The sequence below is a fragment of the Serinus canaria genome, chromosome 5 (genome assembly GCF_022539315.1).
Source record: "Serinus canaria isolate serCan28SL12 chromosome 5, serCan2020, whole genome shotgun sequence".
In the NCBI taxonomy this organism is placed as follows: domain Eukaryota; kingdom Metazoa; phylum Chordata; class Aves; order Passeriformes; family Fringillidae; genus Serinus; species Serinus canaria.
The window spans coordinates 11805536-12093893 of NC_066319.1; the positions used below are offsets into that span (position 1 = coordinate 11805536).

The following is a 288358-nucleotide window of genomic DNA, read 5'->3' on the forward strand; positions in this document are numbered from 1 at the left end:
ACATTTAAACCTGCCTCGCTGTAAAAAATGACAAAATGCAAGATCTATGTTATGAGTGGTGGTGGTGCTGGCTGCTTTTATTTATTTTTCCAAAGAACTGTGGTTTTCTGCTGTAAGGCCTGCTGTCCTTTCTTAATGTCAAAAATATGGAAGTGGGTCCAGTGGCTTTGGGTGTCCCCACTGCCCCCCAGGTTATGAGTGGGCTGTAGATTACAGCTTTTGGAGTTCACTGGGCTGATTGCGGTTGTTTATGGTATTCCACAACATTTCATGGAACAGTTTGCGAGTGGAATTACATCTGTTGTTTAGCTGGCAGTAAATCCTCCAGGTTAGCATGGAAAGGCCATCTAGGTCCAAGCAGTTTGACACAGGCTCCTTAAATCACCATCCCAGGCCCCTGGCATGTACCACACTACTCTGATGATTAGGTTGTAAATGGAAAATACAGCTGGAGTTCCCTCTGCAGAATGGGGACTTGATCTACAGGACCTACCTGCCCCTCCACTTCTTCACCAAGCTGCATTTCCACATGCTGTTGCAAGTGACCAAGGAGAGTAAATGTAGCCTGGATACTTTGCAGTTTAAGGTTTCTCAAAAAACTTGTCCATCAAGCAGCAATGCTGCTTTCCCCCCTTGCCATGGGTCCCTCACCAGCCCTATGTTTGTCTTAGAGAGCAGAAAAAGAGGGAAGGAGATTTTTCACGGGAAATGTGGAGACTGGGGAATCCTGTTTCTTCCTTTCTTTCTGTTTCTGACAAAGGATTCCTGTAACCAATATTCAAGGCAGAACATTATTACTTCACAGATAAAATTGAGAGTTTTGCAAGTATTTCCCAGGTGGTGTGGCTGTTGGTTATTTGTGTACTTAACCTGAAACTAGAAACTCCTGGTTATGGATGGCTTATCCCTGAACCTACTGGAAAAGAACATTTCAGGTGATTTCTTGCCAGTGAAGCTATAGCTTAAATGCTTTACAGGTATGGCCCTTTCATGGTGGCACCTCTTATGCCTGGTGCACCCCAAGGAAGTTTTCTCTTCCATGAGAATGCAGGTGTGTTTTGGACAGGGAGATTCTGGGAGGAGATAGGAAGGTGCTGCACCCGGGGGCACACCAAAATCCATTCTCAGCTATTGGTAAATGCTTGTAATTTCTCTTCAGTCCTGCTCTTAGCTTTTTGAGACCCATTTCACAGTGCTCACTTCACCTTATTTTCAGGGGTATGGGCTGGGGAGGGGGAAATCAAATTTTTTCCTTTCTCCTTCAACTTTCTTGCAAGTCACTGGACTTTCATATTTATTTCCTGATTAGCCTATGTGCAATTATTCTGATTAGATCCCTCTTGCCACTTCTCTGCTATAGCACACATACCCTAAACCTTAAAGAGAAAATAAAAGCTGTGTTTTTCCTATTTTCATAAATGAAAAGATGTTTCAAGTATAGGGAGACACTGAAAGAAATTCTGCAGTTTGAAGATACTTCAACTTAACTACTAATTGCAGGGGACCAGTGGGCGTAATTTTGGCACTATATTAGCTTTGCCACTCCATGAATAATTTGCATACAAAATGCTTTATTTTGGCAATCTATTAAAGAGCTATACAGTATTTGTGGCTTATCGCATTCACGCAGGAAGCAGGATCCTTGGCCATCTCGTTAAATTCTGTTGATGCATAACAATTTAAAGCATGGCACAAGCTGGTATGACATTTAAAGATGCCTTCACTTAATTATATTACACAAATATTGGGTTGTTTATCCTTGGGAATAAAGTCTTTTTGAAGTCAAAGTTGGCATGCGTATAAAGGAGTAAATTTTAACTGATCCCTCAAGTGGGCCTCCTAGCTGCAAATTGGGGTTCTTGCATTTTTTAAATTATTTGTGATAAGAAGCATTACACTTTGAATGCAGCCACTGGAGTTTGTTTGGTACTCCCTCCCTTCTTCTCCCCTAATGGCAAACACAGTCTTTAGCAATAAATCGGCACATGAAACCAGAGGGGTAACTGCAGGCTGGGGTGAGAAATGGGACAAACGAGCCACTCGTAAAGAGCCCGTGGCTGCAAAAAGCAAAAAGTCCTCAATTTGGTCTTCAACAGGAGGGAAAAAATCATGTAAGGGAGTATACAGACTGTGTGCACAGAAGCAATGTGGAAATTAGGGCAAAAGAAAAATCAACTTTATTTTTTTTTAATCCCCAGAAGGATAATCAGCATGAAGCAAACACTGGAGTCTGGGTTTCTCTGTAAATAATAAATTGAAAGGCTGCAAATCTAAAATTCATATTGTTCACTTTACTTGTCTGTTCACACTTTCTTTACATACATATATATCACATGCAGAAGCTGAAGGGAAGAAGAGTGAGAGTGGGCTGGGCAGGGGGGTCTCCAGCCCCATAAAAGGGAAAGGTCCTAGAAGAGGAAATTGAAACCATTCATTTCCCAGTGTTGGGAAGAAAGTGTGATCATTTTGTTCTGTCAATGATGTTTAAAATAGAGAATTAGTCAAAATTTTATTTATTGGACAATAAAAGAGAAGATTGCTGCGTGACAAAAACTCTTCATTGGAGCAGGAGCCTTCCTCCATTTCCTGCTCCGCTTTGACCAGGAAAGAAAAAGGCAAAACCCCACAAATTATTGAAAAATCCTATCTATGCATACTCATAAAGGAGTGGGATGACCTCCAGGTTGTGGAGAGACCATCACTTAGAGCATTGTTGCACATCAGTTTAAGGGCTGCCTGTCTCTTTCTAGACTTATTTTAGAAGTACAACGTGGTGGCTTGAAATGGCTTTGTTTGGGTTGGGCAATCAGAAACATTAAGTTCACCCAATTCTTGTGTAATATAGGAAAAATGTACAGTATTTCAGTCTCACCAAAACCAGCCATAGAAAAGGCAGTCATTGGACACAGTTTAGAGTGTTTGTCTAATTATAACTAATATTTTTCTCAGTTAGTTTAGTGAGATACTCTAATAGAAAAACTAACTTTATATCTCATTTCTTAGCATACTCATTCAGCTATTTGGAGGAGGTTCAAAAAATAGTACATATATATATATATGTGTGTGTATAAAAATTTTAATTCTGTACTTTCTCGTAGCCATTGATCTGCTGGCTGCAGCTCTGAGCTCTGGTTTACCCAGGAGCTTCTTTGTCCCTAAAGATAAATTCTCAAAAAGCTGAGATGACAGGCTGGTCCTGGCTTGATGGCCACATCTTCTCCTTACCTGTCCTTTGCAAAATTGCATTGCTGTGAATAAGTACCTGGAAAAAACACACAGACCAGAGGGAATTGGCACCACTGCACTAGAGCTGCTCCTTGTGCTCAAGGAGAAGTTTGGGTCCTCAGTCTACATTTGGCTTTGATGTGTGTGTCCTTCCTATAATTAATTAACTAATGAGCTGATATGAAGTAATTTTATATATCATGGACTATTGATAAAATCAGTGTTAAGTATATTAGCAATTAGGAAACTAAGAGGATGGTAGGAATCCTTACGTGCAATTAACTACTCTGACTTAAATTACCGTCCTCCCATTATCCTCCGTTTCGATCTATAAACTGTCCCTCACTGAAGATGGATGTGTATGGATGCACTCCTGGAGAAGCTGCACCACATCTTGGACTGTGTGCCAGTGCAGCAGGATGGATCTGTGCCTGGCACTGCATCCCACACCCCAGACAGACAGACAGACAGACTGAGGCGCCTGAATGTCCTCGAACACACAGCACTCCTTAGCCTGAATCCCACTGGGTTTTGGTAAGGTTTAAGAGATCTGGCTTTGCATTTCCAGTGAGTGAAGCACAGGTGAGCAACTCCCACAGAAATATTCTTGTGGATTAGGGAGGAAAATTCTGCTTAAAGCAGAGCCTTGTAGCTGTGCAGTCAGGTCTCCTGCAACCACTTAAACAGTACTGGTAAACAGCATATTCTTTAATGTTTTACCAAGTGCTGACCTAATATTTTTCTTATGCTTTCTATTTGTTGTGAGATTTGGTTGAACAAGTTCTTGCTTCATAATAAACATCTCCCGGAGTTAATGGACCATCAGAGAGGCTGCTGAGCTCCAAGCTGTACCAGCAGCCAGTGATTCCCAGGGAATTATTTGCAGGTGCAGGTACTTGGCAATGCTGGGGTTTGCCAAATGCAAGCAGTAATGACTGGCATAAAAATTTTGGCCAGTGTGTCAGATGAGCTGGGCACGCTGCAAAGCTGTGGCTTGCAGATCTCCTGCCCCCAGCTCAGCAGCAGTTCCACCAGAGATCTGTCTGCCATCGGGAGAAGAGCCTTGTTGCCAGAGCTGTATCACAGGCCGTGGCACAATGTGATAGTCTGCTGCACAGCCTAAGGATGTAACGGGGAAAAGTAAGGCAAACCTGCACCATCAGCTCATACCCATTAATAACTCTGGGATTTTTTCACTTTCTTTGATTTATTTTCCCTATATTTTTTCGTGCTGTCATCATTTGTCACTGCTGTGTGAGCCAGCAGCACCAGCCAAACAGCCCCTTGCAGCCATCCCTACCCCAGAGGCAGGTGCTCAGCCCTCCAGGTTTTCAGTGGCAGCTGTATCAGACACATCCAGCCTTGGTCCTTGTGGGATCAAGAACTGCCCTTTCTCCAGGCACTTTTCAATGTGTAACTGTGTGTGTCAGCAGAGCCATGAGCTTCAGAGTGGGCTGTGAGAGTGGCTGGGAGCAGAGCTGGAGGGAGCAGGGAGGACAGGCAAGAGGTGCTGGTGGGGAGCCAGACAGGGAGACACACATGGGGTGAGTGCCAGCCCACGTGGCTGGGCTGGCCTTGTGTACTTCAGGGGCTCCTTCATTTCAGTGGATGATGCCTGATTTGCAGACAGAATTTGGGCCTTTGGGCTAATTTTATTTAATCTTGCAAGATCTCTTGAGAGATTTTTAATGGGATCTCTGTATTCACTGTCCCTACAGCTGCACATCCAGAGATTATTTAAACTTGAATGTTTTCTCAGCCAATCGCTGAAAAATCACAACCTATCACTTCTACCCTCTTTGCCAAGCCCTTAAACCTTCCTTCATCCCAGTGTGTTTGTAGCCCCACTGTCTCTCTTTGAAGGTGTTTCTTCAGCTTCTGAGAATGGGACTTTCTAAACCAAGCCACACTCGTGGCATTCTTTTTCCTCACTTGTGGGAACCATCTGTCAGTAGTAGCAATAGTGGTGTGCCCAGAGGCTTCAACTGAGCTTTAAACATAAAATGGGGACTACAGATGAAGTCCTGGGAGCAACTGGAAGATTCCAACCAAGCAGAAATTAAAGACAAGAGAGGTTGAATGACTTCAGTAAAGACACATGGAGAAGTAACTGTCCCAGAAATAACAAGTCTGCTGAGACCCTGGTAAATGTTCTGCTCTTTGATCTGCCTGTCCTTTGGTGACTAACCCTACCTGGGGCTGCAGAGGGATGGGTGTGCTGCATGGAGCTGGGCTGCACATGTATTTCTTGCATGAGAAGGCATTGAATCACACCCCAGAATGAGTGGCACTTAAGCTTGTGTGGGAGGTGCACGTGCCTTCAAAGGCATAGGGTTTTACTTCTGAAAATGACCTGGGTGACAACAGATGACTATGAACGTGCTCTCAGTCTTGTTCATCTAGTTTGCTTCCAGCTCCATCAGGCTTTTTGGGTGGGTGTGTTCTTCCAGGGTCTGGCTGGAGTTTTACGGACACTTGCATGCTATCAGGTGTGTGCATGAGAAATGTTCTACCCCTGACACACTTGGCTGTTTCTCACACATGACAGGAACCTGCTGTGCTCCTTCTGCTGGTTTTGGTGCCCCACACTCCACAATGACCTAGCTGTTTGGAGCTCCTTGTTGTTCACATGTACAGAGTAACACCTCTGAATAACACAGTCTGTGACACCTGTGTTGGCACTGCTTGTGCTAAATGCTGAATTGAAAGAGCTGGATTAAATCCTGCATGGATATAAATCAAGGTGCCTCTACTGAAGTGCAGTTTTCAAGCCCTGCCCAGCCATCCTTTTGCCTGCTAGTGCAGAGTCATGCCATGATCTTCATGAGGCTGATGGAAGCATTGTTTGGTCAGAAATCAGGATGAGTGATAATTTCCTTTTTCCTAACATGAGAGTTATCAGCCATAGGACCTGAGCTCCTGTTTGATTAGCTCTTAGTGTCAAGCTGTCCTACTCATCTGATGCAGTTTAATAAGTTATATTTGATTAATCATCATTTAAATACCTTATTTATGTGGAGTTCTTTTTGTAAAGACTAAGGAGTAAATTAAAAGGGATAAATAATGGAAAGATTAGCTGCCATGTACATTAATTTCCTGATGTTTTTGTCATGTATGTAATGCAAAGTACCACTACCATCATTACTTCACCATCATCATTAACAATGAGATCTAAAATTTACACCTATGTTACTATGCCATGCCTGAATTTCCTTCTTGTATCTTAGTTATGTCCACTATCCCAAATTATCACTCCTTCCTACCAGCACCTACCAGGGAAGTGGTGTTCCCACACAGGTTGGGACCTAGTTCAGCACCACCTAGGAGGGATGCAAATGATAGAACACTTGTGCCTGTCAGGCTGTAAAAAGCTTGGACGTGGTGCTGCTGCTCTAACAAATGAGACTGCTGTTGACATGGCTTTCCACAAATTCCTATGATTTGCAAAATATGATGTTGAGCAGCCAATTATGTTATATTACTGCTGACTATGAAACAGGGATCTAATCTGAATCTCATTGATGCTAATGAACATTTTTACACTGACTTCAAAAGGTGCTGCTGGATCAAGCAGCAAATTATTTTCCTCCAGGGTATTTAAATTTTGATGTGTCCCACAGAACCGGAATCTCTCAGGTCTAATGAGCAGTGTGCAACTCTTGCCCTGCTACAAGGGAAACGTAGGGGCTGACATGGATGAAACAAGGAGAATCTTTCCTTCTGCCAGCTATCTGACAGTTGTGACAAATTGTCTTCTGCCGTGAGGTCCTACTGGAGACTCGGTCGTTGGTACGGGGGGCAGGGTCAGCAGCATAAACTTTCAGAGCTTCAAAAAAGGCCTCAACCACAAGGTGCTTCTATAAAGCACATATTTCTGGCCTACTTGAATCCAGCTGTGTGACTTTCAGGTCAGGAGAGAGGAATTACAATACAATCTTAGCTAACTTTTGATTCTCCACAAAAGGTCTTAACAAAATTGGATGAGTTTTATATGAATATGTTAGCAGGGTGTAGAATAACTCTTTGCTTGCCTTCTTCTCACTGAACTGGTAGGTAGCCTTTCTAGTGTGAATAGAGGCCTTTTTTTTGTAATGAAAGACTTATGAAAAATATAATAAGTGAATGGAAAGAGAAGCGCAGTAAGTTCTGCATCTTTTCATTGATCTCTTATTTTTAGTAAATCACAGGTAATCATAATACAAAATCCTTGAAACATGATGTGACGAAAATAATCAGAAATCAAGCTCAACCTGAAAATTAAAGGCATCAGCTCACAGAGTTCATGAAAGCAAGAATATATTTTAGACAGTATAGTTAGCATATTGAAATCTATTTAGCAATGTACTTAGCATACCACTGCATCTGGTGCAGTGTTCTGTTCCTTATTAATTTTCAATACATTTATTCACCTGCTTTATACTTCAGATTTGCTGGGTGCTGCCAGATGTGCTATCGCATTTCCTCAGATTGAATCAAGAGTTTGCTGCCTACGTGCCTGATGCTGCAACTCCTGCAACACCTGCACTTGCCCCAGCCAGAGGAGATGGGTGTAAGGAGGCCAGTTCAACATCCAGTGTGAAAACGTGAGGGGAAAATTAATTATAGCATATACTATATGTGATAGAAATGAGTTACTGCCCAATTATGTCTCCTGTTTCCATTCAGATGAATTAATGCTTGTTGTGAGCCCTTGGGAATTCAGACACACTTTAAACTTGTAATGAGTGCTATCATTATTGCTTTTGACAGTCATTGAAGTATAATTATCTGATCATCTATTTAAAAAAAAAATCAAAACTTGTTATATATGAGTTTTAAACTGGCAAATTACAGAACAGTCACCTTAGCAGCTCAACCACTCAGCTATTTTCTGTAGTGGCACTGCCATCTCCTGGAAAAACTGAAATTGTTCTCCCAAATTTTTCACCTTGAAAGAAACTTTTCAAGAGCAAGGGAGAGGTTAAGTACAAAAGCCAACAAGCTCTTAAATTTGAGGCTTTAAGTGTTGCTGGGATGCCTGGTTTTGGTGCAGAAATGGCCGTATGCCTTTTTGTTATCAGAGGATTTTGCTGAGGAACAAGAATGGATGTGGTGTGTGGAGTGTTGTGGGCTACTCCTATCAAAAGGAGATGGTGGGAATGACCAAGTGCTCCAGCAGTTCGGTGTTTCTTTACAAAGCATAACCCTAAACACAAAATGGGTTGCCCACCATGGAATTTTGCAGGATCCTTTACCTAATGCCACCAGTATTCAGTTACCCAGGAACAGCTGCTTTCTGACCACAGGATTTTAGCATTAGAGAGGTTTCTATTGCAGCTTTCATCTGAAAGGAGATGGCATTGTAGATTTTTGTCTGCTTTCTTGGTCTTTTCTGAGCCACCCTGTGATAATTAGCATTGAACATCCGACCAACTTACTAAGCGGGGTTCTGCTGTGCTGAAAGATTTTCCCCACTTCCAAGCATGCTTCCCATGTTTCTGGGTGCTGGGTGAGTTTTCTTATTCAAATTTTATGGTTTTCCATGCCTTGTTTTCAGGATATTTTCATATTTTCTATCAAAACCAAGTGGTTTTTATACTCAAATTTCACTTCCAATTGCTGTCTCTCTGCTGGGCAGAAGCTGTGTGTGAACTATTCATGTTTTATTACCCACACCCAGCTGGGCTCATTCCCATCTCCACAGTGCTGGAACATAGGTATATAGGCTGCTCTGTCAGCCAGCCCCACACAGCTCCAGCTGCACAACTCCTGCTCCCACCACACTCTGTATGCTGCAGGGATGCTCACCTCAGAGACATCCAAAAATTGCACAGAATCCTGTGGGTTCTGATATGGTTTTGTTCTGCCTGTGATGCACGCAGGATATCAAAACTGCTGCAAAGGAAGTCACTAGCACTCAATTGCCCAGCCTGCCCATTCCTCACTGTGCATAGTGCTGAACTGCTCTCTGAAACAATCCTGTGGACAGCAGGGTTTTGGAAAGTGGCAACCACTTTTTTAACTATGGTCAAAGCAAAAGTCATGTCTGGCCTTTCTTTTATTGGAAACACCTGATCTCCACTGCAAGATTTTTACATCACACTTTGTCATAGACCTTTTGCTTAGGCAAGAGCAGTTGTAATTTAAGCAAGAAAACTTTTCCTGTGTTTTTTTAGGATAAATGGATGTCAAGTTGGTTACTTGGCAGTCTCTTCCTGCAACTACACCACTGATAGATGAAGTACATTTGCGTGTCTGCAAAGAGAAGAGAGGCAACAGACCCTTTTCCCTCCCTGGACACATCTATTCCCTTCAGCCAGCAATAATTTTCTTTCATGCTTAGAGCAATGTTTGATATTAGTTTCACTATAAGCCTATCTGGAGACCACATCAGCAGTGCAGAGATTTTATCCAAGACAGACCGTGAATCCACATCACTTTTGTTTTTCTAAGTATTCAGATGGGCATCTGCCAAGATTCCTCACTCACAAGCTACTGCAAGTGTAGCTTGAACTGGCCTTGGAAATAGGGACAGAAATTCCTATGGCACTCCAAAAATTTATTTCTGAAGAACTACGATTTTTCTAGTGAGTTACTGTGCTCTCAGCTCTTTTGTATTGAGTAGCTAATAATGGCCTCAAAACAAAAACACCAACCAGAAGGTTCTTCAGGTCTGGAAAAATGGCAGTTCACACTGCTGGCCGCTACAATGCTCCTTTTCCTCTGCTCCCACCTCATTTCTGCAGTACTGCCAGGCCTAAAAATGCACTTTCCGTAATAGCAGCAGAACCTCCCCACACTGCCATGTCTGTGTGTGTCGGGTACAGGACCTGCCAGGCTACTGGGGTTTCGCCACTAAAGGTGCACTGGAAAGTTCAGTATTGCCTCCACGTTCAATTTCAACCTGGAATCTTCAAGCTTAGTGAAGGCTAGCAGAAAATATCCTTATTTCTTTATCCAATGTCCAGCTTGCACAAAGATATCACTGATAAAACAGACTGATGGGAAATGACATGCTTTTCAATATTTTCAGCATCAACATTTTTTCATATGGCAAATGTTTCTCATAAGCTGACAGCTAAAGTTTGAGCCCACTTGCAGTTCTTAGGTAAAAGCTGAGGCTTCGTTGGTACTTCTGATACTGTTTTGAACTTATGCACTCATTTTATGATCAACTTTTCCTGGTACCTGTTTTTTAATTGAAATGCTTATTTTAATCAGTGCTAATTTCACTCCAAAATTTATGATTCTTTCACAGTACATAAGTGGTTCTCTTAGAAGTCTCCTTGCTATTGTGTGTTCCATGTACAAGTTGTTGCTGAAACACAGTGTTTCAATCATAGCATCACCTCCACACTCTTTTCCTTCAGCATCTCTGCAGTCACAGCTACCTCACATGCTCAGCAGAAGTAGACACATATTTATTGACCCGAAAAGAAGCAGAGTATCACAACCTGCCCTCTTTGCTCATTAGCTGATTGCCTGCCTGAGGGGGCTGCAAGAGCTCTCTGCAGGAGCTCTCTGGGCACACAGAACAGCTTCCCAAGGAAAATGCCTGGGCACACAGAACAGCTCCCTGTGGAAATGTGGTGCTGGTGCTTCTGGTCTGTCAGCTCCAGGTGACTCCCCAGGAACAGCAGCCAGGCCCATGGGAGAGGCACAGAGAGCATTTGCAGAGACACAAGCACAGATTTCCTACCAGAACTGCCACAGCCATCCTGCAGGGGGTCTGGTCTCACTTTGGCACAGACCAGGCTGCAGGGACAAAACCCAAAAGGCTCTTCTGGCAATCAGATCATTTCCCTGCTGACACTGAGGACAGTCAAATACAGGTATATCAAAATCAGGGGTGTCTCCTTGCACTAGGTCATGATTTGGCCCATTCTATGTAATCTATATTTTTTTTCCTAAACTTTCTTTAGAAAATACTTTCTAGATGTAAATGATTATCTTCTTAGAAAACAATGATTTATTCCTCTATGAAATGCATGTCTGTCTTTAGTTATATGAACACACCACTGGCAAGCTGAGCCTACAAAACAGTTGATTGATTTTCCTTGAAGGCCTTTCTCTCCTGCCTGGCTTCCAGTAAAGCAGAGGCCCTGAAAGGTGCAGCAGCTTTATAGCAACATAAATGTTTATGTCACAGGTATCTGAAGGCAGCGACATGAACCCACTTCTCCACTCTTTCCTATGCAACTCCTAACTTGCTCTCCTTGGCTTCCCACAGTAAAAGATGCAGTGTGGACTCAAAATAATTTTCCCCCTCTGAACAGTGGCAGTCCTGCCTGTCACTCTGCATGGAAAGTGCCTTTAAGAGAGCACATTAGAAAAGTTGATCTGAATTATAAACCCAGGAGATAATTCAAATTGTCTGGAGTTCTCATTGTACATGACTGTGCCTAGATACTTGAACAGAGCCAGGCTTTGGGAAGCTGGCACCTTCCCCTGTGCAACGTCTTCTCTAAGGCATGCCTCGCATCATAATCAGCACCATAAACATCCCCTAAATTATCTCTACCTGAGCCATAATGAAATCAATTCAGCAACTTTCATTTCTAAGTAAAGTGGAAGTTTTGCCTGGTAATGGATAAAACTGTAGTTAAACTGGCCCTAAAGGTGGCTGGCATGTGGTAAAAAGGCCATGTTCTCTGGTTCCTACTGTACTAAATGCATCCTCTAGCTGAAAGAAAACAGTGATTATCAGAAAGTCAATTGTCATTCTGCCTCTTTAGAAAAATTCCCATTAAAGATAAAGCAAATTTTAATTAGATTAAGTATCCAATTACTGTAATTACATTTTTAAAAAATTCACATCATGAGGATGACCCTTTTAAAAAGGGTTACAAGAATAATTAGTGTATTCATATTAACCAAAATGTATTGGATAATATTTATACCCAGAAGGCAAAGTACATTACACATATTTCACCTTTGGGGAAAGCTTGCAAATGTTTTGGCAGTGGTATGAATATTTATAGGGAAGAGCGTGCTTTAGCAAGATTATATGAGAAAGCATTTATATGCTCACAAATTTTTACCCAAGGGTAAAGTATACATAAAATGTAGTGCAGAGATTATGGATATGCAAAGTGCGATTTAAACACGGAATTCATATCAGTTTGTTTAATTAATTGCAGCAGAATACTACTCCCCCCCCCCTTTTTTTTTTTGGTGACAGAATGGCCACTGATTTCATCAGAGCTTTCTTTGTGCTGATCAATAACACCAAGACAGGTGCCAGGAAAGGGTGTTCCCCTCTGCAAGGCATCACCTTGTCCATGGGCTAAGCCATGCCCTTTTCTGTGTTCCTGACCATGCTGTGCAAGCAATCCCATCTGCTGTGGGAAGCTACCTGAACAACTCACCACGGAATCACCAGTCAACACTGCTCATTTAGGGGCAAATCCTCCAGCTCTCTCAGCAACAGGAAGACTGTAAGAGGCACCAAATAGGTTTGCTCATGCACAGAAGACAAGAAACTGCATCCTTGTTGCAGGCTGCCCCCAGAAGGCATGGAGGATGTGACCCATTTTTGCTGCCAGCTCTTGTGCTGTGCACAAAGTTCCTGCTGCAGACCACTGAGACCTTCCCAGAGAGCTCTGCCTCTACAGCCCAGCCAGCAATTTTTGCCTGCTCTGCAGCTAATCAACAGCTTTGGGAATTGCCAAGGAATTACATTCTTCCTCACAAAACAAGCTCTCGAGCTTCTAACTGGTGTTAGCATTTGCCTACTACTGCAGCGTTTGGCTCTTGACTGCTAAGACACTCTGCAGTAAAAATGCTTGCAGCATACACATAGGCACCTCCCTAATTTAGGTGAGGAGCTGTGGTAGCACAGCTTTTGACAAAACCCAGACAAATGAGGAAGCTCTTGTGTCATTTGTTAGTTTGATTAAGAAATTTCTTCCTGATTTACATTTATATCAGAGATTGTTCATTTTTATAGCAATTTATATGTGGCCAGTCAAGAATGAGCAGTCCTAAAAAAGAGATAAAAAGACAGGTTTTAAATTATTCATTCAAGTTCTTTCACATTAATTTTCACTTCACCGAATTATTAGCAATCATTCTCAAGCATTCATGCCTTTCCTGTTTTTCAGAACACTTGAATATTGCTTTACACAATCCGAAGTTTGGTATTCCTGTGGCTCATGTGGATCCTTACCTACACATGTGGAAAATGTTCTGCCTTCTGAAGATGACCCTTCCTCTACAAAAGGTAAAATTTGAAATAAGTTACAAATACTTGTGCAAAGGGATGGTTGCTGTATTGCTGGTATTGCCAGCGAGGATAGCAGCATGAACGTTTACAATTTCCACAACTCCCACTTTCATTTGCTGGGTTTTCAGCTGTTTTGCAAAATAAAATAGCCCAAGAACATCCTTAAGGAAAAAGCATAGAAACAAGGAAAAAAAACCCACCTCTGATTCATACTGGCTAAACTGCCTCTAAAGCTTTGTCCCATAATAAGGAGAAACTGGAAAAGTCAGAAAGCATGTCATAGCAGAGAGACAGGTAGGTGGGAAAACAGGAGGGTTAAATAAATAGGAATAAAATTAAATTACTGTCTAGCATTTCTGTCCAGAAGTTCAAAACAATTTTTTGGAAATTTCTGTTGGTACCTACTAAATATCTATTTTACTGGCTGAAGGGTATTTTGCTACATAAATGTTGTTTCTGAGTATTATAAACTGCTAGAGAACAGCAATATATTTTTCATGATGGAATGAGGGAATTGTTTGTTGTTAGTGAACTGATGACACATTTCTGATCGAGGCAACGCTCCTTTTGATCCCCTCACTTGTTAACTTGGCCTCTGGAGGCATCAAGAGTTGCTGACAAGTTTAGGAAAGAGGCACAGACACCAAAACAACAGCTCCCACAATTCTTATTTCCAGGAACAGTGCAGGCACTCCCAGAAATCCTACTGTGAGAAGCCTGAAACCTGGTGAATGAGGGATGGGTGAAGAAGCTCTGGAAGGAGACAGTCCAGCCAGGCTGGTTTGTAAGGGCTGGCAGGGTCTGACCAAGGACTGCTGTCTTCCCAGGGTGAAGGTGCTCACTAAGAAGGATTTCTGGAATTGTCCATCCTGTTCCAGCTGTTCAGACAGTGAATATCTCTTTTGAAGTAATTTAGGAGCCAGTGGTATTCTGCTGCCATAGTGGTCTGCAGCGTTAGTCAAAGCAATTCTGCTCTCAGCTCAAGTCTAATTAAGGGTAGCTCTTGCGTAAAGTGAGTTAAATTCAGTAGTCACAGCCCAGACCCCATGGAAAATAGCCTAATTCAACTGCAGTAATACAGTGTAATATAAATATAATGGAAATACAAAACCATATAATTTAATTTGACATGACTGACAGTTTTTTGCTTAAGTCGGTGAAAATGAGCAAGTACAAACACCGAACTTCCCTCTTTGATGTTTTATTGTTAGTGCAATAAGGAGCTGGTTTCAGGATGACTTTGCACAGCAGCACCCTAAACAGATGCACTGACAAGAGGTATACTTCACACCCTCTTTTGAACATATATGCACATTCTTAATTTTTGTTGTTTAAGATAGTTGAAGTAAATTGATTCAAGCTTAAAAATGGTCTGAACTTTTCTACATCTGTCCCATATGCACAAAGGAAGGAAACAAATGCACAAGGAGAATCCAGGTTAGCCATGGCCTCAAGCAGTGCTTTTACCCAAACTGCCTTCTTGCCCTTACTCCAGTGGTCTGGCCACAGGAAAGGTCCTGGCCCCTTCTCAGACCAGGGAGAACAGGAACCACACTCCCATGGATGCTCCAAGACTTGCGCACCCTGTGCCCACCTACCCCATCACTGCCTCCAGCAGAGACCAGCTGAGACACTGCAGAGCAGTGAAAAACAGGGCACAGAGGAGATCTTTTGTTCTCCCCCAGAAAGTTCCAAGTGCTACAAGCATGAAAGGACCAGAGCCTGGGAAATGGTTATGGGGGGTAAGGAACAATCACAGAGTGGTCTCGGTTGGAAGAGATCTTGAAGACCATGATGCTATAAGCACCCTGGGAAAAAAAAACAACACAACAAAACTGTTGCTGACTCCATTTTGGACTCTGGCCGGAATCCGTTCCAAGTTTTCCCTTTTGTCAACTCCATTCTGGACCCCGGCCAGAATCCCATCCAGGTTTTCCACTTTGCCGGCTCCATTCTGGACTCCAGCCATAATCCAGCGTGGGTTTTCCTTTTTGCCAACTCCAGTCCGGACCCTGGCCGGAATCCGGGGTCACTTGGGGTTTCTTGAGGTCATTTGAGTCCCTGCTGGGGTTACTTGAGAGCATTTGTTTGGAGGAAAACACAAACACCAGAGGTTTTTGTCCTAAAATAGGAGACTGAGGAGTCCTTCAGCTTTATTCTAATAAAAGGAGACAATCCACTGGGGCACCCCCGCAGGGTTTTCTTCCTCTCCATTTTGGAAAGATCAGCCTCCTTTTACCCTAATTCCTGGCTGCATGTTCCCCTCTTCCTTTTCCCACTGGCTGAGACACTAGGAAGGCACAGCCTTCCTGAACTGCCTACCACATATCCCACCTTGGCCGTACTGTTTTACCCCAAAGTTTTGAAGCTGAGGCTTGTGCCTACCCTTGCATATGTCGGGTCTTCACTCTGCAACAAACCTGCTGCCCAAAGTCAGTAGAGACATTAAGACCCATTTCAAAGACATTAACACCCACACCTTCACCCATCAAATTGTTTTTAAAGACACCAGCACATATCTTTCATATCTAATCTAAGCCTACTCCTTTTCAGTTTGAAGCCATTTCCCCTGGGTCCTGTCACTACACGTAAAAGACCCCTCTCCATCCTTCCTGCAGGCTCCCTTCAGGCACTGGAAGGAGAAGGGAGAGCCGTGTCCAGGGCTGTCCTTCGAGGCCGCAGCCCAGCCCACTCCCTGCTGTCCCCACACGTTCATAGGGCCGCAGCCCAGCCCATTCCCGGCCATCCCCACACGTTCCCAGGGCCGCAGCCCAGCCCACTCCCTGCCATCCCCACACGTTCCCAGGGCCGCAGCCCACCCATCCCGCCTCCCACACGTTCCCAGGGCCGCAGCCCAGCCCATTCCCTGCCATCCCCACACGTTCACAGGGCCGCAGCCCAGCCCATTCCCGGCCATCCCCACACGTTCACAGGGCCGCAGCCCAGCCCATTCCCGGCCATCCCCACACGTTCACAGGGCCGCAGCCCAGCCCATTCCCTGCCATCCCCACACGTTCACAGGGCCGCAGCCCACCCTTCCCGCCATCCCCACGTTCCCAGTCGCAGCCCAGCCCATTCCCGGCCATCCCCACACGTTCACAGGGCCGCAGCCAGCCCTTCCCGGCCATCCCCACGTTCAGGGCCGCAGCCCAGCCCATTCCGGCCATCCACACGTTCCAGGCCGCAGCCCAGCCATTCCCTGCCATCCCACACTTCATAGGGCCGCAGCCCAGCCCTTCCCTGCCATCCCCCACGTTCCCAGGGCCGCAGCCGCCTCCGCATCCCCACACGTCACAGGCGCACCAGCCCATTCCCGGCCATCCCCCACGTCACAGGCCGCATCCCACCCATCCCCATCCCCACGTCACAGGCCGCAGCCCAGCCCATTCCCGGCCATCCCCACGTTCCCGGGCCGCAGCCCAGCCCATTCCCGGCCATCCCCACACGTTCACAGGGCCGCAGCCCAGCCCATTCCCGCCATCCCCACACGTTCACGCGCAGCCACCCATCCCCATCCACACGTTCATAGGGCCGCAGCCCAGCCCATTCCCTGCCATCCCCACACGTTCCCAGGGCCGCAGCCCAGCCCATTCCCTGCCATCCCCACACGTTCATAGGGCCGCAGCCCAGCCCATTCCCTGCCATCCCCACACGTTCCCAGGCCGCGCCCAGCCCTTCCCTGCATCCCCACACGTTCTAGGCCGCAGCCCAGCCCATTCCCGGCCATCCCCACACGTTCCCAGGGCCGCAGCCCAGCCCATTCCCTGCCATCCCCACGCGTTCATAGGGCCGCAGCCCAGCCCATTCCCTGCCATCCCCACACGTTCCCAGCGCCTTCTCCTCCTGCGGTCCCCCCGCGTTCCCCTCGGGTCGCGCCCGGCGCCTGCGCGCGCCTGCGCCGAGCTCCGCCATGGCGGCCTGGACGTGCTGCCGGGTGGCCGCCGTGTCCTGCCTGGTGCTCTGCGTCTCCCTGCTCCTGCCGCGCACCTTCCTGCCCCGGGCCGGCGGCAGGCAGGAGCCCGGAGCCGCGCCGCCCGAGGGTAAGAGGCCGCTCCTCGCCGCCGCCCCTCCTTGTCCCCCCCGGCCCGGGACGCCGCGGTCCCGCTCGGGGTGAGCCCAGGGCGGGCGGGCTGTGGGGGCTCCGTGAGGGGCCGGGGCTGCTCGCAGGGAGCTCCGCCGTCCGCTATGGAAACACTGCGTAGTTCCCTCTTAGCGAGTCTCTCCCCCTTCCTCATCCCTTAGCGACGCGTGCAGTGCCGGAGGATTCATTCGTGGTTACCGCTGTGATCTTCTTTCTTCTTTTTTAAATAGTTTAGAAACTATTAAATATTTTATTTATGGGCAGGGTATTAAAGCTTCCTGAAAAGTGACATATTCATTCCACTTTTTTAGTTTGTTTTTTTTTTCATTGCAACACATCCCTTCGTTATTTTGTTATTTTGTGTATGGAATGCTTTTGTTGTTACATATGAAATAAAAATTCATTTGAATCGTCTTCATTGTTCAGTTTCCTACGCCAGCGTTTTAAACTTTTGTTTTCATTTCTCATAATGCTGTGGCCATGCGATGCATTATTTTAGGCTCATGTCCTGTCCGTGTGGCCCCCCAGGCTGTGTCCTCCGTGCCTGCCCTCTCACTCTGCATGTCCTCTCTTTAATTCTCAAGGAACGCGTTCATACAAGCATCTCCCTTCCTTTTTATGCCCATTGCCTTGTACTGTAGAGGTTAGTTTTTGCCCAAGGCACTTCACAAGAGAAGATGCTACCATAACCCCTGGTCTTGGCAGAGAAGGAGTTTTTCCCAGGGCTGCCCACAAGCCAGAGGTGAGGCTGGTGAATTTACAGTTCTTCAGGGTGCTGTCCCACTGGCACTCATGCTCTCTCACTGTCTTCTGCATCCTTCCAACAGCTTAGTTCTTCCATGTCTGCACTCTTCAGTGACATGGATTTAATTTAGTATGCCATTTCAGGGTTTTCTAAGGAAATTCAGGCTGAAGGTACTGCTAAAACAGTATCACCTTGAAGCCAAATACAGGATTTCCATGCCACAACAGCCCTTTCATGGTTGGAACATGTATTTTTTATTTTTGAGAACTTGGAAGTAGGTTGGTCAGCACTGTGGATCTGCAGGTGTGTAGCTCCATTGCAGGATGGAAGAACCCATAAAGGCCCAGCAGCCAGCAAGGTGAGGACTGTGGAGTCACCTGCCTGAAGCAGGGATGGGAGCGGATGCTCTGGGAGGTGGTGCCTGGCTCCCCATTAACTTCTGCCCCTGCACAGCTCCCGACTGATCCCACAGTGGTACCAGATGATGGAATTGGACACACCATTTTCCCACAGCAATGCAGTCTTAAGCAGTTGTCAGTTAATGTTGTGGTACTCCTTCCTTTGGCTGCAGGTTGATCTGACAGAAAATAGCTTTCAAAATCCTGACAACAAACTTGTCCTCCAATGATTTCCAGTGCCGTGTGTTGAATGAATGATGTTTGTATCCATTCTAGCACAGCTGTTTCTGAGCAGTGCTGTGATGGGGTGGCTTAATCACCTGCAGCTGCAGTTGAATGCTTCAGTCAGGTAACATAAATACTCTCTACATCCTCAATATTGTAAATCCCTCCCATCATTCCTGCAGAGATCCCAGGACAGCACAGGTTGGTGTGTGCCTGATGCAGCACAGGCACCCAGTGTTGCTCCCCTGTTGTACCCCAGCACCTGCCTTTGGCTGAGGATGTAATAACTCACCTCAGCTGGTTGGTTTCAGATGAGGGTTTATGGCCCATGTTTTCAACTTGATGGCAGGGATTTCATTACACCTGCTCTGTAGACCAAATTGTATTTCACCTGAAGTTATTTTTTTATTGGAAGAATAAATCTTGATTGAACCACTTAATTCATATCTCTGTCATTAGCTGTCCTCCTCAGTGCACTGATAACTGCAGTTACCGGGCAGGAGTTTCAGGGGCTTGAGGTAATCATGTCATTCTTGAAGTTAATAAAGTGCTTATGGTAGTCTTGGGGGCAAAATGTCTCTGAATAAAACATGCTTAAAATTTAGTACCGTTTGTTAGAACTCAGTGTTACCAGAAGGCTTTTTATCAAAACAGGCTTTAGGCATAGGACTGGAACTTTCTCTAATAATAAAGTAATTTTCAGAGGTCTCTTTTAGGAAAATGGTGAGCATTGAACTATAAAAGTTAATATTATCTTCCAGACAGGAATGTTGTTCTTTTTCACAGTAATAATTTCATTTATATGGCAAAGCTTACTTAACGAACTTACTGTGTTTGTATCACATTCCTAGCTGACTTCATAGGCAGGCATTAGAATGTTTATCTTTTGTTCAAGAGGAGCAAAAGGGGGACCTACTAGCAGTTTTAAAAGTACATTTTAAGTCTAGTGTTCATAAATAAATGCCACACATTTTGTAAAGCCATTCTCTAAGTTGGTAGTTTCAGATAAACCTTACAATTCCATGACAGCAGCAGACTCTGCTTTCTTACAAACTGTCAAGTGGCCTCAGCTTTACAAAAACAATATATGACAGTGCAGGTAACCCCTCTGCTCAGCTTGAATTTGTGCAATGCACACATCAGTTGCCTGCCTGAAGAAAATAGAAAATGATGTAGTGGAGAGAAATATTACCTAGACTAAGAGTTGGTGAATAGTACAGTAACATAAGTCTAAAGAAATTTATAAATAGTTGAGTTGGGCTCAGTAGCAATTCCTAAAACCCATTAAGTAGAACACATAACAAATTTAATGGAAAAAAGATGCTTGAATGATCTGAGTATCATCATCTGGTTTGTTGCTGTGTTCATTGTGTTGTAAATACAGTTTTTAAGACAGTTGCTTCTTTTCAGCTGTTAATATTGTTACACGATTAAAATCCCACAGTCATTCTCATGTAAAAATGCCATTAAGAACTTCATCTCCTTTCAGAAACTACAGCCTTTTAAACAGCATAAATGTTCACCGGGGCATAATTTCATTTTTGGACTTCAAGCTCCTGAAGGGACTGGGTTAAACAAAACATGTTCTGCTTGCCCTGTAGCTGGTTTGCAAAGTTGATTTGAAGCATTAAAACTGACAGCATTATTAAATGTGTAGGATAAATCCTAGGTAAAAAGATTGCAAAGCCAGGTAGGGTGTGCTTGGTGGGAGTTACCACACACAGCAGTCAGTCTGCTCGGGCTGTCACAGGGGAGTTGAGAAATATTTCAAAAGCAGAGCAGCACTTTAGCACCCTTCAAAGCTAACCAGAGTTAGTCTCTTCCCACAGCATTCCCAGAACAGGAAAATGTCCTGTTGAACTCCACACCATCCCCACTGGCAGCGTTGTAGGGCAGCAAACAAGGACCAAAGACATGCCCTTCTGTGCTCATCAGGTGTCACTTGATTTTCTTGATGTTATTGTTCCTGTATGCTATTGTCTGCATTTGAAAGTGGTTTGTTTCATTCCTGGAAGCGTGGAATCTTGTTCAGGTCACTGTGGCACCCAAATTGTTACCTTTCCCATTTATATTCTGTGCATTCAAGAGCCTTGTGCATATGCTGCTTTCAAGTTGCTTGTACCTTCAATTTCCTGTGTAATTTGCATGGGCTCTTCACAGTAAAAAACTATGGAAGATAGTATTCGTTCATTAAGGAAATAATTATAGAAGTGTAAAATCAATGGGGTAGGTTTAGAAATAGGAGTCATGAAATTCCCTTTTAAAATTGATAATGAAATGTCTAGTGTCTGTCCTCTTGGCTTGTTTATATTTAATTGAATTGAATTTTTTAAAGAACAAACGAGGCCTTGTGGATAATTTAGAAAATTTATTAGCTTTAAATACAGTTTCACCTTTGTCAATTATTTTCTCCTTTCTTAATATCTCTCTTTTTTAAAAATAAATAATATTTTCATAAGTGTAAGATGTTTATAAGTGTTTACCTACCCTGCTGCTTCATGCCCATCTTGGTGATGCTGCTCTCTGCACGACATCACACTCGTTTCCACAGTGACCTACTGCTGCAGGGCATTTTTGCTGGAGCAGGGGGACTTTCTAGTAAATAAGATGCTTTCCATCACAGACTTTGAATAATTCACTAAAATTTAAGTGCATGATAACAGCTTCCTCAAAATTAAGCTAATCTGAGAGTGGCTTTGGTCAGTGGTAGTGTACCCTGGCAGTTACACTAAAGAACTCATGGAATGTGTGCTATCATCTACAAGAAAAATGTGGTTTTAATAGTGGAACTTCATGAATTATTGATATCACTTCCTAGTAAGTGTTTATTGCAATTTTCTGTGCTCGGGAATTTAGCTGCCTATGATGGTGTTTCCTAGCAAGACCAAATGTTAATTAAATTTTTCTCTTGTGTCTCATAAAAGCACTTGCAGCTGCATACTCGCAGAAGTCAGTTATTAGCAGCACCACTTCAAACCTGCTTTTCATTTTCTTTCTGCAAGCACAGGCAGCCTGTCCCAGCACCAGGCAGCAGTGTCCAGGCCATGTGTGCCAGGGAGGGGGAGTTTTCCAGCTGGGATAAGGGAGTGAGCTGCAGCCCAACCTGGCAATCCCCATCCATGCTTCCATCCAGCGCCTCCCTCCACCAAATTCTGGGGCAGAGTAGCTGAGTAACTCAGCTCAACACCAGTCAGTGGAAGGGAGTGCAGGTGCACATCCTGCATTGGAAAGCAAGAAAGCAGGATATCAACTACACAGAGTAAAACAGTGAATTTCACAGCAAAACTGTTGAATTGATGGCAGCATGAAAATAGAATAATGCATGAGCTTAAATTTATTGAGGTTCTTGTGCCCTTCAGTTGCATGAAATCATTTGTGGCACCATTTCAGACTCTCTGTAGTCATACTCTGGCATCTGTACATCCATTTATGCTTGCTCTCCTGTCTTGTGTTAAATTAGCTCTATCTAGAAAGGTTAGAAAGCTCTAAATTCTTTTCCTTCTAAAATGCCAAAGATAATATGTCCCAGGCTGTATTCAATCTCCTTTTGCACACTGCTTTACCTCAGACCTTTTTAAGGAGAACAGCTTGAGGTAAAACCACTTTTCTTAATCTTTCATTACTCGCTTGGTAAAATCAGGTAAAATACTATTTCTTATGGCAATAACCAAAACTCTATGCTGAGAAACACTGCAGTCATGTGTCAGGGTGTTAGGTGGATAATGGTTTGGACATTAATACATTATACATTAAATGCCTTTGGGCAGTATTGAAAGATCAGGCTCACAGTGGAAAACTGATATGTTGTTGGGGGATCTTAAGGAGAGAAAGTAGGAATCTGTCATTTTATCCTGCTGGAGATGCTGATCTGTTGGGTATTCAGACAAGAATATACCTATTAAAATCCCTGTTTTGTTAGTTGCCCCGTCAGCTCTTTCTCTGCTTAAAATCAGGAGATTTTAGTTGTGTGATTCTACTCCTAATTGTGTAGGAGTAAAATTGCAAGGAGTGAATGGCTTTAAGTGAAACCGAGCTCCCAGCACTGCACAAGAGACTGAGGACTGAGTTTACAGACTTAGTCCAACAAGTTACTTATTCTTCTGTGCTGGTGAATTTACAAGCAGAGAAAATAGGTCACTTGCACCTACTGCAGGTTTATGCTGTGTGTAAAAGGGTGGAAAGCAAGAGAAGGGAAATGATCACTGTGTGGTTTTTTGCAGGGAAGCTCAGTCGCTTTCCACCGAGGATGCATTCCCACGCCACTCCCGACGGCCGAGCTGTCCCTCATTTTCCAAGGTCTCACCTTACTGAAGCAGTTGCCAAGGCCAAGGCAGGTGGAGGTGGAAGTGGAAGCACTGGTGGAAGTGGAAGAGGCCTTGTGGGACAGATTATCCCTATATATGGATTCGGCATCTTCTTATATATTCTGTACATTTTATTTAAGGTAAGACCAACATAAATTGAAAAGTCGGGGAAATAAAAAACTTGGGAAAAAAAATTATTTCAGTACCTTGTTCCATTTCAACTGTGCTCAAAAAAAAGCTTATGCTGGACCTTTGCCTGATGGTCAAAAGATTGGAGTATCCTGTGGGTTTTGCTATTGCAAAGACTAGCTAAGAATGCAGGGAAAGATTTCTCTGATCCTTCATTGGCCTCTGACCTCTTAAAATTTCTTAAGGATTTTTTTTTCCTCCTGGAAAATGTGCACATCTAGAGTAATGTTAGATTAATTTTGAATATACACACAGTATTTTCCCTGTTGTGTGTGGCTACATGTTATTTGTACTCTTTATGTCACATGTTGTTATTTGTTCCAAGAGTCTGATAGGAATTTTCAGCTGGCAAAATCTTCCAGGCATATTTCATGGTTTTGCTGGTGGGTGTGCTTTTCCATGGCTGCCTTCTGGCCTATTTCAGTTTTCTGTATTTTTTTCCATTGCCTCTGGGGCTTATCTATTACTATGGTTGTAACTCATAGAGGGGCCATGTTCTTGTCCTCATCAGCTGGCTTCCAAGGGAAGAACTACTCCTGCAGAGCGGAAATGCCCCCCTGTTACACCTGGGAACATGAAGAGGAAAATCAGTGAGTATGGCTCTGAGTTGTAGCTGTGTAGCTGTTAACTCTGTACTGGTCCAGCAAGGTTCTTTGAGTTCTGGGTGCACTGTAAAACTGATGTTCCCTCCCACCCAAAAAAAAAAAAACAAACCAAAAACCAAGCCAGGATATTCTGTGTTGGAATGAGCAAGAGTTCAAAAGAATTACTGCACTGTCACTTTCTAATCTCATTCAGCCCATGAGGCTGTGATAGCAGCCTGATCCCAAACCCCTCTGGAAGAAATGGCTTTTCATCAGGTTCTGAATTAACTGTGTGGATTTGCTGAAAAGCTGTGTTGCTAATGATTAAAAATGGATAATAGGATGTCCAGCTATAATTATTGTATAATCCCTAACAGTCTAATAACAGCATAGAAAGATACCATGAAAGCTAGTTTGATTTTTTTTCAGTTGGTGAATTCTTAGCCATTATCAGACACTTCCCTAATAGTCCCTTTTTTGCAATGCAGAGTTTTCATGCATGCAATAAAGAGAGCAAATAGTATGATGAAATGTTAATTTGATTTTACCTAAACATTGGTGAGATAGATTCACATATTTGTAGGCACTTTTTAGATAAATTAATAAGTTTACTACTGAGGATTGGAAGAGTAGTTATCATTACTGCATTTAAATGTGTTGTGTTTAGCTGGCTAAACTGTAATAGGAAAGAAAAGTACTTAGGGCTTTATGGAAAATGGTAGCAGGGAGGTAATTCTCTTAACATAGCTGTAATTTCCTTGACATTAATGCACATATTAGGAATACCAAATGTGCTCAGTGCTGTAGATTGTGTCTCCAGTGCACTCGTGCTGTGTTGTGCCTGGCAATTTTGGGCAATATATTAGCAATGGTAATTATATTTTTTTCTCTGATGCTTGGTGAGAGAAAGTAACTTTGCAGTAAGTTAACTTTGCCATCATTATATCCCAAAGAACTAATGGTGAAAATTGTTCTGTCTTTTTTCTAGAGCTGTTCATTTAAATTCCTAAAGCATTCATGACAAGCTGTAGCAGAGCAGGGGACAGGTCACTGGATTAGGAACCTGAAGACTGAGTCACCACTTACATAGTGACTTGGAGGAAGTAACTTCCTTTCTCTTTGCCAATTCCCCTTCCTCTTCTTTTAAAGTCTCAGACATGCAAAATAATTACATCAGTGTTGCATTAAGCCATGGCAATCTGTGCAGGATGGAGATCATTGTAAAAGCAGGATGTTTGTTGATGGATTTCTCCATTCCTACTATGCTGAAGACCCATTGTGCCTTTGTGCTGCTCAAATGGGTGTAATATTGGTAATATTCTTCACCTTCTTAGTCCAGGAAGAGTAGGTAGAACCCTCTAAGCTGAATGTTTTAGTTTCCTCAAAGGCAGTTTGGTTTGATACAGCCAGCATTTGCTACCTGTGATAATGGGACAGGGATACATTTTCAAGGCTCCTACTGACAGATCTTGGGATTTCTTTTTTGTTTTGTTTTACAGCTGACTATGAGCTCACTCAACTCCAGGAAAGACTGAGAGAGACAGAAGAAGCAATGGAAAAATTAATCAACAGAGTAGGACCTATGTATGACAGGTGTGTTTCAAATTAGAGTATTTTAAGGAGAGGTTCCTTAGAGGTTCCATATTAAAATGCTATTTTATTATAGATAATGCAAGAAAATCAACTTTCTTGCATTATCTACATTAAAATAGCATTTTTATTGCTACTTCAAATTATAGAAGTTTGATTTTACACATCCCAATACTTGTTCTGCAGTTTTTCCTCTTTTCAGTATCTATATAAAATAATAAATATTTTTTTCTGACATCATTTCCTTAACTAGAAAAGCAATTATCCCTTTCTCCCCCCTTTGTACAGTGTGTTATTTGGAAGAAAATTACAGGTATATGTAAAAAGAAGATAAACCATCTACATTTAAAGTACATAAAATAGCCTGTTTTATGTGACCAAAATAATATCCTGAATTATTCTTTTCCAGTTCTATGGATTATTTTCCTAAATTCAAATGCTGTTATAATCTACATAAATTCCTGTTAGAATAGCCATAACATTTTTCTTTAAGGCAGAATTGTATAATAATCTGATTACATAACTTAGTTCCACTCTAAATTCATGCATTTGCTTCTAAGTATAAAAGACAAAGGGTTGTAAAATCAGCATTCAAAATTTTATTATGTTTATTAATGTTTTTTACAAATCTGATATCACCAGTCTATGTTACAAAGAAACACTGGAAACGAGTCTATGTTTTTCATAAGGAGTAAAAAGAAGAGATCAATAGGACACTGCTTTACTGCAGTGTGAAAACTGAAATACCATAACTATGAAGGTGAGTTTTGCAAAAAATGAGAGCTGTTCTGGTTGTAAATCATGTTAACTTTGTCTGGATCAAGATGTTTTAACCCATCCTGTAGGAACTCTGTGCTGAACATGCACATTTTGTTCATTTATGGCTCAAACCACTTCTCTTTGAGTGCACTTTTGCCCACTTTGGGCTGTGCCCTGTAGAGTCTTGGGCAGACAAGGTGCCCAACCTGCCCATGTTCAGCCAGGTCCCAGTGGGAGAGCCCCTAAACTGCCCTGGTTTTGTTAGTGGAACAGAAGGATCCTGCTTTGCCTGCTACTCATCCCTGTGCTGGAGAGCTGACACAATGCTCTACACATTCCCCTAAGCTGACAGAAATAGGCTTAGGAACTGCCCAGATATTGTGCTGACTCTCAGGATGGAATATTTTTTTTACTGAGAAAATCGGTTTAGGGTCTGATCCAGTATTTGTTCTACTCTGTGTTATTGGCCCAAAGCCTCTATTTAGTAGAACTTCCCTTCTTTGTTCAACCAGACTATTTATATAGATGGGCCTAAAGGTCTCAGGGGAAATTAGAATCTGAATCTAATGAAGAATTTTGTATGTTGCCTCTTTGAAGAGGAGGGGAAAGGCACCTCTTGATGGAGCAAATAGCTGTTTTCAAACACTTTGAAGCTTTCTTAATCTACTCATTAATTTCACTAATACAGGATAAATCTATTAAAATAAAACCTGTGGTTAGAAAGTGTAGTTAGAGTACTGAGCTAGGCTTTTCAATCTGGATATTGATGGACTTAAATGAAAAGGACAGAATAAGAGAGTAAAAATGACTTGAGCTTTATCTATTGATCTGCAGTTAAACAGAAGCCCTTACACAGAAAAGTCAGAGACAGAAATAACTGGTATCAAGTTTCAACTAATGCTGAAAGACCCCCCCCATGGTGAGACCATGGCCCTTTACATCAGGTATGGCAAAGCAACAGCCAGCCTGTGTTGTAGAAAGCAACAACCAGAAACTTGGATTTGCCTTTTTTTTTTTTTTTTTAAATGAGTTGAAAGCCAACCTCAAACCAACTGAGGGGACTTCCTTCCAAACCAGCCTACCAGTTGGAATTACTACACTGTTAAGTAGAGAAACAACCTTCCAGAAATGCAAAACCATCAAAAAGTACAAGTACAGGTACTTTTAATGAGGCCTAGTTGTAAGAAAAATGAGAAGCAAGGTAAACAAAGCAAGAAGAAAGAAGAGCTGCCTGGCCAGGTCCTCAACAACATAACCAAAATTTTCTATTTCTGATAGTTAGGTAAGAGAAATAATGCAGATAACCTACCTGTTTTTAAAGTCTTTTTTACCAGGCTGTCTACTGGAAAAACTTCCTTTGTTATGACAAACTGAGTAAAGGTGATATGGAAGAGCGAGAGGCTCTGTGAGGTGCCATTTTTTGGGATGTAACTGCATTTTGATAGTGATTACTTTAAGATCATGAAGCTAAAAAAAAATACCATTTAACATGTCTGAGATGCCATTTTAGATTATTTAGATTATTTTCCCTGCAATCATTATGGCTCTTTAGGAAATGTTTTAATCTCACAGTAAGAATAAGAAGCCTTTACTTTACCTGTTAGTGAGCTCTTTGGGACTCTACAAAGTGTAAGTATTGCCATTATGAAAAATAACACTTGTGTTGGAGCTACAAATACAGACAGCAAAACTAATGACCTTTTCTTGCACTGTAAACCTTCTGCATCTGTTATCCTCTGAGTATTCCTAAGTGCATTATAGCCTGGTAAATCTCCCATGTGCAGGCAGCCAGATGTCTTACACACTGCCAGCAGCCTCCAGTAAGTCTTCCCAGAGGCCTTAAATGAAGTCAAAATAACACATGGGCTTTAGTTTCTCACTCTGTGCAGGGAAATCTGCCTTTTAAGCAAGGTATTTGGAGGAGGAATACTCTGAAATACAGAGCCCTTGTGTTGCAATAAGACAGGAGTGTTTTCTAATGAGGGTATCCCACATATTGGGAATTTCCCTGTCTGAAATGCCACAGTGATGCAGCTGCATTGACTGATCCTGTTATCTGAGCCAGCTTATCTGCCCAATGTGCTAAAGAGATAGGCCTCTCTGTCTTCAGCCAAGTGATATATATTCAAATTGGGTACAGTTTTGTCTGTTAAAGGAGGATTAGTTCAGCAATTCTGTCACAGCTTTGGTCAAAAGCTGATGAAACCATTCCTTTTTGTGGGCCTCTCAATTCACATCTCAGATTCCACATCTGCATAAACCAGGCTTTTGGGAAGATGCTGCCTCTCACACTCAGTTGTTTGTGGAACAGATTGCCACCACAGCCTGGGGCAAATCAGTGCAACTTCTGTATAGTGTTGGGATATCAGCTTTCCAAACAGTGGGACAAAGTGCTCCTTGGTGGAAATGCAGAAAAGTGATGTTTTGCCTTGTGATCTCAGGGAAGCAGTTTAATCTAGGTAGGGGCTAATCAAACCAGCTCCTGAGCTAAGTTCAGTTACAGACACCTGTGCCTGCAGCTGTGCACAAGATCCAGCCCAGGATCAGCACTTCCACCACCATCACACCAACCAGCAGTAGGATGCTAATCTTACTTTAAACCAGGGTGACTTTGCTGCCCTTAGTGGAGTAGCCATCGTGTCACCATCCTTCCCATTTAGGCAGAGTGGCACAAGGTACCTCTTGGAGTGCTGCTCCACCCCCAGCAGCTGGTAAGAGGAAAGCCTGAAAAAGGACCTTGAAAGTTTATTGGAGTTCTGATAATTAAAATGAGGCTCACATGACCTAAAGCCAAAATCTGCCTCCAGCTCCTCTCTTCCCATCTCTTCCCTATGCTTCACTGAGCAGCCTACTCAGAATCTACTCTTGGTGATTATCTGTCTGTCTGCTCTCCAGACCAGGGATCACCAGAGATCACCTACAGTTCAGCATTCTGTGCATGCCAAGGGCCACCCTTTCAAGTAACTGGGGGCAACAGCTCCTGACTCACACAGATCCAAAAGAGCTCCAGAGAAGTGGCTTGAACTGGCATTACTGCTCAAGAATGACTTAAACCTCAAGATATCATAATTTTAAACTCAAGATGAAATCAGCACCAATGGTCAGAACCATTTTCACTCCTGGTGGCAGCCAGTACCTTTCTCATTGGGGCCTACTGAGTTAGCAGACTGCAGAGCACCCTCCTCCAAATACCACTTTTTTGTCCATAAGATTTTTAGAAGCCTTGTTTCTTTGCAGAGAAAATAACATGTAATGACTACATGATCTTATCTGTTGGAAGTATTTTTGTTACAGCAGTTTTTGTATTACCTAAGCAGTAATAATTACAAGATCCAGCAGTGTAGAACCAGTCCAAAGTTTGCTTTCCATCTGATAAAAATCCTCAGTCCTCTTCCTGCAATTCTAAAGGACAAGTGACTGTTAAATGTAACACCTTCTTTCCGTTCTTAAATCTCCCTTCCTGTTTCTGCCCCCTGCCTCCCCACCAGGCTGCATTGCTGTCTATAATGACATGATGATCTGTCCAACTTGCCCATTTAATGATCATAATGAGAGATTTTAGAGTCTTGAGGCTAATGACTGTGAGGAATTTTGATCAGCCTCACAAGCTACACATGTAGCACAGATTCAGAATTTCATTTCCTAATAATACTTCATACAAGCCACTGCACCCTAACTCTTACCTAACACACTTTTAAAGGCAAGAAATTTCTGTAATGTCTTTTGTACCATAACTCTTTTTTCTGTGTCACTTTCATCTTGCTCTCTCACACTGGCTTTACCTGCCTTCCTTTACCTGTTTAAATTGCAGGCTTTTTGGATAAAGGGATAAACTATACCCAGCTGAAGTGCAGAGCACATGCAGATGTTGAGGAAGGATCACACTCCTCAAAAGGTTTCTCCACACTGTGCTGCTGGCATGGACCAAATAGTCAGGTTCAACCTCTTCTCATAACTTGCAATAACAGTGGACTAAATTCTGGTGTCTAATATTTTCTAGCAGGACTCAAAATGTTACAACAGACCAGGAAAAAATGTTACTTCAACAACTCAGAGAAATTACTAGAGTTATGAAAGAAGGAAAATTCATAGATGACATCTCTCCTGAGAAGGAAGCTGAGGAAGCTCCTTACATGGCAGATTGGGAAGGTAAGCAAGAGCCTGTCTTGCCATTACCCTTACAAAAAAAATTGGATAAAGATTACTCACAGGTCCAGACCCTTTCCACGTTTTGCTTAACTTTATCCTTCATTTTCCAGAAGCCAGTGTTCAAAACTTTGCAAGAGGTTGCTTGGCTTTTTTGTCCCCAACCATAACAGAAAAAAATAGATTTTGAGGTATCCAACATTTCTTGTAATGTAAACACTGCACTATCTGCTGCCCAAAGTGGCACGTGAATATTCATATATGTTCCATCTGCTGCTGGGGCTTGGCTTCTCTGGGTTTATATCTTTCCCTTTCTGTCCTGGGCTGGATTTTATGACAATCATAAAACAGATCTGTATGTTTTAGATAAATTACAGTTTTTACTTTTGATTAGTCGCTCTTTGTTAGCTCCAATGTTGTAAAAGTCACTCCAGGAAGTCTTTTAAAAACTATTTATGTTAATGTCCTTTCTATTCCTTTGTGTTTACCTGCTACATAAATGTGTTTTCAAGAAATCTTAGTTGAGCTGCTCGGTATCATAATTTTAACTGCAGACTTAATTTCTTGCTTTTCAAAAAGCTTCAAAAATTATCCAAAAGATAAAGCATAAACAGTGGCCTTGAGATCTGTTCATAAAGTCAAGTTCATGATGTTATTTCTAAAATGTAATGCACAACGTCATTGATATATCTGTTTTTTCAGCTTTCTCAGTAATGCTGTTTATAGCAAGTGTTCAAACCATGCATCAGTCAATTTGTAGGTAAAAAAAAAAGAAGGATCCATTCAAAGATCTAAGACACACCGTTTTTACCTGTTAGCCCCCACAGCTCCTAGCAAAGTTCAGGTTTCACTCCTGAAAGTCAGGGCTGATATCCTGGCTCCCTGAAAGTAAGTGAATTTTTTTTCATCATCTCCCAAGAAGACACGCTTAGCATGCTCTTGCCATGGATTTCATACTGTGATGTGTACATGGCTGTAGAGAGCTGACACTTGCACTGGCAGTAGGAAAAACAACTGTCCTGGCCAACTTTGCATCCACCACTGAGGTCAGGACTCCTTTTAAATGCTGGTAATACTCCAAGTTGCATATCCCTTTATTCCTAAGGTTATCCAGAAGAGACCTATCCTGTCTATGATAATTCCGATTGCTTCAAGCGCAAGCAGGACACAATCCTTGTAGATTACCCTGACCTGAGCCAGCCCTCCCCAGAAGAGCTGGCAGAAAGAATGGAGGGCATGGAAGATGAGGAGTATCCTTATGATGAAACCCTGCTAAGTGATCTCACCACAGGAATGGGTGGTCAGGATTTAATGCAGAAAAAGGATGATGTAACTCTTGTCGAGGAGGAGGAGAGTGACCTTCCTCCCAGCCAGAGCACTGGGGAGTGCTGCTGTTGCTGTGATGATGATCCTGCTGTCATAGCAGAGAATGCTGGATTCCACTCTGAGAGCTGCAGCGAAGTAGAAGAGACAAGCCAAGAGGATGTGTCTGTGGAGTCAGAAAATGAAAATGCTGCACTGGAAAAGCAAAAGATCAGTGATTCAGAGCAGACAGGCACACTGAGAAAGCGCAACACCAAAGTACTTGATTGATAGGGGCAACCATCTGGATGGTAAAGGTAGAGGTCATGAACTGCCATCCATGTGGGTTTTGGTCCCACTGAGAACTTCTCTGTGTTCATCTCCTTGTAGCTACTGCATTCTCCTGGTACCAGTCACATCATCTGCCTGGACTGGAAGCCAATGCCCTCTTTCATGCACTTGTCACGGGTTACTGTGATGCTGCCAACAGTGCTTTGTCCTTGATTTTTGAAGCCTTGTGTTTTGGAGCAGATATTTGTGACTCGTTCCTTTTCAATTCTGAAGGAGCCGTCCTTGGTTTTGCCCTTTGTCCTCCCAGAGTTAACCAAATGTCTCTTCTGACTTTTTCAAAAACATTTGTGTGCCACTAGTTAGGAGAGGTAATCAAATCCTTATGTATACATGAGTTTACTGGGATGCTAAAGGACAAAACATGCCTTCTTTCTCTTAGCTCAGTGTTAACTGGTCAGCAGTGCAGATCATAGTCACACCCATGACTCTCTCAACTCTGTCATTGCTCTCTACTCTTGAGAAACTGCTGTCCACAAAGCTCCTCTGCTACTCCACAGCACCTTTCCCATTTATTCCATGTTGTTGGAACAGTAGCCTAATCCTTCTTGTGTTACTTGTGTGAGCAAGACTGAAGCTCAGTTGTGCTTTAACTTTGCCTTAGCCGTGATGAAATTCCCAGATGATTGCAGGAAGTGGACCACATTGTGTGAGAGCACTAAAAATATCCCTAGAGATTAAAACCAAAAAAGCAGTGTTTTGTCTGTAAAGGAGAGAACAGCATGAGGGGGACCCTCAGACTGAAGGTAGCAGGTAGGCTTTTCCTTCTTCCTAGAAACCTGTGGGTCTTTTATGCTCTTGGAATGCTGTTGCCAGGCTCAGGTTGAGGCTGCTCCAAGTATGGGATGAGGAGGGTGCTGGAGCCAAGGGCTCCTGAGTAGAGGGGGCAGGTGGCCCCTGTGCCCAAGGGACAGCTTTTCTTGTACAAGCAGTATGGCAGGTGGGATGGGCTCCAGGAAAGGTTCCCTCAGCTCTCATGACCCTCCTGCTTCTCCCATACCTGGGCACTTTTCAGGCCCACCATAACCCAACATATTGGGCCACACTCATGGGTGGCCCAGTCACAGTGGCTGTTTGTGATGTCACCAGTCCCCCAAGTACTCTGGCACTACAGAAGCAGAGCCCTCTGCTGCTGCCCCCCATCCACCCAGCTCTGAGTGGCCCTTGATGAACATCTGGAAGAATGAAAAGCCAGAGCAGCGAGGCAGGTGGCAGACCACCTTTGTAAGGGACGGCAGCAGAGCCCCTTCCAACGATGGCCGAAGAGGAAGGCATGTGCCAGGAGGAGGCTGTGGATGAGGAGGAAGAGGAGGAACAAAACCCCCCCTCTGCCTTGAGTGCCACCGCCCTCAGCTCCCTGGTCGTGGCCATGCAGAGCTTGGCTCTGTGCCCAGGAGGGGACGGTGTGCAGCCCAGGGACACCGGCCTGCCGGGGAACCGCCGGAGCTGGGAGCTGGGCGGCCGCGCACCTTTACGTGGGACAGCACAGGGACACGCCCGGCAGCGGCCAAAGGGGGAGTCACTTTCCCTGGGCCTGAAAAATGGCAACAATCGACGGTGCAGGAGGAGAAGGGGAAGGAGGAGAAGGAGGAGCATCAGCCCTTGCACCATCAGAGCCATTGCAAACGTGCGAAGAACGTCATGCAGCGCCTGCCTCCAGGAATTCTGGCGGCTCAAAATCCGCACCTGTCTGACTGAAAAATAAGTAAAAAGGATGAAAATCCTGTCCATCCTCCTTATTTGGTACTTTGGTTACAGCACCTGTGCTCCCACAACCCCTTAAGTAGGAGGTGTGTTTAGAAACTGTAGAAACTTTCCACATCCTGCTTTGCTGGTGCCACTTTACATCCTGGGGTTTTTTAGACCATGACATTGACAGTCTGAGACTAGTTTTTTGAAACAGAGTAAAGTTATCATTATGAAAGCATGGAGCCCTAGGAATTTCTTCTTTACAAACATGCTAGGGAATATTGCAGAGTCCCAGCCTCCCCACAGGGTCTGTCCTACTAGCTCACCTATTCCATTTCCTGGCATCCACAATCATTTGTTGATTGCTATGCATTATATGAGTCCTTCCTTCTCATGCCCTACCCCACCCTTCCTGGAGCTCCTCAGGGAAAGACATGAATTGACTTGGCTTTCACCAGGCTACTGTGCTGAGGGACAGGAGTTATCCCCAAGAGGGCCACTGAGGTTCCTGGGGTCTGGAGATGGGATTGCTTCAGTCTGAGGTCAGCACCAATCCCTGATGGATGAATGAGGTCAGCCTAGCATAAAGAATATTAGCAGACCAAGCCAAGAATGCAGACAGCTGTTTCTTTGGAGAAGCAACAGGTGGCAGGAAGAAGTGGTGGCCTTCACTTGGAGGTCCCTTCTAGCTGCTTCATAGGAAGTTCTTTTCAATGTTGGGAAATAAATTTTAAAAAAACCAAACCAATAAACCAAAAAAATAACAGCAAAATTTCTTTCTTCCTCTCTTTTTTGGGATTTGGTGGGTGCCTATGGATTAATCTTTCCCCTCTTGGTCTCCACAGCCCTGGAAAGGTACTGATATGTGGGGTATCAGCCTTGGAGATGGTGAGGAGTTGGGGCCCGTGGCACACAAGGGCAGGCTGAGGGAGCTGCCTCTATCACGAGGGTGGGGCACTGGTGGAGCAGGTGCCCAGTGAAAGTGTGGATGCCCCATCCTTGTCAACATTCTAGGTCAGGTTGGCTGGGGCTTTCACCAATCTGGTCTGGTGTCAGCCTCACCCCAGTGTTCAGCCAAGCCCTTACATCATTCCCTAGTACTTCCAAGGAAACTGTAGGAGATGTGCTGGAGCTCTGCTGTGGATACAGGCACAGCCCAGCGTGAGGCTGACAATCCTTTCCCTGGATTGTCACAGCGAGTGCTCCCGGGGTGTCACCAGAACTGTGACATTCTGAGGAACACAGGAGCACAGAGCAGGCCTCCCACTGCATCTACACACCCACCATGGGCCTCTGGGACACTCTGCTTTAATGAAATAAATTGGATTCCCCTGGTCTGCACCAGCTCCAAGCCAGATGCTGGGTGCCAGTCAAGGTGGGGTGCCAGCCTGGAGCTACCCCCACAGAACTGCTCACATTGGTGCTGGGATGGGATATGGGGGGAATGCCCATGGCAATGCCACCCACCACAGCTGGGGCAACCCATGGGAAGGGCCTGTGCCCCATCCAGAGTCACCACCCAGCCCTGTTTCATGCCAACCCCACCAGCCCAGCCCCCAGAGTGTCTGTATCCCTGAATTACGGGTCTGGCCCACCAACTGCCCTCACACCACAGCTGCCAGGTGCGATTGTTCCAAACCTACCTGTAATCCACATCATCTGGGAATCCACCAGGTAAACATCACCATGGGAAAGAGGATTTGTGTTGATCAGGAGCTCCTGGTGATGGCCATCATTCTCCAGATGGGAGTTGCCCAACCTCTTGGCACAGGGTTATTGTGTGCTCCTAGAATAATTATGCTGTACCAGACATTTTCTCCCAGGTTTGCAAAAACTCAGCAAAGGGAGTCCCCTGTACAATGCCAGGTCTATTTCCCATTGTTTTGAGCACTAAGAAGGACGTGAGCCCCCCTCTAACATGGGAAAAAAAGGAGCTTGAACTCCCCTTTTATACGTGCCTTGCAAGGGCTCTATCCCCCTTACACCTTAGGAGCTGTTAGGGCTACTTTTAACACCTGTGACAGAGCTAAAGGCTTCCTGTTTCTTTGCAGCAAGGTGTCAGAGAGCCTCAGGAGCTCATCCCTGAGGTGTCAACGGCCTTGGAAGTCCCTCCCCAGGGACCAATAAGTGCTCTCTGAATGTAGCCAGCCTTGCCTCCTGTAGCAGCTCACCAGCAGCCTCCAAACTGGGATTCCTCCTGTTTGAATAATATTTCCTTTCCACCCTTTGCCTCAGCTTTCCCCCCTCTGAAACAGAAATGTCTATTTAGAGGAGCATTTCAGAAAAGGACCATCAAATGTGTCTCTCCAGCTTTCTCAACTATTAACTGCTCACTTCTACTAGAAAACACTCATAATTTGAAGGAGAGCTTAGCTAATCAAAATCAGGATTCTCAGAGAACTTTGATGAAGTAAGTAAATCAAAACCATAGGCCAGAACATCAGCAAAGCTGGGAATTTGAGAAAAAGTCACAGAAGCTCAGGTGGATGCCCACTGGAAGCAGTCAGGCTCTTTAAAAGCACACCTTCCTTTCCTTGTGATATTTCCCACCTGGCAAATGAAATGGCTGTACTTTTTGTTAAAGCTAAAAGAAATAGCACGTGTGTTGTTAAAAGGAAATATTGTTATAAAACTAGATTTTAAAACCCACAAATGGGCTTAATTCTCCCTGAATATCTGAGAATCGTTACAAATTGTTTCAGGTAAACCATGGGATCAGGATAAAGCAAAAAGTAAGATTCCTGCTGGCCCCAAAAATACTCTAAAGAGTATTAGTTATCAAATAGTATTTGGAAAACAGATAAATAGCTTAGAATTTCATTAGCAATATCTCTTTTCATTAGCAATTAGGGTCCATATCTTGGATTTTTAATTTTCCATCTAAGAAAAGTATGCTACCTTTGAGAACACAGAACAATCTAGTGCAATAATCTTCTATTTAAATAATATTTACTTGCAAATTCTAATAAAAAATAAAATAAAATCCTATGTTTCTAACCTCATGTATGACAAGCACTGGGGAAGAAAATCCAGGTAAGAGTTAGAAAATCATCTTTATATCAATGGTTTTATAGTGACCATGTATTTCAAAGCAAATGAATGCAACACCAGATAGGACAGACTGAGCATCCCAAACACAGCTGGAAAGGTTGGTCTGGTCAAGTGATTTTTCTCAGCTTTGGAACTTCATCAGCTTTTTTGGGGGGGGCACAGATTTCTAAAGAGCAAATAGACACCTCTCCTTTTTCTCAGTGATCTTCCTGGGATGGCTTAGATAGTGCTCACAGACCACTCCTCCTCTCTGCTGGGATCAAACACCTGCCCAAGTGCAAGATTACCCAAACTATATTGTTCCTGACAGAGGAAATTGCAAAAATACAGTTTAAATGGCACTGGAAACTCCTTATGTGAAATAACTCCATATCTAGTGGAAGTAATTTATTGAGGTGCTTCCAACCTTGGGTAGGGAAAGATATTGTTGTTTCAAACAAAGTAAGTTTAATATTTCTGCACAGTGTTCTGTATTCACAAACACTAAAATCAGTCATTTACATACTGGTAAATAAATACATTTACTCCAGAATACCAAAGAGTTTCTTTAAAAAACATTTAATTTGCAAAAGCACATTCTTGCAGGTTTATCTAAAACTCTCTAAAGTCTGAGCAAAAAGGGAGATGCCTGGCTACTCAAAACAGGCCAAGAGGGTCTTGTGTGCAAACAAGCCTGACATGTTACAGCTATGGTGAAAAAACATGTCTGATTAAATATTGGTTGTCATGATTAGGTCATTTTTTGTCAAATTTGATATATTCTGTTCTTAAAACCCCATATAATGTAAAGAAAATATAGACCATAACATATTCAAATTCTACTGTATAATATCCGTTTATTTAAGAAAGGCAAAGAGATGAATCAGAAAATGTTTACTGTGGGAATTAAAAAAAAATAAAATAAAAGTAACTAATCTGCTTCTTCATTTTCTAGGGACAGAAACATTCATGTAGCACATTTTCTACTTCTTGAAGTTTAAGTAAACATGTCAGAAACAAAGGTTATTTTTCTTTACAGGCAGATATAGTCTCAACATAGTCTAAAATGAGTATTTCTACAGCTGCTCCCAAACACTGGATCTTTCAGACTGTATTAGTTGGATGAAGACAGTGTTGGAAAGTACCAAATCAGTTCAGTGGCTACTAGGAGCTCTCAGAAATGAACCACCTCTAGAGTATGTACTGTCTGAGATACTTCTGGAGGTGCAACAAATTACAAAACATCCTCCACAGACATTTTTTGTTTTGTTTCCCTGCTCTTGAGTGTAAGAATTTGTTCAAAAAGGAGAAACAAAAGCTCCAGTCTTGTGATCATGGGGTAGAGATTGGCTCACTGTGTGGATGAATCCTGCTGAAAAGTCTGCTCAAAGGAAAAGCAGGTGGTTCTCTGTAATAGATACTCACATGGAAAGCAGGAGAGAGAACAACTTTTTGTAATCTTTTCAGCAGAAAAAAATCACTTACTCAAAATGATTTTAAAAGAGGTTTCAAGTAACTGACTCTTTTAGAGATATTTTGCAATGATTAACCCCAAGGCAAATTAATAGCATGGTTTGTGCTGTCACTGTGAACAGAGGGGAAAGAGGATACCACCAAAGGAGTTTTCTTAAGACAGTGTCCATATTTATGTGAGTATGCACAAAAGTTTGCACATCTAAACCTAGAAAATGTTGGGAAAGTCATAAACTAAACCCATCCCACACTTGAAACTGACAATCCTGCTGGTCATGTATGTATGTCCCCTTTATACTTTGCATACAACTGTCAGAGGACCTCATTTTCCTGTCACTGAGCACAGGATTTTAATTTGAAATAAGTTTCAATAATCAGAAAATATGTTTACACTCTTAAGATAATAAAAAATTATTAAAGCTCCAATATCTGTCTTTTTCATACATGTTTTTCAGTAAGCCACTGTAAGAGGTTTGTTCCTTGCAGACTTGTTTCTTAGGGAAACTCCCAGTGATTTGCTGGTTCTTGTGCAGGTTCAGTTCTGCCCTATTTTATCCCTTAAATCATGGGCAAGGTTTTGTTTTTCTAAATGCTCTGTGCAGCATTTCACATCACTGAATTTGGCAGCACATTTAATGGACAAGGTGAACATTTTTCACCAACAGATATTCTAGATCCCCCTTTGAGTGTCAACAAGTCTTCATGGGATGTATGTAAGAGCAAACTTTGGCCTCCCTTCCAAATCCCATTTCCTGAAGTGTTCATGCCAGTAATGCCCAATTTTTGTCATCCAGTTATGCCCACATTTAAACAAAGACAAGAAGACATGAGGACTCTGGCAGGGACACACAAGTGTGACATCATGGAGACACAACAGAAATTAGAAAGAAACATTGGTTACACCAGCAGGCTCGGGATTAGGCATGACATGGAAATAAATGAGTGAAAATGACATCATGAAGAAATCTGTACAGAAATTGAGCAGTTTAGATGAGAAACAAATAGTATGGACAGAGTTCTTAGCAACATGACACAACATAAGCAGTGACCATCAGTCTATCACTGAACACTGACTCCCTCCAAGCAGTGTGCCCGTTCATCCTCTGGCAGGAAATCACCATCCTGCCATTCCCTGCATGCTGGGCTCCCTCCACATCTGCAACTGGAGCTTGTTTGCACTTGGGTTTGCTTCTCTGCAACTGCACTCCTTGGTTCTGTGCTGCCTTTTTCTGGGCTTAGGGCTCAAAAGGGTGCAAGTAGAACAAAAAGGTGTTCTCTTCTGAAATGCAATGTGAACACAAGGAAAGTTCAAGTGACTGAAAGAGCCTCAGGTCCCGGGTTTTGCCTTCAGGAGGAGCTCTTTCTTCAGGATTGGGAGAGCTGTGATTTAATGGCTTCGGTTCAGCATTTTCTCTGCTAAGCTTCCGTGCAGGTCTCTGCAGCCGTGTCCTCTGACTGGTGACAGACACACAAGGTAGGGGACAGCACACGGGGACAAACATGCACTGTGACAGAGCAGGGTGACAGCGAGCACGTGAGAGCTGCATGGCTCCGTGAGAAACCCTCTCTGTGTGCTTTCCTGACATGGCTTGCAGGAATGCTAAGAGGGGCTCTCATCCTCCAGATCCAGGCAGACAGAAATGAAGAAGAAAAAGAGAAAGGAAGATTATTTTCTGAGAAACAAGCATCCCCTCTGATGGGCACTGTAAATGAACCTAGTTCTACGGGCATCATTTACATCACACTCCCAGAGTCAAGCTCTGCCACACTAGGAAAGCATCCTGGCAGCCACAAAATCCCAAGCAGAAAGCACACTGTTGTCAGAAGCCTAAATTCATCATACAGGTGGCAATAAAAACTACTGCACTAGGAACACAGGACTTGGGAAATGTGGTCTCTACTGTGCAGGTGCTGAGCTTTGAGGTACAGCTCAAAAAACCAAAAAATGTGGTACAGTAAGTCCTAAGGGCCACCCTGAGAGTGCAGAGGGGTGAATTCCTTTACATGTTCACCAAGGCTTGGTCTGAAACCTGTTCAGCACTTTAAAATTCCCCAACGACCTTGAACTGCCCAACTTGATGAATACCCAGGTGGAAAATTATGCAAGCAGAATTGAAGGCCACCCTACTTCAAAATGAGAACATATACACAGGGATGTAACACACTTTAATTCACAGATATTGACTTTATAGAACTTTCACTGACTTAGTGCTCTCAAGTGTCCCCATATGGAAAAACCTGCACCAAACATTTTCAAATGTTTGAAAGAAGAAAAGGGTATAGATTAGGTGGGGAAAAAAAAAATCAGGGGACTTGAAGCAAAAGAAGGAATTCCAGTAACACAGATGACCAAGAAGCTGAAAAGCATCTAAATCCTGCAAGAAAGTGTTTAAAGTGATACCAAACAGGAATTCAACCTCATGGACTTGTGCAATGTAGTCCAAAAGACAGAATAAATGGTGCTTTTGAAAACAGGTTAGGGATTTTTTTTTTTTTTGGAAAGAAAAGAAAACCAACAAAAAACTTGTCATAGCATCACTGGACTCAGTAACTCTTGAGAATTCCTCAGTTAGAGCTATATTCCACAATCAGCTTTTTGAGGTGACACTGATAGAAATCTTGTAAGAGTACACATCACTGCTGCAGCCCTACTTTAAAACAGCAGTTAGAATTAACAGTACACAGAATTTCTTTTCAGCCTGCACTATAAAACACTGAATCCCCAACTAAATACAATTAGGAATGAAGTAGAGCCTCATTGGTTTTTGTTGGGTTTTTGGTTTGTTTGTTTTTTTTACTTAGGAAAACTCAGTGGGCTTGATTTAAATATTTTGCTGAGCAACTTTTCAGTTCCTGACATTTTCTCAGTGTTCCCATGTTTATTTGAGGTCATTCTCATAAATTATTTAGCATAAAATTCAATTTCAGTGCAACTTAATTGCCTGATGAAAACTCTGTAGTTACATGGTTTGGTTTTCCACTATTCCAAAGTGAAACAGTTTAGTCTTCAGGATGAAGTTTAAAATGGAGACCCTCTGACTCCTAGTGCTCACCCATGGCAACAGCTGGAACAGTAAGGAACAATAACATTTCTGGTTGGCAAAAACAGCCTTCTGCCAATCCAGGCATACAGCACTAAGTCTTAGTGATTTTGTCTAGAAATCCTGGTTTTTTTGCTTGGATGAAAAGTCTATATTTTTAGTAACAAATCCCAAACCACATGTAAGGCAGCAGGAAATGTGGCAGAGGCTTTACTAGAAAACAGAGCTCTATTTGTGTTTAGTACTGGAAATTCTGCCCTTCAGAAAGAAAAGTTGTGGTGCACAAACCAGCAGCATCATTAGGGAAAACCCAAGGAAAGCATATTATTATGTAATATGCTGAGATAGACAGAGAGATAGATAGATATAATAGCTATGTTATGTTTTTTTCTAGCAGGACTATCATGCTCTGCTCATACAACAGCTGAGGTAATTGCTGGAAAAAGCAGCTGCCTCTCAACCAAGCCCACTTGGTACACCTCTAACTACTTGAAAGACTATTTTATTTGAGCTTAAACCACATCATTGAAAACGTTTTAAAAATAGCTAAAAAATGCTGTAATATTTAAAGACACATCAGGATCTACAAAGTTCTACTTCCAGAAGGCTGGGAGATTCTCCCTAGGGAAGAGAACAGGATGGTGATAACTGGGTTATCTTCTGGAATGAAGAGCTCCTGGTATGAGGTGCCAGGGCTCATCAACTTTTTTGAACACTGAACATCAAAGGCTGGACTGGATGATCTTGGAGATCTTTTCCAACCTTTCTGATTCCAAAGCCCACCCAACACACTCTGGTTTCATGTGCTGGTGAGATTTTCTGCACTGGCAAAATAAATGATCACATGATGTAATTTTCCAGCACATCAAGACTAAATGTTAAGATTACACTTACCTAGATAGTAGGCCTTAAAAAAAAAACCCAAAAAATTTGAAATTCAAAGGGAGTGAAAATATTCCTGCTGTTATTTGGTAAGTAAGTCAATATAGGAAAGGTACACGATTTCCTACGTGATGTCCAAGTGTGCTTAAGGGAATTAAGGAGTGCACTCTTGCCAGGACTTTGGAATTCTCATCACTTAGTGTGTCCTCATCACACTGACAGCCTGCTGCAGTCACAGTCTGGCAATCTGCATGGAGCTGCAGGATCAGAAGCTTACTAAAGCTTCCAAAATACAAGCTCAAGCTTCAAACCAAGCTTAAGGAAAGAAACTTTTGAACAAATAATCTCCTTGCAATTTCATCCAAACTGTAGGCATTAAACCTAGCTATATTTTAATGGTAAAATTGATAAAAATGTTTATAAATTACATTCTGTTACTTTGAGAATTACTCTTAAACTTCATAAATTACTGACACTTCTAATGGCATTGTGCCAACTGGGACAGCCTCAGTAAGAAGCCACAGATGCAGGGTGAAATGTGAGAAGCACTGTAAACATCCCAGGTGAGTAAAAAGGTAGTCAGAAATCATGAGGCTCATTGTTTTTAAATCAGATGTGCATGACAGAGTCAAAGTGGGCAGTAACAATAGTTCTGAACAACTGAGTCACATCCAAGGGAAAGGAAAAAAGCAAACAAAAATACAAAAAGGCAATTTGCAGCACAACTGCCAAGTGCCTCAGTTTGCTACATAAAAGCATAAATAGGTGATTGCATTAAGTGAACCTCTGTCGTGTGTTCAGGAATGATAGTTTTAAAGCAACAGATGCTGGGAAGTAAAACACAACCAACAACACACACTGTCAGAAGGAATAGTGTATCAGATGGTTTGTCCTGGTTTTTTCTGCACTTTTAGTAACCAAAAATAACACAAGGTAAAAAAATTAAAGCCTCACTTAAATCATTGACAAGAATTCAACAGCATCAAGATTTGATCCTAAGAGATTGGTTAGTTATGTGGTTTCTATACAGGCAGCAGAAAACTTCATCTTTTGGTTGGTTCAGGGAGCATTAAATTGAGTTCTGAGCACAGCAACACCACCTGTCATCCACCAGCCTCAGAGCACTCCTCAACTCCTCTCAGCAGAACAGAGATGGACACAGCCAGGCCAAAACCCAGGAGTGCCATTCCTCATTGGAACTGAGGCACAAAGAGGTTCCAAGGTTTGCACAAAGTCAGACACTCCCTTGGGGTTAAATCCCAGGTGACCCAATCCCCAGGCCTGTGCTGAGTCAGCCTAGAAGACTGGGTTGACTTTAGCACAGATTTTGACTCTTCAGGATTTTTTTTTTTGCCTGTACCCAAGCACAGAATAGATCATGAGTATTCCAGGTACTTGTGAGGTTCTGACTCTCAAGCAGGACTTTGTTCCAGTCCATGTGCTTAACAAGCTTTTGTCAGAGTAATTTTCAAACTGCCACTGCAGACTTCAATAAAACCATGATAAGCTTCCAGTGTTATTGTATAATCCAATTATGATGTGAATGGGGAAGGTTTCTTCTCAAAAATGTACACATAATTTTTCAGAACAGGGTCCTCTTCCTAGAGCCTTTCAGCAAAGGTACAGATAAACACACCCTTACTGAAAAAGGGGAATCAAAAACATACAGGCAGTTAAATAAAATACAACATACAAAATAAGTTTTAATGCATTTTCATCCAATATACAGGCATTTGTGAGTATCAGCTACTGAGCTATAGTTCATAGCAAAACACCAAAGCATTGAGATAGTTGTGCAAATTCTTTTCTTAGTTCCTTGGCGAGCAACAAAAAGAAACTGAAGAATAACTACATAATTAATTTCAAACACTTACAAAGCAGAGCCCTGGAAGGTACTTTTTGTACATGAGGAACAACAGGAACCTGATTTCATTAAGTAGCACATACAAGAGAAGCCTGCACCTACAGTTAGATTAACTCTACTGCAAGATTTATATGTATAAAACTACTTTATTCTAGTAATCAAAATGAGGCCTTTTGAGAAATCTGAGTCATCAGCCCATAATTCTAATAAAGGTGACTGCTGTGCTGTCCTTAATTGCCAAGCAAAGATATCTGATTGGTGAGCACAGGCTTCTGTAAAAGCAGGAAAAAAAAATCTCACAAATGATGTTTTAGGAGAGCAATGGGAAAGTATGGGGCAAATAGTTAGACTGTCACAGGATCAACCCCAAAATCTTCCCCCAGACACCTGTAATACATTAGGAGAAACCTTCTCTGCCCAGAACACCAGCAACCCCATGTCTTGTCCTACTACAATAAACAAAGACAAAATAATCTGATATTGGTCTACACTCATCATCCCTTCAGGGCAAACACTCTTCTTCCCCATCCTTGTTTTAACCTTATGTGAAATCAAAAATTAATTAATAATAAAAATTTGTAAAAAGCTATGACACAAGAACTGAGAATAATTTTCCATAGTAAGGACTGGATTGATTTTCTGATTTTTTTAAAGGGCATCACCCAGGCAGGGGTAAGATTTTAACAGCAGAAAAGTAGGACTAATGCCCAATACTTTTAGAGAGCTCACTGGTGTCTCTGCTTGTTTAAAGCCCCTCCTTTGTTCACCACAAGGGAGCAAAACCTCAGAAAGCTGGAACTGATGGCATTGGTTCCCCATGACTGATAAAACTCTGCGGTGTCATTTGACTCCACAATGATATTTTCCAATTGTGCAGCCACCAGATTTTATTACAGAGCCCTTTTCACTCCAACTCCTTCAGTGCTAGGACCTCATGAGGACAGCCAGCTGGGAACTCCAGCACTATTGTAAGGCAACTTGAATAGCGAGAGACTTGCCCAGTAATTATTAAAAAACCATTCTCACTGATTTCTTAACTGCAGAATTTATAACAAGAGCCTATGACCTTATTGATTTATGTGCCATATATTATTCTACAAAAGGAACAGAGCGATGCCTAGCTTCTAAAAAATAAACTATTAACTATTTTAGGCCCCCAACACAATTCAGCTCACAAAATCACTTCCAACCTTTTGAAAAAAAAAAAAAAAAGGAAAAATAAGGCAGCACTACAAAGAGAATCTAACAGCCTGCCTCCAGGCTTGTGGACAGCTCTGCTCATTGATTTGCAACCAATGTTTTGGAAACTGAATGTTTACTGAGAAAAATTCTGATTATATTTTAGGCAAGCTTTTTTTATCTGCTACCTTTTAATGTGTTAATTTACTCTACTGAAAAGCCAAAGGGCCAAATTCAGCCCTCTGATAAGGCTTCTATTGTAGGAGCATCACTGAATGTGCACCAAAGGCATTATTCATCTGTGCAGAGATCACTGAGCAATATTGTCAAACACTTTTGAGCTGCACATCCTTGAAGAGCAGATAAAGGAATTGTAAAGAGAATGAGAAGGAACAGAACATCAGAGATGAAGAAAATTAGATAAAGGGCCAGGAAGAAACTGTTTGATGTAAACAGAGTGACAAGTTAGATTAAGAACTCTCATTAAAGCATGCAGCATTTGCCCATAAGCAATTCAGGCAAGGAATTTGTTTACAACTCTGCCAAAATCAACAGCAGATGCAAAAAATCATCAATATTGGGATTTTAAATAACATTAAATCTACCATATCCAAACATTCACGAAGACTGTGTGAAGGAAATACACAGCTTGGGGCCATTCTATTCTTTGTCACACTGAATAAACAAGGTCATGCCCTGCTGCACCCTGAATGCAGGCCCAGCAGAAGTTACTAACAGGAGTGTACCACTAATTACTCCTTGGTTACTTCAGTGTGCACGTGGCTCTGAAAATACTTTCTAGTAACAAGATTTTATTACTGATGGGGAAGAAAATGTGACTTCTTGAGGAAAATGTAATTCCAGGTATGACAGAACTTGGTTTGACTTTTCCAAGTTAGGAGGACAAAATTTAGAGATGTGCTGGAAAGCTTGTGGCATCACCTTGCATGTGACCTTTGCCAGAAAATATCCAGCAAAAATTATCCATCAGAAATGCTACAGATTCCAAATTAATGGTTGAAACTGCTTCCAGAGCAGATGGTGAAGCCCAAGTGAATCAAGCCCAGTACCATGCTCAGCAATAGTGAGGAATTAGGCTTTTGGCAAAGGGCATTAGGAGCAAATCCTGTTCTAACTGAACCAGATTTAATGAGAGTTCCTCATTCCTAGTCCCAGGTTAACATCCCCCTCTAGTGACCTCCATTTATTGTGGGGAGTTTTTCCCTCAGCAGCTCGGTGCCTGATGGCCCTGTCAGACTCTGTTAAGATGATGGGAATTTGAGTCACCACTTTCCTCCTGGCATGGTTACAGGATAAAAAAAAAATACCTGGCTGGGAAGAACGTGCAGTGAGAGTGGAGTTACACAATGTGCTGGCAGCAGCATTGTCCCAAGAAGCTGAACTTGCAGCCTTTCCCCAGCCCCTCATTCTCACCCTTGTGCAGGAGTTCACTGCACATGAGTTTCCTTTCGTGCCAATTCCCTGGGAGGTCATGATGTGAGTCAGACCATTGTTATGATCTGGGTTAAAAATAACCCTTCCTAAAGCAGCCCCACCACTAAAGCCAGCAGATTGTGTATTTGCACCACGAGACACTCAGTTCCTTTGACACACAGCCTTGTGCAGGGACAGAGGCAGAAAACTGTGTCAGGTGCCACTTTCTCAGGCTCCAAAGTGTGACTGGCAAGGCATAGAATTCAAGCCATGCAGATCCAGCCATTCCCATGCTGCAGAGTTCTTCAAATCCACATCACACCCAAATAACAGCGCTGGGAATTCCTGACTGGTTTTGCAGTAGTCCAAACATAAAATTCTGGTGGTCACTGGAGCTGGTTTTTAAAGGCTGAGATGAAGTGAGCAAAGGCCTAAGGGTCTTCTCTGTTAAACCCAAAGTGAGATGACAGATGGGGATGTGAAATTGTGGGAAACCACTAGCTACAGAGAAAAACAAAGCACCCATGTGCAAAGGCAAAGTGTCACCCTGCAGCTCATGACTCAGCACTTGGGTCATTCATGGAGGGAACTGATGCTCATTTCTCTCAAACAAACGTGTCTTTCCATTTTATACCATTGCATGGAAAGGCTCCTTGCAAAAAGATGAGGGGGGAAAGAAAAGACAGAGCTTCCTGTTAATTAAAGAGAATATTTGACATGCTGAGTCTATCAACAAAACCTTGTTTAAAGCCAGCAGACTTTCATCCCATAGATTGTTTAAAAGATTAGAAAAAATGCTGGTAATTATTTATTTTCATCTCTTATCTGAAATTCCTTTGTCTGTATACTGGGAAGGAGAGCTGAAGGCAAAGGTGAAGAGAGCATATTTCTTTTGTTAGTTGAAATGATACAGTCCAAATGGCACAACCTTAAGGAGAGCTTTGTGGCCTGTCCCCTACAGTCAGAAAGGGCCTGTCAGCTATGAGACAATCAGATTTGATCTCATTTTTACATTACATAATCTCTGGTTGTGCAGTGCAAGAGCTTATAAGGAATAAAAAGGAGGGTCTGAATACATGCAGTGTAAAACACAGCTACGACTTCACTCACATTTCCACACCCTTCAGGTGAACATATAAATTCTATTACTCTGTGTGCCATTCTGGACAACATTGCACAGATAATGGCAGCAAGAATTTTATCTTTAAAGATGTGTGACCATTATTTTTACAATGTGCTTTTGAGAGTTGCAGCTCCTGGCTTTTGAAATGTTCAGGAGAGGAGATAACCATGGCTTGTTCTTTGCTCGTGTTTTGTTTTGAAATGGTATTTGTTTGTATATTCCAGATAGGTCAGAAAAATGGAGGTGAAAAATTTGCACTATTTTAAGCTATTCTGTGTCCTGCCAGTGTCTCATTTGTATGCAGCATACACTAGATTTGCCTAGAAGGATTTAGCTCAGTAGCTGGCACGTTTACATCAGAGAACAACATACACAGTTTCAATCGATTTCAAGCATTCTTACAAGGGGAAATAAATATGAAAAGTGGTTGTTGCTCAAAGTTCAAAAAATGCGATCAACAAATTGTAAAAGCTCAAAAGGCCAGACAAATTTAATAAAATATTTCCATTTACCTTCCTCAGCTTTACACAGCCTGTTCAAAATAATAAGGCTCTCTGCAGAGTGACTTTATCCAATTGTTTATATCACTTCATACAAAATATGTGTTTGAATTACCACAGCAATACAAGGATATAAATTCCCAGCCCACGAAATGCCAAATTCAACATAAGTTATGCTTTCTTGGCATCGAGATGTTTTCCTTTTCCCTTTCTGTACTGCAAATACATTTCCATTTGAAACAAATTAAAAAGCATGTAGATGTTAAAACATAATGACAGCTTAGAATTCAAGTGACTTGTGCAACATTATTTTGTGCTTTCCACTTCTCCATTTCCTCCTACTGCAATTAAAATTCATCATGCCCTACTACATGTACAATAGCAATGCATCCAGTTCAGTCCAATAGAGGTTTTCAACCTTCAGACTCGGCTTTATACTACATGAGATCCTTGCACAATCCAAAAAAACAAAAAAAAACAAAAAACAAAAAACAAAAAAAAAGTGCTTTTTTTTTCCTCATCTTTCTCTTATGCTGGATGATGTGAAGCTCTGATTAGTTGATGCAGGAATGCAACCTTGAGGTACGATTGCAGCCTCGGAATGATTCTTAAATGTAAAAAGAAACTTTTGGAGCTCTCACGCCCTTTCTGGATTTTTTTAAAAAAGACACCACTGTCATGGTGCTACTGGAGCCACGGTACAGTACATCATGGCACACATCCATAACATAACCAGGGACATGAGAGACAACTCCTATTTACAAAAACTTGATGTCACTTCCAGAAAAATATGACAGAAAAAAAAAAAAAAAAGGAAAATATAATTTCCTGAATGTCCTGAATTTTTAGAAGATTCCTTTTACTTTCTCTTCAGCAACAGAGTGGTCCTCCACAACTGTATTTTTCCCTGACCTTTTTAGTATGGACCATAAGCGACACCAGCAGGAATTGGGAATCATATGGCAAACTGCTTCCTTCGAGAGGATGCTCACCCACGCCCCTTTACTCACAAGCCAGCTTGCTGTCAAAACTGGAAAGGGCAATGGAAAAGGCTTGTAGTGCACACATTGGGTAGTTGTAGTCCATGGTGAACACGTCCTCAGCCACGCGGCCAAACTGCATCACGATGTAGTCAGCTGCCAGAAAGGTCAGGAAAGGCAAAAAGCTTTACTGTTGTTTGCAGCCCTCACTAATTTAGTAGGCATCCAACCCTACCCTCTGTCCCAGAGCAACAAAATACCACCCAAACATGCTCACTCATCAAACTTCACAGCACTTATTCATGCAAGTGGGTGTGCTGATAGCAGAGCGAGAAGCAGGGACAGCTTGAGTGATAAAGGGTTGCAAGACTTGTTAGTGTCAAAAAAAAGACACATATAAAAAGTGCTTTTTGCAAGAACAGGGAGACGATGGCTTCTGTATAGACTGTGGAAGCCTCTTAGACAGATCTCAATTAAACCTGCTCAGATGACAACTGTGAGGGCAGAATCCCTCCCAGACTGTGCACACAGTGCTGCTCCTACACTTTCAGGCAGAGAGCTCTACTTACGATCATTATCATGGATAATCTGGAAGTTCTTCACCGAGGCCTGGGTGACTCGACCGTGGAAGTTCAGAACATAGGACTGGGTGTCATCATTCCAGACTGGGGTTTTGTTGTGCAGCTCAATGACACTCTCTGTGTTTTTGTTCTGCCACCTTGCAAGAAGTGTTTCATGTTCCTGCAGACACCACAGACACACGCTTCAGCTTAACAGGCTCACATGACAAAAAATACATTAACAGGGAAGAAAAAATTCATCAATCCTGGCCGAAAGACTAAACCCTCAAAACAACTTCAATGAATGAAACTGAGAACTGTGAGGATCTAAATGCAAATGTGCATTTGAGCCCTTTCCACAGTTTGATAAATGTTAGTTGTACCTTTTGTTATCAAAATACTTTATTTGTAGAGCTTTTGTGAGTCACAGAAGCGGTCTCACATCCCATTATTCTGCAATTGTTTGAATACCATTTTATTAACTTCTAGACTTTCAGAAATGCAAATTAAAAAACCCAACTCTACCTGAAAAAGAATTCAAGTAATTTTTAGTGCTGGCTGCTGGTAACACTTACATTTCGCGGTCTGATGGAAACTCTTTCATGATCCATATTCATTCCTGGTATGATCACGCTCATTTTACGAGGTCCTTTAAACCCCAGGACATTTGTTTCCTAAAAATGTTTAGAAAAGATTTCATCATGCTCTTTATTTTTAAAGTTAATTTTTTCAGCAGAGAGACACTGTGGCAGCCCAGGGAATTTGTTTGTTAGTCAATTCAAAAAACATCTTGAAACTCCCACCTTCACTGGCACTGCCAAACATTCTGGCTTTGTCTTAGAAGCTCTGACAACAGGAAAAATGGAAATAGAGAGGTTTCCAAAAACACTCCTAACACTGGCTGCCAGCAACATTAATATATATATATTTTTTTAAATCCCTTTGTTAAGAAAGGATATGAATTAACCAGATTGCTTGGCTACTGCTAGATCCCAAAATAAAGCAGTTGCAATTTAAAAATCATAAAATGCAGTCACACATTTTGATGCGAGACAAAACTAAATATATGGGATCAGCTCCATTTATTCCAGAGCCAGCAGAAAAGCAAACAAAATGCTAGTCAGAACATCTGATAGCAGTGCTGTGGTTTTCAAAGTTTGCTTAGAGATGACCACGGTCAAAAAAAACAAACACATTAGCATAATGGCAAATTTTCTAGCTATGAAGACAGGGAAAGTAAAGAAACCACATGGGCAGCAAAAATAAATCCACAGAAAATACAAATTCTTCCATTAAAAGAGATCTGATGATTTCCTGACCAGCTTTTCACAAGAGAACCAGAAAAAGTAAAGAGCAATATTTTCCAGTCAAAGCTGATTTTAGCATTAACCCAGTGAAGGAAGCAGTGACACCTTCAAGTCCATCTCCTCATGTTTTGTGATTGCTTTTTTTCAGTCACATGTATTTTTTTCTCTATCTGCCAAACTGAAATGAAGGGCTTTGGAGAGGCACTAAGGAATCTCAGGAAGAACATTCCCATTGTTCCCAGCAACACACCACAGGATGCCAAGAACCAGACACCCCTAGGCTCCAGCTGCTGTGGCTTTACCACTGGGACATTTAAAAGTGACAAATTCAGCTGTCTCTGCTTTTAAATTTTTTATCAAAATGTCCTGATTTCATTGAACCCTAAACTTATTAAAACACCTCTACTTTTGCAAGCAAAAGTCCATGCATCTCAACCCACTGGAAATATCTGAAAATACCCACCTAAAATACCTGCAGCTTTGCCATCATCAGACCTCTGAAATATCTGTGCCTGTTCCAGCAAATCATCTGGAGATTTTCCACAACTCATTAAAGATTTGCATGCATGCAAGACAAATTCTACTGGATTATTTTACTGCATGCTCCTGAAACAATCCAGGCATATTCATATATCTTCCTAACTCTACACATTAATGGGAAGATTCTGCCTCTTTTCTGAATCATTTATGTTCCCCTCCTTTGGCAGAGTAAAACGTGTTATCAGTTCAGTTGGTTCTGCATCATGGCAAGATGAAAACTGATATGACTGCCAGCAGATTTTATAAGTAGGAGAGACTCAGCTCAGCAGAGGACATGTTCTAAGAAAAGATTCATGCTTGTGCTTATTTTCCACTAAGTACTGACAATTTTGGGCTTCTCTGCTATGCCTTACAAGCCTTTCTTCTCCTCAAGCTGCAGTTCTACTATACATAATTAATTTAGATGCTGACTGGTTGAAGACATTGTTGAAGGTAAAATTAAATAATAGTGCTGAATCACTTCCCTCCCAACAAGCAGAGGAAAAAAACAGGACTATATTCTTTGGGTTTACTCAGAAACACTGAAATTGGTACCTCTGGCACATGATAAGAGAATGGTTACTAGTTGCACATTACCATCATCACCAATTATCACACACTGTGCTGGCAAATGCTACCCTTTTGCTAAACTCACAGTGCCAAACTGAAATTATATAAACATGGAATATGTGAGGAAAATTATTAAAATTACCTCACCTCCTGCTTCGCTCCCTGCTTCTCTTTTATTTCCCTCCTCCACTCTTTTGTGTGTGGAAATTTAAGACTACAGAGGGTATTATTAGGGGAACATAAACCAAATTCTGATTTCACATCATTTTAATGCCACTATAAGTCTTGGTTTACACAGGAACACAAATATTGTTCACTGGCAGAGCCCTGTTGACTCAGCCAGGACACCAATGATTTTCATCAGCTCAGGATTTAGCCCAGCATTGCTGCACTCTCTGCCTAATCCCATCCAGTCAGCCTCACAATAAACTGGGCTGCAAAAGCCTCTCCCCAGGGCTGCCTTTAAAATATTGCATACTTTCAAATAATTATGTAAGCACATTGCTTTAGTGGCAATAGCTGCCATGATGAAAGCAAGGTGAATATCCCAGCAGCTCCCAGGAGATTCACGATTTTACCACCCCCATTTTCTTGCAGCCACTTCCCTTCCTGGGCTTGTTTCACACAGCTGTGCCTTGTCCTTAATATTTTCTGTAGAAATTACCATTCCAAGGAAGGCCCAACTCACAGAACCTACAACACTGGAGGAGCACAATCCAAGTGACTGAGGCCTGAGTAGGAACACAGAGTCTTGCTACTGTACTGAAACCTGAGCAACACCTCAGAGCATCTATCAGCTGAGCTCACTGCCTGGGATCTGACACAAACTGAACTGAGAGATCCCAAGGATCAGAAAATCCTGAAAATCCTCACAGAAAATCCTGCTGCCAGTGGCACAGTTGCTCCTCACTCACTGCTCCTGGATAAATTTTGCCAACGATTCTGCAATCAGCCATTAGGTGCTGCTGCAGGTTTATTAATAGGCTGGGCTGCCAACACAAGGGGAGTAAAAGTCTCAACAGCACAGAGGAAACTCTGACCTTGCCTGGCTCTGATCCTGTTGCTTGGAACACCTCTCAAGGTGAGCTCCCAAAGAGAGCCATTCCCCCCACAGTCAGCCACAGATGCAGCACCAGGTTCTGCCTATATAAATTACACCTGCTGAGATGATTAAACAGGTCATGCTCAGTAAGTTGGGTACGGCTTGATCTCCACATGGGTACTTGCTCAGATGAGCTGAGGGACAGTGAGAGGCATAGTGGTGCTTTCAAAGTATTGTTTTTACAGCTTTTGCTGCAGGGGAAATCTCAGGGCAGGAATTAAAAGACTGCCTTAGGACAAGGGTGTTTCAGCTCTGTTCTTCCTGGCACTCTCTGCTCTGGTTCTGCTGCAGCCAGGAACAATAATCTCACTTCAGCAAATCCGGCTAGTTTGAAATGAAATAAAATTCCAATTTCCTTTTGTCCTCTGGCCACAGCACACCTGCAAGCCTTTCTCCATTAGTACCAAAATATCAATGGAACAAGTAATTTTCTTATACAAATGTACCCATTTCAAACTGCTGATTACAGACATATAAAAGCAGCTTATCTCAGCCCCATTCTCCAAACAGTGGCTATGGTTTGGCTCTTTCCAACACCCATACTTCTAATTACCTCTGCTGACCACAACAGCTTTTTATTTGGTATTGTTCATCATTCAAGTATTGTCTGTGGTTGACTTAAGCAATGTCTACATTTCTCAATATGTAACTTTTTTTTAATTGGCTTTGGTTTTCTTTTTGCATTTCCAGCTTGCACCAGATTAGTTGCCTGGCTCCAGGGAATGCCATCCTATATAAACCAGTAAAACTACCTTTATTAAACATGTGTATTCTGCTAGGCTTCTACTGAGACTTCAGTCAAAGTGACCTCAAACCCTGGAGTCTTGTTTTAAATCCTGCAAGCTGAGTTTTTGGAAATTCTCAGAATTTCAAATCCAACAGCAAGGGAGGGCTATGTATCTGTTCATCTGCCACATTAAAACTGCATCCTAAGCAGCAGGAAGAGAACATGCTGGCAGCTAATACTGCCCTCCTTCAGAACTTCCAGCACTTTGCAAGGAAGGGATGGCTCTCAGTTTCCTTGTTCATGGAAATCTTCCAGATGCATTGCTCCCCAGAGCCCAAAGCTCACCCTTCTGGGAACACATTCTGCACATCCACAGGGTATGTGGTGGACCTCAGCCTTACAGATTTCCAGGCATTCAAAAGTCGTTCTTGGATATTTTTATCAAAGCTGTTGATTTGTGAAACCAGACAATTTTCTGTAGCAGTGTACATACCAGTTTTCACTGGAAGGGTTTATTGGGCCCAAGTATTTCTGGCCAGAAAGAACACCCTCACCAAAAAGGTTATTCATCCAGCAATCATGAAACAACAGCAACTGTGTTTCAAGTCTTGATTGTCTGCATTGCTCCTGACAAATGCTACTTATTCTCCTGTAAGAGCCTGGCTTCTCTCAGTCAATCAAATTTTGGATTTTACTTGGTTTTTTCCCTGGCAAAAAGGAGTTCTAGAGTTTCTATCCCAATCTCAACTGCTGCAGACCTAGCTGTCAGCTACCAGTGGTTTGCCTCCTCCAAAACACCATAACAAACAATCATACTGTAGAGCAGTAATGCCACGAGCAAAACTCTTCCCAGTTCAGGAGGTTCCCTCAAGTGGTGCCTGCAGGCTGTGATCCTACCCTTTCCAGAGGGTTATGTAAGAGCTCAAACTCCCCCTTCCCACCAAAGGTGAGAACTGGGCAGCCCTGCTCAGTGCACAAGGCTTTCCACCTCTACTTTGCACGGAGCCTCCTGGTTTCTCTGGTGGAGATCAGCTGCCTGGTTACATCAAAGTCTGAATGCTGATTTACATAATCATAAGTGAGAAGGCAATTCAGTGTGCTGTTTCAGAAAGTGAGCTGCCCCTCCTGCACGCTGAGCCTGTGAGCAGTACTTACATAACAAATAGCAGCTAGCTCCTGACGCAGGGTACTCGCCTCTAGGCTGGAAGTTGTTTTCATTGGATTTACTCCATTGTCATAAACTGTAAACTTAGTTCCCATAAGATTTGATCTACCAAAAAAAAAGAAAGGAAAATCCAATCACCATTTGTCAGCAATGCTGCCTGAGACATCAATCCTTTTCTGCACCGTGGCCCCAAAGGAAAGGCAAATATTGGGTACAGAGAGTTGTCATTTCCAATCCCAACTACATGGCAATTCCTGGATTGATGGCCAAAATGACAAAAATGTAAAGGTACAGTACAGAGGTGTATACTAAAGGTCCCTTTTTATCATGCTGGAGATTTCTGATAACATCTTGCAAACTAGGAAATACAAGAAAGCTGTAAGGAAACACTAGGGTGGGGTTATTTTGTGTGTCTGCTTGGTTTTAAAATACACTTACTCGCTCTAAAACCATCTGTTTTCTTACCTGACTACTAAACTCTGTTAGAATATAGGGAGTGGGTTTTGTAAAGCCATTAGTGAGATCAAATCTTTCCTATTGCAATGGAAAGGAGTGCAAAATACAATGCAGGCACAGATGATCTGATCACACACCCAGAGGCTCCACGGAGGGATCAACAGCAGACTGGCTGTACAACGTGGGGACAGACAGAAAAGGAACACGTGGCTCTGAAATAATTCACTACCTGTAAATAACTAATTTGGATCTTGAGGAACAGGCAAAACCAAAGGGATTTTCAGACTGTGCAACAGTGCATTCCAAAGTATTTATATCAATAGAGGCTAGACACAATGTACTCATGCACTTCTGAAAATCCCATTAAGATAAGTTGTGCCGGTACACCCTTGAGAATTTGGCCTTTGAGCCCTTAAGAGCTTCAGTGCTGCTGACTTTTAATAAAATGTGATCCTGTAAGTACTTGAGACATTTTTGAAAACATGCCTTGGATACTGGTGATCTTTAAGACCATGATCACGTGATGTAGTCAGGCCTCTAACTAAGGAGACATAGTGAATTACAGGCTTCTTAATATCAAATGAACTTTGCATTATATAAAGAAATTATCTATATTTTTATATCCTAGACTTATCACTGTTTACCTCAGTTTTCCAATAAAACTCTCTCCACCCCGAGACAGGTCAGTTGGGTCTATAGAGATGAGGTAATTAGAGGTTTTACTCTTCTTTCGTTTCCTTCCAGCCAACAGAAACACCTAAGCAATGCAAAAAAAGCACATTCTAGAATGCTAAAGGGGTTAGCACACACCACTTCCTGCTTTGATATAAGAAAACCATAAGCAATTTTTGTGTCTTCAAGCATCACAAGCAAAGTAGCAGAAGATCTCCTGGGATTTAGCAAAACCAGGAAAAAAATATCTGGTAAGGGAAAATGACTTCTCAACCACTCGTTCCATTATTTATGGTTTAAATAATTAAATCTGATCTATTTTATTTAATGTTTCATTCTAGCTTGCTCTGGCTCTTCCAGCTGAATTGAAAGTAGATGCTTTTCAGGCCACAGAATGCAGAGAGCCCCAACTGCTGGCAGTCACATAAAGGTGCCATGCATGGATTTTTTAAGGCCAATAATTAGACATATGAAGAAAGGCAGTGGAAGAAAGTGGTAGTGTTGTTTGGCTTTGGGAAGCCTGTAGGGTCAATCTAGAGAAAGCAAAAATGTATTCAAATATAAGATTACATTTTCTTTGTAAGACTCCTTCAGATTTTTATTAGTTTTGTTTTTTAATATTCAGATGTAACTGGTATGCCATTCAAGTTATGTTATGACCTTTTTACCATGCTCCCTTTCCAAGTGGAGGTAATAAGTAGGGTACATCCCTCGGTCCATTCCCTTCTTGTCTCTTGTGATCCTGCACTTGACGGTGACGCCCTGTGGGGCAGGTCTGACAGCAAACTCCTCCAGGTCATCCACATCTATGAGAGGCTCGTTTGTGGAAGGACTGGGGGCTGAGGCTGCTTCCTAAAACAACAAGCAAAATTCAGGGCTTTTTCATTTCTGCTTACACCAAGGTTATAAGCACAAAGGAACGGCACTTGATAGAAGCTGCACTTTAAAAAAGTGAAACCAAGGGCCATATTGTCTTGTTGGTGCTCTGTGTACAGACCCACCTGGTGGAGCAGAACAGGGGGGCTGCACAGACAGAGTGCTGTCCAGGGCTTACAGAGCAAACCCTGGCTCACACCTTCCCATCCCACCACACTCCTTCTGTCAGAAAGGCCGTGCTCAAGGATAGGGGTGACCTTTGAAGGAATGGGATAGGGAGCTAGAGTTTAAGCTCCAGAGAGATCTAACAAAGATGGGAAGTCAGTGCAATATATAAAAGAGCAGGGCATCATCAACTGGTTTAGCAAGAGCTTGTGATTTAGAATATTTGAACCAGCTGAAGTCTTATTTTACGTTCAGATAGCAGCAGAGAGAACAGGGTGGGAAAATGCCCAGAAAAAGTCAATGGAAACAAAAGATCCTTCTGAGCACCTGCAGGACGTAGAAAGGTAAATATTTACTGTTTCCCTTTCTCTTCATTCAAGTTCAGGCAATATTTGCCATTCTTTTCTCCAAGTGATTATTTTCATTGCTTGCTCTTGTGAAGCCTGAGAGGTATCACAGTAAATCACCTTGGAGAGACTCTAGTGCATATTCAACACAGAATAAGTAAGCCAGGCCTGTCCTGAGTGCACCCTGAAATCGTGCAGTTCATAGCAGCTTGCACACCCCTTCTTCAGCACTCTCCCCTTACCTTATTGGACTTCTTGCTCGTGGCAGAACCAGGCCGAGTGTTACTGTTTAACTGTGAAGAACTGGAGCTGTCTTCATCCTCCTCATCTTCTTCCTCATCAAAATTCATGCTACTTGAAATGCCTGAGGAGAAAACAGCACACATGACATAGTGACAGATTAAAGCTGCCCATACCTGCTGTAAAACACCACTTATCAGACTGCTGCACCCTGAGGCTCACAGGTGAGTCAGGGGGTGTGAGAGTGGTTCATTGTGTGAGGCAGAACATGAACACATGGGTCAGACTGCAGCTCTCCTGAGAAGCATAAACATTCAAGTAAAACAGACAGGAAACATCATGGTTTTCCATTCCACGCAGAGGATCAAGTTACTCAGTGATAGAGGAGCAAATATCTGGTCAAGAACTAAATTCAGATCATCTTCATCCAATCTAGTACTTCAAACACAACACAAAATCATAAAGCTGAAATTGGAGCTGAGAGGACGACCTAGCACAGCCACTTGGAAACCCTCACAATTAAAATACAAGCCCTTGTACAGCACACTTTTAGCTGTGTGATCTGCTGAAGAGCACATCTTAGACCAAGAAGAAACATTCACATCAAGGAAATATTCTCCTGCATCTTAAGAATAGTATCAGCCCAGGCCAAAGGAACTGCCTTGCAGCACTTGAAAATTTGACTTTACAGGAATTCAAAACCTCAGACATTTCAAAGGGAAACACAACTTTGAACATCAAATAGAACTTAGCAGCAAAAAGCATCAATGTTGGGACACTTGCCAGGCCTAATTTTTCAAAGAGTATCATGCAGATGAAGCCACCCCATATCCAAGTTCAAGCTCTCTAAATTCCATATATTACAGGCTATATTCTATCCTTTAATAAAAATCAAAAAAACATCACTTGGTCCAGAAGTCCCATTATGGGTAAGTCCAATGTAGAAGGATAAATGAAATGCAGATTTCCAGAGCCAAGCAGCATGGACATAATTAACTTTTTCCTTCTGTACTCACCAGGAACATGATCCAGGGCGACAAGACTGGATTGGGAGGTGGAAGAGGACCAGGATGTATTTGCATGGGGATCTGGGAAAGGAAAAAATCCAAGGGTTTGATTCTGCAAACCCTGCATTGAGTGAACAAGCGTAACCTGGCAAGAAGACCCCACACAGGGCTAAAGGCTTCTGGGATGGGGCCACAATGCTGCTGCTTGGATTCACAATTTCTGCACTGCACCATCAAATTCACCTTCTACCTGCTTTATACCTGCTGTGATCTTCACTTTCAGTACCTTGAATAAAGTGAAAATGCCCTGGATCACAGAGCTGAGGCTTCAGCAAACTTCACTCACGCTGAGCAGTGGTGCCACCAACGCTTCTGTGCGTGATGTGTGCTGCATGGTGGGGTTTGGACCTACTGTGGAACTCTTACAAAATGAAAACCCTCAAACCTGACTGACATAAGTGATACACACAGATTATACACAATATTGAGTCAGTAACACTGAAAGAAGTATTCAGATTCATATTCAGATGGCCTAAATTCTACTACAGTCCCTGTGCCTACTGCATCCTCATCATCAAAAGTTGAAATCAGGGTCTCTAAACTGTTTTTCTGGGAGCTCCATGGATATGCTTAAAGATTTTATTGTAGTTTAGACTTCTGGAATATGGACTTGGTCTGTAACAAACTAATGTACAGAATTATAAACAGCAGATATAGAATCAGTAATGGTTTTCTTCAGTTCAAATTTTGGAACAGATGAAGAAAAAGACAGCAAAAAAGGCATTAAAATACTTTTTGCTCCTATTGCTGCTTCCAGTAACTTTAGTGCATATCACTTTAGAATACCCAGATGCACACTGGAGAGTGAAACACCACCAGAGTGGTAAGAGTGAGGGTATAAAAGTTAACCAGGAGGATAAGCAATGCTTGCATTGCATTCAGCTGCCCTGTGAAGGTCTCATTATCCACTTCTTCAGCTCCCCCAGTGCTGACATACACCACAGAGCACGACAGCAAAACCTTTCAATAGGACCTGGTTATGCAAGGGAGGCCTGAGTTCACAGGTCAACAGATATTTTCAAAGCCTGTAGAATTCATTCATTATTAATCACACACTCATTAATCACAAGCATAATTTCTTAATAAGGACAATCATGTTCTAGGCTCCATGCATGGGTAATGGACACAGTCCATCTCCTCAGCTGGCAGCTGCACAATAAAGCCATAATTCATATCCACAGACAGAACTGGTTTATTTCCACACCTGTGCTCACTATTTCACCACCAATACTTCAGTGGTGAAAATTCTGTGCCAGCCTTAGAAACATCTGCGCTCACAACCTGCGGGGAAAAATGCTTCAGGGAGCTCCTGTTCTGGAATCCAGAAATGAAATTGATTGAAATCCCCTAAATCTCAAAACTTCAGGTGGCAAAGAAGAACTAAGACCCAATTGCTCATTCCATGCCCTTTACAGAGACATATTGGAAACTGATAAGTGTGAGGACTACAAGTTAGTTATTCAGTGTTAAAACTTATGGAAGTCTGACTCTGTCCTAGTGACTCATTTGCCAGGGAGGAACTCTACAGATTAACACTTTGGAAATTAAAAAGATGAATATTTCCTACAGGAGGGAAATTATTCTAGGATGGCAATTTCCAACAGATGGAGAAATCAAATAAAACATTTGGCATTTTCTTGCAAGTGGCATATTCTTTTCACACTTGGTAGCCTATAACCTCTTGTCTTGTTACAGAGCTTGACTCATTGGGAAGGAGAGACACGTGCTGAGAGAAGTTTCTCTGCACCAGGTTAGTGCCAAAGGCACGAACTTGGGCCATGCAAATCCAATGGGATTCAGCTTTTGCCATGAGACCAGTTAGCATTTCATAGAATCATAGAATGAGCTGAGTTGGAAGACAACCTTCAGGATCATGGAGTCCCTGCACAGGACACCCCAAGAGTCACACCATATGTCCCAGAGAACTGTCCAAATGCTTCTGGAACTCTGCCTGGTGCTGTGAGCACTGCCCTGGGGAGCTGTTCCAGGGCCCAACCACCCCCTGGGGGAAGAACCTTTTTCTGAAATCCAACCCAAACCTCCTCTGACACAACTTCTCACTGTCACCACAGAGAAGAGATCAGTGCCTGCTCCTCCTCTTCCCCTCATGAGGATGTTGAAGACAACAATGAGGTCTCTCCTCAGTGTCCTTTTCTCTGGCTGAACAGATCATGTGTCCTCAGCCACTCCTCATACAGCTTCCCCTCCGGACATTCACCATCACCATGGCTTCCTTTGGACACTCTTTAACAGTTTAATGTTTTTTCTACATTGTGGCACTCAAAACTGCCCCCAGCACTGGAGGTGAGGCTATCCCAGCTCAGAGCAGAGCGGGACAATCCCTTCCCTTGCCCAGCTGGGATGTTGTGCCTGATGCCCCCAGGATACAGCTGTCCCTCCTGCCTGCCAGGGCATTGCTGGCTCCTGTTCCAATTGTCATGGACAAGGGCCCCCAGGTCCCTTTCTGCAGTGCCTTATCTTTGTGCACTTCTCCTTCTGCCCCTATTCCATGCAAGAGAAGCCCTGATGGGAAATAGCAACTCTAAACACTTTCCAGGTGACATACCAGTGAGGACATGCCACAAGCAGTGAAGTGGCAGTGGCAATCTGCATGAAGAGCTTTATTTCTGCATAAAGTATCACATTAATGGTGGGACACTCAAAACTTTCTCAAAACAAGCATCCTCTGCTGGTGTCAAGCAGCAAACAATACATAATAAAAATAATTTACAGAGACGCTGCTGGCATTATTTTAAAACCTGTCTTTGTGTCTCACCCAGCATAGCTCTGCTGTTAATATAAATGAATAAACCTCAGTATTCACATTTAAATAAATGTTTCCCCCTTGCCTCAACTTGAAATACACTAGTGGTTCACTCTTAGCAGTGTCTGTTCTGAGCAGGATCAGACCTGGTAAGAACGATTGCATCATATATTTGAGAATATACAGAAGCAATGCAAACCAAAAAAATTCCACTCTCTGCTTCTATTATAAATAAACACAAATTTGTGGAGAATAAAAAATATATGATAACCTGGCAAAAAACCATCAAACCCAGAAGTGCCCCCCAGAGTAAAAATCTGAGTGCTATGACCTAATTTGCAAAGTCTGTGGGTACTTTTTAAGTCAATAAGCTTTAGTTTAGTAGTGTGCCTGATGATTAAATATTCTGAGCCATGGTCTAAGGCAACACAATCACCACACAGATCAGAACTTGTTAGTCATGCCCAACACCCCTGCAACTCAAATGCCCAGGAAATAGTGCACTTGGAGAAAATCTGCCCATTTCAGTTGGAGCTGCTCACATCTGCAGGGTAATGTCCCAGAAAAAATGAATCCTAGTGAGAACTGCTCTGCAGACAAGAGGCAGCATTTAGGTATGAATAGTCCATTCTACACGAGTCAAGTCTGCACTTACATTTTGCTCTTTATACACAAAGAGGTTATTCTTAAAGCATCAGAGCACTCTTGGCTTGAGCCATCTTTGCTTCAAAAGCTGTACACTGAAGAAGAAGAACTCCAAAGCAAATGTCTTCAGAAAAGGCTTTGTGAGGGTTTGGGAATTTTTATTTTTTCCTTCCTACGGTTCGTGTCTAAGGGGAGATAACAGTGCAGGAAGGAAGAGGCAGATGCATGAATGTGTACATACACAGTCTATCTCCCAAAGCATGCATGCCTCTGGAAAAAGAAAAATAAATTCCAGAACATTTGTGGACTCTGTGTGGGAAATGCTGCAGAATGTGGTGTACTTTTCACCTCTGCAACCCTGAACAGACACTATGAAAACATGAACAATGTGTAACTGACTGCATCACTAAAATTAATATTCTAGTTTGAATGTTGCTATTTCATGCTGGTTTCCAACCATCAAGTAAGTGATTTCCAGAGTTGTACATTATAAAAATGTGAACAGATGGATGTGAGCATTGGCATCTGCCTGGTACCTTAATAATGGCACTGCACTGCAGATGGGGATGTCATCCCTGAGAGCCTGCAGAGCTCTTGTTCCTTGGGACAAGAGAGAACTTCATTGTTTTATATTTTTTAGGTTTGGGATTTTTTTAGGAAACAGAGCAGAGCCTAACAGGCTATGAGGAGAACACACCCAAACTAACAAACTGTGCTTAGGCTAGGGCTGGCAGTGAGAATAGGAAATTAGGTCAATGTCCATCAAGCAAGCAGTGAGAACATGAAGGAAACTTTAGCTACTTACCTTTCTTCTGCATTGCTGTTCTAAGATCTTGCTTGCTTTGCTGTTGTTGGCCAGTAGCCACTTTCTCACCATCATCTTCATCGTGGCTAGACTGTCCAACAGTGAGAATCTGCACTTGACTTCCTATCTTCTGAACATCATCTTGAAAAGCAGCTGGGCCATCAATCCCTGTGAGACAGCAGCAAAAGCCTTAGTTGTCTTTGTGTCAAGAAGTTACTGCAAAGAGAATGGCTCACTCACAAAACCAGCAGCTTTTCTAGGAGCCACAGACTGGATGTTCACATTCAATAATATTTCTAGACTTAAACAAGACTAAGCTAGCCTCCAAGGCAAACACTTTACTTCCCACATACTGCACTGGAGAATCTCCAGGAGAGGATCAGGATTTTGCTGGTGCCCTCCTCACCGCAAAGAACACCTGCCCCATGCACCAGAAAAACTGAAAACTAAGCAGAAAAGAAACACACTGGAGAGAACTGATAAAGAAAACAGATAAAATTTTCATAAGGGCACACAAGTGATCTAGAAACAGATGAACCTGAGTCCTGGGTTATGCCACATCCCCATATAAACACCACTCCTGTTATGAAACACTTTTCAGCTTCAAAAACTTGGAAAATTCACAAGTAGATCTGGCAGTGTATCCAACAGAGGGGCAGCATGTTAACAAGCCTAGAGACACCTTTTGAGTTAGCAAAATTGCCATACAGTTAATGCATCAGAGCAAAACCATAAGGAAGATATTACATATTCCCTGGAACCTCCATCCTATTGAGATGCTTAAATCCCAACCAAGCACCTGGTCCTGAGCAACCTGCTGAGAGCAGGGATGAGGGACCAGACAGTGCCCAGAGGCAGCTCCCAGCCCAGCCATGATCCTGTGACTCCTGACCACAGCCAGAAAGAAATTATTTACCTCCTTATGGCTGTAACTCATCTCCGAAGTGAGAAAATGAAAATAAGGGGGGGGGATGCTCTTGCCACAAGCCAACTTGATTTTGTTTCTTCAGGACAGTGAGGTAAAACATTAGACTGCAAATGTTCTTCAGCTCTTAGTCAAGACATGGAGCTGGAATATGTTACTAAATCAGCTATATGAAAATTCACTTCTGTAGCTATAAAAACGGCAATATTTTCATGATATGGATATTTTCATTTCACAGATATAATAAATAGCATGAGCTGTATACTGCTGCTGTTGTGAATTTTTTGTTAATAAGCAGGCAACATTGTGGAGAGTTAGCAAACACTACAAAAAGCTAATTCAGTAAAGGAATATGGTGCTTCTCACATCAAACAGAGCTGAATAAACCCCGTGAGAAGGAGCTGCAGGGACTGGGATATTTTTTGGACTGTGATCTGTAGCAGAAGTCTCCAAGAATACCATTTCATCCTGCTTTGCCAGCAGCTGTCAGCTTGCATTAAAAGACAGCTGGATTATACATTTAGCACGCTTAACTGTACTTTGCAATATCTGCTGTCACTGCCACTGCAATACGAAGCATAAGTGGAAAGAAGAGTGGTTCATATCCCCAGGAACAGCACTGGATGTGCAACCACCCAACGAGATGCAGTCTGACACTGCAGAGGTGTTAAACCCACAGAGTTCAAGACCACAAGGAGTTATTGATTCATCTGCATTACACAGACCCTGGCCATTTCTGCACCAAGCCTGCAAATTCTGATTTACTTGCAGCAAAGCTAACAACAACGACTAACAACAAATAAATAATCTGTCCATCCAACCTTGAAGGGCTAGATGAAGTCCATGGAAATGTCTCTGTGACCTTGCTAGGAAGACAATTTCAGAAGCAGCTCTGCATGATACAGAATGAACAGTATCATCTTCTGTGCTGCAGGTATATTATGGAAGAAAAAGAACTGCATTTTTCTTAAAATTTATCCAAGGAGAAGTACCACTGCAAAGGTGCTCTAGAACAGACAGGTAGCTGCTCAGACCCTCTGTGGTATTTTTAACAGCTATACAAAATTAACCATTATCATTACAGTTGCTGCCTAAAGAGAGGTTCTTACCTCAATACTCTGAATTTCAAAAGTGTTAAGCATCCATGAGTTTAACAAGATGCCTCATGCATACCATACCTAGCCCCTTATTAAGCACTGGATGATACAAACCTAGTTTTGAGAGCGCTTTTGAGAAGGAACAAAGCTCCTTAGTTATTCCCCTTCAAAGCAGACATTGATCTGCAGCAAATGAAATGCCTTCAACAGCACTGGAGATTGCACTGAGGCTGCTTTTCCCCAATGCCTGCAGAACATCTGCACTCACATCCCATGCTGTCAGGAACATCATGTATTATTAGGAGTCAGGACAAAGGCTACACTGGCAGGGCACAGTTTTAGAGAAGAAAAATCAATTTCAGTGTTCTGAAGAGTGCATCACTGGTAGAGTGTGTTATTAAGCATTAGGAATGGTTCCACTGGTGAGCACATTTAAGGGAATGAAATATGTAGCAAGACAGAGAGGATTTAAAAAAAAAAAAAAAAGAGGAAAGAAAAGAACCTCTGCAGAACCTCTGCTGCATTAGAACACTGTAGGTGCAAATGTAGCATTAGCTACTCAATACTTGTGTATGTGCATTACCTTTGTAGCTACAAATGCATATGTAAAATGGGATTAAATGCAGGCATACACACACATTTTTCTATATCATGAGGTATAAGTGCACCTTTGTAAGCCATAGCTCAAAAGGCAGCTCTGCCACCACCTACCAAATGTCTGAAAACATCTGAAAACACTTCTAAGCTTGTGTAACCATGATATTCAAGGTGGATCTCTCCCCCTCTTTGCCTCAGTGACTCCTTTTCATCCACTCCCTAGAAGATTGGTTCTCTGTGTAATAAAACAAACCACTCATCTATAGTTCTTGTGCATAAGGACATAGCCAAAAGAGGCAAAGAAGCTGAGTGGGTTGTGCCAAAAGAGTTTTTATGGCTATAGTCAGCATTTTTTTACAGTGCTTCCCAAAAATCAGGTAGAGAGAAAGTCTGACAGAGACAGCCTTGAACACCTGCTAAGAAAAAAAGGGGAAGTTTTGAGAGGCAAATGTGAAGGAGGGCAGACAGGAAAGCAGAAGATTGGAATAACCCTCAGAATACCAGTCCCTTCAGAAAAGGCCTTTTGGTACCCTTTGGCATGATCATGTCTCAGATGAAAACCAGAGGTATCAGAAATGAAAACAAAGCAATACTGGAGAGAAAAAAGAAAAGCTTCAGTAAATGAGCATTGCTGGCATTTACAGCCTGCAAACTACTATTCATCAATGCCTGTATTCTCTAAGACCTAAATCTTCTGGACAATATTTATAAATTGGCAGCACCAATCTGTTAAAAGCTGGTAATCTAAACTACTGAATGGCAAATAAGATCATGTATCAGGAAAGGAACACAGCAGAGAAAACAAGTAATTCTGTCTCTGCTTTACAAATGCAGAGCTGCAGGACAGGGAAGTTCTTGCTCTCATTTCATAGAGCGTTTAAGGCACAAGTTTGATGTATGAAGCTGGGCACACTGCTCACAGATTAGGAATATGATTAATAATATGATCTGCCCTTTGCAGATCAGACCTGGAGAGATGACCAAGGTCAGGCAGGAGGCCTCTGGAAGAAAACACACATTTCCTGAGCTCAGTTACTGCTCTGACAAAGGAGTCATATCCTCGAGGAGAACACCCAATGGTGTGGGTGCAAATGCCATTCAAGACCTCTGCAGAGCAGCTCTCCCTCCAACTGGGGGATGGCAGCACAGCCCTTCAAAGGATGGCCTGCTCTGAGGTCATGGACAGGGAATCCCAGGGAGATCTGACACCAGAACAAAGAGCTTCCATTCTTTAGAAAACTTGGCTTGAAGCAAACCCTGCTGTCAATATTTTCTAAGCCACTTCCCATTATGTTCCTGTTCTCATAGGGGCTGTGCATCCACTGACAGGGGTTCAAGCAACTGCAAAATTACAAAGGGATTTGTTCAGAGGGAAAGGGAGCAAATAGAGATTTTTTTTTTTTAAAGGATGTCTAGAGGTGATTTATTCCAAACCTCCATTGGGCTACTGCTAGCACCAAATCAGGACAATAAAAGCAAGTACTTGAGCAGTAAGCTCTATCCTTTGATGAAATCTAACACAGTAAATAGGAATTATACATTCATAAATCTTTACCCTTAGGAGGTCAAAATTACTTCTTCACCATCAAGTTCATGTGTTGCCAAAGCACATCCTGAAAGGTTTTTCAGATCTAGAAATTACAGGAATTTTCTTGGTGGAAATTCACTCGTTGTTCCTCCTACCCTTTTTATTTAGTGCCCAGGGAAGCCGAAATAAATCTGCTTTACAAGAACTTCCCTCCCCCCATCAGAAAGGAAGTGCTACAGTGAGAAATGATGCTCCCTACCCAACAACTGCTGCTGCTTTCTGAGCCAGCCAGTGTTAATGTAGCTGCTTGTTACATAGGAAAAGGGGACAGGATGCACAAATCAAAACACTCCGACAGGCGTGAAAGAGAGAGAAGAAACACGGAAGAAGCCAACCAAATCAAAACATGGAATAGCCACCCTGGCAGGAAAAGCTCTGTGTGACAGAGCTGCTCCTCAGCTTCCTGGCTCCCAGAAAGCCAGCAGGAAATACACAGGGTACCACTTACATTTAAGGCAAAATTTCTGTGAAATTATTGTTTATTTTGATATTTTAAACACATCCTGATTTCTGATGAGAAAGAAATCTTCATTTATGTTGTCCATGGAAGTTCAGAGCAGAATCTCCTGGGAATTTTCCTAGAGTGTACTTACATAGTCTAAGTGCAAGAGTTTTGGGAAGAAAAAAAACAAACCCAACCAATCACCAATAACTTTTCACAGAATGATTCCTGAATTTTCATATCAGATTTCACTTTGTATTAACTCCTGGCTTCTCAGGCTTTTCTGGGATTTTTTAAAGTTCCATTTTTTTCTTCCTGATTTGCCCCATTCACTGCACACAGCCAAAAAATTCACTTTATCCTGCATATTTATTAACTTCTTCATAAACCTTTCCAAACAAAGTAACGACACCACTATGTAACTGTAATACTTTCATGAATCTCCTTTTTTAAAGACTCATCAAGACCTTTGATAGCTAAACATGCTCTGGTTTTGTAATATTATGTAGGGTGCATACTTTTCATAGGTCCCTGCTGCAAATATTTTCACTAATTTGCATGATTTTTCTGTTGAACCACCCAGTGATGCTGTCACTGGGTTCTCTGTTACCCTGAATCACCACAATCTGCCACAAATCAAACCAGAATTTAATCCACCATCTCCATTTGAAAAACAACCATTTTACATATGCATTTGTTACATCTGGGGTTTTTTTCCTCAATAGTGAATATTTTGCTAAGCAATAAACTGTGAGACTGAAGCTTTCAGAAATACCAGTTTAATGAGCTAAGCCACTACAAAATGTCATCAATTTACTGCAGTTCCAGGCTCTGTCCCACAAAAATTATGGTTATTTTAAAAATAGGCACAGTGCACACTGCATACTGCCATTAAGAAATACCAGTAATAATCACAGATTTAGAAAAAATTACTGAATACCATGTTACCCATCAGAGAATTACAAAGTGCACTGACATGAGCAGTTAGCTACATTCCTTTTCCTCTGCCAGTGTAACCTCATTAAACCTGATATTTCTCTCACGTTTGTCTTCAGCACATTGTTCTGATCACAGCTTCATCACTCTCCAAGCCACTTAAAAAAGCATTACACATCTAAAACCAGAGTGCAGTCATTACACTACAGCTTCAACAGCTACTCATGTATAATTCAACAATTTTTGCTCTGAATTAGCTTCTTATTCATAGGATCTGGTCTAAGTGTTCTTTTTTCTTAAAACACAAAGAGCTGGGCTATGCTTAGAAAGGGAAGGTCCACTATAGTTAAATACTAACAAAAACCTTTAAAATGCTATTTTAGCATGTTAAGTGCACTTACCCCTCAGCATTCATCCTGCTCATTTGCAGGACATACAAAGGTTTCACCCAGAGTGGAGACAAACCTGAAATGATTGCAAAGCTAAAAGCAGAACCTCAAATTTCCCAAGATTTGCTCTAATTACCAATGAACTCCTCCCAGCAAAATCTCTTATGCTAAAACATGGCATAAAGCCACTTCCCCTTCATCCATTTTTATAGTTAGATCTGAAGTTATTAGCAAATCCATTCAATACTATTATAAAAAATCTTTCCTTAATACTCACATCTATTTTTAAAAGTAACTGAAAATTAATACAAGTTCCACTACAGGGTTCTGTTACAACTTGCATTTTCTTCACTCCTAAATTCAAAATTAGCTATTTCTGTAGTGGATTTATCAGCAAAATCCCTCTGGAATTTTAAGGATGCATTTGGTTTTACTTTTACATCTAATAAAAAAAATATTTTGCATCTTTGATAAGGATGGAAGACTGGAAATCCAGTCATAATCCTCCCAAGTTTACAACACTGTCAAAGGTAAACCAGGTATTATTCCAAGGGGAAAATTATACATGAATGAACAGCTAAATCCCAGTGTACAGAAAAAGGAGATGAGCTGGATGATGGGCTATGTGTATGCTCTGAATGTACTTTGACTGGCTTTTATTTGCTTCTAATCACCAACATGAACTTCAGGAGAGAAAATACTCAGCATTTTCTTTGCTCTAATTGACATATAATTGATAAATAACACCTCCACTCTCTGAAAACTTGGAACTGCTGGGCACATGTTGAAGGCCAGGGAAAAGCTCCCAGAGCAGAGCAGGATGAGCAGTAAGAATTGCAGCAGAGGCTGAGATTTCTTGGCCTACAAATATTAGTTCCCAACACCTAGAGCAGTGTCAGCATGCCAAAGTTCTCAGTCTACACAAAGTGACTTCACTTTCACTGACTCAACTTGCTTTTACTAACATAGGCCTGCTTTTTGTTTGCCTGCTTGGGGGACTTTTCAGAAGATGAGTAAAATTATAACTGGCATGTGAGAAAAATACTAGGTGTTACCTGCTGTGGGATAGTAAAAAAACTGTGCAGCACAATATCTTCAGTTCTGAACACAGTACAGACACAGGCATGTCAAAAGAGGTATTATATGAGATAAAACAGAGCCTCAAGGCTATGCCATAACCATGATTTAAGTATTAGCTCACATAATGCTCCCTTTCAGGTTTTCCTTTACAGTAGCAAAAGAATTTTTACTCTTCAGCAAGACATACCTCAAAATAAAACTTGGCATTTGTATTACCACGCTGGAATGTCATTACTTTTACATTAAACTGGGAAACATTGGCTTTCTGTTCATTTATTTTGCCAATTATTTTTACATTGAGTTCATTTTACCATTGACACACACCATCTTTTCTCAAATACATGAACAGCCTTTAGCTCAGGGCCAGGCTCTAAAGCCTGTACAACCTAGAGCTTCCCTTGCAGCCAGAAGAACAGAGAGATGCTGTAGATTCAGATCTCAAGAATTAAGCTGCAATACGCAAAGGATTTGACCAAGGTAGGCTCAAGTCCTGCAAAATCCCTACAGATAAGCCCCAATACATTGACCTCAATAATTAACCTTATTAGTCATTGCTATCTTTAAAGAGACTTGTCAAGGATATACACTACTTTCTCAGTGAAGCAACAGTGGAGAAACTGTTGGACATGCACAAGACAGGAATACAGTACAGGCCAGGCAGGACAGTGTCACAGTGGCCTTATTCAAAAACTGCAATTTATTAGGAAATTATTTATTAGGAAATTATTTCATTTCATTAGTCATTCAGCACCACATAAAAAGTAACTGTATGTGGTACCACAGCCTCTCTTTTTCTGTGTGTGTAAACACACATACATCATCTATATATATATATATTTAAATATCAATAAACTAGCTCATTACTTCTTGCACCTAGCTCAAATTGTAAATCTAAGAGTGGCAATGTCATTTCTACCTCCCTTTTGTCATTACCAATAGTGTATTTTTTTCATCTACCTCATCATACACAAAGTCATTGCAGAAAAATTTTCATACAAACACCTCCCATTTGTCAGCCAGGTGGGAAAAGTAACACTGAAGTAATAACTTGAAAAATCCCCTTGAGGATGTTATCTCAGTTTTGTTGAATTGATTTTCAAAACATCCCCTTAACCTCTAATTTGTATGATTTAAACCTCACTCGGAGTCTGGACAGAAGCAGCTGCAATTTAAGGCTGCTTCTCCAAACAAGATTAGTTTCAGATAATCTAAAAAAGCACACTCTTGGTAAGATGTTTCTCTTTTTTTTACCACTGCAGGAATATTTTGAATATTCTCCTCTGGAAAAGACTCCATTTACAAACTTTTTGACTCCGAGGCTGTACATGCCCAGACACGACCAAGTCACATACACATTTCCAACCTCAGAAAAATTTCAGCAAATTACTTTTAGACAATTTTCGGATTTTCAAATAAGTTATACAAAAAACAAGAGAGAGAATTGACAGCAAAATAATGAATTTAACATCTGACATGCAGCTGCATGCAGCTAACCTTTGTGCTTCCCTTTTTTCTCCTTTCTGGTGCTGCTACTCTGACAGCTCGCAGCTGCTGCCTTGGCTTTTTTAGTTGGTTTCGGAGCTTGGGCGTCCACTACCACCTTTACATCTTCCTGTTCAGCCTCCTGCACTGCTTCAGAGAGTCAGGGTACCCCACCAAAAAAGAAAATAAACAGAGAGAGAAGAGAGAAACAGAGAGAGAGAGAGAGGAGAGAATGAATTGAGAACTTTGCAAAGGCATAAAAGAGAAAGCAAACATAGCAGAGTTTGGTATTTCAGACAATTCATGCAGTGAGGAGAGCCGAGTAAACCAGAATTTGCAAAGCTGCAGTAAAAATCTGAAAGTGTTAGGTTAGCTGAGATATATTCCCTTACATTTTTCTTCCTCACAATAATGTATCAAATCCTAACTTCCAGTCCAAAAGTGACATCAGAATATTATTGTGATACTGAGCTATTGCAGGAAGCATTTTTCCTCACAGTAAAGCACTGCCAGAATGATCATCAACAGTGGCAGCATGAAGGCAGAAAAATTTAATTTTGACTTTGCAGCATCCATGCTTCAAGCTACATCCTAACTCTCTAAACAGGGAATCATCTGAAGGTTACTTTCAAAGCACATCTTGCACAGCTGTGTAACACAGCATGATGAGAAGATTGGCCATGCATTTTATGGTGAAACTATACCCAAGCTGAATTTAAAAACTCTTCCTATTTTATAGCATACGCAAATTAATTAATTCCTTGGAAGGACTCTCTACAAAATATGCATGGCATAAATTGTGAATGTCACCATAATTCACACAGTGTTCCTTGTTTTCAAAGTAAAAAGAGGCTTCATCATTTCCTAAGAGCACGACACGCTTTGAGGGTAATATTTGAGTCTCTGAAAGCAATGTACACCGTAACTCTTTTCTCTGGCTAGACCAAACCTCAAAGTTAGATAAATATCAGGTTTAGATAAATATCACAATTGCCTTCCTGAAATGCATAAAGAAACTGTCAAATTTCACACCCCGAACTACAGGTGGGCACCAAGAGATTTGGGGTTGGCTGCTGGTCACTGGTAAATGCTAAGCCCCATTGGCTTTATGTGGTGACCATGGTTTCTCTGCCTGGCACATGGGCCTCCCACCCTTTCTTTTTCCCAAAGGATTTTCTTTTAAAGGATTAAAAAAGTCCACTAAGGACCATTATAGGAAAGAACTGGTTCCCCCAAAACTACTTTTTAAATATCCATACAAACTTCTTAAACTCCCAAAAGACTGAATGATTCTCAATGACATGTGGACTGACACTTTTCTCTCTCTGAAGGGGAAAATTCTCCCTAAGCTTCTGGCCTGTGAAGCAACTTTCCTCTTCAGCAAATCCTTCAAGTGCACGAATAGAAATAGAAACGCCAGGGAGATTCTCAGAGGAGAAAGATGAAACAGATTTAGTCATGTCTGTGTAGACTGCAGCTCCCAAACCCGCTGCTACCCTCCCCAGCACAGCAATCTGTTATGAGTAGCATTGCATTCACAACACAGCAGGCACCTGAGGCACTCAAACACACACTCCTTCTCTCATTGTGCAGAGGAAGGGTTCCCTTCCACAGAGAAAACACATTAAATTATATGAGAGGAGAGACTTGAAGTCCAAAGAAACAGCTTGTCACCACCCATTTGGTGACATGTCTGCCTTTGTCAAGCACTAATCACAGGACTGCAATCCCTTAGCTGAGTGGAAAGGAGCAGTGGAAATGAATAGGACAAAAGCAAAGGAGTGAGTGCACAGGGGAAATGGCACATAAAAGACAGTACACTGGGTCCTACCTGCATGGGCATGGCAGGCTCAGACTATGCAGGGAACCAGAGTCAGCTCTCCACAGTCTTTAAATAGGGGTGATTTGCCAACCCAGCATATATGCCCTATTTGCTATATCTCTCTCTAAAAACTAGGCTGTGTTCCTTTAATTGTTCTGAAGATGGTAATCCATGTTATAATGAAATCCAGTACTTTACAAATGACCTATATTAAATGGCCAGGCAGTTCTCTAAATCATTTTAAATCTGGCTGTATTCATTCACTCAAAAGAAGCACCATTTACTTGGTCCAAAGCAATTATCAATCAGCAAAGGATGACACTTTCTGACTATTAATTGCAAAGTTCAAGACTTATCTTCTCTATCTTGCCAGCCATTCTTTCATTTTACCAGTAAAGCCCTGATATTTTTTGAGTTACTTTTGCCTCAAAGCTTCAAGCAAGAGGTATCTGATTGTAAGTTCATTGAAGGAGCTCCAAAGGACAGAGAAGAGAATATTTCCATTGCTTCTTTCTGTGAGGCAAAGAGCAGGATTTCAGCCCAGTAGCCATTCTGAGACCTTGGCTGCTGTCTGTGGTAAATGTGCCTTTTAGACACAAGTGATGGAGGCTGCAAAGTAAGATTCAGATCATAAAGGTAATGATACTGTGCCTGGGTTCATGAAAGGAATTGGCACAGAATGTCCTGTTTCCAAAGGATACATTTCTGAGCATTACCATTACATTTAAAGTACTACCTCTATAATAAATCCAAATTTAATCCCAAAATGCCATCTCCACCACAAAACCATCTCATTTGTAGCTTTTAGCTATTTGGCAAATAGCAGACCTTAGCTGAGGCTCACCCACTCATGTTTTCTCTGGTGTTGCCTGCAGATTGCTTTCTGTACAAATTCAGTTCAGGGCATATCCTTGCATTTAGGCAAGCTCCTGTCAACAGGCCAGCCAGGATTTGGATCCTTGCAGCCTGCAACCCCAAAGGGACAGGTCTGTGAGCCTCCCCTGCTCAGCTGGTCCAGCAGGCTTGGATGTGGAGCAAAGTGAAAATCCTGTTTTCTGTTTCCAGGGCTCTCTCCTGCCCTGGAGAGTTGGAAGAAGGACCATTTCTAAGGCCTGTGTACTCACTCTGCAGCTGGTCATTAGCATGTGCAGCTTTGAACTTCTCCAACCAGCATTCCTTCCAGGCTGCCTTTGTGGAGATGAAGCAAGTCAGAGAGGCAGTGTTTATCCTCAGCCACGTTGTCAGGGGATCAAATGTCTTCCCCTCTGCCCTTTGCTGCATCTTTGCATCATTATCTAACAGACTGACAAGAATTTCCCTTCTCAGCAGGATGGAAACCTTGAGATTAACTCTAGCCTACATTCTCCACAGGCTCTAGACAGCCCATAAAACAATTTACAGTTCCCTGCAAGAAAGTCTGATTAAGGAAAATGAGATAAACTGGCTCCCTAAATAATATTCATTGATACAACAATGTGATTACATCCTTTGCTGGACATCAAAAAGTTAAAAACAGTGATAGGCAGCACCAGAGGATAAATAAATTAAGAACCTTAAATTCATCTATATGGGGATGAAATTTCAGAGACTGTCACTCAAAAATGCATTAATTTCAGTACAGCTACCCATTTAGGCATCTTTAAAAATCCCTACTGATGTGATCTTAAACAGTAGGAGACTGATAGATTTGAAAATCTATCCTGATACTTCATATGCCCACTCCAGATTATTAACATCTTCACTTAAAAAACACAGAGATTTTCCTTTTCAATTAAAATTATTTGTTTGTAATAGAATTTGCATTCAGACAAGGAAAAAAATGGAGGAGCAAGTCCTGTAGTGAGTCAGCATTCCAAACAGAAAAAGCCACTGGACTCTCAGACCTGGTATTTCACTCTAGTTTGAACTTAATAAATTGTAAAAAAAATGGTTTTGAGATAAATGCCAAGCTTACAAATAAAACAACTAAATGACTTTAATTTCAGTATTATTCATCCATGTTCATTAAATCAACTACTGACTACTAACCTCAATAGAGTATTAAAACAAGTGTTTTTTGGGAAGACAGAAGGGAGCACAGATTGCAATATAAATTCAGGATCTGAGATGAAAAGAAAGAGGAACAAATAGCAAACATTCTGTTAACATAATACAGGTGAGTATGGAAAGGCTTTGTCAAGGCAGACAAGGGCAGTGTCCCAGCTTTGCCTTGCACCTCCAGTGGCCTAATTCAGAAAAGGGGAAAAAAGAAACCTCTCCATGAATCAGTTCTGTGATGGACAACACTCCAGGTTACAGAGGTAAAGCTACAAACCACAGCCAGATAAAAGGATGCAGTTTGAAAGCATGTGAGTAAATTATGATGCAGACAACCCAAGCTCTTTTTCAACTCTGTAAATTACCCACCTATATTTATATGAGTGGATGAAAATTTGAAACATGTCTTTCCATCTGGCCTTCATGAGGAGGAGTTCACACAGGAAATAAGTTTCAAAGTAGCATGAATGAAAATGCTGATTTCTTTTTGCCATTTGTATGACCATATTTCTTGATATGAGTGCTTGTACACTCTTATGATCTTAGAGAAGGAAAAAAAAACCTATGAATCATAACTTACCAATCTCTATCACATAAAAATGCCACGTGCTAAAGAAAGGATGCTTTTGATCAGTACATTATAGGAAGAATGAAGTAAATGAAAAATCACAAAAAGAGAAAACAATTCTAAAATTGTGCAGTCTGTCTGGAAAACACTTTAAGTAGGAAGAGGCTGAACCAGACAATGGGGCATGTGAGGTAAGTTTAAGGCAAATACTCATTCTATTTACCAACATCCTCTCAACAATAAAAGGGAAACCCAGAAAGGGTTCCATGCAAAGAAGGGCTAACTACAGTTCAGTCAGGGTGTACCTTAACAACTCAATGTGAATTGGATGTCCTTTGCTTACTGCTGCCTGAGAAGCTCTTGTGTTTCACTGTAAGAATGGCTTGTTGCTTTTCTTTATGAAGTTCTAGCCTTAGTCAGTCTAGCAGCTTATTTGGGCTGTTGCTCATTCTTAGTTTATATAATCAGCTTAGATTCTGAACTGGTCTAGTATTTCTACAATCATTTAAAAGACTGGAGTCTATCAGCAATAGTCTGAAGGTGGGTAAACCCACAATATTTTAGAGTGCAATTAAATATTTCTCTTAGTTTTACATAGACCACACAAATAGTTAAATACAAGGACCTGAATAAGGACAAGGATTTTGGTGTGTTAGTTACTGGTTAATCACATGCAAAGATTTGATTCCTGCCACAAAATACTTAAAATCAAAGGCATTACTCCTTCAGCTAGTAACTTACAGTCAGATTCCACATTCCCAAAACCTTATTGACAGCAAGGCTCCTTGCAGTTTATGCCTCCAACAGTGATGTGATGACCAGGCTAATGTTGCAAACCTGAAAATACTCAGAAGTGAAAGGGGATGGGTTTTTTAGCACTCCAAAAAAAGGAACCAAGGTACTTGGGAACTTGGTGCTGCTTAAGGACATTATTAAAAGCTCATTGGTCTAAGAGTTCCTCAGAGAGGACAAGGGAAGGAATTAAATAAAAGATTCTTCTAAACGCCCACGTGCCTGCTGCCTAATCCTGGGGAGGGGGAAGGCAAAGGCAGCATGTGGAGAGTTGATAGCAATGAACCAGACTTTGGGAAAGCAGACAACAATAAGGAAAGCTAAAATCATCTATGAAAAATCTATGCCAGGAAGGTGAAAGACAGTGATAAATTACATAATTACGTTGTGATCCTGGAGCCTTGAGGGCACGACCAGGCTCTAATTGCCCTGAGAGCCTCCCTGGGGGGTTCCACCCACACCCTACCCTTGGGCTTTGTTCCAGCTGAGCCCAGGGCTGTGCTGGAGGTGCTGCTTCCCAGCCTGTCTCCTGGGAGCATCCTGGCACCGCAGGCAGCTCATGTGCCCAACCGAGATCCGTGCACTGCAGCATCTCTTTTCCACCCTGACTGGTGCCATGCAGGGCCCTGGCTCTGCTTCATCCCTTGCCGTGTCTGGGACTGCAGGGAATGCTGTTGGCAGCTCTGCCTGCCCTGTCTGCAGCCTTTGGGATGGGACTCTGCCTGCCAGGGCATTTCCTGTGCTGGGGGCACCCTCCCTCCTGGCTCCTGAGATGCTGCCCAGGACAGAAAACAGCTAAATATCAAGTAGTAACTGAAAGTAAATACACTAAAAGTGGGACATTAAAGGCAAGAGAAGGGAGTTTCTCAGGCCATTTCCTCTAAACTTTCCTCTCAAATAGTTCAATACCAAAAACCACAAAAAGACCTGTGGAACACTTGCTACCCAATGCCCTCTGCTCCTTGCTGCTGGGTTTGTTTATTTTGGAAGTGCACTGGTGCAGTAAGGACTGCTGACAAACCAAACAGATGCACTAAAGATTAAGGTGAAGAGACTGCAGCTGAAATAAAGATTTCAAAATATCTGCTCATTGGAAGTTAAGTATTTTGCCCACAAGATGTTTGGGGTGCTGCCTGATCTCTCAATATTAACAGCCCTTTGCAAAGAACATTCCTTACTATCTTCAAAATATAAACTAAAACCTACTCATTCCAAGGTCAGTGGAAAACAGGGATGGGGAGACACTCTTCTGATGAACAGGAAAATATATGATTTTTTAAATTAATAGTTAATGATGTCATCTTTTAAAGCTGACAGCTAAGGATACTCATCAGAAAACTCTCTCTCATCATTCATGATAAACAGCAGAATGACATGTCAAATTTAAAAATCCAAAGCTATGAATTGTCATCAGGGGTCTGTTTAACACACCACACAGCCATTACACCTAGGTGTGCTGCCAAATGTCAGAGGAGAAAAGCAAAAAAGTCATTCTGCCTTTTTACACATGGCTAATCTAAATCGCTAAATTGGAAGGTGCAATGGAAATTACTCTGAGAGTATCTAATTGAAAACATTTTTAATTTCAAGTCTTATATAAAAACACCACAGCTGCAACAAAGTATGGCAATATTAATGAAAGCATATCTGGCACTCATTCAAATCTCTGCCTTCCTCAGTGCTGTGAAAAGAAAAATCACTCCCCAGTGAAAATTCACCATTTTCACAGAAATAAAATCTCTGTAAAATGGGCTTTCAGCATTTGCATTAAATGTAATTAAATAATGTAATTAAATTGTTGCAGTAATTAGTGTATCTCTGCATGCTATTTGGCTCCAGGAATGCTCAGTATTTGCAATCCAGATTGAAAAGAACTGTATTTGTAGCAGAATTTTGCAATGTCAAATCAGGCTAAAATGTTTGTTCAGGTTTTCAACAAACTTCACAAAATAGGTTGAGTAGAAATACATGAAAACAAGTGAGCAGATGTAACTGTGACATATTACAGAACAGCAAGTAAAATTTTAAAGAAACTTTAAACAAACAAGCAGCAATATGTCCTTATGAAGGACACTGAATTGAAAATAAACCAGAACACATGAGGAGAAGACAATGTAAGGGATCTCTCCTACAAAGAAGGATTACATTTCTTCTGGTAAATGAAAGCCTTTGTTGTCTTTTATTTGGAATTTAAATTTAATAGCAATACAAAAAGTTGTTATTGGTTCTTAGGTGGCTGTTTATAATGACAAAATAGCAATTGAGCTGCTTTTGGTACTGAGAGAGAGAGAGGCTTTATTGTAAATAGAGCCATGGAACAACATCATGGAAGTCACTGGAAGGATACCTATTCCTTGAAATGGCAGGCAGATAAATGTGGGGCCCAGCTCTACCTACCTGAGCTGCAGGTGCTGATGACTGTGTTACCACTAGCTGGGACTCCAGCTCAAACTAACCCCTTATAGACCTCAGTGCCAAGGAGTTTTTATCTCATTTTGGTCTTCTCAGCCTAATTCATCTCAGTTCCTGCAGGAAACTTTTGTTGTTATCAGTTAATCAGGCATTATGTCAACAGCAAAAGGGTTTAAAAAAGATACACTATATGCAAGTCATATAGTACCATATATATACTGTACCTGACAAGGTACAGCAGCTGAAGACTTTTATCTGTAAGTGAAATATGGGACAAATGAGAAGAAATGTTCTGTGTGGAGACTCGTGCATGGTGGATTCTGCAGAGCCACTTCCTCACTGGAAGAGCACACATCTCCTTCAAAGTCTCATGGTACCCAGAGAAATTGCTAGCAACCCTTGGCAGGGAACATAAATACCATTTTTTCCTACCAATCTGTCACTTCTCTGCCTTGAAGTCATCTAAGAAACAATTATGGCATTTCTGGCAATACACAATTAGCTTAACTAGCAAAATAGGATGTTCTACTCTGTCTACCCACAAGTAGCTCACCAGGCTGATGCTCTATTCCAGAACAAGAATGACTGACTTTCTACTCCAATCTCTGATGATTATTCTGGAATTAAATGAGTTTTTACTGCAGAGTAGAGTTGCCCATGAGGGAACCATTGCAGCACAGTTAATGGCAGCAGAATAAGCAGTGGCAGTGCATGAAGGAGAATTTCCCAGCACAGTTAATGGCAGCAGAATAAGCAGTGGCAGTGCATGAAGGAGAATTTCCCAGCACAGTTAATGGCAGCAGAATAAGCAGTGGCAGTGCATGAAGGAGAATTTCCCAGCACAGAAAGCCCAGCATCTGAGAATTGCTGAGATGCTATCTCTGACCTACTTTGCTCAAAGTGCCATAGAGATATCTCCACACAGGCATCCAATTATTTGTGGAAATCAACAAGTACTTTTGTGCTACACAGAACCAGCACAAGCTAAAAGAGAGAGTAGAGCAGGATGATAGGTGGAAAGAAGTGTTCTTTCTGTAGCATTTGCTAGCACAGGAATTGATTTCACAAACATGCTCATCCAAGCAGTGTAGTTCATTCAGTAGAGCATCAAGTCCCATCAAAGAGCCATTCTCAATTTGGAATCAGCATGCCCATAACAGCCAGAAATGAACGGAAAAGAGCAGAATAGCTCTTTAGAAACAGCCCAGCTGTCTCATGCATCCGACACTGCCACATACAAATGTTTCCATTGAAGGGGAAGAAAACTGCCAGCCCTGGAGCTCAATGCCACAGTTAAAAATGGTCTTCAAACCCCAAAATGTTCCCTGCAAACTGGGGAACTGAAGACATTAGGCACATTCCCAGAGAAGGCCACACCAAAAAAAGACACTTGGAGAGTTCTTGTAATATTTTCAAAAGCAACGTGCCTAACAAAGGATTTTACAAGGCAATAAAACACTCTGCTAGGTAATTAAATTCTCCTAAGCTGGCTCTTGCAAACTGCATGGTTTATTGCAAGGAGAGCTGTCCCAAGGGATTAACAAATGTCATGTTGAATATGAGAAACAGTATATTTCTTTGCTTCTCTGAAACCTTGTGAAACATTAAAAGGGTTTGAGAGACAAATTTGGAGCAAACTGATTTAGGGAGAATAAATCCCAAGCATTCCAATGAATGGTGTGGTATAATATGACAGAAAGGGTCACTTTTACCTTAAGAGCACAGCTAATCTCATTTATACTGAGAAAATCCACTCTGGTGCAAATTGGTGTACAATTTAGCTCAGTTAGTACATATATGAAATTTGTTATCAATTATGTGATGATAATGTCTTTTTCTCAGATTTGTGAAAATTAAAACCTTGATCAACTGGCAATAGAAGGGGCTTAGTAAACAGAACTCTCTGCTATATTATTTCTCAGAATAGCTCTGTACCTTTGATAAATTCTTGAGTCTAAGAGGAAAAAGAGAAAATGTCTATTTTTTGTGATTAAAAAATAAACACACTAAATGCTTGTGCTAAATCAAATATTTTGGTTTAGACTGAAAAGAAATTCAGTTTAATCTTTAAACATTCCAGACACTGAGAAACAGGCAGTAAAGAGAAATATTACTAATGTTTTTAATATTTATTAGAAAAAATAATTAAAATAGTGCTAAGTTGAAAAAATAATTCTCCATCTGAAACCACTTATGGTATCCTATTTGCTTGCAGAAACAAGATTAAAAAGGCCCATTATTACCAAAACCTCAACATTTAAACAATGCAATTTCCAGATTCTAACAGTAAATTCTGTAGCTGTAATCAGCTAAAAATTTCCACCAATTGCTAACCACGAGGAAAGACTCTGAAACCTGCACTTCTCAGAGCAGAGTTTGTTATTGTATACTAAACACTCACCTTGTTCTTATGGAAAAATAAGACCCCCAAGTGAAAACAAAACAACAGGGAGGCAAAAAGTCCAGCATGTGGAGTAAAACTGACAGAAATTTGAACTGAATGCTGTGTTAAGTTTTTGTTTGTAAAGGAGTAGGATACTGGTTGGTTTTGGTTTTTTGTAACAGAGTTAGATTTACAAAGGCATCTTAAGATTTAATGTGTAAACCCCAAAACCAAAGGCATCTTAAGATTTAATGTGTAAACCCCAAAACCAAAGGCTTCTTAAGATTTAATGTGTAAACCCCAAAACCTAAGTACTCTGCCACCTAGCACCATTCCCAACCAGAAAGCTGCCAACTGCATTCCCAATCAATATCAGTAGATATTGATTCAGCTGCTGTCCCACAAACTCATCAATAGTCAGGGAAGGAAGCCTTTTGCTATTGAAGCTTATGAGTGCCTTATGAATTACATTCAACTTAATGAAATGCAAAACAAGAAAACTGGAAAATTACTGCTCTCTATAGATCTTGGAGGTGGTACCAACCTGGAATGATATCTACAGGAGCCAAATTTTGGACAAGGATTACCCAAGCTGCCCCTTAAGAAATCCTGAGGGAAAGTATGCCATACCATCTTTAGAGGGCCAAAAAGCATGAGAAATATGAGGACAGAACTAAATAATGCCTGGTTTCCTCAGGATTTATTTCTGATTGTAAAGGTCTCTGAAAAGAGATGGCATTATAATTTTTTTCCCCTGTGGGTGTGACACATGAATTGACTCTATCCCTACTGGATCCTGTAATCTTTAATGAGAAAAGGAGACATTGTACAAGTTTGAAATGTTCTTCTCTACCTGTTTTAATGGACTTTGGAGAAACACAGAATCTTTGAAATTACTATATTCAGCCCTAGCTGAACCTGGTTAATAGGTTTCACACTTATCATTACCTCTGTCAGGTTTAAGCAAAATTTCACACAGAAGAACATTCAGAGTGGAATCCATCAGCTTTACTTAGCAGGAACCAAGGCTGAAGACACTTAAACAGCCATGGCAGAAGGGACAAGCTTTCTTTCCCAGTTCAGCACTGAAATGGCAGTGGGTACCTTGCTCCCTGCCATTAGGCTATAATTGCAAATTCTGATGGCTTTATCCCAAGTGAAGGATATCAATGATTTACAAAAACAAGCAAAACAAGAGCTTTTGTTCTCCTGAGCATAAAATGAGCAGCACACCAGGACTCTCAGCAAATACAGCTGCAGGAGGTGGCATTCTGTACCATGATATATGGTGCTGCTGTTGCTGTTGAGATAGGATTCAACCAGCGGCGCCTGCTCCTCCGAATGCTTCGTCCTGCGCGCCCTTGCCCGGCTGTCCACGTTGGACTGAACCATCAGTGGCTCCTGGCGCTTCTTCTTCTGCTTCTGTTCCAGCAGTGCTCTCTGGGGAAAAGACAGAGAAAAGCATCTGTTCCTGCACTCCAAACAGCAGCAACCTACCATGGAAACAATGGCCAGCTTTACCCCTTCCCCAGCTCTACACAGTTGGCAGCGGGAGACTGGGACGTCGGGTTACAGGAAACCTTTCCAAAAAACCACAACCAGCCCACTGCTGAAACACCTTCTGCTGAAAACAGCAAATAATTAAAATACATCTTTCTGAGCAGCCCACCAGCTGTCAGAGCTTGCTTGGAAATAACCCTTGGGAAAACAACAGTGTGAGAATACTGGCTGTGAAGCAATGGGAGGGTAAGCAAGGGCGTGAGGCAGAGATGCCAATTTCAGTTTCTGTAAATTAAAAGCAGGTAATTGCAAACTAGAATCGAGTGATAATACTGGACACAAGCCTAATTTAACAGCTATAATAGAAGAACTTTAATTAAACACTTAAATTTTTCAGCTAGACCTGGTGAAAACCAAAACCTTTGGCATCCAGTGGCCCCATAGGGACCTTATTTGAGCCCTCTTCCACAACCTTAGAGAACTGCTAATTTTATTTATCTATTACCTTACCTTTTCCTTGCTTCTACAGTGATGTTTTAGCTTCTAGGAAGGAGATGCAATAAAACTGAGGAATAAAAATGGAGAGGGAACTCTTTCAGCTCCCTAAGTTGTGTTAACACCTCAACATGACTTCCCCATAATCAGAATTAAGCACAGGATTATGGCATAAATAGTACTTGAATTTGAAAATGAGATGCTGTTAGACATGCAAGCTGATGAAATAGTGGCAACAGAAAAGAATAAAATTAAACTCAAGAGGTTTAACTATAAAAATGACAAAGTTTTTTGAGGGGTACCACAGAAAAAGTAAAAGCAGAAACCTCAACTCCCATTAAAACTTGATGACACAATTCCCTCAGATTTCATGTTCTGACTCCATTGTACAAGTCATGTAGGAATGCAGTCAGAAAATAGGCAACATAGCACACAGTGCCACTAGGATACAGCCACAAGAGCTAAGGCCACTGAATAAAAACTTTGTGGTTAACCTCTGTTGGCTGGTGTGACTGCTCCATCAGTGGGGTAACAAATACATTGTACAACAGCTTAAAACAAGTCCAAGGCAGTGGGAATCACTCAAACCACAGTCAGAAGACTAATTCTAATGGAAGTTAGACTTGTGAGTTAACTCCAGCCTCCACAGATCTCTCTTCTGCATCCCCCAATGAGAGGATGCAATTTTCTATCAATTATCAGTGGTTTTATTACTCCAGGATTCAGACTTTAGGGAGCAAGGTCCTCCTCCAAAATCTTACCTGTCTGTCAAGCTTCTGCTGACGCAGGCTGCTCCCCTCATCATCCAGAACACTGCAAAGACAAAGAGAACATAACTGGAACAAATTTATCACTCAAAAACAACACCTAACAGCACCCAGTGAAGGAAACTCTCACAGGAGTTATCCGTACAAAATAAGTGTGCCTGCCCTAACTGAAAAAACTTGGCTTCAGAGGATTTAAATGCAGTCCACAAAAAATTGCAAAACTCTGGCTCACACAAACTTCAACAAAAATATATAATCAGGCAGCTCACAAAGAAATTCAAAATTCACTGTGTACAGCTTGGTTTCTTTTCCACTCTCTTCTAATGCAAAACATCAATGCATAGAGCACTGAAATTGAAAAACTGCATATAAAGCCTAGAAAAAGAGAGGAGTGTAAGTGAACTGCTTAGCAACTCAGTAGTATTTAAAATTATGGTAGAAAAATCAACCACCTAATCTTTTGCCCACTGAAAACCATAATGTATTCCTGAATATTCCTGGATATTTATTCATGAGAAGTCACACTTAGTGCCACACACTTCAACATTAAAAGGCAGGCAAGATGAACAGCATTGCTCAGTGCCATATTTCTCTCTGCTAATTGTTGCTTGTTGGGAGCATTGAATGCTCCCGTGCATTCAATCATTTTCATTAATTAGATATTAAAAGACTGGCATTGAAATCAAAAAGCTATTTTTACAAAGTACTTTAGCAAACTACTGACCAGGCTTTATTTTTCTGGAGAACAAAGGTCTCTATTGTATGAACACTAAAGTTAAACATTGAACATAGATAACTGAATATTTTAAACAGTAATAGGTCATCTACAGGGAAAATAGTGTTACAGAACAAAAACAATAGCCTCTTACAAGGAAAATTAATTTTCTCCTACAATACTTTTATAAAATGTTAGCCCCGTCTCTTACATCACTCTTAACAATCAAAAAGAGCAAAAAAAAAGATCCAGGACAAACAAACCTGGATTCTGACCTACATACAAACCAACAGTATTGCAATGGAAATTGCATAAAAATGTGAATCTCATGTACGAATTCCCAGTCTTTAGGAGACAGTAACACTGTAGTAGAGTTAGACAGAACAGCTAATAAAGGCATGCAGAATGCCCCCTTTCCAATGCCAGCATCATCAAAGACCTATAATTAAGCATTTCTGGTGGAATCAGCCTTTTACAATTTTTCTTAGGTTTTATGCTACAAAAGGCTGATGTTCCACAGATTGAAACTGCTGTTCAAGTACCTCAGGTATGAAATTACCATCTCTTGTAGAAGTAATGCATTACCCATACTCCACAAAAAAGATTAAAGAAAAAAAAAACCCTCACAGTCATAAAAATGTTCTGCTTTACACCAAGCATACTTCATTTTATAAATTACAGAAGTTATGAAAGGAAGATACACATTCCTCCATGGTATACAATGTCAGGCTTGCAGAAGAGTGTTTCACTAGAGCTGCAGCAGCATTAGCTGCACTGCCAGAAAGTAGAACTACCCTAATGGAGATTTTCAGCCAAACAATTGAGTAAAAGATGCCCAAGTGTAAGGTTTCAGGCTCAATGGCCTGAACAAATCCTCCTCATTTCAGACAATGCCTGAAAAAAAGCCAAAACCATGCAATGATACTAACAGAGACCCCAAGAACTGCAGAGGCAGCAATGCACACACCATCCCAGCATCCATGTCCTGGCATGACACACTGCACGGAACAAAGGGGCAGGAAAATGTCCTGTGCCTGCATGGGAAGCCACAACAAGGCAAAATCAGGTTCAGGCAGAGCTCCTGTAGGTCTCTTAATGCCCAGCTGTAGCATGAGAAACATGGCAGTTTAAATAACACCAAACAGCAAACCCCAGTCAGAGAATGGTGTGATTTGCATTCAGCATTCCAGGAATGCAAAGCAGCTATCAGATACACCAGAGGACTGCCAAAAAAATATAAAACTCCATCCAAAAACTATGGATGTTGCAATGCTAAAACACCTCTCCACACTGCCCTTCTTACTGCAAGACTTTTTTTTTTTAAGCTTCTGAAAATATGCAATCAAAGCTGAGACCGAGAGCAGCACACCTTGAAAAGCAGATGACAATGTCATTTGGAGCTTCCAGCTCCTTCCTTATCCTACTTCATATTTCATAAAGTTCTGAGTAGTTTTCCACAACCTTTTTTAGGCATGCATTAATATCAAGCCTTGCATTTAACATTCAACAAATAAAATTGAATTCCAGCTTTCATCACCAACACCAAGATTCAGTAGAATATGGTTGCTTCAACAACCCCCTCTCCCTCTAGGATGCTGGACTGGTATGAGAATGCCTTGCCCCCCCCACTCTTCTGAATTCTTCACAGGCTAATGTTTAAAAAGGCATTATTACCACCAACTCTATCTATTTTAACAGTTACTCAGTTCCAGTATCACTGGAAAGCTGCAGTGCTGTCCTTTCTTTATGTCTAATAACACTTATGCAACTCCAAATACAAAAGGGGTTCAGTTTAGCCTATATATTCTGCTACAACAACAGAGCACTCCAGTTTCAGACTGCACTTTGTCAGTGTTCCCTGCAGAACTGCTGGACCTTGGAGTTGCTGACCAGCAGCCAGCATTTCACATTCCCCAATTTCCAATGAACAAAGTCTCCTGAAACTGGGTGACTTCCAAGATATGCCATTAAGGGAAGTCAGGGTTTAAACATATGCATGCATAAATAAGTAAGTAAATAAATAAATAATATAAGCTCTGTTTCCATAGCAATTCCATCAGGCCCTCGCTCTTGCTCCCTTGAAAAACATCTGCAGAGGACTCTGAGATGAAGTGTGTAAGTGCCACTGACCCTTTTTCTCACACTTCAGTGAGTCCTTGCAGAAAGATTTAGCAGATCATCTCACCACAGCACTTGGCATTCTTTCGGATGCTCCAGGGTACAAGAGCTGAAATCCAGCTCTGGATTTCTGCCTTCTATTTCTTTGGAAAACACAAAAGTGTGTGAGCAGAAGCACAGCCATTGCCCTTCCTGGTCTTTCAAAAGAGCAGGAATCAATTGCTCATCCCTCTGGAAGGCTTGTGCACGTGTGAGGACCCAGCCTGTCCTGGCCAGGCTTTTTGCTGCACTCTGGTCCAAATAACTGGGATGGTCAGAAACTAAAGGCCCACTATAGCAGAAAAACTGTGACCGGAAGATGGAAGGAAATAATCTGAGAGAGAGAGAGAGAGAGGCTGTTAGAACAATTCTGCCTACACATTTGATGAGATGCTAGAAAATCCCAGGAGCAGCATGAAACTCAGTCAGATTTAATAGAGAAATATAACTTTATAATTCATCAAAATTGAATTATTGAAGAGTATGCATACATATTATCAATTTGCTCAGCACAGTGAAGTATCCTGAAGATCCAGTAAGATTAATTTTTACTCCTACTAGATCAAGGATCATGCATCTGGCTGGCATCTTAGCTATGGCTCTGACCCACTTAAAACAAAAAGCAATTTTACACTACACATAATATTGTAAACAGCCTTTCAGCTCTGCAGTAATAGTCTAGTCCAAATTCAGCTGACAGGTCAGAGCTTGGATATATTTCCTAGCAGACACAGGAAAAAAACATCCTTCTATACAGAACTTGAACAGTCCACCCATTTAGAAGTTACTAGTGCTGGGTTTAAGAAGACAAGCCTACAGCTACCTATTGTAAAGATTCCTATCAGTTGCTTCCTATCAATTGCCTGGACCAAGGCCCAGAGAGATTTAAGTATTGTCTTTACATAGCATCATTTTCAGATTTCAATTACATGATTTGAATCAAACATCTCAGCTCCTGTTTTTTAAAGGGAAAAAACATTAAAAGTAAAATCACATTTTAGTCAAAGCATTATTTTTTCATACCACTCTTTTAAGACACAAAATCTATTTTGCAGAAACAGCTCCAACATTGAATTCAATTTATAGTAAGCCAAGCTTACTAAAGTACTGCATGTCATAACAAAGATGAAAACATGTGAAAGAATTTTAGTATTCTAAGCTTTTAATAATCCCTGTTCCTTAAAAAACATTTAGCGAGAAACCTAAGACCAATCAGGTTTTAAGGATGGAACTTCATGATTACAGAAAGCTCCACACTTTACTGCTGAGATGAAGGCAGAAGATTCTCTAAGTCAGTATCTTGCTACATTTTTGCTGTAATTCCACATAGGGTGCTTCAGTTAAAGTAAAATCTGAGAAGACTTAATTCAAATAACACTTTTCACAGCAAGTACTTCGCCTTTGCTCTTTGAAAATGCAAACTGCTTGTATTTCATGAAGCCATTGCAAGAAAAAACAATTAAGAAGAAATGTTTCTAATTAGAATGTCCAAGATGCATGTAGTCACTGATTTTATTCAAGAGGTTTTTTTAAAGAAAAAGTCTGCCACAGTAAAGCAGTTCTATTGCTTCTGCCTGATGAACAAGGCAATGCTTTTGTTCCTTCCTGACACTTCTTTAATAAGGAACATTTTCCATGAAAATAACTTTTTTACCAGGACAAAGGTCCAAAATCTCACCTAGCACATCTCTGCAGTCCAGCACCAGAATGTACAGCTGGTCAAACAAGCAGACTCATACTGGGATACTACCACTAAACTTTAACTACTCATACTACCACTAAACTTTAACACACTGTTTAAGAAGTGTCACCCTTGTGTTTTCTCTTTTTGTTGCTTTATAATGTATTACTAACAGCAGCACCCAAAAACTCTGTGAAATCAGGGACCTTTGCACAAGCAAAAATGAATATACATAGGCAGAGAAGATTCCTGAAACAAACAGTTCACATTACAAAGGATGAAGAATTGGATAAGAAATTGTTTCTCCCATTTAGAACACTGAACCAGAAGCAAATGGAAAATTAGAGGGGGTGTTTTCATCTTGATTTTTTTCTGCCATATTATGAATTGCAATTCAAAAACAATGGATGATCAAACCAGATAGAAAGAAAAAAAAAATACACCATATCAGACTAATCTTCAAGATCACTCAGATCTTTTCCATGCACTCGTGCTGTGAAGAAAGCTGCTGTGTTGCTGTGTCAAGACAAACAGGTTATGGGATCCTCAAGAGCACAACAGACTCAAAAGAACAAGAATGGGTGTAATGTGCCATTTGAACATTACAGTCTCCAAAAACACAGGAAATAAAATTCCTGTAAAGAGATAGCACTTTACAGGATACCATCTGTCATATTCACCCAATTACACTCCTCTTAATCTCTATAAAGTCTCTGCAGTTCCATAAAGCCCAACTGCTCTCAATAATGTTACTGTTAAGTCCTTAAGAATGAGCTTTCCCCCAGCACTGATGAAATGCTACTGTAAAGCCCATAAATGGGGTTAGGGACCTGCAGGCTGAAGTGCTCTGGGGGAATGGCACACATTTAGGTTCTTCCAACAAGTGAAATTCAACCAACTCCTAAGCAGTGAAGTCAGCAGAAATGCCAACACCTGCAAATCCCCACACCTGCAAGTCCCCACAAACTGAGCATACCAGAAGCCACTTGGGAGAACATTATTGTATCAGGCACACAGGCTAATCAAAGACTTATAAATGAGATAAAGCACTCTGAAAAAGCTCTCCTCGTGCTAGAAATCATCAAGGATTTCTGACCCTAAAGCAGCTGCTCAGTCATCTGATTTAGAATAAAACCTGCAGTCCTCTCTTTACAGTAAAATGAGTGACTGCTTTGCTGGGCCACCTAAGCCAGCAGAAGTCTGGATATTGAGGAGCAACCCAAGGACACTGAATATTAGTTTGCCCTTCTACTGCAAAGATCAGCAACAACAGCACTTGGATTTCTCCCATGCCATGTTCAGAGGGCAGAGAGGACAACCACCTACCCTTACAGGCCACCTCTCAGTCACCACTGAACTGACCAGGAAAGCACTGACACTAGGAACTCCTGCAGAAATGGAAATTGCATTTCTTTAGGCAAAGCTTCAGAGGAATAAAGTATTTCACTGTGACTCTCACATAATAAATAAAAGCGTGCCAGTCCAGGAGTACAGCATCACATCTTCTGCCTGTGCAGAAGACCCTTAAAAAGACTGAAAATAATAAAGGAAAAGGATAAGGAAAAAAGACAGAAACATGAAACATATATTTGTATGAGAAGTATCAGCACCAAGCCAGCCACACAACAGAAGATGCAGAGGATCAGACACTGCGCTGATGATCCAAATGGCACTGAAAGTAATGCCTGCAGGGCAGATGGTTGATAGCAGACTGCATTTGCAGTTGCACAAATAATTACAGAACCAAACACATTATTTTCTTCTCAAATCCTGGATGGCAAACTAGTTTAAAAATCAGCAAATTAATGAGACCTTCCTGAAAGGTTGTTGGTACTATTTGCTCCAGTAAGGTTTATCTAAATGTCCTTTGTACATTAAGATTTATGACACTCATTATGTCTGGCAACAGTTCTGCAGATTAACTGAGAGCAAATGTAACAACATTTTTTTTTCTTAATTCCATGTAGATAATTGTTAAGATTAACTCCAGCCAAATCCTCAGCATGGCCACACAATTGCCAGAGATCAGGTTGGGAAAGCTAAAGCCCTGATAGAATCAAATCTGGCCAGAGATGTCAAGGACAGCCACACAAGCTTCTGTAAGTACATTACTGAGTAAAGGAAGATCAGGGAAAACATGTGCCCTCTCCAGAGGGAAGTGGGAGACCTGGTTACCTGGGACATGGAGAGGGCTGAGGTACTCAGTGACTTTCTTTGACTCAGACTTCACTAGCAAGAGCTCCAGGCACACAGCCTGAGTGCAGAAGGGAAATGCAGGGACCAGGAGAATGAAGAACTGCTCTCTATAGGAGAAAGCCAGGTTTGAGACCATCTCAGGCACCTGGAGGTGCAGGGGTCCATGGCACCTGATGAGATGTCTCTGCAGGTCTGAGGGAACTGTCAGAAGGAGTAGCTAAGCCACCACTCATCATAATAGAGGAGATGTGGCAGTCCAGGGAATTTCCTATTGAACTCAGGCACATGGAAAATGAGGAGATGGTTGGTGACAGCAGACATGGCAACAGTTAGGGCAGATCATGCCTGAAATATCTGGTGGCCTGCTGTGACAGGGCTACAGCACTGGTGGATGAGGGAAGAGACACAGATGTCATCTACCTGAACTTGTACAAAGCGTTTGACACAGTCTTGCACAACATCCACATCTCTAAACCACAGTGGCATGGATTTAACAGATGGAGCCCTCATGGATGAGGAACTGGCTTGATGGTCACACTCAAAGTGTCACAGTCAATGGTTCGGTGTCCAAGTGGAGACCAGCCTGGAGTGGCATTCCCAGGGTCAGTACTGGGACTCGAGCAGCTGTTCCTGACATGGACAGTGGGATCAAGGACACCAACAACACCAAGCTGTGTGGTGTGGTGACACACTGGAGGGAAAGGATGCCATCCCAAGGAGAGGTGAGGCTGTGTGAACCTCATGAAGGCTAAATAAGGCCAAGTGCAAGGTCCTGCAGGTGGGTCAGGGCACAAGCACACGCTGTGAGGAGAAGGGATTGAGAAGCCCTGAAGGAAGGATTTGGGGGTGATGGTTGACAGGAAGCTCAACAGGACCCAGCCATGTGAGCTCTCATCCCAGAAAGCCAAACATGTCCTGGGCTGCATCAAAAGCAGCGTGGGCAGCAGGGTGGGGGAAGGGATTCTCCCACTCTATTCAGTACTCCTGAGACCCCACCTGTGTCCAGGTCTGGGACCCACAACACAAGAAGCATATGGACCCATGGCAGCAAGTCCAGATGAAGGCCAGAAAGAGGATCAGAGAAATGAAGCACTCTCCTCCTGTAAGGAAAGGCAGAGAGAGTTGGAGTTGTTCAGCCTGGAGCAGGTTCAGGGGAGACCTTCTTGTGGCATTCCAGAGCCTGAAGGGAGCTACAAGAACAATGGAGAGGGACATTTTGCAAGGGCATGTAGATCAGGACAAGGGGGAATGGCTTCAAACTGAGAGAGAGTCAATTTGGATTGGGTATTAAGAAAAACATTTTTACTGTTTGGGTGGTGGGGCACTGGCAGACATTGCCCAGAGAAGCTGTACATGGCCCATCCCTGGCAGAGCTCAAGGCCAGGCTGAATGGAGCTTTGGGCAACCTGGTCTAGTGGAAAGTGTCCCTACCAAAGGCAGGGAAGCTGGAATGAGATGAACTTTAAGGTCCCTTCTGACCCAAACCATTTTATGATTCCATAACAGCATTTTGGTCTGTTTTAATTAGAACAGTTCATCAAAATAGATCTCCAATTGTTACAGCCTTAGGGGTATATGAAACCAACAGCAATTGTGGAAATCAAATCTTCTAAATGTTCTACTTAGACTAAGTTTTTGAAAAACCCATGTGAGTCAGGTAAAATACATTGTTAGACGCATTGTATTACAATTGCTAGATGCAGATGTATTACAGGATATATTAAAACAAACACTGACCATTCTTGAGCAAATAACCCAAGAGACTTTCAGTGCTGAAGAGAAAAACAGGAGCTCTGCAGATACTTCAGATATGCTTTGAAGTAATGAGATCCAGCTTTGAGTAAAATCAGAACAAAACTGTAGTCACAGAAAAAAAGAAACTACAGTTTAGGATCTGAAATGCCTAGGCTGACAGCTTTCAGTGAGGATGATAAGCAGCCAGAAAAGATCTAGTGAGATGAAAAGCAAAACTATTCCCTACAGCACATTGCATGTTTTAAATAAATGAACAACAGGGCTGCCACTACTGCCCTGGAAAGATCAGTTGAACTAATATTTGTACAGACTCATTCTCTGCAATTACACAGAACTTAACAAGACAGCATATGGCAGAAAAAATGCAGGTAATGAAAACATCACCTACTGGAAGAGCTGGGTTATTTCTCACCCTCCCTCAACACACACAAATTCTGAACAAAACATAAGAGAAGGAATCTAAGTCCCAAAAGAGACAGGTGAATTTAATAAACATGAATGATGGAGCAGTAAAACACAATAGCCTTTGGGTGATCTATGCTAAAATTGTATTTAAAGCAGTTTGACGAGAAGTACCTGAACAGGAGCAATTTGTGAAGGAAAAAAACCCAACCCACTGTGACCTGGAGATACACTACCTGCAATGCAGATGGATCCAGATGACAAATGACATGACTTTCAGGAAGTGCCTTTATCGAAAACACATCGCTGCCAGCACTGGAAAGATCCAGCCCGAGCAGCCAGGTTTCTCTCTCAGTACCAAAACCCAGCCAATCTCAGCTGTTAAAACAGTAAAATATGTGCACAAACAAACCAAACCCCTTAATGTACAAAGCTCCCAACCACAACAAACAGTAAATTAAACAAGCAGAAACTAGAGAAAAGTATTGTCTGGATAAGGAGACTGAAGTTTCACATACATACACGGCAGAGCAAGAGCTCTCTGCCTGGACCACAATGATTCTCCCATTCCATTACTGCTGACCAGGTAAAAGGTGTCACTCAGAACAGACCTCTGCTTTGATGTGGAAAACACTGTGAGCCACTGTAATGAAGAGAAAACCTGCACAAGATAACTTCTGGCCCCCTTCCCTCCCTGTCCTATACCTGTTCTATGAAACATGGCTCTGTCCACTTGGCAGCTACTGAGCCTATTGTACATCAAACAGCCCAACCTTCCAAGACACCTGTAGAATGAGAGTAACAAACTAGTCTTAACTCCTATTGGAAACAGCTTTGTGAAGCAAGAATGAAGCCTCACAGTACAGTAATTACCCTAGAAACAATGCTGGCCTTTAAAATAATAGCCTAATGGTGAAGTGTTTAACAAACAGAACAGTGATGCCAACGATAGGGTCACTGCTGCAGGTGTTCAGTGAGGCTTCTCCCTGCAGCAGGAGGGAGTGCAAACACAGGCATGAATATGTAGATCAAACATGCTGCTGCTGAAATGGATTATACTTGAGGTAATTCACTAATGCAGCAAAGTATTATCGGATCCCACTGCCTGTGTTTAGGAAAAAGATGGAGTTGTTTTTACTGGGTTTTTAAAGCAACAGTAAAATTAAGCTATCCATTTATTGAAAACGTGAAGGTGAAAGAGATTACCTAGTTTACCTTTGCTGTTCTAACAATCAAAACTGAACAAAAACACAGTCAGAATTGTAACTCTGATAGACGCTAGTGAATTGAAAGAGCTAAGCTCCCTTATCCTTTTTACAGGTGGTTTTACAGTTTCCATGGAATACAGTTTCTAAGGGAAGACATGTCATTTCATGATAAATACTAACCGTGAAACAAAATATTTTGTCACTTTTCCCCCCCACACATACTATCTTTATAATCCAACCTAGTACTCTTTTGCTGGAACTGAGGAAAGCAAATTTTTCATTTTGGTTTGAGTTCTTTCTCTGTATTACCATCTACACTAGTAGCAAATACTGACAATCCTGGACAGCATTTTCAGAGGAAAATGAGTTAGTCAGATCCTGGTGCCTAAGTGCATGGATATGGATTTCAAGACTGGCAAGATGTTGATGGTTGTCAAAATCAGCAAACACCATTTGGCCTCTATTTTGTTCCCTACAATGAAAACTAAGTCATTACTTCTAACAGCACTCTATGCAGATGAAGTATTCCATACAGCCTGATCTTCATTCCTGGGCCCTGAATCCCCAAAACCATGAATTCAATCTCATGAGAATGTTGCCACTAATTTCACATTGCATAAAAAGATGCATATGTATATATCCCTCCAGGCTGGGATTTTTAATTATAAACTCCTGAAGACAAAGGATTATTTTCACAGTGTGCATACACAGTGTCTGCACAGAAATAGACTCTTGCTCAGATTTTAATAAATCTTAGAAAACCATAGTAATAATAAGGCTGGCATGGTGATTTTCCTCCCCTTTAGTGAGACATAAGTATTCAATCCTGGTGATGTCTATGGCATTCAAAGATAATTTCAAAACAAGTTATATATTTAACCTTCCAATTTATCAGTTCCTTGAGTGAAGATGATCCTGTGAGTAAACAAGCTGAAGAGCATTGTTCTCCATTTCAAAACTAAGCTAATCCCTTTCCTGTGCTTCTGTGTGCAACCAAGTGTGGTAAATGGAATCTATTCTCAAGACCTAAGAAGCAGCAGAAAAACTTTACAACACAATCAGAGTTTGCTGCAGCTGTGAACCCACCTTGTTTGTGTACAGTGAAAGCCAATTTTCTAGCTCTGTTTTCCTTTATAAAGGTCCCTTCCAACATTATTGAACACTTTTCAGCTTTTCTTTCCTTTTGTTACATTAAATGTTTTTCTCCACATCTGTGTGCGACTCCCAGCCAAGGGAGCCTGGTTTCTGTACTAAAAATAACTGCAGAGAGAAAATAAACAGGAGGGGAAAACCTAACATGGGATGGTACTATACAGAATCACATGTCATAGGTTGTAATAGGAAAAGGAACTTTTGACACATTTGGGGAAAAAATCTAACTTGTCCCATTCAACCTATACTTACATACTACACTTTTTTAAAACCCAAATATGCTGGCATACTTTTTCTGTTTCAAATTGAAGAAAATAGCCCTTTTAATAGCAAAATGAGCTCACTACATTTACAAGTACATGGAAGTGTCACATCAAGTAGCAGTCTCAGTATTCTTATGCAACACACCTCTTTTTGTAGCATACTAAGATATGTACATTGCACAAAATTCAATCACCTTTATTTCTCATAAACATTAACTATGCTCACTGATTTGAGTTTATACACCTAGCTTAGCACATCAGCTTGAAGTATTTCAAATAAATTAGTCAAATATAAAACAGGTCAGGTATATGTTGTTGCAGTATTTTTACTTCCATTTTCATTATGAATTATGAAAATCCCAACTATACTTCTTTTTAACTACTCTGTGACAATTTTTGTTACATCTGACAATCATCTTCATCTGATTCTCTTTAACTGCCTCCAATGAAATTATCACTTAGTCTAATAATTACTCTGGATTACTCTCTCAACACTTCATAGTACATTGTGTGGTGCTACAAAAAGCTAAGTGAAATGCCTTGCTACAGTGATATGTAAATGGAAAAATATTTTAAAAGCATTTCATTATTAAGAAGTGTGATAACTTTAGAAAAGTGATACATTATCTGCTCTATCCAGCTTGATGTCTCAACAGGAACTAGAGGAGATATTATTTCCTCATATTCAAGTATATATGCATAGATATGTGTGTATACATATACATATACATATATATATATATATATACACACACACACATATATATGTATGTGTATATATATATATATATATATATATATATATATATATATATATATATAAAACTGGAAAAGTACTACTTTTTTGTTTAAATACAGTCTGGAAAATTAAAATTATCATCATTAACTGGTTTGACTCAAATGCTGGAATCTTTCAGTGCTGGGCAGTTAACTGATAGAGCAATTCCTTTAAGGAAACACAATTTTGCTCCATGAGATGTATACAACATGCAAAAATGTGTGGTGCCAGCAAGAAATGAGACTTATGAGAAAGGCTGTGGCAGAGGAGTCAAGCTAGCACCCAGACTCACAGCTTCAGAGAACATGGAACCCATGTCCCTGGAAAGCTTTGGATCTCCTTTGGATCTCTCTTTGGAGATTTGAAAATCTCCTCTGCAGTATGCAGCTTATAGCTGACACAGTTACCAAATTACTGAAAATTAAGAGCCAATGATCATGACCCAACTAATTCATATTTCTAACTGCAACTACCTTTTTCAAGTTATTGTTCTGGGCTTTAAAAGGCTGTCACATGAATAGTCTGTGTGGTACTGCTCGAGAGCAAAGCCAGTCCCCCAGGCAAGGCATTTCAGACTCTGGAAAATCATTTTCACTTCATTTGAATCGGACTGAAAATAGGGTCTGATATATGCACAGCACCTAATTTTTAGGGTTCTGATCCTGAACGGACTAAAATAATGTATTAATGCTGGACATAAATATTGCCATATAGACCTGCTCAAATGGCTAAGTAATTGCACAATAAAAGCTTATAGCACACAGAATGTTAAACACCAGAATAAATGGCTGATAAAACAATCATTCATTTTTATCTTTGCTTTCTAAACTGCTTGTCAAATATTCACCAGTGCCATCAAACTGTAACAAAGGAGGAATAAAAAAAATTAAAAAAAAACCAAAAAAAGACACTAAGATGCTTTTTATTGTTGTTTTGAAAACTCCTAAGACTTGCACAAATATATTACATGCAAAAAGAGTAACCCTGTCTTTGAAATAAAGCACACATAAGATAATTAGATTTAAAAAGCTGTGTCAGTTCTAAGTATTTGTTTTTCTCAATCTGGCAAGCAGCTGTCATTTGTGACTGTAATAAAATATCCAAAAGAACTAGATCAAAACGATTTCAGCATTTATTCAATCTACTATTTATTAAACTGTTTTTACTTAAGTTTAGCATCCATTTTTTCCTCCACCACGTGCCAGTGGCTAAGCAAAAGGGGTACCATTTTCTGTAACTGCTGGACAGCTGACACACAAAGCCACAAGTATCCTTTTCTCTTCATGTACTGCTACAGATTTTCAGTTAAACATGACCTCTCAAAATAGATAAAGGACACAATACCAGCATCATATCCAAGGAATTAAGCTATGTAATTCTCATTAAGGTTGTGCCACTAATCCCTGCACATTCTCTACTGAAAATTTATGCTCAAATTATATATTTCTAGATACTGGTAGAAATTACAGCACTCTAGAATCAGATCATAATTACATAGGATTGCAAATTGTACATTTGTCAGCTCCTAGAAACAAAATGGATAGCCAAATCTGCAATTCCAATGGCTGCTTTCATGCTAGATACAGATACTGCAGTTCACTTACCAATTAACACAAAATCTGTTTTCCTTGTCTTCTTCTTTCTCTAAGAAAGAAGATTCAGGCATGTTATCAACCCACACAAAGACAGGGATAAGAAATAACATAGGAAAAACCTACTGACTGTACACACTGCATAGAACAGACAAATTCTCCTCTTCAAAACTTAAATCAGATGTTTGAGCATAATCGGGTATCACTGGGTTTGGGTACTTTTGGGGGTGGTTTTGTGTTATTCCCTTCTTTGTTTTTTAAAGGAAGATGAATTGTAGTATCACTTTGAACTTCAACTTGTGGATTCAAGGTATGGAACTTACATGAATCTCCAATATGCAATTGTATCGTGACAAGTACTGCTTCCTATGTGGTTACAACTTCATAAAAAAGCTTCAAGATAGAAAGAATAACCAGAATGTAGAATTTAGCAAATGTCACTCTTCATGTATTCAGAAAAAGTACAAATTGTTTCCCAGCCCAAATGTTTTGATCATAAAATAAAAAACAAATCTGTTTAAATGCACTTCAATTTCTGATTTCTAAACCAGCACAGCTTTAGAGAGCTACCACTGGTGCAGCCATGCCCTTGTAGCAGATTTGTTTAAGCGTGACAGAAACAGGTCCTGAGGTAATTCAAGATATTACAGGTCTTGGATTTTGTGCTTTCCATTTTTCAACAAAGAAAACAAGCCTAATCTAATTTGCTCCCGTGTGCCATTTAAAAACGTAACTAAGCAGATCACAGCTGAAGTAGATGAGATTAACTGCTAAAGAAAGGTTGTGTTGACAAACTGCACTGAAAAGTTTACCAACACCTTTTGTGGCTATGAAAGGCACAGCAAAAACATACAAACCTACTTGCCAGGAGGCTGTCTTGTGTTTAACTTGCAAAGCAAAGGCTGGCAGAATAAGATGTAACACATTTTTATTGAACAGAGAGCTGTTCAGGTGCTGTGACATCCATAGCAAACCATTACAGGAAAGGGCTTCCACCACCCTTTTCATATCTTTTTAATACCTGGCTGAAGTTGCCATTCTAATTATTCCACTTCACCTGGTAGAATGCCTGTTAGCAACAACTACAGCAAAAGGATCTCCACTGGGGACTGATGTGCCATGTACAGCCTTGTCTCTGGACACACCTGTAAGCCTGGTACTTCCCTCCTATGAAGTATTTTCAGTTAAAAAGGGTAAAATGTGAACAGAAATATGTGATTATCAGCTCGGCTGCTGATTTCCTAGAACAGGAAGCAGATCATGCCATACAACTAAAATTAAATTCAAAATATTTGGGTCTTTCTATCTATCTCTCATGAAACATGTATGTTAATGTCACCTTTTGTAGAAGGCAGGGGACCTCTGGAAGTTTCAGGAAGAATTCTCATTTCTGTGGGACCTGTATAATAAAATTAGACCCAAGTACTCAAACTTCAAGTTCGTTCACTGACAATTCATATAATGAGGGGGTTTTGCCTGGTTCTGTAACAAAGAAAGATTTATGCATTCATAATGCCTATAATAATTTCTTCAGTTGATTAATTTCAACTGAAATTAAAAAGGGGTAATATTTCTAGATGCAACAGATTTCATAATTAAGATGGTGGCTGGATAGAGGCAAAGGCCTTAAACAGTCTCTCTGCAAGAGGATGTTTTGGGGCTCAGCTCCATAATATGACTTGAGCAATGAGAATCCACATAGGGAATGTTATCAAGGACAGCTACAGGAATTCTGCTATCTAAAATGCAGGGACCCTAGACTTCATATGGATCCTAGGACCATTTCTTACAGATATATACAAAAAGATTCTTTCCAACATCAACATATTGTGAAGAAAATTGACTGGGCTCATTTTTTTAATGCATAGTTCTCACTATCCCACTTGAGATTTGAGAAAGAGCAATAAAATGAAATTAAAAAGAGAATCATATTTGGGGGAAGGAAGGGTGGAAGATAAAGCAAATAGAATTCCTCCCCCAATCTTGCTGTGGAGTTTTCATCCTGGAAAAGCCACATTTCTGTATGTGCAGGGTCCCTATCAGTAACACAAGGGTAATACATCTCTGTCTTTGCAAGCTCTCCCAGAGTTCCACACCAAGCAGGACACAAGGCAGTGAGACACAAGCCTGGCACTGCACTCCAGCACAATGCCAAGGTGCATCCAGCACACCATGGGACCTGTCCCACTGAGCTCTTGAGCCACAGCCACGCTGTAAATCACCAGGAGCATGCCAGGCAAAGGAGACAACCAAAGGTGTAATCAGCGAGCACGTGTCCCCTCAGCTAGAGGAAGCTCTGTCACACAAAGCTGGAAACCTCTTCTAACCATATCAGATGTAATTAAACCACTTCAGGCACTGTGGGAAGCTATTTCCAAATGCATCTAAGTAAGGCAGAAAGAATGATTTTAGCTATTGGACCATTAAAAAGGAGTGAAGCTGAGATTCCCCTTTGGGTCTAATCAAAATATACACCAGCAGATGTTTTCTTCTCCTCTCTGATAAATACATATGACTGTGTATCTTCTGGTTTCTTTATGAAACACTAATTGCCCACTGCACAGAAGGTCTAATTGATGCAGCATGTGATCACTGTTATTTGCACATTTTTCATAGCTCTAATACTTCAGTGCACAACCCATGAGTTTGTGTTTATTGCAGGATACAAGGTGAGCCATTTCAGCCTGAAGGAGCATCCTCAGAATGTCACTCAGCTTCATTCTGTCAGATTCAGAAGGCTCCATTTCCTTGCTCACTCAGGACCTACCAAAACTGGAACAGGGTGAGGAGGTTCAGCAGAATTATGGAAAGAAAGCTGGCTGGCACAAGCAAGCCAGAAATTTATAAGACAGGAACAGCTTCCTGTATGAGAACCTCCAAATGTGTTTACCATGGTGGGATGGCATTGCACACTACCAGTGCACACACTTCACTAGTGTCAAACTGGGGAGTGCACAGGGTGTCTGTCTGGACTGCCAGCCCACAGCAGTGACCAGAGACTGCTCACCCACCCTTCTGAAGCTCTGTGTGCTGGCAAACCAGGCTGCTGTCCAGGAAACACTTCTGCTCTCCCCTCTCCCACCTGGTGACAGAAGGACCTCCTCCTGAGTTTGGAATCTACTTTAGAAAGATTGCTGCTGACAGTTCTTGGATGGCAGCAGAGACTTGGAATCCTGCTCAAATATTTATCTGCTTTATGATTATTAAAAGATTTAATTTAAGAAGAGCTGGAAGATTATACAAAATACTGGCACTGACTGACAAATTTAGCACAAGCCACACTATGCCCAGGCACTCTCCCAGCAGCACATCAACTGCTCTCCCAAAACCAACATCAGCCAGGTACAGAGGACACACACAAAAAAGGAAAGAACCACAGAAACAAGGAAAATAAGTGTCCTTTAGTATTGAGTATCATTAGGAAACAGAGGCAGGCATTTAATGATGTAAAAAGAAAACAGATGCCTTCACTTCCCAAAGTAAATAACTCAGGGATTTATTAATAATGCCTCAATCATTGTTAGTTATAGACCTATTCTAATGTTATGAAAACAAAAAACAGAAACAGTATCACAGCCACGTCATGAAAAATTAGCAACAAGACAGATGCCATCAAGTGAAAAGAAAACCATACAGAACAATAACCTTCTGTTCACTCTTTATTGCAATATGTGCTCATGTTTGGCATTGTTCATCCAAGACCACAGCAAATGCAACATTGCAGAGCTGGCTGTAAACTAAAACCCTGTGGGCAGAATTTTCACCCCAACACACAGGGACTTACTTTGAGGATGCTTCACAATGTCAACTGGGTATATTTACAGTCCGTCACACAATGCAGTGAAAATCTCTGTGCCTCTAATGTATCTTATATTTTTCCTTAGAATAAGCTTTCTCAGAAGAAAATGAGTTGTTTTTGCCAAAGAACACATAAAAACTACACTGTGTTACATGCTGTTTGTCATTTTGAATAGGCAGCACAATAGTCCTCCTCCTCCTCCCTTCTCCATCCACCACATTAAGTATTTTCAACAGAATCTGAGCACTCCTGAAAATTCAGCCATAGACAGGTTCACAGTATTCCATCCTTTGAAAGGCCTATACCAGCCTTAAGATAAAATACAGCTATTCTTCTGTTACATAACCTTTCTATTTTAACAGAATACAACAAGAAATAAACATGATAGCCATTCCCAGTGAGCTCCCAGTTGCCTTACTACCTCCTTCAATTTGGTTATAACTTACACTATTTGATACCATATCAATGAGAGCACAGCTTTCAGAAACTACAGCTATTGCAAGGAAAATTAATTTCCTAAGCTTTAAAATATTTTCTTCTAAGTCTAGAGTTCACTGGATTCTTTTACCAGAAGTCTTTGTATAAGAATGCTTATTTATCAAATCCAAAGTTTACAGACTTAATGACATCCAGTTTCAGAACAAAATTTTGGAGAGATAGGCCCAGCACACACCAACAAATAACCTGAAAATCCAGGCACTCATCTGAGGTATTAGAAACATCTTTCAAGGAATGAAACAAAGAGCAGAGACTGGAACACCTGAACTTGCTTATCCCACTTTCGATCTTATGCAAAGATATTGTCACATTTTTTTCCAACAGAATAATCTGGAAATCACTCTGACTCAAGGTGCAGAGGAGAACTTTTTTCCTTCCAATACTACTCAGAACAACCTACATTTTGCAAATCCTAAGGCAAATAGCATTAAATTAATAAAAACCAGAGGGTGCCCAGGAACAATAACAGGAAGGAAAAAGGGAGGACAGGAAGGACAGAGGAAAGGAAGGAAGGAAGTTAGGAAGGACTATTAATTTCAATTAAATTTCTCCTGTGCTGGTTTTTCTTGATCTTCAAAATCTGAGAATGATATTCAAGCCCCAAGGAGGCAATTAAGAATTTTTCAAGCTGCATCAATACTGCCAGAATACTACAGTATATCATTATTTGAAACAGCCAACATTTAAAAGGCATCTTCCAGGATGCCTCAAACTTCTAGTAATGTCATGATCTTTTTGTTCTGATACCATGGCCCAGTTTCTCTGGGTATTAATAAAGTATTTCTTAATTAATATATCTGGCAGATCCAAGAATTATCCTAGTGTTCTGAAAAGCAAGAGCCTAGATTAGGTGGCTCATAGGTGGCTAGTGCTCTTTTAATAGCCAAAAATGAATATTCTTATTTCAGACAGATAATGAATTCTACATTAAAAGTTATATGCCCATTGTGAACTGTGCTGTGGCAGATTCCCAGCCAGCTGGAAACAATCTAACACATGTATTGGAAACAATTTAAATGTGCCAGTCCCCAGCTCCTCCCAGACTGAACTGCACCACTGCTGGAAGAGTGAATCACTTGTGCATTTCTGATGTGGCCCATTACCAGTGATCTGGAAAAGGGGATTGAGGGCTCACTCAGCCACTTCACAGGTGACACCAAGCTGGGTGAGAGGGTTGGTCTGCTGGAGAGCAGAAGGATCTGCAGAGGGATCTGGACAGACCAGCTGCAGGAGGTTCAACAAGGCCAAGTGCCAGGTCCTGTCCTGGGGCCACAACAACCCCAGGCAGCACTACAGGTGGGGGAGGAGTGGCTGGAAAACTGCCCAGTGGAAAAGCACCTGGGGGTCCTGGAAAAGCACCTGGGGGTCCTGCAGCACTGGCTGAACATGAGCCAAATGACCAAGTGGCCAAGGGCATCCTGGCCTGGATCAGCAATGGTGTGGCCAGCAGGACCAGGGCAGGGATTGTCCCCTGTGCTGGGCACTGATGAGGCCACACCTCGAGTGCTGTTCCCAGTTCTGGGCCCCTCACTGCAAAACAGACATTGAGGGATTGGAGAGAGTCCAGAACTGGGGAAGGGTCTGGAGAGTCCTGTGAGGAGCAGCTGAGAGAGCTGGAGGTGTTCAGCCTGGAAAAGGCTCAGGGGGACCTTACTGCTCTCCACAATTACCTGAAAGGAGGTTGTGGCCAGGTGGGGGTTGGCACCTTCTCCCAGGTGGCAACCTAGCAATAGGATGAGAGAAAACAGCCTCAAAGTTGTGCCAGGTCAGATTTAGATGGGATATGAGGAAAAATTTCTTCACTGAAACATTTTTCAAGCTTTGGAACAGACTGTCCAGGGAAGTGGTGGTGTCACGATCCCTGGAGGTATTTAAAAGCTGTGTGGGTGTGGCCCTTGGGGACATGGGTTAGTGGTGAACTTGGCAATGTGGAGTAAATAGTTGGACTTGATGATCTTGGAGATTTTTTCTGACCAAATGATTCTGATTGCAGAGATGTAACAGTATGCCACACGCAGAGGCACATGAGCTCTGCCTTAAGGACAGACAATAAAGCAATGTCAATGTTATTCTAGGGCAAGCACAAAAAGTTTCTCTAAAACCTTATACTTTACTTTTTAAATCTGCAGCAATAGCCAGTGGAGTGATTTAAGATTCAGTAGCCTGGAAGAATCAATTATCAAGGTCTGAGTCAATGGTGTGTAGAGACACCTTTAAAGTTATTTAACATTGCTCTGCAGATGCAGTGTCCCAAAAGAGGCATTATTCACCCGTACAACTGAGCTTAAGTTTCAGCACAGAAAACTTGAAGCAATCCCTAGGTTTGCAAATCACTGTTTAATGGAAATTCACACTCCTGGCTTGAGTTTTGGGATTTATATCTGCCAAAAATAGTGGGATGAATTCCAGGGTACAGTATGTGTCTTAGTCTTTTGGTTTCCACTCAACCTGATCCGAGCAGTCATTGTCTGGACAAGTTATCTACTCTTTAATTTCCACAGCACATTCAATAATTTCCTCAAATTTTCAGAAGTGAGAATTGCTACCTGATGCAATGTAATTTGGTTTTGTTGCTGTTACTGCAGCCAAGTGAAAATGCTGCTGTAGTAATATGGGCTAGCAACAACCTGCTCTGAAAAAGAACCAGAAAAAAGAACCTGTTTTCCTTATGCTTCTTGCTGTAGCACAGGAATAACTAATGCAAATACTTAGCCTTTAACTTCATTTTGCTTTCCAACTGATACCAAATTTAAAAGACAGAACTGTTCAGATCCCTTTCCTAACTAGAGATCAAATACCAATGTACTTGTATTTCAATTGCAAATACAATTTCCATCTTAGTCATCATTTGCAGCTAATCAAGGAATTTCTTCATCTTGTAATATCTCATCTGCCGGTAGTTAGAACTGTGATTGGAATTGAAATTACCATTAAAAACTTCATGCTGTGGTTTCATTACCTGTGTCAAATGAGTTACAATAATCATGAATTATGATATTCACAGGCTTGTGTTAACACGCATCACAACAGGGATCACGAGGTTTCCACAGAAATTTGCAATTCAAGACTTAATTTTCATAAACATCTGAGAATCCAAGCTAGAACTCAACTTCATGAAAGAATGACTGGGGCACTTGCTTTGTCAGAGAGCAAGATAAGTGTGTCACTCACAAGCACATTGGCATATTCATGTATTACACACTGCTTGCCCTTATTTGCTCAGCTAAAACGCAGCTCAGAGAAGGGGATGGCACCAATCCAACCTCCTTTTAAGTCAGCAGAAAGGCTCTGGTGCCACCTCTTTGTGACAGCTCCCTGCAAGCAACCACACAACTGCACGGATGGCAGAGGGCAGCCTCAATCTCTACAGCATCCCTGCTTTCAGGGGGAAGGATGCTGGTATCAATGCACAAAATCAGCCCCCAAAGCTGCAAAGTTCTTGTCCTGGCAAAAGCAGTTACTCTCCTCTGCTCTCTAGGGCCTACTCCATTTCCCTGAAGGAGGAAGTGTTTTCAATTGGGTCACCATTTCTCTTTAAGGATAAAAAAAATAGATAAATATGTAATCCCTCAAGTTATTAGCAATAAAAAAGTATGAAACCTACTTCTGCTGTAATCAATGAAAGGGAAAGGAAAGATATCTTTTCATTTTTTATTAACATAAAAGAATAAAATACAAAACGATCTAAAAAGTAATTTAATTATGGAGCAAACTGAGCTTTTAAAGTGTCACAAAGCTAGAAAAGCTACATAAACTACATCAATTACATTGCCATCAAGTGTTAGATGAAACAAGCTGGAGTAAAATAACTACAACAGGAAAAAAAGTTTCATCTTTTATGACGTGTACTCATCCAAAATCATTATTCCAGTCTTTCCACCTTCTCCCACTGTTGCCTTTGTACACTCTATGCACCCTTCCCTGAGAGCACATTTCCTTCTCTAAGTCAATATCCCCTGACTTCCCATTTTCTTAAGAACAGATAGTCCAAAGAAACTAATGATCATATGCTTGCAAGAAAAATGAAAGCAAAAAACCCGCATGCCAGCAATCACCCTGAGCTTTCCATTTGCATTTTGTGCCCCTCTCTTGTACCTGCCTCCTAAACTGAAAATTTTCCAGCCTGAAGGCTGCCTTGCTGTATACCTGCATATTATTAGCATTATGTAAATGCCAGCAGGGCCCAAAGAGGTGTTACATTCTGAGAGTGCTCAGAACTTGCCGACATGATCATCACCCTGACATTACATCAAGATAAAAGAGATTGCAAAACTGTGGGAAAACAGTTCTGCCACCCCCTGTGCATGACACAGACCTGTCACCAAGAAGGGCATCTCCTAGTCCCAGTGACTGGCCTTCACATCCTACAGGAACAAAATGTTCAGCAGTAAGTGAGATACAAAATAAACAACAATTTTAATATTCATGCTTAAGGCATTAATCTTTGAATCCACCACTGCAAACACTGAAATTAATTGTCAATAATCTGCAAAATAAATTATTTCAGCTTTTAAGAGAAGTTGGGATCGATTTCTTTACAACAATAAAATACAAATGAAATAGCAAATGTTTACAGAGAAGGGTATCTTCTGCAGGCACCATACAGCTGGCAAGACAGAATTCTATTTTCGTGAATAATCTCGAAGTAGGAAAGAAAAGAGAAGAGAAAAAGAGGCAAGAAGAGCATGATGTAGAGAAAAATGGCAAAAAGAAATCTGTTCATCAGTTGAAAGAACAGAAAAGCATGAATTAGAAAATAAGTCATTAGTGTGAGAGGAAGAAAAATGAGGAGGAAGTGTGAAAAGAATCCAGCTCTCTAGAATGGCAATTTTTAGTTACTAGATAAAAAGTACCATCTTTCAGAAAAGCTGCTGCTTGCATGTCTAAATGAATGCCACTCCAGGGAATGTCCAAACACCCTCAGGCATGAGAATCAAAACTGTCCAACTCAGGGGAGTGTAAGAGGAGAGACATTACATTTCATATCCACTTCCCGGCTGTGATCCAAATCTGGCACAGATGGCTTGTAAATGATTGTCACTGCCAGGAACCTGCAAATGATTGTTGCTACCAGAAACCCACTGGCCTGTGAAAAAATCAGTTTTCATCTCAATCTGGCTGCTGATACCACAAAGGTGGTGGGGGATGGCAGAGCTCAGGGACAACTGGTGCATCACTTACTGTCACAAGGCCCGTGCAAGGGGTGGCAAAGCCCTTTCTTAAATCCACCTCTGGCACACTGCAGAGCGCAAGACAACGAGGTTTCACGCCCAGCTCTGCAGCTCATCTCCCTTGAGCCTTGTCCCATTTCCATTTAAGCCAACACCCCCCAACTTCCATGGTTTGGGATACTGATTTTCCTCACCTCTCTTTTCTGCCTGGTTGATTTAGGCTACCAGCTTTGGGGTAGCAATTGCCTCTGACATCTCCCTCACCCTGATGCTGGGCAAACCACCTTTGATCTCTGCACCACAGCAGGAACACTCCATGCAAGAGCACAGAGTTCCATTAAGGGAGAGCTCTAACTTAAATGTTTTAAAAGCGCATAACCAGGCTAATTTTATACACTGAATAGCCTGAGACAAGACAGCCTGTTTCAGAGAAGAGGACAGACACAGTCTTTGAACTCTTTTCTTTTAAAAAGCAGTTCTTGTAAATTATCCATGCCATTCCCCACGGCAGGAGGCTGGGAGAGAGCCTGCCTGCACTACGATGCTCTCGGTCACAGACTGCACCTTGCAGCAAGGTGAGCCCTCCACTGCACTGCTGCCTTCACAATGCCAAAACTTCAGGGTTTAGAACATCCCACTACCTCAACAACGTGCTCAGAAACAAGTGTGGGATACCTGTGGTGTTCAAGGCTGTTCTTGTTCCAGGACTTGTTTACACATCACACTTTCAGAAATCTTCTTATCTGCCCTAATTGCGATGATTCATGAATTTACAACCCAGCCGTGCTCCACAATTTTCTTCCAACTGTAATCCTTCACACTGCAAGTAAATAACTTGTGACTGTTTATAGCTGCAATATCTAAGCACAGCCTTAAAACTTCAGAGCAAATTCATGAAAGCCACAAAAACTGAGCATAATAAAACCTGTCACAAACAAAAATAATGCGCATTATTACCACCATCATGTGCATATCAAGACATATTATGCCACTGCAAATGCAGGCTGTGTGATCTGCTCTCTTCAGTGCCTTCAGTGCCCTCAGTGACAAGTGCCAGCACCCCCCAGGGCACAGTTCATGGGGTCCCCTCTGGCCATGGCAGGTTTATCCACACAAACCAAGGCTCAGCAGCATCACACAGACACTTTACAGAGAACTCTGGGGACTTGTATTAAATCGATTCCTGTGTGGATTGGGCTTTTCAGCTGGTGGTGTTTAGATATTTCTCATGGAACAGGTTAGCTGGTTGTGTAAATGCTGCTTTTAAAGTTACAGGATCAAGATTTATTGTTAAAGAAGCAGCTGAAAACATAAGAACAAATAATAACAATAGAGACAGGGGCCTTACTGAAACTGAGTTTACTGATACATTCATCCTACCTAGCAGCAGTTTTATTTGACTGCAGTTTTCTAGTATGAGGAATGTCTTCACTTATTCAAGACACACAAGCATAAAATAAAAATGAGTATGTTATATTTAAGAAATGCTATAAATTAAAAATGAGTTCAAGAAAAAGATATGAAACAAAAACATACTTTTGAACATAAAACCTGAACTCCTTTGAATTTATAATGATTCCCAGATACTTCTGCATTGTATTTTCTACTGGAAACTGCTGAAGGATACCAAAGGAAAACACTACTGTGCTTGAGAACATAATTCTTGAAGAAGCTACATCTTACTCTTAGTTTCCATTGCAAATCACTTTTTGGGGCTGGGGGCAGCTACATGGACTGCACATTATTTTTTTTTTATTATTGTGTCTAAACTATTTTGAATCTTTATAATAAAGAGCAGAGACACTGTTAAAAATTGGTACAATTTAAAGAATTCCTAGCTCATTGTACCTGATATGCAGTTTCAGGTAAGATAGAAATTTAAGCATATGATCATGCACTATGATATGTGTTTCATGAAAATAAATGCAATATATTTACTTTTAAAAGCAGCTTCCCTACTATTTTTCATAATGTTAGCGAACTGAAAACTCCTCCTATGACTATTAGCGTTTCAAAAGCAGAATACTTAAGAGAGGATGAAAAGAGATAAGGGCAAAACACTGAAATCACAAACTCACAAATAATATGAACCTTTTATTGAGCTCAGCACGAACTAGCACTGACACTGAAAAAATTGCTTGCTATTTTTTGTTAACTCAGTATATTCTCAGCATCTTAAAAGGGGAAGTGTAAGTTTGTGAGTTGTGGACATGCAGGTGGACTGCTTAATGAATTGTACATGACACACGTGGAACTGACTCCCTCTGGCTCATTTCACTTGAAAGGAAAAATATGACATTTTACTAGTGGAAATACAATCCTTCTCTGCTTGAGTTAATTCAGGTATATAGCTGCACATGTTCCACTGCTAGAAGGATTCATCTTTCCAGACTTCAGCATGCCCAGCACCCTATGCTCTGTCCCCCACACAAGCAGCAGTGACACTCTTGGCTGCCCCATGCCACCCAGACCATAAAGAAGGTGCTGAACCTTCCTCAGGGCTCTGAGAGTCAGCAACCACTGAACTCACCACAGTAAGCAAGAATGTGAAGCAATAGGGCAGATAAGCATAGGGCATTTTGCTTTCAGAGAGAAGATGATCTGTTCCAAGGGGTGCAGACCAGGTCTCTCCTCCTCCTCCTCGCATATTTCACTCCCTCGAAATGGTACTTTGACCTAATTTGCTCATACGGTGCTTTCATGTGTAAATCCAGTCACATAGGCATTCACAAACCACTGCTTCCTAGGCAAGTATGTTTAGGGGATCCTGGAGGATGCTTTACACACACAAGTCCAATAAGATTTCCAACAATATACCTCTAGCTCAAGAATTACCTCTGAAGACTGAAAAGTAAGTCAGCTTCTCAAGAGAACACTGTTAGAAGCCTAAATAAAGACACTTCAGAGCAGAACCGTGGTTTGGTTGCCATTTGGTTTTAAGCAGTCTTCAGCAGCTTCTGACCATAAATACATCATTAACATTCAAGAATAACATTATATTAGAAAAGATATGAGTATCATTAAATCTGTGTTTCTCTGAGATTTGCTGCTTTGCCTACCTTTGTGCTGCACTGAGCAGAAATGGAGATGTTTTATTTCCTTCTTTGAGGCCACTGCTATAAAACCCCTCAGCAAAGTTTTGGCATTGGCCTCTGCAGAGTCTTGTGTACAGTGAGAGAACAGAGAAACTCTTCCACTGCTGCTGGGATGAGCCACGAACAGCTGTTCCTCTGATATTTCTGTCCTCATTACAAGGCTGCAAATTGCATCAGAATGCATCCACTAGTCATTTTTGAAGCCTTACTGCCAATTCCTTACATCTTTTCAAAATACATGGGCTGAAAGTGCTATTGCTGAGAGAGTGGCAATATTCTCAGATTCATTGTAATCATGTTTCTTTCTTTCTAATTCTTCTACTGATTTGAACTATGATGTGCACATACAAAAATAGCAGATTTCCACTTGTGCAGTTATCTTGTTTTTTTTTTTTTCCTCTGAGTTTAGGAGTGATGCATTTGTGCTCACGTTGCATTTGTTGTGGCAGGCATACCTCTGCTACAAACACTGTCATTGAAAATGTGGCAAACTACAACTTAAGCAGCTGTCTTTCTTTTAAAATGCACTCTGTACATATTTTTAATTCCATGATTCTCTACCGACAACAAAAATGAAAGGTTTATCACAGAATCAACTAGATTGGAAAAGACTGCTGAAATCATCGAGTCCAACGAATGACTGAATTCTATCGTGTTTACCAGACCATGGCGCTGAGTGCCACATCCAGTCGTTCCTTAAACACCTCCAGGGACGGTGATTCCACCGCCCCCGCCCCGGGCAGCTCATTCCAATACCCAATCATCCTTTTTGTGAAGAACTTTTTCCTCGTGTCCAACCTAAACCTCCCCTGGCGCACCATAAAACTGTGTCCTCGTTTCCTACGTTACTGTATCTACCTTGTTTCACTTACAACCAAACAAATGAAAGAAACATGCTTTCTGTCGTTTTCAGAACACCTTGTTAAACCCCTCGTGATTTCCTTCTGTTAAAATTCAGCTTGAAAAAGACACTTTAACGAAAACTAAAAATAAAAACAAACAAACCCATAATGTTCATGTACTCTGAACAGCAGATTCGGAAAGGGGTCTATTACTAGAACAGCCCATCCCTCTCGCAGGGAAATTTTTGGCTCGGTTTCCCCTCGGTCCGGCAAGTCTGACACCAACTATTCTCTCGTTCCAGCCGCGGATGCTCCCGCTCCACAGCCGGGCGCTCGGGGTAGGGCACGGTTGCGGGGCTGGGGGGGCAGGGGGCTCCGCGCACCGCGGGGCTCCGCGCTCCCGGGGCCGGCTCCGCTGACGCACGGGGCTCCCGGGCCGCCGCCGCGCCGCGGCTCCCGTAGCTTATGGCAACGGCGGAGCCAATGGCAGCGGCGGGCCGGGCGCTGCCATGGCGATCCCGCTCCCCGCCATGGCGGCACCGCCGGCCGCGGCCGCCCCGCGCATCGCCCGCCCGCGGCCGCGCTCCCGGAGCCGCCGCCGGCGGGGGCAGCGCGGGCCCGAGCCCGAGGCGCGGCAGCCGCCACCGACGGCGCAGCGCTCCGCCCGCCCGGGCCGCAGGACAGGACAGCTCCGCGCTCAGCCCGCTCCCCGCGGGGTTGACAGCTCGCCCCGAGAGCAGCCCCCGAACTTCGCGGAGCGGCACCGGCCCGAAGCTGGGAGGAGGGACCGGGTGCCCCTCTGGGCAGCGGCCGCCCGGGCCAGCCCGCGATCCGCTCCCCCCGGCGGGACCCACCGCCGCCCCGGCGCGCCCCGGGGAGGGTCCGGCCGCCCCGGCTCCGCGACCGAGCCGCGGGCTCCGGCGGGGACCCCCCGAGTGGCAGCGGCTCCTGCCCAGAGGCAGCCCCGCTGCCTCCGCCCCACCCGCCGCCTCCCGCGGGGTCTCCCCCTACCTGTAAGGGATCCAGTCCGCCTGGTGCCGCGAACTCATCTCTCCCCGGCGACGCTGGCCGGAGCCGAGGAGGCGGACGCGGCCGCTGCTGCCCGAGTCGAAACCCGCCACGGCGCGGGCAGCATCCTCCGTCCGGGGCGGGGGCGGGCGGCGCGCCGGTTATCCCGGCAGCGGCCGCAGAAACATCCCCCCGGGGAGGGCTCCCAGCGGCGGGCCGGGCTGCATGGGGAGGGGGCGGCCGGGGGCAGCGGGAGGCGGCTCCCAGCCCTTCCTCCCTGCCCGGAGCGGCGGCTGAGTCGCGCACCGGAGCGGGGAGGGGCGGGGGAAGGGCCAGCGGCGGGCAGGGAAAGGCAGGGCAGCAGCGCCGCGTCCCCGCTGCCGCTACCCGCCCGCCCCCCCCCGCTGCCGCCGCCGCGCTCAGGCATCGCCCGGGCGAGGCGGGTCCCGCCGCCCCGAGCCGAGCCGAGCCGAGCCTAACCGAGCCGCCCTCCGCGCCGGGCCCGCCCCTGCCCCGTCAGCCGCGCCGCCGCTGGGCATATGCGGGCTACGCGGCCGCGGGGAACGGGCACGGGCTGTGCTCTGCACGGCACGGCACGGCCCGCCCTGGCACCGACAGAGACCGAGCCATGAGTCGGGCGATGGCCGGGCAGCCCTCGGCTGACCCGGGCGTGGAGAGGTGCGAGGAGAGCGCAGCCTGCACGCAGGCTCCTCTCAGCCCAGCCCACCGCTAAAATGTATAAATTGCAGCAACACAGCCCCAAATGGTCGAGGAACCACGGCCTGGGGGCTGCTAGTAAGACTTCACCGCAGGCCTTAAGGGAAAATCCATGGTTTCAGTTTGCCAACAGCGGACTGATGCCTTGCAGTGATGAGAGCTTTTGGGATCTGGTGGTCGCAGCCGCCTCTGCTGGCCCCGGCACGGCCGCAAGCACCGGCAGCTCTCCTGGGAAAACCATGGTGGGAAGCTGAGGCTGGCTGGGAGAAGCGCACAGTCACGGAGCCCTGAGGAACCCACTTCTTGTTACACAGGTGTAGTACAGGCCACCCATCCTTTCAGCACAACAAGACCAGCTCTGCTCCCAGCTCTACAGCCGCAGCAGAAGTAAAGCTCTTTTAAACCTTGTAAATCCTGTGTCAGATTATAAGCTTATAGAAACAGTTACTGACTTCATGGAAGAAACATCATGACCTGAGCAAAAAAATTACTGAAGGATAAGGATTTATGAAAAATACTATCTCTATTTGCTTTGAACAATACCAGTCTGGCCCCTAGTATCTCACAAGTTTTGTTGTAGGTAATGTTTGTACTGCATATGGGGGAGATATGTAAAGAAAACTTACAAGTTAACTGAAGTCACCTTTTGTCCCAAAACAGGCATTGGGAAATAAACAACCAAAGAGTTAAATGTGGCACTCACTGTACCTTGGAAAGGCTTAGATAGCTAGGGGCACCTTAGTGACAAAAATGTGAAGCTCTGACCTGCTAAGCCACACCCAAATTGCAACACTGGTCTTCTGCCTGATGTGTGAATTCATCTGGAAGAAGGTTACAGTACAGGTTATCCCATCACAAGGACTGCAGAATTAAAAGGAAAGATGAATGATTAAGGCTCTGGAAAGATGCTCATCTGAGCAGAGTGAAAAAAAAAGAAAACTTCACCTAAGAAAATAGAGATGGGGAGTTTAGAGGTATGTGCCTAGAAATGGTAGAGTAGAATAGAAAAAGAACCCTCATTTGGGGTTTATGGCATAAAAAGCAAGGAGACTATTATAACTTAGAAAATTAGAAACAGATTGAAGGAGATACTTTTTCACTCAACTTAACTCTAGGGTTGGATTCACTACCAAAGATCATGGCCAGGGCCAGGAAGACAGAAGAGTCAACAGAAGATGGCATGCTTAGCAGGCAACACAAACGTTACCATGTTCCTCACTCTCATGAGCTGTCAGAGGCTATTTTAAATCCAGAAACCAGAATTTAAACCTGTTCCAGAAGTCCAAACAAGATCTGCTTTTAAGGAAGAATTCTCTCCTATCCCTACAAATAAAATGTGCTGCTTTCTTGACCATGTCAGGCATTGGATTCGACAGATCTCCCTCCGTCCATTCCAGTCAGGCACAACCTGGAGCTGTGAAACAGGGGCTTCACCACCACCTGGCAGTGCTATTAGCATAAGGAGGTGGCTGAGGAGACATTCCCATCTCCTGGTGCTAAGCTGCCCGCTTTTTAAGCACTGAGGCTTCTTTGGAAAAGATGAAAGACAAAAGAAGAGCTTCCTGTGTTCAGAGACAAAAGTTCTCAGGACTGATGATTAGAATATCTATTTTCAAAAAGCCGTAAGTGTAAAGGTTGGTAGATGAGCAAATGCACGCACATCAAAAAGATGCCTCTGAACCTTGGAGTGATACAGAACATGAAAGTGCCTTACTGCCCATTTAACAGCCCAAGATCATGTTTGGATTCACAGATACAAAGCACACAGGGTTACCAGGTGTTCAAAATGGGAGACTGCCAGGGTGCTCTGGAAGATGGATATGCACTGAGCATAATGTCCATCCAGGGAAAGCTGACAGAGTAGAAGAAAGATAAGGAATATTTTATGGGAAGAAAGGGAAAACAATTTTCTGGTATTTTACCTGCTTTTGAATGGTTTGTTTATTTATGCCCCCAGCCCTTTTCCACATCCTCTCCCACCCTGAGTCTCCTTCATCCCTTTACCATCTTTGATAAATATGTTTTACATGGTTTCACTGTCCAGCTTTGGTTCATTCTCACCAGTAATGCTCTGCCTCCATTTGTGAAACAGCTGAGTGGAGTGGAAAGGTGAATACCAGTCTTCTGCAGCTGGCAGCACTAAGAACAGGGTTACTGCACATCTCTTACTCTGAGCAGGGTCACGACTCACCAGCCTTCTCTGGATGTCCCTCTGCTTTTTCTGTGTGGCACACAGAGCTATCTCTGAATGACAGGGCAAGTGTTACAGAGAAATCCTTGTCAGGAGCAGGACCGAGGTGTTCATTTTACAGTGTAACAAGCCTCGAGATTGCCCTTGACAAGCAGATCCATTCACTGGCATCTCTGGTAATTCTAGGCAGCTCAGAGAAGACCTGGCCTCACACACACAGGTCTTTACCAAGCACTAAAACAACAAAAAACAGGAAAAAGCACCAGCATGTAACAAACAACCCTGACATACCATGATGATTTCTAGGTGCTCTCTGTGAATAGAGCTGTACTTCTCAAAAGCCATGTTTAATTAGTTTCAGATGCCAGCCTAGCCTGATGGGCAAGGCAGTCTGTTAGGAAAACTGTGCTTTAAAGGTTCAAGGACTGATACATGAAACAGCAGCAAGGCAGATGCAAACCTGTCTCCTCCACTGCCAAACATGTCTCACAAAGCAACATCTTCCTCTATATGCAGTCTGCCATCCTTCCAATTATCCCTGTTTTGTCCTCTGTGTAAAATAAGTGTCCCACTAATACATTTTTATAGCGAGGTGATGAATAATACAACACAACTGTATCTAACAGTTGAAAACACCTGCATTTGCAACAGAAAGCCTTCTGGCAATCTGGGTAGAGAGCAAGACATCAAAGCAGAAACACTGTTGAAAGGAAGCCTGGAGAACCTAAAAAAGCAGTAAAATAAGAAATTGATGTAAGCTCTTTCCTAAATGCACAGCTTCTTTTCTTTTAAGTCTAATTTTCCCATGATGGAGAAATAAATTTTTTTATTGTTTAGCCCATAAAAAAGTCATAAATGTATATACAGATTTGAAAAAAGAGCATAGAGTATTTTTTACAGAGCAGGTTTTATCTATCTATATTCCTTTGTATTTCTTTCTAGGCCCACTGTTACATCTGCACTGCTGAGCACGGCACTGTTCAGAGCTTGTGTGCTACAGAGAGAAAGGTCTGCATGTCCTGTGCCTTAGGTTTGCTACACCTCAGAGCTGCTACAATAGACTCAGGTTATGCATTGAATTAAATTCCTGCCTTGTTTGCCTTTTCAGCTGACCTGGACAAAGGCTGATTTTAGGAAAGGGAAAGTGCAGTAATGAACTCAGTAACCTGTCCTCGGTTTATGCTGGGTTGTAACACACATCCTGACTCACAGTTCCCAACCTTTTCAAGAGACACCTAAGAGAATAAAACAATCTTTATTTTTGAGGTCTCTTAAAAGGGCATGAGCTGCCAGTTTGTTGCCTCTGGGTCAGCTGAAGCACAGTGCAGAAACACTTCTATCTAGCCTTTTTAAGCTTGTAGTGGCACAAACAGAACAGATTTGGCATAAATGTGTAAAGATTCTGAGCTTTCATTTATTGGCTTGAGATTTTCTAATTTTAAGCTCCAACTGACAAGGAATAATGAAGGATGTGTTTGTGCTGGCATGCCTACAGAAGTGGTTGTGTTTAGATTTTTCCATTCCAATGTATCTAGAATCAAATGATCATATTTGAAGTTAAACCACACCATACAGATAAAATTTATCTGTATTCCTTACAAATTGGAAGTTCCTAAAAATGTTCATGGATTTCTCTGTATAAAGCTTAGATCAGTTGTGAGAATATCTAGGATATTTTGTTTGCTTGCTTGAAAATCAAACTGTAGAAGGCTCTAATCAGGACCAGATGCAAAAGCTGAAGGTTTTGTGAAGCTGATATTCATCAGGGTCAGTATAATTCTTCCCAACCAATGAGTTCTGAAATGCATTGAATCAAATTCAGAATAAACTCTTGGGATGATAGTAAGGGTGTTAACATGTTCCCAAATCAAAAAATAAGAAAATCCTCTCAAAAAATGGAAAAAAAGCATAGACCCAAGTAGTAATTTTGGCCTTGAACACTTCAGTAATACCAAAGACATGACAGAGGTAATTCTGCCTGTTGTTGTGGTCTTTGGATGAAGCTTATGCCAAGTTCACTGGCATTTGTGCATTAAACAGAAAGAAGCCCAGGTTAGATCTTGTTTCCCTAGTAAAAAAAAAAAGGCATTATTTTTGATACCCCAATTTCAAATATAACAAGAAAATTTTATGGCAAAGGTGAACAATTTGGAGATGAAACTCTGGGGAGGAAGCAGATTGGTACCTGAAAGACTAATTGCAGCATTTACATGGTTGATCCTCTCCATCTCTCCATAAAAGCTCACCTTTCCTTATTGCATTTCATCTATTCTCATTCCAATAAGTTCATTCCTGCTTCTTTATTGTGAGGCTGTGAAGTATAAATACTTATCAGTAACACCCTGAAATAAAATCTATTCTGCAATAACAGAACAGAGTTCCCTGGCCACCTAGGGTAATTCTTCTCTTTAGTCACTTCAGTTTGAACTTGCCTAGTTCCAGGAGACCCTGTCTAATACCAGTTTCTTTAACAGTTAACATCAAGCTGACACCTACATCTACACATTCCTATAGAATAGGAAAGTATGAGAAAATGCTAACTTTTGAGGAGGGAAAGCTGTTAAACTCCCTTTGCCAGCACTAGAAATCAAACCTCATATGTCACTGTCCTTGTGTGGGTGGCCTGCTTTCAACAATGGTGGCCTGTTTTCAACACTTTCTAAAGAAGTTTTAATTCAGTCTGATACCACATCCTGTAACACACTCAGCATCTCTCTCAAAGTCTTGCACTGGGTACCTCCAGTGTAAGTAAAAAATCCTGTTACTGAGAGGAAACCAAACTACCTTAGTGGTGTAATGAAGTCACTGAAACTTGAGTGAGAATCTAGGAACATCATAACTGAAGGTCCTGTAATCTTTGGAATTGTTGTCCCATTGCACAATTACCTAAATCCAGTGGGGCCACTAGAAGTGGATTCTGTTCCATATTCCCTTCAGACTCCCTGCTTGACTGCCCTCTAACATGATTCTTACATCGTGATACCTAAAGGGATTGTTCATGAAGGATGAATTTTCCTATGACAAAGCTTAATTACAAAATTGGATAATTCTATGCCATTTCAGCATATTATTTCATTTAAGTTAAGTTTTGCTTCAAAAGGTTTATTTTTCCTTTATTTATGATTACACCAAATTTTGCTCTGTAATTTGCTCTCATTTCTAGCACTTATGCTCCTTGGACTTTTCTGAACCACTTAGATTATTTACATATCAATCAAGGCACTTATAATACCAAATAAAAAAAGACATATTTTAAAAAAATCCCCCTGCCCAAAGTACATGCCTCTTCCCTATAAGACTGGTGTCAGTTCATAGGAAACCAAATGCAGGTTTACTGCCCGTGTAAATGATGTAATTTGGGGTGGGGTTTTTTGCCTTCTAAAAGTCAAGAATTATTTTCAGTTGTGACTCCTTTACTGTTTTGTTTTGTTTTCATGGAATCCCAGGATAGATGGCAATGGAAGAATCTCATTTCTGGAGATCATTTTACACTCAGCCAGCAAGAGGGAAAATATTGCATCTCCCTTTGTCCCAGGTGTAGAGGACCCTGAGGTGTCATTTGTCCTTGTCCAGGACAAAAGTAGGATCTTCCAACTCAGACTGGCAGAGCCAGGCTGAAATTCTTGCAAGCTGTTAGCAAATGGTAGCACATCTTTTCCTGCTAAAGGGAAAAATCTCAGACTGTTTCTTCATATTAAACACTCCTCCCTTTGCAGCACGGTGAGGAAGCATCTGTACTTAGTACTGCAAAACCCCAAGATCAACCTAAAGCTAAGCACATCCTTCATAACTAGTCTGTGAAAGTATACATAGGAATTACTTCCAGTTATTATTAAAAAAAAATTAAAACAAAAAAACCCACCCAAACATTGAAATTATACATCTAAAACTGTCTATCCAGCTGAGAGTTTAGCTTTAAATGTTCATATTTAGCTGTAGCGGAGTGAAACAAAAAAGCAAACAAAATCCTGCCTAATTTCTGGGATGTTTCCATTTCAGATAGCTCAAACTCAGTTATGACTTATCTGCCCTTAAAAGCTGTTAACTTCACCTGACAATGAGCCAGAAAATTGAAATGCTCCCAGCAGAACTTGTAAGTAGAACCAGAAGTGCTTTGCCATAGGTGTTCGGATGGAACATCATGATAATGACCTTCTCATTTTATACCCTCTAGATTTCTTCCATCAAACATGATTACTCCAAGAAGTCAGTTTCTTTAAAAAAAGAAAAAAAAAGCCTCAGATTTTAAGAGAATTAACGTTCCGTTACACTTTAGCACAGAGCTGCAATCAAATTAAAATGAGGTTGAATTCACTGTACAAAGAAAAAAGATTTGAATGGTTTTGTTTGGAATCAAAGCAGCTGGAAAATTAGAAACCAGCTTTAGAATAGCTGAGTGTTTTTATAGCGAGAAAACATTCTACAGTCTTCAAAGTCTTCAGATTATATTAAAGATTAAATACTATCACGTTATTATTTTTATTTTCTGTCTTTAAAATGATCTAGCTGGTAAAACTTTTCAAAAAGAGCAGAAATAAGTATTTAAATTGTTGTCCTTCTGCAGTCTTTCTAGTAGCATGGGCTAAATATATTTGATCTTGCCATGGAAACACCTGATTTTCCTTCAGAATTTATGCAACTTATTAAGTTGGCTTACTGCAATCATCTGCACTTCTGGCCAACCTGTGACACTATTCGTAATATGACTGCTCTACATCATCTTTGCAACGCCATAAAATGCCACATTCACATTAGAGGTGACAAACAGAGGCAAGAGCTAGATGATTTGGTTTGGCTGCAGCTGTACAGAAAGCCTGAGGATGGGCTGGGGGATGATCAGTTGATCTTCCCCAGAGCAGCCGTGCCCAGTGCATACAAATCAGTTTGTGGGCAGCGCGTGCCAGGCGCTTCCCGAGCCCTCCGTGGTCCCCAGAACAAGGACAAGATGAGAGCTCCTTGCTTACTCAGTGTTTCCCTAAATTACAAATCTAATGGAACTGGTAATAATTTCAAATGCACAGATGCACTAAATTAATTTAAACTGCTGGCTGAGAATTTCTGTTTGCAAATGCTATTAATGTTATTGATTTCAGCACACAGTTTTTCACTTTACCTCGATGGATGACTGAAGCCGTGGCCAAAGAGCTCAGCATAAGCTAAATGTGAGACACTGTGTTTAATAACATGTCCAGCCTAAAGAGCCCTTTTCTTTCTGTCTTTCAGCATGTTCTTATAAAATGCTTTATTTCAGTGTTTACTAGGGGATGTGGCTGTCAAAGTTTAACTGCTCTTTGCTGGGCAGCCCCCAGTTTCCACTGGAGAATACCAGGGCAGGATTTTTTTTTTTTTTTTTTTGCTGGAGATAAGTTAAAATAAAACTTCCACTAAAAAAAATTAAGTTCTTCAAAGAGACTTCTCCTCCATGGCAGCAGATAGCCTAAAGCAACATTTCTTATGTAATTTTGGGGTAAGAATTAAAGCCAAAGGTCAATCAAATAGTTTACATCTTTCTAGTAAACTCCAAAAAGATTACATGGATACAAAATTACCTGAGCCTGTGCCGATTATTATACAAGGAGATGACTGTGTGACATCTTTTTCTTCATTTTGCTTTGCATAAACCAATGTCTTTTTTGTTCTCTCAGACCCTTTTCAGACAGTTTATCTGAAATTATTATAGATAGATATTTATGGATATACTATTTAATATCCAACTCAGGAATTGCTTCTTTGACTCTTTGGGATTTCTTTGCACCTCCTTATCAGTGACAGTTCCCTGTTCTTCTTCCAAGCCAAATCCTGTTACACTTTCCTTGTGTGGATACTGCATTTTTCCTTCCATCCTTCATGCTGTGTTCATGGGCCTGTTTCATTCATGCACTAAACACTGTAATTCCAGTCTGGGTCATAGCATTGGTAACACGATGGCAACCATGCCCTCCAACCACCCTTCAGGTGCAGCAAGTTACAAATTATCCCTGCCTGAAAGCAAGGATGATTCCAGCTTCACACAAAATGTATTATTTATGACTAAATCAAAAGGAGACTCTGAGAACAATGCAACTCTCCTTAAGTGAATGCACAGATACATGTTATGGAAAATAGGAAACCAGGGAGATGATCTGAATTGGGAAAAGATATGATGTATTCACTTAAAAAAAATCATAATAATTATGTAAGCTTAGCCACAAGGCTGGATTTAGTGAGAGAGCTGAGGAGAGGACAAAGGTAAAGGGCATGAGAGCTCAGGACATCAGAACCTGTGACTGCCTTCCTGCTGGTACCACCCATCATTCCCATTCCTGTATGACTGATGTAGGAGTGTCTCAGTTCACATTTCTTCCTTTCACAGTTCTGTCCCATTTTCTTGGATCTAAAGAATTAAGATTCTTCAGGAAAGACAGAGGTTTAGGTCTTTAGGAAGGGATTTCTTGGTCTCTGCACAGCATAGTTAACCTCTGAAGGTCAGCATGCTTTGACTGGAAGAGGAACAAGAAGGAATAGGAAAAGCTGAGGGGAAGAAGGCATTACAGAAGCCAGCAGATTTTCTGCATTTATGAGGAAACTGTTCAAAAACCACTGATGGCCCCTTTCCCAGAAAACAGCAGTATATTTAGCTGTGCTCTACATACCTACAATGTATGTACATGTTGTACTTCTAGCAGCCACAATGAAGCAGCTGTACATAGTGGATGGCACAGGCTATACCTGATATACACATAAATATATGTATATGTCTCCTGCTATACCTGCTGTGTGATTCTGCTCCCTCTCATGAAATCCAAATTTAACAGTGTCCTTGAGAACCCACAGTGCCCACAGCACAGCCTCTTCCCCAGGAAATGCTGAGCAGTTTCCTCACTCTGACATTTGCTATTTATTGATCCTTGTCCACACTGTCTTCCTTTACATGAGGAGAGGGTAATGGAGCAGCCTGTTTGCAGCCAGTGCTGAATTGTACTTGAGTATGAGAGATGTAGTGAGACACAGACCTGGAGAGATTCCCTTATGTGCCTCTTGGCTTGCTTTCCTATTTACCTCTCTTCCAGACCCACCTCAACAAGAAGAGCCTTCCTGTATACAGAAATATCAAAGCAAAAACAAGACTCGGTGGAGGAAGTTAAATCAAGGAGAAACAGAAAAAACTCAGCCAATCCAGAAAACATTGAAAAAGTTCATGAAGGTGTAATAGGCAAATTATTGAAAAAGAGAGAACAAGACAGAGAGGGAAATTGTATAAAAATAAACATGGAGAACAGGAGACTCAGGTCTAAAAGACAGAGTGGCAGTTAATGGACTAATTACAGAAACTACACACAAAAGGTCCATATATCAGCTGGCTGATAGCCCACAACAACCCCACAACAATGAAAAGTCTCCAAGAACACCACATACAGGATCTTGGAGTAAGTCATTCAATTAGAAAAGTGTCACAGATTACTTTTGCAAAGGGATGTGGCACCGGAATGAGACAGAAGCAGCTGGTGGGTATTGATACTTTATTTTCTCATTTTCTAATTTCTTACTGCTTCATGGCAATGAATTTTGTTGCACAGCACGTGCCACTCACACAGTAAATGAGCAGCCCTTGAAAGGAAACATACTGCATATTTTTCTGAACAGCAGATTTGACTTCAGATTGTCATCTAAAAACAAATCAGTTTGTAAAAAAATATATTTTGGTGCTAACTTCTGCTGAAAGTTCCCAGCCCCACAGAGTGCCACGTGTTTCCTTGCTGTTTGCCCCAGCTGTCAAAAAACACTTGAAGAGTTCCTGGCTTTCCCTTTGCTACTCACATTGTGTGCAGGCATTTCAACTGACCTAAATGCATTATACCATTGAAATAAGACATTGTAGGGGAGACTCAGATGAAAAATATGTTTTGTAAGGAAATGATTGCCAATAAATAGACATTTCCAGGCTTTCCACTGGAATTGGTGGAATAATCTTTGCAAATATAGCCTGTGGTCAGCCTGACATGATCAGGGTAGGGGTTCTGAGAGGAGGAAAACCCCAGCCTCAAGATATATTATACCAGGTTCTCCTAATATCAGTAAGTGCCATCTTTCTCTTATACAATTTTTTTTTTTTGCAATTAACTATGGAAATTTAGAGAAAATTGTTAATGAATTCAAATATTTGGAAGATTGTGTGGATGTGATTTTCCTCTAAATGAAACCTTTGGTGAAAATAAGAAAAAGAGTACTGGAAAATTTTTAGGTTTTCATATTGGCATCCTGCTTTAAGAAAACTTCACTGTCCACCAGTAAGACTTTAGGGTGCCAGTAAACCAGAGGGTCTGTGCATATATCCCCTACCCTGACATCAGTGTACTTACTCCTGCAGAATAGCAGCTGTAAAAAACACTGAGTGGTATGAGTACTCCTGCCTGCTTACATGACACAGGCACATTCTGACCAAACTTAAAATGGAAAGCCTGGGCTCTTTTAACACCTACCAATCAATGGTTTGAGTCCCTGAATATAACTTATTTTCATTCCCCACTGACAAGAAGTGAATTCTAAGCAGGTACAGAGGGAGATGTGCCTCTGTCTCAATTGCAATCTCAGGAGCAGAATTGATTCAATATATTTATCTTGAAAAATGCCAAGTTTTCAACATCACATATTTCTTTCTAAAGGCGCTCGAGTTACATTTCATATCTTGTGATCAGCTGCATCTCTGAGGCAACCTATCTCCCCTTTATTTAAAAGAAAATAATAATGAATAAAGGTAGTGCTATGAACACCTGTAGTCCCTGAAGAGTAAGAGAACTCCAGGCATCAAAGGAAAGCATCAAAGGAGGCAGCAAACTGCAATTTAATTGCAGGAGCATATGAGACTGAATTTCAGCTGAATGAGTCCAAGACCTCATTATGTGATTTTGAACAAGTCACCTCACCCTTAGGTCTCTCTTTCCTTGTGCAATGTTTACAGCATAAACACACAAGGCAGCCAAAGTGTGATGCAGGACAGCCCCCAAATGTGTTTGTCTACCCTCTAAGTGCCATTATCTGGAGGAGGAGCTGAGCAAAACAAATAAACAAACAAAAAGCAAACATGGAAAATAAATTGGATCACTTACGCTAAGATGAACTTGTAAGCCACTGTATTTAAGTGAATTCTGTGAGGTTTTTAGGAAGGCCCAAATTACTGATGTGCCTATTGAGCACTCACTCTTGAGGGACTTGAAGGTACTAGAAACACCAGAATCCAGAGGTTATTATGAACACACCCAGATGGAAGTGGCAACTTCTATTAAGAAACCCTGCAAAATTCCAGCAGCAGCCACTGGGCAAAATGGACTGAAAGGAAGCTAGGGATTAGACTCCTTCCATTCTTCATTTCAGTGAGATACACGCTGAAAAATCCTCCAGGCAAAAGATTAGCACATGCAATCCTCCTTAACAGTGCCTGTAAATTCCAGGTTATGTGCAACAAAATAATACAGAAAACAAAGATGGAGATACAGCTTCTATTAAGCTGAAAATCTTTTACTGACAACACTTCTGATAACCTGTAACTCACCTTGAAATAAGAACAATCCCCACTGTGCCATTCTATAAATGCTCATGGAAGCTATATGGCTCCCAAATTCCTCACATTTCTTCAGAAGAAAGATTGGTGCTTTAGCCCAATCTCTGCCACGAGTAAAAGATGTCCTCAAGGGCAGCAAAAAAATGGAAGGTGCAGAGGGAACTAAACATTTTCTTAGCGAAATGCTTTCTAGCCCAAATGTCCTAGGGCACCTGCAGGGAGAGAGAGACCTGCCAGCCTTAATGTGTGAGCAGCTGTCTTGCCTGGACATCTGACTGTGTCAGAGGTTCACCTAATGCCCTCCCCTCTGTCATTGCCCAAGACACTCTCAAAGATGTATCTGGAGGTACAGAGGGGCAAGGATCAGATGAGATTGTGAACTGACCTTGCACCTTTGTACGACATTTTCACATGGCTACCCCCCAGCTTCCATCACCTTGTCATCCACAGCTAATGTCAAGTACTTTCATTCTGTTCATTCTCAGCTTGCATTTTTCTCCAGCTGATCTTTTTCTACAAAGCATTTCCCCATTATACATGAAGAGGGAAAGGGGAAGAGTGGACTGACGTTTGCACAAGCAGACACATTGCAGGGCAAGATCATAATTTATTTATTTGTTTGAGTCTGAATAGCTTCATCTGAACTAATAACTCTCCTAAGTTCATGCTGTGTGTGATTTACTCTGACAGACAAATTAGTAAGTGTAAAGAGATGGATAGAGGAGCCAAAACCCTTTTCATTTCAGTTTCAAGAAAATATAGCTTCTACATAATAGCAAAACATTGAATAAGAGAACAAAATTCAAAGCTAAGCAATTGAAAACTTGGGTTAAATCATCTCTTTTGCTAACCAACTCTGCATAAGTGTTTTATGAAAAGTACAGAGCCAAGCTCAGTTACTGGATAAAACCTATAATTATTTTATAAAGACATATAGTAATTGAGGATGATTCAGAGATAGCTGAAGAAATAGCAGCTGTATCAATCTTCAGGGAAACAGTTCACAGAACTACATTTTTAAAGACTCCTCAAGGGCAACTGCCAGCTACAGTCCATCTGTTCATAAGAATCAAAATGAGAGAAAAAAAATCAATTATGGTTTAAATTTAAATCAGATTTCAAGCCCAAAGCTTTTCAATTTCTGAGTCTAAGATTGCTGGCACACAGGATTTGGATTTAAGACCAGCGTGGTCTATTTGAAGACAGGCTGCCAGGGCACACCATTACATATTCAGGTCTCTCTTTTAGGCCAAATTTGTGAACGTTGCTGAGTTTTTCCTCCTTTTACTCCCAGCTAGGGGTGACTGACAATGCTTCTGTCCCCTCTCATCTCAGAAGCAGAGTGCCCTGAAAATCAAGCACTACATGCCTGGCTCAGATCAACAAACTGTAGGAAGAAGTGGGATGAAAATATAAGGACAGAAGCGAAACAGAGGTCACATCAAATGTCATTTTGCAAATGAACAGATCAGTTCAACTCCTCAGACCTAAGACACTGCAGATAGATATTTGTAGGAAGCAGAAATCATCAAATTGATGATCAAAGACAAATTGTTGGTCATTCTCATATGGAAAGGATGCAATTAAGGAATTAATAGAACTGAATTTTCTGTAGCAGCATAAACATCATGTTACATTTTTGATGGAAGAACTGCAGTGCTAACAGCTAATACTGTACCAAGATCTCTTCAGTATTTTTAATTGCATTAGCAATGCAAGGTCAGGTACTCCTCCTTTGGTGAGACTAAATTAACGTTATTAACGTGCAGAGAAGATTCTGCATTCAGATGAATTTATCAACATTGTCTATATTAGTTGAAATACATACTGCAAAGCCTCTGCAAGCAGGGAAAATACTGTGTACAACAATAAAACTGCAAATAACACTCCAGATTTCCAAAGGGACTAGCAGAACTTCACTGAGTTGGAGTGAGCAGTGAAGATTTACATCAGCTGAGAGCTTGGTCCCTTATTTCTGTAATACTAAGTCATCATAAAACATGACAGATGCAGTACTAATGATGAGCTGCTAAAACTTAACCAGGGTCTCCCTCAAACCTTGTTGCTTCAGTCAGGGCTACATATGACACTTCTGGAATAAACTGCTTTCATTTGAAATCCATCAAATTTTATATTTTCCTTCTCCTTGAGGTGATTGCTTTTTGGCTGGCACAAATTATGTACTCAGGTCTAGTCCTAGATTAGAGTTCACTTTGAGTACAACCTTCCTCCACTTCTGAGGGTGCATGAAATTCCTGTGAGAGTCGAGTTATCTGATGGGCAAACAAGTTCCCTCTCACTGAGCCCGGAGGGTGAACAAGCTGACTCTGGGCGAGGATGGAGGGGAAATCCAGAATAATGAAGAAACTCCCAGAACCAGCTTTCCTTTCTTTTCCTCTGCCCCCCAGGCAGAGGGAAGAAAGGTATGAAAAGAGCGTGGGAATGGCTCTTTCACACGCCTCAGAGAGACAGTATCCCTGCCAAATAAAGGATGGACACCTATCCCTGCAGGAGGAACCACTGTTTAAGCAGGCACCAATCATCTTTGGAAGCTGAAAGAAATAAAATCACACTTATTGCTTCTTAATGCTTGGAAGTAGAGCTGCAGCACTGTGAAAACAGCACCTGCACCGAGGAGCCTGTGCATCCCTGCGCTGTGCCATGCTTCTCCAATGCTGCAGCACTGGCTCTGGAAACTTTACTGTTCCCAATAAACTGAAACTGTTTTGATCTGCCTCTTGGATTTTATCTTTAGGATTCTGCTTTTCACATTTTATGTACAACGTGGAGTGCTGGAGAATTTTCCTTGTAAATGGACAGGCTTAAGAGAGCACAAATGCAGAGCCACCATGAACTAGCCATGTCATAGCCATGGATGCAGCATTAGCATAAGCATTTCACAGCAGACAACAGTACTGATACAGTCCTGAGTTATTAACTGACCTCCAAGTAATCAATATTTACCTCCAATATACTTCTATTGAAATCTTTTTTTTCACAGCGGTGGAAAGTGGCACAGACCACAAACCACCAATATTGCAACTTTCTCCAGTACTTTGCATTTTCTTGTGATGTGAACTAGAAAAATTAACTAGTCTTTTCTCAGCTCATCATTCATTGTTCAGATGAACATGTCATATAGGTCAGCAATTTTCTCCACTGCAATATTTCATACCAAAAAAGAAAATTGAAATGAACAGGTTTCTTTTCAGCTACTTGTTGTCAAGTGCTGGCACTCATGAGCTAAAAGGTTCTGGCTCAATGGCACTTTCATAGATGAGAATTTCCCCAAAGAAATGGAGAAAAGTCAGAGATAGGGAAGATAAAATCCACCAAAAAAAGGGCCAAATCCTGGTCCACAATAAAGCCATTCTAGGAATATATTGATGATGAGGAGCTGATATAGGAGCACTGCACAATGATCAGAATGAGATCACCTCAGATCCACATCTGAGGGTGGTTTGGCATGCTGCCTTCAGCCTGGAGGCTAAGCCACCTATTCAGACCTAGCCGTGGCCCTTTTGGTAAAAGGCTGCATTTCCTGCCAGCTCCAGGGTCTTCAAGTTGTACAAAGCTACACCAAAGTCAGAAAAGGCCCAGAAATCTTCCTGCTGCTTGTTGCAAGGTGACAGACTTGCTGCAATAGACAAGGAGATCCTGCAGCAGCTCTCCCTGTGCCCTCCCAAATGTACATGCTGCCTCTCTCCTGCAGCACAAAATGAAAGTTGCACAAGCAACTCAGGGAAATGAAATTCCTCCTAAGAACTGTCTCCTTGGAGGACAGCACTGCTAGGAGTTGTGGCTGGTGAGATCTGACCCACAAAGAATACAAACGGTTGCAGACGGAGCAGACTTTGCATTTTCACTCGATTTCTTGCACGATTTTGTAAGAGAAATATTAATAGCACACTAATGGCAGCAATTACTATAATGAATGTGGCAGCTGGTACCAGCAGCTGAGCATACGTTGTGGGTTTTATATTTTCTGTGGATGGTGTGAGGCGGCTCCGAGCAGTTGCAGTCACTGTCTTCTGCTTTTCCTGAGGATTCTATTTTCAGCAAGACAGTGCTTGTGGCAAAAAAGATGGAGAGCTACTTTTGTAAGTGTGTCACCTCTCAGGAGGTTACTCACAGCTCAAAGAAATAGGTAACATGTTCAAAATATGGTCAGCTTCTCAATCTGCTCTGGTCCTCTCGGTGGGTACAGTTGCACAGACAAAGAAAGCATCCTTCAGCCGTTCACCAAGCAGTTTGATTCTCCCCTTCCTAAAGAGAAAACGGAGTGGAGGCACTCTTGCAGTAGAACCATGAAGCAATAAACAAAACTTTGGTGACTTGGAAATATTTACAAATGAAATGCACATCTCGGATCCCATGATTGCCACCCACCTGCTTCACCTCAGAACAGACCACGTGAGAGCAAATGAAACAGAAATGTAGTAAAGAAGGGGAGGAAAGGAAGTAAGATGATTGTTCTGGCTCATCTCCACTCAGATTAAATCCTGATTTTTAATTAGAAGTGAGCTGGGCTCCTGCTCTGTAGAACACGGGCACTAGCAGGTGTTGGACTGGTAGGGTTTAGTTAAACCAATGCCATGGTGCCAGCCTCCCCAAGGGCAATGCAGGTCAGAGGCTCACCTCCAAATTCCCAAGGGTTGCCACTCTTGGCGTTCAGCCCTCCTGTTTTAAACGTGGAAGTCACTTGGCTGTTCAAATGCTGTTCTACCTCATTCCTTATCATAAGACAGTCTCGGTACTGGAAGCCTGAGGCACTTCCAAGCTTCAGGAGAAGCCTGCAGGAGCTGAGCAGGACTGCAGGAGATGAAGGAAGCCTGAAAGGCAGTGGGCACTTCTGGTACTCACTTGACATGGTGAGACAACTTGAAAGGTGGTAATGAGGGTGCCTGTCACCTGCTCAGCTACTGAGCAATCAAGGATAATTGAATCAGAATTCTTGCCTGCCCTAAAGAAATTTTGGAGTCCCCTTAAAACCAGGGCCTGAGATTGTTACCAAATCAGTCAACCAAAATACTACAGAACTTTGCTTCTCCTAAAGAGCTACACGTTCTAAAATTATGGTCAATTGTTTTCAGATTAGAATGCTTCCAGATGTTCCAAGTTCTGAGGCTAACACCCACATCTAGTTACACATTTGCACTCTGCCTCTTGTAAACTTGGGTCAAAGTTGACTCTCATGGCCCATTTTCTAAACTAACAGTTCTGGTTACACCATGCTCTTGGCCTGAAGGACTATTCCAGCCTACACTACCATTACGAAATGTAATGACTGTATTTTCTAAATGCCTCTCTGTCAAAGAGAAGTGAATAAAGCACAAGTTTTACATTCAAACTTGATGTACATTCAGCAATCATCAGCATAGAAGAGTGTAAGAGAGAGAGAATACAGCAACATTTTAGTTGAAGGGGAATTAATTTCCTAGAAGCTACTGAAGACAAAATACAGCTTTAGGTTCTTTACTGTTTTGACATCACTAGGAGGAAAATCTCAAGGCACGAGGCTCAAAGAAAAGCAAACAAAACCAAGTGGCATATCCATTAAGGTCTTCAAAAACAAAGGGGCAGCTTAAGGGCAATCTGTCCGTGTAACAGCAGAACAGGCACAGTTGCTGACTTCAGCAAGGAAGCAGACAGCTGAATTTTCAACAAATGAGAAACTCTGAAGAAGAATTGCTGGCAGCTCTGTTAGAAGGTCATTAAAATAATAAAATCCTCTGGTCACAAGGGCAAGCATTGCACATACAGGTGAGTCATAGACCATTTCGGGACACAAGCTTTTGAAACTCAAAACTATAAGGGGCACCTACAACGTGGCCTCACGTGTCTCTTTGTGAAAAACACATGGTCAAAGACATCCTCAGATGACCCAGCTGCTACAGTGTCATTTTCAAATTCCTTGGTCTTAGTTAACCTCAAACAATCCCTTTAATGAAGAACAATTTCTGCTCAAATTGAGGCATGCCAAGTTGATGAGGACACAGGCCTAGAAAGTGCTGGCTAAATGTCATCACTGCTATAAAGTTTCTCTTGTTGAATTTTCTTCTCTTTAAAAAAAGTGAAAGGAAGACCATGTATTTATTGAGATCCCAGAATATCACCCAGGAATACTGTGGTGGTGTGACCCCAATGCAACACTGTGGTAAAAGGTATTCTCATCAGTCTTTGAGAAGGTATGAAGGACAAGATCAATGCGTGGATGCTGAATTGTAACAGATCAAAACATGCACTTGACATTAAAATAAAATAACATTCATGTAAGCTTCAAAAATGTCTGCATGGCCCTTTCTCTTGTGTATTTTAAAAGCACCAGCAGTAACACACACACCTAAAGCACGGGTAACTGCCTCAGTACCTTGGTGGAGGACCTTGCTATTCATCTAATGCTGAAAAAGAGGTGATCCACAGTCCAGATGACCTATCACCCCCCCTCTTCCCTTTCATTTTCTTACTGCATTATCTGCACAACAATGATGTTGCATCCTAGAGGAAATGCACTGTACTGTGCATTGGGGCACCTGAATTCTCCACCTGGCTCAGCCACAGGCTCACACTGACCTTGAGCAAGTTTTTACTCCTTGTGTGTCCATTTTGTACACTCACGACCAGGTTGGTTCCTGCTGCATTTAATGAGGTGCCCAGTGCTTTATGTAACCCAGATTTTAGGGAAGCTGGAAATATGCAGGAGGAACAACAGTACTGAATGCACTACAGAAAGAAATGTCCATACAAGCTCAGGGGGAAGAATTTGTGCCTCCTTTAGCAGCTGCTGCTGCAGTTCAGTGACTCAAGGGCCCACTGTGATGCTGTGCCTTGGATCCACAGCTAGGACTGGGAATCAATTCACCAACTGTGTTCTGTCCAAATTACAGTTTTATCACTTCAGACCAAGTGGAAAAGGAGCTTGGTGGCAAAGATACAATGTGGAATATCATGTTCAATACCAGAGTATTTCATCTTTATTCAGGGCTTTCTGAATTTACTTGTCATGATCCCAAAAGAGCTGACACCACTTTCAGACAGGTCTGTAAGTGTAGGTAGCACAATTTTCCACAGGCTAGAGAAGAAAGAATGACCATGAACCTTAATAATCTAAAGCACAATATTTTGTTTAAAGGAATAATTCAAATAAAGCCTTTATAAACTTGGTCAAGGTTTTGATTCTTTTTCAAAGAATTCCCTGACCTAAAGTGAAGCCATAAGAACAAAAAACGTGAAAAAGAGAGAGACAGACTGAGGGAAGCTAACAGTGTCACAGACATCAGCATTGATCTTGTTTTCCCAACTACACCCTGAATATTTCAGACTCTCCCCATTTGCTTATGTTCTGCTCTGGGTTCATTCCTGCCCTGATTAATGTTCCAGCTGCTGAAAGCCTCTGATGAAGTTAGACTTCAGGGGATTGTCTGTGGGCTAAATACAAAGGCATGTTCTTTTTAAAGACACGAGGTTTATTATATTCTTGAGGTTTATTATATTCTTTCCCCTGAGACAGATAAAGCAATGCATTAAATACATAAATCTACCACTGAGTGAACAGTTGGTGGGAGGATACACTTTTTGTCCCTACATACAATCACAGACTACACCTGTGAGATTGCCCATTTCACTCTCCATTTAAAAAAATAAATAAAATGGTGCAGTCTCACACACTTTCCAGAAACAGAAACTCTTGCCACAGTTTTCCCCATAGAACTCTTATAAAATTTAAAAGTATAGATCTTCCTTGTTTTTATACAGTTGAATACCCTCAATGCCCTGCCACACCGGCTGTTTTGTGTAACAAAGTCAAATTTTACCATGTGAAAAGATACTGTCCCAGTGAAGTAAAGAAAAAAATTGATTAATCAAAACACATTCACCCAATTCACTTTTGATGTAAGAAATTGCTGTGTTGCACAAACCTTCTACACTTAGCTTCCAGTATTCCTCACAAGGACTTGTCTTCATGCCATTGTCAAACAAATCCTTCAAAGGGCACTTTTCTGACCTTCCTGATAAGCTGACCCTGCTTTGTTCTTTAATGAATAATTTTCTTGCTCCCACAGCCACTTTTTCTATTTTTTTTGGTCATTGACCCTCTCATATCCCTTCCCATCAGTCCCAACATTCCTGCACAGACCAAAAAAGCACATACTTAAACTAAGCCCTAGTTTAATCATTACAGCTGAATTTCAGGGAATTTTATGAAAATTATCAAGAAGTGTAATGTGGCTTTCTAATTAACAGAGAAAAAATCATGAGTGTAAACCTCAAACTGCATGATTTTTCATTAATCTATTCAGTGAATAGGAAAGATCCTCGAGCTTTTTGTGTGAAAAAATAGGTTAGTAATATCATGACTAGTATTTTAAACATAGTGCCTTGCTTCAGACTCTTAATTAACAGCCTGAGTGTCAGGTAATTTGCTGTAGGCTCTCTACTGTGAAGATAATCTTCAGTGTTTCAATGTGTTTTCACAAAGAATCTCCTCATTCCTGCAGTCAACTTTTATTGGGGTGTGTGTGTGTGCTGTAAGAAATAATATTTAACTACTGCATGCAAACCTATCTGTGCTACCCACAGATTACTCTGTCCCCCAAAAAGTACTCTCACATCTGGGCACAAATACAGACCAGCAACTCTGTGCTACCATTCAAGATGAAAACTATATTATGTACTAAACATAATAACTACCCCATTCTCAGGGCACATTCCCTCTGGATATGGAGCTGGTTTAACTTTTGATGACAGCAATGCCTTGACAGTCTGCTGAAAGTTTTCTGGATGTCTGAACTGCACATTTTCCTTTTTCACTGGGGAAAAGGCTACACGTGATGTCGTGCAGCTGAGAACAGGGTGGGTTTGGCAAGGGTTCAATCAAAGGTAGTGGGCTTTGGCAAACATCCTCTAAGAGCCAACAACCTCAAGTATATTTCACAGAAAAAGGTATTTTCACAGCAGCTTTACTTACATCCCCAGTTTCATGGGGGTCTGGCTAAAAGCCAAGCTGATACTCTACCAAAAGAGCCCTGGGGTTTTCTCATGCAATTCTTTCCACTCACCCAAAATCCCCACCAAAAAAAGTCCAGGTATTGTTTCTAAATGAAGTGACTTATGGATGTGTTAGTAACCAGTCTATTTTTATAATACAGCATCCTGATGAATGCAGTCAGCCTGCAGAAACTGGAGAGGAGAGAGGCAGCAAAACCCCCATGAGCTGGAGCTCAAATGTCAAGGAGCACTTCTGCCTTTGGGAGGCACTGAGCTGCACAGTGCCTTTTTTGCAGCCAGCATGGAGCAGCACAGAAGACTGCAGGAAACCAGAACATAACCCAAATTCTGCCCTGTTGTACCAGAGAAAATCTCACCCGGAATGCCACTGAATTCAATAAACTTTGGCTGGATTTACACAGACATAATGGGGATTAAAAATCTGTCCTCCTGTACTATGTGCCCTCAGCAACAATCAGTGGGATTACATCACACAGAAACACCTGATTTGTGAAAATGAGGGCCAGCAGTGCCAGCAGTGATTTTGGTATTTAAGCATTTTAGAATCTAATAGCACAGTGCATTCAACATGGCTCAGGTACCCTGGGGCTTCCCAGTGCTGGCTCGGTGTGGTGCAGGGATCCATCACAGGTGGCAAACTGCAAACAGAGAACCCCCAAACCACTGGAACAAAATACAGCTTTTCCTGCACATTGTGAAGATTCCTAAAATGGATGCATTGGCATAAGAGTTTTCTTTTCTATTTTACCCACTTTTTAAAATAGGTTACTGTGAGATATTACTATGGACAGTACAATATTACAGCAGGACTGGAGGGGGTGATTGGCATGGGATTTTTTTTTTTTTTCCTAACAGCCATTTAAGAAAGAAACCTGTCTTAAGTGGAATGTTATTTTAGTGCTTTTCTAGAAACACACAGATTTTCTGCCATGGATTTTGTGGTCAAAACCGAAATGCAAGAATCCTTCCCTGAAAATGATTGTTTTAATTGTGTTCCAGTGACTTAATATTTATGCAATTAGAAAGTAACTACTGTGGCATTTTAAAAGGTTCCTCTGAATGGCAAGCTGACAAGTGCTTGCATATCATTCTGAGTAAAATGACTTCACATTGTTCTGCCGACTCTAACAACTATAATTACTCTTTTATTCAAAATGTTCAACATGTTTCAAAGAAGAACACAAAATCTTCCCCATAGTGTTCTAATGAGCTGCTTTCTACTGAAGAACAAATCCTTAAGTAGGAGAACACATAAACTGATAGGGTGCCAAGAGTTACCCCAAATAAACATCACCCCATCCCTTGCAGTTTGACTCAGTCTGACAATGCTCAGATATTGGGTTTTTGGGAACCTGAGTTTACAGAGAGGGGGGAGCAGTGTGACCACTTCACTTGGGCTTTGTCAGTGCCCTCACCACGGGCCCATGGGGGAGACAGATAAACCTGGGCATTTTGTCTTTTCTTTCTTCAAAAGGTACATTTGAAGACAACCACAATGTTCAGAAACCCATTCAGTATTTTGAAATTACTCAGAAGCTCACAGGGAATACATCCCTGAGACCAATGGAAACATCACTGTTTCCTTCACCAAGCCAAGAATTTAATTCCTGGTCAGTTACCTTCCTGTGAAAAACTCTGAGTTTCTGCTGCTTGCATTAGCATTACAAAAATACTTGATTGTTTTTCCTTAAAAACAGTTACTTTGTGTAACTCAAGTGAAGTCATGCAAATTTTATGGATTAACTAACACTTTCAGGAATAAATAAGTTCATAGCCATGCTTTTAAATCAATTTGACACAGAATAAAAATCTCAGGTGAGCACAAGATAAGATTTAGCAGTCTCTTGGGTTTCAGAGCAGGCCACTAAGGTCAGGAATAGGAGCGCTAGAATGGGAATTCAATTCACAAAAATAATCCATTTAGTCTTGTATGATTATAAGTTAGTGTAGTCTCAAAGAAACTTTGTGAAAGAGGGAATCAGTAGATGCCTTGAATTTAAAAGAAAATAAATAGAATAGAAAGTACAAACACCGTCAATAACCCAATATATGTTGCACCCATATTTCAAATACCATGCACAGTCTTAGCCCTCCCATTTCCAAAAGCACGTAGCAAACTGGAAATGATATTGGAAGGGAAGCCCACATGACAAAATAAAACTGTTTGGTTTGAAAAACACTGGAATTTCTGATCTCTGTCTCTAAAAATGTGATTAAGAAAAAATAATTTAATATTTATCATGATGATGTTATGTGCCTCCTAAAATGGCAAAATACAGCTAAAAATATATAAATTTGTGGCAAATTCATGCCCTTAGTTTCTTAGAAAATACACAGTGAAGCATTTATCCTATCTCACAATAATTTGGAAAACAAAACCAAGCAAGGACAATGGGAAAAAAAACCCAAAAAATCAAAACCCAAAACAATGCACCCAAAACACAAATCCAAATATTTTTCACATCTTCTGCCAAGCCAAAAAATTATTCATTCCATATTTTAAAGATGGGTCAACTAGTCATGAGAATAAATCACTACAAATGTATGTATACAGTCTACAACATTGTTGCTAGTGGGTTGGTTTTTTGCATTTTATAAATGTGTCAGCAAACATTTGTCCTTTGCATTGCATTCTATTTTTTTTTCATTGACCTGTACAAAGATTCCACTTTTAAAACATGTCTAGTTTAAGCCCAGCATATTTTCTTTTTGCCACACTAAGCAATACAGATGGGTGGTATAGAGAGTAACAAGCTTTCAAAAATACTGAGTTTCATTAATTTCTCTGCTCCCCATTTATCACTGCCAGCACTGCAAAGAGGAATAGGAGCAGGAGAAAAAGTGGATTGCACAGAAGATTTTACAGATTGCTTGAGGGTTCTGTTTCTTCCTCTCAAACTCTACTGTGGCTATAAAAAGGGAATAATCAAGCAGACTCATTACCTTCTAGAGCTACAGTAATCTAATTAGTAAATCAAAATGATACATGCATGATAATAATAATATATTCCACAAAATCAATGCTGTGGAAGGGTGCCATACAAAAACTGTCCCTCCAGGACAAAAACTGAAATAAAAATACTTTCTCTGTTCCCAGCAACTCTTAGTCTAATTTCTTTGCAGGTCAAGGTAGCCTAATTAGCTCTAAATAAGGAACACCCAGTAGAGTTTGTTCTATCATACATTTTTAAAGCCTCTAACCATGTGATTTGCTCAGCTGAACTCTAGAGTTTGAAATTCAAACTATTTTGGCAGCCATGATGCTGTGTGTTCCCTATACAAAGATATGCCAGCTCTTGCAACACCCCAGCTCCCAGGTGATATTTTATTTTGAAATCTCTGTCTTGGTTTCAGCCCAATGAACATATTCTTTTGTGGCACAGTTTAATTGCAACTCCTTCACATCCTTTCAGCTCAGCCCTTCTCCTTATGAAGCACCATCAGGTGGCACAGCAGAGAAATAACAGGCTGGATGCCAAAGAGATGAAAGCATTTCTGGTGCTTGAATGAAATCAACAGAGTACTTAAATCTGGAGGCTTCTTCTGGAAAAGCAGCAAACAGGAGCTCCCTTGCATTACACGCCCAACCTTGTGCTGCACAACTGCTGCAAAGCACCTCCCCGTGGAATATTCAGATGTTCTGCAGGGAGAAACAAAGCAAGGAAACCTCACCCTGCATTTCTGAGTAATCTGTGACAAGGTATCCACACAGCTGGACTAGGAGACCTTCCCAGTCATGACTGTGAACAGCAGGACTGCTGGTTAAGGGCACAAATTTAGACACAAAGATGAGGCAAGGACAACTGCCAAATTCAGGTGTGTGGTGTTTCAGGCAATGCTCGTGCACACAGTGATACTGTGCTGAAGAGATCATACTAGTTTCCATATGGTGAATGAAAAAAGGAGCAGACTGATAAAACAGTTTCACTTTTATAAAATGTATTGAGAAGCTTGACCCAGCAGCCAATAAAGCAGTGGCAGTTAAATTGATATCTTCCAGCTAGGGCATCAGCATGCAAATCAGCAAATGCTACATTTTAGTACTTGTGAAGTGCTGACATGCATACATAAATCAGGAATCACTTTGCCAAGCTGTTCTCATGTTTTTTCAGTTTAAAGTGGCAAGAGCCTCATCTAGATAATCCTATGGTAAAGTGCCACTGGCCACATAATATTGATACTTTTCAGAAACATGCAGTATTTTGAAAAACCTGGCTATCAGCCAAAGTATGGCTTTTAATTCCAAAGGCTTAGAAGATTTTGCAAATATCATACAATAGGAAAGAAATCAACATCAGGCATCTTGAAAAACCAGACACAGGCTTTTGTAAGTGAATTTTGCTTTTATTCCTACACAGTGCTACTGCCTATTACTGGTTTCTAATGATAACCAGTTCTGATTTGTGTCACAGCAGAAACCTTCTGGGATTTTCCTCACATACTTTCTTTTAAATGTTTCTCCATAGATAAGGTAATTAAACATTTTTTTTCAGGATGCTAATTTTCTCAATTTACAATACTGAAAATAAGTGTCCACAACCTTTGCTTATAGTTCAGCTGATGCTGATCTGTAATTTTATATATTCTTTGAGATAAAACTGTTATAATTCTCTGCACAGTTACAATTTTCAGGAGGGGGATTATAGTTTGTCTGTTCAAACAATTACATGCAAGAACAAAACTCAAAAATAAAAGCTAAGAATAGCAAATTAGTATGCGTTTCACATTTCTTTTTCTATAATCTATAGAAAAAGAAGTTGAATCAGAAACAATAACTTCCAATCTAAATTCCTATTTTTGTACTACCCTCCAAACATCTACAGTCTACATTTTCAGATGTTGCTTCAAGCTTTATAAATGAAGGAAAAAAAGATGGGGTTAGGGTTTTTTCTGACCCGCCATGCAGCACCATTTTAAGTTATATTCTTAGATGAAGAAAATGATGGAAACTACACAGCTTGGTTTTCTCAAAGTGGACTGTATCAGAATGTCCCAGAAAAGGATTTCTACCCCAGTATTTCAGTGCTGGCAGTCTACGGAGTTTGTGGTCTGGCATAGAAGAATTCAGCTATTTCACTGACTGATTTAACTACATTGCACATCTGAATCAGCCCAACCAGACCTCTCCAAGTTCTCTTAATTTTTAGAATAAACTGAAGGAATTCTTAACATGGCCTTACTCAAACTGACCAGTGTTTAAAGCCAAGTCACAGCATTTAAAAACAGAATCAAATACAGAATCTCAGAAACATTTTGGTTGGAAAACACCTCCAAGGTGATAAAGTCCAACCTTTGAACAATCACCAGCTGTCAACAAAACCACAGCACCAAGTGCCACTTCCAGTAGCTTCTTAAACATCTCCAGGGATGGTGACTCCACCACCACCCTGAGCACCCTATTCCAGTGCTTAACAACTCTTTCCATGAAGAAATTCCTCCTGGTGTCCAACCAGAATCTTCCCTGGAGCATCCTGAGGCCATTCATTTTTGTCCTGCCCCTGGCTGTCCAGGAGAAGAGACCTCCCCCCACCTGACCACAGCCTCCTTTCAGGCAGTTGTAGAGAGTGGTAAGGTCACCCTGAGCCTCCTTTTCTCCAGGCTAACATGCCCAGCTCCCTCAGCTGCTCCTCACAGGACTTGGCTCCAGACACTTCACCACCTTTGCTGCCCCTCTCTGGACTTGCTCCAGCCCCTCAATGTCCTTCCTAAACTGAGGGGCCCAGAACTGGACACAGCACTTGAGGTGTGGCCTCACCATGCCCGGTACAGGGGACAATCCCTGCCCTGGTCCTGCTGGCCAACGATTTTTGACACAAGCCAAACAGCATGTTTGGATTTTAATCACCTCTCCATCACTGTAGCAGCTACACCTAGACTAGTGTTAACAGCTGTTTTCTACTCACACATGCAATAACTTGTCTTATTTAGGATTGCTTTGGGATTCCTTTGTTAAGGTTGTGTGTGAGAAAATGCTAACAGCTGCCACCAGAAACAATGAAAAATATTTATAGAAAACAATTTTTAGTACACTTGAAAAGATAGAGACAACTTTGAACAGATGCACAGAAATTGAATGAAAATAGATCTTTTGAATTCAGCCAAGACTTTTATCCACATTTTTCTGACTTTATTTATAAAATATGCAAGAGAATAATCAACTTTTGCTGTTTTCCGGTTTATGCAAAATGGGTAACAGAACAGAAACAGGGCACTATAAATTTTATCTCATTCTCCCTCTTTCTTTTTTCCTAGTAATTTTAGAATCCTCATTAGCTTTGGTCACCAGATTTGAAGTGACATTTGCAAAATCATCTTCTTTACTGATACTTCTTAACAACCACACTTGACCCTTGAACTTGCTTCTCTAGCACAGCTCTTCCAGTTCCAGACTGTCTGTGAGGAGATTCTGTCTTCCTTCTCACGTACTGCTTTCTGAACTAATATGTAAAGTTCTTTATTCCCACAATACACTTTCCTTTCTCCTAGCTTGGTAGAATCCCACTTCTCTCCTGTTGATAGAGATATCTTTGTCTGTGACAACCTGCCCATCTCACATAACCCCACTGAAGTCCAGATGAACTTATTGTAACCCACAAACATAGATTGTTCGTTGTTAAATTAGAAAAGCAGATTAAGACTTTTAAAACATAACATGCCTTCAGCACTCATCTGAGAGAAGTCATTATTGAATTAAGTTGTACATTCAGCATTTGAATTAGCCAGCAAGCTGCTTAGGCAGGAGTAAATTAAAGTTCTCAAATTAAGTCTGTCCACCCTCCTAAATCGAAATTAAAAAAACATTCTTTAAGTGGTTTTAAATGAACACGAGGGGACTAAATCACATAGCTTTTTCAAAAGCAGCATTTTACTTCCAGACCAACTGGAAAGGGAAATTGAAGGAAGTCCAAGTGATCATCCTTCAGAAGAATTTAAATCTGGGAATGGTATTTAATCAAATGGGATCGAGCATCAGGTTTATTTGCAACAAGAATTTATCCATAGCCATGCATTAATTGTGTCTGGGTCATGAGTAGAAGGTCATTTCCTCCTATATCACATTTCAGAACACCAGAATGGCTCAGTCTACTTGGCTACTGTACAATGAGGACAATGAGATGCAAGACCTAATTCAGAAATTTCTACATATTTGCACTCCAGACCCCTGACAAGAATTTCTACATATTTGCACTCCCACCCCCTCCCAAACCATCAGCTTTCCACCTGGACTCCCTTACATAACATCAAGCCCCACAATCAATATTTCTGTTTCTCCCTCAGTCAGTTCATTAAAAGATGCACTAAATAACCTGGCATAAAGCATTTTCTATATCTTTAAAGATACTCTCAGATGGTGAGAGTGCTGCATCCTATTTTCTAAGTTAAAAAGAATTATGTTTTCCTAGCAGCGATGACTGGAATTTTTTATACGGATTTAGTCAAAAGTAAAACATACCTAGAAAAGGATTCAGGACATCTGAAGGATGCTGCATTGTTTGGGTAGCATATTCAGGTGATGGATAATGGAGTCTCAGTTGCAGAAAAGCTGTCTCCACACTTTTCTTTGGAGCAAACAGGATTTGACTGGCAGGTTGGCAATAGACCTATTCCCACAAAAGTAGCAAATTCTGAGCATGCTATTTTCACATTCTGGCCATTACTCAGATATGCCAATTAAATGAGTGGAGATAAAATGATCGAGGGGTTTTGGAGTGGTTCTTTGGGGTTTTTTTTCTCTAAGAAGACAGCCTGCCCATCTCTTTAGTTCAGCTGGACCATTGTCCCAGCAATAAACCTCAGTGCAATCTGGCCTGAACTCTCTGGCCAGTTTCCATGTCCTCTGCTGCTCTGGCTGGAAAAGATTTTCAGAGATACAAACAATTTTTTTTTTTTTTTCTCTACAACAAGGAAGAAAATTCTGCCTATTGTTAGTGCATCTCCTTCCTATCTCTGGGCCATGGAAAATGCCCCCTTCTCAGAGAAACAGGGATGAATCTCTTTGTCATTCCTCTTCCAACATCAAGACCAGAAGTTTTCATTACTTGGGAGTGCCAGAACCACCCCACTGTTTGCCATCAGGTTTGACACTTCAGTCTCAGGGGTTTTAAGAGCAGAAATTGGGTCACTCCATATGAGATGGAGTTCAAAAGCTGATGGAGGAGAGAAGAAACTTCCTGAGGCCTTTGGAGCTGCCTTATTGATCTGCTTAACAAGCACACATTGCCCATGACAGACAGCCACCAGTATACAGACAGATGAGTTCTCCATTTAGGATGAATGCTCCAAGGAAACTTAAGTTTGCAAAGGCTTAAGGCATTAAAGTCCCTGGTTTGGCCTCATCCTTCATAGTTCTCTGAAACTAACATGAATACACTGAGTTATCTGATAAGCCATGTGTGAGCTTCACTAATCCCTGTATTCACTTTATCTTGTTGACAAAATAGCAGCACTCTCAGAATGACAAATGCAATCCAACTTCTAGAAATCAGCACTCTAGGTGACTGAGACACAAGGAGAATGAATTTTCTCCAGAATTGATATGGCTGATTTCTATCTCAGCAGTCTTACACAGGTAGCCAAAGCAACACATATAAATATCCAACAAAGGAAATACAATTTTTCTCAATATTTCTAAAGGTGCCATAAGGGTTGGATGGAAAACACTGGCAGCAACATCTGGGCAAATCAGTAAGTTCATGATCTTGACAGTGACTGTGTGCACCATGTATTCTTTATCCCTTTTTAAGTGAAGTTATAAGTACCATGGAACAATGTAATTGCTCTGGGTAACTAGTGTTTAACTAGGGTCAACAAAATTTCCAGAATGAACAGGATGAAGATTGTTTGGTTTGCTATTGGTGTAACAGCACAGCAGTTCACTCACTTTTCTCCTGTGAGGGATCAGCATCTCCTAATACAAACCAAACCCACCAGGCTGAGTTTCAAAAAGAAAAAGACCTATGGGAGGACATGGAGAGCTACCAGCTACACATGGCTTTAAGAGTTCTACCTCCAACTCTGCAATCTGACAGCAGATTTCCTCTAGGACATGGACATTCAGTTTGTCTGCAAGCCAGCTTGATCTTTCAGAGATGCTTCAGCACTATATCCCCACTTGTGTTTTCTCCAGCTCTTTTCTCTAGGATAAGCTTAAAATACAGGCCCCAGCCTGATGGTAAGGGGTGAAAGAAAGGTGGTTCTGGAGCTCCCAAGTAAAACTGGCATATGAACAATAAAATTAATTTCATATATTGCTGTGTGCTGAGCTGTACTCTGCATGTGACTGATGCAGAGATGCAGGAGTGCCAGGAAGGAAGACATGTTTGTGACAGATGTGTGGACGTTTTGCTGTGTTGAAAAAGAAATGACATCTCTCTCAAAATGTCACTCTGCTTCTTGTACTGGCATCCCCAGGCACAGTGTAGCTGCTGGAAGAGCAGTCTCGGGGCTGAGTGATACCCTGATGGGAGGGAACTACAGAATGCAAATAGGTGCTGCCGAGGCTGCTTAAGGCAGGGCTGTCTGGGGTGATTGCTGCCAATTACAGAGGTGATTTGTTATTGCAGTGCTGATACCTAACCTGGAAGGCACCCACAGACTTCCCCACTTCCCAAAGGGAGGCAACTTGGCCTCCTGTAACTGGCACTAAGCTCTTGAGACAGCCTGCCAGGGCTCAAGACACTGCCTCGCTCTGCTCCACTCCACTGACTGCTGGGGCTGCCCAGACATCAGGAGTTTGGCTAGCTACAAGCCAGGGCTCCCTCTAAAAGGCTGCCTCCTGCCTCTGCCAAACTGTGCTATCTGAATTCAGCCTTTGGAAAAAGAAACGACATAAAAAATCCCCAACCTTGGTTTGGCACTTGGTTTAATTTGAAGCAAGCACCTAGGCCCACAGGATGGAAGGCTTGCCAGTTAGCCAGGGGTATCCCACACCACAGGAGCTGCATTTCCTTGGCAATATTCTATGTTTTTCTCTATGTTTAGCTGTTGTCTTTAGACTAGTAATTTCAAGGAAAATCTGTCCATGAAGAAATCCAAAATTGATAGAGATGCAAACAGTGCTGCAGGAAATTTTGCTGGCTCTGTGCCTGCTAAAGCCCAGGAAATGCTCCTCTGTGGATGCAGATGGGCCACCTGCTCCTTCCCTCTCACACAGGCATCATTCCCAGGACTTCACCAGAGGGGGAACAGGACAGTGGTACATGCCCAAAGTGGTCAACAAGGAAAAAAATAAAGGAAGATAAGTCACAAGCCTCCCTACATCTTCCCAGGAACACCTGGCTCATTCTTCCAGTTGGATGGATTTTCCAGTCCCACTATACTGCCTCTCTGCCTAGCTGAGAAGGAAATGGGCACTAAAAGCCATTAGAAGAGCAAATCCTGGCCTTTATTGAGATAAAACAGTTAATTTTAGCCTCAAATGACCATTTTATCACAGGTACCCCTAGGAGTAGCTTTACTATACAATTTTAAGTACCTCCTAAATCATATTTAACATCTTTTCGCCACTGTTGGGGAGCTGAAGTAGTAGTACACTATTCCTTAACAAAGATATCATCTAATTATTCTGTCTTTTATAGAGGGTCAACAATGCTACAAATAATTATAAGGTAATATAATATAATGAATGTAATATAATGATAATATATATATATATATATAGATATAATATAATATGAATATAATATAATATAATATAATATATATATATAATATAATATAATATAATATAATATAATATAATATATATATAATATATATAATATGCTGACCTGTAAAAATAACATGTGCTTTCATTTCTACCACGGCTTGGTTTTGATCTTGCACTGATCAAAAGTGTCAAATTACTGTATATTTCATACAATGAGCCAGAGGCAGCTTTTGGTGGAAGCCACTTCAGGGAGCTCACGTGGGGTTCTATCCAAAAACAAAGCATCCCTAATGCATCTTCTGGAAACACAAAACCCAATATCAATATCCAATTGGCAATTCAATATCCATGGAAAGATCTGGGAGCTACCTGCCTAACTGCTTAATAACACATTAGCACAGCTGAGTGGCTGCCCTTTAAAGGAATAAAAAAAAAAAAAAAAAAGGAATAGCAGTACAAAAAGAACCACAGGTACCTCAGCTTCACCACAATCAGACAGGTTGGCCCTGGAGAGCTGTTCTGACCTCCTGCCTGGAGAGACTCAGAGCATCCCCTGACAGTTTATTGTTAAATTCAAATCTGTCTTTCAGAAATACAGCCAAGTCTTGATCTTGGGCTTGTAGTAACACGTGGGCCATTACATAAAAGAAGATGATGTGCTGCTTCTTACAGCCAGGATACTTCACTTTGATAGTGACATTAAAATTGCAACAATTAACTCTAATGAAATTGACAATTATGTCTTAACGCAGTAACATAATTAAGGAGAAGTTATCTGAGTGCTCTCTCCTAACATGCATATTCAGGCCTGTACTTTGATCTGTAATTTGGCAAGAAAAGGAGAAAATGCAAAGCAAGTGGCTTGGAATGAGTTCCAATAGCCCTGCACACTCAGCTCCCTCCCTCCCCTCCTGCCTCTGTGCACAGCTGATGCTCTCAGGGGGCCAGGAGGAGCTGGAATTCCAGCTACCTTTCTTCAGGAAGAAAACACCTCTGGGCTGGAAATCTCACCACAAAGGCAGAGCTCTGCACCACCTGGTTTGCCAGAAAGCTGGAGCAGGAGTCTCAGAACAAGGAACAATGCAGCTTTGCTCGTGGCACCATTAGTGCATCCTCCCTGCTCCTCCCTGAGCCTGGAGCAAGCATCCACAGAACATGACCCAGGCAGCAGGGAGGGCTGGAACAGAGCACAGCCTGAGGGCAATCCCTCTGACCCTCAGTACAGTCCCTTAACCTCCTGCAGTCTTCAAGCAGGAGAGCCAAGAACGTGGACAAACACATCTAAGAGCAGAGTCAGCTCTAACTGGAGCAGAGTTGTTCTGAGGAGTATGTGCCATTTCCTTTAAAGGGAAAAGAGGAAGTTCATAAAAATTACAAGCTTGGACAACAACATATTCATCCAGATTCTTGGGATGTTTAACCTTTTTCCATAAAGAAGGGCTTCTGGTTAAGAAGATCCACTTTCCTATAAAGCATTCTGCCACCAGGCTTATGGAGGAAAGCTCAAAAACCAGGACCTCTAAAGTGTTAAAAAATATAGGAACAAAATAAAGCATCAAAATTAATTTTTAAATTCAAGGGGTTTTTTTAAACATTGTTATTGTTGATACATAAATTCTCAGTTGCAGCAGCTTAGCACCAAATCACAATATTTGCCATCTAGAAGACAGCATCCAAGAATAGTAAAGGGATCAGAGTTTGCCCTGACAGGACAGAAAGCAAAAACACAGAAAACAAAGGGCCTGATCCTTTTAGTTTTGTTTCTTACAGATTACAACAGATTTGTATTATTTTATTACCATGAGCCAGTTCTGCCTCACTCTGATTTCTAGGAGCAAAAAAGGAGGGGCTATAGGGGAGAACTGAGTCACATCTTCACAGGCATGGCTCTAATCTGAGCTGTGCATCTCCTGAGACAAATAGCCACAGAAACTCAGTCATATCTGGGATGGCCAGCTCAAAAGGCAGAGCTTTCACTCAGAAACTGCTCCATTCTCTTTCCAGGAACTCACAAAAAATCAAAGAGTCACTGAGGATGGAAAAGGCCTCTAAGATAACTGAGTCCAGCCATATGGCTCAGCACTGAACCATACCCCCAAGTGCCACATGCACACAGCTTTTGAAGTCTTCCAGGGCTCCCCTTCACACAATTTGAGATATAGAGAGTTCCAGTATGGACCATGCTGTCCTGATTTTGTGTGGGCTAATTTTCTTCCCAGTAGCTGGTACAGGCTGCCTTTTGGCTATAGGATGAGAATAATGTTGATAACCACTGATGTTTCAGTTGCTGCCAAACACAGCTTACACCCAGCCAAGGACTTTTCAGCTTCTGCCAGCAAGGAAGCTGGGGGCACAAGGAGATGGGAAGGGGCACAGCTGGGACAGCTGGCCCAAACCAGCCAAAGGGATATTCCACAGCATATGGCTGAACAATAAACCTGAAGGGAGTTGAGCAGGGGGTGTCAGCCTGATGCTCAGGGTCTGGCTGGGTGTTGGTCAGTGGGCAAGGTGCAATTTCATCATGCATCACTTCTTTATGCATTCATTTATTATTTTCCCTTCCTTTTCTGCCCTATCAAACTCAATCTCAACTCATAAGTTCTACCTATTTTCCCCAAATTGTCTCCCCCACCCACTGTGAGTGTCTGTTTCATTCAGCTGCCTGCTGGGTTAATCCAGAACACACAGGGAGCTGCCAGTGCACCCCAGAACCAGCTGGTGCCATAGCCCAGCCAGCACTGCTTGTTTGAAGATGATATTCACACTTACAGTCACCTGCCATAGAGCACCAGTGTTTTCCTTTAAATTCCATGCCATGACATTGATTCTTGGCATGGCTGAGCTATTTCTATAACCAGAGTCTTGTGTGTGTGAATATAAATACATGAATACTTCTGCTTTGCTCTTTCATCAGCAGACTTGATAGCCTGAGTGGAAAAAATGGGTGGTGAAATATTCTTGGCTGCTTCTAACACTTTTCTCTTTGCATCTTCTCCTAAAGGCTGTCAGAAAAAATTAGCGGACTAGTCAGACCTCTACTGTGACCTGAAACAGCCCTAAACCTTCAGAAATCAGGACTTCTAAGGCTTCTTTTTGGAGTAGTATCTTCCCTCCTCCACCCCCTCCTTTCTTTTTCAAGCAGAAATGATAGCACTAAATAGGATATTGAAGAAATCCATTCCCCATCTTAAAAAAAATAAAAATTGCAGTAGTTACCAGTTATAGGAATGCAGAGCATTCAGAGGGAAGGAGAGAATCTGTTCCCTGTAAAACTGCCCAGCTTCTGCATTCAGCACATATTGTCTACCTCCTCTCATTTATGCACTTCAGGCAGCAAATAATCTTTTTTATGGGCAAAGAAGGTCGCACACAGGCAGCCAGCAACAGGCATAGAGTTAATCAGAAAGCCAGCAACCAGGTCAAGAATGTAAGACAGAGCTGTAAAATCACTCCCAGGTGATCTTTTAGCTTCATCTGGAAGCAGGCACTGCAAGCTTGCCTTTGAAGTATTGTGAAATTCTGTTGGACTTCAACCCCACAAACATTGTGCTGAAATTACAAGCAATTTAAGTGCTGGAGTGTAACATTTGTTTTCCATTTGCCCACCTAGATCTTGGATCATTTAAGTCAATAACTTAAAGAATTGGGAATATATTTCAGACTACATTGCTCTGTCCTGGCAGCTCAGGCCTTCAGCAAACCACCCCTATGTGTGTGTAATAGATCAGTGTCAAGGTGATAAAAAGTAGAATCTTTTTTTTGTGTGTGTGTTTGGCTCTAGGAATAGTAGATTTATACACAGTTACAACTTTCAAAAGAGAATAATCTTGTACAGTCAAAACACACAAAATTACATGATAGAAATTTCTAAGAACCTGAACCTATTGTGGTGCTTTACCTCTAAAAATGAATGCAGCATTTTTAGATGAAGGTACAAGTGGTAGTTAGGCTGTCTTAAAATTAAGAAATATGTCTAATATATCACTTGGGCTTTTTTTCCTTTTATTTAACAAAAGAACACTTCCTATTTCAATAGGATTCTGACAGCCTGACAAATGCTATTCACCAATGTTTTTTTCTTTATATAAAGAGGGAACAGCAACAGAGAAATCAGGTTTCCTCTATTGCAGTAACTTTATTTTTGTGTACCATCAGAGCCTTTTTAAGCAGAATTTAAGGTGTTTTATTTTAAATGAGCTATGGCTGAATACTTCTCTTTTCCACACCATTCCATACAGAGCAGTAACCTCAAGATGGCGATATTTGTCCCCTTTTAGAGGCTGGGCTGACAGCCGGGAGTACTGAAGCATCTTCCTTCATTCTTACAGCAAAGGGAAATTTGTCTTTGAGCACATTAGGGGGCAAGTGCCTCCCAGAAATTTCTGGAGCCCCCACCTATGATAAAGGTTCTTAACTGCTATTATCTGGTCTTGCATCTTAGAGTGATAAACAAAGGCCTGGGGATGGAACTGCAAAAATATAGACTGAAAACAAACACCAGAATAGCAGAAAACAAACACCAGAAAGGTCTCAATAACTAGAAATAAAAGTGAATTTTCAATGAGAAGTAACTACTTTATTCCAACATGCTAGAAAAGTCTTTGCCTTTTACATGCCTTAGGAGGACAGCACACAGAGAAATACACCTGTCAAACTTACACTGTCCCATTCCTGAATTTTCATTAAATGGCAGAAAAGGAAATCAAATTCATGTAACACAATACATTGTATTAAGAAAACTTTTTTCTCTAAAATGTAACACAATAAATTTTATTAAGAAAACTTTTTTCTCTGGCTCTATAGGAAAGCAGTTTTTATGGGAGTGCTGCATTCCTACAACACAGAATGTTGCAAAAATTATTGGATACTGGCAGAAAAAAAAATCATTATTAGACTGCTCCTGTGAACCCCTCTAAGCCACAGTCAAGCTAAACTTGAAGAGTTCTATGAGGAAGTTGAGTTCTTTGCAGAGAGGGTTTTTATCTGTGCTTAAAAGGCTTGCCCTGAAAAAGGGTGACAGCATTGACAGGCTGTGGTGTACAACAGCCATGTACAAACCATAGGATTATAAGTCAAATTTATACCAAAGAGATAAGAAAGAATTCATTTCATTTCAAAGCCTTACTTTCAGGCAACTCCTACTTTGAGCAATGAACATTTAAGCAGTTAGATTTGGGCATAGCAGACAGACTGGTTTTCTCCAGGAGCTGATTAAGCAGAACCAAAGTGTTGAACATTTACGATTTTGGAGTTACCAAAGTCTGTTTGCAAACCTGGTGTCTGTCCACAGGCTGTTCCTGCTCCCTGCACAAGGGGTCACCCTATCAAATACTGTCTGAAGGAACTGCCTCCCCTGCTACTCTGGATATGTTCTGCTGTTGCTCTGTTTGCAGTTGACTTGCTGATTCCCTGTGAACTGCTTGTGTCAACTTTTATAACTGTGACAAGGCCACCTTTTGCCTGAGCAGCAAACAAAATTCACTCAAGCTGCCACCAAACAGCATGGCCTTATAGCTGTCACTTCCAGCAGCTCTTACAAGGCACCACTCAGGGAAGTCCATTGCCTGACCATCTTTTGTTGCCTGTGACAGTTTCACAGCTTTTCTTAGCTCCAGTCTAGCATTGCCACAAGCCATTTTCCTTGTTTCAAAATAGTGTGCTGGGCTACACAGCCCTTTGGGTCTTTTCATGTGAGGTGCTATTCAGATATTTTCTGGCAGAAGGTGTCAGGCTCTCTGCCTTCACTGGAGTGTTTCTAGTACCAATTAGCAAAATTGCCTTGAGGTCCTGAAGAATTAGGAGCTTGCCTTAGCTAAAAAGGCCTTTGCTCAAGGTTTCAGCATCTTAATGCTCTTAAGAGTGTGGCTGTGAGCTGGTGAAAGAAAGCAAGCAGTGGGACTGTGCTTGCAGTGCAGCAAAACCCTGATGGAAAGGGACACCTGGGACTAAGACCTGATAAAAATCAAGGATCAAGGCAAAGAGCCCAAAAGACAGAAGATTTGTTAGTTCAGGCATACCCCAGTTGTGTCTTCAGAGCCACTCACAACAGCTCACAGGCAAGATGATCTTACAAATAGCCACACTCTGGTGTATGAAGATACTGCTGGAAACCAGTCCAAAAGCTGGTAATAACAGGATTCCCCTCCACCAAAAAAAAAAAATCCTAAACCTGATTAATAACAGGAGATTTTATGTTAGAACATGGATGAAAACTGTTTCTGCTAATCCACAAGAATATTAGTCTGGAAAAACATGGGCAGAAGGAAGTCCTCTTTTTGAGGAGATGCTTTGGAAAAAGTATAATAACAATAAAGAGTTAATTACCCAAGAGTGCAATTTAGACAGACATCACTGGAAGAGTTGCTTTAATTAGTGTGGTTGTTAAATCAGTTGCTTTGCTTATGCTGCAGATGTGCCTCCTGCCACCTCACATCTAGCAGCAAGGACTCCACACAGGGACTGCAGTGGGGAAGGTGGTTTTTTAAATGGGGTTTGGTTTTTTAAACCAAAATGCAGGTGCAACAATTTACATCAGCTGAGCTTGAGCCCTCTGGGGTTTGCTGAAAGTCTCTATGGGAGACCTGAAATGGAGACAGGTAAGGAATGAAGATCAAAAGATGACAGCTAGCCAGAAAACAGAGCCCTTTATGTACCCTGCAAAGCACTCTCATGCTTCTCCAGCCCAGTGTGAGCAGCACTGACCACTGCAAGGCACATAAAAGCAGAGAGCCTCCTTCTAGAGGCAGCTACTGAGGGGTCACCTCCTTAGAGCTGGATCCAGCACCCTGGGTCCTGCCTGGCCAGGGCCACAGAGGGGGAGATCAACACCTCCCCTGGTCTGCTTGGGGACATTCCTTCCAGCACAGCCCAGAACACTGTTTGCCTTATCTGCAAGGAGAGCACACTGTCAGCACAGTTTCTTGTGCTCAGAGCCAACATTCAGCTGGCTAAGGCTGGGAGAGACCAGTCTTTCCTGAAAAGCAGCCAAGGAGTAGGTGGGCACAGGATATGGCCATCTCTAAATGATTCACCATTTGGACCCAATCCCTATGAAGCCAAACTACCAGAACCAGCTGGTGTCTGGCCCAAGAGTGTACTGAGAATATTAAAAATCATCATCTTATGCAATTCCAGTGTTATCTCACAGCTAGTTTGTGTGCTAAGGAAGGCACTCAGCTGCTCAGAACACCAGGCCGGAGTGCAACATGCCCTCTCCAATATTCTCTTGAAATCCTGCCCTGAGGTTGGTAGGTTTGTGCCAGCCAACCAGAACCAAATCCTGTTTGCTCCTTACTCTGAGGATTTCCCACACCTCCTGGCTAAGTGCTCACACTCCCTTCTACCTCCTCTGCTCCAGGCTCCAGCCAACTGTCACCCCCCGGGAGCCAAACATCTACTGCATGAAAATCCCAACACTTGACAACCAACCTCACTCAGTGCTTCTGTCAAGGCAACTGCTGCCTTTTGAGCTGATTTCCCTGACTAATTAAGCATGGAGACACACCAGGCTGCCAGCTGAATGGTGGTTGCAGCATCCATCACTCCAGCAGAATTCAATCTAATGGGCTAAAAGCTGCAGCTTGAGAGCCCAGAACAGCTTGTTCACTGGAATGGAAAACCCATTGTTTATTGTGGCCTGAAATTCCCCAAGTTCAAAAGAGAGGAAAAAAACCCAAACAAAACCCCCTACATTCTCCAGCCTTGTAAACATTAATTATGAATTACCAAGAGAGAAAAAACACCTGCTCCCCTCCTATCATTAACATTTTATGTATTAAACCTTTCAGTCTTTCCAGCATTATACCTCCCAATGTCCTTCAGAGGTAGTAAGAAGTGCCTGGCCACACTAAGTCCCATTCACCTACAAAACCATATTGTTTCCACCAGGAATGAAGTTTGTTTCTCTCTCATATGTGTGCTTTGGCTTCCTTCGTGTGTGTTCACATGGAGTTTGGATGAAGTGACCTCCCCATGGGTTTGGGAGAGCATTCTCCTTCATCTTGACTCAGTTCCACACAGAAAATTACTGTGAACTGCAAGGCCTCATTTGTGGGGTTTTTTACCCTCTGCAATGGCTTAGATCCTTGTGAAGACCCTGAGAAACAGGGCAGAATTTAAATTTAGCTACAACAAGTATAAGGCAACTGTACCAAAAAGAGAAGAGCATGGAGTCAGGCTCAAGGATGCTGTGCATGAAAGCAATCTGGAGTGTCCCACACAGATCTAGGCTCACATTCACACTCTACCTATATCTCAATTAGGGAGAAAAAACCCCAACTTAAGGTTACCCTTTTAGCACAAAAAGACTAGGAGGCAAATGGCTGCACGTACATCGAAGCTGCAGCTCTATTCAAAGAAAAACACCACTGGTGTTTACAGAAAATAAAAATAGTTTCACTAAGTACTGAAATCTGACCTCAATGTATAATTTTAAATCCTTTGGGACAGACACAACGTTACAACTTATTTTTGATTTGTCAGAGCCAAAGATTTTATAATCTGGAAAAAAATCCTGACAACCTCTTTTGCATTTATATCCCAAATCAAAGAGAGAAGATAAAAGGAATAACTTTTTTCTTGACCTAGTAATATTGAAAGAGACAATATTATTTCAGATGCTAAAAACTGACTCTGCTAGCTGAAGAAATAATTAGAGAATTTGATTTTGTCAGAGAAGAGATCAGCAAATATCGGCAAAAGTATCATGTTTACAGGGTCTGGTTCTAAGAATACAAACAAAGAATGGATACCTGGATTGGAAAGGTTTTCATTTTAGACTGACTATTAAAAAAATAATAGCCAAACTGCAGAAGATACACAGAGCTGAAGACTGAATTGACCATTTCCTGCAACAGATTCCTTTGTTATGAGGATTTTAAGTAACATTTCAATATTTTAAAGTCACAAACTCCCACACAGCTTTTCTCCTTTTTGAATGTGAGACTAATTCCCAGTTGCAGTCTGCAGCCAGGGGAGCCACTCCAACAGGAGTTAAACAAGGACTGCTGCACTGGGCAAGGGGCAGGACAGGATCTGTGCCTGGGGATGTGTGGGAGCGTGAGACACCTCTGATCAGACAGGGAGCAAAGCCAACTCAGCTTCTGCAGGGGAGAAAAAAAGCAAAACAAAAAGCCCATCACATAATCAGGAAGATATCAGGGGATAGCTGCAAATAAATAGTTTTAATTTTATCTCTCCCTGTTTGTCTCAACATCTCTGTTTTTCTTTCCTGTCTTCAGCTATTTATCATCCTCTCCCTGTTGCCTTCACTCCCACTCCTGCCTTGCCCTTCTGTGCAATCCACTGTAATTCTATTACCAGAAAAACTGAGAGATACAAAACACCCAGTCTCATTTCTCCATCAGCCAGTGACACCTTCTCCTGCACCTTTCCTCTCCATCCAACTAGCAACCTGCACAAGGCAGCAGCCACCTCCAGTTCCCCTTTCTGCACCACCAGGTACAGGAGGATAAATTCTTCTTGATCCTCCTACAGCCTCACTGCTGGGCAGGTAACAGAAGGTGGAAACCTTCAAAAGGAAATTTTCTGAGTCACCATCATGCTCTACAAAGTGCCACTTGATCATGACCACAGGCTAGAATATAAGAATGCCTTAAAAGACAGATGTTTCTCAGATGAGCAGCTATAAAAACACCCTGAAATGTTGCATATAGTCATAATTGGAGCTTCAAAGTCACAAAAGTCAAGAAAGCACATTTTTCACAAAAAATCAAGAAGTGCCAGCTTTTTCTGAAACTCCTTTCCTGCCTCAGGGATGCAAAGAACCACACCATAGCATGTATTGCCAGCCTTCCACCTCCCTGCTAAGGGCTGCTTTTCCAGTGCTTCCAACACTGGATGAGAAAATGCTGTTTGTTCTGCTGGTTTCCAGCACACTACAGGACCTGCATGCAGCATTACCACGCTGTTGTAATGTCATCCACAGCCCTGCTCAAGCTGCAAGAGCCATTAATCACAAGTTCAGCTCTTGCAGACCTCACTATAGGCTTTTTGCCATATCAGTGCACAGCACAAAAACCCACTGTTGATTCATAAGCATCAGCATTGCAACATTTAACAGCTAGAGGAATTTTCTGTGCTTCATACAGCTCAAGAGATAGAAAGCACTGAAATACACAGAGCAGAAATTACCAAATCTCTGATATAAACTGCAAACACTCTTTACATCTGAAGTACTTCCCTCTCAGCAGTGCTCTTCTACCTCAGTTAAGTAATACCTGTTAGATAACCAGAAATAGAAATTGCTTGAAGCTGCCTGTGCTTATTTACCAACATCAATCTTTGATAAAAATACACATCTGAATAAGTTTATTTCACAGTGAAATAAAAATAGCTTCACTGAGCAAAGAGAAATCAAGACAAAAGAGAGGGGAAGAGATCTTCTTTAGATAAATCAGTTTCTAAAAGATGAAAGCAATAAGTTCATGAAAACCTGGAACATCTAAGTACAGCAATATCTTGTCTGGAAAAATCATATGTTTTCTTCAACATCTTTTGCTGCTTAAGTATTTTTTCCAATCAATAGTATGGTATAAGACAATATTTCTTAAGTTTGTGTTCCCTAAGAGACTGCACACAATTTCTGAAAGAGGATATAGCCCAACATCACAGCCATTCTGAAAATACGAGTTGTTCTATAAAACTGTTCATCCCCCCAGCCAATCCCCCTCTCATTTTTGAGGCATTCATTTAGGGCAGGTAGCTCAGTTTACAACTTGTACTGTAGCTTACACACCAACCTGAGCATTACATATATTCCTTGACATCACAGCACCTTTAGAGATACAGGGGTACATTTTCTTATAAAAGTCTCCTTTCCCTGTTTTTCCATAAACACTTGTCAGCTATATAAGTTATACTTGTTAAGTACTCATGGCCATCTGATCAGTGACACAAAGTGACTGAGATCAGGCCACAACTCAAACAAAACATTAATATCCCAAGGTTCAAGCTGAAATAAACATTTATTTGCAGAGCAGATGCACATTTTCTTCTTCCTCTTCAGCTAAAGAAAGACTCACCCACTCAGCCGCTTCCAAGAAATAGTACTGGCCTTGACCACTTCAGCTGGGATTAATTTAAGGAGCATGACAAAGCATGGTCAGCCCTAAGAGCATTTGGCTGCAGAGCAGCCCTACAATAAACATCTGTGTTACTTCAGGAGCACGTGAGGAGTCAGGTACTCAGCTGCTATGCATTGCCTTTTGTCTAGAAAACATTGGAGTCAGGGATGAAATACACCAGAAACCTAATTGTTTTTTGCTTCATCAATATCAGTAACATTTGGGCATTTTATCTCCTTTGACCTTGCTTTAGGAATATCCTAAATCACATACTCAAAGGTCCACCAGGGTAGAAACCCATTTGTTTACTGTGGTGAGCTGGTCCTACATATTTGCATTACAGCCTCCTTCCATCAAATGCTTGGTGACACCAGCTGTATTTCAGAAGTTTTAGTTCCTGATTTGCTGCCCTGAACATGAACAGCTATGCTTCAGCTCCTCCTGCTTCTCTCTGTTAGCAAATGCCCAAATGCATGTGTTTATTTACCAAGGGAAAAGCACTGGGAGAACTTTAGTGTTGAACTTGTGAAATTCTCATTGCTCTAAGCTAGAGCAGGTGTTTTGCCAGCTTAGGTTTACTGAAGTTGGCTAGCAAATTAAAAAAGGTCATTTCCATGGTTGTGTGCAATGATTAATGCAAATGAAATGGCACACACACGAATTTCTGTGTGGACAAAATGAGTGAAATTTCCCCAATGACAGACAGTAACCACCAATCCACCTGTAAACACAAGCACCACCCTGTCCCTAACAGGGCACAGCAGAGTGTTGCTCTGCCCCTGAACATGTTTATGTGTTTGTTTAAGCCTGCAGAGCTGAGAGGAGAGCTGAAGCATCTGAATGCTCACACCTGTGTGGGCAGTTAGTTATCTGAGCTGAACCTGAGAGGCACAAAGCAGGGATGGCTGGTCAGGACCAGCTCACAGCTGTGTCCATGCCAACAGCTCTTCTGAGACACTGGGTGCACCCCCACCTTTGCCACTATGGAAACCTTGCATTTTATTACATCTTTTTGCCAGAACTCACATCCTTCAGTGGTTCCCCACCAGAGAAGAGCCTCCCCAGTCTCCCCCACCTGCTCAGAGTTCTCTCAGCTAGGCCTAGGCAGGATTTTAGACACATGAGACTCAGAGCTTTGCTCTCAGGTGACTGAGAACTGAGCCTAAATTTTGCATTGAGATTCATTGGATGGCATCAAGACAGCAGCAGATTACTTCTGTGAGAACATACATACATACCTACATCCTTCCATTTAAAAAGCCTATTTTTTTGTGTATTCTCCAAAATAACTCTCAGCTGTCTCTGCTGACATAATGAAATCTCTCCAATGTTTTAATTTCAAAATAGTGAAATTTTAAAAAACAAATCCCCTTTCACCACTCTCAAGATAAAAATAATCCAGCCTCTAGGAACTAAATCAATAACAGCATGAAAGGGTGGTAAAGACAGTTTGAGAATTAGATTTGTTTTTAATGCCAAGAGAGTAGGCTCTTAAACTAATCACATAGGAGGTATTCAATTTCTTTCCAGCTATACCTGAATGCACCCAATTGCAGCACTAATTTATCATGAATTTGATCAATGTCACAGTATTTTTCCAGTAATTTACTCAAATTTTTGGTGCATTTGAGGTATAGGTTGTGTTTGAAAACAACAAATAAACACTTACCGAAGAAAAATTAGTGTTGAAATATAAAAGCAAAAGCAGGCAACTTATCAAGACTGGGTGGCCTTCCAAAAATTAGCCTTTTGCCTTTAGCAGCACAAGGAAAATGTCCTCACATGCTAAAGCCCAGATTTTTTGACTCACCACCCTACTGGTGTCACAGCTTTTAATTCTTTATTATTCCTGAGAGAGGCACGTGAGCTAAATGCTGGCAGAGATTCTGCAGCAGCACAACACATCACTGTCCACCTGTGGGACATGACCTGTCCTGTAGCAGCTGCAGTGAGCACCAAAGAGCAGATTTATGTTATTGGGTTCAGCTTTCTGCCTTCCTGTAGCAGAGACAAGAAGGGAAAGACCCACGGGCCGTGATTCAGAAGTTCATTAATTTGCTGGCCTCTGATCCAAGGGCTGTGCCGTGACCCTGACAAAAGACGTAAATGCAGATATTTTTCTGGTGTTCTCACAGAGGCAGAAGGGCATGCAAATATGCAGACTATGTCCACATGACTTTGCAATTCCTATTTTTTGTTACTCTCTCCCCAGAGCACCCATCTGTTACAGAAATCTTTGTCTGTGCCTGTTAAAGCACGGAGGGTAACAGAACCAGACCCACAGCTGAGATTTCTTGTTCCTACAAAAGTTACCATATCAAATAACAAAAGCATAGATAGAACTAATGCATCTCTATCCAGGCTAGGAACAGCTTGGTATAGAAGTCTTGTTATTATTAGACATTTCCTGGTATTTTCCTGCCCACCAAGCAAGAGAAGCATTTTGAAGAACTCCAATCACAGTGCAAGAGAAGGGGAAATATGATACTAATTTCCTCTTGGCCTTTGAACACAGAGAAGGCATTTCACCTTTTTGCATTTTCTGGGCTCGGTTGCCACCCCTTTCCTGGTTGTTGGAGCTCTGCTGTGATGCATTAAGTGAGATGTTCCCCATGTATCAGCCTCCAGAAGAGTTGCCAAATAGTCTTACCTTTTTGAGCTGCTTCTCTTCCACCTCTCATACTCCTTCCGTGCACTGTATTCATCTATTCTGCTTTATACTTAAATATTCAATACCTTAACTAGCAATTAATATGGGATAGCCCAAAATCTCCTCAGGATGCATCCTTCTACTCTAGAGAAGCAGGAATAACATGCCATAAATCCTACCTACCCCTGTGAAGACAGCAGAATTTGGTCCTCCTCCACAATCTGTCCTTTAAGAGAAACACTTGACATAAACCAGCAGCCTCCTGCCTATCCAGTCAGGCTGTGATGTATTCCCTAATTTTTTTTTGGAAAAGCAATTTGTGCATCATTTGCTCATACTTTGTCAGACAAACACACCTGTTGATTAAATATCACTAACAACTCAAACCAAAAGCAGATCAAAGACGTGGCCAGGTATTTTCAGCCACAATGTGAGCTAAAGATGAGGGAACAGCTCTTGTTTATGGCCTGCTTGCACTCATCCCTATTTTTATGGAAGAGAAAGAAAAGCAAATCCAGGCTCCATGTAATCATAAACTCATTTTGTCTATATATGGCACGTGTAGTTAATCACAGAGGTTTAAGATGACAAGTATTTGGATAAGTAGGAAATAACCATGAATGGGAGCAGAGCCTTTCAGATTTCACCCTGCTGGACTCGGAGCAGTGCTTTTGGAGCTTTCTCTCCAAATACAGGGCTATCAAATTCCACTGGAATTGCCCTGAATAACAAAGTGAGTGAGCATCCTTCTGGTCTGAGGCAAGACTGCAAACCAAGGGGGCAGAGAGACAAGTGCTGTCTCCAGCTCATGACCATTTCTTGCTGACACTGGAATAGTCAGGTGGAAGTGAAGGAGGACACAAAGGCATGTAAAAAGCCCACAAGGATCTAGAAAGGAGATGGGTTATCCAGCACTACAGAATCCCTCTCTGCCCATGCTCTTTGTGTTTCTTCCCCAACTGGACAGGCTGAATAGCCATTCTTTCTTTATGTCTGGAAAATAAGCAGCTTTTGTTGTCCACACAGAGATTTCCAGGTAAGAGCCTTACCACTTTCAATTATTATTTCAGTGAGAATTTATGAGCTACAGAGAGCAATGCTGGTTTGCTTGAAGTGTGGATATCTGCAAGAGAACTGCTAGCTGGGAGTTATTCACATTAATTGGCCTGTAAATCATTTCACTGTCTCATCGCAAGTGCTAGGTTAGAGCATGAATTTGTGTTTACTTAAAGAGCTCCTTTCATCTCAGAGGGATTACATCAGCACACGCTGGCATGCTGCTACCTCTGGGGTGTTATTCTGTTTCCATAAAAGCCATGGAAACACTAACAGTGCGGAGTGTGAAATGCTCACCGTCCTCTCTGCAGCACAAGCAGACGTGGACACACAGAGAAAAAAATAAAAAAGGCAAATATATGTCTTGAAATAATAATTTAAAAAAAATTTTAAAACGTTAAAAAAAAAAAAAAAAAAAAAAAAGGTGACACTTCTCTTTTCAGCCTTCGAGTATTTTCAGTTCAGGGCATTTCCTGGATCCATATGACAAAACTTTCACATCCACAGCTTTCTCTGGCAAGCAGCTCCCCGTCTGCTGCCTGCTGTGAGAAAACCCACTTCCTTTTCCTTGTTTGGATCATGTCTTCCACGAGCTTTGTTTGCTCTGACTCCTAGCTCATGTACTGTAAAACAGTTTGAGGCTTAAGGACGCACTAAACTGGGAGGAGAGGAAAAGCACATAATATGTAGGGCTCTCTCTCTCTCTTCCCCCCCCTTCCCCAAATAAGAGAAGCAAACAGACCTAGAGAAACCCCACAAATTTTTTGAGAGTAAGTATTTATGCACAAATATCATGCTTTCTGAAAATACCAAGGGAAAACAATGAGGGGGAAAATCCCCTTTCAATTACTTGAGCTGAGGTTTGCACAAAATGCTGTTTTTAACAGCCTTAGACACAAAGATATTTTTTTTAATATTCAGAATAACTGCCCAGAATCCCAAATAAAACAAGTAGCCCCTAACACCCCATTCTAGATGCCAGGGTCTGGACTCATTGCAGCTGACAAGAGTGACTATTTTTGACCCCACAGCATCCCTTCCTTCCCTCCTTTCCCTCCTCCTCCCTCCCCACCAGAATTGTGGGTTTCAATGGGCTTTACAGATAGGTCTGCCATAAACTGGTAGGCACCAAGCTGCCTGAATGCTTGCCTCAACCACCTCTTGACTCTGCCATGAAACCAAACTTTGCTAGGAAAAGTGGCAAATGCTCCAGCTAAAAACTCTCTGGCAGCACAATCTGCCTAAAATGACAAGTGCTGTTAACTTCAATTAGAACAATAAGTGAGTCTTTCTGCAGCTGGAGCACTGCGGGAGAGTTTGAAGGCATAAGGAGATTCAAAATATGGTTATTAAATATTTGATATATTTCAATATGGCATCTCATTTTTTCCCCTGTTAATAGAAATGCTAACATCTTAATTTTGAAGGGAATGCAGATTATATTCCATGTAATTACAATAGTTTCCAAAACAGTCTTGCATTAGATATATGCAGAAAACACAAATTAGAGTTGTCCCAAACTGTAGACTGGAATTTAGAATATTTCCTTCTCCCATTTTATGTACAGCAAATTTCCTGCATCCCACCTTGCAACTTGACTTAGTTGATAGACTACAATATCCAGCAAGTTATGCTTCTACACCTAAATTCCTTTACAATAATTCACAGTGACACTAACCCAGAAAATCACAATTCTCATTATGTCTCTAGAAAACAACACAGAAAAATAGAAAGTAAATAAAGCTGTCAAGCAATGAAGTGAAACAGGGAAAATCAATTCCAGAATGGAAATAATAATGGCTGCTATGATTGCAATGACAAACATTATCCTAATCCTTAGTACAGCATGCAGAATGCCAGAGTATTTGTTGAAGTGGGCCAAAATAGCTCCCTGACCCATTTAATGGCAGCAGAAAATTAGTTTGGATTCATTTGTCTGCATGCTAAGCATCAGGCAGCATGTTGATAACATACCTGCCCTGCCACACTTGCAGATTTTTTGTATGAGTCACAGTGATATTTTAAATATCTTTGTGCCTGGCCTCTTCAGCTGCCCTTCATGGGAAGTCTGGAAATGTTGTGTGAGCTTCACGGGTCACAGAAACAGATTGAGATGTTTACAGATACAAAAATGTCTTAAAAAGGCAAATGGCTGTAAAGCTGCTGAATAAATCTTGTTTATAGTTACAATTAAATGCTGCCATAAATTATTCTTATTTCTCATGGAGATTTTTTTTTTTTCAAGAAAAGTGATACACAGGTGGTTCTGTCATTTTTGTTCAGAAGCCTAAAGCAAATCAGCACAAAATGCTTCCTCATGCCCAGAGGAATAAACAATCTCTTTCCACAGACTTCAGCTCCGTGGAATGAGCCAAACCATTTCCTTTTGCACTTTCTGTTTTGACAAATCCAGTATTTGTTGATGTATAGTGCATACACTGTTCCAAAATGTGAAACATCTTTTATTGTTGAACATGGGAGATTCTGACAGACAGACCCCTGTGTTACCCTTCCAGGTCTTTGCTGAAATCTGGCACTGAGCACAGGTGATCCAGCCAGGGGAGTATTTGTCATGGGAGTGCAACAGGGGAAGAAATTTCTAAAATAGCAAGGGGAGTCTGAACCTTCTGAGTTCAACAAAGGAACCAAACTTTTAAAACTTGCAAGCTGGTGCTGCCTGGGTTTGTCTAAATAGTGGCAGACCCCTGTGGGTGCAGGTCCTGAGCTGTTCCTGCACTTTACTCACACATTCCCAGCCACAGTTAGATTTTACCATTCTCCCTTGTCTCTTCCAATATTAATTGCATCACTCCTCTGCACCTATTTCATTACAAAATAAACATTGCACTTTGTTTTCCTTTCAGATCTCATGAATTCTCTTGTAGTACATCAGGGAACTACAGCTGGGACGGGGTCCTGTGCCACAACAGGCTACATTCTCCTGATAAAGAAATCAGCAACACATTTGAGAAGGTCTGTTTTCTAGAGAAAACATATTTTTCTAGAGAAAAAAATGAATCTGCTATCTTTGAAAAGCAGAATCAGTATCTTTCTCAGCATCTCAGGAATGCCCTCCAAAATTTCAGTAGATGTGACCAAAAAAGGATGATTATTTTTCCCCCCCAAATGTGATACACATACTATTTTGAACCTCAGCATCAATTAAAATAGCCAATATATTTTAAGGCTTTAAATCTGGAGCTAATAGTACATTCATATAAAGGTTTTACTCACATCAATAATCTCCATTTAAAATTTTATTTTCTTGGATATATTTGCTTAAAATACAAGCTGAGAAGAAAAAACAAGTATGAGATGGAATCAAATGGAAAAAATTTGTTATTGCAGAATTTTCAAGTTTGTTTTGCTAAGAACTCATTCAAATGAAGAATTGAGAACACTAAATTTAAAATGACAAAATGGGCTGTTTCAAGCAGCAGTGATTCATTTTGACTTGCTTCCTCTATTCCACAGAAATCAAAACAACATGTTTTGACAGCATTCTGTCAAGGTTATTAGCAGTAATTAATCAATTCCCACAAAACATTTCAATTTCAGCAGGAAACTCAAACTGCCAAGATTGTTGATGGCTCTGGTAGAAGCACAGGACCAAAACCTGTTCTGCCTCAGAGGTCTCAGGTAACAATTTCTACAGGTTTATGTGGAATACACCTCATCTGTCTACATCAAAATATTTGTTACAAGGGTTAGTTGTGGCCACATTTTATTTGCCACATCCCTGGAAGCACTCGAGGCCAGGCTGGACAGGGCTCTGAGCAACCTGATCTAGTTCAAGATGTCTCTGCTCATTGCAGGAGGCTCGAACAAGATGAGCTGGACTTTAAAGGTCCCTTCCAACCTAAACTGTTCTATGATTTTATTATTCTACTCCCAAAGACCATCTTTTTCTCCATTTTTATGATGCTCTTTTCAAGCTCATACTACAGTGTCTGTCTGGCCACACAGATTTTCATCACAAATGCAGAAGACAGACATCTGGCATAAATTTGGAGAGAACACTTCTTATTTACTGGGACAAAGCATCATGGAAGATGAGAAGTTTCACTCAGTAGGCAGGGCAGGTTCTTCAAAAAAGACATTTTCTTTATTTCCATTGATGCTTACAAGCAGCAGAAGTAAAGAGCTGAGGCCCTGGAGATGGAGCAGCCCCAGGAGGAAGCTGTGTTTATACCTCTGCAAGAGGATGCTGGATGGTTTTTTGGCTCTTGCTCACCCATTTTCCTGTATTTCGCTCCTGACCCTGCTGGCTTCACCTGCATTCTCTGCCCCAGCACCTCTGTTTTATACCATCATCATCTCATTAATTCCCTCATACAGACCCTCTGCAGCTCCCACAGCTGCACCCTCACAAGCAGAGCTCAAGTCTAGAAAAAGACACCCTCAGAACAGCTACAGACTCAGGAGAGGGAAGTAATATTTTTCTATCACTTACAGGAATTCCTGAAATTATGATTCATCAGTTCAGCACATTGGTACATAGTGCAAAGCCAGAATTGCCAAAGGTCAGGATAAACACACCCACACTCACTGTGAGTTTTCCAGGTTCAGTACTCCTTGCTGATGCTGTTTCACAGCTGCCCAGCTGTGCACTCAAAAGCACCTGCAATGACACTCATGTCAGAGCTAATTTCATGTGATTCTGAATGACCAACTGTGCTAGAAGCAGCTAGGTTATTTGTAACCTTTTTTGAATATGTGTGTACCAAAGAAGAACAAGAAAATCTCTTTGTGTCCTCTCTCATCTTCCCTTATACCAGGGTGGCCCCAGGACGTGAACATGCCATCAGCACTGTAGGGCATTGCCTTCATCCACACTGAAAAGCCAGAAACTGCATTTTCTCTCTCTTCTCTTTGAGAACTCTGCTGGCAATCCTAGGAAAACCTGGGTTGGAAGGGATCTTCAAGTCATCTAGTTCCAAGCCCCTGGCACGGGCAGACAAGTTTACTCAGAGCCCCATTTGACCTGTCCTTGAACACCTCCAGGGATGGGGCAACCTAAACTTCTCTGGGCAACCTGTGCCAGAGCTTCAGCACCCTCACAGCTAAGAATTTCTTCCTGATATCTAATCTAAGTCTCACCTCTATTAGTTTAAAACCATTCCCTCTCCTCCTATCACTACCAGCCCATGTTAAAATCACTCTCCCTCTTTTTCATAAGCCTCAAGAGTATGACAGCACAGTCATGGGTCAGGCCCAGCTGCTGGCACACCACCTCCCTTGTCTGTGCTGGACCTTATAAGAGGCTGCTCTGCCCAGCACAGAAATTTTAACAGATGGGAAAGGGTTTGACATTTTAATCATTGACTGAAATGCCAGACATCTGCAGGCACAAGAGGGCACCCAGTGTTCCCACTCCACCTTCTGCATCCTCCCAAGGGGATCTGGAGTCCCTGCCCCTGAATCAGATCCGTCCCCTCCTCCCTGGCTGTGGAGGAGGCAGCAGCTCTCCACTGCAGGAAATCACCTCTCAGTCCTTGTTGATGCCATCTTCCCCCCCACGCTCTCTTACAGCATCCTTACAGAGCACACCTGTAAAAATTAAGGTTTAGGAGAGGCCTGAGTGTCGATGAGGCCACCCTTGGAGAACTCACACTGTTAAGATTCTGTTTTTTAACTCGTGGTTTTCCAGCTGAAGGCAGTTGCCAAGACAACAAGTCTGATTCAGCAGCAGTGAATTGTCAGGGCAACAATCCCTGGCCATACCTGGGACGTGTTGAACAGCACAACCAGCCAGCTGACATGGAAGGCCACACCCAAAAAAAAAATTGCCAGCTAAAAGGGTAAAATCTTCGACTCGGGTATGTGGAAAGCCAAAGTGACTTTGCACTTGCCCACCTCAAAAAGCTGAGTACAGTTACTCCACACAGAGAAAGGAAAAGATTTTTAATAATTTGGCAAAAGAAATAATCCTGTCTCAGCCTGATAGGAATCCATAAAACATGGCTATGTGCAGCCCTTCCATGGTTTGCACACAACATCCTCTGTTTACACTGTCACCATCTTTTGGGGGATATCACTGATGTAACGTGGGAGGAAGTTCACTCTGTTGCTCATGTAGAATTTGCTCTCCATTTCCTGATGGAGCAATACACTTGTGTTTCTTTCCAATTTTAAACACTTCTTCCACTGTGTTTTCTTTTAGAATATTTGCAGTTTAAGAAAATACATGCCTAAAATGTATTGAAGGATGAGTGGGGAGAGGAAGGAAAATCACAGTAGTATGTAGTCATGCTTTATTTAAACTAATTTATAGGCCCTTGAAAATATTTGAACTTTTTCCCCTCTAAATTTAGCCAGTCTTATGAGTTATTAATTATTCATTTCCCCAATGTATTTCAAGCAGTGCAATCATAATTAAATAAAATACCCATTTATTTTGCTTGACCATCTCTCTGCATTTTAAAGTGTATTTTAACTGTTTTAAGGATGTGGATGATTTGGGTTGGAGCTGGGGTGAAGGCTTTTGGTTTATTCTGCTCTCTCACAAATTCTGACAAATTTTGCTAAATTCCAGCATGACCCTGCTTAAAAGTGCCCTAAAGAAAAATAAATTTTTCTTTCATATAGATCTATCCTGCTCCAATAGAGATTTTGAATTGAAATTTTCTTATTTGTTGAGGGATCGCACAAACTCACTGAAGCTTCTGATGTTAAAGCCTCTGTGTTTTTAATGTGAGCAAGAGGCTGCTTGGTGAAACATTTTCCTATGGAACTAGGAATGCTGTCACATTCTACTTTAGCTTCACTTGCACAATTTTTCTTATTGCTCATCATTATTTGGGTGTAAAGGTCCAGTTTAAGTCACTTTTAATTGCCGCAAAGTCCATGTCAAGTTGACCAGCAGGGCTGTCAGGGCTCAGCCATTCCCTTACAAGGACTTGGGGGGTCCTTAATGAATAATTTTCTTGTCCATTTTGTTGTCCAGGGGGGTACAAGAGCCAGCTGAATATAGCAAGATATCTCACCTACCAACCTCAGGCTCCACAGGCCACCAAGCACAGCATGAGCCACATCACTTGCCCTGCTGGTCACAGACCAGAGGGACTGTTATGTTTTCAATTCTGATGAGGACTTGTGCCTGTTTTCATATTTCTCCTTTCCAACCTGTGTGTGCAAGTATCAGGCTTACCTTTTCTTTATCAGAGGATCAGGAATGACACAGGAGAATGACATCAGGAATGACACATGAAGAGCTGCATGCAGTATTTTCAGGAGACCGAGGGATTTCAGTGCTTCTCTAAAAAGACTGGAATTTTTTCAGCCTTCAGCCAAAGTGTCACCAATTTCCTATACCTTTAAAATGCTAGATCTCTTGTTAACTTAGGTTTTGGAGGGTTTTTTTAAAATCCCAAATGTGCTTTTTGTATCAAGAATTATGAAGATTGATCAACTAAGCTCCCTCACAATACACTACAGTTAGAATTTGAAAAACATACCTGGATTTGTTTAGCAGACTGATGCTCTGCCTAAATCACAGGTCAATCATAACAGGATGGGAAATCTGTCATAAAAAATAGGACAAATACTTGAAAACTTGTTAACTCAACCATGGTTTAAAAAAGTCAGCTCAAGTGACCTGGCTTTAAAGTCAACTCACCTGAAAAATCAAGCATCTGAAAAATAAGCAACATATCTTCCAGATGAAGCAATTACCTAATTAGTGACAGCAAAGCAATGAGCATCTCATCAGTTTGCTGATAAACACCAAAGAAAGCATTATTGTGTATATCTGGCAAACAGCTCCAGGTGATTGACAGACATATTTATGATAAAAGATCATGAAAATAACAGAAGCCATTTCACATTCCACACAGAAGAGGCTAGGAGCCGAAAAAATATTTCAGAAGCATCTCAATGATTTTGTGATGATAAAAGTAGCATTTTTGTTAATGCCACCAAACCTTGAATACAATGCCATGCTCCTTCTGTCTGCTTCAAGTTTTCTGCCTTCTGCATTTGCAAAATCAAAAGGGTTTACAAGATGAATGTGAGTTATCCTGCACCTCTTCACCATGACTTAGTAACAAACAACTTTAATGCAGACAGTGCTGAACTGGAGTTCAAGGGCCATTTCTTGGAAATCTGAAATATACTGAAAGCTCAACAAAGAAAATGGTACTCTATTAAATCTGCACACTGTGGAGGGCTAATAAAAAACCTTTATTGGGTCATAGATACCAGAGTGGTAATAAACCCATGAAAAATCGTTGTTTTAGCTATTTTATCTGTCCACCTCTTTAGTGCACGGTGTAGGAAAGGAATGGCATTTAACCAACATCAGTCAGCCAAATCTGATGCAGTTGCACACAGTAACAGGTGTATTAAATTGCTTATCCAAATCCCACCTGCAATGCACTGGACACAAACCCCAAGCTATGTAACAACATTTTAAAAAACATGTTTAAAAAATGGAGGTTTGTGCTGGGGCTACTATGGCACATTAAGATGTAGCATCATCCACCTGCACTGTTGCTGCCCCATGCTTAAAAAAAAACAAAAAAAGAGGCAAATCTCCATGACCACTAAGGCTAACAGGCATAGCTCAGACTGAAGGAGACAACCCAGTGTCCACCATACCTCCCTTTGCTTTGCAGTTTAAGTGGTGGTGATTTGCCTTGTTTTTTATAGGAAAACCTACAGCTGGCTGGAAAGGACTGCATAGGCTTACTAAAAATGTTGTCTGTTCTAGCAAGGGGGATGAGCAGGCTCAGAATAAGTTAAATTACGTGCACTTCTGCACCATTCTCACTTTTCAATGTGATAGTCTCAATTACAGGTGACAGTTTCTATTATTGGGAAAAAATGCACTGAGTGAGAAAAAAAAAAAAAAGTTTCTGGATCTGGCAGGTTTCAGGAAGAAATTCCAGCCCCATGTTAGCAGACTCCTTATTCTTTTTGGAAAGGCTTGACCTGCAGGGAGGGAGGAAAGCCTGCTCTGTCATTTATCACCATGATTCCCAGCTATCTTGTTTTTGGAGACAAACAATGCATCTGGAGGCCTCTGAAAAGCAGGAGCAGTGCACCTCTGCGCTTCGGCGTGACTGCATGAGTATTACATAGTTGGACAAAAAAGCCTTTTCATTCCCCCTCCTACAAGAGCCCCAGGGGATTCAGCTTCCTCTCAGTACCTCCTGCAATCTACATAAAGCTATTTTTTGCCACAGGGGCTCAGTGCTGAGTGACTGAGCACTCTGGAGTAACACTTCTTGGTATCACTTATTCTTGGTAACAGCCACTCGGGGTTTGCTCAGAAAAAACCCAAAATGGGGGAAATGTGCAGGAAAACTGCCCAAGACTAGATTCCTCACAGCTTCACAGCAGCTGGAGGGTGAAGGCTAGTCCATTTTTGTAAACATATTTCCTAAATCCTCATGCAGCTCTGCCTCAAAGAGTGTTGATCAGCTCCAGCAATGGCTGTGACATGTCCCAGGAGCTGCCTGACCTCTCCACCAACACTATTGTCAGAACCCCAAAATCTGGGATGCTAGGATCTGAAAATTCAGGGTTCAAGAGCCCAAATCTGGGATTTGAGTGGGTTTGGACCCCAAAATTGGGGTTTGGGGGGGCCTGTTATACCAAACTGGGGGGCTCTAGGGGTGGCAGAAAATTGGAGGGATCAGAACCCCAAAATCTGGGGTCACGACCCCAAATTTCAGGGAGTTTGGGAGTCCAGGACCCTACAAAACCACTCAGTATTGGACCCTAAATCAGGCGCTCAAGACACTCAATTTGAGGATATAGGGGGTGTGGACACTAAATTGGGGGAGCAGAAATTTTGGGAATTTGGGACATCCTGGACCTGAAATTTGGGGATTTCAGGATGCAAACTCCTGGGAAGAGACCTCACTTCAAGATGAAAACATTGTTTCTAATGAGTGTCTTAAGCCAGCAAATAGAAAGGTGTGTTTATTCCATTAATTAGAGCTTTGGGATTGATTTAATTAAAAATGGGAAGGAATTATGTCTTGCAACACTGAGCAAGGCAGGTGAATACGATATATTTAGGCAGGTAGAGGGAAAAAAGGAATGCAAGTGCAGGATGTGAGGCAGGGGAGCTACATCAGCTTAGCACAGCTGAACTCACGAGTAGGAATTGGATGGATGTTTGGGAGGAAGATTCCCTATTCCCTCTGCCCCTTTGGTAATAGGTATTTTGAGAGTGGGCAGAGGAAAGGCAGGACATCAGCACCTCTGCCCACATAATTTCCTACGTGGGGAACCACAGAAGAAATGGAATGGGTTGGGTTGGAAGAGACCTTAAAGATCATCCTGTTCTGACTGCCCTGCCATGGGCAGGAAAACTTTACTCTAGACCATCCAACCTGACCTTTCACTCTTCCAGGGATGGGGCATCCACAGCTTCTTTAGGCAGCCTCTGCCAGAGCCTCAGCACCCTCACAGTAAAAATGTTTTTCCAAATATCCAATCTATATCAACTCTTTCATTCTGAAGCCATCCCCAGTGTCCTGTCACTGCATGGCCTTGTGAGAAGTCCTTCTCTATCTTTGTTACAGACTCCCTTCAGGCACTGGAAGGCTACAGTGAGGTCACCCAAGGCCTTCTCTTTTCCAGACCGAACAACCCAAATTTTCTCAGCCTTTTCTGATAGAAGAGGTGCTCCATGCCTCTGGTCATCTTGGTGACCTCCTCTGGACTCACTCCAACAGGTCCCTGTTCTCCCTATGCTGGGACCCCAGAGATGGATGCAGCTGCAGCTGAGGTCTCACCAGAGCAGCGCAGAGGGACAGAACCCCCTCCCTTCACTCTGCTGCCCACGGGGCTCTGGATGCAGCCCAGGATCTGGGGAATTTCTGGGGTGCAAGTGCACATTTACACATTGCTGGCTCATGTCCAGCCTCTCAGCCATCGTTATATCCCTGTGTCCTTCTTGGCAGGGCTCCTCTCCATCTACTCAGCTGGGCTTTCCTGTGCTGCAGGGGTGCCTGGCTGCTCACCTACCACTGCACATGCGAGGCTCGCAGCTCTGCAAAGCTGTGCTCTCACTGCACAACCAGCACACCGTAATAACATTTCAGAATGTGATTAAATACCTCAAAATAGCAGCTCCTATTTCTCTGGCCAGTGCTCAGATAATGCACTATCGAGGAGACAGCACCGATTTAATACAGCAGGCAGTTGCATCCTTCATGAAACAGCTAAGGGAAGTGAAAAGCTGTGAAGATCCTCCCTCATTTTCTCTAGCCTTGTCCACTGCTCAGGTGAATCAAAAATAATACCCATTTGGGTTTTTTATTATGGTCATCGCCAAGGATGTAACTGCATTAAAACTGCAAAGAAGAGACAAGACAGTAAAGTAGCAGGAAAAAAAAGAATATAAAGGAGAGGAGCTGAAAGAGATGGAAGTAAACAAACCACCTTTCTAAACTTCCTGTATTGTTAAAGAGTATTTCAAGGGACAAGAATATGGATTTGGTTAATAAAAACCTCATCTAGTGGCCCTAAAAGTCTCCTAGAATGTCCAGAGGGTGTCTGAAAAGTCTCAAAGAAAAGGTGAAGTTCCCAGTCACAGAACAAACAAGATGGCAGAGCAAGGAGCACACTGGCAGCTCTCAGGGACTGTCATGGAGTAAACTTCACATCTAATTCTAGAGACTTTCCCTCTTCCAAGATCCAATAAGGAACACCCCTCCTACACATGGGTGAGCAAAAGATGGAGAGTAGCTGGTTGATGTCAGCAATCCAATTCCCAAAGACTTGCTGGGTAACACTTCTTGTTTCCTTAGCCATGTTCCATGTCTTCTATTATAGATTATTTTCTTTTTTACATCCATAGACTGAAGTACTCATAAGCCCATCTGGGGCTGTAGTTAAATGTCAGCCCACAAGGCTGTAACCAGAACAAAGCTGAACTCAAATTTAAACAATCAGTACCTCTAAAGTGAGACCTTTCTTTGGTACCTGTGCTCTTTTTCTTTCATTTAGCAAAGCCTCATGCACAGCATCCAGGCAAACGTGAATTTTAGGTCAGACTAACAAACATTTAAGAAGAATCTCCCCATATCACAGACATCAGGATCTGAGCATATATTTGAATAGCTCATTGCACAAGGATGGGGTTTTCAGTTGTCTCCCCTCAAAGAAAAGAAAAGTTATAACTCTGCTGTACTTTGTGCACAGAAAAACTTGACAGTGCCTAAGTTACAATGGTGCATAAGTTATAATTTATAGATCTCTGGTAACTTTTGCATGAAAAAAGCTGACAGTACTCGTGGACACAATTCAGGTATCATTAGAAAACTTTTTGCATAATTTCTGCACCATATTAAAAGACTCAATCTGAGATATTTCAGAAGAGGCTCATTAAAGGGCTCTAGTATTGTTCTCTGCTAAATAATCTGTTTTATTACTCCCTCTCTCCATACCTATTCTTATCCAAGTCATCTACCCTGACTTGCCAACTACCTACACAAGAGTGGTGAAGAGAAACTTAATGAAAAAAAAAGAAAAAAAGATTCTCTGTATTTCCAGCATTTATGTTGAAACGTTCATACTTCATTTACTGTGTGCAGAATTCAGAATTTTTGTACAGCTGCACTGTGACTGAGATGCCATCAAAAAGGTAAACCTGGACATTACAACTGCAGGAAAAAAGCAGTTGTTAGTAAAGAAGCCAGAACTTCAAATACACTTCGAGCCTCACACCACTGCTGGAGCATCACACTGCTGCTGGAGGCACAAGCACTTTTATGCTGCACAGTACATCAGAAGAATATATGCATAAAAATATCAGCAGCTTCTCTTTGTGACAAAGTCTGGACCAAATAACCAGCCAGGAAGGTAAAGGATAAGATGCAAATCAATATTCTTTGCAATGTTGTTCTTCACATGATTCATGAGAACCACAGGAAAGGGATTTAGGCACATACTTCATAGCATGGAGATGATCCCACGGTCAATAGGGGCAAGGTGAAAGCAAAAAGAGATTTTTAGCAGGAAGATAATCATCAATGCAAAAAAAAAAATCAAATTGAGTCAAAGATAAATGCATACCTTCCTCTATCAAGAGAGTTTAGCATAGCAGGAACTGCACTCAGCCTCACCCTGCACCCACAATCCAGGGCTGTTCCCACAGCACAGCTTCCCCAGGCTGGGTGGGAATGCCCCACATAGATGGCCAGAGAAGCACTGCAGAGCACTCACACTTGTTAATTAACAGAGAAACTTGCACCTAAACAAGTGCATTTTTGTTTACCAAGATGGGAACAGATCCTTGTCTCCCACCCTAAGAGCAAGGTTTCTTTGGACTCTTAACATCTCTTTGCTTTATGCTAACAAACCTACAGCTCATCCAAGACAACAGGAAAACCTCACTGCAAGGGATAAGAAAAAAAAAATGCTTCTGCAGGTATTTCACTTGAATTACATTTTAAACCAAGCTATTAGTCCATGCAGACTTCCCAGTGAATGAATCAAATGCATATAATGTATCATAAAGACATGACAGTGAACAAAACAGAGTTAGATCACCAAATCTGAGCTTCAGTTTCCCTCCCAGGCACATTTGAGATGCCTGCAGGCCCAGCCTGGCCAGGAGGATGCCCAGTGGACAAATCCTGGCTTCACTTCCCCAGGAGCAAAGAGTGGGGCTGCAGGCAGCAGGGCCTCTTGCCTTATTTGCAGCCAAGACTTGATGCCCAGGGGAGACAGTAAATATCAGGAAAATATCACCACCTTCCCTCTCATTCTCAGAGATAAAAAGTAATATATTTGCACTTAATGATGCCATATTTGACATGATATATTTAATAATCCCTGTAGTCAGTCTAAAGCTCAGCCCCATTTTTATGAACATAAATAGCTGAGGCTTAGCTTCAGCTCTCTTGCAAAGAGCAGCTCACCTGCACCCAAAGCTGATGGGAGGAGAGCACCTTCACCTAAGGTATAATTCAGACATTGGAAAAAAACCCCAGTATAATATTGTGTGGTTGCTCATTATTTTTCTTAAGTGAAAGCAAACATCTGTGTAATACAACTACCAAATACAAGTGGAGAGTGGAATCAAAATCTCTAGTTTTCAACAAGTCTGGAACATAAATTCTCAGCTCTGATTTTAAACTAGTTCTTATTTTTTAGTTCAAAGCTCCTTTCCCTGCTGTTCATACACCTGAATTCCAAGCACAATTTCCTTGGATCTCAGTACACGCATTGCTTCAGGAATGATTTCACATTTGCAAAAGGATGAATGAAAATAGCCCAGAGTCTGATATGAACATCTTTGGCTGTAGTATCCAGCATCCCATACTCCTGGAGGTAATCCTCTTACTGTGATTAGCAGAAGAACAGGAGGGCTGTAAGGAGGGACTTAAGTGGGCTTTGGCCTCAGAGACAGGGTTCATAGCCCAGGCTGGCTCCTCTGCTTCTTGCATGAGTGACCCACACTGAATTTCAAAATCCTTGCTAAGTAAATACATGCAAGGGATTTCTAGGAGGGTGAGAAGAAAAATGAAGCGTGCCAGAGAAAAACAAAAGTGTATACAGCATATTTTGAAGGTGAAAATACAAGTGAAATTTGAAGTGATGATGTGGGTAATGCAGTTACTGGGGAAATGTGGCAGGGTATCTGTCCACACTAAAGAACACAGCTGGGGAGAAAACCATAGCAAGCTTCCAAGAGAAGGGGACACTTACCCATCAGTGTCCAGGTTTTAGGCCTGCTGAAGCACAGAATGCCATGGAAAGAAAGCTACTGCCAAGACCTTCAAGTCTTCTGTTCACACAACACGCTGGAGTCCCGCTCCAATCCCACTGATTCCCAGCTCCCTCTCATCATTTACCCTTTACTTGTTGCTAGTAAGACAAGGCTATAAACTATTCATTATTTAGAAAGCTGCTGCAGAAATCTGCTCTGTACAATTGAGCTCCTTTGAGATTTACTCAGACTCACCTAAATAAACCCAACCAAATCCACTGACCACATATGTCATTCTTTGTCACAGCAGTGCCTCACATGTACATAAAAATCAGCTCAGCTGCTCTACAGTGTTTCATAATGAACAGCTCCCAGTTTCCCTGCTGGCCTCTCTCTTCATTTCTTGCTTCTGATTCATCTGCACCTTCCTACCAAAAAAACCTTTTCTAGTCTGAGTGCACTGTTTCACAATCCAGATGATAACTCCATTCTACTAGACCTCGTTACAAAGCCCAAGTTTCATTGTTCTTCCTTAAACTAGCCAAATTATACTAAAAAGCAGAGCACTTTTATTTACTCCTACCTAAGGTGACAATAAATATGATGGAGGGATAAACTAACTTTAAGCAGAAACGTCAGTTTGGGAAAGCCCATTCAGCCGTACTTCAATAGTACTCTGTTAAAAAAGAACAAAATTCAAGTGAGGAATGAAGCAAAAATGGAATTATATTCTTAGAAACCACAGCATCCTGCAGACAGGCAAAACAGCCTGTGTGGAGCCAGTCTCTCCTGGACTGACTCTCTGACTGACAGCTCCTGCCAAATCCCTCCAGACCTCTTCCTGACACAGCCTTCCTCAGAAAGCTCTCTGGGAGCTCTTTCACCAACCAAGCAAATTCCCGGGCTTTCAGCAGGATTTTAGGTTACAGCTCTGCAAAACAGCCTGGGAGACCATATCTAGAAAAGCCATGGTAAGGAATTAGCTTTCATACTCCAGGAGTCCCAGCAGAAGATGTGTGAGCAGGATTTTCAAGCAGGATTTTCAAGTTGGAAAAGTTTCACTGTGAGAAATACGTTTTAAAGGATGGCCAGCAAACTCTGTGAAGACAAGAGTGAATCTAGGTGAGCTTTCACACAATTCCTCAAGAACAGATGAAAAGACCAACATTAATATCAATGACATCTGTGCCTGGAGGGGCCATGAGGAACTGTTCCACCCTCCAAACAGCCCTTTGTGTTCACAGGCAGCAGAAATGCACAGCGTGGAGGAGAAGGGTGCTGGGGGTGTGTGAAACAGTGAAACTTCAAAACAAACTGGACTGTTTCCAAAACAGAAGAGCACTGCCTCTGGAATTACATCTAGGCATGATCTTGTCTCCCTAAGGACTGACAAATTGGTGGAGGAATTTGAGCTGGCACATTTACCAGACAGGTAAGTAAGTAACTGGATGTTTGACACAGCCTGGCAGTTTGTCACAATAATAGGACCCTAACACATCAAGCACACAACACAGCAAGCTCATAAAAAAAAAAAAAAGAATAATATTGGGTTTTTTCAAGCAAGGTGACTTACCTGCCTGATCACCTATGTAGTACACTTCTAGAGACAAATTACAACTTAAGAATTACTTTTAAAATTGATTTTGAGCTGATTTGTTGACAATTAGCTCCTCAAAGACCTGTACTCCTCTGGGAGCATTTTTGTTTTCATACAAGCTCCTGGAATCTTCCCCTGCTCTTGACCTCAGCATTCAAGCATTTCAGATATATCCAAGCACTGGCTAACATCCCTCTTCTACAAACACAGGTGGCTGCTGGCTGAACTCAGCCTGGTCATCTCAATGGACACCCCACTGTGTCAACAGCTGGGATGACTCTTCTTCCTGACTCATTTCTGAAGGGGAAAACCATCTCTGTTGGTGCTCAGCCGTGAACACTATTCCTCAGACTTCCATTAGTAGTGGCATTCACACAAATTACACATTGGAGAGAGAAAAGGTTCTCTTTTTATGATAATGCAGATCACGAGCGACATGGTTGATTTTTCTCTCCGATACAATCTAACGCTGAGAGCTGCAGCGAGAGCACGAACAGTATCTGACAGCTCAGAGCTGCAGTGCTCTGTCTTCCCTGCACTGTGCATGGATGCAGGCACAGCAGAGAGTGACAATTCCATGCTCCAGCACCAGAGATGAGGCACTTAACGTGTCTTTTAGACATGGTAACAAAAGGCATTCGCACGGAGCGTGCGAGGAGACCACAGAGCAAGGAAAGAGAAAAGTGCTAATGAGAGACCCACAGCAGCATTTCCTATAGAACATCCCATGCCATTTCTTGTGGTACATCACTCTTCACAGACAGATTTGCTGGTTTCCTATTCCTCCTTCTATCCTGAAGAAATGCTTGAGTTATCTTTATGGTTCAAGAGACTACCTGAAGGCAGGATTTAAACACAAAGCTTTGCAGAGACCTTGGAACTTTAACAGAGGTCTATAACCATACTGACAAAAGATGTATGTATTCTGTGTCAATTTTTACTGCAAGCTAAGACTCAAGTGATTCTCTCCTTCTTACTGAAAATTCCTAGCTTATGTTACCTGGATATATAACATTACTAGAGATAAACCAAATACCAGATGTAGCACTGACTTTCCTTTAAAAATTTACCCTTCACTCTCACTACTGAGCTGCTGGCTGTGATTTTTACTGCTCCAAGCACCAACCACAGAATCATTTATGTTGGAAATGACCACGGAGATCAAAGCCACCATTAAACCAGCACTGCCAAGTCCACCACTAAACCATGTCCCCAAGTGTCACAACAACATGGCTTTTAAATATCTCCAGGGATGGAGACTCAGCCAGCTCCCTGAGCAGCCTGTTCCAGTGCTTGCAACTCTTTCAGTGAAGAATTTCTTACATTTGTTAGAATTCTCATGCTGTACATGAGCCCAGTAGGTTTAATTTATATTCTCAGGCTACTTCTGTTTAAGAAGCTTTAAAATTTCTTCTTCAGGGAAGCAGGAGTTGAAGTTTCCTCTCTCACACCTCTCTGCAAGGCTGTCACAAGTCTCTGGAGGATTCACACACTCCAAGGACGTGCTGCCAGCCAACACAAAACATTCACCCTTGAGCATGGGAGGATGCATATGAACTCGCCTCAGGTCATTCTTAGTGCCTTGGCTTAAGGAAAGAAACATCACTCTCAAACTCTACCTTCTCCTATGTAATTGAAATTAAGATGCTTTATTACAAAAGAAAAATAAAGAACCTAATTCCAGCAAACTAAATGCACAACACTGATAAACTTATAAGGATTTCTGTATCTGTTACAGGAATGTTTTATTCTGGCTTCGCTTGAGGGTTGGCTGATTCTACCTCTCCTTTTGACCCGTAGAGCAACTTTCTCTTCTTGTCCTCCCAGATCCTTTGTCCAGTGATTACAGCTTTAAAGGAACCTCATCCAGGAGGAAACACCTGAAGACACAAGAAGGCAGAGGAGAGAAGGGTGCCTTGGCTGCAAATAGAGAGGAGCTGCTCTTTGGTGTAAAGTGCACTCACTGCAGCAAACCTGTACATGCTTCAGGATTTCACAGATGCTGCTTCAAAGGAGAGAAGGATAAAGAAAGTTAAGTTTCACTAAGACAACTCTTTTGAATGAAGTTTGGAGGACAGCCCTATTTACTCATTGATGAAAGCACGTCCCAGAAAAATCAAGACAGAGGAGTCTAAAAAATCTTCAAAAACAGAGATCTAAGATCGAAACCCTCCAACTCCATGACCCAGATGCATTGTCACAGCTTTTTAACACAGGCTAAAAAAGGCAAAACCAGAAATAGCAGCTTCAAAAGGAAGTAAAAAACAACACTGATATTCAGAATAGAACAAAGATCCAGATCAATTGAAAAAAGTTTCAAACTGTCTGCAACAGCTGAAACATTCTGAGAGTAGGCTTCCCAAAATATACTTCCAAATGCTGGTGGATAAAACCTCTATCACTCATAGTGTGGTAATTACTGAGGTCAGGATGGCTGCACTGAAGTCCTCCAGTAAAAGAAATAGAAAGTAAGTCTGGAGACAAAACAGAGAGAGAAAAGGGTGGAAAAACTATGGATGTGTTGATGTCAGGAAGAGATGTGAGAAAAGAGGGATGACTTCACATCTGGTATTTTGCTGTGGTTGTTGGTTTTTTTGTAAAAAAAAAATCTTTGTTCATGCATACGTATGATGTGAAGATTACCCGTTCCTTCTGCAAAACTTCTGCTCCTGAAGAAATCCTTCTGGACTAGCCATGAGAGCTAAGCACAGTCCACTGATTCATGAAAAACCTTGCAAAATCATGGAGAACCAATGATTCCTTGCAGTTTTTCCAGATGTGGATTGCATATTCCCATTCTGCAGTACTTGCCCATCTATTTGATTTCAAACTGGTCTTCTGTGCCTATGGATTGACTGAATTCTGTACACTGTCCTAACTGTGCCTTCAATTGAATTCAACTACATGAATGGTATCGGAGCTCCCTCAAGCCTTCGTGAGCACCATTTTGACCTTCAGTGGTCAAATTTAGGTTGTGATGTTGAGGTTTAAACATTTGACAATCTGGTCACCAGTGCTAGGAAGGACTCAGGTGTTCCAGCTCATGAGAATGGCTCTTCATAGCAGCCAAAGACTGTTCCCTATTTTCACCTTCCTATCATATTAGGGTCTCTTTTCTCTAAACTTTCATTTCCACCTGGGAATGATGAGAAGCACTGGGTAAACCTCCACCTGCTACCTCTATTTGCAGATAGCACCAACACAAGGAGGTTTCAAACATCTCCAAGAGCAAGGGCCTGCAGGGCTCCCAAAGAAAGCTGGGGAAGTGCTTGGCTGAACACTGGAAGCTTGAAAGAGAACAAGTTTCACTCTGCCCTGCAAGATGAGCATTTCTGCACACCCAGGGACCGCAGGCAGCGTGATGCTCAAGAGGAAAAGAAGCCAAACAGAAACTGAATATAAACTGTCCTATAAACAGCTTGTCACCAAGGGCAGAAAGTGAAAGAGAAGATGTTTTTACTCTAGAAGTTAGCCATCTGAACCCAGAGTTCCCAAGTGTTCCTAGGATCATCAAATATCCCCAGTTTTTGTTTAAACTGCTGCTTGTGCTTTCAGCTGGCAGTGTTCAGAGTGACCAGAGAATTACAACAGCACTAAAATGGGAGGAAGGCAAAAATGTGCACAAGATAAGGCCAGCTTTTTGGAGCCAGCTGTGGAAATGCCAAATGTGATCAGTAAGAGCTTTTTCCAACTGTACCTGCTTCTTTCTTACAGACACACTGGTCTAGGCTGGGGCGGGGAGTGGGGGAAGCTTTCCCTTGGTGAGGAGAGCAGCTGAGGGGAGCGGTGCTCAACAGGGCTCCCTGGCCCCGAGTTTCACAGTCAAGTGATTGGATTTGCTCTGGGTTGCACAAATTATCTGCAGGAACAGCCTGGGAATATCCTGGGCAGCAAGCTTAGGGGAAGACCACTATCACAGGGCCAAATGGTGAGGCACACAACCAATGTCAAATAAACCCCATTAGAAAAATACCTGCCAGCTGCACACACAAGGGACACAGCAACTCCCTTTATTTCCATGGGATTCATTCATCCCTGCATGAATCTTATGGAGTCCAAAGGCCAAGCCCTTTGTTTAATCAGCTTAATTTCATAGATGATACCTGGTTTCTTTTTTAATTATGGATGCAATTGTGTTTATGGGAGCCAGCACCTGTTCCTTTGGCCCTGTCCCTCAATTCCTGCAATGCTGATTCATGGATGCCAACACAAGAGGAGTACCTGGATGCTCTTTTTCCCCAAGAAAAAGATGTTGGCCTTCACACAGTGCTTGGCTGTTCACAGGGCTGTCCCACATATCTCTGCCACAGAGCTGCAACCCCTAGAGCCACTGGGACTCCTGTGGCCACTGGTGAGTGAGACCAAAGCTGGGACATGATCCAAAAGCAAGCATCAGCCACCAGGGTTTGGGATAAAAGGGAGTTAGCTCCTTCTCCTGCCTGGAACCTGGGTACAAGATGGGTGTGGAAGGGCAGGCTCAGCCTGCCTCATCTTCACAGCACTGAAATATGTGTGTGTATATATATGTACAGTATATAGTTAGATTTATTATGAAAAATCCCCAAATCTGAACACTGGCCACCAAAAAACCAGTCTGGGCACTGAAATATTGTATTTATGCCCCAAGATGATGTAGGAGAGCCAAGGAGGGTAGACATACAAATGCAGAATGTTCCCAGGTGAAGGCTGATGAACACTCATGAGTGACTTCTCTGTCAGGGTCAGGAAGACTGAAAACTGGAGAGATGGATTGCAAGTAATACATAAGGTTAGATCACAGTGTGATAGCACCAGGAGAAAACCTCCAAGAGGAGTTTCTGTGAAATGTTTGGGTTGTTTACTGTAGGGTAAGAATATTGAAGGTGCTGTAAATTTGAGCTGCATGGGACAGACTGAGCTCTTCAGGGTCTCACTGCTGCTCTTTGAGGATGTGCCATCAGATGGAAAGAATTCTCTGCATGGGACAATGCACACATGAAATCACAGCTTGTTGTATAACTCAGTTTTACATACACATAAACACATACACCTCCTTTTTAAAGAAAATAGTGATCCATTGGCACCACTGTATCTGTATTTTTATGGCTGAGGCAGTGGGAATGCACCAAAAATGAGTGAAACTCTCTAGATGCACGTATAAAACATACATACCCACGCATCCAGTGAGCGTGGGCAATGCTGGATACCTGGTTAACCACTGAAAACCACTTCCAAGGGCTATTTCTCCAGAATATCGTGGAGGCTTGTGGTGGTGATTGAGATGCTAACACTGTTTATGCTTAGCATTTCAGGTGTAACATTTACACAGAAAAAAAACCAAAAAAACCCACAAACAAAGAAACAAACAAAAAAAAAACCACAAAAAGAGTATGAAGTTTGTACCTTTTTCTTTTTTCTTGATCCAGGCTTGAAGAACCTGTCAGTCACAGCCATGATTCACATAAAACAAAACGAATGCTACAATACACTTCTGTTTCCAGGAAGAGGAAAAGCATGCATGCTGGTTTGAAACACAGTGGGAATATCTCAAATTTGAATTTGAAATATTCCCAAATTCAGCCCGCTCAGCTCTGTGGTACCCGAGCTGCACACAGCACTTACTTGAAAACATCACTCCTTAGCCACATCCTGGCTCCCTGCCACCTCCATTTCTCAAGCTTTAGTTTATATTTGTGGAAAGCTTTGAGCAGCAGTTCCTACAGCCCACCTTTCAGAAGTCTGGGCGACTGCTGAGGTGATCAGTGCATCTCAGAGTCCTGCTCGGAGGAGAGAGCCTGGGGAACATTTGCATTCAGGGCTGGGAGAACCCCCAGTCTGGCCACCCACCCCAGGGGAAACTCCCACCCCGGTTTCCAGAAAAACACCTGCTAAATATCACCAAACACCGCTGCTGGAGTTACTGGGAACACAGGGTGTCCCAAGACTGGAAAAGCAGCATCAGTAAAGGGTTTTGCTTCCCTGAAGAGGGCTCTCCATCTCGGTTTATATAAACAGCGCGATGGTTTTACAATATCAGGAAGAGAAAATTTAAAAAAATAATAAAAAGAAAGAAAACAACAAACCAAAACAAGACAGACGATACCTGTTGTAACTCCATCTACTGTAAGACATGTTCCTGTTGCTGCTGACACCATCCATCTCCGGCTCGGCTACAGCGCTCCCAGCATGGCTCGGCTGCTGCAGGGCCGGGCCGGGCCGGGCGCTCACACACCTGCCTGCGGCCGGACCCGCCCCGCCGGTGGGGGCAGCCGCCTCCGGCCCTGCGCGGCACCGCCGAGATTCACCGCCCCGCAGCGGCTTCGCATCGAGCTCTGATGCTCGGAGCAAACCACTGCCGGTGCCGGGGAGGGAGGAGGAGGAGGAGGAGGGAGGGATGAAGAGAAGGGGAGGCTCCCGGGGTCCCCGCCGAGGGGCCGGACGTTCAGAGGCGGCGGCAGGCTCGGAGACGCGCAGGTAACAAACGCGAGCGCGGCTGCTAAAGCCGCTTAAGGGATATTCGGCGGGGCTGTGCTGAGGAGCGCGGCGGCTTGTACGCCTCCTGCTCCGGCACACGCGCCTTATTTATTTATTTATCCCGGTTGCCACAGATACGGGTCCATTGCGCTGACATCAGCCGCCTCCCACCAGCGCCGGGCCCGGGTCTGGCCGGCGTGCTCTGCCGGCAGGCGAGCCCGGCTGCCATGGCTGCCCGCCATGGGGGTCCCCTCAGGCCGCGGCCTCGCCGCTCGCCGCGGCTGGCAGGGGGGTGGGCAGCGGGCACAAGGAGTGCAGATGAAACGCCTTGCACTCCCAGTTTCAGTCAGGGGCTTGGCACGGTGCACGGTCCCAGCTCACCCAGGGCAGGGATGTGAGAGCCCTCCAGCCTCGACGTGGCTCTTCCTGAGCCAGGACCGAAAGCCAAACCATCCCTCACAGCTCCTGCACACACGTCCCTGGTGGGGACGGCAGTGCCAGGGCCTGTGCCGAGCACTCTGTTTGCCCCCTCCCTCAGCTGAAGGCAGCACAGGGTCTGTGGTGCTCCCGGGTGCCCACACCTGCCCAGGGTTGGGAATCAGGTCTGCTTCCCAATGTCCCACGATTGTGAGGCTCGGCTGCGTGGCCGTGCAGTGTCGGGCACAGACAGCAGGATCGTGATCCCATCTCCTGCAACACCACAGCACATGGGGCTGCCCAGAGGGCCTGACCACCCCTAGGCCAAGGGAGATGCTTCCAGAAGCAGTGCCAGGTCAGCACAGTCAGCCCCAGGGCAATGCTGGGTATCTACAGACACACAGAGAGGTGGGGGACTGCTCTCAAACCTTTCCCAGACAGTCCCAACTCTTTGGTCTCTGCTAGTATCTTCTGGCTCCTTCTATCACTGCTTGGCCATCCAGGTGCCCAGCTCTGCTCTTATGTGTAAGGTCTCTCATAAGAAATATGTAAGAATCCCAAGGATACATAAATAAGGACTGGAAGGGACATGAGTGAATCAGGCCCAGTCACTCATCTCACAAACCACTCTGATGAGGGTTTCATGCTGAAGCTCCAGAGGCTGCTAGTGAAGAGCTCGTAGAGCTCCAGAAAGCAGCTGAAAGTCCTGGAGTTCCGCCCTGCTGACAGAGACTTCCCATTCCTAGCTCAAAGGTATTCATGGACATCAGCTAGCCAATTGTCCTTGCACCATTCTGTTCCTTTAGTTCAAGTAAATGAATGTCTGCCACCACTCTTTAAATTTCCAGTCTTTATTTTCAGAGGGTAAATAGAGCAAACCCTCCATCCTTTTGCATCAGGACAGGCAGAAACAACCCCAAGAGCTTTTTCTATATACCAGTTTTAACCCAAATCAAACCCTTCCTGAATATGGGTGGTATTTGGCCATACTTCTTTCAAACAGGGAAAACATCAAACAGGGTTCCTTGGAATGGCAATTAAAGTGCTCAGACCTGAGCCCTGCTCCTTGTAACTGCCTATACCCTGTTGTTGATGTGATGTATAGACAGTGCATTCCCTTTTATCTCTTTCATAATCCACATGGAGTGACCTGGATGAATTGGACCATCTGGAAAGCAGAGTTACTCACAGCCCATCTCCTCCACCTACCTGCTCTGCTCAAACTGAAACCATTTGCTTGTCTGTGGGATTACTCAGGCCAACATTTTCCACATGGGAGCAGCTGAGAATCATCCTGATGAGCCCCTGCAGCCCAGAGAAGCCTCTGTCAGAAACAAACCCCTCCAGGCACATCAATAAAAGCAAGGAACACAGACTGGCTGCTCTCCTCTTCACATGTCTCATTCAAAGTGTAGCTCACTGGCACCTCAGGCTCCTTCTCACTCATCCTGGACCAAGGCACTGAGCAGGAGAATGTCAACCACAGTGGTTCATCCTGATAGTGCAAACACAGCCATACACCCAGAGCTGTTTTGTCCCAGCATGCTGAGGCAGGTGGGTTGCAAAGATTTGGGGCTGACCCTGCTGAACCTCAGGGCAAGCACAGCCTCCCCCCACGGTTAACATAGCAAAACCAAACCCCTCCCCCCTCCCCAAATTTTGGTAGACTAGTGCTTGGAGAACTTGCCTGTGCCTGCCTCAGGAGACCCCTTCACACACATCCTTGCAGAAGAGGTGCTCCAGAGTAGAGCCAAGTGTGGTCACCAGTGCTCTGCTGCAGGTAAACAACTGCTTGAGAGTCCTCAGAAAAATACTCTGGGCAGCAGACTCAGCCTCCTGGGACAGGTGTCTCCCTGCTTCCTGCACGTGGGTGACAGCTCCCTGAATGCAAAGTCTCCCAACCCATCTGCTCAGGAGTGTGTTAATTCTTGTTTCACTAACTCAAAACAAATGCTAATGACTGAAGGTGAAGCCTTTGCCTGTCATCTGCTGTGAGCAGCTCCAGGTCCTGCTGCCGGGCAGTGACTTTCCTCTGCCAGTGTCCCAGTGCTGCTCCTGCCCCTGACCCCACAGCCTGCACTGCTGACAATATCACTGCAAAGCTGAAATTTTCAGAAAGGTTTGGATGGTCAAGCTGGGGCACTCATGAGCCCATGCAAGGGGCAGTGACACAAATAAGATCCATGCTGGAATTCAGTCAGAGAGAAATGGTTTTCTTGTAATTTGCTCTGCTCCCTGTGCTTCAGGGCATGTGTCACCATGTGTTTGAGCATGGCCACACACATTCGAAATGAGTCACGTCTGCTCCCTGCTTCCAGAGATTCTCTCTGAGCACTGCAGATGCAGGGACATCTCAAAGCATGCATGTTTAATCCAGGGGGAACAAGGGGCTGGGCTTCCGGGTTACAGTTTATGAATGCTGGAGCAGAAATAACATTTCAGTTCTTCTTAAAAGCATTGAGATGCTGCCCCACAGACTCCCCATCCCAGCGCCAGCTGGGAGAAAGACTGGAACTGAGCACTGAAAAGACACAAAATCTTCCTTGCTTCAGGTGTTCAGAATATGGCAAATGACAAATGACTTTATCACCCAAATAAATGTCATCTGAAATATTGGCTTGAGCTGTTGAAACAGCACAGAAATTAAACCGGCAGCAGGGCTGTAGCAAACAGGCTGTTGCTGCATTTCCCTGCAGACAAATGGCAAAGTACCTGCTGAGTCACTGCATGGAGCCTAACAGGTTTAACAGTGCAAAGTCAAGAACGCAACCTAAACTCCAGATTAGATATTCTAGAAATACTCTGAGGTTTTAAGTGTACTTTTTGGGCATGCCCACTCTGTGATTTTTTATATATATCTATATTGTATCAACAGGACCGACGCTGCCCCCACCACCACAAACAGTTGCTCAATGAGATTAGGAGTCCTTCAGCGGCGCTAATTAGTGCTTACGCAAGCAGGGATTTCTCCAAGCCCTCGGGGCTGCTCCTGGAGGTGAGGATGCTCCCGGGTCTGTAGGCGCTGCCCTGCCACAGGGTCGCACATTAATGTCCCTGCCCTGCTGCTTCAATAAAAAAGTTCCTCCCTTTGTCCTGCCGAGGGAGGACGGGGTTCAAGCGCGGTTCTGCAGGTGAGGAGGAGGTGGGAGGAGAGCAAGGACAGGGGAGATTTGGTCCCCTAAGCACCATTGTAAGGGAATTTTTCGGAGTGCCACTGTCTCATGATGTGAGACACCCACTGCCTCCAGCTGGGGACAGTGCCAGGGTGACAGCTGGGGACACCAGTAGACTCGTGCAGCCCAGCCTGCATGGCAGCTCCAGAGGGACTCAGGCTGGCTTGAACAAAACATGCCAGTTCTCATTTAGCAACCAGACAGGTTCTACGACAGCTCCAGGAAAACCTCCAGGAAAACCAGTTCCAAACCCTTTCACACCTGGACAGTGCACTCCCCTGCAGAACAAACACCTGGACCTTGCTTAGGAGGAGATTTGGGCCCACACACACAGGAACAGCACTGCAGAGCCTGCATCCCCACAGGAGCTCTGCTGCCTTACAAGAAGCATGAGATACCTGTGAAAAAAGCACTACAAAATTTTAAAATCAAAGAAGACAGCAGCACAAAAGGCTTGTGGAGCAGCTTGTTAAAATGAGGAGAAGCAGCAATGGGACAAGCAGTGGTGACTCCAGGACACCCAGCATCCCTGCTGGGGACTCCATAAGCCAGTGCCTTGGATGACATAATGCTGTATGCAGGGACCTCAGGAAGGAGGAACGTGCCTGTCTGCTTTTCCACTTTCCCTCACAGTATCCTGCCAAAGTAAAGCTTATGAAAGTTGGGCTTAACGATTTTGCCTGAAAAGAGGGTATTTACATCCTTAAGAGCATCTGGCATAATTCTGTATTTCATCTTCCTTTCAAGGGATAATGCAGCTTCTAAAAATTCCCTCCAAGAGCCATTATGATTTTATGCTGCTCCTGATACAATAAACAACTTCATTCGTCAGGCTCCAGGCATTTTACAAAGAAGCCAGCATGACAATTTACATCTTTGTAGAGAGGAACCTGAAGCAGCACAGCTTTCCTAGCAGCAACCAAGACAGCCTGGGAGACACCCACACTGGCCCTGCAGCCTCCACACTGCAATGCCCACGTTCCTACACAGCCACAGGATGGCCCAGCCCTCTGGTAATCTTTCTGCCTGGAAGAGTTTAGAAATCTGACCGTGCCATCCATGGTGGTTTTAAAGTCCCAGTATTCACAAGTGTAAGAAACTAGCAATGCATTCTTAAGAGCTCAACTTCTTCCTTCTTTTTAAGAGTGAGAAAATACTGTATTTACTATATATATATATATATATGATGATATGATGTGTATGCTATGCTTGCTCTATAGAAAATACTATAATTACTAAAGCAGAGGAAGTCCACAGCAGCGTGGGTGCTGATCTGTATTTTTTTAGCAGGCTCAGTCTCCCTCATGGACCATATTGCTGAAAGGACAGCATGATGGTTTCATCCATCTGTACAGTGTGAACTGCTAAGGCAATCTCTTAGTAATTCATTAGCTCTTTTCATCCTCTACTCTTCTCTGAAATATATCCTGATTTCCCACATGTACAGAAGTGGTGGGACATAAAACATACTCATCCATTGTGCCAATGGATGAGTATAGTGGCCTTCTGTCAGGTATTGCTTTGTTAATCAATACAAATAAAAAGCTGAAATATAAAAATTGCTCTGACAATTTGGAGTTTCCCTTGTGTTAAAGAAGGCACAAAGCAGCTCTGCACAATGATGCTCCAACTCACCACGTTCCCCTCCTCTGGTACACCAGCAGCCTCCCAGTTTCCCTCAAGGCTGCAGCAGCTTGTGTCAGCCCTGAAGCCCCTCAGGAGCCAGCTAGCAGTGACACACTTAGGGAAATTCCAGTCCCCATCTGCTGGGGATTTTTATATTGCATTCATCCCTCTGGACTGGCATCCTCCTATCCATGAAAGAAGTTCTGAGCTTCACAAACCAAAATTCAGATCCAACGAAACAACAATAGCTAATTTTTTCCCAATTTACGCTGCAGGAGCAGTGGCATCAGCCCCAGGTGTTATTAAAGGTGTTTTAAATCCCTGTCCTGCACTACATGTGTTGTTCCCATTCCTGTTCCTCCTTGGTTCCTGCTGGCTCCAACATTCAGAAGGAAACTGTTGATGCCTCATTTGGTTGTCCTCAAACACGCACCGACATTCCCAAATTTCTGCAGCTACCACAGACAGTGGCTAAGTAGCCAGCCAGGTAGCCCTGTCCTGAATAAGGACTGACACTGACTGGCTTCTAATACAGAGATTTTAAACCACAGGATGGTCTGGGTTGGAAGGGAAATCAAAGAGCATGTCATTCCAACCCCCTGCCATAGGCAGTGACACCTCCCACTAGACCAGGCTGCTCAAGGCCAGCTTGGCTTTGAACACTTCCAGGGAAGAGGCATCCACAGCTTCTCTGGGCAACCTGTTCTGGTGCCTCAACACCTCACAGTAAAGAATTATGCCTTCTTCCATAAGGCGTTTTGCTAGAGAAGGAATTCAGTACCAGGAGCATTGAAAAAAGCTCCTCAGGCTTTATAAATCAGAATTGGGAGGGGAGGGCGGGGGAGACAGAAATAGCAAAACAAATAAAAAGTCAATCAATTCACTCTTTTAAAAATTAATTTTGAAAGCTTACAAAATACACAATCATTGTTTAAATGTCATGAGAAATTTGGATTACTTTAGGTAAACAGAACATGAAAATATCAAAAAGTAAGTTTGAAATCCAGACACATACCCACATGCATCAGGCTGTCCCCTCTACTGGCAAGTGGGAACTTTGTCACCTCAGTGTAGTGACACAAGCCAAAAATGAGGTGCTAACCACATTTGAAAGGGCAAAAGACGCTGTCATTTTCAGTAGAGCAGGCAAAAAAGCATCAGCAAATCTCCCTGCAGCTGTCAACCCTTTCACTTCTCAGGTTTGTGAAAAACAATGACAGATTTCACCCTGGAACACAACAGTTATGCTTGCCAGGCTTGTAATGTTGTTCTGAAACTAATAATGTAATTGCCAGACATGGGAAAAAAGTCACTTGATGCTGCTCAGGCTGAGAGGAGTTTTGAATTACAAAATCTTTCACTAGACCATAAAACCACAGTAGAGGACTGCTCTTGGGCAGGGCATTATTTCAGAGGATCCATGTATGGATATTAAAGTAGCAGAATCTTCTGGCAGGTGATCAGTTGGAAACCAAACTGCAAAAGCCTTGAAATGTATTTATTCCTCATTCATAGGCAGCAGCCCATAAATAAAGACCAACACCCCTTGTCCTTCTGCACACAAGGTACAATATCTATTTCATGGTTCACTTAAAACATCTGAGCCTGAGCTGCAAGACTTCACCCTTTGTCTCCTTGACATCCCACTCAACAATCAACTCCTCTGAAATGGGAAGCAGCATTTTACACATTCTAAAATATAACAGAGGTATCTGATTAACCCCCTAAAACACATCAGCTGCACAAGCCACTGCTCCTGTTTCTGGATCTCTGATAAGCTGGAGCCAGCAATACAAGCCTGGCATGCTCTGGGCAGCCACCGTGGTCCAGTGCAACCTTCTGGCATTTTCAAGCACATCCTGACCCCCAGGTAAGTCACAGAGCTCTGCTGGAGCTCTAAGCTGCTTTAAAGAAAATGTCTGATTTTAAAAAGGTCTTTTCCTCTGTCCTTGTAAAATTCCATAGGCTCCCCTTGACCTGTTCCTCCAGCAGCTGCATGCCCAAGTTCACCAGCTGGCTCTCCCCACCAAGGTGTCACTTGCCAACATGTTAAGAGTGCACTGAGTCAGCTCCTTCAGGTCACTGCCAAAATGTTCAGGATGCCCGGTGAGACCCCTGCAGCCTTTCCCGTGTCACCAGGGAAAGGTTTGCCTGGTACACACTGATGACCATCACTCCCTCTGAGCCCAGTCCATCAGTCAGTGCTTTACCCAGCCCTCAACACCCTGAGCCTTGATTTCAAAATAGGGTGGGAAACAGTGTTGAAAGGATTGCTGAGCTGAGGAAAAAGCATACCCTGCTCTCCCCTCATCCACAGATTCAGTCACTTCATCACAGAAGGCTATCCTGGTGGTCAGGTGTGACTGACTCCAGTAAATCCATACCTTTATACAGACCAACCCAAACACTTCTTTCATGTGCCCAGAAAGGTGTTCCAGGAGGATTCACTGCATGACTTCCCACACAGAGAAGCATGGATGACTCCCTGCAGTCCCTACATTGTTTCCCAGGCATTGCTTGAAGAAGGGGGCAATACTTGCTTTCCTCCAGCCATCAGGAATTTCCCTGGAATTTCCATTCAAGATGGTCATGAAAGATGTCCCAAGAGCCTTGTGAGGGCATCAGCAAGTTCTCTGTCCATCTTGGATGGGCTCCATCAGGTCCCTGTGCATTTGTATGGGTCAAGTCCTTCAAAATAACCGGTACCTTGATCCTTACCCCCCTGCTCTTCCCTTTTCTCATTCTTCCTCCTCACACAGACCTTGGAAGTCAGCTTGGTCAAGAAAGAGGCAGTGGAGGCTCTGGGTACTGTGTCTACTGTCACTAAATCACCTAGCAACAGCTCCCCATTTTCCTTGTCCAGGACCTAACTCCTGAAAGACAAACAGAGGGGAATGGTCTGGAATATGTCACATTCAGTCCCAGCAATATGAAGATGTCAAAAAGGAGTTCCAAGGGATTGCTCTGGTGCTACAAGTAGGAAACAGGTGTGTATTTCCTATTTCCACTCCCCAGCCCTTCAAGGACATTCATTACCAGTAATACTGCTGGAAAGAAATAATCACAAAGCAGCTCCTGGCAGCAATGGAAGAGCCCAAACCTTAGAACCTGGCAGTGACAGATGCCTTCCCAGATACCCCACAAACACAACAATATTTGCTTTCAGTAATCATCATGGATGCATTATTTAGCTGAACATGAAGTGTTTATACATAACTTTCTAACTGTAAATTGTACATTGTTTATTGTTATTATTGTTACTAATGATACACAAGTATCACTCATTTTTGTTTTGTCTCTGAGAGTCCTGACACAGCTGGCAACTATAAAAGTTGTCAAACTCTGGAGACATTAATAATTTGTACAATGTTTTAATTAACACACATCTAATGTTTTAGACTTGCAAGCATCCTTCCTACTTTTGAAATCGATTTCTTCAGATCCACTATTTACAAAACCACTGTTTTTCCCCAGCTGCTGACCCTCCGGATTTTACAAAATCCATGGAAAATAATTACTCTGAAATAACCCTGACGCACGGCCCCTTTTAATTACAGATCATCAGCTTTGCATTCCTACCCTGCCTGTTAAGAGCAGGCACTTGAACTCTGTACGGGATCCTGGGGAGAGCAGCACTTCCCAGCTGCAGGCAGGGCTGCCCCTGGTGCCATCTCGTGGTGGTCGGTAGAGATCCCGGGGCATTCAGAGCAGTAATTGTGCTCTACTGCTCCTCCGTTCAGCTTAACTGACGTGAAAACTGGCTTCAGCACACCCTCATCCACGATTTGCACTAAGAGATAGGGAATTATGAGGTTTAATCACTGTTTCTACTCGCATTTTTGGTGTTTGCACATTGCTTGCTAATTTCTCCCTCTACAATGTCAGAAGAGTTTTTTAAAAATGTAGTAATTTAAAGAGTGCTAAGGTCACTATAAATAAGTGTCTCTCAAAACCTTAATAACTGAAGTCTTAAATTCTACAATAGCAAGCAAGAAACAGCAAAATCTAAAACAGAAAGCAAGCCCAGCACATATTCACAATGTTGTCCCTGAGTAGTAAGTTTTCCTTGTGGTTTAATCCTTTGCCTTTTCCACATCTGTGGTGTCTCAGAGCTTTTTCTCTTCCCTGCTAAAGGCTACTCTAACTACCCCCCATCCTCATTTCTGCACCAGACCTGTTGCATGCAAGTGTTCCCATGGTCAGAGCTCTACGAGGATATTTAAGGATCAAGAATTTTCCAAAGTTTTCTAGCCTTCCAACATGCGTACACAACATTGGGATTAAGATTTCTACTTACCACCATGCAAAACCCAGAATTCACTTCAAGCCTGGAATTTTAACTTGACTTTACAACAGACCCAAGTAAGAAGGCAGGAAAAGCCACACTTACAAAGTGATGAACAGTGCATTTACCGGCCAGGATGCCCTGAGCAAGAGCCCATTTTGACAATTTCAAGCCTTCATGTTTTGGCAGGCTGCTGTGGTCAGTGCAGTAATGAAGGAAACATTCCCATGCCCCTCTATTGGTTGTTTTCCTAAATTCTGTTTGAGTGTTTCTTTTATCATGGTTTTGGTATGTGAGGGTAACCTACGTCAAAATCTATACCTAAATCAAATGCAAATGCATTCTGTTCAGCCTGACCCTTTCCCAGCAATGAACTTCTAAAGAATAAGTGCAGATAATTTTTGGCAGTGCTGGGCTTGTGGTGACTGACTTCAAAAGCCTCCTGTTTGGAGTAAGTTTATCAAGGTCTTGTAACAAGATGTGGCAAGGCCAGTCAGTGACTGCACACCACCACGGGTGAACTCGTGTCACATAAATGATGTCAGAAGAACCTTAGCCAATGTTTTTGTTATAATCCAGACTTGAACTTTATCAATGATGACTAACCACAAGGCCATGCATTAAAGTCAGAGTTTTCCTTGGCATTAGTGGGAGTTAACACCTTCCAAATGTATTTTGTTTTATTAACCCTTTCACAACAGATCATCCCATGCTCCCATGCATAAAAAGGCTTTTGCCCATGAGCATAACAAGCCCACTCCTCGTCCAGTGGAGCAGCAGGTTCAGCAGTGTGAAAGGCCAGAAAGAGGTGTTATTTGTGCTTTAAAACACAGATCCAGACCCTACCCTGGGCTCTAGGAAGAGCAGGAGATCACTTCTGGGTACATTTTAAGCTCTCTGGATTCCTGAACTGCAAGTTTAGTAGATTTATGGATGCAGCCTTGAACTGAAGTAACTTCAAACAAAAGTGACAAATGTTAAAGCATTTCTTCTGCCAGGAGAAGTTGTAAGAATCTCTCTCTTGGACTGTCAGCTAAACTCTGTCCTACAGTAAGGTGGCAATGCTGTAAATTCTCAACCAATCCAAGGCCTATGGATCAGGGCTACTACTTTTTAAGACTGACAAGGTCCCTATTATATTGTTTCAAGCACCACACCAGGGCCAGAAGCATCTTTTTTCACCATTACTTTCAGCTACAACAATTAGAAAAGCAAATCATTGAAATACCTTCAGCTGTTTTGAACTCACAACCACCTACATCACCACTACAGACCAAAAATCCCTATTACCTTTCTGAATATTTACTTCATGTCTGAAGAGCAGGATCCAAATGCCTACATTTAACATCTCCCTAAAGTGCCACAGTCCAGAAAAGAGATGATAATATCACACAGAGATTTCTCTGCACATTCTCTCCAACAGAAGCCTTTAAAAGCACATATCTTAGTTAATAAACTTTGCACAGCAGCTGCTGGTGGTGCCAGGGTTGTTTATTTTGTTTGTAAGGCTCACCATGTTTACAACAGGTGGTTTAGCAGGTGTAGGTTCTTTAGCATCAACCTCTTCAAAGTTATCCATCTCTCCAGGTGGAGCTCTACCACCTTCTCTATCAGCTATGAGAAGCTGCATGTTAAAAAAACCTTATTTTTGTAACACTCCACTATTTAAAGCCATTCTACCACGAGTGAAAGGTTAAAAAATAAAGAAAAAGTTATAAAATCTAAAGATATGCTCACTGAACAAGTTCAGTCTCAGCACACATGCTGTAATCTGTTGTCTTAACTCATTCTAAAGCCACATATTCAGTGATTTACCTCCAGAGAGCTTTACATAGTTAAGAAAACACGTGGTGTTTGCTACAGGCTGTAATTTCTTACATTTGACTTGAAAAATGCAATGCATCTCCCACATGTGTTTCCACTGTAACTCCTTGTTTGAATCTTCCCCACACTCCTCCTAAGTAGCCTTTCATCAACCAATAAATCCACCAGGGAAGGGGAAGCTACCCACTCTCTCAAAACTGCATTACACAAGCTAATCTAAATTACATTAAAAACCAAAAATTCCTCTGCAATGCCTGGCAGGAGCTTGAATCCAAGGTTTAATGCCTTGCTGCTGTAAAGTACCTGGAACTTGTTTCAGCCCAGTTTTCTCAGGAGACACTTCCAGATTTATGGCAGAGCACCTGACAGTGAGCACAGCCTGAAAACACAAGGATTGTTGACTGGACCACTGACTACACATTTCAAGCCAAAGCAAACATCAGCTTTTGTCATCTGTCATGACTTAAGCTGAAGTGTTTCTTGAAAGTAAAGTTCCTTTACTTCCAAGCTTGAGGAAAATGCTGTTGCAGATACGTGTTGCTCTTCCCCAGCCAGGTTCCATCACTCCCTTCTCCCCTCTACCTCCCCCCAAAAAATGCAGGTTTTGGAAGAGATTCAGAAAGAGGCAGTGTGTTTACCCCCCGAAAATGGTTAGATCATCTTTAATTCTAGCACCTGAAGTTATACAAGGGTTTGCTTAATAATCAAGTTTCAAAGAACTGTTGGACACATTCAGTTAAGGTGACAACTGTGCAATACCACTCAGTATTTCAATATCAGGGACCATACTCTTGAATTGTTTAAACACAATCCACAGAACTCAAAATTAAACAACCATCCACAGTTTAACTAAACAATCAGTTAAAAGTCTTACAGTTTAATAATTCACATAATGGTCAGTCTTTAGTAAGGGATACTGAAATTCATTAAAACACTAGATTTTACTCTATAGGTGTGCTGGGCAGGCACATAATTGGCCATTCTTGGGTATAACCGGGAGAGTAAGGAGAAATTTACCACAGTTTGGCAAATCCCACAATTTTGTCAGTTAAAAGTGAACTGTGAGAATTAAATACTCATCTTTACATATACACAAGTTATGCTGTGAAAGCATATTTGCTTACAAACATATAAAAATACTTGTTAACTAGTTTGATAAGAAAATAATGTATAAAAGTATATAGCAAAAACATTTAATCATCTCTGACAATGGAAAGATCAAATTCGTTTTTATATCACATGAAACAAAAACAGCTACAATTTTAGTTTTCCTTAATCCCTTACCCAGAAATACAAAGGAAGACACAATTTATTTTCAAACATAATGTGAAATTTCTTAATAAGCTGAAAAAATGCCTCAATCCAGAATGAGCTCAGGTATTTGGCCATATCCTAATAGTAGTAGTAATCATCCTGTAGCTGTTCTGGATTCAAAAAATAAATACAGTAGAATGTTTTGGCCACCGAAATAAAACTGCAGCATAAATGAGAGATGAAAATTTTTGCTGACAATGAAATTCAGTGTAGGTTTCTTAAGGCTAGCTGAATACTCAAGTCTAATTTAACTGAGGGCAGAAACAAACAAACAAACAAAAAAAAGCCAATCCACCCCTTTTTTAAAAAGTATTCTCTATACTCCAATATAGGTCTCTGTAATAGCTAATGAAATGTCAGAAGTAAAAATAAATTAATTCACAAGAGACAACTTATGCATGACTTCAACACCTCGTCCTACACGGTTTTGTTTCATCTCCTTTGCGAATAAAACTCCACAAGGTGCAAGCTCTGAAGGGACAGAAGGAAGGAAGTGTGGTTTTAGAGAAGCAGCCTTAGTGTTTTGGTTTGAAGTCTGCCCCAGGATGACCGAGTCTTCTTCAAGAACTATTCTGCCAGCTTCTTGGACTAAGGCTATTCTGGTGACCACTTTTAGGACATGCACATATAAGGCTAGACCAATACCAGAAGTGATGTAAAATGATGGAAAGAAAAATATGATCTGGCAGTTGATAGCTTGGTTCTTGGGATTCTCAGAAAATAACACAATGGCAGCCTTTCTTGTCTTTTTCTTTCCGTGTTGGCTCTGGTGAAGGAGGGCACTCTTGTTCCTGAAATTTCCTGGAAACAGGTATTTAAAATTAAATTCATAGAATAATTTTCAGGTAAATAAACACAACTACTGTATTCCACACTTTCTTTTTATACTTTCATAGGGAATGCACTTGCTTTTTACATTCAAATTACTGATATAGTAAGTGAGTTCTGTAGTTAAAGTAGGTTTTGAGTTCACCTTTTGGAGTTGTTTATTTTTTTAAGAAACCAAATTTTTTACAGAAGGCCAGTCTCAGATGCAGTTTATCACAGTTACTGACTGGGTGACCAATAAAATCCAAAAGATTAAGACGACAACATTCTCTTTCAAATATTAAATTCATGTAAGCATTTTTCCTAATGCACCTGAGTGTTTTACAATGGAGATCATTGGCTAAAGCTTAGAGGTAACAGCAGGCAGAATCCTCCCAGCAATTTCCCACTGCATTTCAACACCTTTGCTGCAGCTATCCATTAACACATGGACATGAATTATCTGGTCTCAATTACCATACCTTATAACTCTGACAAGTTCATGAAAAGCTTGGTCTACATTCAATCTGATTTTTGCTGAGGCTTCCATGTACATTACTTTAAGTTGCCGTGCCAGCTGCTGGCCTTCCTCTTGTGTCACCTGCAACAGACATCAGTCATTAAGCACAAGGGTTCTGCAAGCAGCTTTGTGCCAGTACACTCTGCATGTGCATGTTAAGGATCCAGCTCCCTCAAAAAATAATGGTTATTTGGGCACAGCACAGTTTTCACCTTGCCCACGTTATACAGCTGGGAAACAGACTTTTTTTACAGGAAGTTTCTGAAATAGACAAAAACTGACTTTCCAAGAAATCCCCTTCACTCCAGGTGCCTCCAGTTCTGCATAAGACCAAGTTTTCCTTCCCAGGCAGACATTAGTCCCTTGCTCCTCCTCAAAGCAAGTGCTTTAGTCAGCATCTGCTGGGTTGCTAACAGAATTCTGAATATTATTACTAAATTCACCTTTGCATTGTCCCAGCTACATCTAGAGGAAAAAAAAAAAAAAGACTACTATTAAAACAACAACTGCTGTTTAGCTTCTAAGTCTTTTTAAAAAGTCAATAAAAAAAAATCTATTAATGACATAGCTATGCTTAAAACTGGCTGTGTATTGCTTAGATTACCAGAGTTCTAAAAATCCATGAGGCCTTCAGGCAATCCAGAAATATTAAAGAGACCCTGGCTCCAAATGACTCCTTGAGACAGCAGTGGAAAAGGAGATGAATAGGAAACAGCCAGCATCATGAAAAGTTGGTAGAAAATTTAAAGTGATGAGGCAGAAGACAGGAAGCCAGTGGACCATTCTAGGAAGGAGGAATAAGTCAGGCACAAGGCAAAAGCAAAGGAGACCACTGTGTATTTTTGGATCAGGTGGAAAGCAGTGAGGTCAGAGAACAGAGGCCACCCTGAGAGGTGTGAGGCTCCCAGGGGAAGGTCACCCCCAGGGCCAGGGAGGAAAGGGCAGCTTTCAGTGACAAAAGGAAGCACAACAGATCATGCCAAGACAATGCCTAATGAAGAAATGTCAAAGATTACACTGCTTTCACAGAAAAAAAAACATTAAACCAGCACGTAGAGGACTGATACAAGAACAAAATAAGGAGGGTTTATTTTTAAATTAGTTCTGAAAAGGAACTCTGAGTAGTCATTAGATAAAGCAGCTACACAGAAATGGAAATAGATGGGAATAGAAAAGTAGTGGCAGCACGACCACAGTGCATGATCTAGAAGGACTTTTCAGCTTGCAAAATAGTTTCTTAACAGCTACACAGTGCTTTAAGAGCCTCCATGCATGGCATCTCCACATGTTTGATTCCTCTGCCCTTAGCATCCCACTGGCACTATATCCATCCACCTCCTGCTGAAATCAGGGCTGCTCCCACTAAACCCTTGTGAAGCTCTACAAAATGCTCCCAGCACCCTGTGCCATTAGCTGGAGTAATTCAGGATGCATCTGTGGATCTCAAACACTCACAGCAACTCTGCATTCATTTCAGTGTTATCATCACTAGCTGAAGCCAAAACAGAAACCCTCAGGACCAACTCAACCCTAAGATCAACCACTGGAGCTGCCTTTTTAACTGCAGGGCACATAAGGAGAACTGGAAGAACTGGAACTTCAATCCTCTAGGGCTGTTTGAAAACTGGAAAATAATGAAGACTCCTGCTCCCCCAGCAAGAACAATTCCACTTCAACCCTCCACTCTGACCTCAGATGCTGAAATATTCCAATTGCAAAGCTTATGAAGGCTGCACTTGGACAAATATTTGTAGCTCTTTTCTGACACTTCAATGACTGCACAATCCCCTAAAGTTTGTACCAGTGCTTCCAGAACCTTCTGTACATCTTTACCTCAGACTAGTAAGTTATAGATATAACAATTCCAGCAAAACTAACTCTTTTTACTTTTCTTCATCCCTGCATAGTTCATTGCAGGGCCAGAAAGTGAGAGGCTGAAGTTCAACAAAAATAAATAACTGGCAAGGAATGTATAATTCTGAGGAGAAGCTGAACTCAATCTTTAAACACATGTTTAAAGAATTTCTTCACTATTGTAGCTAAAGCACTTTACAGGTACAAGTCAAACTAACACTGCAATGAAGTTAAGCTTCACTTCCACAACATCCTGAATCTAAAACATAATAAATACACTAAAGTTCTTGTTGTATTTACTGGAATATCTGTAACTGTTAAATTCCAAAATAATTTTTTTCCAGTCTCACAAGTATATTGTCAAATTACTTGTGGTAAATTTTGGTGACCTCAAAAGTCAGTTTAAAAAAATATTTAGTTTAGAAACACTACGGAAACATGTGCAGTGCCCAAAATGTAAATTAGAGGCCAGAAGATACCAGTTCGATCTTCAAAGCTGAAGGAAATGTAAGTACAAACATAGAAATACTTGTAAATAAAACCATGACTTTTCATATTTTTTTGTCCCTTCTTGAGTACAACAATCTGTAACACAAGTTTTCCAGGAAATGTGATGGGACAGCTTATTTAACATCACCACCAAAATAAAAACTAAATCCTTTTTCTTCAAAGATGACTGGATGTTATTTTGACAGAACTAAAGAGAACCACAGATCTGATGGCAGTGATTGTATGTACATCTGTGTGTGTTGGTCCTGCAGTTTTAGTGAGCTTCAGGCTGAATGCAAATGAGAACCACCCATAATGCTCACCCTTTTGCTAGAGGATATTTTACTGTTTGTTTCTGGATATCACTCATTCTCCCTCTTCTGACAGTTAGTAAAAGTTTCTCAAATGAAAACTCATTACAGAAGATGTGAGCCAGTCAAACATGGAAAAGCTTCTTCCCCACCTCCCTAAGCTAACATTCTTCTGAAACAGTTTCCATTTGAGTATCTGCACAATAATCATGTGAACATAAGTCCTTCTCTCTTCACTACTCTGTCTGGTATCTGTCAGAAATGCATTAATTTCTGAAGTTTCCATGCTTGCTTCTACCTAAAGCAACTCTACAAGGCTACCTAACCTAACACTGCACCTGTATTTTGCCTGGACACTTACACAAGACTAAGGCACACATCACACAGGTAAACAATTAAATGTTTCCTCAAGTTTGAGAGGAATCCATTTCTACCACTCTGTGCCCACCCTACAGTGCTCCCAGCACAAAAACATTGTCCATTTCTGCCAAGAGCTCTATCCCTCCTGAAGAGTGCATCTGTCATCCCAATTATCCCACAGGGATAATTCACTGTCCCCTAACTCCAGTCTGTCCACACTCCCCAGTCAAAGGTACAATCTGGCTGTGAGCACAGAGGTGTTCCTGGACACATTCCCAACATCTACCACTGCAAGAAGTTATAATCTCACTTTCATACAAGAAAGAGATAGTCAAGAGTTAAGTCACATGGACTTCTCTTGCTCTTCCTGCTTTCAAGATACCTGTTAAAGGTAACAGAGGTGATCTCAGCACTAGGTCATTGTGTTAGTTCAGTCATGATGCAAAAGCAAGAAGTAGCATTTAATGAAATCCAAGCACTTTCCTGTTGCAGCTTGGATTTTCCTTGAAACCCTGCCATCTGGGGAATGATCAGACTTGACCCAGTTTAAGCTAGCAGTTATCTACAGAAAGTCAGACATATCCTGCACTGACAAGTCTACTCCTCCACCACTAGTGGTTATTATTAAAACATCTGGTGCTCTACTGAATTATCTTACAGTAGAAACATCCAGTGCTGAGTTCTAAGGAATTAACCCATTTAACAGAAAGACTGCTACACAGCATTTACTTTAGGAAAGAGCAGTGAAGAGATGGTGCTTCAATTCTGGTTTCAGAGTCAGAAATTGTGACTGGGGAATTTGGAAACACTGGTAGCTTCATTGCTTATCATACATTCTAAAGATTAATGCTTCCTTGTCCTCTGAAGACTCACTTTTCTTTGTCAATGTAACCCATGGAGATTGAGAGATGAAAATCACAAGAAAGCTGCTTAACACTATTTATTACCATGTTATTACCATGACAAATTGCTATTTCAAACTTACTCTTTCATGTCCCCCCCCAAAACCACTTGTGAGTTGCTCTCTGGTATACAAAGCCCCACTAATTTACACCGCACCTTTGGTGAGCCCCAACAATTCATCAAGATCATACCATTGTTTGTGCATTTCTGCTGTACAACCCAGTTCATGTATTTCCTGAGAAACAGTTGCCACCACACGAGGATGATTAGTTATGCATCATTAGCCTCCAGATTTATGGTGTCACAACGATAGTACTCTGTACTCTGTTCAACCTCAACACATATTTACTTGGATAAAGGTGTGGCCAGACCCTTGAGACAACCAGAACTCTTCCACATGTTTAACTCCTTTGGGTTCTGGGAAGATTTATTGTTGAGTATCATCTGCTCATCCAAACACACACTAAATTACTTTAACTGGGCTTAAGTCTTTCAGAGATTGCATGTATTTCACTGCTCTGCCTCCTGCTTCCAAGAAAAAGCAGGCAGATACCCAGTACAAGCAGTTTTGCTCTAAAAACTGATACCCAGCTTCCTGACTTTCTAAAAATATTACCTTAATTCTGAAGCTGAAAAGTGTACAGTTGGGATTAAACGAGAGAAAGAACCAGGTAAGTAAAAGATAAGAGTGGCCTAGCAAGTTTTTGGTGGTGCCCAAGGAGGTCTGGCACATCAGCAGGCAAAGTGTAAAAATGCAGAGGATTTGCCCTTATCACACTTCTGCCCACAAGTTACAGCCTGGGGCTGCCCCAAACTCCCCACTCAGCCAGCACTGCCAGCCAAGGTGAGGGAGCACTCTCTCCTTTGATCCCACTGCTCCCAGCAGAGCTGCCTGCCAAGAAACCTGCAGCCAGAGCAGGACGACCTTGCCAGGCTGAAGTTTTTCCTTACTTTTGGAATAGTTGGTTTAGCTGGTAGCAGGACTAGCTGACAAGTTCTCAGCCAGATGAACAAGCTGGTGCCCCTCAGTGAGTGGAGGGCTGTGCTGAGAGCTCACACACAACCCCCCTGTGTAACACCCAGCTGATAACATCTCCCTGCTGGCTGCTGCCAAAGGGCGAGGTCTCACTGCTCCCCCCAGCCCAACTCCTCCCTGCTCTGCTCCAAGCCACAGTCCCACCCCTACCCATGCTTCCAGCACTGGCACTCAAATCTTTCTGCAAGCTGATTTAGCTCACACAGGTCCCAGGAAGCCATGCCTGCTCCTCCCCATCCAGAGAGATGATTCAACTCCAAAAGTGCTTCAAGTGAGATGTGGGAAAGAATGGGAATGTGAAGTCAAGTGGGAGAGGAGCCTCTCCCTTGTGGGGTCCAATTATGTCAGCTCAGCATCCCATAATCATTCCTGCACACTGACTGAAGCCCAAGTGAAACACACCATGCAATGGGGAAGGGGCAGGGAAGAGTTAAGAACCCAAAGTAGCTGTTTAAGCAAACCCAGAAAAGTTTTGTCAGCTATATCTGCCTAAGCCCCAGCTTATGATGGCAGTGACAAGTCCACCAATTGGTATATAAATGGTGAGTGAGAGCAACAAGAAATAATGCACATCAGCATCTAATCCATTAAGGTAATTAATATAGCCATAAAAAGCAAAAGGAAATTTTGGAGCCATATATAGATATAAGCAGCAAAATTGCAATTAGGCAATTTAGAAAAAGCTGCTTTGAGCTTGAATGAGCTCCAGCCCATCTCCCCCTGAAAAGGCAGCTTGGAACAGGGCAGAGGGACCAGGAGACCAGGGGACAGGCACCTCTCTGCCTTTAAGGGAGAAACAGAGGCAGTGTAATAACATGAGGAGGGTGGAGGAGAGAGAGAGAGAGCAAAGTTCACAGCTGTTTCTAGAAATGGATGTGCAGGATTACCAACTACAATTGCAGGTATCCTGAGAGCTGGGGCTGACAGCCATGATGTTATTTCCCTCCCAAAGCATCTGGGGGTTTGTCCTTCAGCAATTACAATTAGCAGAAGAGTTCAGTTTCACCTCCATAATTTCAATGCCAGCATTTGTGCAGGAGATGAAGTACACATGTTCCAGGACCTGCAAGGTTAAATCTAGGGATTTTGATGAGAGCATGATGGTAACTGAAGAATGACAGGGAATGAAATGTCCCTATCTCAGGGACAGACTGTTCTGTGAATGTGTGAGTACTCAAAGTTATTTCAGAGGAATTTGTGAGCTACTTCTGTGAAAACTTCTTTCAATGCAGCATCTTTCAGCATAGCTTTTAATTTAGTCATGATCTTTCTACACAGCTTCTGGGATGAAGAGGCTGTGACAGTCAAGGGACCGTATTCAACAGGAACATTTTTGTACTGTAATTGTAATTCCATAATGCACAAACTAACTCACTGAGGTCTTTAAACCATGGGGTTTTTTCCTGTGACACTCCTAGAACAATTACAGCAATTTTTATTTTATTCTCAGAAAATCATGTGTTGCCACCAAGCTTTCCATGTCCTCTTACTGTCTCAAGAGAAAATACTAAGCTTCTCAAATTAGTTGCTGAAGAAAACACAAGTTTGACATCTGTTCCTTTCCTGCTGCTATAGTAAGGTTATTTACATTTCAGCCCAAATTAGTTTGATTCATTAAAAAATCAACAGCAACTAAGAAAAACATATTTGGAAGTCCTTTAAATCATTCTCAACTAAATATTTCAAGTAGTCTTGCAACTAGAGGTGAGGTTGAAAACTACTGGTTTCAAAACTTGAAGGTACATAAATATAACAGAAATTGTGTTGCTGTACTTCCAACTTTTAAAGCTTTAATCAGTTATGCAGAAGATAAGTGGACAAAGAGAAAACAGTGAATAACTAGTTATTTATACATCACAGCAGTGAAAGGTAAAAGCAAGAGCACTGAAGACTAAGGATGGTTGGAGTTAGTGTTGGAATGCACTCTGCTGGCACAGTGCAGTGGTGAGTAACAGAACTGAGGAATTAGACACGTTCATGCCTGAGTAATCAAGTCATGACAGAAAGCTCTCAGCTCTGTGAATAGACTTGGTCTCAACATAACCCCACTGAGTCAGACAGAAGATGTGCTGTGTATGGAATGCCATCATGCTCCTAAGGTTCTTCAAGTACAGAAACCGAGTGGAATTTCTTGCATTGGAATTAGTTTGTATCATAGGACTTTTTTAATTTGCTTGTTTCCATTCTGGAAGGAAGTTAAATTTTGGGGGGAAAACTGAATTTCCTGGAAGAAAGTGAGCAGTGACTAAGAGCCAATGAGTTACCTGTCTTTGGTGGTCCAAATCTGCTTTATTACCAATGAGAATCATTGGAAACTCATCGCGATCTTTCACTCTAAGAATCTGCCGCTGAAACTTATAGATTTCTTCAAAGCTGTGAAAGAACACAAGCAGAGCATCAGTGCACTAATTCACAGATTCTCAGGTTCTGAAAAAGTTCAGAACTTATGAGTCACATATTGGGACTTGCCCTGCCATGACACACACGCACAGACAGCTGCAGGCACTCCAGAGTCACAGCATGAGCAGTCAGAGAACCATTCAACACTCAAACCAAAAAAATCCCCAAGTGAGCAGAGTCCTCTGCACTGGGCTGAGGTGGGGCTGCAGGGTGAGCAAAACACTGACTGTGTCTCAATCCACAGGGACCCAGGGCCAGTGTGCTGCAGAGAATCAAGCAACTACAGTCCATTCTACAAATACTGACTCTGGAGTTCTACTCCATCTAGAATATTTAAACCACAGCATAGAGACCCTGGTGGATCAATTTTAGCTTGCAACCTCCAGAGCTACTTCTAAGAATTTTGGGGAAGCTACCAAAGCTGGAAAGCCTTGTTTTGTCAAGGACAGAAAAATGGCAGGGCTAAATGAGCAGAAAGCTTTCCAGTTACCAACTAAGTTAAACCAGGTACTGATGCTTTTCAAGCATAAGAAATATTCCAGCAGTGTTTAAGAAAAAGTGAGCAGAGCAGAAAGCTTCTTCCAGGACAGTACACTAAACAAGCTAATTCTGGCCTAAGCAAGGATTTTTGGACAATGAATAAATAAAGCACTGGTTTCAAGTAAACACTCTTCAAGCTACATCACTACATAAGGACCTTCAGCACAGACATTTGCAGGTAATCACACACCCTTTGCAGCCTTCTAGACATATAGCCTGAAGGCATTTACACCTAATTTGCAGCTAAAATTTAAAAGCAAGATGATCAGCAGTCAAAAAGTCACACTGGAAAAGAACTAGGTAGCCAGACCCCTCATGCAAAGGTAACTAGAAGGGATGTATGTCACTAAGCATAGCTCTCATCAGCTTCTAAGAAGGTGTTTCATCTGCATTCTGCAGCCATTTAGTCAATGCATAGGAGAAAGCAGAGGGACCTCTGCCTGCAAAAGAGTGCAGGCACCTACCCTAAACCCACTCAGAAACCCAGAGCCAGCTATTGATGCTGCACATGGCAAAGGGATATCCCTAAGAACTGACTGAATACCAGATACTCCCAGGAATATGGTATTCTGGACTGTAATAAAGTTCTTGAATAGAGCTTTTTTTTTTTTTGTATGCTTTCAAGTCATCTATTGAAACAAATAAGACACTTTCACAAAGTGATTGGATCAAAATTGGTCTTCTTCAGTGCTGAAAGAGCATCACACCTTGCACCTAAGAGTGAACACATACTTAATGTCTTGTTTGAGATTATTTCAGTTAAGGATCATGTGCAATTTAAGAATAATTAAAACTTGTTTGTTTTAATAATTTGACCTCAGGCTTACCTTCCTCTATCTGTGACTGAGAAAACAAGCAGAAAGCCCTCCCCTGTCCTCATGTACTGCTCACGCATGGCTCCAAATTCTTCTTGTCCTGCTGTATCCAGAACTGAACACAAGCAAAAACATTAATTACTATATTTCAGGTTCTGATAGACTGAAAAAAAAATTCCTGATATTTTGAGAGTCTATCCTGTGCATCATAGCTAAGCAGAAACCACTTTTTGCAGATACTACTGGATATTTTTCTAAAAGTCCCAACAAGTTCTTGCACTGACTGAGCAATTCAAGACCTCCCAAACAAAGTGAACAACAAAACACTTGAGGACTTCTGCTAATTCCCGACCATCTGAAATAGCTGGAAAATGCTCAGAGATAGGTGAGGATGAGGGTTGTTGATTTATTCTTGAAGAAATCACCAACATGCAAGAACAAACTTTTAAAGCAAAGCATTTCTGTTACACTTGAGAAAGGCAGCACAGAGGTGTGTTTTCCATGCCATCATGATCCAGGTAGCTCCTGGGAACACCAAAAAAATTCCTAATCCTGGATTTGCAGGCACTGTGGACGGGTTACTTACTGTCCAAGCGTGCGGCTCTGTCGTCTATCACACATTGCTTGGTGTAGGAGTCCTCAATGGTTGGGTCATAATCCGTAACAAAGTAGGACTGCAGAGAAGAAAACAGGTTTGGCTCTTAAGACAAGAACACACAGGCCACTCACTCCCTGAGGGAGATGCTGGAACTGGACACTTGACAGCATATGGAAGGTGAGTGTGTTTATCCATGCACAACCATTTCACACTTCATCCAAAGATACCCAGTTTTCCTATTTTCCTATTCCTAGTAAATGCACATAAATTGTAGAGATTACTAGCAGAGACACTGAGTTAACTGGATTCCTACAGCCTTTCCAACATTTTTGTAGACATTACTGGTATTTCTCAAATCCCTAGAAATTTTCAGTTTCTATGGACTTCTAAGGTCTCTTGTAATTTCTCTGAACTTCTGGTAGACTTGAAATTCTCAAGTTTACAGCACTTCTCCCCATTCCAGAGCCAGAAATTTCTAGGAAGTACCAAGACTTTCTCAGCTGTTTCTAGAATTTCCTAGCAGTTTTAGAACAGTGTCTAGCAACAGCTCCACACAGCACAAGTAGCACTCAGTTTGTTAGCTGAAAGAAGTCTGGTAGAACATCCTGGTTCCCAGGATTTCTCTCCTGGTTTTAATGACTTTAAGCACTCACAGCCCCCAGACAGACAACCCCTGAAATCAGAATAAGCCATGAAATGCCTGTGCCACCCATGGCCTGAGCACAAGGCTCCACCAGACACTGCCAGGCTGTTGCTTATCACCCAGACTGTAGAGCAAAGCACATTCTGGTACACTTCTCTAGAGGTAATCTGGTACTGAATACTGGGTTAACAACACCATCAGAAGACAAGTTTAGAATTCAAAGGATGAAGTTTTAACTTGCATGCAGTCACAGTAAAATTAACTTCACCTAGAACTGAAGGAATCACATTGGCATAACAAATCTGAACCCTGATCTTTCCCATCTATGTTCCCAGCAGGCACTCAGTGCACAATTTGTGCAGAACTGCAGGTGTACCATGTGTACATTATCCAGTTCAGTTCAGTAAATCAGTAAGGAATTTGGAATGGTTTGAAACTAGATATTGGCTCCTAGGAAGAAAAAAAAAAGAAGGGGACTTTGCAGAAGCACCTTTCCCATCACACAAACTGAAAGATCCCAACAAGACAACACTCTGCTCCTCTAAACTTACTGAAATCAAGTTAACAGGTGTCATAGTTGGGAAAACAAAACAAAAAAAAAAAAAGGGGGAGGAAAAAAAGAACTGAAATCACAGCACTAGCCCACTAACCTTCTCCAGACACACCACTGCCAGTGCAGAACACAGTTAACTCTGTTCCTTGCAGATAATTTATGTGGCTGTATTTGCCCTTGTTCAGTTCAGGTGAGGAGCTGCTCATGAGGACAGCCTGCAGGACACTGTCCTGACTGCACCCAGCTGAGCCCAGCCCTTGGACGTGGCCATGCCAGGCTCCTGGTTCAGCAGCATTTAGGAGAGGGGCTCTCCAGCAGAGCTCATGGCCTGAGCTGCAGCTCCCTTCCTGGGAGAAGCACATCACCAGCTGTGGGTGCTATAAATACCCTGTGCTCAGGTACCACAGCCTTCATGCAGTTGGCTGCAGCAGGAGTTTGCACAGGTTGCTGTTGATCTGTTCATTTACAGCTGGCACCACACTAAAACTGCTGCCCCCAGAGCAGAGAGCCTGAGCAGCTCCTTTGCATTTCAAGCAGACATCAGTGTCCTCTCAGGATACACCTACACAGCAGTCACAGCTGCTCTGCATTGATGCACCCAGGCTAAACAGTCACCCTGCTTCAACCCCACCCACACCAATCAAAACAAAACAAAAAAAACCCCTAACAAACCCTCTACCACTAAAAAAATTCCAGTAAACCAACAGGCATGGGATCCTAAATGCAACACAGAGCCAAAGTGCCTGTCTATAGGCAGCAGAACACTCACCTCAGAACAAGCAGCTCTTTAAACTATACATCATCCCTTTACCTTGCTTCCCTTTAAGATTTAAAGAGGAGAAAATTCAGCCTTCAAAACTGTCCTCTGTCTTTTCTTTTGCATCTATACATGACTCAAAACATGCTATCCAGGAAGAGACTTTGAGGAATGAATTTACACAAACTGTAAAAAAGGTCTCAATTCTTCTGTGGCCTTTAACAAACCTTAAAAGATGGATGAGAAACTTCAGTGAACATACAAATATATAAATAAAATCATTTACAGGATCTGACTTTAAAGGGATGATCACAAGGAAGGGAATTTAAGTCCTATGTTTCACTAAGGAAACAGAAAGTGATATTTACAAAAAGCATTACTAAACCATGGAAGATAAAGCCTGCACTCTGAAATTACTCCCTATCCCTCTCCAGCTTCAGCTTTTATTCCTCCATCCTGCAGAATTCAAAGTTATTGTTTGAACCTTTACATTTACAGAATGGTAAAGGATAACAGCTTTTAAATAAAAGGGAGATTCTGGAATCAATTTATTTTGCTCTCATGAATCAGTGTTAATAGAACACCTAAAGCAGCAAGTTTATATTCAGCAAGGGCAGTATTTTTCAACCAAGAGAGTTCAGAAAAAGAAAGCCATCATGATCTCAGATGGATTCTTCTTATTTTCCTCATTATCTGTCCAAGGGCCAACAACTACAGCATGTTCTGTAATCTGCAGGGCATTTCTGTGATTCCCTCCACCCTTTTTAGTTTGTTTTTTTAAATTAAAAAACTCCAACTATACACAAAGCATGAATGCAAGACTAGGTACAGAGACATGGAACACGGTTCCTCCCTCAAAAAGGGAAACAAGATTAAGTCATCCTGAGCCAGCATCAGCCACATGTCAAATTCATCACGAGCAGATGCCACAGATCCTCCAGGTAACAATTGCTCTTACAAGTATTTTCTTCCCTCCCATGGAGCTGCACTGCCAAATCTGCTGTCCCAGCCACCATGGGAGAGGTTTGCAAGGCAATTAGTGCTGTGGTTTACCTCCAGGCACTGGGCAAGGCTTCTGTGCCTGAAACAGCAGCTGGTTTTGAAGGAGCCTTCCCAAATTGCACTGGGACTATGTGCTGCAGGACACACAACAACCACAGCTCGCAGGCCTTATTCAGTTTTGGTTGATTTACAAAAAAAAGATGTAGCAGACACAGTATTTATCAATTTGAGCAGAAATGGAGCTTCCTGCTGCTGTTCAGGCAGTGTTTAAAGAATTAAGGCATGGCAGATATGCTGAAACATTCCATGAGGCCATCCCTCACTCCTGAATGCTGTTCCAGCAAGGTGCCTGCTCACCCAGCAAGCCCAAAACCCTGCACCAGCACAAATAACTTGGTAGAGGTCAAGGAGTTTGTGGCAGAACTGCTTAAAAGCCTAACAGGAGCCCAATTGCAGCAGACACAAACCACTGACAACCTACTGGTTTCAAACTGATGCCAAGCCTAGACAAATCAGAGGAGCAAGCACGTCCCAGAGTGCTGGAATACCCAGGCCTGCCTAGTGCTGTGTGTTTTATGCAAGCCCTAACACCTCAGGGCAGCCACCCTGCCAGGCTCCAGCAGTCCCAGGAAGCACAGCAGGAGCCTGGGATGAGAGCTGGCATGGAACAGAGGGCATGGCTCTCCAGGGTGGCCCCATGCAGCCCAGGGTGCCAGATCCACTCCTCTAGGAGCCGTGGAGTTCCTCTGACAAATGCAAAGAGCCACGGCTCATTCAGCTGGCTCCACTGCAGCTGGCCACTGCCTGCAGGAAATAATTAGAAGCAGTAAAGTTTCTTCTAAGGAGATAGTAACTTGAACATGCTCTCCTGTTACACCCCTCCCTTAATCACCAGCCAAATCAAAGCTTTTTCCACCCATCTCCTAGAAGGGAAACGAAAAGCTGAGCCCAGTACTCTCATCAACCATTCAATTTACCCAGAATATTATGCAACAGGTTTTCTAGGTTTTCTCTTTCTATGACTGCTGAGGCAATCAAGCCCAGAGATGGGAGAGCCTGCTGCCAAGGAGTTTTGTAAAGGGGGAAAAAACCAAAAGGGCATAAAAATCCCCAATCCCACACTACCTACATCACTTGGAGCTGGGGAACCCACCACTAAAATCCCTTCTTATGTATACACTTATCTTAAAAAGCATTTCATACGACCTCCTGACCTTCACAGGAGTTTCTACTTGCAGTGCATGGAAACAATGACACTATACAGAATGCTGCTCCAGCAGTCTTTGTTTTAGGCAATAGCAATCCCTAAATCAGTGTTTCAATCTCTCAAGTCATTTGGTGAGGAGAAGATTTGAAAACCTGTTCTTCAGTTTATCCTCTTCCCCCATTTATTTGTTGCCTTTAATACACATAGAGAAATTCCTCCATTAGCTGACAAGCTTGAGTCCCACTCCATAAATTAATAAAAATGACTAAGTAAAGACACCTTTGATGGAAAACCTCAGTGCCAATTCACAGCTCTTGTGCCACTTTTCATAAAGTAATAAACAGTCCACAAAATGAAAAGTCAGGAGATAACTTTCTTTTGCACTTTCATGTTTTAGGGTGGGAGAGAAGTAGGTTGTTGTTGACAGGAAGCTGCCTCTCTAAGCTGCAGTCCAGAGGCTGGCTGCAGAACATTTCTCCCTTTCTCTTTACACCAAGCTTGAAGGCCATGCAGGCAGCCCTGCACAGTGAGAGCACACCACCAGAAGGAGTAAGTTAAAGGAGAGGTACATGCCAAAATATATATTCATCCTTGCTGTCTCTATAATCTCCATCTGTATTTACTAAACATACACATAATGTTTCAAAGAGCCACTGGTTGCTTATTTAAATTTTTTCCACATGTTTTAAGTTTTTGGTTCAAACCCAGCTAAGGCAAGGAAATAGAAGGGTTTCCACCCTCCAGCTACAGTTACAGACCAGCTCTGGATTTAAATAAGCATCTGCAATTTGAGCATTGCAAACAGCCCAAAAATCCTCCCTAGCTATAATTTTTATGCTAGAACCTAACAAGTGTGTAGCATCCACCAACACCAAAGCTTCAACTTTAGACTTGAATAAATTCCCAAATACCTGAAATGTAAGATCCTAAGACATTCCCATGCTGTGCTCCTTGACAAAGTATTTCTTCTCCAGTCTCTCCTTTGCTTGCCTTTTACACTGCCACCTCCTCTCTAGGTTTTACCTCATTTCACCAAGAACATGCCTGCTCTTGAGCCACTCAACCAATGTGAAGCCCAATTCACCCCCTGCACTGCCAGGTCTCCACCATGGGCATATAACAAACAGCAGCCCCAGCTACAGCCTTATCACACACCACACTGATCACATCAGAAATATTTAACCCACAAAGACAAACACCTAAGCTCTCTTCATTTAAATGTGTATTTTCAGCACTTGTTCCAAGCCATAGACAAAGCCAGTGCCACAGGTTAAGAGCAGAGCTCCAGTGCCATTGCCAGTTAGTAGGGCCAAAAGTGGACACCTTTCTCTTTGAGGAACTTGACTACACCATAAAAGCCTTCCCAGACCATGAATTAAGATCTAAAGGACTGACTGCATAGCTCAGTTTGCAACTTCTATTGTTCTCCCTCCCATGACATCTTATAGCCTCTGCCATCAACTCTTCTACCTAAGAGTGGCAGAGCAACCAAGTCTGTACTAAAGTGACCCCAGTGACACACTGTGCCCTCCTCCAGCTTGCAAAGGAAGTGAGAGACCTTTTCTAGGAGTTCTAATCTATGTTCCTGTCTCTGGAGGAGGAAGCAGACAGGTTCTATGTCACCACAGAGGATGGCTGGAGGATGGGTGACAGTCACTTGTCACCTTGCCCAAGCACTGTGCTGCCCTAGTCCAGAGCTGACCTGCCCAGCAGCAGGGGCAGTCAGGCAAAGCAGCAGCTCAGGGCTCCAGCACCTCAAGGGATTAAAAGAACCTCCTTTCACAGCACAAAGGAGAAGTCATTCCTTTAGAGTACATGAGTTGGCTGGCTAGAAAACAAGGAAAACATGTAGTAAAAAAACCCTGACTTCTAGAAGCAAACATAAACCCAGACTGCATTCCAGAATAAAGGAACAGACAGAGCAAAACACACGAATTTAGCCTTTCACAGAGCCCCAAGCACTTGGGTCACAGAAAAACCCAAACAAACTAAAAGCACACCACTAATCAGAGAGACTCTGACAAGCTTGTTCCAATAGCAAACACACACCTCCTCAAGAGCAGGTGGTTCACTAGGACCTACTATTTCCAGACAGGGTTAATTGGTTGGTGCTGGAAAAGCAGGAGATGGATGCTGTTGGGGTTGATGACAGGTTTGCCACCCCTGCAAAGTTTTTTGCAGTGCCCAAACCAGTACCACAGTAGGTACCCACAGCAACCCAGCACCACTTCCAACATAAATGCTCAGGACTGCATTCAGCAGGCTTTGCTGGCATAATTTACAGAATGAGGGCAAATATTTTGATGTTGTTGCGAAAATAGGAAACCAAAGGTCTAGAATTATCCTGATAAAGGCCAGACTAAAGAAACAATGGTTAGAGAACTGCCTCATGCTACAGACGGCTAAGTGTGCCATCATCCAATCATCCCATATTCCTACAAATCTTTAAGAGGTTCTTTCTTTTAATTATACAAACAGTAAGAGCACCCATTCCTTTCTTCCAAGAAATATAAATTAAAAGATAGTCAGTGCTTGCAAGCAATCAGTGATGCTTCCCTCAATTTGCACTACTTCCCAGTGCCCTAATGTGTACTGTCAGCATTGTTATGGCTGTCCAGGGAAACAGATGTCATTTGTAACTTCAATTACTGCCATTACCCAGTGATGTGAAACACTTCATTTCATGAAGTCACAAAGACAGAAGAGGATTAAGCTGAAGGAAGTTATAGTGAAAGAAAGATGACATGAGGCATGTACAAGCTAAGCCCTTTGGAAATTCATACACAAGCTGAAAATTTTTATTTGTTCCTGAAAAAATAACACATATATATAATACCAAACTATGATTAAGTACATGCTTAATCAAACATTAACAGTTCTACTAAAGAAGAAAATAATTGAAAATGCAAAGTTGTTGTACAAGCCATGGCAGCCTTAGAGTACATCTATTAGATTACTCCCCTGCCAACATACAACTGGAAGACAGAAAAGAGTAGGATACAGAAATAAACACCTGATTTGGTTAAGTAGAGGTAAGTCTTACCCTTGCATGTTTTTGTGCAATGCAAGGATTGTCAAAAGCTTTGCTTAGCCTGGAAACACTAAAAGTGTCAGTCCTATTACACACCACAGACTCTTCTGTCCCTCTCCTTCCATGGACAAAGAGTGAACACATCAGAAAAAGAAAACTCCTAAGAAAACTCTGCTCAGTGCATGGGCATATTTTAGGCACACAGCTAAAGATAACATGGCTCTCCTCTATATGGGCTTGGTTCTGCTCACTACCCAGAATACCTAATAACAAAACTGGTTTTGCATCCCTCACAGGTGTGGGGAAAGATGAGCTAGGATGGGGGGGTGGGGGCAAGGGGGAAGGGGTATGGAAGGTAAAGTACCTTCAGTTTGAATGTTAACAGATAAATTTGTCTATGCACCTTTTGTTTTTGCATTTCCAAAATGAACACTTGGATTTTGTATCCATTAACACACTCATTTCCAATGATATTTCTCCAGACAGCTGTATGCTAGGAAATTTCAGATTTCATCCCCAGTTAAGCAGGACTGACTTGTGTGACAGACTAAAAAGCCAGATTGGTTCTGGAGCATCAACTTATTCTACAGTCAAGTAGTGGACCAACACTCAGGGATAGAAAGACTGAAATCAAACTGACTTATGTGCTCTGACAGGGAACATCCACCAGCTCTTACACATTTCAACATGCCTACAAAACTGTCTGCTAATTTTTCCCCTTCCCCCTAACTGCTACTTTACTTTCTCCAACCCCACCCTTATTTTCCTCCCTGGAACTTAAGGCATGGCTGGCAAAATAGCTTGGGTTTACAGGTAGAAATCTGGAGAGTGTAACTGCTAAACAGATCCAATGAGGAAAAAAAAATAAACCCAGCTACAGTAGATTTGCTTAGGGAAAAGAAAGTGTCTTTGCCACTTTGACTAAGACAGCCTTTCAGTGCATGTTCAAATCATAGAACTGAATGATTTCAATTGCAAGAAAATTTCTTGAAAATTAGTAATATTCCAGAATATTCACCCTTGAATGAATAATTCAAGAATCATCATTAAAACTATTTTTCTGAAAAGTTACATGCCCTTTTGCTAACACACTGCCAGGCTTAAACACACCATCAGATGCCAGTACAGTCTCAACTTGAGGACCTTAAATGCCTTTTCCAATCTAAAGGATTCTATTATTCAAATTATGAATGCTGGCTATATGAACATCATGTGAATACTGATGAGAGTGGGTTTTCTTTTCATATATGTTCTGTAGTGCATGTGAGCATCTTTTAAAATACTAACTTCCTTAACAACCAGCAGATTGATACTTTTTAAAGACAGCTTCCACCTTTTAAACTCAAACTGAATCTGCACTGTGCTTAGGTCTCCTTTTCAGTTCCCAGCTTACAGCTCTCCCCATGGGACAGCAACTTGGTATTAAGAGCTCACCACCCTGTGAGCATTTCCCTCCAATTTATAATTCTCAAAAATCAAACCACACCAAACACACACACTCAGACACTTGGTTTAGGCAATATGTGTGCACTAAACTTTGGCCTCTCAAGTACTTCCTAGTGGTGCAGTTTTCATTGCTCAAGATCAGAGAAGGTGCACTTTCACTGTCTGAGAAGACTTCTTTGTAATGCCTTCAGTTAATGCCCTTTAATGCCAGTAAGCCCCTACAGAGTTCTTTGAAGGCAGCTCTGCAATTTCTCAAGTTGAAACACGTCTGACAGTAAAGCATATTCTATACTGCAAGCTTAGTTGAGTCTTGACTTCATTTCATTTCATTTTTGTTTCACAGTAAATATGTGCAGGAACTGTGAACACACCAGGTACTTCATCTGCCTCATCTTAACCACTTGCAATTCAAAGAATGTTGAAAATGTTGAAGACATTCAAGACACCATCTTTTCATCCAGAAAGTTTTATCATGTTGAGATAGCTTTCAAACTAGAAGCTCACACAAGCTCTTCACTACAAACTCAAGATTTTTCTCAAGAAAACAGTGTTTTTTTTTTTTTTAAGTACATATCTGATTTTAGGACTGTGTATAACCAGATTACAGCTGTAAGAGAAAAAGTAAAGTTGCTTCAAAAATCCCCTGGTGAGGCAAGTCATAGATTACTCTTTCCTCATACACAAGAAATCATTATCAGATCAACCTCAAGACAGTGTAATTAAGAGATTTTGGTTTATAAACTAAGTAACTGGAGAAGACTAAGTCAATTAAAATCTCTCTTCACTTCTGTAATTCAGATGTAACTGTACCACAGTCAGCAACAGACTTCAGCTTAGTGGCTCCTAGGAGACCCATGTTTAGGGCATTTCCAGTCTATTAACAAAGAAGCCAGTTCATAACTCTGATCAACTTGGACTTTTCAGATTGTCTAGCATAGGTTAGGGACATTTGGAGCCAGACAATTACATTCATTAAATCAATTAAAGTAAGAAGTTTTTCTAGCCCAACAAGCCAGTGAAACAAAACTGCACTCCAGCAACTCTAACCCCTATTTCACATTCTAAGTACCTAAAAATGTTTGATCCCTGGGACTCCACAGCAAGCTAAGATCAAAACTTTCTGAAGTGAACATCTTCCTTATTCTGACTCCATTCATCAGAAAGTCAGGTAGAAGGCCTGAGGAAGGTAAATTCTCCACATTCTTCCTCTTAAAGCATTTGTTTAACATGGAGATACAATCAGGTTGACTAGCCCACCAAACCCAGAGCCTACAGTTTTCTAGAATGAGTCAAGCTAGGATTAAATATTTATAAGATAGTGTTTCATTCTACAATTAAACTACAGCAACTGCCTAATTGAAAGAGAGAGGTTTTATCATCCCCAGTCCTGACATTCCACTGTAATTCCCTGCTGCCTTCAGGATGATCAAGAGATCAGAAAATTCAAATTGACACATAAAAATTATAAAAACCCCTCATCCAAATAAATACTAGCCATGCAAACCATATTTATATGTCCAGGCACCTTAATAAGGTTCACATGATATCACCAAGAGGCACTTTTGACCCAGCTTCAACATATTCAATTACTTTATTAATACACAATTTGCTCAAATATGGAAATGCCAAACAGGGACTGAACCCAAAGAATGAAAGCTTCCAGAAGTTCTGATCATACCACTTGTTCTGCTGGGAAACAAAAACTTTGAAATGACTCTTTCAGACCCAGTAACACATTTTATTTACACTGCCAGATCATTGTAGACATTGATAGCAATGCACTAGTTCCTGTCCTATAGGGTTTTTTCTATTACCAGTAAATTCCATGGAATTTTTGAACACCAGCCTGGACAATATCCAACATAATAACACTCAGTTTCATTAGCAAAGACTGGAGTGATTTATTTTTCAAAGATTTGTTGACTGATCATTAAAAGCTAATTATTTAGGAAAAAGCTATAAAATAGCACTTCTATCTAATAAGAACTATTGCTTCAAGATAAGCACAGCTCTAATAGCTTTCTTTTCCCAAATTACATATTTATTCAACTCCAACCTTTTGGCCTTAGATTAGACTGTCTAGACTAATTTTGCAGACTACAGACAATTACTATTATCTTTAAGTTTGGAAAGTGTCATAACCAGAAGTGTCAGGAATGCTGAAATTACAGCTGAGTAAGTGTTATTTAGCCATCTATTTTCATTAGCAAGACTAATAATTACTAGCCCTCCCCCGAGATCCTCACCCAACTCAGTGAAACACATAGCAGTTATCCTGGAGTATGACAATTTTAAATTATAATGAAATAATTGGTTGCCTACCCATGAAATAATGGACTCCTTCAAAGTGTGTTACTCATTCAGGAGTGCAAGCATCAGAGGCTGCATGCTGCATACATTATAATGGTAAGATGTACTGCAAAATTAATTAAAATAAAAACACACTGGGTAACTTTCCTTTAGAAAGGGGTGTCTGAACAGCTTGCAGGTGGCAAGCCATTGACAAGAAATTCATGCTAAAAACTCCAACAGCAAAACCGTACTAAACACACACTTCTAACACATCAATTTCTAAAGTTTTCCATACCTCACAGTGGCAGGGCATGACAGGCAGGCTGATGAACTCAAGGCCCACTGGTCCCATGCTGCAGGCCCAGCAGCTCAGTACCCAGGCTATTTTTGTACATCCATATCAGTCATCAATCACACTGTATTTTAAGATAAAAATGTGCTTTCCTCCACCTGAAACCATTTCTCAGAAGTTTGTGACTAAGCAGCAAAACCTCAAAGAAGGAGAATTTGCACTGGTCAATAGGTGTTTTTTTTCATGTGATCTGTACTTGCAGTTTTGGCTGCTCTGAGCCAGGCCAGCACACGGGCTCCCATAGGGACCAGGAGGCAGAACAAAGCACTTCACACCACTCACTCCCAAACCAGCAAAAAGCTCCACAACCTTCATGTCCCCTCTGCCAAGTGAAGTTTTTCAAGAGATTCAAATTTCACCATCTGATTTTTAACCCAGACACATCAAGGAGAAGCGCTCACAACCTCAGTTTGGGATTTAGAGCCAAACAACAAAAATCTTAAGGGTATTTTTTATCATGGCTCTAACCTAAGGTGTCAGGTTAACACACCTGATTGTGAGAGTGGAAAGGAAGGAAGAGGATCTCTTCCAAGGTGGGGCAGGCTGCGTAAGCCTTTTCTCACTAGGGACAGAGTGTTCAGTCCTTCCTGGCACTAAAGCCTTTATTTTGTCTCACTGCTTGGGCACAGTGTTCAACAGGTCTGATTCTGACAGATGGGAAGAGAAAGAACCCAGATTTAGCCATTGTAAACTGAACTTAGCAAAGCAATGTGATAAGTCACTCCACCTCTGGAGCAAGATGGAGAAATCCTACCCCATGTGATCAGGGAGATCCCTAGCACAGATATTTCAGTGACGCAGGCTGACCTGAGATCATGATGAGGTGTGATGCCTGTCAGAAAGCACAAGTATTTTAAACAGAGGCTAGTCTCATAGATGGACACTACTGCTTCAGAAATAATTGTTCAAATTAATATCACTATCCTCAAAATTCCAGGTTTCTGGAAGAACAAAAGCTTAGAAATCAAATAATCAAATACAAGGGGTAAAAGAGCCTGCAGTGCAGAGCAGTGTAACTGAAATAAAGTTTCAGCTGGACAAACCACTTTGAAAAACAGCAATGCAGAGTATTTCCATCACAGATACCAGGGGAGTACAAGGCTTTCCTTTCCAGCCTAATCAGTGCTTACAGAGAAGTTTAATCCTAACGTCCTTGAAGAATGTCTTCATAGTCTCTCTCCCTACCAGCAGCAGCAGATTTCAAGATCAAAGGTTATTACTCCTTCCCATCTGACAACAGCATAATTCAGCCTGGTTTTCTCATCAAGTGGCTGAGGCACAGTACAGCACATGAGGATTGTTTACAACAGGCTGTGTAGCACTTCATTTCTGACTCTTCAGAAGCAAAGCCATGTCTACTGGAACTTCTACATTACAGGCAGACAGCTGAAGTTCTTAGAAGACACACAAGATGTAAAAGAGAGAGTTTTATCCTAAATATAAATAAAAACAACAAGGAAATCCAAACCACCAGACTCATGGTTGGGAAGACAGAATTTATGGCTCCACTCCATGTTTTGCATCAGTGTCCCACAAGTCAACCCAAACACGCTGTCCTGCAGCATCTCCAGACCCTGCACTTTGGTGGCACAAGGTTACTCAGTGAGATCACTTTAAAATCAGCACATTTGCACAGTGATACACAAAGCTTATGTGCAACCCTAACATTGTCTGTGCCCCTCCTTCAGATCCACACTCGCTTACACTCAGCTGAAGAGTATCAAACAGGGCAGTACCTATTTTTCCTGAGTTATTTTGCAGTGTGCATGAAGTCCCATCAACATCAGAATCACAGAAAAGCAAGGGGGAGATGCTGTCTGGGCAGAAGATGCATAGATGGCCACCCTTTTGTGGAGCTTGCTCGGTAGAACACACAGGCCCACCCCAGCAGCATGGCAGACACAAAGCCAAATCATTCCCAACTGGAATATTCACTAGGGAGCTTGTCAGAGGCAAGTTCTTGAGTAGCATTACCCTCCCAATTAGTCAAGACTTTAAAAGCACAATGTGACCAATATTGTCCTAACTCACATACAGGGAGGTGTACACACAGTCAAATTGTCCTAACCAGAAACTACAGAGAGGTGTTATCATGGCTGATCCTGACATGAGTACGATTCCACAGCACAGAACTGATTAAAAGCACTGTCTGGCTAAATTAGCTTGTTAGTAGATCTACAGGGAAAAGGAAGAGATCCTGAAGCCCCAGTAAGCACAATTAAAATGCTCTTAAGCAGTGCCAGAATTCTCAGCCTCAGCAATTTCAGATGTCAAAGGACTGTTAAATGGATACACATTTATGTCCTTAAATTTTATTTTAAATGCTTCTGCCCTTAGTAGTCAGTCTACATATTTCAGCAAGCAACGATTTCCATCTAAAAAAAACCTTATTTACCAGCAAAACATGTGGCTGTACTAAAACCAACCACAGTGTTTCTTCCCCTTCGCCTATGCACCTGCAGGTGTAGTACCACTCTTAGTCAGCATCACCCCACTCACAGGGCAGGGAAACATGAAGAAATCTCAGAGGGAGTTTATTTTTCACTTTAAATTATCACAGACACAGCATGGAATAGAAAAAGATGGAGCTAACTAACATTAATTAATATCTATGTCATTGATGCTAATGTTAAGAATGTTCAAGCAAAGACCAGATGAGGCACTTTCTGCCATGGTCTAGGTAATATGGTGGTGATCAGTCAAAGGTTGGACCTGATGACCTCAGAGGTCTTTTCCAGCCTAATTGATTCTGTGATTGTTAGATGACTATTTCAGATGACTTTTTGAGTTGGAGGACCCACCCAATTGGATGTTAATCCTGGCTGTCACACTTTTAGAGCATGTATATCTTAAAAGCAAGGACTGTTCTACCCCAGTGAAAATATAATTAACCCTAAACCCTATGCTTCTACAACTAAAGCAAAAAAGCCTGCTGTAAGGGACCATTCTCATGCCACTAAAACCCAGAGACACAGCACACTCAAGATGCATGTTGGGAGACCTGCTCTAATGTTAAGATCTACTTCATGCCACAAACTAGTTTTACGTGCAAACACCTACTTTCACGTGTCAAAAAGCCACATCTATGATGAACCACATCAAGAAACTGCAAGCAAACATTCAGCTGAGGTGCTCCACAATCAAACACCACACACAGTCAACTCATGTTTTTACACTATGGCCATTTATGGTAGCAGTAAAGAAGGCAAATGAAAGATTGGAGCAATTTCACACCGAGCACCATCACTCCCCATGGTGGAACTGATTCTAAGTAACAGATAAAAATTTGATTTGTATCAAACACCACCTCTACAGGCAACCCAGTGTTATTTCAGAAATTCACAGTTTGAGCTACAAGCATTTTCTAGAGTCACACAGACCTTAGGTTCACTGAAAATCTCTTTAGTATTTTCTTCTCCAACATCCTACATAGCAGTACATTAGAGCAGGTTCCAAAACAGTTCTCTACCCATTTGTGAGTGAAGTTCCTCCAAGTGGAAGAAGAGTTTAAAGATCAGATTAAGAGCAAACACTTCCCATTCAGAAGCGCATGAATTGCTGAGGGGAAGCAGTGCCTGATTTCCTGCCAGAGCTGGATGCTCAGGCTGAACCTGAGCTCTCCAGTGGAGACCTTTTCTCACGAAACAATGGCATTGTAATTCCTTGTTTGAAGCACGAGGGCTCCGTACACCGACCCAGCCACACCTGGACCCTCAGTCATTCTCCACTCTTGGTTCTGTCATCTAAAGCTTGAAAAAACAACTTTCCTTAAATAATTGGGCAAGCAGATTAGGGCTTTAACATCAAAATGCTCATCCTACAGTACAGCAGCAAACTCTGAAAAAACTACTAAATGCATCTACAGAACGTGAGACCACCAAGAGCATGCAAACCTCCCTTGGATCTAGAAACTTTCTGCATCCTTTCCTTGCTCTTCACTTCATATTAAAAAACTCTAGGATACCATCTATGCTGTAGTTACACAAATCCTGACAAGATTTCTGTCTCTAGAATGGGATCCCAAGGTTTAGCAGACCAACCATCAACAGAAAGGAAAGACCTTTGGCTGAGGATCTTGCTCTGTGCACATGCTTTGCTTTAGAGAAATGCTCCATCCCAACTAGAAGAGGACAGAAGCACCATCAGACTACACACAGTACATCTCAGCTCCATTCAGGTAAACAAACCATTTTTCTCATCCTTTTGCAAAACCATAACTTTATGTGCTTATCTAAAGAGATTTGAGCCCAGTTTTCTGTCACCATTTTGTAAGAGCTAAATCTTTGGAGTCACCCGGATAGGTCCACACAAACCTTCAAAAATAACTCTTTAAACAAATTGCAGTTGAATAGAATAAATTCTTCTCTCCCTCTCCTGCTACTCCTGTTCTGAATAAAACACTCTAGTATTTTAGCAGGCTTTCAAGATTTAAGGGAAAATAAGGAAGGCACACCACTAAAAATGCAAAGAATTTATTTTTCTCCTACAGCATATTCACACTGACCAGTTTATCATCACCACCTCACAAAGACTGGCAGGCTTTGATATTTTTAGAGTGCTGAAGGTGTGAACTTAAAAACTAAGGGTTCAGATTCAGATACTTCAGTTCAGTAACAGCACATAGTCAAGACCTGCTCTGGGGGTTTCCAGCAAGGTGATTTCCCTTCTGCCCCGTGTGCACTCATTCTTACAAAGAATTTACATAAATTCTCAAATAAACTTGTTTTCTAAACTTACAAGCCAGGGCAGCCAGACCACATGATTTTTACTTCATTTGCATTAGAAAATACAGGCTGACTTCTCTATACATTATTCTTTTACAGATATCAGTTGAGGAGAAAAAGCATTATTATCTGGAAAACAGAGGTGCACATCAGATGAATATAGTTCATAAAAAGCATTAGTAAACATATTGTCTAAGCTACCTACAAGGATGATCAATGGGAAGAAGGACAAGGACCGATGAAAAATAATTTGATTATGCTAGTTGTATTTCTCCACTTCAGACAAGGTGGTTCCACTAGCAGCTGCTATGTCACCCTCTGATTTCAGGTTACTAACTTGTAACAAATCTTCAGTGAACCAAGCTACTTTCTTCAGGATAGACACTGTGAACAGCCAATGCCAAAAAATAACTCTAATTTGTTTATTACTAAAATATTTTGCCTTTGAAAACCATGTTAGACCAATATTCTTTAGGCATGTAGCAAGCTCAGAAAAGAGGATACTTTCATGGATTCCACAAACAGCACAGAAAGCATTAGATTTCTCCACAGTCTAGGACCAACTTACAAGGAAGATGCTTTTTGTTTATCATCTCAGCATGCCAAATGATACTTACATGCCATAATCAGTCACACAATCTTAGTTTACAGTCTTTCAACTTGACAGGTCCTACAAGACTTTCCAGGAGGGGAGCCAGTACTCCTGAAATGTAACTCTTTGCTGCTCTTACTTGCTTTTTAGTCCTCTCCAAAGCAATCCCTCCATTCCTCACTTTATTTCTGGAGGCCATAGTCCTGCAGAGGCTGATTCCAGAGTGAAGAAAAGGCCTTGCTACCCCATGCAAACACAAAGAAAGAAGGCAACCTAAGAGTTTCTGCAGCATGGAATGCAGCAATTATAAAATCCACAAACAAAAACATTAGAAACAAACAAAATTCAAGTTGTTCTCTCTGCAAGCAAGTTCACACTGACAGGAAATGAGTAGCTAACAAGAAGTAAATCACCCAAGCCCAGTTCAGAACATGTAGAGAAATAAGGGACTCATAGCAAACCAACATGTGTACTTTTACTAACTCTAACCTCTGCTAACCTGCTACAAACAGCTTTACAGCACGTGAAAAAGTGGCTTTACCATACATCTAGTAGGGAAGACAGCTTAAAACATCCTGCCCTGAAGGCAAGAACATACTCCATCACCTAAAGCCGCTTCTTTTCATTAGGAAATTGATCTACAGAGCAACATCTGAATTCAAACTGCAATGTGCAACATTCTCTCCTGGTCTGACAGGGACACATAATGAAGTATCTTGTCAAATAAGTAGACAGCATCATTATTTGATTGCTTTCTTGAGCAAGAACTCCTGCAAATGTTTCATTTAAAGGTATAAAGAGGCAGCAGTACAGCAAATGCCATCTAAAAATGTGTGAGCAGTATGCAAAGACCTTCAATTTGTTTACTTACAGAAAGCAGCTTTAGAATGCACTGGGTTTGATCAGAGGGGTTTTTTTTCTTGGCTTTTTTTTTAAAAAAACCCTACTGCTATTTCCGCTCCCATATTCTACCAAGTAGAGATCTTGTGGTTAAGGCATTCAGTGAAGAGAAAACAGAGCGTGGAATGCACAGGCACACAGCCTTCTGCACCAAAAACCACAGAAAAGCACATTAGTTTCTCTCAATTTTTATAGATTAGAAACAGGTTTTTCAATTTCATCACACTCAGAATAATGGACTATTCATATTTCCAGTAATCATAGGTGAAGCCTCTGGACAGGCAGTCCAGAAGCCCTTCAGGAGACCCTTATCTTCTTGTTGCTTAACTTGGATGTAGCAGAGTGTGAACGTCCCTCTGATCACAGCATTAGCACCACACAGCTCTGCCAGCCTTTAACAGGCTGCAAAGCTGATGTTATTTACAAAGACAGGCTGGATGCTACCAATTAGAGGCAAGTAGTTTCTCTTTTGAGCTTTCATCCAGCATTAGAAAGTATTTTAATTTAAGTCATAAGTCTTAGAAGACTCATTTCCTGTGCATGTGTTAAACTCAACCTTTCATAATGACCAAAAGTCAAAGCTGCCTGGAGGGACCTTATGTGTTACAAACATGTGGGACAGAATCAAAGCCCACTAATGCAGTGCTGGTTTTCACATATACATACATTCATGTATATATATAAATATTTGTTGTTGGTTGTTTTGGGTTTTTTTTAAACCAGGAAAGCAGAGTTATAACAAAGACCTCTTCAAGTAAGTTTTGGCACTGACAGTCGACATGCTTCACCTTTAGGAAATGACCGTCAGATCCTGAAGACACAAAAACAAATCTGGGGAAATCTTCCCAGGAATGGCAGTGGGAGCCATTCCTCTGCAACAGCTCACACTTCAAAGCACAGCCTGGAAGCTGACAAAAGTCAGTGCTCCAACTTGGAGATGTTTAGTCAGCAGGAACAAAACATGGAGTTTTGTCCAGGAGAATCAAGTAGCCTGAGTTCTTTCCCGGTATCTATCTTGTGTTTTCTGGACTGAGGAGAGACAATCCATTCAAGGAAGATGTTACAAAGAGATGATAAATGACCAGGTGGATAGTGCTGGGCAGTCACAGCAGCAGCTCATAACTCCTAGCACAGGGGAAAAGCTGAGATACTTTTAAATTTCTCACGCTACTCAACTGGCATGGGATTAACTCAAGTACAAAACAGCCACCTAAAGTACATGAGCTGCAGGGAATTTTTTAAGTTTGAACATAAGCTGTTAGAAAACCCAGCCTCAATTATGTAGTCTGAAGCAAGTGGCTGCAGTTTAAATTATTCATCTTCTGAAATCACCCTGAACAAATTCTTCCAGATCACCACCTTCCCTCATGCAGGCAGGCATCCAGTATCTTCTTCAGGAGATCAGCTCAAGAGATGCAGGGCTTTTGTTTATTTTCTTCAGAGCATTTGTAAACTGAAGAAATGTACAAGATAAAATTTCAAGGTGCAATTTTAGCTCTTAAACTAAAAAAAACAAAACAAACATAACAAACAAAAATCACAACAAACAAACAAACAGAAACCTCAATTCTTGAGCAAAATCCCCAATTCAATCGGATTTTAAAACTCCAGGTCACAATTTCAACAGACACCCAGATCAGAACAGACTCAATTATTTTCAAAATCTGCTCTAAGTGAACAATTTTATTATCAGTTTCCTTTTTTGGGAGAAAACCTCTGGCGTGTCAGCTGAAATATTCAAGCCCTCCCACAAAACAAGTCAAAGCAGCTAAGGAGGAGGGGAAGCCACTATTAAAAATGTGTGGAATGTAACCTACTGGGCAGAAAGCAGATAATGGGACAAGGAAGTCGACTACTTCAGATCTGAGGCTCTTTTCCCACCAACAGAGGCACTGGGCAGTTTCAAATTTACAAATACTAGTGAATTTTTTAGGATATACATGACTAAAAGTAGTTTAACAGACACAAATAATTTGTCAAATCTGCCAGTTACCTGATAGACACTATATCTATTCTAATGGGTGCAAAAACTTCTAGACAGCTAAAGAAAAACATGTCTTTAGCTACTTCAAAAGCTGAGCTTTCAAGTGTCTTTTTTAAATTCAAAGAAGTTGAGATGTCTGCATAGACTTGGGTGTACTGCTCCAGCAAGATAGAAACAAAGCAGAAACTTTGCTATAGTTAGTAGATTTAGGTCACAGATACAGGAATTCAGAAATGCCTCAGGTTTTAAACATCCTTGATGAAAGTGAAGCACTCTGTTTAAAACATCTCCTTGCACTAAGCAATGTTCTCAGGACAGATCAAAGAGCAAACCCACTGCCAGGCAGTCTCAGAGATGTGCAGGCTCCCACAGCAGCTGGATCAGCCAGAAGACCACACCTCAAAATCTGAAGAGCTGCCTTGACACTACAAGCTGAACCTGAAAGAAATCAAACCTCCTGCTCCATTAGCAGCTCTGACACACTCTGACCTCTGAGAGGCTTCAGCTGAGCACCCTCTTTTCTGAGAGCAGGACTTGCTCATCAGGATTACACACAGGGGGCATTTCACAATTCTCCTTGTGCCCTCTGCAAGAGGAAGAGCCACCCCTGAGTGTCAGCCTGCACCCCGGAACGGGCCAGCTTCCCCCCATTGCACAAGGCTGCAGCCACATCATCTCCTGTGGTTCATCTGCAGCAGAAGCAGCTGCTGTCCCACCCACCCTGCCTGCACCAGGGTCTCACCATGGCTCTGTTGGTCCCCATGAGCTACAGAGAATTCTCCCAATTCCACCTGGATGTTTGTGAGCTTTTCTACAGCATCACCCTGGGGCTGACACGGTATGACAGAGCAAGTTACAAACCACATAATGGCGAGAAGCAGGAGCATCTTAAATTACATTACAGCAGAAGGTCTGGTTTTCATGTAAAACTTAATGCTAAAATCATGCTCAAGAAGTTACAGTGAGCAGCCTGACTCCCTTCTGATAATTTCTTGATGATTCTGGAATGCCCCCAGAGAATTAAACCTCCTGTATTGCAGGTATGGCATGCAGTTTAGACATGCAGTTACTGCAGCAATCAAACCAGACAAGAGCTTTAAGGTTTAGCACCCCTTTAGTTGGTAGTATCACTTGTACAACATAAAATAGTATTGTCCCAACAGCTAGAGAAGCAGTTAAACTGACTCAAAAGAGCTGGAAGCACAAGCCTTCAAACCAAAGCTAAGTAGACAACAGCACTGTGGCTTGGTGACAACCTGCTAAGAGACAGCAATAAAAGCAGCAAGGCAGGACATTCAAAGTGGTTGGTCCACTGGATGCCACAGACAGAACAATTTATTTCCAGAACCAAAAAAATCCCCACCACAAACATCCCTCTTAAGGCCCCTACAGAGACAGAAAGAAGATTATCTCCACAGTTTAGAAGTTCTCCTTTAAATACTCTCAGATGGTAAGACAAGGCACAGTTGGTTAACTTTGCTGATGTGCTAAGAAGGATCTTTACCTCACAGGTTCATTTTCAAATTGGAGGGTCTGGAAAATGTTTATCATGGCATACACCCATCAGGAAAAAAGCTTCAGAATTTGCTGCAACACTGCAGGAGTGCTGCTGAGCACAGGAGGATATCCCCTCCATCCATGATGCTTTGAGAATTCCCATCAGGAGGCAAACCTGCTTCACAAGGAAGGGGAACATCAGTTTAAGGAAAATCAAAGTATGGGATATCAAAGTGATACAGCACATATGGGTGAAGCTTGGAAATCTCTCAGGACGTGGTCAAGACTCAGGTAACATAGTTTGGGGTCTGAGAAGAGGAAGGAGAAATGATGCAAAGGCAAAGATGCAGTGTTTCTGGAGGACTTCAAACACAAGCTGCTAGTGGAAAAATCCTAAGCAGACACTGAAATTGCAAGGCAAAGTTAAAATATACTCATTATTGCATTCTCAGTAATACTGGGTCATGCAAAGCAGAATGCATTTAAATACATCCCATTATTTGATTGGGTTTTGCTAATGAAGGCTTGTTAGTGTGAGCTAGTAGAGGAAAACATTGTATGCTTCTTTAGTAGAGCTGGCACATGTACAAGTATATTACAGACAGGTACCTTTTAACATGATCATAAAGCACCTTCTTAAAAAGGAGGGAGGAACACAGAAATATTATGAACACACAGTTAAGTAACTCCCTACCTCAGTTCCACTTATTTTCCCTGCATAGAACAAGTCTAATAACAGAAGAAATTTAGTAGATCATTTTTCTACCCAAAGATGCCAGATTTTTCACACAGATTTATCACTGGCATCCTACCATTTCATGGTCCACTTACCACATAAGAAGCAAAAAACTCAGATTTGCTTGCAGGTTTAGAGATTTATGTCTGCTTAAATGAGGAATACTGAAGATGCTCTGCAACATGAGCTAAGCTGTTCATTTTGTCAGGAAAACTCAAAATGGTAATGAGAGTGATTTTAAAATTTCTTTTCCTAGCAAATATAACTGGTGACTCAACATTATATCACTACAGTTACAGAATACTCTGAACAGGAGTGGAAGGATGACTTGCTGGTAAGTTGTATGGAAGCTCAAGTTTATCTTCTGGCTTAGAAGACTTGAGGAAAATGACACATTTGATAGTTATTAATGTGTGTACCCACAGCTAATCTGCTGAGAAATAACACTTATCATAGCTCCTCTGAATAAAGATCTTCGTGGATTACTTTGCTTGTGAGAGTTACACTAATTTTTTCCTTCAACTGCACCATTTTTACGTGTCAGTGCTAACATCTAGTTAATTATTAAATCACACTGGTCCCAGCAGCCAGCACTTTATGCTATCTTTAATAGTGCCCTTCTGCATACATTCCTATCGCCTGAACTCATTCCTATCTGGATTCACCGAAAACTACACTTCACTTTCTGCTCACAACTGAGAAGCTGGTGCAGGCCTGCTTAAATGAGCTCGACTGCCAGATGAAGTTGTTTGCAGAGCTGCACAGTGAACCAGACAGGGTAACTGATCCTGGGTAAAAACATTCCCTGGTTATTTTTAACTCTGATGGCTTGCGGAGTTTCGGTGCACTGGAGGGAGTAAATAGCTATAATGGCAAACTGCTGTGGCAGCAAGGGGACCTTCTGAACATTTTTCCTTACTTGTAGTACTAGCTTATCAAATTGAACTTTCAGTTACAGCAAAGCCCTGTTTCTTCAGGCTTGAAGAACAAAAACATTTCCCCAGCCTTGCGCCTCCCCACTGTCAGTCCCTTCTAAAAAGCAAACAATCAACTTGCCCTGACTCTCAAGGCCCTCCAATTCCCCATCTGTACCAGCACAGCCCTCGTGGTCACATATGCAGCCCTCACTTGCCAACTGCATTCCTGGGGAGCTCCACACAAGCCTCTTCCAGAGGCAACTTCTCCTCTTTAGCCCTTTGTGAGATTTAGCATGAGTACATTTGTGTGTTACAAAGATTCACCATGAACTCCATCATCCAACAGGATCTCCCTCTGTAAGAAGAGTTTATGGCATTTCCCCATGCAACTAGAGAAGTGCACACAGTCCTCTTCAGCAGCCCTCACTCAGTCAGGTTTGAGGCTCTGCATAAATCCAAATTCTCCAGCCTTTCCCATTCCAGCAGCAGATCAGAATCCCCGACCTTGCTGCAACAACAGCCCTTGCACACAATGCTTGATTAGTCTCAAGATCAAGCACTTCAAACGTGAATATGTGACCTTCTTTAGCTTAACCAAGAACAGTTCATGCACAACAGTCCAGCCAACCCTCTTAAAAACAACCTAGTGAAAGCAAGCAATCTACAAAGAAGAAATTTCAACCTCAAAGTTCCATCCAGAAGTACCACTGTGTATCATGAACTTCACACACTGGGATGTGACCAGCTTAAGTATATACATGGTGAAAAAAAAAGTAAGAAAAGGCAAAGCAAGCATATTAAGCAAACATCCCTTGTCTGCCATCTAATTTAATTACTTGAGTTATAAAGATATGAAAGAAATATACTCTTCTGTGTTACCTGCTCCCATTATGTGCCCTACAGGCCATCCCAAACCCAAGCTGCAACCACACTTGAGCCATAAGACAGAGCATACAAAACAGCAAAGAAAAGATAAAGAGACCAGAAAAAAAGTTGTTCACAGAGTGTGTCTTCATAAAGAAGGATACCATTCAAGGTGAACAGAAAGGGTCTTACTCACTGCCCAGACAGAAATAATTCACTTGAGATCTAACTAGAAATTTGTAGTAGCAGGCTACCACTGCTCTCTCTCAGAATTTCAAAACAGAACTCCAGCAACTTTGTACAGCTTCGTACTTGGAGGCCAACATCACCTATGTGCACTATTTGCAATTAAACTTTTCAATCTGGTTCCTTCCTACTCCTCACAGTAAGAGTTTGTCTTGGTTGCTCAAAGTTGCACCCAGAAATCTTTGGACACGTCCTATGCAGACCAACAAGTTCTAAAAAAAAAAATTAAAAGTACCAATGACAGGCATGATTTCTGTTTTAATGTTGGTTTTACATACTTCTTGAACTAGAAGTGGTGCATTTCTCTGGTTCCATTTTCCTTTAACAGTGCCTTTTGACCATAACTGAAGACAAGACAACCAAACCGGTGCAGTTAAGCCACCTGAATTGTTGGAACAAAGGGAGAAGCTCTCAGCTTGTGTCACACCAGTCTAGACCTGCAGACTGACTAATTTGGGAAGGTCTGCAGCAAACCCAGCTTCCTACCAGCCAGCCAGAAGTCAGCTACATTCCACTTCACGAAGCTGGTATTTATCTTCGGACACTTCAAGGAGTTCAGTCACAACGTTTGCAGCGCTGGAATGCTTTTGGTAAGTGTGAACAGGTTGCACAAGGTATACAAACACGAGCCATTTAGGCCCTTCCAAACTCTTGGAATATAAGGGCCCTACTTATAAGAGTCACCCTCCACCACCACTACTGAGCACTGGAATTCAAAGCTCCAGCCAAAACCAGAGGCAGGAGCCTCTCCCTCTAGTACGGGAAGGAGGCTCAGGGCTAGAGGCCAGCGGCTGCCTATTCATCCCTGGGAGTGCAAAGGGCATGCCAGGCAGAGATCTGGGAAACTGTGCCAGGACTCCTTGTGCAAGTGGCAGTAGAAGACGAGCTGATAACCAAAAGGTACGTCAATATTTACTCGCTATACAAGCAACTGCTGCTAGGAGCTAGCGCACAGAAAGGTGCTCTCAGACTGCCACGTGGGTTAGGTTATCCCAAAGGAATGTCACTTTGGAAAAAAATCTGTAAATCACTCAAAACTAGAACGGTGAGTATCTCAGAACTTAAGCACTGCTCCAAATTTATGGCAGCTTTTGAACCCAGCTCAGCTCTACCCTGTGTGTGCACTAGCAAGAAGCACGAGCGTTGGATAACAGGATTTGTTATGCCACTGCTGGCTATACTGCAACACTCACATGCAGCCTGAGGTTTCCTGCTTGCCTGCAAGGCAAGCCTGAAGTCACCTACTGCATTCCCAGGCTGTAGATCTGTAACCAGATCGAGCCCAGACTCTGGCTTGGTAGCAGTGCTGCAGGAAGCAAGGAGCCGAGCGGTTCAAGTTTCACAAGAGGGGCGACAAGCAGCCCTTATTATTCCAGGTGACTGCATCACAAGTCCTTTGTTTTGATTAGGATTTTTATTTCCCACCTTTAACCTCAACAGATGTCGACAATCAGTTGCTCCCGAACTGTATTTTGTCACCTTGAGTCAGTGTAAGGAGGCCCCAGGCTTTATCTCAGTGTGAGCATACCAGTCCCAGCGTAGCCCTGCGTGAATCTGCAGCCTGGAATCCGTGGCATCTTATTCCCTCAATTTGCCTGCGCGCTTACTCCAAGAGCATTTTTTGACGGTCACCGAGGGTTAGTCAGAATATCCAGAAACTGTGGAGGGATTTGCACATCTCAAGTCCAGCACAGGGAAATGGGGCACCAAGACATCAGGGTCTGTCAAACACCCAGCACGCTGGCTCCAACACCAGCTGCACGTTCAGTTGTTGCTTTTCAATCTACTTTACTACTCTATTTTGGAGCTTGGAATTCATATATAGAGCATAAAATTCAGAACAAGCCGTTTTGTTGCCCAACAGCTATTTCAGAGATAAAAGACACTTTGAGATAACCCACCTTTGGGTTTATTGCTATTTAATGGGAACAGTCCTGTGAAAGTAGCAGCTTGGAAAAGGAAAGGAAAAAGGGGGAAAAAAAGCCTGAACAACTGCTCACCCATCCATCTGCAAGTCATATGCCTGCTTTCAAACAAAGTGTCTGATATTAAAATTCAAGAGTCAAAAAATCTACATCCAACTCACTTTACTCACTAGTCAGTGGAACAGTAAGCTCAGCTCCAATCAGAATTTGTTACAGGCACTTTAAGGGCAGTAAGAAAAGTTTTTTCTTTTACAAACTTGGCAGCAAGATTTGAGCTTCTAAATACAGCATGAAATCAGTAAACAAATAAAAAAAGCCCCAAACACTGAAGCCCTACACAGATTTTGTATTTTGTTAAGTGTTTTAGCAGTTTCAAACATGTTCACACCTTACCACAGGTAACATTAAGCTGACTGACAAACGAAGCTCAGCTCAGCCACACTGAACTACATCCATTCAATATCATCTCAAGGATCTAGTGACATTTATTAACTGATTCATTCATACAAGTCACCAAAGCCTACTCAGTATGCAAAACTATACATGTCATTGTCACAAAACAAAAGCCATCATTTTACAAAGAGGAAAAAGCACCAGGACAAAAATTGGTCAATTCTGATAAAAAATAGACAGTATTTTGCACAGCAGATTTGAGAGAATGAAATATTAGTGGCTTTCTTGCTGCATACTGCTAAAACTAGCTATATATTGTTCAGTTTCGCACAAAAAAAAATAAAAAAGCATGAAGTAAATGGCAACTGCAGGATAAAAAAAAAAAATCAGAGGGTGATTAGGTAGTTGCTAGGCTGTATTCCCTTTGAGCAAGGAAACCTGAATATTACAAAGGGCTGAGTTACAAGGGAATGTGGGGTATTTTGTGACAGACCTCTGCATGACAGCTGGAGAAAAGCTATTGTGGCAACAGCTGTGTGCTCTGCACAGCTCATACTCCCAAATACCTCAGCCTGCTAAGAGGCCAGTTAACTGGCTGCAATGCATTTTAAAAGTTTTCTGCCTCTTGGGATGTGAGCATGATGGATTATTTGTGTATGTTTTCAATAACAGAAGGAATGCTTAGTTCTACCACTTAGCCTTTTACAAAATGCTGTGGTGTAATGCTGAGCTATCATTCACTGCTGCTTTCCTAGAGTTTATAGCTGCAACATCCCATTAACTCTCCTCCACAATTAAAACATCTTCACTTCCTGTCTTACCAGTGCACGGGCTCGACAGCAGTAAATTCATCTATCATATCCTGATTTAAAGGAAATGATCTGATATTTCCAGGATGAAATCCTGGCCCACCAACAGCACTATAGAGCTGTGTGTACCTCCCTAGAGGAACAATTTTGAGGAACATGCTACTCATTAACCACTGAAAGCTTTGATCTTCTAATTTGTACTCTAAAGCTACTCCAAGGTATCAGGTGAATGTCTGAGAGGTGAGCCCAGGCAGTTATACACAAGTGACCAGTCACACCTCACTTACTCTTGCACTGCACTAATTAGCACAGTGAGGCTGAACTCAGGACACCAGAGAGTTTCCCTTGTATGAGATGGGTTTGCTCACTCAGCCTCTTTACAAACACATTGCTGTTTCAGGCCAGACTGAGGCACAACAATCAGCAGGAACTGATACTCTCACACACAGGACAGCAAGCACAGGAGCACTCTGCACTGCCATAACCTCAGCCACTGCTGCTCCTGCAGGAATGAATGCTCTCTGCTTTCCTGCCATCATCTAAACAAGGCAGGGAAGGATGAGCTGTGCAGACATCCCAGAAAGCTGGCAAAAGAAAGAAGATCAACTGGTTCTTCTTACATCCTCACTTTCTCATGTTTCCCTTTGTTTTATCTGAAATCAAGGAAGACTTTTCCCATTTTCATGTATGAATCCCCTGTTGTCTTTCAAAGATACAAGGTAAATTGCAGCACATGCTTCCTCACGATATCCTATCACCACAAAAGTCTGATTTACTGGGAAACAACCAGCACCGAAGTAAAAGCTGCACTTGAGTACTGATTTACTGAAAATTAAAAAGGAAAGCAATAGCAAGTGTAGAAATATTTGCTAGTATCAGTAAGAAAGAAAAAGCTTTCCTCTTTTAGCTTCAGTTGGTGACAGCCTTATTTTAAACACAAGCAATAAAGAAGCAAAAAGGAATTTAAATCCTCCACTGACATCAGGATCTGTCATGCAGCAAAAGCTAGTACTGATCCATGTTTTAGTGAAGGCCACTACACGTTTGTCACTTAATCCCAAGAAATTCCAAAAATGAAGCACGTGACTTGCTTGTAATCAATTTTAAAACAACTTGGAGCGGTTTCTGTGCAGCCTTAAAAGACAAACAACCTATTTGGCAATACACTTGCGGTACAGAAAATACCCAGGTGCCTGCATGGCAAAGCACACACTTGATAACATCACAGCTTTAAGAGCTCAGGAAGACGCTGTGGGATATAAATAGCACACCAAGCCTCATCTCTTATTGTCCAAAACCACACAGCAAGCACGGAAACAACACAAAACTCTCCTCTAAGGTACCTGAAGTACTGCTCAGGTCTTTATTTCCCAGCTATTTTTCTTCGGTTTTGTTTTGGGTTGTTTGGGATTTTTAAGGTTGGATTTTCTGCTAAACTTCACTTTGCAGTGGCAAGATTTTATCTCTGGATAAAGCTGCTGAGAGGGCAAGAAGATGGAGATAACTTAATGCAAACTGACAATAAGTTGTTTTGAAGAATTCACCCTCAATCTCTCAGCTTAACACTACAGTGCTGCTCCCTCAACACTCCTTCAAAGTGAACTATTTATTTTTCTGCTGTTAATTTGAAAAGATCCTTCTATATGGCAAAACAGACACTGGTTCCACTTTTGCAGATATTTCCTGAAAGACAAGTGTCAGTCATAGCACTTTGCCCAAAATTTATATCTATATTTAATATAAGCTCAAACTATTAGGTTAAAGAAATAATTTCTACAAGTACTCAAATACTGAAGTTATCCAGTACTCAGCAGAACCTTACTGCTCTTAAAAAAGATGGCTATACAAAGGCATCAAGTGTGAACTTCCCTTTTTTTCCTCCTTACACCTTTAATAGAAATTACAGCTTTTTTGTTGCGAAGGTAAAGTTATCCCAAAGCCCTCACTGCTGTCTCAACCCAGAAATCCCTTCAGCAACATTTCCCAAGACAGCAGCATCTCAGAACTGCAGCCATATCCAGCTGCACACATGACTGCCACAGTGACACAGGCAACACCACCTACAGCAGCAGTGAATGGCACCCTAAACCAGCTGCAGAAAACTCAGGGTTTAATTATCCCCATACTCAAGCAATGAGGAATTCGATCCACACACTGAGAGCACTGCAGTTATTCCAGCCCCATCACCTTCAAGCAGACCAACCAGCCAGTATTTTACCAGAAACTGACCAGCCATCTACACATCTGACAAAAGGCACCTGTACAATACACCTCAAAAAACACCAGTCAAACCAAACGAGTTCCAAAGAAATAATTCTCCCAAAGGGTCCCCCTCTTTTAATGTTCTGTATAATACTGGATCGTATAAGCATTCCAGCATCCAGTACTTCCCCAAAAATTCAAAGTAAAGTTTTCTATGTAGCCACTTACTCTATGCTGCAGAGCTTAAATTCTTAACAGAGTAGTTGAGCTAATGAACACATGGATGCATATGTGAATGAAAAAAACCGACTGAAATAAAGAAATGGTCTATTTCCTATCAGAACACCCAACACCTATTTTGTTCCAACAAAATATTAGTGGAGAACATCATTGACCCAGGCATTAAAAGACAAGTCTGCCCCGCTGTCAAGCAGCCCATCTTAGGGGTGGGTAGAGCATTACCGGCTCTCCACAGTGGAATAAAAGAAAACAAACAAGAAGCCATGCTCTCCAGATTTGCTGCTCTGCCGTCAGCAACAGCAAGCAGAACGCAAGTAGCTGTCTCCTCCTACCACCATAAACAGAGGTAGAAACGCTAACAGCAACAGGGCAGGGGATGAAAATAAGTAAAGGAGGTACGGCTGAATTCGTGGCGAAACAGTAACAAGGGATCTTCCTCGTAACACTGACATGCTCCCTTTGTATCGCCTATTCTGACGTGGTTTTTACCGAAAACGAGTAAACGAAAAAGTTCAATTGTCTACAAGTTGCAGGATGAACAGTAGGCGCTCCAAGGGGCGGTGGGCGCTGGCTGGTCCCAGCTTGCCCCGCCACAAACACCCCTCCTCTCGGCGGGAGCTTCCTGGCCCCTTGCCGGACCAGCACAAGATGCTGAGCCCGGGGCAGCTATTTCGGAGCCGGACGCCGAGTGTCACCGCTCCCCGACTGCGGCTGCCGACCGCGCCTGCCGCTTCCCGGGCGGAGCGCGGGGCCGGACCCCACCCGCGACACCGAAGCCGCCGGTCCCCAGCGCCGCGGCGCCCCGGAGCCCAGCGCGCCCGGCCAGCGAACCCCACCCGGCGGCGGCGCCCGGAGGGCCGGGGGCGGCGGCCGCCCCTTCCCGCCTTGCAGAACCTTCCCGGGTGCTCGCACCAGCCCGACCGCCGCCGCCCCGAGCCCCTCAAGGTCACGCCGCCGCTTCCCCGCCCCGGGCTTCCCGCTGCCCCGCCGGCAGCATCCCACGGCGCCGCCGGGAGCTGCCGCCCGCCGCGCCGGCTCCGGCCCCGGCCCCCCCCCGCGCCGGGCAGCGCCCAGGCCCCGGCGGGAGGAGCGCTTCCCCCCGGCGTCGCGGCCCCTCACCTGGATGAACTGGATGGTGAGCGCCGACTTGCCCACGCCGCCGCCGCCCACCACCACCAGCCGGTACTTCTCCTGCCCCGGGCCGTCCCTGCAGCCCGCGGCCATGAGGGAGCCGAGCGGGGCGATCGCGGCAGCGCCGCCGCGGGGTCCGACGCCTGCCTCTCTCTCCGGCGCTCTCCTCCCGCTCCTCCTCGTGCCGCCGGGGCTGAGCAGCCGCAGGCCCCGCCGCGCCGAGCGCCGCCAGCAGCAACAGCAGCGCCCGCCCCGCCGTACGGTCCGGTGCGGCAGCGCCGAGCGGAGCGGAGCGCACAGCACCGCCCGCCCCCGCAGCCACGGCGCCGCGGCACTAATGGCCGCCGGGGGCGGAGCCCGCGCACCGCCATGCTAATGAGAGGGCGGGGTGTCCCTTATCTGCATGCTAATAAGGGTGGGATATGCGCGGGGGGGCGGGGCCAGCGGGGAGCCGCCGTACAAATGGCCGAAGGGGGCGGGGCCCTCTCATCGCCATGCTAATGAGCTATTGCATATGCATGAGAGCTGCCCGCCCCGCGGCACCGGCACGCCGCCGTGTTTGTGTCGCGCGGGTGGTGGCGGCCCCCGGGTGGTGTCGCCTCCGCCCCCCCGGCAGACAGCGTGCCGCGGAGGTCATTAGAGATGTCCCCGTGGGCTTTGGTGGGGCGCCCGTCTGAGTGCCTCATCAACATTAATGAGGCTCTGGATGCCCACGGGATGGGAAGGAGCTGTTGGTGACTCTTCGTCCACAGGCAGAGCCAAGGCGCAGAGAGGTTTCAAGCCTGAGGGTCACTAATGTGGCTTCCCACCAAGAGGGAAAAATGGGAAAAAGTCATAAGAGACTAAAGCCCTTTGCCGCTCTTCATCAGGTTTCCTTGTAAGCATGCACGTGAATGGGTTTCTCACCCGTTTAAGCCATTCAGATCAAGTCCAGCCTCTCCTCCGAGTGTCACTCACGGATGTCACAGCCCCATATTCATCCCTCTCTGTACTTGGTCAGTGCGTGGTGAATTCACCCTGGGCATCTCCACTGCCTCTGCTGGGGACAGGCTGCTTGATTTCCAGTGGTGTCCTTCCCCTTTGGGTAATATCTGCCCAGGGTGTTTCTGCACACCCAAAAGTCACCAGATGGTCATAATACAAGAAAGCAGAAGTTTTGCTTTTCAGGGAATTCCTTCTTCACTTCCTCTCTCCTTTTAGTGAAGATATAAAGCAACAACTCCATGAATGTCTAATCTTGCATGCCTGTACACACGTGCATCCTTTTGCCAACACAGAGCTGTTATCATGTTCCTGAATGGCATAATCACATCAGCAAGGTGGACAGGCTCCTCCTCCCTGCAAACAAAACTCCAGAAGTAGTGGCCACACATGGAATGCCAGCTGAAGGGACCTGTCCTGTTCAACCTGTCCTAGAGCTGTGTGGGGAGGCAGAGACAGCAATCCATGCAGCCTCCTGCTCTGTCACCCAAGAAACCCCGACTTTCAATGTTCAACACACATTTCAGCTCTGCACTAAAAGATGGGGGGATCCCACAGGCAGGAAGGAGCCTCCTTCCCTCTACAGACCCAGGACAGCCCTGACTGCCCCGTGCAGTATCTAACAGAGATCCACAGAGAAATTGCAGCTTGTGCAGCTAATGAGGAGCTAACATGATATCATTTATACACATGGGGGCAAATCCATGCTGTAGCCTAATCTTAATTCCACTATTACCCAATTTGTCATGCTGAGCTTTGCAATTCTTTAACTAAATTCCTCTGCTTAAAATCCCAAAACTTTGAAACCAAAAACATCCCTCAACAGCTGTTCTGTCTCAGGAGTGTTGGACACACAGGAAACAAACTGCTACTTTGTGAGTTAATGGTGTAACTGTATGAGAGGGACATACTTTGTTCCCGGGACTCACAACAGTATTTTGGAAGAGGAATGCCGGTGCTCAGGCTCAGTTGCCCCGGTATTCTGCTGTAGTGATAAGCTGCTTTTTCACATCCGTTTCCTTATTGCCCATGCCAATCAAAAATAAGGAACAACTCACACAGGAAAGAATACGTAGCCTAATATTTTCCAGTTTGGAAAAAAGATAAGTGAGAGGGAGATAAAGCAGAAATCTGTAAATTCCTAAGTAGCATAGGGAAGTTGAACAGAGAAAGCCTCAAAATAGGAGAACTGAGGGACACCCAGTGATAGTAGGAAGAAACAAGTTTAAACAAACAAAAGAGGGTAAAAAAGGATACTGTTTTCCACAGACACAATCAATGGCACTGTGGAAATCTCTGCCACAAGGGGCTGTGGAAAATGAAACTGCATGTGAGTGACAAAAGGTTAGACAAAGTCCCAGAGCAGAAAGCAGCATAAAGCAGCCACTAAGCACAGAGACCAGGGACTCAGCTTTGACTCGGGAAGCCCCTCAAGCACTGGCAGCCTGGAGGCAGGCTTGCTGAACAAAGAACCCACTTTCTTCCCCCGTGTCCTGGTTCTGGTGTTCTCTCACCTACAAATCAATTACTGGCCACTGCCAGGATCAGGGACCCATGAGAGTATTAATCCAGCAGGACAAGTCTCCTTGTTCTCCTAATTCTTAATTACATTCTCTAGCCTAAGAAAAATCACAAGTACAGATTGTGAGGAAGTGAAGCTGCAGATAATTTATCAAATATTGGGTGTTTTTAAATCAAAATACAGCTACGACCTCACAGTTGGCCATTAGCACAGCAACCACTAAACTCCACTGCCAGGAAGGGCAATGACATGAAAAGCAGATTTTTAGTGAGTTTTAAGAACATGCTAATCTCTATGCAAACTATTTGAATAGGATATCTGAGTTCTTGGTTCAAAGTTACATAGGAAGCCAAACATTTTTATCATCCCTTATTTTTTAGGTTTCAGTTTCACTATACATAATTTAAAACAAATTTAGTATTCTGAAAACAATATCAGTATTGTTGCTGATATAGCTATCCAATCTTGTGAATACTGCAAGAAAATCTTGTTCTTTAAATAACACTGACAGATAAGACAATGGGTTAAAATAATACAATAATCTATTATGATCAAAAGAGTCTATTGCAAAAAAAAATACTGTTAAATTCTTAGCATTTGTGAATTTTGAAATCTAGTTTTATAAATAGAGTTATTTTCTTCCAAAGCACAAAGCAGTGATCACAGAAAAACAGGAGATGGATTGTAATTGATGAACAGCGGTGGGCTTTGTAGTTTTGGAACTGCACCCAAAGATGTCAGTAAGAATTGTTTACTCTTTGCTGTAGAAACATAGGTAAAGGGAGAGAATATCAAGTATAGAGACTCTAAAACCAGGGCAGCCAGGGCAGATCCAGCTCTGGAAGTGCCAGTTTCTAGTCCTTGTCTTCCCTCAGGAACAGCCCTTGCTGTGAGCCCTGGTTCCAGAAGACAAGGGATCTACATCTGAATAAAGACAGGGAGATGAGGGAACTACACTCTCCAGGAATCACTTCAAGATCAACTAAACTGGGAAAGACTTGGCTGGTGATGCACTTTACCCAGCAGATGAAGACAGGAAACCTGGGACTGATAGGAGGCAGCAGGGCAAGGTGATGCAAGAAGGGTTTGGAATGCTCCACGCAGCCAGGAAAATAAATGTCACAGCACCAGTTTTCATATCCCTGGGGAGGTAGTAAGTGTGGGATTTCATAACAGAGAGGAAGAACTCGAAATACCAAGAGTTGAGATGATGGAGCCATGACCAAAGTTCTGATGAAGAAGCTGGGAAAGAAAGTACAGCTTTCAGAAGCGTTGCATAGAAAGAAGCTGCGTCATTTCAGGTCTAGCCTGAATATGCATATTTAAAAAGAGACAAAATCAGGAATGACATCCAGATGGCAAGCTTAAAAGAAAGATCACCATAGTGCTTTATATAATGACAGGAGGGAAAAAAAAGACTTCAGGACGTGCTTGAGGGAAAGATCCAGAACTTTATTTTACATTGGCAGCCTGGCAAAGCAGTGGGTTTGGAAGGTTAGAAGACGTGTATGCGATAAGTGACATATTGAAAGCTAAAAAGCTCTCTGTGAGAACATAAAAGCTTAATTAGAAGACAACTTCTTCTCAGGCTTAGCACAGAAAAAATCTTTGGGACATGAGTCAGAGTGGCAGGTAACTTTAACTCTGAGTTATTCCACTGATTTAGGATTATATTTGTACCTATCACTTGTTTATTTGACCTTTCTCAATCAGGCCTTAAACACCACCCCTCCTACCCTGTGGACAGTTTCACCTAGAGGACATCCATGTGCTGCAATTCCCACCAAGCACTCCACTGCTGACCACAAGATAATTTGAGGAAACTGGCTTTCTCAAAGTCATAAAACAAAAAGCTTTGGGGAAAAAAAAAATTAAAAAATTTGGTTTTCCTTGGAATAGGAAAGTAAGATCTAATTCAGAAGAAAACAGCTGATAATTTTTCTTGTCTATACAAAAAACATGAGCTATTTCATGAGCAATGAGCACCCAGAAACCGGGAGAAAAATAAACCATTTCTCCTCAGACACACTTATTAGTTTCTATCTGAATAAAAAGTAAAACTATTTTCAGCCAAGTAACTTCAGATTTTTATAAATCTTGATCTATTTTTACATCTACCTATTCCAGTAAAGTAGTCTGTAGTAAACACTTCAAAATGTGTCATTTTCTTTGAGTCTTGAAACTGATCTACAGACAAAAGTCCTGATTTTTTTTGTTTGTTTGGTTAGTTTTTGGGTTTTTTTGCTGTGATGTTCAAGATGGGCTTGTCAATTTTTATTAGTTATTATGATTACATTAGCAATTCATATGTGTTTATACCCAGTAATAATTACAGAGAAATAATATCCCAGGAGAAAAGAGTAAAATAAACTGTGCAGGAATAGGATTTTTAGGCAAGATTGTTTAAGTTTGTGATGCTATATGTTTTCCCTAACATTTACATAACTGCCTTGAGCAATTAACATGAGGGGAAATATATGGGGTTTTTTTAGAGAATGCACAAGCATCATTTCTTTAGTGAGCAGCTCAGGTTCTGCACACCTGGGCATTCAGTCAATCCTCTACCAAACCAAGCAATCCAATCTTGACTGATTTGATGTATGTGATTCCAGGTATATTAAGATAATATGTATTTATCTATTTTTACACATTTATAAATTTATCTATTTATTTAATTATGTTAGTAGGATCTAAAAGAAGCAGGAAGGAAACCTAAATTGGTACCTTTTAAACCTTCCCCGTCGACCTTAAAAGTGAGAAAGTGATCCCAAGAGGAAATTTCTCCACAAATCACTTCCAAATTACTACTTGAAAGAAGACCCTTAGTCTGGTTGAAAGGTGTGTGTACCTTTCCTGGTCTCTTCCAAGATGAAGGCAGTAAGTAGGGGTACAAACACTAGCTGTGACACAGAAGTAAGCTCAGAGCAGGCAGCATTCCCGCTGGAGCAGAGTGGCCACGTCCATGTTGCACCATGGAGGTGGTGCCTTCAATCCCTTCCAGCACAAACAGGTGGTCATGGCTGACCCATCTTCCTCACAGCATGGCACCTGAGGGGAGCATTCCCCAGAGGCTGGTGAGCTCCACACAAGCCCTTGGCTGCTGTTTGTACCCTTTGCAGGGTCTTCATGGCATATTCTGAGAGCTGTCTCTGGGCCAGGGAGGTCCCAGGGGGGATTGTTATGGTGTCCATTCCTTGGTGGAGAACTGCATCCCCCCTTCCACCATGCAGGGGCAGGTTGAGGGCTGTCTCTCAGGAAGGGCAGCTGCCATGCAGCACCACAGCTTGCCCCAGTGAGAGTGCAGAGCCCTGCAGCTCCTGACTTGCTGCAGAGAACCCGTGGGTGGGAGCTCAGAGCTAACACCTGCAGCTCTGTCCCCATGTTGGTCTTGCTGTGTGTCCCTAATGGCAGCAAGTGCCACCTGAGTGAGGGAGGTTTGGAGGGTTCCCAGCCTGCCAGAGTCACATCAGCACACCCCTCAGAGTTGCTCCTCTGCTGCCACACTGCAGGAGGGCCCCCCCAGCCTGGTGGGGCTCAGCAGCCAAGCTCTCTGCATGGTGTGGGGGGCTTTGGAAGGGGATGAACCAGCAGTGCTGTGAAAGGCAATTGCACAAACCACTGCTGGACTTCCTTTGCCAGAAGATGAGTGACCTTAATTAATGCACACAGCCACTCCATGTCCCACCATAGTATGATCAGAACCTCTGCCCCCACCAGACTCAGAAACAGGGTTTTTTCCTTCACCACCAAAACTGCTAAACACTGCTGGTTTCTGTTCCCCTCGTACAGGATATAAGAAACTTCTTATCCCCTTATGCTCACGAGCCTGTTTGCTTTCTTACATTTACAATGATTCCACAGAGCTACAAGAGGCAGCATAATAAAAAGATGGTTCTTGTGTAGGAAAAACAGAGCTATCCAAACCTGCCTCTGAATCTCAGCCTTGGGAACAGCCATATCCATCTTTCCATCATTCATGATCCTGCTACCCCAAAATGGAGAAGCAGCTGTTATCACCTGTCCCAAGATTTTTCTGCTGCTCACCTTGCAAAAACCTGAAGGTTTGTGGGCACCTCTTAGTTGGCTTCTATTGCTTTTCTGGAGTTGGCATGATAGTGCAGTCAAGAAAGCCACATTTCCACTTGTCACCAAAGCTCCCACACCAGTACTGCTCTAGATCCTCTTAGGAGATAGTTAATGTTGATTTGAGAAAGAAAGGACAAGAAATTGGTAGGTTGGACTAAATCTTCTGAGTCTGACAACATTGTTGTAAGGTACATGGTGAGCAGTACCCAGAGGCATTGGTGGTTACCCTTAGAACTTTAAAGAAAGTGGGTGAGAAGTGGAGGAGAACGTTAAACAGGGAGAAAAGAAAGAGTAGAAAATTGTCTAACCTCATTTTCTGGAAGAAAAGGTGTTAAAACAAATAATTAAACTATTTGTAAATACATCTAAGAAAATAAGGAGGCAACTGACAACAAATATATCCTTTTCCAGGGAAAATTGGGGTCAAATCATAATATTGTTCTCCTGTGGTCCATTAACAGACATTTGAGTAGGAGGAAGCAGTATGTATCCTATATCTTGATGCTGTCTTTAATGATTCACTTAGTTCAGCCTGGAGAAGAGAAGACTCCAGAGTGACCTAATTGTACTTTCTCTAATATCTAAAGGGAACTGACAAGAAAGATGGAGAGGGACTTTTTATACAAGGATGTAGTGACAGACAAGGGGAATGGCTTCAAACTGAAAGAGAACAGGTTTGGATTACATATTTGGAAGAAACTGTTTATTGTGAGGGTGGTGGGGCCCTGGCACAGGTTGCCCAGGGTAGATGGTGAAACACCATCCACTTCCACTTCCCTGGAAGTGTTTTTAAAGCCAGTTTGGATGGGGCTCTGAGCAGTCTGGTCCAGTGGAAGCTGTCCCTGCCCATGGCAGGGGGGTTGGAACAAGATGATCTTTAAAGTCCCTTCCAAGCCAGGCTATTCAATGATTTTATGAGTCTCTGTGCTTACAATTAGGTTATTACATAACCCCTGTGTTATGAGAAATGGCAGCAGTAAAGCTGGAGCAGGACAGGTGGGATAGTTGGACCCAGTGATGTCCAGTGACAAAATTGAGGGTAGCAGCACACAACAATGCAGAAGATGTCACACAATCTAGTATTATTAAATATTTTAGTAATAACCTAGATTATGAAGCAAGAAAGCACATGTCCTACATTTTCAGAAGCTGCATGCTAGGGAAGAAAACAAGACTTGGGAATAACCACAAGAATTAAAGAAAAGTTCTAAAAAAAGAGAATGGAATTCAGAAACAATGCACATATTGTTCTGCCTGTAACAAGAATTTGTTATTTGATTGCAGCTAAATGTATTAGAAAAAAACCTGGAAAAAAATACTTTCCCTTTTCTTGGTGTTTTTCCCTGCTTCTTAGTATTTTACACCACCTGAGCCTGAGCTCCCTCCTTTTACATACATACCTTCAGAAATATCCTTCCTTGTATTTTATTTCTCTGGCTAACTTACAGAGTAATTTCCACGAGAAAGGCTTGTATTACCATTCTGGTATAACTCTTTAGTATGATGACCTACATTTCATTTTCCTCCTTATGCTGAGATCAAAGGAGAGCTAATGATTGAGGCACTGGTCTGACTGAAATTCCCATCCTCCTTTTGCACTGAGGTGATGTGTGCTTGTGCTTCATGGCATTTATTTAGCAAACTGCCGACTCTGCTATTTCCTATAAACTCACTTTTTGTAAGGCCACACACTTCCAGCCTTGGTTCTATTTCCTTGCACCCTTCATGACCCATTCCCACTGATTAATGCTGGGATGCAATTTTTCTAGAATTCATTGTCCCAGTATTTCTGTACCTCAGCTGGATGCAGAGATCTGTCTGGTTAGTTCTGAGAACTCTAAATCCACAGAGGAGCAAAAAGCACTAGGAATCATTTACTGAAATGCATGACCTTGAAATAGCATGGTTCCACAGCACAGATGGAGTTTACCAGATGTCTGAGGCTAGGAAATGATGAGATTTAAAAGAGTCAGTACTTCAGAATGGTTTAAAAAAACTGAGATTACTGGATAGGATAGAGATACTGCAAATATATTTAAACAAGTACATCTACATGTGGATCCGTGACTTTGGTGCCCAGATTAGTTTGCCAACCCTGCCTCAGGGTGCACTTACCTGTGCAATGCATGCACATCCTGAGCACAGTGAAAGGCTCTCTCTTCACTGGTATGAATTGTGGGGCTCTTCCATGAACCATCAGCCTGGTCTGATGGTGATAACCCCTCTGCTGCTGATTGTCCAATGTTGGGCTCTTCAAGCTGTCATGTTCTGATTCCCTGGTGGTGTCTGAAATGACCAAAAATCCATGCAATGTGGCATCACCATCTAGGCCCCACAAGAAGAGCTGTTCTTCAAAACAATTACATCATCTTTTAAATTTCCAGAGCTAAAAATAGGCAGGAAGGATTCTGCACCCAGAGAGGTCTTGAAGCAGTGCTGCTGTTAGCAGAGGGGTTTGTACAGCAAGGTCCTGTCTGGAGACAGGTTCACAAATACATAAGCATTTCTCTTTCTAGGACTAAAAGCTGCTTGGGGACATGAATTTCTTTAAAAGAAATACTTTTCCCATCTCCACTCTCTTTTTCATCCATCCTATGACCAAAGTGCCACATTTCTTCCGTACCTCCAAGATGCCCCAAACAGTTGAGGCTGCCCTTATTATTTGGGTCAACTGAGCTAGTGATCATAGCAGCCTGTGGAACATAACAGGGCATCTCTGCTGCTAGGGAATAAAGAACAGGTTAGTCTGGCTGTGTTTTCAAATGTCACAGCTAGCTGAAATCATTGCTATCGCTTAGGGAAACTCTGTTTTCTCAGCCTACAGCAATCTACCTCAGCACTGTCATTTCATCATTTAAGGGTTACTGTGGGTGAACAAGGAAAGGTTCAGCAGTTCATTTTATTTGGGTATGAGAATTGAAATATCAATGTAAAAAGCTTGTAAAATGTATCTTCCTCTCCTGTCTACCATTCTTGCTGTATTTTCCTCCTATTCCTTGTTGGCAAACTCTCTCTCCACTGATTTCCTCTGCAGGTCTTTTTCTAAGATTCTGCCACTGAGTGTAGTGGGCTCATCAAACCCCCTGTACATCTCAACACATGATAAACAATGAAGTCAACATGCTTTCCATGCCCTTCAGGCCAGGGAGCCTTTTCTCAGGGTACAAGGTATTGTGAGGCACTGCTCAATGCCAGCTCAAGGACCTGGAAGGGTGTTTTTGCAAAACTCAACAGGCATACATTGCACAAGTGAGATTGCTGTCTTCTGGCTTGCCCCAGTTTGGGTATGGGGACACAGGAATGGAAGAATAGTTGCTAGAGGAGAGGAAATATCCTGTTGCAGAGTTGGAGCAATTTCTCTTCCATTCCTTTTCCTCCTGCCCTGATCTGCATACCTGAAGGAAACACTACACACATGCAAAACACCCTATATTCACAATATCTTCTGTCCATCTTCAGAGGCACTTGAGCTTTTGGTTCAAAGGTGACACTAGGAGATTTTGCCAATTCCCTCATGTTTTGACCTGTGAGCCTGTTTCCAAGCAGAAGAAAGCACTTGTTCAAATATGTGAAGTTAGGTTGTACTGAGATGTCAGCTGAGGAACTAACATTTAATTTTCATATTTGTCCAAGTTGTTACTTACCATTCATTTAAAGAAGCAGTACTAGTGGATCAAACCAGTGGATTCTGCACCAACATGTTGTAAGATCCAGTTTCTGTCACAAGGAAATTACTATCTAGACAGATAGAAGAAACAATATTATCCCATTGCAGACAGGGTATTCAAGCACAAACATGCCGGGGAATATGCCTGAGGATACCCAGAAAGACTACATCAGTCAAGTGAGCCATATTGGGGTACGAACAATACAAGCCCTTTACTTATTGTTGCTCCAGACACTCTGTATCTTCTCCTAAATCAGTCTATTAATTCATCACCAGGAACACCACAGGTGAAGAAGCTGTTGAAATCTATTTTGTTTTTGTTGCCTTTATTTACGTACATGAGAACAAGAGACTGAAGTCAATAAGAATCAATGAGATCAACATATCTGCTGTAGGAATGAATTACATCTAAATATATTTTAAAATAGATACTCTGCTTTCTTATACTCCTATTCACTGAAAATAAGAATCTATCTGAAAAACAGAAAATATATCTAATGGTGGAAATATGGGGAAATTCAGGTAAAAGTAAACAAGCCAGTTTGATAAGAAGTGCATGGTAAACAGACATTTCACTGAGGAGGAGACTTTTCAGATATTTCCATGACATGTTGTTGCCACTTGAAATGTGGTGCCTTCTGGTGCTGTCTCAGAATATCTGGCAGAACATGTTGTATGTAATCAGACGCTATTTTTTCAACGTACAATTTTTTTAAATTCTGTCTTCTCTGATAAGCATCGTGCAAGACAAATGTTCTACTTGCCAAATAATTTCTTTCAGAAAAACTGAACAAACACATCTCTAGGATTTTCTGTTCCAAGCAACTCCAACTCCCATCTTTAAAAGTCTTAATGCAATAAAGCAAAATCTTTAAGATGCTTTGGCTCACTGTCAAATCTCCTACTAAAGGAAAGTATATTTAAAAGATATTGGAAAAAACCTTTAATAATAATAATAATTAAATTTGCCATTAAATAAAAATATATCTTTCTATTACACAGAATAAACAGTCACATTGAGGAGCTTACACTTGTGAGCTCACCACTCACCAAACTCACTCATGTTCTCAAAACACCACTTGCCTTTACTACTTTGTAGTAAATGAATGCTAATGAGTAACATTCCAGTTAACTCTTACCAAACTAAATCATTTCTTGGCTCCCCAGATGGAACTTTTGCATGGAAATTCTCTAAAATCATTGTCAAGGCTACGGCCTGATTTCAGTGAGCGACGTCTCAAAAAGCACAAAGGACAAAAAGGAAAGTGGTGAAAACAAAAATCAGCAGAGACAATGTTAAATAACACGTTCAGTGGTGACAAGAGAGCTGGCAAGATATCCAACCCCAAGGTCAGCACATCTTCTCTGGCTACAGCAGAGCTTGTGCAGGAAACCAGCAACTTTTTCTCACATTATCACATTGGCAGGAGCCGCCAGGGGAAGTGCAGAAAGTGACCTGCAGTTTTCCTGGGTCTGGCATCAAGTCTAGTGTGTTAGATTTGCACATCAGAACAGCTCAGAAGATGCAAGGAAACATTTGCCTACTTGGCTCCCGGCAAATGAAAACACTGAAGTTCTTGCCTGAGCACTGCCTGCTAACAAGGAATGTGGTGAAACAGGAGTAGATCAGGAGACAAGAATTTTTGCACACCTTTTTCTTCTGGCCATGTTCCTGATAAAATTCCTTGTCCTATTCTAGGTGACCCTGTGGACCTGCTGTCCAGGCCCCCTCCCAGTGCTGAGCTGGGCCACAGGCAGAGGCAGAATGAGAGGCTTCACTTGGTGGCCAAGGCAGCTCCTCAGGACACCCAGAGTGAGCTGGCTCTTTCTGAACAGCCTTTGCTTGGGGGAAGAAGAAAAAGGCTTTGAGTTTCTCAAGCTCTTTGTGGCCCTTGTCAGCCACCCTCTAAATCCTGCAGCTGTTGTCCCAACCTCAGTTTGGACTACAGGAGTCAGAGGACTGAGTGAAGCATCCAAGACACTTCTCTCCACAGATTCCCCTTCAGGACAATCCCATTATCCCATTCAGACCCCACCCCAGGGCAGGTCCAACTACGTAACCCTCGAGGACTGCCAGTCAGTTGTCAGCCCACTGATGGACCAACCAACACACATTTGCAGATATCCTGGCTGGCTGCCACAGGAGGCCTTGTGACATCTGTGTTTCCACCTCCTCCACCATCAGGCTCAAATGGGATGTCCCAACCTTCTTCCTGATCAGGATCATTCACAGCACGGAGTGGAAGAGGCTGAGAGCCCTCTGTGCTGCTGCTGGTGAAGCCATACTGGCACAACAGAGGGAACAGGGCTAGTTTAGCCACATGCTATGAAATACTGTGAATAAATGGAATGTGCTTTTTTCGTTGACTACAATATGGCAGGTCCTGATTGACAGACTAGACACAAATGTGCAAACTGCACAGGCTGCACAAACAGTGTAGCCCTGATGGCTGTTGTGTCCTACACAGCTTCTGCAAGGAACTGGATGAGCCTTTCCATCTGGACCGAGCAAGGACTGTTTCCTCAGCAGCTTTATGCTCATCCTCTGCAGTCTGTAGGTAGGTGGAGAAGCCAGATGACCCTCTGTGTCTGGCCATGCCTTCATTAGCACGGTCAGCTGAGCAGGGTAGGGTGGAGTTCAATGACTTTTCTATCCCATTCTGTTTTCCAGAGGAAAGGTTTAGGTGTGCCTGCTTTACCCTCCCTCCCCAGGCCACCTCAATCTGTGCTTCTGAGGAAGCATGGCTTCTCTGACTGTGTCTGTCCTGGCCCTCTGTGTCTTTTTTGACCTTTTGAGCATTCTGGCATGCAGCTGTGACTGCTGCCTCCACAACCCTCAGGAAACATCACGGGCTGAGGGCTACGTGTTTCGCTTGAGAAAAACGTGGCTGACAAGTGGCTGTGCCATGCAGCTCAGGAAAGGGGGGAGGGTGAGGAGAGATTTGCGTGCTGTCTGCTTCCTGGGAGGCAGTGGAGAGAGTAGCAGAAGGAATAAGGCTGTGTAAGCAGCTCGTATAGATGGGGGAGGAAGAGCTGATGAGGGCTAGAAAGGCAAGGAAAGGATCCAGCTGGTTGGATCTTCCCGGACAAAAAAGGCATCCTTCACCAAGGAAATCCTTCCTCCCTCCTGTCCACAGTGACACAAGACCTTCTATCCTGTCCCATTTTCTACTTTTTTTGTCTCTAGAGAAACTGGCCATTTCCCCTTTTACCAAGGGTTGTCCCCTTTTGGACAACCACTTTGTTCAAGAAGTGGCTGTGCCTGCTGGACCTCACAAAAGGCCACCTCCAGCCCAGGTTGTTTTAAGCCTCTCCATGGCGTGGAGAGGAGACTCCCAAAAGGTCACCATGTGGTACAGAGCCTGATGCCATTTTGTGCCCTTCAGCCCACACCTAAAGAGGACTCTGAAGAGAGAAGGACACAGCAGACATTATCCATTATCCTTCCTTTTGCTCCCTTAACAGGCCCACCTGGCACTTGGGAACACAACCAGTGGAGCAAAGGAACTGTCCTGGCAGAAGATGCAATTTGTACTCCATGACAATTGCTGCACAGTGCTGCTGTGAGGCAATTACAGATCAAGGACATGGTGGTGGTACAGCCCTGGGATCAGAGAGAACAGCAGAGGCCTGATCACAGCTTGGCACCACACCAGATCACAAGCACAGCCAAACCAAGAACTGACAAGTGAGCTGTCCCCACAGGGACTGGGAGCAGATGAGTGTGTGGCTTCAGCCACAGCCCACAGCAGTGAGGATCCTTGTCTGGCTGTGACCAAGGAGCCTCCTACATGGCAGGACAGAGCCCAAGGCAGGAGGAAGCAAACCCAGCTTGCTCCTCAACAGGGTTATGAGAATCCCATCACCAGAGGCTGCTTGATGATGCAGCCAAAAGGTCTGGTCTGTTCATTGTTCAGATTTTCATTTTGTTTGGATTTACCTGATACCAGTGACATTCCTATTAGTACTGGCATTAAGATTTTTACACTTAGGGCCAAAATGATTAAAAGGCTTTGGCTTCCAAATACTTCATTAAGCCATGACTTTGAATTTGCTGAAAATGCTTCTTGCTTTGTTGAAAGCAAGATTTCACACTATATGTTTGACCAAATTTCTTTGCAATTCTCACTCTCAGGAAAGTAAAGTAATTTCTCGTTTCATTGTAGGAAATCACAAAAACAAACCTGTCATTCATCTATGCCCTACAGGCTTTTTGACTCTTTTTTTGGCACTTGCCTTAGTATTGGAGAATCTTCATAGATAATGAGGCAATGAAGTGTAAATGCTTTTCAGTGTAGGAAGTAAAAGATAGTCTTTTTTCCCCCCCAAAAAAGTTTAATATTGACAAAACCTCAGTTTTGTTTTTGACCTTTTAGTGTGATGCTATAACTGAGCAAGGATTCATCCTCACCACTTCTTGCTTTCATGTCAGTCTGTATTTGATAATGAGAGGCATAGTGCAAGGACCACCTTTTCTGGCCATGTGGGAATGGATTGCCCACAGTTATAGACATCACATCCAAAGCAGCACGACTGTATTATTTTTGTGTCTCAATATATAAAAAAGCTGCCCTAGGGATAACAGGCAGGTCTAAGTAATATACACATAACACAAGGGATCCTGCTGTGTATTTTTGACACTCCTTAACAGTGAGAATTAAGATCTATGACTCCCCTCTCTCAGCTGATAACATCAAGACAGGCTGCAGTGACTGCACAGAGCCTTTCTGAAATCAAATTGGTCTCTGTGCAAGCACAACAGGTCACATGGGGACTGTCAGACAAGAACAGTTTGGAACTGCAGATGTATAGAAACAAGCCCTGTTTGCTGCCCCAGGTGAAGCTGTACAGTGGTCTCTGACTCTATGCTGTGACACAGGGACATGCTTTAGCTGGGGACATGGACAGCAACTGCCACCAGCAGCTCATAGCTATGCAAAGAGGTAATCTCTGGTGGAAGAAAACCCAGCCATCACAGAATAATTAATCTTGCATTCCACTTGAGATCTCACCCACACAAATGGGAGAAGGTGTGTCATGATTCAGATCCAAAATAGCACAGCGTGGCATTTTGCAGTTTAATTGTTTCAACAGATCATTTATTTCTGTAAGAACGAGCTGACTGGAGCTCTCACCCTTGGAATATCAGGGGGAACTTCATCTAATGCAGTTTGCTTTTCCTGACTGACTAACAAGACCCCTGTGGGAAGTACAGCAGACTGCACACTCCTTAGCAAAAACTGATGCCCAGGAACTTCCACCTGAACATGAGGAAGAACCTCTTTACTGAGCAGTGACCGAGCACTTACCAGGCTGCACAGAGAGGGTGGGGAGTGTCCCTCAATGGAGACATTCCAGAACCATCTGGACACAATCCTGTGCCATGGCATGACCCTGATGGAGCAGAGAGGTTGGATGAGATGATCCCCTGTGGTCCATTCACAGATCCAGTCTGTGATTCTGTGAACTTAGTAATTTCTTCAGTTAATGGGGTTTTTTTCCCCTAGAAATGTCAGAAGTGGCTTCCTTTCTTAGTAGTTTTAGTTCTGCACTTACATATTAGGGACTTAACAAGTATTTTAAAGTAGGTTTGTAATAAGTTCATAAAACCTTTGTAAAATCTCAATGCATTCAGCATGTACATTTTTATGTCACTCTGGCTTTCTCAGAAATAAAAATTAAGGCAACGAATCCTTAGTTAGACAATTAAAACATTGGATACCGAAATACTTTTCAGAGAAATATATGAGGGCACAGGTGTGACTACCATTTTGGGTTCTCTAACCATGCAACTACCATATTGAGAGAAAAATACACAGATACAGGAAGTCAGTTGTAGAAAAGTAAGGGGCTACAGTTTCCCTGGTTTTCCCTACTGGATGATAAAAATATATTTGTATAATTTCCTGGCCCACTACATTGAGATTAGGGTGAATTTGATTTGATCTCACTGCAGAATTCCTGAGCTTGAAGTATCCATGGTAGGTAAGCAAAGCACTCAGCAATTCACCCCAAGAGTGCCATCTTATGTATCCCTTTTTAAGGGATTAGTGCAGCACTGGCTGAAATTGGTGAGGTTTTTACTGCAGAGTTAATAAGAATTGTAGCTATCAAACATGACAGAAGAAAGGGCTCTGCAGCCACTATGGAGGATACATGAACAAATAGTAGATCTGCTTTTGAAGCGTCCTGGTGTTTATCTGAAAGCAATCTGTAACCAAACACATTAGTTCTTCATAACTCATAAACTGAGGCAATTCCATTTCACCTTTACACAGAGATGGCCTTGTTCTTCAGGAGGGAGAGCCACAGGTCACAGGCACAGGCAGATTTCTGCAAGGCAGCAGGGTCACTTACCTTATCTCAGTCATGGAAAAGGCACATGAACTGGGACAGAGTCCCCAGAACCTTCCTTTGATATTGCCACAGAGGCTGTGTTTCAGCTTTTAGAAGCTTTCTTCACACTCCACTGCTGCAATGGAATGTTTGGATTTAATTCACTACTACTAATAAAATAATAATTATAAATATAGGTACTTAAGACAGGAGGTAATCTGTGATCCAGCAATCAATATTTGTGTTGTTTTTTTTATTTTTAAAGGCCAAGCTCAGGAGGAATGAAACACAAGGGCTGCAATTCAATCCTTACAGAACAAATCATCCTGAATCTTTCAGCTCCAGACAGCACCAGAAGGCAGTTTGCACTAGTTACTAGTGAACTTTAACCTTCCTTAAATAATACATGTAAGAAACACCAGCAACACAAATACCTTCCCCTTCAACCCTCTCAGTAGCTGAAACAGAAATTTGTAGAATGAGAAAAGCAAATAAACCCACCACACATATGATGGTGCTGAACAAATGTGAAAGCTGAGCTGTAGTCTGGTTTGCAACAGCCCTTCACCTCCACTTGAGACAGCCAGCCATGACTTCACTGATGCACACATTAGGGATAAACAGTAGATTCACTTACAGAGTAGTTGCAGTGACAGTGATTTATTCAATAAAAAGCAGCTCATGTCCACCCCATCACAAACCTCTAGTAAATAGATTCTGTTTATCTCTCCACCCACTTCTTATTCCAGTCTTCCTCAGCGCTCATTAATCTCTCAGCAGTCACAGCATCTCAACTGTTGCCTCACCAGCACTCTTTTTTTCAGTTCAAACCTCACCAGAGACATTCCCCAGTAGGAAAGCTTGATTCCCACTCAATAGGATTATTTCTAATAATAATTAGAAATAATAATCATTAGCCTTCCATGGTTTCCCAAACCCCTCACAGCAATTCCTTACTTTGCCCTAGGCTGGTCACAGTGGATCTCTAACAGGAAGTCATCTTTCCCTTCACACTGTCTTGGAGTCCACTCTTTCAAGGAATTCCTTTGCTGGTGTCTTTCCTTTGTGTTCATGTTTCCCAGCTTCAGTGATTGAAACAATCACTCCCATCACTGCTGCCATTTCCCTCATTCTTTCCTTATAGCTTTCCTGAGCAACTCTTCCAACTCAAACCCTGTGCCTTTGCCATCTTCTCCTTCCTTCAGCTGCAATGTGCTAAACCCGAGATTTTGTTCGATCTCATTGGAGACAGAATTACAGTTCATGGAAGGCTTTTTGAGATCATAAATGTCTGAGATCAGAGGTCATGTATCAGGCTAATACAGTGTCTAATAAATGTGTCCTCAAGCTGTGTTTGATGCATTTGTAAAAACAGAAATAGCAGTAGCAGCAAGGAAAGAAGTTGCTGAGAATTTCCCAGAGCCGTAGCACATGCCAGGCATAAAAGAAGGAGATGACAGTAATCAAGGTTAGACCTCTCTGTCAGAATTGTCTACCTGCCCCTCATACCAAGATTTTGCACTGAGTTCTCCTGATGCTCATCACCTCTAAGAGGGCAAAATGAAAACCCACAACCCCCAGGTTAAGGTGAATAGCTGGTAGGTGTGCTGGGAACATCATCTGACAATTGTAGTAGCCTATTTCCCCTAAGTAAAGAGAAGGAAAAGGCATTGTGCATCAGAAAAGCATGGAAGTGGCCTGAGGCTTCTCCTTGGACACTGTTAATCACACATAATCCTTACCTTAGAACCTTTCCTTAGGCTTTGTCAAATAGAAAAAGAAAGAACAAGATTTAAAAGTTCAGGACATCATTAAAGGCATGGTTAAGGGCCAAATTAAAGGAGGAGAGCGATGGAAAAAGGTATTGGAAGGTGAGAAATAGTACCAAAGGTTAAACTAATTTTAAGTTAAAAAAAAAAACCCAAACAACAGAGTGGGAAGCTGGTGAACATGAAGAAAAACAGAGCTGAAAACCTCTGAAGATCAAAATATTCCAATATACAATATCAGATCATTCTGATCATGTACATACTGGGAATAAAGCCAAGAGACTGAAGCAAAGGAAATGGAAGAATATGAAGGAGAAAAGGAAGTCTAGAAGAAGTATCCATTTCAATATTGAACCACTTCACAGTTTTCCCAGTTTCACTAAAATAGATCATTACAAGCAAGAGCTTTTTCCAGAGGAAAGCAAGTTAATAAAAAAAATTAAAATATGATCAGCCCTTGCTATAAATGATACTTGTCTCTGTGCCCAGATATTTTGCCTTTGGGAGCAAAGCAGTTTTTTTCCCCCCATCTGCTGTTATTGGAAAGATTTTACAGTATTTCCTCATGCTGCCTCCCCATGGTTCCAGAGTATAACTTGGTGTAGACTGGGGCTATGGATAGATCATGACAAATTTTATAGAGAGGAATAAGAGATGATAAATCTGGTTCTAAAAAGTTAGCTGTCAAGGTCCTCTGCTGACAGGTTCCATATGAATGCCAGATGACTGTTTGAGTTCAGGTACTGCCTAGGAATATCAGACAGAAACTAAGAGTCTATTTCTGAATACAACATAGAGATAATTCACATAAATTACACCACTTCTAATAAATTACACCACTTCTAACCAATTAAAAAATGCAGACAAATCCTGTGCTCAGTCAGACCGTTTCAGTGCAGAAAGTCACAGTCCAGGAGTTGGTTCTGACACAGTGGAGAGACTAAAGAGGAAAGAGTGGCAGGGGCAGGCAAGAAAATAGCCAACAAAAATAGCCAAATAAAGTCTAACAGGAAGGCAGGACTTTGAGGATACAGCTCTTTATTTGTTCAGTCTTCATCTTTTAAAAGTTGTGACAAGATTCCCCCCCAATACATTTTGTTATAGAACCTTTTCATCATTTCTGGTTTATTCTATTCAGCAGTCACTCAAAAGTTAGATAATGGAAAGTAATATTAAAGGTTATGAAAAAAGCAGAGTAGAGGTCAAATTTTGAACAGGCATGCAAGTGAGCCTTGTCCTTGCCTCTTACTGGAGGAGAAAGGTGGGAACTAATACTCTACACCTCTACTAAATACTCACCTGATGTAATGAGACCTGTACTAAATAAACTCTCATGTCAACCACATTTAAGAAGTTTACTGGAATTTTCTGCTTTTTTTATGGAAGAGTCTTCTAACTTCTTCAGATCATTCAGTATGAGGTCTTACAGAGCTATAGACATGATATAATCTTCCCCAATTACTATCAGTCATTATTTCTTCACTATTCATCATTGTTTTTCACACTCTGGTAGATTGCTTGTCCTCATTTTAATCAGTCAACTCATCCTACGAGTCAGAATCTGTAAAAATGTCAAGTCAATACTTAATTCTGTTAAAGTTGAAATTGAAAACCTTATCTCATAAACCAAACTACATTTTGCAGTCTGGGCTCTGAGTCAAAGTCAGGTGACGTGAGGGAAAGTTCAGAGAATCAGAAGAAATTCCTGGAACATCTTGTAAGCCAGTGACAATAAATTGTGTGTCTCACCAAAATCCACCTCAGGTAGATCCCTGCCACCCTACACTAGAGTACACTGTCACAGGCTTACCATTTCCAGTAAAGATAATTGTATTTTAGTGGGGACTGATTCTGCATCCATTAGTGGCCTGCTTAGTGCTGAAATGCTTGATGAGTAGCTCAAGATATCTAGAATAGTGTTTTATCACACAATTATTGGAAAAGCATCAGGCAGACTATCAAATGGTTCTCTCCCTGTCTCTCTCATTATTTTTTTTTAAGTTAATACAGGAGGAGACACTCCTGCTTTTACCCGCAGGAAAATTCTGTAATCCTTCAATACACAGAAATCACACAGCAGAGAGAAATTAAAAGGATATACATGTAAAGGTGCCTTTAAGCAGCAGTAGATACCAAATCTACAAAGTTTTTCTAATTTTCGAGCTTCAAGAGGACACAATTTTTGTGATTTACAGGAAGAGAAGAGTAGAGACTTGTGTTCCTGCTTAGATGTTTGCTGGGAACTCAGTCTCCCAGCATGGTGACTTTTTACTTGATGGTTTAGATAGATGCACGATTGAATTTACAGCCAAATTACCTTCATAATATTAGTAAATGAGACTGCACTGCTCTGTATTTATAGCCTTCTTGGAAATGTGAGATTCATCTGCCCTTTCAGAGACAGACATCAATGAACGGACTAAGAACTCCAAGCCAAACATTTTCCAGTAAAAATCATTTTATCTATTTTTAGGTTCATATTATTTTACTTATTTTAGATATAATCAAGCAGATGAAGTAAAACCATGGGGGTTTGAGCTGCTGAGAACCCTGAATTTTCTGTGAAAGGAAATAAACCAGGTAGGAGGTATCCCTGGATGGAACCTGTTCAGCCCCTGAGAATGAGGAACATTTTGTGACTCCTCACAACACCCTAGGATGGCTTTAGGGGCACAAGTAAGGAAAATGCAAATAAAACAAAACAAAGCAAAAAAATCTGAGCTGGGAAACTTAATAATTTCTCATTTGAATGGGTCCTACAGCAGAGCACGTGCAGCCTTTAGAAGTGTCACCACTAAATGTGGGCACTCACCTCTCTGGGAAACGTCTCGTCCTCCAATCACTGTTGGGCCCCTAAACTACAAACTCAGATCATCAACATGTGGGGAAAGATTGCTGTCAAAATCACTATTTTTATTAAAGAAAAACCTAAAAAATTAAGAAAGATTCATAGATTTATAAAAACCCTAAAAATAATTACTTAGGTATGGCTCCTTAGCTGTTAGCATGGACTTCATTAACTGAATTCCCAAACAGCCTTGAGGCATGACCAGAACAATATCGGCAAGATCTCCCACCCTGAGCAATGGGACATGAATTTTTTACTCCCTCAAACATAAATAAAACACAAAACTCTGCTGCTGACTAAAACCAAAACCAACCCCTCCCTCATTTTTTACACATCACTTACTCAACAGAAATAGGGTGGGGTTAAAGGGTCCCCTCAGTATGGGAAGGGGGATGCAGAGCTGCAACAGAAAGGGGACAAAAGTCACTCTTTTGTTATCTTCCATGCTGGCAGCCACATCCCCACTGCCCACTGTCCTGCCTGCAACCCCACATCCCACTGGGACACTGCAGAGAGCAGCACCAGCTCAGAGCAGCCTGTGCCAGAAGGACATACAAGCACTCCTCTGCCTGAGAGCATCATGAGGTTTTCTTTGGGTTTGGGAGAGGACAGAGACTGTTTGAAATCACAGTTGTCTCTCCTGAGCAGTGAGATTCTGAGGAGATTTTTTTTTTCCCTAAATAGCCTAATTTCAAAGGATTTATAAGATCTGTTTAGGAAAATGAGGAAGGGTCTTCACTGTTATCCTTTTCATCTTGCTATCCAGCAAATGGAACATAAATTAACCCTAACTTGTAACTTGCAATTATTTTGCACCTGTTTCTTTGGTGTGCTTCTCACAGAGGAAAAGTCCAGGCTGCCATCACCACACTAGGGCTGGTGACAAGGTCAGACATGAAGCTCTTGCAAACCTGTGCTGCCATGATCCAGCTGGAGAATTCAGAACTGCTGAGGGTTAAAGCACACTCCAGGACACAGGCTTGGCTCACTGCTGCTATCCAAACAAGCTGGCAGCAACTCCTTTTCCCACTGAGAAGAAAGGCTCCTGTGTTAGATTTGATAACTTCACCTTTCATCCAGTAAGTCTCCTCAGTATGAAATGAAGTGAAATGGGAATCCTGCATGATGGACTTAAAGCCATCAGCTTTTTGTTACTCGTTCAGTGTTTTTAAAATTATGCAACAGAGTACCTGGGAAGTTTTGGGGCGTTCTTGTGCCTTAGGCTACCTGGGAAAGAGCTGTCTGGGTTTCTAAGTCAGACTTCCAGCTTGATTTGTGTGCTGCTTTGAATCTGCTACTTTTACTGTTTCCTGTTTGTTTAGCCTTTTTTACAGTGCCTCCTCAAACAGTGAGTTTTTCCACATAAAAGTTGTCTCCCACCATGCATATATGGAGCCTTGTAAGAAAAACTTCCATCCAGGTCTTGCTGAAACATGGGTAATAATCTAGTTTGATTCTTGCTGGGCATATATATACCTCACTAAATCAATGGGATTTAAACACTGACCTTATTATTTTAATGGCTTTAGGAAATCAGTAAACTCCTCTTTGAGAGCTGGTACTTGAAATAATCTCCAAAATATAGCACACAAAGTCAAGCAGAAATGCAAGCCTAGCTAGAAACCTGAGCATGGCAGGAGGGTTTTGTCTGAGTCCTGCCTTTGTTCTTGGACACTCAGGCACACACATAATGCCAAGGAGGGGCACAGAGCAAGGACAGAGGGGAGCTCACCCTGAACAAGCACAGCAGAGTAATCATGAAAAACACCTTGGTGAGCAAAGGAGAATGGAAGAGCTGTAAGAGCATGGAGTGAGTCTTGGCTTTAGTGCTGAAGGAGGACTACTGGCCTCTTCAATGAACAAGATCTGCTCCTAGCAGTACCTCTTTCACCAGTTTCTCTTCAGTGAGACAATCAACAAGACCCTGGATAGGCTCATCAGAGTAATATCAATTCTAACCATGCTTTTAAGTGCAGCAAAAAAAGAAATGTCAGGCAACTAAGCCAGGGAAGATACACATGTGCAGTACTTTCCCTGAGTGATGGAAAAGAACAGGTGGCACAAACTCCCAAACCCCACCATTTAGAAAGTTTTCCCCCTTTGATTACCCAAGGCACTTTTATTTTGCCTTTGCTGTATGATCAGGCTAAAAAAAGAAAGAAACAATACTGACTTTTTGAAACTATAAGGACCTAAAGCTCCCCACAAGCACAAAGGACCAAAGACCTGACATCACACAGCAATCCAGACCTGCAGAGACACTGTGTAATCCTGCTTCCTTTTTTCTCCTAAGCAGAACAGAAACTGCACTAACATCCTGAAAGGCAGAGTCACCAAAGGGCGTGCTAGATGACCCTAGAGACCTTTTGCATCTCTAATGTCTGATTCAGTGCAAAGAATGCAGACCTGTGAATCATGACTCTGAGCTGAACAGGCAGTGACACAGCTGGAGCCAAAAGACCTCCAAACATTGCCACTCACCCAAGGCATTATTGTAGGCATATAATGAACAGAAAAAGTGGATGTGTTTGAGACAGAAACACAAACCAGAAGGCAGTCTGCCAGCCTGATCCCTCTAGCAGCACGTTTCCCTACCCAGGTGGATTCTCTGGGCTAAAGACTGCGTGGGCAGGGGGTGGAAAAGAATCCCAAACGTGGTACCTCTCTGGCAGGTGGAGGATCTGATTCACTTTGTAATCATTTGTAATAGCCTGCAGCCAGAAGGCCAGATGCTGTCATCTCCTCAGATCTCACAAGCAAAGCAGTGTAAGCTGGATCAATATTTGCAGTGGAAGGTCTCCAAGTGGCACCAATGAGGGCAGGAAACGATGCTGATGAGAGCTGGGCTGGACCCAGCACTGAGCCAGAACTGCAGGATGAGGTTTGGAAGGAGTTACTCAGACAGAGTTGCCACTTCTTACACAGGGCTCTAAAGGGCAGCCCTGGTGATGAGGGGTCAAGAAAAGCACTTTCTTTTGGCAAGTGTTTCCAGCCTATACAATTGCATCCTAACTCCTTCCTGCAGCTGGAGACAACAAGGTTTTGCCTTCCTAGCAAAACCCCTGGGCTTTCTCTTCATGTGCAGAAACACAGTGATCTGCAGCTCCAGTTAACTTTGGAAATTTAACAGGCTGGGGTTATTGAACTTGTCCCAAAATCTTAGACTGATTTCAATGTCTAAGGATACTCTTAAGGAATGCCTTGGTTTTCTTGAGCTGTTTTCTCCAGTTAAAAATAGTATTCAAATAGATAATCCTAAGTTTGAAATGAGGATCTTTGCATATGCTTCAGCCCATTTTGTCTATTTTGGGAATGGACAAAGAATTTGAGACTGAGAAAATAAGTACAAGCAAAATACAGTCGTCTCCTTGTTACTGAAACAAACACCAAGTCATATATTCTCATTGTCATAAAAAAGACTTCATGGGGACAAAGAGACTCAATGCTACAGCCTGCAGCAAAGATACCATTAATAAAATAAATCACATCATTCACCACTACAAGTGGCTCACTTTAAAGGCAAAACATAGGGAGAATAGGACTGTGTGTAATTGGATGAAAGAGTACAATCTGTATCAGTGTACTGCACACGTCAACGCTGCTCATACAATGAATAAAGAGGAAATGCAACACAGTCAAATACCTTTATTAATCTTCTGCACAATGACCCTCTACTAAAGCCATATAGCCAATGGTCTACATGCTATATAGGCTATCAGATTGCTCCCCTAAGAATAAATAAAGTTCCACAGGAAGAAAAAATGAGGATGAAAGCTCAATTATTGGTATCTTTTAAGGCTCGTGGGCAAAAATTTCAATAAAACATAAGATGACTTGGGGCCAAAAAGGAGAACACTGAAGTTTTTCAGCATAAGCAGCAAACTGATACTCCTGTTGATACCAATTTCAGCCAAATTTGACATAGCACTTGAGGTGATTTTTTTTTTCTTCATGCAAATCAGCTGGCTGGAGGACAGAAACCCGAGCAAGTAGACACATAGAGAGGAAAAATGGGTACCATGAAAGAACAGGCAGACTAACAAGGGCATAAATACTGACCTACCAGTCAAGCCCTCCATAACTCTACATTAGCCAAAATGCTACTGCTTGTCCAGAGAAATACAGAAAGGGAACTAGAAAATCTTGTAAAAGCAGAAGGAAAAGCAGTGTGGATATGAGCATGTGAGGAAGGCACAAATATATATAGGAAAGCTACACTAGCTCTGCTGAGAACAAAAAACTTGCTTTTCTCATGGAATTTTATGGTTGTGCTTTTCAGCTGAGAAATCCACAGGCCAAACCCTTCATCCTGCAAAGGAAACTTGGTGTCAACACAAAGTGCAGGTTTAAATCAGACAGAGGCTCCAGCACAAAGTGCCCAGAATCTGAGGAGACTTGGTGGTGCCAGTCCTCCTACAGCCCCCTCAGACAGCCTGTGACAGGAGCAGGGCTGATCTGAAATGCATTGCATCACATCTTCTGTAACACAAACAGCTCTCAGTATGTCTAAGGTTGATTTTTAGACAAGAGAGGTTCTGAATTGGAGACGCGCAATAACCTCCCCAAATTAGTGCTGAGGTACAGACTGTGACTTACTCATCCATTTAGTTATTTACCTGCTGGGAAATGTGTAAATAAATGCTTTCTAAATACTCACCAAACTCTCAGCTCACAGACACACTCAGGTACAGTCAGAAAATATTAAAAATTCCAGAAGAGCTGCTGAGAAAGTGGGGTCAAATTGCTGAAAGATGAATTTGCTTGAAAATTTTACATTGAGTGTTGAAGGCAAAAGTAAAAGCTGAGGCAGAGTGTGCTCAGGAAAAGATGGCATCAATTAATTCTGTAAATGAGGATGAGCTCCATCAGGAGAAAGAACAGTGCAAACACAACTCATCTTCAGTGCCTTGCAAGGATACAGGGAAGGATGCCTTGGGTCTGGGACACCACAAGCACCCAGGCACTCTCCATTTCAGCTCCCACCACCAGCATGGCTCTGCTCCTCACCTGACTGCTTGGTCCTGGTACAGACCTCAAGCAGGAGTGTTGGGATTTCCCACCCTAGAGCAAAACCAGCCTGCTTGATGGAGCAGGAACTACCCTCTACCCCTCTACAAAAGGGGAGGAACTACCCTCCACAAAATATGATAAATGCACGGGCTCCAGACAAATTAGAAAAGCAAGAAACAATTAAAATTGACTTTAAATCAATAAAGCAAAGAGCTATGACTATATGAATATATATATGGACTACAGATCTCCTACAAAAGGGTCTGATTCAAAGTCCATAAGGAAAATTACTTCAAATAGCATCCTTCACAGCTGCATTCCCTTTTAGAGCACAGAAGAGGTGCATAGCTGTATTTAGGATCTCCAAGCAGAGAGCTCCAAAGCAGAGTAAGAACTGAAGAGTTTTTATGCCAGCAGACAGGTATACTTTCTTCTCCCCTCCTTTCTTCTTTACATGAACATATTACACAGTGCCAAAAAAAAAAAGAAAAAAAGAGAAGGAAATGAAAAGAAAATGGATCAGTTGAAGCCTCCAGGGAAGATAACCTTCAAAGGAAATTTAGCGGAAAATTGAAGAAAATAGAAGCTGAGATTTCTCATGTACCTCATGGCTACAGAAATAGATAAGTAGGAGGAAAGGCTGCAAGCAGCTTTGCTCCTTTTTGTGACAAGAGAGAAAGCCTCAGCCTGAGCCATATTCAATCAGTTCCAAAGGGAGAGAGATAACAAGAAGTTAGAAATACCCATGAATGGGTTTGAAGTCTACTGCTTCTGGACACACATCATTGACAAGAACGTGAAATTTCAATACAGAAGAGAGACAGGAAATCAAGTGAGCAATGGGTGACACACTTAGAAACTCACAGAAACACCCAAGCAAACTTTTAGAAGTTACCAGTGTTATCAAACCACCATTAGGCTTCCAGAGGCTTTTTTCCTATAATTACAGTTATTTATGTGAATGTGTAGAAAACTACTTCTTCATCTCCAACCCAACACTCCTGAGACTGTGGCATATGAGTACAGCTATACTAGCAACCAAAATTCAACACTTCATCCCATCAACATGTTGCTGCCTGCACGGGGAAGGGAGAATCTAGAAAAGAAAAAAAAAAAAAAAAGGAAAAGTATGAGACAGAAACATCAACATTAATATCTCTATTTGCAATTAGGAGCAGTTCCAAGAGACAGGAGTTGTTTTGTTTTGGTTGGGGCTTGGTGTTCTCTTTGTTTGGAGTTTTTTAACAGGGTACAGACTGAACACTGGGTGAGGAGAGGGATCAGAGCAAGAATTCCAATGTTCTCTTGGCTATACTATCCTGAATTGGCAGCAGGGAAAAAGATCAGTGCTTTCTTTAAGATTCCTTGGCTTAATTAATTTGCCTGTTGTGGCAGTGTGTCCCTGAAGTGGGAAAGTCTGCTGAAGGGAGAAGAAGACACAGAAAGAAATGGGAGATTGCCTTCTTTAAAGTGAGGGAGAAGGTTTAGCAGGGCCCAGCAAAGGAGGTGCTGCTTGTACGTGCAGGGGAAAACCTTGCAGCCATCCCCTCCTGAGACCAAACTCTCCCACTGCTGGGCATCCTCTGGTACTTGCAGAATTAAAGATGATCCCAACAGCAGGAATCTTAACAAAGGGTAGCCATGGAAACAAGACACTCCTACCAAAAAAAAACCACAAAAACCAAAACAAGGGTACTCTGTACCATTAAGGGATTGCTGTTACACCTCATTTTCTCTCACACATTTCCCCTACAAACAATTAGTCACCTGCAGTTTTAAGATGATGTTTGCAAATGACTTGAATCCTTCAAAGCAGCCTCATCACAGATAAGCATTGGGGAAAGAGTGGAAACTCTTCCAACTGCCCAGCTCCCTTCCATGGTTGCTGGCCTGTGATCAGCACTGGAGGTAGTCTTGCAAAACAAATAAATCTTTAAACAATAAGCTACAGATTAAAAGCCTGAGAGGATCCCCTGTGACCCATCCAGAAATAAGAGCATTACAGAGAGGGCTGGAGGCCAGTGGTGCAGAAAGTTGAGCCACTGGAGACATGAGTTCATATTTGATGCATGGGTAGAGGTGAAATGGGCTTCTGGCCCTCAGACACTTCAGGGATTTGTTCCAACTGCAGCACTTGCACTGTAGCTTTTTCCTGATGAGCCTAAGGACTGGAATAATGGATGTCCTGTAGGCAAAAACAACTGAGCTTCAACAGCAGCACTGAGTGCAAATCTGTACCCAGTACCTGCTTTGTTTGCTGTCAGAAGCACCAGGGGTACCTGTCATCCTTGGGTTTAAACACCAACTACACGAGTGAGATCAGTGTAATACTAGACCTGGCTGGGACCATTTCTGCCACTGACCAGTGAAAGATGTGTATTTCCTCTTCTCCTTATCTCTCTCAGACTCAGATAAAGTGTGTGCATCTGCTGGCAACTCTCCCTCTTGAGCACAACTGTACTTCCTTGGGACATCCAGAGGAATACAAGCAGCACGAGGACATGCTGTAACGGAGAGTGCGTGTGCAAAGCAAGATGTGCTATCCCTGAAAACCTAGAAAGGGAAAACATGGACAGTCCTCTCTTAGCTGTCCTTGATGAGGAATCAGTTCCATGCCAGCATGATCAGAAAAGAAGTAGTCATTCCAAAGATCAGAGGAGTCAGTTGCCATCTCTTTGAAGCTGCTGTTTCTCCCAACAGCGTGCACAGCACAAGAGATAAACACAACTCCTCTGGGCAGCAGCCATCCCTATGCCAGTACCCGGCTCCCCTCAAAGGAGGAGGAACTCAGAGCAAGAGGCCTTGAGCAGCAGTGCTTCCCTTTCCTTCATGGCACAGGCAGTGCCCTTGTGCACAGCACAGCCCATGAGGGAACTGACCATGGCCTTCACTGCACCCTGCTCAGGGCCCCAGCTGCATTTACCTGGTGAAAGAAGAATTATTTAATTCAAAGTGCAGTAATATCTCAAAACCCACTAGCTATGAAAAGAAGGACACTGCCACAAGATTCCTACCTTCTATAAGGCATTGGAGCAGTAAATCCAGGTCCTTTTCCATTAAAAACAAAGCAAAAACCAAACCCGACAAAGAAGGTGCATAAAAGGATTTTCCCCTACGGCTGACACTGAATCTAAATTAAACCAAATTGTTTTCATAATTTGAAACCTCTGGTTTCTCCATAATTACAATGTTGTGAAATGAGCAGGAACAGCTAATATATACCCACAGGGAAAATTATATTTAGTGACCCTATAATGATCCAGGATGAAGAAGATGCAATAAAGGAACCCACAGTATTCACTAATGAATAAGAGCAGTAAGAAAGGAGGAAACTAAACTTAATGAATGTATATAGGATTTTGATGAAGAACCTGCAGGCAAAAGTAGCCAACAGCTTTACTCCAGCAATGGTCTTAGCCATGAAACACTTCATTAGTGGCAATCAACTTTCCCCCTTTACAGAATGCTCAACAAAAAACTACATTAAAAGTATTTTGCCTTTAAACATGCTGTGAAGAGGTCTTAATATCTATTAAAAATGAAACATTCTGATACAAACTACTGTAAAAAAAAATCACCTGATTTTAGAGTGGCTGCTTCCATCTGCTTTTCCCTTGCACTGCTGAACAGTCTTTCTGTTGACCATCAAAATTAAAACAATCTCACAGTGATAATGTGCTTTCCTTTTTTTTTCTCTTTGTCTAAGTTTTTATTATTATTTGTTAAATGCTTAGAAAAAACCCCAAAACTAAAAGCTAACCACTTACACAGGTGATTATGGAAAATTACAGAATTACACAATGTTAGAAGAAATTTCCCTTCCTACACACAATCTTCCTTTGTTTCTTTCTTACAATCCTTTGCTCCTTGCAGTATAAGAATATCCATGAGAGTAGGTAAAGAGAAGGCAAAAATCAGTTGAAGCTCTTTTGGTATGGGTCAGCTTATGTGGTGTTAGCTGGTCCATACCATGGTCCATACACATCTAGCACATATTACAAACAAACCATCCCTTTCTCCATAAAACCTATCTGACAATTTGCATAAGATTCAAGTCACAGTTTTACAGTGGGAATAGTTGGCTTATAGTTAACACAGTGTCCTGGCTAAAGCCCAGTGTGAGGAGTCCCTTTTGGGAAAGGTGAGTTCCCTCTCACTAACATAGTTTGCACAAATTAAACTGCAATTGCACATCACATTTGCACTGTACTGACTTTGATTCATGCTCATGCTGTGGCACGTAGAGACAAAAGCAGAGAATAAGCTTTAGCCTGCTCCAACATCATTAAAGGATGCAGCAGTCCATAAGGGCAAACTCTACCCTGCCTACTTAACACTCCCATCCTTCAGGATTAAATATACACTTGCCTCTAGAGTACAATTACATCTGGTATCAAAACTTGACGCTCTATTCTATTAGCTTTATAAAATTTCTGAGAAGGGTGAGCACCATGGCTCCATTTCCTTCCAAGTCCATGAGAAACCCTTCTCCTACCTCTCAGAAGCTGGCAAAATGCTCTGAGCTGGTAGAAAACACTGATTGGTCAGAAAATAGGATCCCAAGGAATTTTCTAAAAATTCTAATTTTAAAAAATTTACTGTTAAAAATTTTGAATTCTTTATTAAAATAGTCTTATGTTACAAACAGTGTTACAGGCAGCAGGCAAATGGATGATTGGCATATTGATTGTGCATTAGAAACTCCTCACTGACATACAAGGAGTGTAATATGTCCTGTACAAAAGTTTCTGCCTTTCTTATATTCAGAGCTGCCCACAGAAGTTAATAAATACCTCAGAGACTCATTTCATCTCTCAGCAATCTGCTAGATGAAGAATTGTGAAGCCATTTATTCTGCAAAATCCCATTAGTTTTTGATAAACTCTTTCAGACAAACGGTAATTTTGAGTGATTCACCTGAACAAAATAACGCACCCACACTTCCAAAATGCCATTGGGGTGAGGTCAGGCAGAGAATGAGTCTGCCAGGGTAAATGACTGCATTTGTCTCCTGTCACAGTTCTTCTCTTTGGGCACAAAAACAACTTCCCTAAGATTACAATTTGACAGAGATCAAGAAAACGGATTGATTTTTAATTTTCAGGAAGTTTTCAAGAAATCTAGAGTAATAGACCCTTTTTAAAAGCTTCAGATGCTCTGAGTGTATGTGGGGCTGTGTGAATGGGGAAGTGCTCATCCCTGTGGGGTTTGGTGTAGGGAAACCAAGGAGCACCCTTGTTTCAGTTACATATTGCTACATATGCACAGTTGTGAACACCTGTGGAAGGAAACACACAGTACCTGGGTTTCAAAACACAACACAGTCCTTGGCAGAGATCCTAATTCCCCTTGGAGGAGGGCTGCTAAGTTTTTATGTAGAAACAAGCTTCAGCAAATTTGCAAGAGGTACAGGTTTGTTGTAAGGATATCAGCTGAGGCCCTGACCCCAAGACAGACAGGAATAACTACTGCTGCAAGCATGGTTAGCACCTGCCTGTGGATTTTGTAGGGAATGCACTAGAGGAAAAACCATCCCATTGCTCTCAGGTGCAGTCCTCCTTGTCCTTCTCCTGTGGGGAGCAACAGCTCAGGCTCAGCCAGCCCCAAAGCTCTCATGCTCCAGGTTTCAAGATTCCATCTTGCTCATGTTTCCAAGAAGCTCTAACCTGGCTCTGACTGGGACACCAGCAAACCTCCTCATCACTTCAGACCAGCTTCTAGGGAATGACAACTTTCCTTGCCTGCTTTTTCAATGATCTGATGTACTAGTCCCAAACCTGGCACTGAGAAAACTTGAATTCACACTCAGTTACTGCAGTGCTGACATTGCAGCGTGGCTGTGCATGAGGTGATGCTTGCTTGCATCCCACCAAGGCAGAGATGATCATCAGTCAGTTATTCCCAAGCTTAAATCCTGTTTTCATCACACAAATTCTGCGTGGAAACAATTAAGACAAGACCCATTTCTCAAAGTAGCTGCTTAAGTTATGAAAGCCGAGACTTAGTGGAACTTCAGAGAAACAAGGATCTTTTGCTCAGTCACAAGCACCAGAATTAATTTTAGACATGGGGGCATCACATAGGTATAAACAGTCATACAAAACTGCATTGGATTTCCACTGGGCAATCTATACAACCCAGCTGGATTTTGAAATGATTCCATGGAACTCCTCTACGTGAATGGCACCAATTCAACATACTTTTGAGATGACTGAACTTTCTGTGATGATCTATAGTTTTAGAGCTCTATCACCTTTAAGGCTGCCATCAAAAAACATGAATAGACAAGTGGCTGTAATACCAGCATCACTTACATCACCCTGGAAAACTCTGATCACGTGATACAGACCCACACCACAACATACCTCTGCTCCAGTGTCATTCACACCCTCCATGTAGCAGAGTTTTAGGGCAGAAACATTTCTGAATGAGCACTGCCAGGAATTTAGTGGGCAGCAACATTTCTTCAGTTGTCGTTACACTTCCAGCTCATAATTATTCAAGTGCATTTTTAGGTTACTTTAAAAATACATCATACTGCAAAACATGAAGTTAAAAAGCCCTACCCATAATTCTAATGACTACAGTGACCACACATAACACATTTTAGGCCAGCAAAGTGCACATTCCCTTGCTTTGATAAGATTTGGGCACTTCCTGGCAGAGGACAGTGCCATTAAAGGATTCCTGAATGACTTGGGGTTACTAACCTTTTTCACAAAGGTAGATATAGAGTAGTATCACAGAAAGCTGAGGAAATGAACTCCTTTAAAAGTTTATCATAATCTAATCAAGCAGGGGATTTAACAATTCTTTGGAGGAAGATCCAACTCCACTGCTCTTCCCTTTTTCTATGAATACAAAGCCCTTCTGTCTTTCCTTGATGAAGTATGTGCCAATTTGCAGATTCTCCTTAAACCAGCAAGATCTGAGCCTCTAGGCTTCCCTTGATCTTCTTGGTTTCTTTGCAACCTGAGGCAACCGAAGACTGGTGGAATATACTGAAGCACTGAAATCATGGAATGGTTTGGGTTGGAAGGGACCTTTAAAAGTCATCCAGTCCACTGCACAGCCCAGACCACCCTGGCAATGAGCACAAGGATTGCTGCTGCTAGGAGATGGGCTGGGTGAGCTGGCAGGATGGCCAGGTGGTACAGAGGCTGGCATGGGTGCCCCTGTGACATCAGTGCACTGGCACGGTGTATTGGTGCCAGGGAAACTGTGCTGGATGTGCACTCTCCTCTGTGGGCTCCACACCATCAGCCAGATGATCCATGGGGGTGGTGGGATCCCCATCTAAATTGGCCTCTTCTTCCTCTGTGCTTTCTGCAGCCAGGAGTCTTTCTGTCCCTCCCCACAAAGAAGGGTAGCCACATGTTTTGGTCCTGGACCTCTTGGTTTTGGGCACCCATGGAACCTGAGGGCTTTAACTCAGCAACTGTGGGCTCACTGCTGGGATTCCTGTGCTTTTAAAGTCCCAAAAAGTGGCAGTAAGATGGCTTGTGACATCAGACCGCTGTTATGGGATATTGTGGCAAACTATGGCTGTTTGGGGCCTGTGACCTAAAAGAAGGGGGAAAGCTGAGGGTGCCGTTCCCTGAGGGTTGCTCTCCTGCTGCCCCTTCTCACACCTGGGTTCCCTGGGACAAGATGGTGATAAAGGTATTGCAGAAGGGTGGGGTCTCTCAAAGGCATTGAAACAGACACTTATTGCAGCCCTCTAGAAGTGGATTTGGCCCCCTGAATCCAGGGATGTGCACATGATTTAACAGGAACAGTCTAGCAAGAAGGGGAGCTTCCAAACTACTGCCTCCAAGGACGATTGCATTTGCCTCCAAAAGCAGCTGTGCCTGTCTCTGTTAAAGTCAAACTGGAAAACAGAGCTAGAAAATATGATTTCACTGTAACAAACAAGGTGTTGCAAACAAGTCTTTTCACTCCTGGTGGCATGGGAGCAGCAGGACAAGTCTGAGAAGCCCAGCTTCCAATTATCTATCCATTTCCTTTCCCTGGCTCACGGGAAAGGTTACTTGAAACACAGCAGGCTGTCTCTGCTGCAGCTTTATCCTGTTACTGCTAAACAACACATCGTTGCAGTAAGGTAGAAAAATTATAAAGAAAAGCCTTATAAAATCAGGCCTGCTCTGTTAGCCTGTCATTTTTTCTAAGTCAAGCTTGCACTTTGCAAGTTCCCATGTGAAAGCAATCCTGGTGTGAGCAGCTCATTAGCACAACAATCTACTCCTGGGTGAAAAACAACCAGCCCCTGTATAAACTGGTTTTACACCATTAGATAGAAAAAGGAAAACTATTTCTCACAAACAACCTTTCCTGCACATACACCCTGGGGTTTGAGTGACCAATCGATACAGGATCATAACTTGTTACTAACCAATAAAGAAACTGGTAAGAAAGCTACTGACCATTGGAGTCACACATGAGGTCTGTAAAACTATAAAAAGGAGTTCTGTGAATAAAGAATGGGCTTTTTCCACCTTGAAGAAAATGGAGTCCCATGTGATTTATTCCTTTAAGACATCACTTACCTAACTGTTTATTAGCTTTTGTGCATGTCAAAAAGTAGACTTGCTGTACTGAGAACTTACTGTCTTCACACGGAACTACAGCAAAGTGTAAATTATATCATGGATGGAGCTGGCAGAGCCTCTGTTCTTCAGCCTGCTGCTTATCAGAGCAAGGTGCTCACAGCCATCCAGCTCCCAGTTCTGTCTCACTGTACTGAGCCAGAGCTGTGTCTGAAATCTGTCTAAGCTCAACTCCCTGCCCATCTAGTGATGAGGAAGAAAGTGGGGACTGTTGACCACATTTTCAACAACTGAGCTTTTCTACAGAACTTCACCAGCAGATCTCAGAACACTTCACAAAGGTGGCAGCCTATCTCCACAGCTATGAAACTGAGGTCCTAAGGAATTTCCTGGATATATGAGGAAAACTGACCTGCTCCCAGGTACCATCCATTAAATACTGCTATAAAAACCAGTCACAAGCTTTTGAAAACATGGTTGTCCCAGTTACAAACTCCAATAATTTCCAAGAAAAACAGCAATGCAAAAATACATTGTTTAAAAAAAAAGAGCCAAGTTTAAACAAGATTTACAGGTTTGTTATTTATGTGCTTTACTTGGGAAGTTAAGGACTATGCTTCCAGAATTAAAAGTTTGTATTTGTTAAGGCTTGTATCTTCATGCTTTACAGCAACACATGAGGAATTAGTTGGAACACACACAATTCCTGATTTTTCACTTAATTAAGAAATGCATTCCATAGTCTCATACAATCTGTATTTTCCATAAATATTACGTTTGACTGATTACCTGATAAATGTCTTCATGTGCTCTTAGCACCTGCCTGCTGCAAGAGCAGGTTTCTGTGGTGTTTCTACGGTAACATTCCCATTTATTAAGGCTGGATATAGTAGCACTGCTGAACTGGTACATCTGAAAGTGCAAGTGAGAACAGGCGTAGGAAAAAACCACCTGTTCTTACTTATGGATCAGGCATCCAAACCCTGCAATAATTGCATTTCTTAGTCAAGATGCAGTAACATAGTGTTACATGCTTGAAAACACAAGCACTAAACTATCAGGTCAAATGTACTAAAGTTTTAAAAGCTTCTTTTCTTGCACTGTTAAAAGAAAGTTTGATACGGCGGTCAAAAAATCCCACTGAAGAATCCAAGGCAATTTCTGATAATCTGAGTAAAAGAGCAATCTGTTTTCCAGGATGGAAATATTTCTATAAGTAAACTACAACAAAGAAAATTGGACAAGCCAGAAAAGAAGAATGTTCTTACAGCAGGGTTTTTACTGGAAGGTAGGTGCCATCTGAGTAGGTAAAAAGCTGCCTGAATGCAGCCTGGTAAACTGGGGAAAACTGGATTTATAGGAACTTTACAGAGTTTTATTTATAGAGGTATATTTATGGAAAGTTTATAGGGGTTTTAGGAGTGAGTGCAGTCAGCAGGACTCTTCCTGGGCACAGGTGTGGGACCTTGCAGCCAGTCTGAAGCCAGCACTGATTTGTGCTTTGCTGCATGTGCTCTCAGTTACAGATTCAAGCTGCCTTCTCTCCTCCCTCAAGCTCAAGCATGGATAAAGGGATACAGAATCCCTGAAGATGACAGGACTTCAAAACCCCACTCCTTCTCCTCATGTCAATGTGGATGTAGCTGTTAAGGAGCCAGTGAACACCCTCATTTTCTAAATGGTGAGAACATCAGTTCATTTGAACTCACCAAATAAACTGGGTCACTTGCCTTCCAGGTTGGTATCAAACCTGTGCATCACACACAAGAACTTAAATTAGAGTACAGTAAACAAGCAGAGATGGTCAAACAGACTGAAGCACAGAGCACAACTCCCATCTGGTACAGAGAACTGTGCATTTGGTCTCTTGACAAGATGCCTGATGATGTAGAACAGCCTCCTACTGACAGGAACAGCCTGAAAGGTCTCAGAGCATAGGGCAATGCCTCAAGCAGGCAGCTACTTCTCTGCATGAGGTAGGAAAGACAGAGGTTAGCTCATGGCTGAATTGAAGTTCAGACACTCATCTGGAGATCAGCTTTGATCTGCTCTGACCTGTTGCCATTCTGGAACTGCAAGTCTAGGCTTGGTTTTGGCCAGGAGTGAGGCTGTTGCCATGTCCTGGACCCAGGTGCACATCCCACAGACAGACCTAACTGTGCAGGTCCTGGCAGCCACGGTGCCAGTGAGGCACAGGTTTGTGGCCTGGGTCACAACCTCAGGTCCCACCAGAAGGAAAACTGCACCAAGTTCGAGCCCATCCCAAAGACTACTGAATGTGCAAAACAGATCACACCTAAAAACATGCACTGCATTATTAAAAGAGATGAACCCAGTGGGTGTTCAGTGCCCACAGGTCCCACAGAGCTCTGCCACAAGTTAGGGCACCTCTGAGGTGAAAATTCTACCCTCCCAAATTTGAAGGGGCTTACATAGGCCTGTCACCCAACACTCCTGGCTCAAAAAAGAATCTCCTGCTAAATGGTGCATGCTTCTGCACATGAACAACCCTTTCATCTCTTTCAGTCATAGGTCAGAGGAAACTGGTCCACTAGCACCACTGAATTCAATAGATATTAAAAAAAAAAAAAAGAATCTCATTTGAAAAGCAATTAAAAGTAGGGATGCCTACGCAACACATCATGGTAGCTTTAGACAGACCATGTAGAGATCATTGTCAGTGAAAAATACTTAAAATGAAGGAAGGAAAAACAAAAGAACATGGGGAATTCCATCTGAGTGAAATTTCTACAAAGTAATAAAATATTTACATATAGCTTAAGAACAACACAGCAGAAATAACTGTTTATTCTTGTGTCTAAATATTAGTGATAGAAGTTATTCAGAAAGATCAGATTAAGAACTTGTTATGCATTTTGAAATTTATTTCCAAACTTTGGACATAACTAAAATCAGAAGCATGATAAAATTCTTACAAGTCCTCCTGGTACTGTGAGACCTTAGAAAAAGAAGAGACCACATTTTTAGTGAAAAGATGTAGTGTGACCATCTGCTGTGACAGACTTTGATCAGCTATTACAGGAAAGACCTGAAACATCATCAAACCTGAAAACCACTGTGAATAAGATGCAGGAACAGTGAGACCCACTAACACTGCTTCTGAGTTGGGGCCAGGATAACAATAAGCTCAGTATGTTCTGCTTCCCCTAAAAGAAATTCCAGTGAAAGAAAGAGCAAAATAGGCACTTACCAGCCACAGAAACTGCAGATCTTGTACCTGTCTAAAGTAACTGGTTTAGACAAGTATAAAATGGCTACCTTTTATATATATAAATTATTTGTACTTCATAATCAAATTATAAAATACCTACAATCTATAGCTAGAAGAATTATGCTCATCTTTCAAAACGAAATCACATTTTGCTAGCAATTCCATTCTACTCTTAACAATTGTGGATCACTGATGAAATTAAAAAAATATACACAGTTTATAGAAGTTTAAAATCACAAGTTACAGAACATACACAAAATAAAAAAAAATCCAAAGAAATATCTAGTGAAATACAGTGGATATTTTATGGCTTTGCTCAAACAGAAAACGGCCTAGGTTAGTATTACAAATGTACAGGCAAAGTTACAGCTAGAATTTCTTATGTTACACCTACTTCCCTTTCTTAGTGAATTCATTTTCACATCTCTCAAATGGGAGATCCTCCCTAGGCCAGCTGTGCAGAACCAAATCTATCTCACTGTGCTCTAGAAAAGTAAAATCTCTAGAGACAAGGCAGTGTTTGAACAGATGTACTGTATTAGTAATCTGAGCTGTGAATTGGTGTGCACTGCTTACACTTAGCTAGGCAACCTAAAAATATACAAAAACCAACGGGAAGTGACCCCAAGAGTGGGCCAAAATTACTCCCTACTGCTTCTATGACAAAACTTGCAGCACACCCCTGCACCAGACCCTTTACTTTCTTCCTTAGCACTTTGAAAAAAAGACAACAAAAAAACAACCTCTGAAAATTTATCAGTTGCAAGACAGCACCCCCTGGTGTAACAACAAAAGAAAACTTAGAAAAATTTATAAAATGCTTTTAATTGGTGCTGGGGTGCTGCTCAATTAGGATTAAGTGACTGAGTCTTTCAGCTGCAGCTTTGTGCCAAAAAGCACACAACAAAGAGCAAACACCTCACACAAGGCTTCACATTTCTCAGGGGGGCATAAAGCTGCCTTTACAGAAGCACTTACAAATCTTTCTCAAGGTCAATATACAAATTAAGTTCCTCTGTGGCCTGATTTTTAATTTATTTTTTGCCTATAAAGTTTCTATAAATCCAGTCTCCCTATTCATGCTTTCTTAGGATGAGCCCCAAGTCATATTTGGCTTCCAAATAAGAGTTGCCCACATCTGCCTGTCCTCAGGTAAACATTCCTGCTTCTCATGTTAGCATCTAAATAAGACATAAATACAAATCCTCACGAGGCCCTGAATAAAGAAACCTGGCCCTGATTCCTGGCAGCAGGGACATCAGAAGCAGGGATACAGAAAAAACTGACTTCCTGCTATTCTAACACTGCATCCTGCAATGACTTTCTAAAACTTTTAATGGAAAAGCAGCAAGCTTTCTTGCTCCATTTACTCCTCCTGGTAATTTATTCCAGTTCTCATAGAAGTTTCTGAAATCAGAGCAGTAGAATAACACTCCCTTAACTCTAGCCCAGTGTATGCAATACACACTGGTGTGCAGAAAACAGATAACAACTTCTGATACCAAGTTTGGAACAATTCAGAGCCACAGCTGTACACCAGCTTTTACTGCAGTGAAAAAGCTGCAAGTGGCTTCTGAAGAATGATGGTCTGGGCAAGATCTTCCTTTGTATGCACAAGACCAGAAGCAATTTGTTATCTGAGCTGCTGAGCAAAAGCTTAGCCAGAACACAATAGGATGGATGTATAAAAGAAGGGAATTTCATCTCTGAAGCATAGACATGAAACACAGGTCTAACATTTTTAGTGTTCAGGCTACTGAAAAGATGCATGCCACCAATGCAAATGTCTGTACAAAATCAATTCTGCAGAAGAGCTACTGGAAAGCATGGCAGGTGGAAAATGAATCCCAAAGTCATGGCAGCTTCTGCTGCACAGATGTTTCCATGTCCTTCCATAAAATCCTGACGGCAAAAAATATCCCAAACAAAATTATGTTCCCCTCCCAGCTGACAAAGAGCCACTTGAAATATGGATGTCTGCACGTGCCAGGATATTTATCTATTCTCCAATGAGGAGAACAGATTGTGAGTGAAGCATGGCTTGGAAAACACATACTGGAAGTCATTCTCCTTCTCCAAAAACATCCTTTCCTTGGCTGTGGTCAGCAAATTCATCCCATCCAAACCAGTCAGTGCCCACAGAGCTATGATTCAGTCTCTGTTAGTGTCTTACAACTCACAGTGTCTTCATGAAGAGATGAAACCACCCACTGGACTCCTAAGATTTTCTTTTACCTTGGTTTGGCTCTAAGTGACTGCAGAAAGACATCCCCCACACTCACCCCAGAGCAACACACTGATATTCATGGAATTTCCCAGGAGCTCCCATACAACATACTCTTAATGTTTTTCTCCCATCAGCACCCCTCACCCCAAATTATGAAGTATTGAACAGTTAAGATCAGAATTTGATTATCCCTACTACATCCTTGTGAATTTGGAGTAACTCCCCAGAAAGGAATACAGCTGCTGTGGGTTCATGCAGAGGCATAAGGACATTATGAAGGCAGTCCTGCATACTCAGAGCTTCAGCTCTTGCTGCCATCATGTTATTCACGAGCTAGAGCTTTCACTAAAAAACAAAATAATTGCAGAACCAAACAGGGATTTCAAAACATGAAAAATAAATAGGTCATTCAGCAAAACCCTGCTCAGGTTTTGCATTGCACTTCTAGGGCCATCCTTTAGCCAGATAAAATACTATAGCCCTAACTATTTCATTTCAGAATTTACATGTGTGCTTATTCAGAATGAAGAAAAGGTATTTTCATTACTGAGGCTTTAAATGTTTTGGGAATCAGCTACTCAGAATATTCTCTTCCCTCCTTCTGGAGGAGGTCACAGCTGTGGAAATCCAGCAGCAGGACTTCCAGCCAACTGGAAGAGCACTGCTGGCTCTGGACACTCTTCTGTAGAAGCAATTGCTTGCAACAATTTAATAAATTCAGAATTAATGCTGAATAGATACAGCTGACAGTATTTTCACTCTATGGTTATATGTTTTAATCCACTGCTAATCTGCATAAGATTTAGAAGCCAAATGGTGTTAACTCACTTCAACATCCTGACCTGACCTTCACTCACAACTCTTCCTTTTCAACATAGTGCAATTCATTGCAAGCTCACAATGAGTCTGAATCTTTTCTTCCTGAGCTCACACACATGGCCAATGGCTGCATTCACTGAAAAACTGCTTATGCTGCTACAGCTTTAATGCTGCACTTGGATGTCTTTTCCACAGTAACTGAAAAATAAGAACACCACCAGCAATATTTTGTTACTCAGGGTAACAACGCTAGGAAAGCACTTCAGAAACCAAGTTGAAGGTTCTGCACCTTGCTGGAAAGGGCTGAATTTTGCCAGTCTCTTTTTTGATACTACAAGCTTGTCTGCACCAAGTTATTACATTACCATCTAGAATATATAGCCTTTAATTTAGTTGGCAAATATATATTCTCCTAGGTATACCAGAATATTTTAAGAATCATGATCACACATTCACATAGTCAGGCCTAGTCATGATTGCAAACACTGAAGCTATTACAGACTCTCACTTTCTCAGAGTATCAAAGTATCCCTGGACAGATATTCAATACTGATCAGATAATACAGAGATTATAATTTACAGACAAAACAGAACTGGTATAACTTGTTTATTGTACTGTGAGCATCAGTATATATTAGAGACAAAGAAAACATGACTTCCAGGACAAAGAAAAAAAACCTGGAGATTTAAAATTTGCCCAATATCAATCATGGAGAAACTATAAATTATCTGCTGGAATGCTTTCAGCTCAAAAGCCTGGCTTCTACAATTACAGAACACTGAAGAATATAAGATGTTCTGGATCCCAAAAGCCACATACCTACTGTTAAACTGTAAAAGACCTGAAAAGACATTAGGTAAAATTTATAAACTTGTCTTCTTCTGAGACAGATTGATCTTATCTCCAAGGCTCAGGGCCATTCCCTGTAAGGAAAAGGAAAACAACAATCATGACACAAATACTTCACTTGAAAAGAACTTTATCTCATCTATATTAAAATGCAAGTTCCATGTATAGAAATCTATTAAATCAGTGGCATGGAAATTTCTAGCTGCTCACTTCTTTGTACATTTTGTAGTTATTTCGTAGTTATTGAGACAATGAAACTTAACTGAGCTGGCAACTGTTACATGTGTTATCAACATGAAAAGCAGAAGAATAAAACCTATTTTAACCTTTTGACCTCCCACCAACTGAAAGAGGACTACCAGGGGAGAAATTACAACTGCCTGTCCAGTTACTGAAATTCAACTGTTGAAAGTCCCAGTGCTGATACCAGCACACTCAGTGCACCACAGCTATGGAAAATTCTTTAATCACAGAGCCAGATTAATATTGCACAAAAACTGAAGAATCATCAAAAGAAACTGCATGAATAAATCCACATATTCAATAGCATAATGATTTCAAGATGAAACCATGCTGGTATATGTAACTGAATGCAGTCTTATGAAATGGCACTGTGACATATCAGAAACTAATTTAAACCAGACCAAAATCTTTGTAGTGACATAAACGAAATGTTTTCTTTGAATATGAAAATTCTCAGGTACTCCTTTATTATACACTGCTTAAAATCATTTTATTTTACACTAGTGTTTTTGCTTTATTTATCCCAGATCCCAGTCTTTTTTTTAGTTGGGAGGTAGGAACTCTAAAATTCGAAGCAGACACATATATCTACAGAAAAGCTCCTACTAAAAACCCTGGGATTTGGTTTTGTTGTTTTTAAAGAGAATCAGTGAATAGCAATTACATGCATAAAATTTATTTTTTGTGTGACACTGAAATGTTCAATTTGGTAGGAAAAACATCACGTAACCCTGGGGAATACTTGCTCTTTATTTAGAAGCACATAAAATACAACACGCTATTGCAGCACTATGGACCAAATTGGGAAATCTTGGCACAAAGGCCTATTTTATGGTAACACACCAGGAGAAAAGAGAGTCAAAAATCTGCAGGTGTTTAGGAGTGCTTGGTCCATTGCCCTAAAAGGGTGAGGATGGCAAGCCCCATTACCTGACTCTTGGCCCGGATGCGTATGTGGCCCGTGACAGGCGCCTCCGGCCCCAGGTGAATCGGCTTCTCAATGCTCACGTTGGCCAGGGCGTCCTCCCCGAAGATGGAACGGGCGTAAAGATTGGCTGCCATGAAGCCACAATAGCCTGAAAGGGCCTATGGAAAGCACATGGGAACACTTAAAAGACCAAAATCCTCTGAACACACTTTAGTTCACCCTAAGTTTGCTAGGCAGTTATCAATGTATCATGTTTATACTTCTTTCTTCAGGTGCAATGTTTTGTAACACATGGGAATCATGCACTGGGAAACTGGTGGCCTTTTTCTAGAATTCCTATTGGGAATTATGCAGTCTATAGAATTCATCAAGACAAGGCAGGAGGGCATTTTATGGTTTGTTTTAACCAACAGCAAGATGGCACAGAAGCTAAATAGCTACTATACTTAATTTGGTTACTATATATGTAATAGGCAATAGCTATCATAGATGCTCTGCCTTAACAGCAAGTAGCTATTCTATGTATTTATTTTGCTTTACAACAAGAAGGCTAAACTGGCAAAAGAAAGGTAAGTTTTGTCAGAGAGGAAGAAATATGAAGCTACCAGAAAACCCCTTTATGTGAACAGATGGTCCCATCAAGTCTGTGCTACAGCTTAGCTGCTATGAATCAAAATGGACATTCTGATTTTCCACCTTAAGACAGCAGACAATTTTGGGAACGTTTATCTGCTTTTATTCATTTCAAAGCAAAAGCTTTGAGGTATATGTACTATTTCATTTTGTAAGCAGGCATTTCTAAAAATATTAACAACAAATGTTGAACAAATTAAATAATAAAGCACAGGAACTAAAAAAGTTATCTAAAACTCTCCAAGAAATAACTCACCTTCTCTGGAGTCAGGCATTTCATATTGGTTGACTTCAGTATGTGCTGTAAGTATTCATTTAAATCAATGATATTTGTATTCACTGTTACCTTCAAGAAGGAAAGAAAAAGGCAATTACTTTAACTAGCACCTCAGGTATTTATGAAATCTCTTCTTCAGGGCTCTATAAAGGAGATCACTTCCACATTCCTCCTTGAGGAACAGCACATTCAGTAATCTGCATGCACTTCCCACTATGTGGTGGCATCACAGGAAGTCTTCCCTCCTGCCCTCCACTTGTTAAGATGGAGAATTTCAAGCTATTACCATGGTTTCTAAAATCTATTGGGTGAACATGATACTCTGTTGAACATACAGACTCTCTACAGCAAACAGTGGACTCCTTGTCTGAATACAGTTTACACATTGCCGGAACAAGAAAAAGCAACACCTAGTCCAAAGTTCGCTTTTAACCAGGGCTAAAGATTCCTTTCATCCTCCCCTTCTAGCAACAAAGCTCTCTGGGCTGCCTTGGCTTTGTTTTTTAAATTGTTTTTTAACATCTCTCTTAGGAGGAGTTTACAAATTACTAAGGCTTCAAATATCATCTATTACAATATATTGTGCACAAGTTTGCCCTGAGACATTTAAACCTAGTCTCAAGTGAGCACACCTATGTACCACAGAAGGCTACAGTTCATCCCACTCTGGTTTAATGTTTCTAGTCCCTTCCTTTATGGTATCATCTCCCTTAAACCCTTTTTTTTAGGTTAGGGCACCCTCAGTTACTATGAAGTAACTACTGTCTTGCTGGTCTTATACAGCACCCAGAACTTTATGCTACAGCTGATCTACAAAGTAGCAAAGTAAAAGAAAGATGTTCCTGTCCCCCTGGCAGGAGACTAAAGGACCTTCTAAACAAGTCCTTTAGAAGGTCCCTTGCAACCCACAAGACAATGTGACTAGAACTGGAGAGGCTGAGCAGCATGAGTAATTGTACAGCCTCAGCACAAACTTACACTTGTTGCCATCTCACCTTTGAGCCAAAACACACAGCAATCACCAGTCAGCTTGGACAGCTTCCATACAGGAGGTAAAGCTCAATGCACACAACCTCTTTTGCAAGCCAAAACCCCAGTTACTGCATTGCTAAGCTTGTGAAACTGATAAGATAGCTATAAGAGAATAAGCTATTTGAGGCAAATATCCAATGAGGATGTTGAATGAGGTTCATGTGGAAATAGATAATGCTGCTGTAGAACAAGAGACAGAATTGTATCTCATCAACAAGGTAACATAGAAAAAACCCCAAAAACTAACTTTGTTTTCCCATTCAAATTCTGCCCACATCTGTCTGAACTCAGCATCTGTACAGGAAGCAGGCTGGATGTAATCCATGATGTCAATGTGAATATCACTGAGAACCACACAGTTTCTGTCGCTGGCTGCTCCAGAGACATCGTACACTGCAAGAGAACACACAAAAGCATTTCTGAATGTTCCAAAAAGTCAATTTGCACCTTAATAAGGGTGCTGAGCTACCATCTGCCAGTTAACAACAGTCAACCCTAGCTCAATCTCATGCTGACAATCATCCTAAAGGTAGCACATTCTCTGATGGTTTTAAATAACAGTGATACAGATTTTTTTTAAATCATCACAAAATATTCTTACATTGTAATTTAATTTCTTCTTTCAATATGAAGGGCTTTATTTATTTTTGAGCTCATTAAGCAGTTACAAATGCAATGCATTCGTGCTAATTTTGCCCACTGAAATTGTTTACTTACCAACATTACCAAAAATTATTCCATTTTCTGTAGAAGCGACTTTGACATTAGCTTTAATGTTTGCAAAATCATGTGGAGCAAGTGTCAGAGGAGATGGTTTTTCCACAAGTTTCAAGTCACCTATGTAAAGAAATTGGGAGATGAAATCAGGGAATGCTAGCAGCATACAATGAGCCAAGCTACTGAACAACAGCTTTGTATTTTATTGTCATTCAATTTTTGCATCTATAGACCTGCACAAACACCACCATAAAGATATCAATTGACTTGGAATTTGTTTTTTTTTACTAGTTTCATAATTGCAAGATAAATTACATTATATACAAATTTCAGTTAAAATATTGTTGTGTTCACCCAAACCCCACTGAAAACAAATACAGATACTGAATTAAATGAACTTTTGATGGAGTTTAGTAATCATTTTTAACAAGGAAATGGTTAATTCTACCTTGTATTTTAACCACTGACATCATCATAAGGCCTAGCCCTATAGTGAAGTGCCTCAAATCCAAAGTACAATGTCCAGCAGTACAGGCACCAAGCTATTTACAAAAAGGTCAAAATATCCCCCTGATTCTGCATATAATTGCTCCAAGGAAACACTAAGCGGTGCATTTTTACTAATCCTTCAGCAAGCAATTGGAAAGACTCTTTAGTTCCATTAAACTGCAACTTGAGAACACAGCATGAACAGCATGAGCTCCACACATGGGAGTGATGCCTCAAGTCAGCTTTAGCAGTACATCAGCTGGGAAATACAGAATTCCACTTTACTGAGCTGACAAATAAAAAATACAACCCATTAAATAATGCATCCCTTTGATTTATTTCCACCCTCAGTCTAATCAAAAGATTTTGTAAATCTTAGGAGAAAGGTTATGCCCCTCCAGTCACGTTTACAATAGTGAAAAGCACACAACATGAGTTCTTCTAGCATATTGTAAATGTATTTCAGCTCCTGACTGCCAAAGCAAAGGACAACTAATAAGAAACTGGTTACTGTTCTTTAATTATCTGCTCCAGTGACTCCTCTAAGAGAAGTTAATGAAGCCTCAGTATTGTCCAAGCAAGACTCTGATACAGCTGTTGGTACAGGGAATGGTTTCAGTTGAGTAAATGCAGTATTTAAGTACTTCAAGCTGAGTGCAAAAACCACCTAGGGTAGACGGCTTTCTGCTCCATACCAGTTGGGATTTTGACCTATTTTTATTTTCCTGTCTATGCACAATGAAAACAAGTACCTCAAAAAAACCTGTCTGTATCTCAGGAAAAAAGGAGAAGGGAAAATGGAGCACTTTTTAGTGATAAAATCTGACTATGGTTTATATCATCAGATTGCACTGTCAGTACATGGAAACTTCCACCAAATATGTAAAACAGTATATTTTTAAAGGTATTCAAAATGGTGACTAACTGGCATCACTTTGTAAGGGTTTCAGGAATTCCTTACAGCAGGGCAATGGCCAATTCCCAAAAGCTCAGAGCTGCTGGGTTAGCAGCATGCAGCCCTCCTTACCCAGCGTGGCCAGCTCCAGGGTGCAGTTCTGCAGGGTGTCACTGGTCTGGTTGACCACGAGCACATCCAGCACGATGTCATACTGATTGACATGGACGTAGGCTTCTGCATACACAGGGTCTGAGAAACCTGTCAGCTGAGTGACCTGTCACACAAGCCAAGGGATTCACCTCCTCAGAAACCAGTTTAAAACACAGAGTCATTCAAACAATGACAAAAAAATAAGAATCGAGCACACTTAAATTGATTATTATTTATTATGGGCCTCTAAAACAAGTTGCCTTCCTTCACGTGTCCCTCTGCATACAAACTATATGTTTATATACACATATAAACCCTCTCCAGATGAAACAGATTTTGAACTAGTAAGTTTCTAAAATATGAACTGTAATGCTATTTATTATTAAGATGATCAGCAGGACAAAGAAATCCTGACTTAAAATTAAAAGGTAATTTTAAACATAAAAAAGAATTTATCCATTCTTTCAAAAACTAATGAATTACTCAAGTGATTTCTTCTCTTTAAACCTCCTCAGCAGGTTCTGCTAATCTACAGAAAAAAAAAGGCATAAAGAGTGAAATAAGGATGCACTGCACTTGGCAATAGGATACAGCAGCCAAAGAAAGGGGATCTTAATAATTTCTGGCATCCTTGCTGCCTTCCCTGTGAACTTTACTGGGATTTCAATGCAGCACACCCTAATTTCTTCTCCACATTCTAGCAGCTCAGCACTAATCAAGTCTCCTTCTTGTTCTTCCTCTCCCCATTTGAGAGGGTAACAACTATAAGCACATGTGCTTTTCTTTTTCTCCTGATCCCAACCAGGATATAACTGGGTCTTCCAATCAAGCAGCATAGTCTGGTTCATCAGTTCCAATCTGCAATTCCCAAAGTGATCCCATGTATATAATTAAAGCACTGATTTCTCACTACCTTATTAAGTTTGGAAGCAAGAGGATCAGCAGCCTCTTTCCTCTGTGTGTTTCCCATTGCTGCAAGAAGGCTAAGCTGGAACTGGTCTTCTTTTGAGCTCATTTCATTTTTAGCAGTAAGCTGCATGAAGGAAATGGGATCATCTGGCTGAATTGTCACATTCCTCTTCTCAGATTCTTTCTGCAGGAAGAGAGTAATTCAAGAATTCACAGTGAATTCCATTCCTTAGCACAGAAAAACAGTCAAATAATGGCTGACCTATACAGAGTCAAATGGTGACATTTCTGGGACCAGCTTGGATGTGAACACCTGTAGAAACTCCAAGTGTTTATGGTTACACTGAAAACAGCTCACCTTCTGGGAAAGTTTCTCCTCTTCTAGCTTGGCTGACAGCATGTGAGAGAGGGACTGCCTGCATTCTTTGTTGAAAATGTCATTCATGAGAGGAGAACATTCTGACAACACTTTCAGACACAACGAAATACGATCCACATCATCATCTGTAATTGGCTTCTTGGGAAGAGAAGACTTTCCCAAGTGGAGAATAGTGGCCATCAGCAGCATTGCTTCAGCATTAAAGGACTGAGAAGGAGCACAAAGAGAATGGAGGAAGGTTATTGCATTTTCCACAGCTTTAAAGAAATGTTGACTTCTAACTAATTTAGGAAAAGGTGCATAATATTCAAACCATAACATCTCTGAACAGATTACTTAGCTTTTTAGTGCTTGCTATCTGAAACCAAGCAGAATGATTTAGAGACTGTCTAGGTAGAATGGCAGGAAAGCAGCAGGTCCTGTTTGTGATCCAAGCTATCATTATTATCCAATCACATAACTGGCACTTCACTTTGGACTTAACCCATTTTGCATCTTTGTAACAGAAAAGAGGCAAAAAGCAGCTCTTCCTTAAATGTGAAAACACAAGACATGACTCACATTTTGTTTCTTCTTTTCCTGAACTAGGGACACATAACGCAAAGCAATCTTGGTTAAAGTTGTAGCAAGAGAAGCTGCAACAAAGAAATCTCCATCCAGCAAGAATCCTCGTAAGGGAGGTCTGCAAAGACAAATAATCCTTAGAAAACTACTTGTGGATGACAATCTTCAGCCTACTTCTCTTGATACTTTAACTTTCATACTGTGCAAGCAAAACAAGTTTGAAACAGCTCACAAGGTCAGGTTTTTTCCTTCTCAAAGTAATTTTCTAGATACAGAGATTTTTACAAGTCACACAATCATTACCATGTACACTAGGGAGAGAGAGGTGCAGGAGTGCAAGATGATATAAAGAGAAGAAAATATTTTAATCTAAAGGCAGTATCTCTGTATCCAACTAAAACTGTGAGAGAACTTTATATGTAAAAAAATCAAATAGAATTCAGGACATCACAATTAATAAAGCACTTATTTGTACAGTAAGCTTTGAATACAAATCCTAAGCAATTGGGCAACTTCCTATTCTATCTAGCTGGGATAATACCTTAAAACAGGAAACTCCCTCAACCACTGAACTCTGTATGACAGATAACACCACTCAAATAAACAAAGATAAAAATTAACCAAGTCATTCCTGGCCAAGCATGAAATCACAAATACCTGTCTTCTTCCTTTTTGGCAGGTCGGGAACTGCTAAGAGCACTTTGTGTTGCATAAGTGCCCATCTCTGTCACTAACTTTTGGGCTGGACCCACAGACACCTCTTCTTCAGGTTTGAGCTCACCAGCTTCTTTCTTGATTTCAGATTCTACTATTGGGATCTAGAAATGAGCAGGAAGCAAATGTTACAATTAAAATAAAAGATATGTTTTTGTTCTGCAGGTTTTAATAAAAATTATCTGCATTACTGAGGTTTTTATAACTAAAAGGTCAGCTACAGTGCATCAGTTTGGGAAGAATTTGAGGAAATAAACAGATATTGGAATACATACAGAAGCTTCCTACACATGCAATAAAGCTCTCATTGATGAATTTATTTTGTCAGAGCAATCTTTCTCTCAGAACAACCCAGACTTAAAGCACTCCTAGGCTACTGGATATAATTAAATCATATCTTAAAGGTGCCATAATTTTCTGAAATAAAGAATTTCCCAACTCTTCTCTTAACAGATATCACTTATGCTCAGCTCAAGTATGCTACTTGAAAAAAATGAGTAATGCATGCCAAACCCTGACTGCTTTTTACTTCAGATTTCCTGTGCACATGCCATTACACATCACAAGTCCCCAATACACTTACATCTTACTTGATCTTTCTAAAACACCTTTTCTTAGAAAACTCACAGCATAATGGCAGGAAAAGCCACAAAGAGCCAGGAAACACAAAAACCCCCAAATATACACACCTCTCCAAGTGATCTGCGAACCTCTGTCATCACACTTTGTATATCCTCCTTTGTGCTGCAATACTCTCCAAGGATCCATAATGCTCCTCGATAAATCCTGAGACAAGAACAGTAACTTAAATCATGCTTTTGTGATATACTCAAACTAGCACCAAGAAAAGTGATTTAAAGTGATTTATTGCATAGTAAAGGCCAGTCTTGACAAATTCAAAAGGACACAACTGACAAAAGCAGTTATCTTTTAAGCCTCAGTAAACTCATGAAAAAGTACATCAAATTAGATATAGTCTCTGCTACATATTTATTACCTGAAACAACACAAAATTAAATTTCATTGTGATCATAATGAAATACTCCACTGCATGTGAATAAAGTCAGCTCTAAATTCTCCATTTAACTGAGACAAACTATTTTTTCCATTATACAGGAGAAAATGAAAAACCAGAACAAGAATGAATATTAGGAGAAGAATAGCAAAGCTTCAGAGGGATTTTTTCTCCACTTAATGAGATTACAATGGAGATGGGATTCAGAGTTTTCTGCCTAGTAGGAGAATGACAGAGTGCTCTTCTGACACAGAGAAGTTTTCGTATGACTTAACCTTTACAGATCCATCGGCAAGAAAAGTTTTTAGAGCCCTGAAAGGTACTTAAATAGCTTTATAGTTTGTAAAGCTCAGTCTATGTTAGATTAGGTTTTCTAATAAATGTACAGTATTTCCAGTTGTCTACAAGTGCAAATTCCTTAGGAATTCTGTTTCAACAAATATATTACTTTATGTTTGACCTTCATCAACAACACTACTTCCTAGAAAGTGGAATTACAATTATCAAGTGCATTATAGAAATTAAAATTGAGTTCATTTCATTTATTTAATGCAACAAACACCCAATTTATCTCTTGCACAAGCAGGCAAGAAGAAAGTTGTACCTAGAAATCCTCTACCTTAAAATATCTAGGCTCAGAGTCACTCTGTGTGGGTAATGTGGATTTTGGTACATATTTAATGACAATATACATTTAATGCAAGTGAGCCACAGGTGCTCCCAAGTCTGTTTGATATCATATTCTGGACTCACTTGACAGATTTAATAGCATGAAAGACTTCAAGCATCTTCTCAACAATAAGAGGTCTGAGGTTTTCAAATCTCTGGATCGCTTCCCGCACAAACTCCAGGACATCGGCGGCTGCCGCTTCGTTGTTGTCACTAAGGAACTCCATCAGCTGCCATGGAAGATTGAACATCAGCACAAACAGCAGCACTGAGAAGTTTGTACAATAACACTTCCCTTCTGTGTTCAGAAAAATAAAACTCCTTATGTATCTCCAGTGAAAAAAACTGAAATCAAACAACCTTAAGTAAGTACATTCCAAACAAGTACGAATTATCACATTCCCAAACTGTTTTTCTAGTCATACAAATTATTGCATTTTTAAAGGTCCTCTTCAGCTCATGTTCTTCAAAAATACAGTAATAGTTTCAGAGGACAAATAATTACAGCATCAAAAGTTTTATGTTTCTTTAGGAATTAAAAATAGCATTGGTTCTTGTGAGGCTCATTATGAGGCCACTAGTAGGAACACCTCAGCTTCAGCAATTCTGCATT

The 288358-nt window shown here is 42.0% G+C and overlaps 4 protein-coding genes across 8 annotated transcripts in view; 1 reads left to right on the plus strand and 3 right to left on the minus strand.

Annotated features, from left to right (window-relative positions):
* Window positions 1-17314: 17314 nt before the first annotated feature.
* Window positions 17315-32178, plus strand: RIC3 (RIC3 acetylcholine receptor chaperone). 2 transcript variants are annotated; one of them, XM_030240510.2, is made up of 6 exons: window positions 17315-17469; window positions 23099-23322; window positions 23883-23961; window positions 25455-25548; window positions 30308-30453; window positions 31556-32178. In XM_030240510.2, the coding sequence occupies exons 1-6, from the start codon at window positions 17340-17342 to the stop codon at window positions 32041-32043; spliced, it is 1161 nt and encodes a 386-aa protein (XP_030096370.2). In that variant the 5' UTR covers window positions 17315-17339; the 3' UTR covers window positions 32044-32178. The 2 variants fall into 2 exon arrangements, with proteins under 2 accessions (XP_030096370.2, XP_030096369.2); XM_030240509.2 differs by having other exon boundaries at window positions 17317-17469; window positions 30305-30453.
* An 11715-nt stretch (window positions 32179-43893) lies between these two features.
* TUB (TUB bipartite transcription factor) lies at window positions 43894-182277 on the minus strand. 4 transcript variants are annotated; one of them, XM_050975375.1, is made up of 13 exons: window positions 182150-182277; window positions 84589-84640; window positions 83110-83272; window positions 71831-71968; window positions 63283-63450; window positions 59018-59089; window positions 58004-58125; window positions 57034-57225; window positions 56346-56458; window positions 55236-55350; window positions 50431-50529; window positions 49865-50036; window positions 43894-49451 (listed from the first exon to the last, which is right to left on the minus strand). In XM_050975375.1, exons 1-13 carry the CDS (start codon window positions 182203-182205, stop codon window positions 49318-49320), a joined length of 1596 nt encoding a protein of 531 aa, XP_050831332.1. In that variant the 5' UTR covers window positions 182206-182277; the 3' UTR covers window positions 43894-49317. The 4 variants fall into 4 exon arrangements, with proteins under 4 accessions (XP_050831332.1, XP_050831333.1, XP_018763451.2 ...); XM_050975376.1 differs by lacking the exon at window positions 182150-182277 and adding an exon at window positions 112910-113019; XM_018907906.3 differs by lacking the exon at window positions 71831-71968.
* Window positions 182278-194491: 12214 nt separating this feature from the next.
* On the minus strand, window positions 194492-236558 carry RRAS2 (RAS related 2). Its single transcript, XM_030240223.2, has 6 exons — window positions 236224-236558; window positions 205781-205868; window positions 205207-205309; window positions 203704-203812; window positions 196449-196567; window positions 194492-195960 (listed from the first exon to the last, which is right to left on the minus strand). The coding sequence occupies exons 1-6, from the start codon at window positions 236326-236328 to the stop codon at window positions 195873-195875; spliced, it is 612 nt and encodes a 203-aa protein (XP_030096083.1). The 5' UTR covers window positions 236329-236558; the 3' UTR covers window positions 194492-195872.
* A 41312-nt stretch (window positions 236559-277870) lies between these two features.
* COPB1 (COPI coat complex subunit beta 1) overlaps window positions 277871-288358 on the minus strand; it is an 18455-nt gene continuing 7967 nt past the window's right edge. Inside the window, exons 11-22 of the mRNA XM_050975362.1 lie at window positions 287830-287975; window positions 286751-286847; window positions 286005-286165; window positions 285345-285465; window positions 284763-284990; window positions 284409-284588; window positions 283475-283619; window positions 281959-282078; window positions 281489-281634; window positions 280189-280278; window positions 279302-279457; window positions 277871-278202 (exon numbers count right to left, since the gene is read on the minus strand). Of these exons, the coding sequence (XP_050831319.1) occupies window positions 278143-278202; window positions 279302-279457; window positions 280189-280278; window positions 281489-281634; window positions 281959-282078; window positions 283475-283619; window positions 284409-284588; window positions 284763-284990; window positions 285345-285465; window positions 286005-286165; window positions 286751-286847; window positions 287830-287975 (1650 nt within the window). The 3' untranslated portion in view covers window positions 277871-278142. The remainder of the gene's footprint in view (window positions 278203-279301; window positions 279458-280188; window positions 280279-281488; window positions 281635-281958; window positions 282079-283474; window positions 283620-284408; window positions 284589-284762; window positions 284991-285344; window positions 285466-286004; window positions 286166-286750; window positions 286848-287829; window positions 287976-288358) is intronic.

Excerpts from the sequence above, each read along its gene's own strand:
- RIC3 (XM_030240509.2), top strand. The coding sequence starts at position 17,340 with ATGGCGGCCTGGACGTGCTGCCGGGTGGCCGCCGTGTCCTGCCTGGTG. Across the intron at positions 23,323-23,882 it reads TTCTGTACATTTTATTTAAG|CTGGCTTCCAAGGGAAGAAC; the intron begins GTAAGACCAACA and ends TGTCCTCATCAG. Across the intron at positions 30,454-31,555 it reads TTACATGGCAGATTGGGAAG|GTTATCCAGAAGAGACCTAT; the intron begins GTAAGCAAGAGC and ends TTTATTCCTAAG.
- TUB (XM_050975375.1), bottom strand. The coding sequence starts at position 182,205 with ATGGATGGTGTCAGCAGCAACAGGAACATGTCTTACAGTAGATGGAGT. Across the intron at positions 63,451-71,830 it reads GAAAAAAGGGAAGCACAAAG|GGATTGATGGCCCAGCTGCT; the intron begins GTTAGCTGCATG and ends GCTGTCTCACAG. Across the intron at positions 55,351-56,345 it reads AGTTTTATTGGAAAACTGAG|ATCAAATCTTATGGGAACTA; the intron begins GTAAACAGTGAT and ends TTTTTTTGGTAG.
- RRAS2 (XM_030240223.2), bottom strand. The coding sequence starts at position 236,328 with ATGGCCGCGGGCTGCAGGGACGGCCCGGGGCAGGAGAAGTACCGGCTG. Across the intron at positions 205,869-236,223 it reads TCACCATCCAGTTCATCCAG|TCCTACTTTGTTACGGATTA; the intron begins GTGAGGGGCCGC and ends TCTTCTCTGCAG. Across the intron at positions 205,310-205,780 it reads CAGAGCCGCACGCTTGGACA|TTCTGGATACAGCAGGACAA; the intron begins GTAAGTAACCCG and ends GCTTGTGTTCAG.